Raw genomic sequence first — 271,975 nt, 5'->3', positions numbered from 1 at the left:
TAGTGAGGGTGATGGGGGGTAGGAGGGTGATGGGGGTAGTGAGGGTGATGGGGGTAGTGAGGGTGAGGGGGGTAGTGAGTGTGATGGGGGGTAGGAGGGTGATGGCGGTAGTGAGGGTGATGGGGTAGGAGGGTGAGGGGGGTAGGAGGGTGATGGGGGGTAGGAGGGTGATGGGGGTAGGATTGTGATGGGGGTAGTGAGGGTGATCGGGGTAGGAGGGTGAATGGGGGTTGGAGGGTGATGGGGGGTAGGAGGGTGATGGGGGGTAGTGAGGGTGATGGGGGTAGTGAGGGTGAGGGGCGTAGGAGGGTGATGGGGGTAGGAGGGTGATGGGGGTAGGAGGGTGATGGGGGTAGTGAGGGTGAGGGGGGTAGGAGGGTGATGGGGGTAGGAGAGCAATGGGGGTAGTGAGGGTGATGGGGGTAGTGAGGGTGATGGGGGTAGGAAGGTGATGGGGGTAGGAGGGTGATGGGGGTAGGAGGGTGATGGGGGTAGGAGGGTGATGGGGGTAGTGAGGGTGATGGGGATAGTGAGGGTGAGGGGCGTAGGAGGGTGATGGGGGTAGGAGGGTGATGGGGGTAGTGAGGGTGATGGGGGTAGTGAGGGTGATGGGGGTAGGATGGTGATGGGGGTAGTGAGGGTGATGGGGGGTAGTGAGGGTGATGGGGGGTAGAGGGTGAATGGGGGTAGGAGGGTGATGGGGGTAGTGAGGGTGATGGGGGTAGTGAGGGTGATGGGGGTAGGAGGGTGATGGAGGGTAGGAGGGTGATGGGGGGTAGTGAGGGGTGATGGGGGGGTAGGAGGGTGATGGTGGTAGGATGGTGATGGGGGTAGGAGGGTGAGGGGGTAGGAGGGTGAGGGGGTAGTGAGGGTGATGGGGGTAGTGAGGGTGATGGGGGGTAGTGAGGGTGAGGGGGGTAGTGAGGGTGATGGGGGGTAGGAGGGTGATGGGGTAGGAGGGTGATGGGGGTAGTGAGGGTGATGGGGGTAGTGAGGGTGATGGGTGTAGGAGGGTGATGGGGGTAGTGAGGGTGATGGGGGTAGTGAGGGTGATGGGTGTAGGAGGGTGATGGGGGTAGTGAGGGTGATGGGGGTAGGAGGGTGATGGGGTAGGAGGGTGATGGGGGGTTAGTGAGGGTGATGGGGGGTAGTGAGGGTGATGGGGGGTAGGAGGGTGATGGGGGTAGTGAGGGTGATGGGGGGTAGTGAGGGTGAGGGGGGTAGTGAGGGTGATGGGGATAGGAGGGTGATGGGGTAGGAGGGTGATGGGGGTAGTGAGGGTGATGGGGGGTAGTGAGTGTGATGGGGGGTAGGAGGGTGATGGGGAGTAGTGAGGGTGATGGGGTAGGAGGGTGAGGGGGGGTAGGAGGGTGATGGGGGTAGGAGGGTGATGGGGGTAGGATTGTGATGGGGGTAGTGAGGGTGATCGGGGTAGGAGGGTGATGGGGGTTGGAGGGTGATGGGGTAGGAGGGTGATGGGGGGTAGTGAGGGTGATGGGGGTAGTGAGGGTGAGGGGGCGTAGGAGGGTGATGGGGGTAAGAGGGTGATGGGGGTTGGAGGGTGATGGGGGTAGTGAGGTTGAGGGGGGTAGGAGGGTGATGGGGGTAGGAGGGCAATGGGGGGTAGTGAGGGTGATGGGGGTAGTGAGGGTGATGGGGGTAGGAAGGTGATGGGGGTTGGAGGGTGATGGGGGTAGGAGGGTGATGGGGTAGGAGGGGTGGGTAGTGGGGATGGGTAGTGAGGGTGATGGGGATAGTGAGGGTGAGGGGCGTAGGAGGGTGATGGGGGGTAGGAGGGTGATGGGGGTAGGAGGGTCACGGGGGTAGGAGGGTTATGGGGGTAGTGAGGGTGATGGGGGTAGGAGGGTGATGGGGTGATAGGGGTAGGAGGGTGATGGGGGTAGGAGGGTGATGGGGGTAGGCGGGTGATGGGGGTAGGAGGGTGATGGGGGTAGTGAGGGTGATGGGGATAGTGAGGGTGAGGGGCGTAGGAGGGTGATGGGGGTAGGAGGGTGATGGGGGTAGGAGGGTGATGAGGGTAGGAGGGTGATGGGGGTAGGAGGGTGATGGGGGTAGGAGGGTGATGGGGGTAGGAGGGTCATGGGGGTAGTGAGGGTGATGGGGGTAGTGAGGGTGATGGGGGTAGGAGGGTGATGGGGGTAGGAGGGTGATGGGAGTAGGAGGGTGAGGGGGTAGTGAGGGTGATGGGGGTAGGAGGGTGATGGGGGTAGGAGGGTGATGGGGGTAGGAGGGTGATGGGGGGTAGGAGGGTGATGGGGGTAGGAGGGTGATGGGGGGTAGGAGGGTGATGGGGGTAGGAGGGTGATGGGGGTAGTGAGGGTGAGGGGGCGTCGGAGGGTGATGCGGGTAGGAGGGTGAGGGGGTAGTGAGGGTGATGGGGGTAGGAGGGTGATGGGGGTAGGAGGGTGAGGGGGTAGTGAAGGTGATGGGGGTAGTGAGGGTGATGGGGGGTAGGAGGGTGATGGGGGTAGGAGGGTGATGGGGGTAGGAGGGTGATGGGGGTAGGAGAGTGAGGGGGTAGGAGGGTGATGGGGGTAGGAAGGTAATGGGGGTAGTGAGGGTGATGGGGGTAGGAGGGTGATGGGGGTAAGAGGGTGATGGGGGTAGGAGGGTGATGGGGGTAGGAGGGTGATGGGGGTAGGAGGGTGATGGGGGTAGTGAGGGTGATGGGGGTAGGAGGGTGATGGGGGTAGGAGGGTGATGGGGGTAGGAGGGTGATGGGGGTAGTGAGGGTGATGGGGTGTAGGAGGGTGATGGGGGGTAGGAGGGTGATGGGGGTACGAGGGTGATGGGAGTAGGAGGGTGATGGGGGTAGGAGGGTGATGGGGGTAGGAGGGTGATGGGGGTAGGAGGGTGATGGGGGTAGTGAGGGTGATGGGGGTAGTGAGGGTGATGGGGGTAGGAGGGTGATGGGGGTAGGAGGGTGATGGGAGTAGGAGGGTGAGGGGGTAGTGAGGGTGATGGGGGTAGGAGGGTGATGGGGGTAGGAGGGTGATGGGGGTAGGAGGGTGATGGGGGGTAGGAGGGTGATGGGGGTAGGAGGGTGATGGGGGGTAGGAGGGTGATGGGGGTAGGAGGGTGATGGGGGTAGGAGGGTGATGGGGGTAGGAGGGTGATGCGGGTAGGAGGGTGAGGGGGTAGTGAGGGTGATGGGGGTAGGAGGGTGATGGGGGTAGGAGGGTGAGGGGGTAGTGAAGGTGATGGGGGTAGTGAGGGTGATGGGGGGTAGGAGGGTGATGGGGGTAGGAGGGTGATGGGGGTAGGAGAGTGAGGGGGTAGGAGGGTGATGGGGGTAGGAAGGTAATGGGGGTAGTGAGGGTGATGGGGGTAGGAGGGTGATGGGGGTAGGAGGGTGATGGGGGGTAGGAGGGTGATGGGGGTAGGAGGGTGATGGGGGTAGGAGGGTGATGGGGGTAGGAGGGTGATGGGGGTAGTGAGGGTGATGTGGGTAGTGAGGGTGAGGGGCGTAGAAGGGTGATGGGGGTAGGAGGGTGATAGGGGTAGGAGGGTGATGGGGGTAGTGAGGGTGAGGGGGGTAGGAGAGTGATGGGGGTAGGAGGGTAATGGGGGTAGTGAGGGTGATGGGGGTAGTGAGGGTGATGGGGGTAGGAGGGTGATTGGGGTAGGAGGGTGATGGGGGTAGGAGGGTGATGGGGGTAGGAGGGTGATGGGGGTTGTGAGGGTGATGGGGGTAGTGAGGGTGAGGAGCGTTGGAGGGTGATGGGGGGTAGGAGGGTGATTGGGGTAGGAGGGTGAGGGGGGTAGGAGGGTGATGGGGGTAGTGAGGGTGATGGGGGTAGTGAGGGTGATGGGGGTAGTGAAGGTGATGACGATGGGAGGGTGAGAGGGGTAGGAGGGTGATGGATGTAGTGAGGGTGATGGGGGTAGGAGGGTGATGGGGGCAGCAGGGTGATGGGGGTAGTGAGGGTGATGGGGGGTAGGAGGGTGATGGGGGTAGGAGGGTGATGGGGGTAGGAGGGTGATGGGAGTAGGAGGGTGATGGGGGTAGGAGGGTGATGGGGGTAGGAGGGTGATGGGGGTACTGAGGGTGATGGGGGTAGTGAGGGTGATGGGGGTAGGAGGGTGATGGGGGTAGGAGGGTGATGGGGATAGGAGGGTGATGGGGGGTAGGAGGGTGATGGGGGTAGGAGGGTGATGGGGGGTAGGAGGGTGATTTGGGTAGGAGGGTGATGGGGGTAGGAGAGTGATGGGGGTAGGAGGGTGATGGGGGTAGGAGGGTGATGGGGGTAGGAGGGTGAGCGGGTAGTGAGGGTGATGGGGGTAGGAGGGTGAGGGGGGTAGGAGGGTGAGGGGGTAGTGAGGGTGATGGGGGTAGTGAGGGTGATGGGGGGTCGGAGGGTGATGGGGGTAGGAGGGTGATGGGGGTAGGAGGGTTAGGGGGTAGGAGGGTGATGGGGGTAGGAAGGTAATGGGGGTAGTGAGGGTGATGGGGGTAGGAGGGTAATGGGGGTAGGAGGGTGATGGGAGTAGGAGGGTGATGGGGATAGGAGGGTGATGGGGGGTAGGAGGGTGATGGGGGTAGGAGGGTGATGGGGGGTAGGAGGGTGATTTGGGTAGGAGGGTGATGGGGGTAGGAGAGTGATGGGGGTAGGAGGGTGATGGGGGTAGGAGGGTGATGGGGGTAGGAGGGTGAGCGGGTAGTGAGGGTGATGGGGGTAGGAGGGTGAGGGGGGTAGGAGGGTGAGGGGGTAGTGAGGGTGATGGGGGTAGTGAGGGTGATGGGGGGTCGGAGGGTGATGGGGGTAGGAGGGTGATGGGGGTAGGAGGGTTAGGGGGTAGGAGGGTGATGGGGGTAGGAAGGTAATGGGGGTAGTGAGGGTGATGGGGGTAGGAGGGTAATGGGGGTAGGAGGGTGATGGGGGTAGGAGGGTGATGGGGGTTGTAGGGTGATGGGGGTAAAAGGGTGAGGGGGGTAGGAGGGTGATGGGGGTAGGAGGGTGATGGGGGTAAAGGGTGATGGGGGTAGGAGGGTGATGGGGGTAGGAGGGTGATGGGGGTAGGAGGGTGATGGGGGTAGGAGGGTGTTGGGGGTAGTGAGGGTGATGGGGGTAGGAGGGTGAGGGGGGTAGGAGGGTGATGGGGGTAGGAGGGTGATGGGGGTAGGAGGGTGAGGGGGGTAGTGAGGGTGATTGGGTTAGTGAGGGTGATGGGGGTAGGAGGGTGAGGGGGTAGGAGGGTGAGTGGGTAGTGAGGGTGAGGGTGGGCTACGGGGACACACACCGCTCCGCCCTTGATGATGCCCCTGAATCTGCGATGTCGCCTCGATCGCGACTGAGAGATCCGGGCTCGGCTTATCGCCCCCCGCCCCCTCCTCTCTCGCCACCTCTTGTTCTCACAGAATGCGCGGCATCCGCCTCGTCGTGGTTACTTTTCAAAACAGCAACGCCGCGCCCGCACTAAACACCACGGCGTCTCAAAGGAGAAGGGATCGTCGCGAAGGGGTGTGGGTGGTGGTGGTTGTTGGGGGTGGGGGGCGCGGGAGGTGGTGGGGGGTGGGGGGGGCGCGTTAATGTCGCCGCGACTGCTGCCAGCGCCGCGTTCGCGTCGTCTCCTTTGTCCGCTTCTCGCGGAGCGAATCGGCGGCTTTCAAGTCCACGCAGCCCAAACACTGCGGCACCTGAGCGCAGGTGCGCACTCTACCCCCCACAGCCCCTCCCCCTTCTCCCCACTTCCCACTACCCCCCCTGCCCAACACAACATGACCACCCGCCCCCCTTCTCCTCCTTCACGCACGTCGCGTCCCAGCGCTCTCTCCGCTCCTCAAAACACAAAACAACACACGACTGGAACACTCGCTATCCTCGTGAACGTCAATCACAGGAGAAGTGGGGGGGGGGGGCACAGAGCGAGGCGTGAAGCCATCTCGGAGAGAGCAGGCGGAGACGCGCGGGGGGGGGGGTCACGTGGGCCACGTCAATCATCGCTCACACTCCATCAGTGCTCGACGTCGAACCAGGTGAGAAGCGCCTATTGAGGCGACAGCAGCGACACTCTCTCCCTCTCTCACTCCTCTCTCTCTCTACGACTCTCTCTCTACGTCTCTCTCGGTCGCGATCACAGGAACGCGGAGGTGGGAGGGCCCGCATGGAGGTTACGCGCCGAGGCCCGAGTCCTCCCCGGGCGCGCTCCCTGCCCTCGAGCGCGCGCACACGCTGCTCGTGACGCGCCCTGGACGTGCCCAGAAGCCCTCGCGGCCCGCGTGCAGCGCTCGCCGTTACTTTTGTGTTTGTGTGCGGGCCTAGTGGGGAGCGGTGGTGGAGCGGTTAGCGCGCTGCGCTACGAACCCGGCGCACCGAGTTCGATTCCCGCTCACGGCCAACACCGGTGACGATTGTTAGAACCGGTCCTGGGCATTCCCTAGGTCGACTCAGCCACAAATCAGTACCTGGTTTGGTGTGTAAACATCGCCACTAGGGATACAAATGCGGTCGAGCGTGGTGCCGGCCTTCATAGGTGCTCGCTAACAGCACTTTCCCTAACAGTCTGTTAAGGTTATACGAGGGATCTTTGTCTTTGTATGTTTCTATGCGTTCCTGTACGCTTGGGAATGTGTTTATTTGTCTTTAGATTACTTTGTCCTCATTGTACCCGATATTCATCTCGACGTGCTAATAGGATTATAACGATTTCGGGCACAATAGCATGAAATTATAGTGGATATGCGTATCTTGCATCTTAGTGGTAGTGCCTTACGTCAATAATGCCTACTCCAAGCCAGTCCTAGAAATGTACGCCCTTGGGTGCACTCGCAAACACAGGCGCACGCCCACCCACCCACTCACAGCCACGCGTACTCGAGTGGCTGCGCGTGTACTCGGTCGGTACAGGTCTCGGGGTCTCGGGGTGTCGTGAGTACCCGGGTGGCGGCGTCCGCGCGGTGGGCGAAGCGAGTGCCTGGGTGGCGCGCGCCCTCCCGCCCGCACCTGTGGCGAGCTCGCGACGGGGTGGGGGTGAGGGGGGGTGAGGGGGGTTGCTCCACGAGGGCGGGGGGAGGCAAGTGGCAGGGAAGTCCCCCCCCCCGCCCTAAACCACGTGGCAGGATGATGAACCGAGCCGATTAGCAGCTCATCTGGCTTTCCTCCTCCACTGCCCCCCCCCCCCACACATCCCCCCACCCCTCCAACTATCACTCGACGATGATGGGTGACCGTCCTCCCACATCTTTCCGCGGTCCTGCCACCCCAAATTGGGGAGTTCAGCCCCCACCCTCATCCCTTTCACCGTTCGTCACTGAAACCCCACGCGGTGAACCGGCTCCCATCCAGACCCCCCCCCCCCCACTAGATCCCCCTGCCCCCGCCTCATCATCAGCGAGCTCACGCCGACTCAAGGTATGGAAATGCAATGAAAGCAAGCTGATTGTTTTCTTTTGTCTTTGCAAAGTGTTTTACTCTCTGACATTCATTCTTGTTCCCATATTGTTCCCGTGATTATCTCCCCCCATGTGTAATTCCACTTGCGCTGCACGTGTCACGCCACGAGATGAAAGGTGAAATCGAAGGTATCGCCGAGCAGTCGTGGGTCAACCCGCATAAGAAAACGGCCCGCGGAAGTAGATTTCACAAAACCACTGCTGAGATTCCTTCAAGGGACTTTGCCCACACGTCCCCCCACCGATGAAGCGCATGTCGGTCAAAACCATTGCTCCTACATTCTCAACGCTTACTAAAACTAAACTTTTTATAACACTTTTTCAGAGGCAACCTGGCCACAATTTATAACTCAACGAAGTGGATTATCACGTGGAAATGTATAGCAGCCAAATAATCTAAATCCAACATTTCTAAATGTGGAGAGAAAAAACCGGAGGACCCGGAAAAAAATCCACGCGACCACGGGAAAAACATGCAAACTCGAAATATACAGGCGTCAGGGTCGAGATTGAACCCATGACCTCGTGTATACCAGGCGAGGGAGTTAACATCACTCCATTATGACTTGTAATTTTGCCAAATTAATATTTATTTTATCGTGCTGAGTTACTTTGAAAGTCATTTATGACCCGGCTAAGACCACCCACTCGCTGCGCCTGAGACATCGGTTTAAACACGGCGGGGCTGAAACCTGGGTTCGAACCCATGTATCAGCAGTAGCGGCTCGGTACACCCTGACCCATGAGCCACGTGATCACCACTATTTAATAGCGGCTCTTAACTACGCCGATTCATTATCCAAATGGCGCGCTGCTGTTTGCTGCCGTTCATTAAACCCTAAGAGGTGTCTGCTGGCAATGAGCCTTTACTTGCCGATAAATGAAAGTCTACTGCTGCTACTCAGAGGCCAGGACTCTGTTCTGTGTTTCGAAATCGTGGTGAAGTACTCAGGCTCACGATTCTAACTTATGCTGGCAGTGGCTTCAGTTTAAAATAAGAACGTATGTTTCCCTTTCACAATCAACTGCTGGATATACAGGCCTTCTCACACCGTGTCGGTCACGACTATACTTCACCACTCTTGCTAGCGTGCGTTGGAGAAGTGTGGAGGGGTGAGAGGGGCAGAAGCAGGTCTGAGCTGTGGCCAGGAATTCGACTCAGCTCGCCGGGTTTTTTGGGTGTAGTGCGCTAACCCCGCTCCACCCCCAACAACACTTAAAAACGTGCACGGCTCGTGAATTAACTTCGCCGATTAGCACGGTTGGCTACGTACGGTGCGATAGAAGTTCAACATACATATAACATACATACAACATACACACACCCTAGCCATGCAGCTGCCCACGACAGTGCTCGCCTGAGCTGCGAGTTGGAAGCCTCTCCATTGATGGGCGAAGACCTCACAGGTATGATCGTGACGTCACGCGGCTTCACAGGTGAATGCAGTGACGTCACTGTAGTGCATGCAGGAGCGCCTGATTGTAGTTATAATAATGCAACAACAACAAAACATGATTGCAATGTAAAATGCCGTTTCTTCGCCGACGAATTCTCCCTTAAACTCTTAAACTCGTGCTATCGTCCGGCTCGGAGCACCCAGCCTCGGAGCGCATCCACAGAGCCACAAGAGGCACGCGCGTCTCTGTGTGACGCGAAGTGGCGTGGTGCCTTCAAGCAGCCTTGCCGTGTTCTCGTGCTGGCTGGGCGCGTTTGTACTTCGATCTGTACGGGTTTCGGTGCGTGCGACTTCGTGCCGTATATGCGGATCACCTATTTCTACCCCTCAAAAAATCGCTACATGCGGTTTGAATTCACTCAGATGCGTCTATGCGGTCAGACGTGGGCCAACATTATGTATACTGTGTGTGTGTTCTATGTGTGTGTAATGTGTGTACTGTGTATGCATACTGTGTGTGTAATGGGTACTATGTGTACTGCGGGGAGCGGTAGTGTAGCGGTTAGTGCACTGCGCTACGAACCTGGTGACCCGAGTTCGATTCCTGCTCACGGCCGACACCAGTGACGAATATCAGAACCAGTCTTGGGCCTCCCCTAGGTCAACTCAGCCTCAAATGGCTACCTGATGCGGTGTGTAATCATCGCCACTGGGACGACAAGGGCGACCGAGTGTGGTGCTGGCCATCCACCCCCTCGTGTGCCGTTCCGGCCTTCATAAGGTGCCCGTCAACAGCACTTGCCCCAACAGTCTGTTGAGGCTATACGGGGGATCTTTGTAGTTGTGTGTACTGTGTACGCTACTCAGCAGGTAGCTGTCTCCTTGTGCGCCCTTGTTAACGCATCTACTACCACCGCACAAAGCGAGGGAAACATGCACCTCGTTGATGCACAAACTTTTCAATTCGGTACTTAACGTTGCGTTTACGGTATTTGACTTGTTACACGGATGTTAATCCCCGTTTCGCCTTTTGCCCAGCTATTTTACACGGGAGATCCGTGGTGCTCTGTGGGCAACAGCAGCAATAAGAAAAGAAAGACACGGAGAACAGCATTGGTGAGAACCAGTAGAGCCGGCGTGGTGAAGGAATATCGCACAAACTAACAACCGAGGAGTTTACCGGCTCTTCACGGTTGTTTTGAATCGTTTTATTTCGTGTGTGTTGGCTCGAAATAAATGAAGAAATGTGGAGTGGACACCTACAGATCGTGATGATGACGCTGATGTTTGCCTGTAACCCAGACTCGATAATGAACATTGATTGCCCAAGAGGTGTTTTCCTGAGCCACAGTGGCCATCAGCACACCCACGTGCTCAGGGCCCTACCTTTACTAATCCCATTTTAATTATAGACTATAAACACAAACTAACGGATATAAATAATATTTTAAAAAACATCTTAATATGTGCTTACTATAAGATGTATTGTTGCTACAGAGGGTGAATTAGATTAAATACACAGCCATGAATACAGCTGTCTACAAACATATTCGAATATATAAATACGTGTACGGGAATAGATAAATAGATGCAGAATAACAAACAGAAAGAAAAAAAAACCCGCAGCAAAGTAAAGTCTGGGCAAAGTTAAAACCCCAGTCCACGCGCCCGACTCTCGCCGCACACTGGGGGCGTTCATACGACGGAGTGCCCCACTCTGCACAAGGAGAGGGGGGAGAGGGGGGGCGGTTCCCTTCAACCCCTCTCTCTCTCGCTTGCCCACGACGTTGTCTGTCTTTTGCCACGAACGCGTTTTCACTCTCCCTCTCGATCCGACCCCTGCGAGTCCCGAGGACGAAATGAGATCCGTTCGCTGTTTGTGTTTGTGGTCACTCTGTCACTCGCAGTCTCTCCCCCCCCCCGCGTCTCCCCACGTGGAATCTTGCACAGTCAGCGACACCCCCCCCCAACTCTTCCCCCAACACTTCCTCCTCCCCTCTTCCTGGGGCTCGAGTGACTGTTACCTTCCGCGTGGTGGACGGAAGCGCCGTGGGGACCCCCAGCAGAGCCGGGGGCGAGGGGGGAGCGAGGGGCGGGGGGTGAGGGAGGGGTGGGTGAGATACACGTGGGCCGCGGAGAGAGGGAGGGAGAGAGAGAAAGAGTTGCGTTTCAGTTATGGGAGAGAGGCGCGCTGCTGTTCTCAGCTGTACAAATAGAGCGATATTTGTTGAAAGTGTGAGCGGAAGAGCCTCCTGGGACGGAGGACATCTCATCTGGGATGCTCATTAAACTCTCCGCTGCCGCGCGAAATCCCGAAAATGCACTGCGCCCAAGGGCCCAGGGCCCAGGGCGAGTCGCGGGCCCTTTGCTTAAACATCGCGACCAAGCGGGCAACGCTGCCCGTGCCCATTAACCAACTGTTCACCCGGAATTATTCTTCACACACAATTCCTGGTGCCCTCATGGCGTCTTACGTAATCAAGCGCTGTCTCCAGATATAATTCATCCTGTCTCCCTGGCCTTCTTTGTCTCCGCACGGCTGCTGATGTAGCTGCAGAGCATCGACTAGAATCTCACAGCCAGGTGGTCCGTGCCAGACGACCGCGTCAGGAGCAGCAGAGTGCATCGTCGCTGGGATGTCCCCTTCGGATGTGTGGATCGGGGCATTGCGTCGTTGTGCTTTGTACGGTCTGATCTGGATGACCACAATCGCACGCTGGACAGTTTTTTTTTTCCATTTGTGCATCGGGTATCCCGCATCTACTGCCATGATTTGTGTGGATGCCGTTCTGGGTGTCCCATGGGCTCCGTGGAAGATCGAATCCAGTCTCTCTATCGATGCGCGATGAAGAAGGCCCATTTCCCGAAACGTCGACGATCTATCATACACATGTAGACACACGTGTTTCTGTTCGGGAAGTGCCATTGACGACTATCTTTCATGTACATGTACACACACGTGCTTTTGTTCAGGAATTGTCATTAACGTGAGTGTTGAGTTTATTTTAAGTCAGAGGCCACCGGAATTACCGCCGCTAACATCATAGTCCACGGACGGGAATAGCAACCAGTGGTGACGTCTCTTTATCTGGCCAATCAACGTGAATTCAAGAAAGACCAGACGCCCCCCCCCAACCCACTCAGCTCTTCTCCAGCAGTTATCATTCGCACGTAGGCCGTGTGTCCCGCTCTCTGTCACGCGAGGTCGGATCTTCCTTTAGCAGGGGAGGGGGGGTGGGCACGCCATTACAGCAAATCTGCAGGCGACATCGTTGCGACGGCGCTGCCGTGCGTTTTAATTTGAACGAACGGCGTCCAAGAGGACGCGCAGAGAGAAAATGTAGCGATGAAATCAGTTCGGCTGCACGAGGGGCCAGGTGGATGATGACCAGGCAACATTGTGGGAGGCGCGTCTGTCGTGGTGGGTTCATGCGCAGAGTGTTGACCAGGGCGGCTGCGGCGTCGCGATTCACCGTGGCTCTCGACCGACGAGGGCTGCTGCATGATGCACCCTTGCTGCACACTTCCTGCACCCTTGCTGCACACTTCCTGCACCCTTGCTGCACACTTCCTGCACCCTTGCTCCACACTTCCTGCACCCTTGCTGCACACTTCCTGCACACTTGCTCCACACTTCCTGCACCCTTGCTCCACACTTCCTGCACCCTTGCTCCACACTTCCTGCACCCTTGCTGCACACTTCCTGCACCCTTGCTCCACACTTCCTGCACCCTTGCTCCACACTTCCTGCACCCTTGCTCCACACTTCCTGCACCCTTGCGGCACACTTCCTGCACCCTTGCTCCACACTTCCTGCACCCTTGCTCCACACTTCCTGCACCCTTGCTCCACACTTCCTGCACCCTTGCTCCACACTTCCTGCACCCTTGCTCCACACTTCCTGCACCCTTGCTCCACACTTCCTGCACCCTTGCGGCACACTTCCTGCACCCTTGCTCCACACTTCCTGCACCCTTGCTCCACACTTCCTGCACCCTTGCTCCACACTTCCTGCACCCTTGCTCCACACTTCCTGCACCCTTGCTCCACACTTCCTGCACCCTTGCTCCACACTTCCTGCACCCTTGCTCCACACTTCCTGCACCCTTGCTGAACTCCTGCTGCATATTTGCAGAACTGTTGCTGCCCGCTTGCTGCACTCTTGCTACACTCCTGCTGCATTCTTGCTGCAAATTGCTGCACACTTCGCTGCACGCTCGCTGCGCAGAGTGCACCGCCCTCGAGCCCAGGACACGCTGCCTCGGCACGCATCTCCAGCTGGGGAGAGATGTGCACAGTTGGGAGTTATTTGGTTCGAGTTTTTTGTTGTTCTAAATCCGTGTTCCTGCACCCGCGCGAGAGCCCGTGGACACGCGCTATCCGCTGCTGACTGGCCTGCTCTAATCAGCCTGCTCTAATCATAGACAGTGTGCCCAGGAACGGAGGGGACGGTTGCTGGCTGAGCGCCCGGTTCGCACGCCCCCCCCCGACAGAATCCGGGACGGCACGGGGCCACCAGGCGCGCCGCTCCCCGCTCCCTCGCATCGCCGCCCGCCCAGCCCGCCCCGTGCCATGTCAGGTGATGTCAAAGAATGCGTGTTTCTCTCTCATTCCTGGCCGAGAGAATGAGCTCTCGGGTTACCGCCGATAGAAACAAATCAGTGTAAATAACAGAGCGCGCTTCCGGAGCCCGCACGGCGCAGCGCGCGTCTCGCTCGGCTGCCGGCGACCGCGCGGTGGAGGCGAGAGGCGACCCCGGGGTCAGGAGGTGAGAGGACCCGGTTAGCGATGACCTCGTGGCGGGCTGGGTGTGTGGACGAGCGTGTGGGGAGCGGCAGCGTGGCGGGTAGCGCGCCGCGCTGCGAACCTGGCCGCCTGAGTTCGATTCCCACTCACGGCCAACACCAGTGACGATTGTCTGAACCGGTGCTGGGCCTCACCTAGGTCGACTCAGTCTCAAGTGAGTCCCTGGAGCAGTGTGTAAACATCGCCGCTAGGCAGACAAAGGCGGCCGGGCGTGGTGATGGCCACCCTCTTCCACCGCGTTGGCCTTCATAGATGCTCGGTAATAGCACTTGCCCTAACAGCCTGTTGAGGCTATGTGGGGAATATTTGTCTTTGTTTGTGTGTGGAGGCTCACGCCGAGCCGATGCAATAGAGGTCGGTGGTGGTGCGCGCACGTAAAGCGGCGACGTGTGGATGTACGGTGGATCGCGTGGAGAGTTTTGAACTCCCACAAAAAAAACCCGCTGGGGTGTGCGGTGGCTCTTTGATGGCAGTCAGAGCAAGCGGGTTCATCGACCCATCTGTGTGGACTGGCCGAGTGTGATCTCTCGTTGGGTGGGGGGGGGGGGGGTTCTCCAGGGGGCAGGGTGTTTTCCACACAAAATAAACGGGCAAAAAAATCGATCAAAGTAAAAATCGGCCCAACGTCCCGATGCAGGATCCTCCTGGCAGGGAGACTAGAAGCTCAACGAGACTTTGCTCGACACGTGAACTCAGGTTATGATAAAGAGTTGGCCTACATTGACTTCGTAACGTGCACGTTATTTTTATATGTGCGGGTTAAAGTCAAGTCAGCTATTCTGGCTGTACCTGTGTGCGTGTTTAAAAAAAGAGATCCCCCGTATAGCCTGTAACAGACTGTACGGGCAAGTGCTGTTAGCGAGCACCTATGAAGGCCGGCACGGTACACGGGGGGGGGTGGGTGGCCAATATCACGCCCGGCCGCCTTTGTCTCCCCAGTGGCGATGTTTACACATCGCACCAGGTGCTCATTTGAGGCTGAATCGACCTAGACGAGGCCCAGGACAGGTTCAGATAATCGTCGCTGGTGTTGACCGTGAGCAGGAATCGAACCCAGGTCGCCAGGTTCATAGCGCAGCGCGCGAACCGCTACACAACCGCTACACTACCGCTCCCCCCATATATATACACACACATGTTGTATCGCATGAGCAGAAAACACACAAACTTGATAAAGCAACACAATCCTCCAAACGTCGCCAAGACCACACGAGCGAACTAAGGCAAGAGATCTCACCCGACTCTCGCGTCTCGTACACCTCGTTGTGCTGCGCGTGTGCTCTCAACCCACGGATTTTACCGCGCGTAGAACAGTGACCACGTGGTCTGCACCGCGCTAGACACGAACGGCGACACAATGCGAATGATTTACCGAGGAAAAGCCTCAATGAGCCTCGAGACGCTCTGTCAGGAGGGTGCTGCTCCACCGGGTTGCTTGGCCACGAATGCCTCGAGCGGTGCGAGTTCGGCTCCGCGTGGGAGGAGGGGACCGGAGACAGCCCGGAGATAGGCCGCACCGCGCTGCTGGACACGAGGCGGGGGGGGGCACTCGGCACTGCCGCCTCTCGCGGCCGCAGCGCGCACCCTGGCAAGCCCCGGGGGGCGGTACTCGCCCATCCAGGCACGAGTCAGGCCTCAACCTGCTTAGCTGCCCAGATCCGACGAGATCGGGCGCATGCAGGGTGAGTGGGGCATTGCTGTGGTAGGTGTCACACAGGACAGGTGTCACACGTGGTAGGTGACACACGTGGTAGGTTACACACGTGGTAGGTGACACACACACGTGGTAGGTGACACACGTGGTAGGTGACACACACACGTGGTAGGTGACACACGTGGTAGGTGACACACGTGGTGGGTGACACACAGGGCAGGTGACACACACACGTGGTAGGTGACACACGTGGTAGGTGACACACGTGGTAGGTGACACATGTGGTACGTGTCACACAGGGTGGGTGACACACAGGGCAGGTGACACACGTGGCAGGTGACACACGTGGTAGGTGTCACACACACGTGGTAGATGTCACACGTGGTAGGTGACACACGTGGTAGGTGACACACACACGTGGTAGGTGTCACACGTGGTAGGTGACACACGTGGTAGGTGACACACACACGTGGTAGGTGACACACGTGGTAGGTGACACACGTGGTAGGTGTCACACGTGGTAAGTGTCACACAGGGTGGGGGGTGTTCATGAATGAATGGAGCGAGCTGAGATGGAGGAGTTCGCCACTCTCCGAGCGCCCCCTCGCAACGTGTTCCCGTCACGTCCCGGGCGGCGCCTTGGGCGGGCGGCACCCGCGGCTCCCTCCACCCCCCTCCCCTCCAGGCTGCCCCCTTGCCTCCGCACTCTCCACATGAAAGCGTGGTCTCGGTATCTTCCCTCTCCATCTCGGCAATAACAACCCCGCCATCACCTGGCCGCGCCGCCTCGTGAACGCCGCCCCTGTTCGCTCCACAGGCCCCCTTTCTGTGCGGAAAATCTCGACCGCACGACTCCACCACAGCCTTATTTTTGTAACCGTAGCTCGTTTAGACCGCCGAACAAACGCACGGTTATTGACACTTTTTAAAAGGGGCCGCTGTGACCCATTTCACGGTGCCGACGACAAAATGAGGTTGACAGCGAAAATATTGGTTTTGGTGCCTTTGATCCTCGATAAATCCTCAAGAGCGACCTCGCAGGGGCAACAGCGGCGCGCCTGTTGCGGAGCAGGGCCCGTGGGGGCCGAGGGCCACGGCGCGCGAGCGGTCCCCGCGGCGGTGGCAGCGGTGGCGGCGGCCCGCGGGGTTCCCCCTCACGGCGACGAGGTGCACGAGGGTGGAGGCCTCGAGGAGGAGCGTGGGGGACACAAGTCTCCGGCGCGTGGAACCGACCATTGATTCGTAATGTGCCGAACCGGCCCGAATCTCGACGTGACGCCAACCTCCGTCGTGAATCTCCAGTCGAGAGCGATCGCCCGGCCCAATCACGCGGACCCTAGCGCGTGGCCTACAACTCTCGCACTGATGCCACCCAGGTCTTCGTTGTAACCCTGGAGCGTCCGCCCTGCACAAATACCCGAACCTTGACTATCGCACCTAACCCCGAGCTGTAAGGTTATTATCCTACACCCGCCGATATTAACTTTGCACCTCTCACACCTCGCGCTAACAGCAACCTGGGCGACACGGACACTCCCTCCCGAACTCGAACCTCCAGCCTCAACCCGAACCCGCTAACCCTGACGCCGACCTTCACACTCAACTCAGGACCCTAACCGTAGCCTCAATCCAGAACCCCTACTACCATATCTCCCTATAAGTATAACCCTGACCATAGCCCCTTAGATACTAACCTAGCCATGACTAACCCATATCAATTTAAGTGAAGAGCTGCACGGATCCATTCGCCTTCAGTCCCGTGCGCGTGTGTAGCCGGGAGCCTGTTCTAACCCGCGACACCCACCGCCACGTACCGTTCCCATGAACACTGCACAACAACAACGTTGTAGGGCAGTGCTAATATTATATATACTGTAGTATATGTATAGTAGTGTATATATATTAGGCTAACGTTCCAAGCAACGGCCCTTCTTCAGAGCGCCGCTTGCCCCTCTGAGGCCCCTGCTGCTGCTGCTGCTGCTGCGTGAGGCGACTCGGGGCTCCACTCGGAGTGGCGGAGCGTCAGTGGGTCGCACTTCGTTAAACGCAAAGGCTAATTATGATCATCGTCGGCGGCAGCAGCCATGATTGTCCACTGCTGGATGAAGGCCTCCCCAAAGCCACGCGTCTCGAGGCCCTGCGACGCCACGAGATCCATCGGACTGCTGCTCGCGAGTCGATCTTCTCGTCGCGCAATGGCAGCGGGTCCATCCAGAGACGACAACGATGTCCTCGGTGGCTATCACACTCAACATGTATCGTTATACGTCATTAATAGATACATAACAAACACACAACGAGGGTTCGCCACCTGCTTTGCCAGTGAGACGTCGGATAGCGGGGTATGGCTGGGGATCACGGTCCGCTAGATACACCCCCCCGCACCCCCGTGGGCTCACCACGCGAGACTTCCTGCAGCCCGCGGCGCGGTGACGAATGTGGAAGGGCGATCACAGACACCCCGCTGTGACCGCTTACATTAACCGCTGCAATACTGATGGATGGAAGCCGTCGCCGACCATCGCGGGGAGGCACCGGCTCCCAATGAGAGCAGCAGCAGCAGCAGCAGCGGCGGTAACAAAAACACGCACATTCCCCTCTCTGACGCTCTCGGTGCGACCGGAGCGTGAGCGCGAGCGACCAATTCACTTGACGCATCGTCCGCCGCCGGCAAATGTTTCCCACGGGATTTCATCGCCCGGGGTCTAGGGTCGCGGTGCTTCCCAAAACCCCAGTCGATACCCGCGTGCCAAGGCGTCCGGGTCGCCCCCTACCCCCACCGCAACGGAGTCGAGGCAAGCTGGGAGCTCTTGGGCTTTGGCTAAGACCGCTCCGTCAGCGCTCGCTCGCTCGGCGCGCTGTTTCCGCGGCCGCGATGATGAGGAATCGGCACGGGGAGAGGGGCGAGGCGTGAGCGGCGAAATCTCGCGGCCTCGCGGCTGCGTGGCCCTGCCGAGTTGTGACTGCTCCCCACGCCGCGGGCAAGGCGAACACGATGTTGATGATGACGAAAAACAAGCATGGTGATGTGATGATGGTGGTCATAGTGGGAGTGTGATGATGATGATGATGGTGGTTGTGTTGTGATGATGGTCATGATGATGATGATGGAGGTGGTGGTGTGATGATGTTGATGATGATCAAGGCCATGTTGGTGGTGGTTACGTGGTGGTTGCTGGTGGGTCGGGATGACAATGATGGCGATTGCGGCGATGCTGCATCCACGCGCTGAGAGAAGACAGCACGCGGTGTTGGCAGCGGCTGACAGCGATGAAGGGGAGGAGTTTACAATGAGATGAGGGCGATACTGGGTGAGTGATGATGGATCCACCCGCACCCACTCACTCCCATGTCACCCACCCTCTCACCAACCCACCCACTCACCCCCATGTCACCCACCTTCTCACCAACCCACCTACGCATCCCCATGTCACCCACCCTCTCACCAACCCACCCACTCACCCCCATGTCACCCACCTTCTCACCAACCCACCTACGCATCCCCATGTCACCCACCCTCTTACCAACCCACCCACTCACCCCCATGTCACCCACCTTCTCACCAACCCACCTACGCATCCCCATGTCACCCACCCTCTCACCAACCCACCTACTCATCCCCATGTCACCCACCATCTCACCAACCCACCTACTCATCCCAAAAGAATCTCCTAACACACATCACCCATCCACTCACCCCCATGTCACCCACCCACCAATATACTCACCCCCCATAGCACCCACACACTTACCCACGGATCACCCACCCACTCACCCCCAGAGCACCCATTCACCCCCGTGTCACCCACCCTCCCACCAGTTCACCAATTTGGCCTCAATTTGCCGAAACATTCGTTATGCGGCGACGGAAAACAGACCGGGCCACGAAGTTTATCGCCGCCTTGACAATGATGCATGTCACCCTCTCACCCGACCCCCCGCCTCGCCCGGCCTCCTCCCCCCTCCGCCCTCCCACAGCCAGCGCGCGCTCATAACCTCGTACGTGCGTACAGAGTGAATACATACATTGATACACGTGTGTGCAGAGTGAATACATACATTGATACACGTGTGTGCAGAGTGAATACATACATTGATACACGTGTGTGCAGAGTGAATACATACATTGATACACGTGTGTGCAGAGTGAATACATACATTGATACATGCGTGTGTGCAGAGTGAATACATACATTGATACACGCGTGTGTGCAGAGTGAATACATACATTGATACATGCGTGTGTGCAGAGTGAATACATACATTGATACACGCGTGTGTGCAGAGTGAATACATACATTGATACATGCGTGTGTGCAGAGTGAATACATACATTGATACACGCGTGTGTGCAGAGTGAATACATACATTGATACACGCGTGTGTGCAGAGTGAATACATACATTGATACACGCGTGTGTGCAGAGTGAATACATACATTGATACACGCGTGTGTACAGAGTGAATACATACATTGATACATGCGTGTGTGCAGAGTGAATACATACATTGATACACGCGTGTGTACAGAGTGAATACATACATTGATACACACGTGTGTGCAGAGTGGATACATACATTGATACATGCGTGTGTACAGAGTGAATACATACATTGATACACACGTGTGTGCAGAGTGAATACATACATTGATACACGCGTGTGTACAGAGTGAATACATACATTGATACACACGTGTGTACAGAGTGGATACATACATTGATACATGCGTGTGTACAGAGTAAATACATACATTGATACACGCGTGTGTACAGAGTGAATACATACATTAATTCATGCGTGTGTGCAGAGTGAATACATACATTGATACACGCGTGTGTGCAGAGTGAATACATACATTGATACACGCGTGTGTACAGAGTGGATTCATACATTGATACACACGTGTGTACAGAGTGAATACATACATTGATACATGCGTGTGCAGAGTGAATACATACATTGATACACGCGTGTGTGCCGAGTGAATACATACATTGATACACGCGTGTGTGCAGAGTGAATACATACATTGATACATGCCTGTGTTCACCGTTCGAAACTTCAGCTGGGGCATTCCGGACAGCTGCTCCGGCAATTACTTGAACGCGCTACATCCATCTCGTCGTATTTTGTCTTCATGATTTTGCGTTGGTGTGAAGAAATATAGGGTACAGTGATATAGGATTATTATGAGCATCCATAGTTGTAGTGCCTTACGCCGATAATCTCGACTCCAAGGCAGCCTCGTAGCGCTCCAGTTGATGTGTGTGTGTGTACGTTGAACTTCTTTCGCACCGTATGTAGCCAACCGTGCTAATCGGAGGTGCGGGGGAAAGACAACAAGCTAAACACAAAACGATGTTATCACGAAATGGGTTTTCCATCGAGATCATGTAAAAGTGCATAGCTCCAGTGGCTTCCTAATATCGGAATTAAGAGCGTTCCAGACGGCCGCAGAAGCACGTATGGAGTGAGGGATGAAGCCACGTACACAGACAACAGGGTGATTCAACAACAAACATATACGCAGGTTAAAGCACGTTACTGAGAGAAAAATAATGCATAGACGTATTCTATGGTTATTTCGGTAAAGTCACGTAGATAGAAAAAATAATACCAATAGAATAATAAAAATGAAAATAAAGTGAATAAAAAAATATCACGACGTTTCGATCGCAACATTTGTATTTTTTGTATTTTATTGTTGTACATGTTTCTATCTACACGCCTTTACTTAAAAACCCATATAATTTGAATTCCTGCTGTCACGAAAGTTTTAAGTCAAAATTTAATGCATAGACGTTTTAGCCCATTGGCCTTCTTAATGAAATGTGCTAACACAAACTAAAAACTAAACTATAAACTAATTTATTTTACCAGGACAGGCCCACTGAGCTATGCATCTCTTTTTCCGAAGCGACAGGCCACAAATGACAGCTCAACGAAGTGGCTTGTCACGTGGAAATGTAGAGCAGCCAAAGACTCTGAACGCGTGATGTCGATTCTAAATGTGGAAGGAAAATCCCGACAACCCGGAAAAACATCCACGCCATCACGAGGAGGGAGGCGCACAAACTCTAAAGATTCAGCAGGCGTCAGAGTCGGAATGGAACGCACGACCTCTTCTATACCAGTCGAGGTAGTTAACATCTCGCCACCCCGGCGCTGTCATCAATTTTAAATTTCATTTTCAGATAGATGATTGCAATGCGTTAACGTGTCCTGACTTTTGAGCCACCCTGTATGTGTGTGTATAGACATACTGCGTGTGTGCGTGCGTGTGTGTGTGTGTGGTGTGTGAGTAAAGCTCGATGCCGAGGTGCGAGTCCGGATCGTTGACATTGAGGGGCGCGTGTAGCGGGGAGCACGTGACCGCGCGAGGCGTCGCTGCGTGTGGCTCGTGGCGCGGCGCGTCGCTGCCAAGGGGTGGCGCGCCTTGGTCGAGCCTCACGATTGAGTGGCAGCCGAAGGATGGAATTATGTGAATACACATATATTAGTTTTTTTTATATACAGGGTTTCCCTAAAGTCGTGTACTTTGATACTGCAATTAAAACGTTAACATTGTCTATTCTTCAAGTTAATATTTTATCTCTTATCGTTATTAACATCTATTTTTCTTCCTCTTCTTCCTCCTTGCTTTACAGATCGCGTTTAAAAATGGGAAGAACAAGAATGCCCGAATGAATTGAGACAACACACAATTGATGACCGTTCAAAGATTACACGTGTAATTCATTTTTTATTTTTTTATTCCACATTCTCCCTCACATCATACATCGCAACATCCTGACTTTCTTGACGGCATTACCAGGGGCATCGATGTTATCAGGCAAACTGGACTCATCAGAGCAGGTGGGGGGGGGGGGACGCACACGTGTAATCTTACCAAAACAATCCTTAATTAATTTCAAAATATTATGAATTTATCATGCATGAATGTTAATGGTCATCACTTTCAACATTTGTTCAAGTTAATGAAATCATCCTGTGTGATTTGTTAAAATAAATATAATGACCCGATGTGTCCTGACTTTTGAGCTACCTGTAAACATGACGTGTGTGTATAGGTGTATACGTGTATTGTGGGGAGCGGTAGTGTAGCGTTTAGCGCGCTGCGCTACGAACCGGCAAGCCGAGTTCGATTCCCGTTCACGGCCAACACCAGTTACGATTATCTGAACCGGTTCTGGCCCTCCCCTAGGTCGACTGAGCCTCAACCTGAATGCGCTGTGTAAAAATCGCCACTAGGGAGGCAAAGGCGGCCGGGCGCGGTGTTAACCACCCACCCCCTCGTGAGCCGTGCTCGCTAACAGCACTTGCCCTAACAGTCCGTCAAGGATGCACGAGGGATCGTTGTCTTGGTTCGTGTATTCCGGGGGGCAGGAGCGGAGTGCTTCGCACAACCCCGCGCTCCGAACCGAACAGCCCGAGCTCGAGTCCAGGTCACGGCCCTCATCAGTTATCTGCTGCTGGGCATGAAATTAATACACGGCGCAGTGTTTTAACGTCAGCACTGGATGGAGCGGCTAAACCATGCAAACCGGGCGCCGTGGCGGCCTCCATAGGTGCTCGCTAATAACCGCAGATGCCCCACCAAGTGTGCCAAGGCGACGCGGGGGGATCGTTGTCTCTATGTGTGTGAGTGTGTGAGAGTGTGTATGAGTGTGTGTGAGTGTGTGAGAGTGTGTGTGAGTGTGTGAGAGTGTGTGTGAGTGTGTGAGAGTGTGTGTGAGTGTGTGAGAGCGTGTGTGAGTGTGTGAGAGTGTGTGAGTGTGTGTACACAATGGGCGATAAGGCGCCCTGACAGCCCCGTGGGGGGGGGGGGGCGCTGAGGAAGCCCAGGCCGCCGCTGCTCGCGACTTGAGAGTCGCTCCGCAGGAAAGGCGCCGCGTAAACATCGATCGCTCATTCCGGGAGGCGCACACAGCAGCAGCAGCGACAACAGCAGCAGCAGCGACAACGACAACAGCAGCAGCAGCGACAACAGCAGCAAGTGCGGCATGGCCACGACACCAGGACGGACCAGCGCGGGCCGCACGCGCGAAGGGCTCTCCTCCTCGTCTGTGCCAAATCTGCGCTTGGCCCTCGACTCCTCCGCCTGGGGAGTTCATCTGGCCACCGGCTCCATCTGAAATAATAAAAAAATAACTTGGATTGACTTCGCAGTCAAGGTTCCTCCTGACATTGAGACTCGCCACATGAAGTTCGTGCGCAATGGTGTTTAGTCATGATTCCTACAGCGATGATGATGATGATGATATAAACTACATCCCTGGCATTGTCTTGGTCCTGGGATCCGCCAGCGCCGTAGCCCCCCCCCCGGGTGAGGAAGACTGAGTGAGTAGAGCGAGTGAGCCAGGGGCATGGTGAGCCAGGGGCATGGTGAGCCACGGGAATGGTGAGCCAGGGGCATGGTGAGCAGGACCGGGTGAGGCGGACGGGGTGATGAGGGAAGGATGAGGAGGGCCGCGAACGCTGTGACTCTCCAGACTGTTTGAAAGACGCTGTCGACTGATTAATCGAAAGAGGAAGTGATGAGCGCGCAGGTACACAGAGCTCTCTGTCAAGAGCACAGCTGTTTATTTTAATGGCCTTGTGTCGAGCGGAAGCTCTGAGCGCAAACATAACCATTTATCTGTGGGGTGCTGGGTGCGGGTTTCAGGGTGCAGGGTGCGGGTTACGGGGTGCACGGCACGGGTTGTGGGTTGCAGAGTGCGGGTTGCGGTTTGCAGGGTGCAGAGTGCGTGATGCGAGGTCGCGGGGTTCACTTGGCGGGGCGGTTTGTGCGCTCTCTGAGCCCCTCTCACTCCTCGTGTTTAGCGAACACGCGGAGAGAGAACGGTCATGAGAATGCAATCATAATCACAACATAATTATAAAAAAAAGCAACAACAGCCGGTCGGAGTGACGCGTACGTATCCAATGCACGTTTAGATATAATGATATTGGCGCGAATGTGCGTTGCGAATTACTACATTAAGTTATCAATTCAATGTTGATTTGAAGCTTTTGTGACTGCAGGAATCCATACTCTTTGGTTCTTTCGGTAAAGTCACGTAGGTAGAAAAATAATAGATCACGACATTTCGATCGCAGCACAAGCAATCGTCATCAGGTGGGACAACCACGGCAAGAAACAACTGCTGAAGTAAGCGAGAGATTTGCCGTGGCACGAAGTTATATAGTAGTGTATAGTGTAGTGTATAGTGTAGTGTATATGTGTAGTGTATAGTATTGTATAGTAGTGTATAGTGTGTAGTGTATAGTGTAGTGTATAGTATAGTATATAGTGTAGTGTATAGTGTAGTGTATAGTGTAGTGTATAGTGTAGTGTATAGTAGTGTATAGTGTAGTGTATAGTAGGCCTCGGCAGTAGGGGGGAGAGAGAAGGGGGGGGGGGGAAAGGAGGCGGGGCAGAAAGTGGACCCCGCGGCAGCGCCCGGGTCACTGGAGTAGAGATCGGAGAGAGATGCACAGAAAGAGAGAGAAAGACACAGAGAGAGTCGGATATAACAGCTGACATAGGCAGATAGGATGGACACATCACAGTCAGTTAAGACTTTACCTGGTTAATAACGTCCTTCCAATGATTACTCAGTTTGTACCCATCCTCTCGGTTGAAGGTGTGTCTGTGTTCATATATCTGGATGACTTCATGAACAAATCTCTGATAATAGCCGGTGGATTGCCTAGTACCTTCGTCTTGGAAAATCAATTTCGTGTGAGCCCACAGCGTTAAAACAATGATCAGCAACGGCAGGGGTATTAGTCCTACCGTGTTTCAGATCTGCCTTGTGTTCACGAACGCGGTCCGAGACATGTCACTTAGTTTCCCCAATGCAACTACTGCCGCAGCCACAACTCAGTTTGTAGACACCAGGGTATTGCATGTCAGGAATCACATCCTTTACAGATGAGATCAAATCACGGATTTTGTGTGCTGTGTTGAATCGAATCTGGAACTGTGTTTGTTTACGAATTTGGAAATCTTGTAGACAGAGTGTCCCAAACATCCAGGAATGGTAGCTTGCCATCCTTTTCCACTTTCATGATGAATTTGATGGCTGGGTGTATGGAATTGATGTGGTTGAGAAATTGGTTCAGTGCTGGCAGGCCATGTGGCCATATGACGAACGTGTCATCTACGTATCTCTTCCACAAGGAAAGACGTAGGATAGATGTCTGGATGGCATCTGTCTCAAGTTCGATCGACGGCAAGATTCATCAATCGGTGAGGGGTAACTGCTGCTGATGCTCAACTGCTTGGCGAGCCAGTCCATCAGGGGAGCCGCCCTCGTTAAGTTCGGGGGAGCGGGGGGGGGGATTGGAGACGTGGAGAGAATCATTCTGACGCTATTTAAAAGTATTCCTCATGCAATCTTGCACAGACACCACGCCGGTATGGTGGGTGTTGACACTGTTCGTGGTTTGGCGCGGCTTCGCTGATTATTGGTGAGCTGGGCGGCGAGTTTGGTAGCGAGTGGTAATTATTTTGGAGGTTTCGCGGTTTCGCGATAACCGCGTGTCCTCAGACGGACTCGTTAGGGTCATGGCAATAAGTGGTCTAGAGACCCCCTCAGTATAATCCAACGCGCGCTGCTTCTTGTTCCTGTAAGTAAAATCAACGACTCCTGGCTTTCCCCCGAAGCAAATGAATGCGGTCGCTGCTGTTGGGTGACGCTGCCTTCTGTTTCCAGCGAGAGGGACGGACGCCTTTGTCCGCTCGTTAAATTTAAATTCCGCGGTGGGGGGGGGGGGGCGTTGGTGGGAGTGGGGGGGCCCCGCAGGTGGAACCGAGGAACCGCGACTTGATCCCCGGCTGCTGGGAGCGCGCCCAGGGAGCGGTCAGGACGCGAACTCTCCCACGCCCCCGGTGGGTTGAGCAGGGCCGGACGCGCGGACACGGAGCCGCGTGCGCGGCACTCCGCCTCCAAGTGAGCCGCAGGAACACGGGGACAGAGCGAACACCCCGGCCAGCCACGTGAAGTACACGGAGACACGCAGACGGGTGGCGCTTCATCCTGAAGACATCGAGTTGCAACATCGATTTCAGGCACGGACACAGAACCACGTCTGGACGCACCAGAACAGATCTAGACGCACGGAGAGACGCACGCACCACACGCGTGCACGTGGAGACACACAGCCAAGCACACATGTGCTTCACGTCCACACATGCACCCCCCCCCACATACCCCCACACAACCCCCCACACACACTTGCACAGCCGCTCGCCACACGCGGCGCTAGCAGCCGGAACGCGGCATCGCTGCGACACCGGGGAGCGGGGCGGAAGGCCGCGCTGCTGTTGTAACAGCTTGCGATCCGTCCGGGCAGCTGCTGATGGATCGGGAGAAGGTGTGCGGCTAGGGGCGGCACCAAGGGAGGCCAACTCAGAGGGCCCTTTCTTAAAGCCGTGCCCGCTGCGCCATCCGAGTGATGGCAGCGACCTCTTGAGTGTTTGGTCACGGACTCTTGTGGGCTGCCAGATTCTAGAGTGTTTGGTCACGGACTCAGCGGGCGACTTGCACTGCTCCCCGTGCGAGCAGTGCAAGGATTACTCCACCCATGGCGAATGTCGTTACCGCCACTTGTGAAACGTGGGTGCTGTTTATCATTCGTCGGGAGAAGAATACATTTTATACAAATATCAGGATCTCCGCGCGGCGACGTTAAACAGTGGACGGATGAGGGATTGTAAGTCACAGCTCTCACAAGCAGGTCTCGCAGGCGGCTGACCGCGCCCGCTCGTCCGCTCGTTCCACGCGAGGCCGGGGAATTCCGGCCCACCCAGGAGCCGCTGGCGGCTCAATCCCGGGGTCGGGTAAACAGGGGCAACTCCGCAGGGACCGGCGGCGGCGGCGGCTACCGGGATGCGAGAGCGACACGACGAACGCCACCCAATCGAGGGGGACACAGATCCCCCGTGCAGCATCGAAAAGACTGCCCGGGGCGAGCGATGCTAGCGAGGACCATCTTTATATCGACGCGATCTAGCCCAAGCGAACTTCTGTTATGGATATTGGTCGCGAAAGCCTGCGTGTTCAACTGAGGGGCACCTATGAAGACCTGCCCATACTGGACATCTGTGATAAAAAGCTTTACAGCTAATCGGATTCCTCCAGTATAAATAAATAAATAAATAGATTCTGATTCAGAGGTGACCAGCACCACGCCCAGCCGCCTTTGTCTCCCTCGTGGCAATATTCACACATCGCACCAGGTGCTTATTCAAGGCTGAGTCGACCTTGAGCAGGCCCAGGACCGGTTCAACCACCAACCACCCAACTACAAACATGCATAATGCAGGTGTAACACACACAACCACAGAACCGCACGCTGCTTTACGCACTTGCACACGCACACACACGTTTACACAACGACACATTTACACACGATCGTGACAAAGATGCCCTATGCATTTGAAGACACTTTAACTGCAAGTGCAGTTAGCGAGCACCTATTAGGGTCGGCACTTCACACGATGGGGGTGGGTGGCCAGCACCACCCCCGACCGCTTTTGCTTCTCTCGTGGCGATGTCTATCCGCTGCAGAGCGGGCACTCACGCACAGCTGAGTCGACCACGGCGAGGTCCAGGACAGGTTCAGATAACATTGACCACTTGTCCTTGACCGGGAATGGAACTCGGAATAGAAGGTTAATAGCGCAATCGGCTCGCTCTTTTACTGCCACTATAACCTGAACAGAACTCGATGCCCGCAACCACGCGAACTCTGCACGCACGCGCACAACCCCAGCACCGGAGTCTCCCCGTGTGGGCTCTGCGCGTTGACTCCCAAACCCTTCCTCGCATCCTCACATCGCCCTCCACGACCCGGGGCTGAGTCGCCGAGAGCCGCATTCCACGCGGGCGCCTCTGTAACAGCTCCCAAGCCGAGACCCCCCCCTCCTCCCCCGAGATCGTCACAGGGGGTCACGTGATCGTCACAGGGGGTCACGTGATCGTCACAGGGGTCACGAGATCGTCACAGGGGTCACGAGATCGTCACAGGGGTCACGAGATCGTCACAGGAGGTCACCAAATCGTCACATGGCTCACGAGATCGTCACAGGGGTCACGAGATCGTCACAGGGGGTCACGTGATCGTCACAGGGGTCACGAGATCGTCACAGGGGTCACGTGATTGTCACAGGGGTCACGAGATCGTCACAGGGGTCACGAGATCGTTACAGGGGTCACGAGATAATCACAAGGGGTTACGAGAATGTCACAGGGGGTCACGAGATCGTCACATGGGGTCACGAGATCGTCACAGGGGTCACGTGATCGCCACAGGGGTCACGTGATCGCCACAGGGGGTCACGTTCACAGCGTTGGACGCCGCCACGGACTGCAATGACCGCGCGCCCACGGTGGGGACACGAGGCCCATCGCTTGGCCCCACACGCCGACAGCGGCGTTTGCAAGCGGTCCTGTAAAGTACCCAACGCAGAAGATCCCCTGGGGTTTTATCTTCCACGAAACTTATGGTCCACCCTAACTTTGCATGCGCACAAACCATGGCAGTAGATGCGGATACCTGATGCACAAATGGAAAATGGAAATCTCTTCAGTGTGTGACCGTGGTCATTTCAAACGGACCGTACAACGTACAACAGACGCAATGCGCAATCCACAAATACTCAGGGGACATCACAGCGATACACTCCGCTGCTCGTGACGCGGCTGTCTGGCTTGACAATTTGAATGCGAGATTGTCGTTGCTGCTACATCAGCAGCCGTGCGGAAGAAGAAGAAGCGGCCCTGGCGGCTGACGCTGACTCACCACGGGCACTCACGCGGCGCGGGGAGGAGAGGAGGAATTCTCACGCGGCGCGCAGTCGCACGTGGGCAGCGGCAGCAGCTGGGGGGGGGGTGTTGGGGGTGGTAGTGGGCGTGAGAGAGGCGATGCATCGCAGAGCCGGTATCGCGGCCAATCGAAAGCCTCTCCATCTCACCGGCCCGAATGATCTCTCTCGACGTGTGCAGCTCTTTGTGTCTCACTCCACTGCTGGATGGAGGGAGGGGACTCCTCGCCCCCGCGCCGCGGAGTAACGCCGCTCGGTGAAGGCGGAAGCGTCGAAGTGCATCGCGACAGGAGATGCATTGCCGCACCTCTCCCTGCTGCCCGCCACGAGGCCCCCGCACGCCCGACACCACCCTGTCCGCGCGTGACGGTCACCCAGAGCTACCCAGGCTCGACCCTGCTCAGATTCCGACATCCGACGAGGATCGGGCGCGTTCCGAGTCATTTGGTCCGAGGTAACCACAACCTGTAACCCCATCCCAGCGCTCTCCCCTCTGGCCATCGCCACCGCGCTCCGTCCCTCCGCTCCCGGCATGGACTTGTCGCTCGTGCGCGCTCGCCCCTCCGACTCCCGTGAGCCCACGACGACTCCCGTGGGCCCACGACGACTCCCGTGGGCCCACGACGACTCGAATCCGCGGGGACTTTCAGGGCAACAATGTTTCACCGAACCGTCCCGCCGAGTCAGCGTCAGACAGTCCACGTAGTCAGCGCCGGCCAACCTGCAAAGTGAGCTCCAGACAGTGTGTCTAGTCAGGAAGAGAAGTCAACATTGTCAGTCACATGGCAGCCAGTCTGCATAGTCATAAGCAGACAATATGTCTAGCCAGTGTCTGCGAGTCAGTCCCGTCAGTGTCAACCAGTTCCTCTAGTCAGTATCTGTCAATCTGTCTAGTCAGTGTCATCCAGTCCCTATAGCCACTATCTGCCAGTCCCTCAAAGCGTCAGCCAATCTGTCTAATCGGCCAGTGTGACGAGTCAGTGAGACACTGCTGGGCACTGACTTCCCCAGCTCGCCCAGATAAACTCTCCCGCGCGCGAGGAGAAAGAAGAGGAGCGCCCGGAGGAAGAGAAGGGGGAGATGGGGGAGTAGGGGGTGGGGGAGGAGGTGGTGGGGGAGGAGGTGGGGGAGGAGAAGATGGGGGAGGAGGTGGGGGAGGAGGTGGGGGATGTAGAGGTGGGGAGGAGGTGGGGGAGGCTGCTGCGTCCCTGCCGCCCGCGCTTTCATCTCGGGTGAATTCCTCTCCCCACTTTGTTCCGCGAGCTGGGAGCGGGACGACGATGATGATGACGATGATGAAAGCGCTCGCGAGGGGTGGAGGCGGGCGGGGGGTTGGTGGGCGCGCCCAATTAAACATGACCAACACACCAACACGAGTTGGACATCTCCACATTTCGGCCAATTAACCTCAGTGAGAGAAGAGCAAAAAATAGTATATAGCGCTTTGAAAGAGGGGCATTACCCGAAACGTTAGTCTATGTGTTCCAATGAGGTGTGAATCGCGAAGTTGGTAAACATGTGGCGGTGAGTCCGTGTCGCTTTTGCTTGTATTTATTTATTTATCGTGCTTGCTGCCCGCACTGCCAACGCAGCCCCTTCATTCGTTTCACATCGCGACATCAACGCGCCAGGCGACCGCGGGCACTCCTCCACCGGCAGTCACGGCTCTGGCGTGTTTGTGGATCCGCCCTCCGCAATCCGCCCTCCGCAATGAGCCGCGTCACTGGAATGCTGCGTTGGGGACGAGCGCCAGATTCGTTCTCAACGCCAGGAACCTTGCCCGGAGTCTCATCCACCACGTGCCATGTGACGCTCCACCCTACGCGATGCCCGCGTGTTTCAGTGAGAAGCCAAAGTGACGTCCTCACATTTACCCCTCTACTTACGAAACGAAACAGGAGGGTTTTTCCACAAATCTGGCTGTTTCTCCTGATGATGCCCGTTGTAATTACTGGCGAAACGTCGTACTCAGATTGTAAATGGTGTGGATTTGCTCTCCAACACACTGGTTAGTGCTGTACTAGTGACGAATTGGCACGTTCTGTTTACGTGACAAACCTTACTAGTTGGCTGTGTCGGGTGGTGGCGGGTTGAACAACACATTTATATATTTACGCGATAAAACCCAAAAAACCTGTGTTATGTATGTATACATATATTACACAATATTCAGATCTATAACGCCCAAATGTCTTGTTTTACACATACACTATACAACTATCATGTATTTTTATTTTACTAGATAAGGCCCACTGAGCAGTATAACTTTTATTTCAGAAGCGACCTGGTCACAAGTGATAGCTCAACGAAGTCGCTTATCACGTGGATATTTATAGCAGCCAACTACTGTTAAACGCGTGTTTCTAAACGTGGAGGGAAAACCCGGAAGACCCGGACCAAAATCCAAATTTTCAGGCGTTAGGGTCGGGATAGAATCTACGACCTCCTGTATACCAGGCGAGGTAGCTAACATCTCACCACGGGAAGAGAGAGAGAGACATGCAAACTGCAAATATAAAGCAGTCGGCAGGGTAGGGATCGAACCTACGACTTCCTGTATACCAGGCGAGGTAGTTAACATCTTGCCACCGTGGCACCCATAAACGTTAACACGTGACTTCTACACTATGGGAACCTCATTTGCCAGTAAAAATATGATAATTGGTTTTTTACCCTTCTATCTGGCAACAAAACTGACACCTTTTTACAAGGAGTCATGTTTGCATAGACCGCAATACCTGCAGTCATAATACAAACAAAAGACATAACTCTGATAATGTGCACTGTCCTTGAAGTTGATTGGTCCACACCCGAGACAGCTTTCCTTAGAGCCTAGTCTCACATGGGTTGGACCAGATGACGCCAAAAGGCGCACAACTCAAAGACAATGCACCATCAGAGTATGAGAGCTCGGGGCAAGCATCAAGGCTGCTCACCGTCGTGGGCCCCATCGTCAGCGTGATGCGCTGAGACCGGCGGAGCGCACCGCGGAGCGCACCGCGGAGCGCACCGCGGAGCGCACCTCGGAGCGCACCGCGGAGCGCACTGGGTGTCAACTGCTGCGCAATAGAGGGAGGACACCATGGCGAGGTGTGGTGGCGTCAGTGGCCGTGATCTCTCTCCCCAGCAACCCCGAGGAGCGTATCTGTGAATTGGAAGCGAGGTGGGGGGGCACGGGGTGGGGTGTTTGGTTTGGCGGGGTGGGGGGGCACGGGGGGGGGGGGGTGTTTGGTTTGGTGGGGTGGGGGTGGGAGTGGGGGGGCATTGCTCTTCATTAAGCCGTCGTGGCCGTCGTGGCCGCTAAGCGCTCTCAGAAGTGGGAGCGGGCGGGGCGGGGAGGGGGGGGGTCCTGGCCCGGGCAGTGCGGGGGGGGCTGGGACAGCCCTCGCTGCAGGGAGGTCATCAATCTCCCCTTGCCGCCTTTGTCTCCACGTCACCCGCACGTCATGCACAGCGCGGCGCGGCGGCATCGTTACCCAGCGCCCTGCAGCCACGGTCAGAGCCAAGCGCGCCGGTCGGGAAGATACACGGCGGGGGGGTGGGCACGGGACAGTCACACACGAGGCAGTGACACACGGGAATACACAGAGACACTGACACACGGGGACACACGGGACACACAGAGACACTGACACACGGGGACACTGACACACAGAGACACACGGGGACACTGACACACAGAGACACTGACACACAAGGACACACGGAGACACACGCGACACAAAGGAAGCCGTGACTTACATGACACAGAGACACGCGGGCCACGCTCTACACGTGACCTCAGTGACCCCGCTCGGCTGTGTGCAGGATCAACGCAATGCGCTCGCCGCTCGCCGTGGCACGGACCCATCACGCACCCCCCCCCCCCCCTCTCGCACTCATCATCCAGAGTGACGCGCGGTCCCCCAGTGATTAATCACGCCTCCAGGGCTCCATTTAAAACGCTTAACCTTATTCGCTTTCATGAAATGCATTTTACTCGTTGAATGCGATGATGATGATGAGTGTAAATGGATATCTCTGTGAACGCTATTCTCAAGATTCACATCACCACCGATACCGTTGATGCCCCCCGCCCCCCACCTCGCCATCGCTTCCTTCCTTCTGCTAGATACCGAGGCATTTGAAAGGACCATCACGTGCAAATCGAAATCTGTCGGTCACGAATTCGGTTTTGACCGCTGTGTTGAAAGCGGTAACGCGCGCCTGTGTGGACCTGAGTGTTGGGGGGAGAGGAGCGGTAGTGCATCGGCCAGCGCGCTGCGCTACGAAACCGGTGACCCGAGTTCGATTCCTGTTCACGGCCAACACCAGTGACGATTATCTGAACCGGTCCTGGGCCGCCCCTAGTTTGACTCAGCCTAAAATGAGTACCTGGTGCGATGTATAAACATCGCCACTGGAAAGACAAAGGCGGTCGGGCGTGGTGCTGGCCACCATCCCTCGTGTACCGTGCCAGCCTTTATAGGTGCTACGCGCTAACAGCACGTGCCTCAAGAGTCTGCTAGGGCTATAAGGGGGCGGGGGGTCTTTGTTATGAACAGATGAGAATTAGAATGCGTTCAGTTCATTGGTCGGTTAAGCGGTCAGGCATCACAGCGTGTGCTGTGCACGAGACACAGGCGTGCGCGCTCACGCAGCACTGCCACTGCTATAAACACTCCAACGTTTCAACAATAAGCAACTGCTCGTATCGCAGCCACCTGAGTTCTGCGTTGAATCCTAAGCGAGCTTCGCCGCCGCCAGCAGCGAGCGTTGTGTGCATCACATCGGGAGCGGTGGCGTAGCGGTTAGCGTGCTGCGCGACGAACCCAGCCTCCCAAGTTCGAATGCCCGCCTACGGTTAACATCGGTCGTGACTACCTGAATCGGTCCTGGGCATTAAAACGAATCCCTCGTAAAACTGTGTAAATGTTCAGCACTTTTGGAGACGCAGGCAGGCCGGGCGTGGGCGATTGCCACCGCCGCGTGCGCCGCTGCGGCCTCAATAGGTGCTCGCTAATACCGACTCGGCCGAGCGGAGTCTCTGTCTTTCTTACACGCAGACACACACGCTCACACACCGCACGCACACACGCACCGCGCGCACACGCACCGGAATGTGCACATCAAACTATCTGAGTGCTGTGCTCCCTTTTAACGCGCGTCAATCAACTAATTTTTTTGTGGCCGTTTGTGTGTTCTAATGGCTCCTCGCTCGTTTTCTCTCGGGCGCGGCGCCTCCGCAACAAAGGCCGTGACAATCAGAGCCGCGTCGCGTCCCACGCAGCGCCGCCTCGCCCACTAACGAGGGGCCCCCTGGGGCGGTGGAGGTTTGACACCATCACCCCCCGCCCGCACCCCTCCCGCCGTAGCCTTCCTCGACAACCGCCGCCTCCCTCGCCCCGTGAGTGACGGCTGAGCCCGTGTCTGAAAGCAGAGACGACCACTTAAACCAACTCGCCCGTGGGGGGAAACAATTCTGTCTGCGCCGCGTGCCCGCGGGGTGCCCGGCTGGGTGCACCTGACGCAGGTGGGCGCGGCGGGGGGGGAGGCAGACACCACGAGCGTCTCGCGCGCCTTGGGAGCCCCGGATGCTAGCGAGCGGCGGGCACGACCATCGCACCCCTTTTTTAGGGGCCCAGGGCGCGCGGAACGACGACGAAGACGACGATGACGACACAATACGTCCCCTCGCTGTGGCCCGTGGTCTCCGTGGAAGTGCGCCAGTCGGACAGTCACGTGATGGTGAATGTTTCGTCTTGGGGTTTTTTTGGGGGGCAACAAAGTGGGGACGGGACAAATAACAACAACAACATCAGCATCAGCAGCAGCGGCAGCAGCAACAGGGGAACAAATCGCCAGGGCGAAGCGCCCCGGCGATTTCGCCAAAATATATAAAACACGGTGCAGTATATTTAGCAGCGACGCGCACGAAGCGGTGGGGCGAGTGCGTGGGAGCCGAGAAGAAAGGGAGGGAGGGCGGGCGGGCGGGAGGGAGGGCGGGCGGGAGGGAGGGGGAATTGCATCAAGCGTGAAAGCTGGAGAGCGGCAGAATTTTGGCGAAAATGTGCGTCGAATTAAGGTAAATTTCCAATTACGCGGCCCGCTCCCCGGGTCACACCATCACACGGCGGCGGCACAGGCCTCCCCTTCTCGCACAAAGCGGCGCTGATTGTTCGCCGCTGCGTGCAGGTGGCCGCCGCTTCTTGGAAATCGTTAGAGGGCGGAGTGAGTGAGGAAACCCGCGCCTCCTCGCCGCCTCCCCGCGTCCCCTTCGCACCTTGGCACGCATCCCTGCGGCGGGGGGGGGGGGGCGAGGGGACCCCGTGAGTGGCTGCTGCCCGCGCCCGCTCGCTCTGCCTCCCGGAGAGACCCCGGCGGTTCTCGCGTTAGAGGCGCTCGGGGAGGTGGTGGGGGAGTGGGGGGCGCTGAGTCCGTCACTAGAACGCGGGGGAGGGGGGGGACGCGACAGCTCCCATCGTGGAGGTGCGGTCCTTGACTCGGTCACGCAGTCCGAGTCGCGGACCGCTAGAGGCCTCGTTCTGTCGATGGTACTCGGTGATCACCGTTCCCTCTGGGGGGGGGCGCGTCCCGTGGCGCTCGGTGGAGAATGTTGCCGACTGTATTGGCGCGACAAAGCGCCCCCGCCCCCAGGAACAACCATGGGAGCAACTCGGAGAGGCTCGTTGAGATGAAAATGCTGGACATCTCTGAGAAAAGAGCTTTATAGCTCATCGGATTCCTCCAGTATATATATAGATTGTGATAATGATTCCTAGATGCATTTAGCCGCGATATGAATACAGAGCGTTGTTGCGAATGCTGTCGTTGCTGTTGTTATTTGCTTACGATGTGAATGTGGCTCTCAGATCGATTTTATGTGCAATTGAAAATGAAGGGTGATACAGGACAATATGGGTTAAAGAGGTCATCAGGTAGAGCGCTGTTAGTACCGCCACTTCTGGGCATCACTTCCTTCCTTCTGCTCGATCCCGCCCGTATCTGTTCCACAGTCGACTCATAAACCTTCACGTGCAGTCTGTAGAAACGTTCCTTTATTTTTTCTACTACCCTTCAATTTAACTTCATTTTTTAAACGCATTACCCAGCGCTTATTATTCAATTAATTACAATAGCAACTCGCGTCAATTACACGGGGCGTCCCTACCGAGGCGCATCCAGGGAGCACCACCAACCTTTTAATGAGAGAGGGAAAAAAATACTTGGTGACATGTAGCCACCCCCCACCCCTCCCTCTGGTTTCTCCTCAAACGCAAATAATTTGAGGAGTGGAGGCCGCGCAGCTGCACTTGAGCGCGCACATCTGCCCATTAGTGCGGCCCGAGTCGGAATTTGGCAATAAATTGCCCATTTCCTGACACTTTCCTCGCATAAGCCTGGGGAACCCGATGCGCGGGGAGCCGGGCTCAGCGGGCGAGGGAGGCCGCGACCCCGACCGGCGTGGCCCATCGTCGTCATCATCATCACCATCATCATCATCATCATCGTCGTGGCTACACTCACCAATCTCATCATCAGTCTCAGAGCGTCATCATCGTCGTCATCATCATCATCATCGTCGTGGCTACACTCACCAATCTCATCATCAGTCTCAGAGCGTCATCATCATCATCGTCGTCATCATCATCACCATCATCATCGTCGTGGCTACGCTCACCAATCTCATCATCAGTCTCAGAGCGTCATCATCAGCATCATAGTCGGCGCCGTGATCCTTCCCCCTCCTCCACCCCTCCCCCGCTGATCAAACAAAACTTCGTGTCTGTTTCGTGAATGTTGGTTTGTTCGGGGGGTGGATGCGAGAGGCGAGCGGGGAGCCGTGAGCTGCGATTGGGCTTGAGACGCCGCGCTCCGAGCGATTTGCCGCCGCTCGCAGCAGTGGCACATTGATGCTCATCTCCCGTTGACAGCTCTGAGCCAGTGGTGGAACATTCCACGTTCGTATGGCAGGGGCGAGCCTATTCATAGGGGCAACCATTGGTGACTTCCCCACAGAGTGGTACTTGTTTTATCGGCCCAAAAGGGCTGATGGATTCAATCAACCCCAAGCTGCATTAGAACTCGTTACCTGGCTGGTAGTTGTAGCTATGTAAGGGTGGTGGTGAGGAGGAGGAGGGGCGGGTAGCTCTATGGCTGGTAGCTGTAGCTGTCGGAATATCTCACTGTTTACGCGTGCGGAGCGGCGCTTGCGTGCCGATGATTTACATTAGCGCGGCGCGCGCTGCCCACTTGGGCAAAACAGTGTCAAAGAAGTGGCGGCTCTGGCATTTAAACGGAGAGGAATTATTTCAGCTGCGCCGCGCTGCTGCTCGGATGAGGAGGAGGAACCTGGGAGAGGAATGGGAGCTCGGGGAAAGGTAAACACACGGGGCCCTGGGCCCGCGTTCCCGCCGCGCGACCCGCGGCATGTGGAAGCCATCAGCGCTAACGACGTTGCTTGGGGGGGGGGGGGGGGCGGGTGGGGGGGGGTTGGGGGATGAGAGGGGGAGGGGGGTAATGTCCACTAAGTGGCTTCTCAATTTATTTCCCAAACAGCCGCGACGGCGGCAGATGCGCCCGGCCGTCTGATGGGCCGCGATGGAGACGTTTACATTGGGAGCCGTGCCCCGCAGAGGCGCGCCCGCTTCTCATGGTGCTGCTGCTGTTCCTGTTCTCACTCATACTGCTGCTGTTCTCGATGATGATGATGAAGCTGTATTCTTGGTTCTTTTGGTAAAGTCACGGAGATAGATAGTCACGTAAAGGCACTTTGGAAACCCTTAGAAGCAGCTGCATTTGGAGGCTTGCCCCCTCTTTTCTCTCCGCCTGATGAAGACCGCTTGTGTTGCGATCGAAACGTCGTGGGTTTATTGCTTTTATTATTTTCAAGAACCAAAGAGTACGGATTTCTGCAGTCACGAAAGCTTAAAATCAAGATATTTTCTATTTTTTATTTGTATTTTTTATTTAATTTTATTATATTTTTTCATTATAAATTTTTTTCTATCTACGTGACTTTCCCGAAAGAACCAAGAATATGAATTCCTGCAGTCACGAAAGTTTTAAGTCAATATGTAGTTGCTGTTGCTGTTACGGTAATTGCCGCCGGGCTGCTGGTGCTACTTTTTCAACCTACTCAAGCTGTTGCTCATGCTGCTATTTCCGAAGCTGTTGCTGCGATTATTGCTGCTGTTTCTACAGTCGCACTCGCCCGATGTCCCGGGGGTGGGGGAGGGGGGGCAGTCCACGGGGTTCCTGGCCACTGCCCCCCGCATCTCACATCCACGCCTCCTGCACGATGCGTCACCCACTCGTTATCGATCTCGGGAGCTCATCGGAGTTGAGCCTCGTCACTTGGTGGATGGGAGACCACGAGTCGGACACGAGATGGCCAGGCGAGTGATGCAGAGATAGCGATACTGAGGATTTCGAGATGGCCAAGGGGTGGCAGTACAGCAATGGATTATTGAATCAATGTGTGCGGCGCTACGAGTGTTACTGCTCTCGTTGGCGTTGTGAGGTTTTGTGGGGTGCTCCGTGTTCCTCCCACGTGACACCGAATATCCGATTTGACCGAAACATCCCGCTCCGGTACCTCCTGAAGAGAGTCTTAAGACTCGAAACTAAACACATCTTTTTACCAAGTAAGGCCCACTGAGCCATCTATATTTATTTTTTTCAGAACCGACCTGGCTATCCTAAATAATAGCACAACGGAGTGGCTCATCACGTGGAAATGTAAAAGCAGCCGAATATTCTAAACGCATGTTTCTAATGTGGAGGGAAATCCCGGAGGACCCGGAGACAAATCCATGCAATGACGAGGAGAGAGACAGAAACAAATATGCAACAGTCAGGGTCGGGATCGAACCCACGACTCCTGCACACCAGGCGAGGGAGTTAACATCTCGCCTATGACTACCGCATTAACTCGTGCTACTACGACTCCTGTATTTCGGATCCCGCTATTCTCCCAGAGGACAGATGAAATCAATCAGCTTTGGCGGATTCACCTGAACAGGTAATTCACCTGCTGGCTACGTGGGCACCTCACCTGGGGAATAGCGAGGAGGGCACCAACCACCGCACCTGCCCAGTGCCAGTGGTGGGGGTGGGAGGGTCTCCGCTGGGTGAGCACCGCCCTCGCTCACCCCTCGCACCGCTCCTCCGATCCATCACGCGGCCTGACCCCGGCTCTCGCTCACGTGTGAGCCTCTGTAAACACGTGTCGGGCTGCACGCAGGAGCCGCTGTTATACAGGAACGCGTCAGGCAAATTAAGGAATTATCAACAAGACGTCCGCGGCTCGCGCACGCGCCATCCGACCGCGCGCGCTCTGCGCCGCTAGCTAGCGACCCCCCCCCCCCCGCGATCCCTCACCCCCACCCCCAAGCCCCACCCGCCCCCTACCCCCTTGACGCTTACTCACGGCTTAAGACTCCACGTCCCTACCTAATGCGCCATCTCTACACCCGTAATGCACTTATTCTTTAACCGTTACGCACCGTGCCAGTGTAGTGGCGTCGTGTATTCGGGCTGTCCGTGCTGTTCGGCACAATGTCCGACGTTTTGCTTCATGTTCTGTGGGCTTTTTCGGTTCCTTAATAATTGAAAATGTAGTTGCTTGAGAAGCTCCCGGCAGGCGGAGTGGAACGCTAAACGCGTGAGAGATCAATTAAGGACACTCCCTCCAATCCCCACGCACTGCCTACCCACAATGCACCATCTTCCCTCAAGACGCACGATCTATATACCCATAATGCATCAATTCCACACCAAAAACCACACAGCCACTGTACCCCTTCTCCCCATCCGTAATGCAATATATATATAAAAATATACACCCACGTGTATTATACCGCTTTACCCATCATTCACCATCTATTTATTCATAGCGGACTATCTTTCCCCATATAATACATCAAATCTACACCCATAATGCATCGCGGGTGGCCGATGCCTCGTCTTCATTGGTCCGTATAAATAAACCATGAGAACGGATTTGTTATTTTGGGCCGGAACTTGGAAAATGGAGAAATCAAAAATATCGAGAGAGTTTTCCATTCCAGCAGCGACACGAGGGAGGCGGGGAGGGTGGGGGGTGGGGTGAGGTGGGGGGGGGGAGAGGGGGGGCGGCGAAGGGGATGGGAGGGGGCTCTGTGTCTCCGGGGTCGTGCAATTTGTTCCTCGCTGTTGCGCAGACGTCACGAACGTTGCGCTTCCCGACGTAAGCCGGAGAAAGCCGAGGAAGAAGTCCCCCCGCTCGACTGCGGATTTCACGCGAACTCCGCGCCACTCGCGGCGCCTCGGGTAGAGCCCGGCAAGCCATCGTGGCCACTCCTCGTTTGGAACCATGTGGCACGACTCTGACCACAACCGTCCAAGTCTGGCCCTGACCCAGATCATAGCCGCGACCCTAGCCCTGACACTAACCTTGGTCCTAGCCTAGCCTTTAACTCCGATCCTCACCCTGACCATAAACCTTGACCCTAACCCGGACGCTGACACCGACTCTGACCCCCCTCTGCCGCGGTCACATTCCCATACGAGGGAATTGAGTTCATGGTCTCCAAATGTGCGCTGTGAGGCCCCAATGGGTCCCTGCAACTACCCCCCCCCCCCCACTGCGAACTGTAAAGACCCCCACTGGATCCTCACATACCCCCGTGGGGCCCTGTAAAGATCCCCGTTGGTCCCCGTCAAGACCCCGTTGGTCCCCGTCAAGACCCCATGGGGCCCCGTCAAGACCCCGTTGGTCCCCGTCAAGACCCCGTGGGGGCCCCGTCAAGACGCCACAGGGCCCGTCAAAACCCCGTGGGGCCCTGTCAAGACCCCACAGGGCCCCGTCAAGACCCCACAGGGCCCCGTCAAGACCCCGCGGGGCCCCATCAAGACCCCTCAGGGCCCCGTCAAGACCCCACAGGGCCCCATCAAGACCCCGCAGGGCCCCGTCAAGACCCCACAGGGCCCCGTCAAAACCCCGCGGGGCCCCGTCAAGACCCCACAGGGCCCCGTCAATGCCCCACAGGGCCCCATCAAGACCCCACAGGGCCCCATCAAAACCCCGCGGGGCCCCGTCAAGACCCAACAGGGCCCCGTCAAAACCCCGCGGGGCCCCGTCAAGACCCCACAGGGCCCCATCAAGACCCCACAGGGCCCCGTCAAGACCCCACAGGGCCCCGTCAAAACCCCGCGGGGCCCCATCAAGACCCCACAGGGCCCCGTCAAGACCCCACAGGGCCCCGTCAAGACCCCGTGGGGCCCCGTCAAGACCCCACAGGGCCCCGTCAAAACCCCGCGGGGCCCCGTCAAGACCCCACAGGGCCCCGTCAAGACCCCACAGGGCCCCGTCAAGACCCCGCGGGGCCCCGTCAAGACCCCACAGGGCCCCATCAAGACCCCGCGGGGCCCCATCAAGACCCCGCGGGGCCCCATCAAGACCCCACAGGGCCCCGTCAAGACCCCGCGGGGCCCCGTCAAGACCCCACAGGGCCCCGTCAAGACCCCGTGGGGCCCCATCAAGACCCCACAGGGCCCCGTCAAAACCCCGCGGGGCCCCGTCAAGACCCCACAGGGCCCCGTCAAGACCCCACAGGGCCCCGTCAAGACCCCACAGGGCCCCGTCAAGACCCCGCGGGCCCCGTCAAGACCCCGTGGGGCCCCGTCAAGACCCCGCGGGGCCCCGTCAAGACCCCGCGGGGCCCCGTCAAGACCCCGTGGGGCCCCGTCGAGACCCCACAGGGCCCTGTCAAGACCCCACAGGGCCCCATCAAGACCCCGTGGGGCCCCGTCGAGACCCCGCGGTGCCCCGTCAAGACCCCGCGGGGCCCCATCAAGACCCCGCGGGGCCCGTCGAGACCCCGCGGGGCCCCGTCAAGACCCTGTGGGGCCCGTCAAGACCCCGTGGGGCCCCGTCAAGACCCCGTGGGGCCCCGTCAAGACCCCGCGGGGCCCCATCAAGACCCCGCGGGGCCCGTCGAGACCCCGCGGGGCCCGTCGAGACCCCGCGGGGCCCGTCAAGACCCCGTGGGGCCCGTCAAGACCCCGTGGGGCCCCGTCAAGACCCCGTGGGGCCCCGTCAAGACCCCGTGGGGCCCCGTCAAGACCCCGCGGGGCCCCGTCAAGACCCCGTGGGGCCCCGTCAAGACCCCACAGGGCCCCGTCAAGACCCCACAGGGCCCCGTCAAGACCCCGCGGGGCCCCGTCAAGACCCCACAGGGCCCCGTCAAGACCCCACAGGGCCCCGTCAAGACCCCGTGGGGCCCCGTCAAGACCCCACAGGGCCCCGTCAAGACCCCACAGGGCCCCGTCAAGACCCCGTGGGGCCCCATCAAGACCCTACAGGGCCCCGTCAAGACCCCACAGGGCCCCGTCAAGACCCCGCGGGGCCCCATCAAGACCCCGTGGGGCCCCGTCAAGACCCCGTTGGGGCCCCGTCAAGACCCTACAGGGCCCCGTCGAGACCCCGTGGGGCCCCGTCAAGACCCCGTGGGGCCCCGTCAAGACCCCGTGGGGCACCGTCAAGACCCTATAGGGCCCCGTCAAGACCCCACAGGGCCCCCATCAAGACCCCGCGGGGCCCCGTCAAGACCCCGTGGGGCCCCGCGGCTTCACGGCTGCGGCTTCTGGCGGCGCGGCGCGGAGTCACGGGGGCCGCATTCCGCATTCGACTCGCGGCAGCTCAAGTGCTACTTTTAATGGCTGGATAAATAAATTAAGTGTGTTTATATACACACACACACGCGTGTGTGTTTATACACACACACAGGCAAATATATCTTCTTTAGCCGAGTGCGCCGTGCGGGTAAGTGCGCTTCGCGAACACCAACAGACAGGTCTACTGTACAGTGCACACACCAGATACAAGCTAAGGTGCCCCGCAATGACTCTGAACAATCGGTCGCGGCAGGCACGGCATGCCCACACTCACACACTCACACATGCAGAAAGATACCCCGTGTAGCCTTAACAGACTCTTGGGGCAAGTGCTAGTTAGCGAGCACCTGTGAAGGCTGACACGACACACGAGGGGGTGGGTGGGCCACTACCATGCCCCGGCCACCTTTGTCTCCCCGGTGGGGCACACATTCACACTCCCCTCCCTGGGGGCATCGAAACGACTGCACAAAGTGGAACGTCCAGGGGAGCAGACACACGCACCGTGAATGTGAGCGTGTGCACACACACACACTCGTGCACACACACACACCCGTGCACACACACACTCGTGCACACACACACACACACTCGTGCACACACACACACTCGTGCACACACACACACTCGTGCACACACACACACACTCGCACACACACACTCGTGCACACACACACACCCGTGCACACACACACTCGCGCACACACACTCGTGCACACACACACTCGTGCACACACACACACTCGCACACACACACTCGTGCACACACACACACTCGCACATACACACTCGTGCACACACACACACTCGCACACACACACACTCGTGCACACACACACACTCGTGCACACACACACACACTCGCACACACACACTCGTGCACACACACACACCCGTGCACACACACACTCGCGCACACACACTCGTGCACACACACACTCGTGCACACACACACACTCGCACACACACACTCGTGCACACACACACACTCGCACATACACACTCGTGCACACACACACACTCGCACACACACACACTCGTGCACACACACACACTCGTGCACACACACACACACTCGCACACACACACTCGTGCACACACACACACCCGTGCACACACACACTCGCGCACACACACTCGTGCACACACACACTCGTGCACACACACACACTCGCACACACACACTCGTGCACACACACACACTCGCACATACACACTCGTGCACACACACACACTCGCACACACACACACTCGTGCACACACACACACTCGTGCACACACACACACACTCGCACACACACACTCGTGCACACACACTCGCACACACACACACTCGTGCACACACGCACACACACACACTCGTGCACACACACACACACACTCGTGCACACACGCACACTCGTGCACACACACACACACTCGTGCACACGCGTCGTAGGGCGTGGCAGTGCGCGCCTGTGATCCAGCGATTTGGATGCGAGGGTTGGTGAATCACGCAGATTTGCGAGGCTCCAAAAACCCGTTGGGTTGCGAGGTGCTCGGGGAATATAGCGGGCAGTACAACAAGTGGGTTCGTGGGTTGTTCTTCTGGGTACTCCGCAAAGCATTCATTAACCGAGGAAATGTTAAAACATCCCGACGGAGGATCCTCTTTGAAATATGTCTTGGGACTCATCCCCGAGATGACCTCAGGCGAGGCGCCCATGCTCGTCCCGTCCCGAGCGAGGCTTGTCATGTGGCAATGTAGATCAGCCGAATACTCTAAACGCACGTTGATTCTAAATGTGGAGGGAAAGTCCAGAGGATACGCAAACACATTCCACGTGACCAGGGGGAGAGAGACACGCAAACTCCAAATATACAGCAGGCGTCAGGGTCAGGATCGAGCCCACGACCCCCTGTATACCAGGCGAGGTAATTAACAGCTCGCCACCGTGGTAGCAGAGGGGAGGAAGCGGGGGTGGGGGGGGGCAGGGATGTGTGCGGAGGAACCCAGAGGAGCAGGGATGTGCGGAGAGGAGCGAGGGGGAGCGTGGATGAGGAGCAGGGGGAGCAGCGTGCGCACAGCTGCACCCACGCGCCGCGCCTCCCGCGAGCCTCTCTCGCTTGAACTCCTCTCAACACAAACACGAGTCTGGGTCTGGAGCGCGGCCCGCACCGAGCGGCCCTGGGAACCGTAACCCGCCGCTGCCGCCGCCGCCGCCGCTGCTGCGTCTCTGCAGCCGGGAGAGCGGCGTGGGTGGCTTAGGGGGCGCGGGGCGGGGGAGGGGGGGAGGAGGCGGGTGGGGGGTGCAGGATATCAGCCCTCCCCCCCACCTTCCCATCCACCTCTCAAGGGCGCGGAGCGCGCGTGGATGGCCCCGTCACGTCCACCCCCCGAGAGCAGAGTCACCCACAGGTGAACTATATAAATAGACATCAGACATTGCTCCTGCTTCCCATCTTTGTCTCTCTTGCGTAAAACATAAATTCGTGCATATAAACATGCACATCCCGTCGTTCGCACGGCATTTCTGGGAGTGTATAATGTCTGCAGTGTTGGAGTTCTCTTGTTCAGCACAAGCAACACTCTTGACCGGCTTCGACAAGCATTGGCCTCATCAGCAGTGTCCGGCTTGCTGTAACAGATGAACCGCACCGCGCGGCCTTGGTCGATCCAGCCTCGACTTCAGAAGGCTGCGTTCAGAATCAGAATATTTTATTTATATTGGAGGAGTCCGATGAAATACACATCTTTTTTTTCAGAGATGTCCAGGAGACATTCGTGTGGTTGAGCACTATGGAATTACTCATCTCCGTTTGCGACCCGAAGCCAGTGGCAGACATTTCACATTTCCACGGCGGGGGCCATTGTCTCTGTAAAGGACGACCACTAATGACTTCCTACTAAGTGGTATCATTTTATCGACTCGCAGGGATAATTGACCGACCGTAAAATGAACTTGCAACCTTTCATGTACTGTGCTGTACTTTGATCAAAATTTGGCCTCTGCCTCACCTGGCCTGGCATCAGTAGGCAGGTGTGTTCATAGTTGTGTCCTGGATTTACATCATCGCTGGGTCGATGTGCCCATCAGTGCCGCGCGCCAGTTGAGCCTTTTCGACGCTGTGGCTGCTGTCACCTTCACCCAGCGCTGACCCGGTGGCCGCTGCTCGAACTCCTCGCCGTGCAGCGGTGGCTGCTGCACTGCTGCACGTGGCTGACTGTAGCCCAGCACCACCGGAGAGGCAGCGGCGGGGATTGGTGGATCACCGCACGCAAATGCTGTGGGCGTGGTGGTGCGATATCCTGGCTCGCCAGCAAGTGGATGAATCGTCATCTGTGTCCATCTGTACGGGGATAGAGTGTTGCCATGTCGCGCAAGGCGTGGATTTCTCCCGTACGTGTATAATAAACACAAATCATCATGAATTGGCTTAAAACATCCTAAAACAAAAACCGAATGCAGCGGCAGGACCCTCCTGAAACTAGTCATATGACTCGGTGTGGCTCTCCTGGGTAAATAATAATACTACTACTACCAACACCAGGTGGCGGGCGTTCCACCTGTCCTTCCCCCGCACCTCCGATTAGCGCGGTTGACTACGTACGGTGCGAAAAGAAGTTCCAACAGCACATGGACACAGACACCGCCAACGGAACCGCGGAGCGCGACCCGACCGCGTTCGGGAGCCACTGGAGGCGGCGTCCGGCCCGGGGCTGCTGCTGCTGTCGAGCTACGAGCGGCTCGAGGCGACCTCCCGCAGCGGCGGCGGCGGCGGCGCTCGCTGCACGTGACCCCCCTGGCGCGCGCGCGGAGTTGACTCGTTCGCCAGGAAACTCGCGCGCGCGCGCGTCTCCTGAATGCGCAATATTATTTTTTTTCACTTTAAGAGGAGAGAAATATTTTCTTCGTTTAACCTCCACCCCTTCGCACCCCGCAAACCCTCCCTACCCCCCCCTCTCCCCGCCGCCACACCTCCCCCTCCACAGCACCTCGCACGCACAAAGACTCATATTGTGCCGGGCACTGCACGGCTCACGCTCGGCCCTCCCGGATCCATTACCGCCCGTTTTGCGTCAAAGCGCGTCGGACGCGCGATTCACGCGGTGAGGGGGGGGGTAAGACGGAGAGAGGAGGAGGGGGGATGCCCCCCTCCTCACCCCCCCCCCCCCCCCCCCCCCCCACTGGGACCAATTTTCTGGACGTGGTGGCGACGGCGGCAGCGGCGGCGTGGGGATGGAGCGGCAGCCGTCGTGACCGGACCCCCGGACTCTCCTCCACTCACCTCCAGCACCCCCCCCGGCCCCCACCCCCGCCCCCGCCCCCACCCCCCGGAGGGGGGCGGGGCCGGGGGGGGGGCTCCGCGCCGGCTCGCAACGAAATCCGCGGCGCTTCATCCTAACGAGATTGGACAGAGCGCGAGCATGGCGAAACGCCCCGCAAAACACGGCCTCTCCGCGTGTAAGAAAGCCCCCAATTTCATGCTCAATCAGCTCCGTACAGTAGTCGGCAAGCGCCATCTGCTCGCGATTAAGGCCACTCCGGTGGCGCGCGGAGTTACGCGAGACTTCCTCCTCCGCGGAGCGAAATACATAAACACGAGAGCGATGAGACAGCAGCAGCAGCAGCGAAACTCACATGAGGAGTCGTGGTGGTGGCAGCAGCAGTGGCCGTGGTAATAAAGGTAGCGGCGGTATTTGTAGTAAAAGCAGTATTGGTAGTAGCATCAATATCAGTAGATGTAGCAGCAGCAGTAGTAATAGTAGCAGCACAAGCATCAGTATGAATAACATCAGTCATTCGATCAGTAGCAGCAGCAGCAGTAGTTGCAGCAGTAGCAAAAGAAGTATCAGTATTAATAGCATCAATCTTCTGGAAGAAATAATTACCATCAGTAATACTTGCATTAGTAGCAGCAGTGATAGTAGCAGTAGCAGCAGAAGCAGTAGAAGTGTCAGTATTAACAACACAAGTAATACGAGTAGCAACAGTAGTAGTTGTAGCAGCAGCAGTAGTTGTAGCAGTAGCAGCAGCATCAGTATTAACAACACAAGTAATACGAGTAGCAACAGTAGTAGTTGCAGTAGTAGCAGCATCATCATCTGGGCTGTCGCTGTTGTTATTCGACTGAGTGCCCGCGACCCCCCCAGCTCACCAGGCCCCCAAGAGAGATGAGAAATGACTCCACTCATTCCAATGCAGCTCCTTTCTTCTCAACAACCATTCCCTACATTTATTTATAGAAAAAATAATTAAGCACATTCAGCAGCGAACGTAAAGTGTTACTTGGTTAGCTCTGATGCAGCAGATGTGCTGCAGCTGAGTGGGATGTATTTTTATATTTTTAAATAAGTTTTATTCTTTTTATCCGTTCCATAGTTATCCTGAACTCGCTCTTTACTCCAATTGACAACACGAACGTAGAGAGTTGTTGAAGCAGAACTACGGAACAACGGGAACCCACGGGCGGGTGATTATTAACACTCGGGAGTTCATGTGGAGAAGCCAAGGGGTTCATGTGGAGTAGCCAAGGGGTTCATGTGGAGTAGTCAAGGGGTTCATGTGGAGTAGCCAAGGGGTTCACGTGGAGTAGTCAAGGGGTGTTCATGTGGAGTAGTCAATGGGTGTTCATGTGGAGTAGCCAAGGGGTTCACGTGGAGTAGCCAAGGGGTTCATGTGGAGTAGCCAAGGGGTTCATGTGGAGTAGTCAAGGGGGTTCATGTGGAGTAGTCAAGGGGTTCATGTGGAGTAGCCAAGGGGTTCATGTGGAGTAGTCAAGGGGGTTCATGTGGAGTAGTCAAGGGGCTCATGTGGAGTAGCCAAGGGGTTCGTGTGGAGTAGTCAAGGGGTTAATGTGGAGTAGTCAAGGGGTTTATGTGGAGTAGTCAAGGGGGTTCATGTGGAGTAGCCAAGGGGTTCATGTGGAGTAGTCAAGGAGTTCATGTGGAGTAGTCAATGGGTGTTCATGTGGAGTAGTCAAGGGGTTCATGTGGAGTAGCCAAGGGGTTCATGTGGAGTAGTCAAGGAGTTCATGTGGAGTAGCCAAGGGGTTTATGTGGAGTAGCCAAGGGGTTTATGTGGAGTAGCCAAGGGGTCATGTGGAGTAGCCAAGGGGTCATGTGGAGTAGCCAAGGGGTTCATGTGGAGTAGTCATGGAGTTCATGTGGAGTAGCCAAGGGGTCATGTGGAGTAGTCAAGGGGTTCATGTGGAGTAGTCAAGGGGTTCATGTGGAGTAACCAAGGGGTTTATGTGGAGTAGCCAAGGGGTCATGTGGAGTAGCCAAGGGGTTCATGTGGAGTAGTCAAGGGGTTCGTGTGGAGTAGTCAAGGGGTTCGTGTGGAGTAGTCAAGGGGTTTATGTGGAGTAGTCAAGGGGTCATGTGGAGTAGCCAAGGGGTTCATGTGGAGTAGTCAAGGGGTTCGTGTGGAGTAGCCAAGGGGTTCATGTGGAGTAGCCAAGGGGTTCATGTGGGGTAGCCAAGGGGTTTATGTGGAGTAGCCAAGGGGTTCATGTGGAGTAGCCAAGGGGTTCATGTGGAGTAGCCAAGGGGTCATGTGGAGTAGTCAAGGGGTTTATGTGGAGTAGCCAAGGGGTTCATGTGGAGTAGCCAAGGGGTTCATGTGGAGTAGCCAAGGGGTTTATGTGGAGTAGCCAAGGGGTTCATGTAGAGTAGCCAAGGGGTTCATGTGGAGTAGTCAAGGAGTTTATGTGGAGTAGCCAAGGGGTCATGTGGAGTAGTCAAGGGGTTCATGTGGAGTAGCCAAGGGGTTCATGTGGAGTAGTCAAGGGGTTCATGTGGAGTAGCCAAGGGGTTCATGTGGAGTAGCCAAGGGGTCATGTGGAGTAGTCAAGGAGTTTATGTGGAGTAGCCAAGGGGTTCATGTGGAGTAGTCAAGGGGTTCATGTGGAGTAGTCAAGGGGTTCATGTGGAGTAGCCAAGGGGTTCATGTGGAGTAGCCAAGGGGTCATGTGGAGTAGCCAAGGGGTTCATGTGGAGTAGTCAAGGGGTTCATGTGGAGTAGCCAAGGGGTCATGTGAAGTAGCCAAGGGGTTCGTGTGGAGTAGTCAAGCGGTTAATGTGGAGTAGCCAAGGGGTTCATGTGGAGTAGCCAAGGGGTTCATGTGGAGTAGCCAAGGGGTTCGTGTGGAGTAGTCAAGGGGTTAATGTGGAGTAGCTAGGGGTTCATGTGGAGTAGCCAAGGGGTTCATGTGGAGTAGTCAAGGGGTTCGTGTGGAGTAATCAAGGGGGTTCATGTAGAGTAGCCAAGGGGTTCATGTGGAGTAGCCAAGGGGTTCATATGGAGTAGTCAAGGGGTTCATGTGGAGTAGCCAATGGGTTCATGTGGAGTAGTCAAGGGGGTTCATGTGGAGTAGTCAAGGGGTCCATGTGGGTAGTCAAGGGGTTCATGTGGAGTAGCCAAGGGGGTTCATGTGGAGTAGCCAAGGGGTTCATGTGGAGTAGCCAAGGGGTCCATGTGGAGTAATCAAGGGGTTCATGTGGAGTAGCCAAGGGTTTCATGTGGAGTAGCCAAGGGGTTCATGTGGAGTAACCAAGGGGTTCATGTGTAGTAGCCAAGGGGTTCATGTGGAGTAACCAAGGGGTTCATGTGGAGTAGCCAAGGGGTTCATGTGGAGTAGCCAAGGGGTTCATGTGGAGTAGCCAAGGGGTTCATGTGGAGTAACCAAGGGGTTCATGTGGAGTAGCCAAGGGGTTCATGTGGAGTAACCAAGGGGTTCATGTGGAGTAGCCAAGGGGTTCATGTGGAGTAACCAAGGGGTTCATGTAGAGTAGCCAAGGGGTTCATGTGGAGTAACCAAGAGGTTCATGTGGAGTAGCCAAGGGGTTCATGTGGAGTAGCCAAGGGGTTCATGTGGAGTAGCCAAGGGGGTCCATGTGGATTAGTAAATCAGATTGGCAAGACATCCCAATGCAGGGCCCTCATAAAAATGAGTCTTTGAAACGTCGCGAGCCGATTCCGAACAAGCTTAAGCGGGCACTTATTATTTAAATCATCATGACGCGGCTCGCCCCCCCACCGTCAAGGTGCTCGCCACGTCCCCAGTCTCGAGCTCCGAGGATGTCAACTCTCAACCGGCTCGCGGTGACCGGCAGCCCGACTCGGGGCTGACCACCAAGTCGCGCCGCACCCACGGGTCACGCAGAATCAGCACGCAGCCCCCCCCCACTCCTCTAACCTCTACTACCCCCCCCCCCTCTCCTCCACCCTAGTCGCGCGCGCTAAGTGTAATCTCCAATTAACCATCGGCGATCGCTTTTAATCCGACACGCGGCCGCCCGCGAACTAACCCGATATAGTTTCACTGCTTAGAAAAACAACTCTGGCGGCATTAGCAAGAAACACACTCCGACGAGTCCTTCTGAAATGGAGAGCGTCAAAAAAAAAACGCTCAGTGCGCCGGGTTTAGCCATTATTTGTAAAAGGGTGGAAAAAATAGGGGGGGGTGGTGGTGGTGGGCGATGAAGAATGTAAATAGACGAGGGCGAGTTGTAAGAGTTGTAAACAGCTCACGGGCAGAGACCGCGGCCCTTGTCGGTGCCGGGTTGGAGCCGGGACGAGGGGCGACGTGAGAGACGCTGCGGACACGGCTTCTTGTTTTCTCGCAGTGAAGCGATATTTGGACAGCTTGGCGAGAAAAAATAATCACACGGGCGCGGGGCTGGAGGGAGGGAGGGGAGAGTGGGGGAGGGAGGGGAGAAGGGGGGAGGGGGGAAGGGGGGAGGGAGGAGGGAGGGGGTGAAGGGGAGAGGGAGGGGGAGAAGAGGGGAGGGAGGGGGCGAAGGGGGGAGGGAGGGGGGAAGGGGGGAGGGAGGGGGAATCTCAACAGAAGAGAAGGAAGCGCCTCCAATGCGCTTCTCCCGTCACGAGGATACGCGAGGGATAGGGCACGCGCGTGTGTCTGTGTGTACACGTGTGTGTGTGTACACGTGTGTGTGTCTGTGTGTGTGGTGTGTGTCTGTGTGGCGAGCGGTAGTGTATTGGTTAGCACGCTGCGCTACGAACCTGGCAACCCGGGTTCGATTCCCGCGCACGGCCACCAACAGTGACTAATATTTGAACCGGTCCTGGGCCTCCCCGACGTCGACTCAGCCTCAAATGAGTAGCTGATGCAGTGTGTAAACATCGCCACTGGGGAGACAAAGGCGGCCGGGCGTGGTGCTGGCCCACCCACCTCGTGTGCCGCGCCGGGCTTCATAGGTGCTGCTCGCTAACAGCACTTGCCCCTACAGTCTGTTCAGGCGACACGGGGCATCTTCGTGTGTATGTGTGCGTACACAAGTTACAAAAAAAAATCGTGATTCTAACCCCTTGGTCAATCCACTGCTGGATGAAGACCTCGGTCCAGACATCACTCGCCCACCGCTCTTGGCCTTGACCGCGAGTCGAACTCTGCCCCGCCGAGTTTCTCTGCGCAAGGCGCGCTCAGCGATGCGTCACGGCTCTCCCGTGACACTCCCTGCATTGAACATTTTAAATAACAATCCGACGTTTCGGGAAAGTACCCCTTTTATTTTATTTTTGCAGAAGGCCCGATTGCTGGGTGTCACACCGCCCTGTGACGGCCGTGACAGGCGCTCGCAAACAAATCGAGGGCCGCGACAGCCTCACCGTGAATAACAATGGGTCCCTGTGTCCGCGTGTGGAGCGCACGTGTGCTGCACGTTCTGGGCGCGCGTGTGTTGGAGTCGGGGTGTGTGTATCGCTACGCAATGTGTCTGTGCGGATCATCTGTCTGCGTGTGCATATGTCATTGTGCGTCTGCCTCTATGCGCGTGTCTGTATATGTGTTTGTCTATGCGACTGTGTGTGTGTGCACGCGTTTATGTGCAGGTTGAGCGGTAGGGTAGCGGTTAGCGCGCTGCGCTACGAACACAGCCACACGAGTTCGAACCGGTCCTGGGCCTCCCCTAGGTCGACTCAGCCTCAGTAGCTGGTGCGGTGTGTAAAATGTCGCCCCTAGAGAGACAAGGCCGGTGATGGCCAGTCACCAACTGGCTTCAAAGGTGCCACTCGCTAGCAGCACTCGCTCCGGCAGTCTGCTAAGGGCCACACGGGGGGTCGTTGTCGATGTGTAAAGTTGCCACAATGCACAGCTGGTGCATCTGCCAGTCATCTCGGTCAGTCAACCCATGGCACCTGCAGGGTCTGTCCTGTGACCTCCTGCCAATAGCGAGACGTCTACACTTCACATGACTTCTAGGTGCACCTAGCCTGGCACAGGCGCCGTGGTGACGTCACCGTCACTTCGTGGCGAATGTCGCGGGGGGGGAGGGGTATTGGTAATTGGCTCATAGCACTTGCCCCAAACAGTCCGTTAATACTATACGGGGACTCTTTGTCATTGTGTAAGTGAGTCTGTGAGAACGGCTTCATTCGGCAGAGGGGTCCGAACGTTGAGGAGGAGGAGGCAGAGGGAGGAGGGCAGGAGGGGAGGGGCTGGGGGGAGGGGAGGGGTGGGGGGGGCCACGCGTCGCCCCCCTGCGGGTGAATCCCGGGATGATGTGGAATTCAGGGTGGCACGTGGGTCAAGTGTGAGGGCGTGCGGGGTCTAATCCCCGGCAATTAACGTCTTCCCGGCGGAGATAAGATCAGCTGGAGAAGGGGGGGGGGGGTCTGGGGGTCGATTGAGGGGGGGGGGGGCACGAGGATGGGGTCCACGATTCACTCGTCAAAGCCGTCTCAGTGTGGTGCGCTGCTAAAACTTTCCGTGTATCTCTCTCCTCACTCTCCCCGCCTCGCTCCGTCTCTCTCCTCACTCTCCTCACTCTCCCCGTCTCCCCCTGTCTCTCCCTGTCTTTCGTCTCACTCTCCAGTCTCTCTCTCTCTGTGTCTCTCTCCTCACGCTATGCGTATCTATCCTCACTCTCTCGCCCTCCCTGTGTCTCTCCCTATTGCTCTCCTTTTCTGTCTGTCTGTCTGTATCTCTTTGTGTCTGTCTCTTGCTGTGTCTACATGCCCTTTGTGTCTCTGTAAGCTGCCTCTGATCTCTCTCTATCTCTCCGCATGTATCTCTGTGTTCTGTCTCCCTATCTTCTCTACCCTCAAGTTCACCAATTACCCTATGGCATCCCGTACCAATGTTCTCGATCAGCATTTGTTCTCTCCGTACAAATCCTTGGGCGGTTTTTGAATCAGCAGGGCGAAGTTTGGCCTTTTGCCAGCTCAACAAAAATGACCCGTGGGCTAATGGACCTAAATGCAATTTTATTCTTCATAACAATGATCTGGCCCAAATTGTGTCGTCAAGACCCTCCACCAGCCGACGTATCAAGACGAATTGACTGGCAGCCTGCAGGTGTCCACGCGTTTAACGCGCCCATTATTATTTGTTTCGGCTCACTCCTCGGTACTATTCCTAGTTTAATTAAACAGGTAAGGCCCACTGAGCTATGTGGCTCTTTTTCAGAGGCGACCTGGCCACAAATGACCTGGCCACAAATTATAGCTCAACGAAGTGGCTTATCACGTTTAATGTATAGCAGCCAAACACTCTAAAAGTGAGTTTCTAAATGTGGAGAGAAAACCCGAAGTACCCGGAGACAAATCCACCCGACCATGGAGAGAGAGAGACACACACGCAGACTCCAAATATACAGCAGGCGTCAGGGTCGGGGTCGAACCCACGACATCCTGTATACCAAGCGAGGCAGTTAACATCTCGCCACCCCAAAAGTTGAAGAGCAATCCTCACGACCAGATGTATCAGTAATCAGATGCAACGTTTTGCTTCGTAAATATTGGCAGCGAAGCCCCAACGTGCTGAGTTCGAGACATCCATGCCTTGTTCCAGTCGGCCTCACCACGATGCTGCAAGACAGCGAGTAATAACTTGATTCGGGGCCATCCATACATCACCAATCACGAACTCCCTGGCCCAGCGAGGTCCACTAGACTCTGACCTTACCCCCAAAGACGCCCCCGTCCCCCACCACGCCTCCACTACGCGGGGTCATTGACCGCCCTCGCTGGCCCAGATGGGCCCAGGATGAGCGAACCATGGCGGTCAGAGGTCACGAGGTGAGCATCCCTCAGGTGCTCGAGAACGCCGCCGCCGAAGAAGATATCACAGAACTACGATTGAATTCCATTCAAGTGCTCTCTTTCATCCATACACTAGGAGCTCTGCTCTCTCACACCCGCCCTGCTATGGAAATTTTTCCTCGCACGGCAGTCAAACCAACGCGTTTGTTGTTTCCTCAGAGCTGCAGTTTTTAGCCAAATCATGCGAAATCCAAACCTTTGATGTGAAGGGGTTTTCTTGTGCAGTCATCGGTGACCGCCCTTAGACCATAATATCGCTACACTCGAGAAGCCGCTTTAACCACGGGCAGTGGCTGAAACCTTGATTCGAACTCAGGCCCTGGGCGGTGCCGGCTCGCCGCTGCGACCTCGCTTGGCCCTGCGGGATCCGTCGCCTCCCAAGACGACGAATGAGTCGAGCGCTCGAGCCAAAGAACTCGACTCAGAATCGGGGGTTCACTCAGCCCCTAGTCAGTATCATCATCATCCCGCTCGGAAACCTACAATTACAATCTCATCTTTGTGGAAGGTCAACAGTGGCCTTTGCCATGGGAATGTGGAACGCCCACGTCTGGTGTTGCGTTCGAGGAGGAAACACTGCACGAGATTCACCTCGTGGCGACCTGTAGTTTTTGTTGTCAGATGTTTCGTAAAGTCGTGCCGAGGCCTCCACCTCCAACAGTGGGCGACTCGCCGAGGCGTTCCTGGCTTGTCGTCTCCTCTTCTCTGCTGCCTATCACTCTCTCCTATCACTAATGTACACACTTACACGTGTGTGTGTGTGTGTGTATAGCCATACACACACGTGTGTATGTATGTAGAACTTCTTTCGCACCGTGCACAGCAAACCGTGCTAATCGGAGGTGCGGGGGAAGGACAACAAACTCAACACAAAAAGCAGTTCTAGAGAAATGAGCTTTCATTTGAAAACTAGACACTTGCGTGTGTGTAAATATCACACACGTGTGTTCAATATATGTCGAGTACTCTTAGGTTTTTTCGGTAAAGTCACGTAGGTAAAAATAAATAACCTGATGACGGACGCTTGTGTTGCGCCCGAAACGTCGTGATTTATTATTTTATTTCTATTATTATTTGTATCATTTGTATTATTTATTTTTATTATTTATTTTTACCTACGTGACTTTACCGAAAAAACCTAAGAGTATGAATCCTTGCAGTCACGAAAGCTTCAAATCTAGAATATGTAGAGTATATGAGTCTAAGTGTATCACCCTCTACACAATGTGCATGTCACCCACGGCTCTCCCAAGAGAGAGAGAGACGCAGCTGTATTCAGAAGCTACATCAATCCTCGTCGTCGTCGTTGTTGTTGTTGTTTGATTTGTGTTCTTCTCCTGGCTGTCACCGTAATTACTTTCGCCGCTATTGTCGCGACACGCTCACACTCCCCGCATCTGTCCACTCCCCCGGAGTGTTTGCAGGGCACCCTGGGCCTCACTCCCCCGGGCGGGGTGGGCCTGGTGGGGGGGGGTGATCTTTGGCTCTTAATTAATTTGAAAAATCATTCACTCAGTCCCCGGTGACCCCGGCTGCCTGCGGGGTTAGAGCAGTGTCCCGTGATGGTTCGCGAAACACGAAACCGCGAGGCAACTAAACAACAAGACGAGCGGGCGGAGAGATAACGAGACGAGCAGATAACGGGGCGGACAGCCCATCGATCTCGGCGGGCGACAACTGGACGACGAGATGGCCAGAGGGACAAGCGATTAGCGAGACGGACAGACAGGCGCGCTCATGGCAGTCCACGCACCCACAGGATACAGTTGCTCCACCACCACCACCACCACCACCACCTTTTTCAACCCTGCCACAACTGTCACAACCCCACCACCGTCTCGACTCCACCACCGTCCCAAATGCACCAACTCCCCAACTCCACCAGAAACGTCTTCACTGCACCACCTGCGGGTACAGATGCATGCGGTACTCGTGGTAACATTTTAATCATCACATCGTGGCCATAAAAGGTCGCCTCCCCATTCACGAATATTTATATTTGCACAACATTTTAAAATAGTTTATGGGGGGGGGGTAGAGGGTGTATATGTGTTTATGGACTGGGAGGCAATGTGCGCTGGCCCCCACCCCTTTCATACACCCCACCCCCCACGCCCCCACACCCCTCATCGTTAACTTTACGAATTCCCATGGGCGATTACCGCCGTTGGGAGCGCTGGGCCTGGATAATTCTGTCGGGAGGGAGGAGAGCGGCGCTGAGGAGTGGAAACATCTCGAAGAGGAGAGGAGATCGTTCGGAGAGAGTGCGCGCGGAAGAGGGGGGGCGCACAGAGATGAGAGAACGAGCGGAGCGAGGGAGAGAAGAAGGAGAGAGAGTGAGAGAGCACGTGGTGTAGAGAGGAGGGGAGGAAGTTCGTAAAGAGAGGCGAGAGGAGAGCGAGGAGAGGGGAGCGAGCGTCTCGCCGCTGCCGCACACATCTGTGTTTGCACCACCCCTGGCGGATTCCCATGATTTTTCATGCATCTGCTGTTGGTGCTCTTTGCTATTTGTTGACTTAGTGTCCGAAAGGTCCTTATAAATTACGCGCGACCTGCTGCTTTGATGGGCACGGCACTTACAGCAAATTCCTGCAGCAGCGCGGATACCCGGGCACGGACTCACACACACACAGCACTCACTCCCATACACACAGCACTCACACACACATCACTCAAACACAGAACTCACACACAGAACACACACACACACAGCACACACACACAGCACACACACACAGCACACACAGCACACACACACAGCACATACATACACACATAGCACACACACAGCACACACACACAGCACTTACTCACACACAGCACGCACACACACACACACAGCACGTACTCACACACACAGCACTCACACACGCACACATCACTCACACACACACAGCACTCGCACACACACAGCACTCACTCACACACACACACAGCACATATCACTCACACACACAGCACTACACACACACAGCACTCACACACACAGCACTCACACACACACAGCCCTCACTCACACACACAGCTCTACACACACACAGCACGTACTCACACACACACAGCACGTACTCACACAGACACGCAGCACTCACACACACAGTACTCACACACACAGCACTACACACACACAGCACGTACACACATACAGCACTCACTCACACACACAGCACTCACACGCACAGCACGTACTCACATACACACAGCACACACACACACAGCACACACACATACACAGCACTCACACGCTCACTCACATACACACAGCACACACACAGCACACACACACAGCACGTACTCACACACACACACAGCACTCACACACACACACAGCACTTACTCACACAGCACGTACACACACAGCACTCACACACAGCACTCACACACACAAAGCACACACACATACAGCACACACAGCACACACAGCACACACACAGCACTCACACACAGCACACACACAGCACTCACACACAGCACACACACAGCACACACACACAGCACACACACACAGCACACACAACACACACAGTACACACACAGCACACACAGCCCACACACAGCACACACAGCACACACACACACAGCACACACAGCACATACACACACACACACAGCACTTTCACACACACACCACTCTCACACACACAGCACTCACACACACACACACAGTGCGTACTCACACACACAGCACGTACACACACACACAACGATCCCCTGTATTGCCTGTAACGGACTGTTGGGGCAAGTGCTGTTAGCGAGCACCTATGAAAGCCGGAACAGCACCACGCCCGTCCGCCTTTGTCTCCCTTGTGGCGATGTTTACGCACCGCACCAGGTATTCATTTGAGACTGAGTCGACCTAGGGGAGGCCCAGAACTGGTTCAGATAATCGTCACCGGTCTTTGCTTTGAGCCGGAATCGAACTACTCGTAGCAAAGTGCGCTAACCGCTACGCTACCGCTCACCACGCAGAGAGCGCTGTACACATACGGGGCGTGTGCACACACAGCGGTGTACACACACTCGCACACACACAGACACAAGCACCTGCACACACGTCGAGTGTACACGCACCGAGACACGACCACACGTGCACAAAGACAAAGATCCCCCATATAGCCTTGACAGACTGTAGGGGCAAGTGCTCTTAGCGAGCACCTATGAAGGCCGCACGTGCACACACACGCACCCTCACGCGAGGACGCGTGCAAGCAGTGTGCACGAGCAGCCGTAGCCATTCATCTCACTCGCTCCGAACCGGACCCGAACCGTGTCGCGAGCGTCTCTGCGCCGCGACACGCCGAGTTGACCGTGACCCCCCCCCACCCGAACCGTCCCCGTGCGCTGCTCCGGCCGCCCCACCTGGTGAGCGGCTCTCACAGCAGCTCACCTGGAAATCCGCGATCTGGGTGGGTGGCCCACACCCCCCCCCCCACCTTCACCCCCCTCACCCGCCCTCTCCTTCGTTCGGGCAGCGCACGCGGTGAGCACGAGCCAAAACTTTCCACATTACAGCGACGGGGAGTGAGCTAGCGTGGGTGGTGGCGTGGAGGGGGGCCAGGGGAGAGGTGGGGGAGTTGAATGAAGTGGGGGGGGGGTTGGAAGAGGAGTGGTGGGGGAGCCGCTCCTGGCGGTGCTGGTGGGAGCCGGGAGGGAGCGGCCCTGGCCCGCGCTGAAACGCGGCCGCGCCGCCGTACATGCGCACATGCGCGCGCGCGCGCACGCGGCCCCTGTTTGCTTACACTGCCCCCCCCGACTCCCTGGGGGCTCCCGTAAATCTCAGCCTCGTCCCCCCAGGTGCCTCTTAGAGCGGCCACAAGTATTCCTCTCTACCCCCCCGGCCGCCCCCACCTCATGCCCCTCCTTCCCCCGGTACCCCCAAAATCCATCCCCCATCCCCCCCCCATCTCCCCCTTCGCGACTCCCACTCGCATCTGCCTTGCGGCGAGCCCCGGCGCACTTGCACCGCCTCTTGCACAGCACCATGAGCAGCTCGCGGGCGGCAGCGGCGCAGCGCTCGAGTGCGCAGGCGGTGCAACTGCACGGGGGCTCGTGGGGCCGGAAAGGGCCATGCCCCAGCGCTACGGATATGGGGGGCAGGGGAGAGGGGGCCCTAATTTTTTATTCCTGCCCTAGGGTCCAACGCCAACCATGCTACGCCGCAGGCCGTAAAATGAGCGCCGGTCGACCGATGGAGAGACCCGCCCGCGCCATAGGAATGTGTAATTTCCACCCAACCGGTTCCGGGCCGCTAATGGGGATGAGCGCTGCGTCTGCGCGGCTCGACTGAGCGCGCGGAGACGCTCATCTTGACGGAGAGGTCACGTATCGTCACGGACGTTTTGCCGTGAAATCGCGGCGACGACTCGTCACCGCGTCAACGCGATTCGCTTCGGCCGAACTCGCGGAGGCGAGAGCCCCGGCGCGCTCGGGCTGCGCCGGGGCCGCTGCCCGAGTCCGTGGCCCGGGGCGTCGATTGCCGCTCGCTCGGCCCCCCCCCGCGCAGGCGCTCGCGGCCTCGGAGCACGCGCGCGTGAAATGTTTACATTCTTGTGCCGCCCGCGAGCGCTGGCGGGAGATCACGGAGAGATTTAGGGAGGTGTGGACACGGGGAGATCACGGAGAGATTTAGGGAGGTGTGGACACGCATTTGGGGAGGCTGCGGGGAGGGGGGGCCCCTATGGAGCGGGGGGGGGTGCAGGAAAGGGGGGGGGGCACACATCGACCGCGAGCGAGACAGGCAAGCTACGGCATGACGCGCTGGCACGCGCCAGGGAACTACCGCCTCGGAGGCGAGGGTTGGTGGTTCACACGGAGATTTGTGAATCTGATTCTACAAATCAGCTCGTGTGCTGGTGACGAGGTTGGAGTGTTACCTCTCTCTCGCTCGTGATCGAGAAAGGCGACGCCAGTTTGGTTGGCCTTCATTTAGCAGTGGAATGATCGATACTGATGATGGCATTCACATTATTATTATTGTAATGTGAGGATTTCGCGAAATAATCCAAGCTCGATTAAATCGACAACTCACGGCTTCCCCTCCGATTCCCACACCCTCGACTCTTTCCAGCAGTAATTCCCCCACCCCGCCCCTCCCCCCGATAACCTCCTCCTCCCCTCGCCCACCACCACCACCCACGGTCTTCACTGGGCTCAGTGGCGGCAGCACCGGCGCGTAGAGGACATCATCGACGGGGCAGTAAATCCGGGAACACAAACCTCGCGAGCACTCCACCATCTGTGAACACACGGGTGGGTCAGCGGCCACACACATTCACAAACACGCGGGCAGGAAGAGCGAGGGGAGCGGGAGGGAGGGGGCGAGAGGGAGGGAGGGAGAGCGATGGAGAGAGAGAGCGAGCACACTCGTGTTAGATGAGAGATGGAGCCACGTGGTTGTGCTCATTGCTTCTTCTCATTTTTTTTTAATGAAAACAAATAGATACTCATCGACCTCACTGTGATGGGACAGATGGAAGAGTGGGGAATTGCCACCGTGTCCTCAGACAGGACCCTCCTAAATAGGAGTCTCGAGACTCAGTTTCCACGTGTTTATTTCACACCTTGCTAACATGCATCGGTAAAATCGGAATTTGGCAGAGCAGACGCCCTGCAGGAAGGAGTAAATAGGACGCTCTGCAGAAAAGTTTAGAGATGATGCCCTGCAGGAAGGGGTAGAGAGAACGCCCTGCAGGAAGGGGTAGGGAGGACGCCCTGCAGGAGGGGATAGGGAGGGCGCTGATGAAACTGAAGCAGCAGCGTCTTAAGTGATGGTAACTGCGGTCGCGCAAATGTTCCGCCGAACCCGGCTCCTCACGGAGAGCAGTAGGCCGGGTCGACGGGTCCTCCACGCTCGAAGCCTGCGGAGACGGCATGCGCGGCCGTTTGGGAGACATCAGTTGCGCAGCACCTGGGGGCGGAACAGAATCGCTCCGCTGAGGACCAACCTCAGGGGGCACACGCCCCGGCTCGTCGGACACATTCGACACTCGGCCCCTGCGATATGGAGATGAAACGAATTCGCACGGCGCGATAAACGGTTTCAGGCGAGAGGGATGCACGAACCAACTCCGCCGACCCAAGTTGATCTGGGCACACTGTGGTCGAACAACCCAAACAACATCGACCGGCCCCAGCCAGGGCTGGAGTAACTTAGGCGATGTACCCACTGGCACCTGCGGACAGTGCAACCATGCCTTGTCCCCAGGTGTCCATTCATACAGAGAAGCACGCACTCCCTTTAGCCGTTCGTTGGCCGATTGTCGCGACTCGGAATTAACCCTGAAGAGTGAAACGAACAGAGTCAGAAATCTTGGATTTATACATTTTGAGCCTGGCCTGTAACTGCACATCGATGGGGAGGTCGTATTCCCTTCCATACATTAAAAAAACGGTGAGTAGCCGGTGGACGCGTGCGGGGCCATCCTGTAAGCGGCGAGGACCGCAGGGATATGTAAGTCCCAATCGAGTTGTGACTCACTGACCTGGTGGCTCAACATGGAGGTCAGAGTCCTATGTAGCCGTTCGACCATGCCATCTGTCTGCAGGTGGTACAGCGACGTGCGCACCTTCTTTGTTCCCAACAAAGCCCAGACCCCATGCAACAATTTAGAAGATAACTTATTTCCCTGATTTGTCAAAAGGCGTTCAGGAACGCCCTTGTCCATAACATAACCATTGAGGAATGCCTCAGTAATAGTCACAGCCGATTGATTAGGGAGCGGCCAGGCGACAGGCCATCGTGAAAAATACTCGACTCCCACAAGCAGCTATTTAATCCCTCGGGCGGTAGTGGGGAACGGACCAAGGGTGTCCAGAGCAACAAGTTCATTGACGCACGATACCTGAATCGATTGCAAAAGGGGGTGGCAGGGTTTCTCCGGCGGCTTCCGCCGAGCACACTGCACGCACCCTTTGAGCAAATTGTACACATCCACAGACATGGCCGGCCAATAGAAATCCAGTCCGAGCGTGACCAGTATCTTCTGCACGCCCAGGTGCAAGAGATGCTCATGCACAGCCCTGATAACCTTGCCTCGCAGGGCAGTGGGGACAACAATGGTATAACGGCGCAGCCCCCGTCCCAATGCATGAGTATGCCGCCCGCACAGATTGACCGAGGTGACGCCGCGTCGATCCGTGCCCCCATCAGCTTCCATCACACGACGCCGCAATTTGAGTAGCGAAGCATCTTCCGCCTGAAGGCATTCCCATTCCTCGTAATCCAGGCCAATGACCGCATCCCGTGCAACCGGACCGGCACCTGTCCTGCCTGTCGCTGCATCGGCAGATGCCGCAAGAGGAGGGAGCGAGGTCACATCGGTCGGTTTACTCAAAAAACATGCACAACCTCCAGTCGTTGGCAATCGCGACAGGGCATCGGCGTCCGTATGGCGAGAACCCTTGTGGTACGTAACGTGGAACGAGAAGTCTGCAGGATCTCCAGCCAGCGTGATAATTGGCCTGACGGCTGGTCCACACGCAGCGCATATTGGAGCGCTGCACGATCGGAGCGCACCTCAAATCATCTACCGTACAAGTAGGGGTGATATTGCTGCACGAAAACCACAATGGGCAGCAATTCACGGCGCGTAACACAGTAACGCTGTTCGGCTGAAACGGCGATAGTAGGATGCAAAGCCAATTAAACTGCGCACCTCACTCAAGTTTGAATGCACGCAGTTTTCTCCAGGTTGGTCGCAATACCCAATTCGTTAACAATGTGGCCAAGATACCGAACCGATTTATGGAGAAGGTGACATTTCTGAGGTTTAAATGATAGGTTAGCCACACGCATTTTGAGAAAGATGGCACGCAGGCGTACCAAATGGTCATCGAAAGTGCGGCTGAAGACGATTACATCGTCGAGATATACCAAACACGGGTCCCACTGGAGACCCACCAGGACCAGTTCCATCAATGTTGGAACGTGGCTGGCGTGGAATGGAGCCCCATAGGAAGCCGATTAAATTCGAACAATCCCTGAGGCGTACAAAAGGCCGTCTTAGGTCTTCAAACATTGTCAAGCGGCAACTGCCAGAACCCGGATAGGAGATCGAGGGTGGAAAAGAAAAGTGACCCCGCCAACGCGTCAAGCCAATCATCCATGCGAGGCAAGGGATACGCATCCGCAACAGAAACCTTATTAAGCTTCCAAAAATCTACGCAAAATCGTAAGCTACCATCGTGCTTCTTCACAAGCACAACGGGAGCTCCCCAGGGACTGGTGGATGGTGAGATGATGTCTGCGGCCAACATCTCATCAACCGCCAGCCGAACATGTTCCTTCTCTGCCGGGCCCAGCCGGTAAGGATTCTGCCGGATAGGGGCCGCGTTGCTCGTATCAATGTGGTGACTCAGGAGCGACGTGCATCCAATATCAAATTTTCCCTTGCTAAAAATATCAAAAAATTAATTCAAGAGCACCCGCAGCTTTCCTATCTGGTCCGCAGACAAGGTGCCACTCTCAACACACAGTTTGTCTATCCAACCTTCATCCATGCCCCGGGATTGTCACGTGTAAAACTCAGCGCCCACATTCCTAATGACGCCCCCTTCCAGACGCGCTGGCGACGCATGAGCCAACACAGTACCCTCCTGGATGACCGTGGTGTCCAACCTGAATAAAAGGTTCCTGGTCGTTGGACACTAACGTCTGAGCCGCCACCAAAGTCAGTCCGTGACTGACCTTGTTGGAAGGTCCCAAAACAATTCCGTTCTCCGTAGCCCCCAAATAGAGCGGCTTCCTCAAGCAGTGGGGAACTAACATCTGCGTGCCGGGAGGGATTCTCACCGTTCGGCGCGCGAGCGCCTGCACCGTAGCGTTGGCTGTACACAAACGGGTGGGGGAAGGCAAAAATGCCATAGACGGCCGGATGGAAATTCTAAACAGCCACGGTCAATGCGGATTTTCAGAGGCATCCTACCAAGGAAATCGGTTCCAAGTAAACATGGAACAGCCAGGGACGTGGAGACAAGAATATGTCCTGACAATTTTATATCAGCGATGCGCACCTCGGCCGTTATCTGACCAATAATACCCAATGAGCCGCTTTTAGCGGCGAAACATGGTGCATCAACAGGGTCTAGAACCCGACACTTAGGGGGCAAAATATTGTAAATCAATTCCGTTTCGACTAGCATCTTTATTTCCACACCCTCAATAAACCCAAGCATGGCAGATGAATCCGCGGCCGCAGCCATCACTCAATAGGCCAGCTCTGACCACTGATCCAGTCGGAGCTGACGAAACTCATGATCACGCATAGGACCCCCCCGTACCAACACGCGACCAGGACGCGAACCGAAATGCCTAGATGGGTGAGGTGAGGCCAGTGGTCGAGTTTGGAGTGCATCGCGATTCGCCTTCGGGTGTAGGGAAGCGTAGGATGGCGGTGATGCTGGGAGGCGCCGTCATGGTACGCGGCAGCTCGAAGACACGTGCCCCGGCAGGCCGCAATTGTAGTAGGTAATACGGCCACCTCTGGAACGAGACAACAACCTTGGCCGCTGCTGCTCGTCCGTCCGTCGCGTGCCACCGTCACACCGGTCGCCTCCATCCCGAGTCGACGCGAATGCCGAAAGGGGCTCCGCTCCATCAGGTGGCCCCGGCTCCATGCGGGACACGGCACACGTCACCTGCGCCCTGTCCCGTTGTAGAAGTTGCTGGGCTTGGATGCACTTAGCAACGTTGAGAGACGAGACGTCATCATCTTCTACTGGAAGAATGGGGTGGAGGGTTTTCACCAACGCATCGATCCCATCGTGGTCCATTTTCAGGAAGGCGGCTTTCGCTAACGCCAAAAGCGTGCTTCGGAAGGCGAGGGCCGACTCGGCTTCCCCCTTCCGTCGCGTGGCGAACTTGTGGCGCGTGTTCGTCCGAGGCTCGTAGATAGATGCCATCTGGTCGAAAGCCTGCGTGAGGGTGGACCTCTCCAGCGGCGAGATGGCGAGAAACGCCACGAGCGCGTCGTCGTCGAGGGCAGCAGGCGACGCCCGCAGCGCCTCCGCCTCCGTCCATCCCGCCAAGTCGGCGTTCATGAGGAACCGCCGCTTGAAGGCTACCCAGTCGCAACTTGTAACTGCAAACTCTTTAATAAAAGGTAGCCTACGGCAGAGAGCCGAGATGTCCATCGGCGCCGACGGCGCGTCTTCAAGTTTGGCGGCCTGCGCACTCCACGCCGGCGACAAAATGGCGGCCGAATACATGGGCTGCGCCGCCAAATTTCCCGCCTGCTGTGAAATGGCGGCGGAGTCGTCATCCACGAACGGCATCGCCGCTCCCTCCTTCACCAGCGCGACGGTGGGACTGGTCTCCACGAGGAGCGAAGCCACAACGTGGAGGAGCTCTACGAGGCGAGCGTGCGCCTCCCGGAGGATCGCCTCCAGCCGACGGCGAAGCGTCGCGCGCCCGGATGGCGCTCTGCTATGCAGGCAGCGTCTCCCCTGCATCCTCCGGAGCTGTAGGCCGCACGAGGTTCTCGTCTTTGCGGTCCAACGTCCTGGTACGTGGTCTGCGACGTGTAGTCTACCACTAGCTGTATAGACTAGCATGTTGGCCACTTCCGACACCAGTTGTAGTGAGTCCAACTGTGTCGCAGAACTTATTCTTCAGAGGCAACACATTTATCGTATACAAAGGGGCAACTGCCCCTTTACCAGATACAGCCTGGGGTGGTGACCACCGAGCTAACTACACTATACAAAGGAGTTACAGCTACGAGTCCCCAGCCACGTGTTGATGCCTCTTCAGACGTAGGACGTAGAGCTTCCAGCTTGTAGAACGAAGCGACCCCGGTCCCTCTCAGGGACCCACCTTTTATCCTCCCGGGTCAGGGCCGGCTCTGCCCTTGGCCCTGCCCACCTTCTCGAGCGTTCTAGCTCCCTCTCGATCCCTCTCGAGAGCTCTCCCCGGACATGTAATCACCCCCTAGCCCCCCCCCCACCTGGGGCCTTCTCTGTGGATACTTCAGATAACGTGTCTACGGGGTCAACCAGAGTGCCATGGCCCGAGGCAACCCTGTCCCTGGGCTGACACTCTCCCGCTCCCCCTTGTGGGAGCCCGCACTACACGCTAAGCGTGTTGCCCGCGATATCCCAGCGCTCACCAAGCCCCGCTAGGGCTGGTACTACACCCATCTACGGGGTGTACGTGATGACGATGCATCGCACGCCGTGCTATGCTAAAGCCGGCATCACACAGCAACCCACACGGTGCTGTCCGCGATGTAGGAACATCGCACGCCACGGCCCTCCCGGGCCGGCACCATACAGTGACATCCCCGATATCCCCGATGTCACTACAGAACCATCAACCGCATCATCAGAACATCATCAGCAGGCGGTGCGGACACCTCCTTCATAAATATAAAATTAAAGACACGAGTCACAGTCGTGCGATTGCGGCAATGCGACCCAAGCCGTCCGCCATCTAGGAGGCACACAGAGGCACACAGAGATGCACAGAGACTCATAGAGGTGCGTGGAGACCCACGGAGATGCATTAAAGACAGGCCACAGTCGTGCCATTGTGCAAACTTTGGACCATACAGTAGACCCACTGTAGTCTGCGCTCCTTCAATGGAATTGCAAATCTACACAAACCACCTCTCTCTCTCTCCTGAAGCCCTCTCGTCGTGGCGAGCAGACCTCGACATTGGCATGGAACTCCTCAACCGCATCGCACGCTCGCCGCGTCTGACCTGCCCCCGTGTCCGCGTTGTTCTCCTCCGTGACCCGCGCGCACGCCTCGTGCCGCGGTGCCCAGAGAGGCGATCGCAGTCAACGCGACGCACGGCGGAGCAAGTCGCAAGGAACGCGCCCGACCTCGCAAGATCTCGTTCGGCGAAGCGGCGACGAAAGCCTGGCGACTGCTGGGATGGGCGACAGGTGCAGGCGCAGGCGCTGTGGGCAAGCGCAGGGCCGCGCAGCTGAAGCTTGCGTGGCTTCGCACTCCTTACACTACACCCCCCCCCCCCCCCCACTGACCAGCGTGATGAAGTATGGCCACACAAAGCCGAAATGTGTACGTGTCGATTTCATGGTCATCAGTCATGGTTAATCCACTGCTGGATGATGGCCTCCCTAGAAGGGATGCCACCTCTCACTACTGTGCCTAGCACGAGCTGATTTCATCGCTCCACCTCCACAGCGGACGTGCTCTCGGGGTGGGGGGGGGGCTTGACGCAATGGGACCCGGGTTGCAATCTTCGGAGTATTTAGCAAAGACCACGCGAGTAAGGGATAGACCTAAACTCAATTATCGACTAAACTATTTTTATGTATACCAAGCAAGGCCTACTAACCTGTACAGCTGTCTTCAGAAGCGACCTGGTGACAAGCCATAGCTCGACGAAGCGGCTCGTCACGCGGGAATGATCAGCGGCAGCCAAATGCTCGAAGCGCGTGTTTCTGAATGTGGCGAGAAAACCGGAAGAAAAATAAACGCGACCACGAGGAGAGAGGCACGCAGACTCCAAATATACAGCAGCAGGCGTCAGGGTCGGGATCGAATCCACAACCTCCTGCATACCAGGCGAGGTAGTTAACATCTCCTGATGATGGCGGCGTTAACAACTTCTCCGGGACGAGCGGCGCCAATCAGCCCAAGCATTGCCAGGCCTTCATCCAGCAGGGGATAGAGACCGGCGACGGTGGCCAACATTGCGAGACGAGAGGACGGGGGTGGGGGGGGGGTGAGATGTGGGGGGTGGGGGGCGAGGGGAGGGGCCGGGCTGGGAGCCACTGCGCCGCAGGACGAGGAAGTGTGGAGCTCCGCGCACCGGAGGTCGCGTTATTAATATTTCTCGCGCTCCACAAAATGTTGTGTTTTAATATGGAAGGGAAATAAGCGGGTAATTGAGCGGGCAGTGGCGGGCGTCTTTGCCATAGCCCGTGCCAGGCGCTCGCCGCTTCGGAAGTGAGCGCGGCGCCTCCTGGCGTCCCGAGACGCCTCCGGGCGAGGGGAGTGGCGGCGCGTTCCGCCGCGCCGCGCTCGCGCCACGGAGACGAGGAGACATCAAGACACCCACGCGCACACACGCACGCACGCACACGCACCCACGCGCACACACGCAGACGCACGCACACGCACCCACGCGCACACACGCGCACGCACGCGCACACACGCACACGCGCCAACACGTGGTCAGAGAGACACCACGGAGACGAGGGAACATCAAGACACCCACGCGCACACACGCACGCACGCACACGCACACACGCGCACGCACGCGCACACACGCGCACACACGCACATGCACGCACGCACACGCACCCACGCGCACACACGCACGCACGCACACGCACCCACGCGCACACACGCGCACGCACGCGCACACACGCACACGCGCCAACACGTGGTCAGAGAGACACCACGCGCACGCACAGACAAGAGGCACGGAGAGACACAGAGGCAAATTCGGAGAGGAACGCGGACACGTAGACTTACAGACATAACTGGTCAGACAGACACAGAGAAGCACACAGACACAGAGAGACTCACAGACACAGATAGGCACACAGACACAGAGAGAGACAGAGAGAGACATACACAGAGACACAGAGCGACACACAGAGACACAGAAAGACACACAGACACAGAGAGACACAAAGAGACACACAGACACAGAGAGAGGCACAGAGAGGCACACTGACAGAGATATAGACACAGACACATAGAGGCAAACAGAGACACACAGAGACACACAGAGAGGCACACAGACCCAGACGCAGAGAAACGCAGACACAGAGAGACACACAGACACGCAGACATAGAGAGGCAAACCGACAGAGAGGCACACAGACAGAGAGACACACAGAGAGACAGAGAGACACACACAGAGAGACACAGACACATACAGAGACACAGAGAGACACACAGAGACACAGAGAGGCACAGAGAGGCACACAGAGACACACAGAGACACAGAAAGGCACACAGAGACACACAGAGGCAAAGAGAGGCACACAGAGACACACAGACACACAGAGAGACACACAGAGACACAGAGAGACACACAGAGACACACAGACACACAGAGACACACAGAGAGGCACACAGACACAGACCCAGAGAAACACACAGACACAGAGAGACACACAGACACGCAGACATAGAGAGGTACACAGACAGAGAGACACAGAGAGACACACAGAGGCACAGAGAGGCACACAGAGACACACAGACACACAGAGAGACACACAGAGACACACAGAGACACAGAGACACACAGACACACAAAGACACACAGAGATACACAAAGACACACAAAGACACAGAGAGACACACAGATAGACACACACAGACACACACACAGACACACAGAGAGACACAGAGAGACACAGAGACACACAGAGAGACACACTCAGAGACACACACACAGAGACACACAGAGACACACACACAGAGACACACAGAGACACACACACAGAGACACACAGAGACACACACACAGAGACACACAGAGACACACACAGAGAGACACACACAGACACACAGAGAGAGACACACAGAGACACACACACAGAGACACACAGAGACACACAGATACACACAGAGACACACACACAGAGACACACAGACACACACAGACACACACACAGACACACACAGACACACACACAGAGACGGCTCAGAGACACACACACAGAGACACACACAGACACACAGAGACACACACACACAGAGACACACAGAGACACACACAGACACACACAGAGACACACAGAGACACACACACAGAGACACACAGAGACGGCTCAGAGCGAGTGAATGACCGCGCGGGTGGAGTCCCACGCACGAGTGTTTGACTTCAGAGAACGCGCAGCGCGATGTTTTCCTTTTCCTTCATCTTCACAAATACTGCCTGAAAAATATTATCGGTGTGTAAATATAGCATCACCTCGTCGCGCAAGCAGTTACATAAGCAGCCTGGTGGTGAATGGGTTTGGCGGTGACACGCCGGAGTCGAGGGCGCATCTCCGCCAGCACGTGCGAACACGGCTACACACACGCGCGCAGTATGCGGCCATTAATGATTGATTATAACACGCTATTTGTGTAGAGTTTTAATTTTGGAACGTATTGAATATCATCAAGCCTCGCACCCCAAGAGAGCAGAGAAAAACGCACACGCGCACACACACACGTGCACACACACACAAAGATCCCCCGTATAGCCTTAACAAACTTAGGAGCAAGTGCTGTTCGCGAGCACCTATGAAGGCCGGAACGGTACACGAGGGGGTGGGGTGGCCAGCACCACGCCCGACCGCCTTTGTCTCTCCAGTGGCGATGTTTACACACCGCACCGGGTACTCATTTCATGCTGAGTCGACCTAGGGGAGGCCCAAAACCGGTTCAGATAATCGTCACTGGTGTTGGCCGTGAGCAGGAATCGCACCCAGGTCCCCAGGTTCATAGCGCAGCGCGCGAACCGCTACACTGCAGCTCCTCACTACCGTGTGCGCACGCACACACGTGCGCACACACACACACGTGCACACACACGTGCAGACACACACACACGTGCACACACACACGTGCACTATATAATGACGGCACGGCTCTGTGAGTGTATAGTCGTGGTGTGTGTGGTCAGTGTGTCGTGGTGTGTTGTGGGGCGGGTGGTGTGTGTTGTGAGTGTGTTTTGATGTGTGTGGTGAGTGTTGTTGTGTGTGTGTTGTGGGGTGTGTGTTGTCATGTATGTGGTGAGTGTGTTGTGGTGTGTGTGGTGAGTGTGTCGTGGTGTGTGTGGTGTGTTGTGGTGTGTGTGGTGATTGTCGTTGTGTGTGTGGTGAATGTGTTGTGTGGTGTGTTGTGGTGTGTGTGGTGTGTGTGGTGATTGTTGTTGTGTGTGTGGTGTGTGGTAAGTGTGTGAATGCGCCGTGCTAGTCATCGTAGGTTCTCGTTAACAGCTCTTGCCCCAACAGTCTGGTAAGGCTATACGGGGGATCTTTGTATTTGTGTTTTTTTTTTCGTGTGAGGTGTCTATGTGAGCTGTGTGAGTGTGTGTAAGGTGTATAAGTGTGTGGTGAGTGCGTGTGATGTGTGTTAAGTGTGTGTGTGATGTGTGTGTGATGTGTGTGATGTGTGTGTGTGTGTGATGTGTGTGATGTGTGTGTCAGGTGTGTGTGTGATGTGTGTGTGTCAGGTATGTGTGTGGTGTGTGTGTGTGATGTGTGTGTGATGTGTGTGTGATGCGTGTGCTGTGTGTGCTGTGTGTGTCAGGTGTGTGTGTGATGTGTGTGTGTGTGATGTGTGTGTGATGTGTGTACTGTGTGTGTGCGATGTGTGTCAGGTGTGTGTGTGTGTGATGTGTGGTGTGTGTGGGGTGTGTGGTGAGTGTGTGTGTGGTGTGTGTGTGGTGTGTGTGTGTGGTGTGTGTGTGATATGTGTGTGTGATGTGTGTGTGGTGTGTGTGTGTGATGTGTGTACTGTGTGTGCGATGTGTGTCAGGTGTGTGTGTGTGTGTGGGGTGTGTGTGTGTGTGTGTGTCAGGTGTGTGTGTGTGGTGTGTGTGTGGTGTATGTGGTTTGTGTGTGATATGTGTGTGATGTGTGTGTGTGGTGTGTCTGTGATGTGTGTACTGTGTGTCAGGTGTGTGCGTGTGGGGTGTGTGTGTGTGATGTGTGTGTGATGTTTGTGTGTGTGTGTCAGGTGTGTGTGTGTGGGGTGTGTGTGCTGTGTGTGTCAGGTGTGTGTGTGCTGTGTGTGTGATGTTTGTGTGTGTGTGTGATGTGTGTGATATGTGTGTGTGATGTGTGTGTGTGTGATGTGTGTGTGTGTGGGGTGTGCGGGGAGCCGTGGCACAGCGGTTAGCGCTACGCTGCGCTACGAACTTGGCGACCCGAGTTCGAATCCCGCTCACGGCCAACAACGGTGACGGTTATCTGAACCGGTCCTGGGTCTCCCCTAGGTCGACTCAGTCTAAAATTAGTACCTGATGCGGTGTGTAAGCATTACCACTGGTGAGACAAAGGCGGTCGGGCGTGGTACTGACCACCCACCCCCTCGTGTAACGTTCCGGCATGTATCGGTGCTACTACTCACTAACAGCAGTCTGTGTGTGTCTGGGGTGTAGTCTGTGTGTGAGTGGGGTGTAGTCTGTGTGTGAGTGGGGTGTAGTCTGTGTGTGAGTGGGGTGTAGTCTGTGTGTGAGTGGGGTGTAGTCTGTGTGTGTCTGGGGTGTAGTCTGTGTGTGAGTGGGGTGTAGTCTGTGTGTGAGTGGGGTGTAGTCTGTGTGTGTCTGGGGTGTAGTCTGTGTGTGAGTGGGGTGTAGTCTGTGAGTAAGTGAGTGGGGGTGAGTGACGCGGCAGGGCAGATCCACACCGACTCATCAGAATCTGAATCTATTCTGGAGAAATCCGATGAGCTCTGAAGCTCTTTTTAAATCCTTTATATTAAGTTCACTTGCTTGCGCGCTTACGACCGTGCACATCTTTTGGTCGTTTTTTAACCCACTTCCCGTGATCCAATCGAGCTGACATTTTGCACACAGACTCGTTGTGCGTGACAATTTATTTTCGTGAAAAAATTTTTCCAAAATGTTACACTTTTTAGGAAAAAATAAATTATATTTAATTACTAATTGCTTAAGGGTGGCAGGCAATCATCTGACCCATAGGTGGCAGCCATCTCAAGCCAGAGGACGAGAGGACTCTAGCCGCCACGCATATAAAGGATTTATAGTGAAAAACTTTGTTTTTACGGGTTAAATTTTTCACATGTCTAGTAGGGGCGGGTCAGAAAGTGACACCGACAAACACGTCAACAAGAACGACACGAATTCAAAGTTTAGGAAAGGTAAGAAAATCGCGACCAACATTTGTTGTATTTGACCAGGTAAGGCCCCACTGAACTATGTAGTTCGTTTTCAGAAGCGACCAGCCACAAATGAGAGCCCATCGGAGTGGCTCCCCATGTGGAGTTGTATCGCAGCCACGGACCCTGCAACGCCTGACTCGTGATCGCGACACCCAATGCAAATCGTGCCTGATTGTGTGACCAGGCACCTGCTGCTGCTGCTACTGCTGCTGCTGCTACTGCTGCTACTGCTGTTGCTACTGCTGCTGCTGCTACTGCTGCTGCTGCTACTGCTGCTGCAACTGCTGCTGCTACTGCTACTGCTGCTACTGCTGCTGCAACTGCTGCTGCAACTGCTGCTGCTACTGCTGCTGCTAATGCTGCTGCTGCTACTGCTGCTAATGGTGCTACTGCTACTACTGCTGCTGTTGCTACTGCTGCTGCTACTGCTACTACTGCTGCTGCTACTGCTACTACTGCTGCTGCTACTGCTGCTACTGCTACTACTACTGCTGCTGTTGCTACTTCTGCTACTGCTGCTGCTGCTACTGCTGCTGCTGCTACTGCTGCTAATGGTGCTGCTCCTGCTGCTGCTACTTCTGCTACTGCTGCTGCTAATACTGCTGCTACTGCTGCTTCTGCTGCTACTACTGCTGCTGCTGCTGCTACTGCTACTACTGCTGCTGCTGCTACTGCTACTACTGCTGCTACTGCTGCTGCTACTACTGCTACTACTACTGCTGCTACTGCTGCTACTGCTGCTGCTGCTACTGCTACTGCTGCTACTACTGCTGCTGCTACTACTGCTACTACTACTGCTGCTACTACTACTGCTGCTACTGCTGCTACTACTGCTGCTACTACTACTGCTGCTACTGCTACTACTGCTGCTGCTACTACTGCTGCCGCTGCTGCTGCTACTACTGCTACTACTGCTGCTGCTGCTACTGCTGCTACTACTACTGCTACTACTGCTACTACTGCTGCTACTGCTACTACTGCTGCTACTGCTGCTACTACTACTGCTGCTACTGCTGCTACTGGTGCTGCTACTACTGCTGCTACTGGTGCTGCTACTACTACTGCTGCTAATGCTGCTGCTACTGCTACTACTGCTACGCTGCTGCTACTGCTGCTGCTACTGCTGCTGCTGCTACTACTACTGCTGCTACTACTACTGCTGCTCCTGCTGCTGCTGGTGGTGCAACAGCTGGAGGGGACACCCGCGGCTCGCACGAGACGGTGACGTGCTGGTTGGATGGTGACATCTCGGGACGCGGCAAACTTCAAACCGCTGGAAGCTCTCAACTCGCAGCCGCGCGAGCAGACGGTGAGCACCTCGCTGTGTGTGGACAGCCGGTGGTGAGTGTGTGGTGAGTGTGGTGAGTGAGTGGTGAGTGTGGTGAGTGTGTGGTGAGTGAGTGGTGAGTGTATGGTGAGTGTGCTTGGTGAGTGTGTGGTGAGTGTGCTTGGTGAGTGGTGAGTGTGCGTGGTGAGTGTGGTGAGTGCGTGGTGAGTGTGTGGTGAGTGTGTGGTGAGTGAGTGGTGAGTGTGTGGTGAGTGCGTGGTGAGTGTGTAGTGAGTGTGTGGTGAGTGTGTGGTGCGTGAGTGGTGAGTGTGTGGTGAGTGTGTGGTGAGTGCGTGGTGAGTGTGGTGAGTGTGTGGTGAGTGAGTGGTGAATGTGTGGTGAGTGTGTGGTGAGTGAGTGGTGAGTGCGTGATGAGTGTGTGGTGAGTGAGTGGTGAGTGTGTGGTGAGTGCGTGGTGAGTGTGTGGTGAGTTTTTGGTGAGTGCGTGGTGAGTGCGTGGTGAGTGAGTAGTGAGAGTGTGGTGAGTGTGTGGTGTGTGTTGAGTGTGTGGTGAGTGAGTGGCGATTGCGTGGTGAGTGCGTGGTGAATAAATGAGTGGTGAGTGTGTGGTGAGTGAGTGGTGAGTGTGTGGTTAGTGGTGAGTGAGTGGTGAGTGAGTGGTGAGTGTGTGGTGAGTGCGTGGTGAGTGTGTGGTTAGTGAGTGGTGAGTGAGTGGTGAGTTAGTGGTGAGTGTGTGGTGAGTGAGTGGTGAGTGTGTGGTGAGTGAGTGGTGAGTGTGTGGTGAGTGAGTGGTGAGTGTGTGGTGAGTGAGTGGTGAGTGTGTGGTGAGTGAGTGGTGAGTGAGTGGTGAGTGTGTGGTGAATGAGTGGTGAGTGTGTGGTGAGTGAGTGGTGAGTGTGTGGTGAGTGAGTGGTGAGTGTGTGGTGAGTGGGAGGGTGTGTGGTGAGTGTGTGGTGAGTGAGTGGTGAGTGAGTGGTGAGTGTGTGGTGAGTGTGTGGTGAGTGAGTGGGAGTGTATGTGGTGAGTGTGTGGTGAGTGAGTGGTGAGTGTGTGGTGAGTGAGTGGTGAGTGTGTGGTGAGTGAGTGGTGAGTGTGTGGTGAGTGAGTGGTGAGTGTGTGGTGAGTGTGTGGTGAGTGAGTGGTGAGTGTGGGGTGAGTGAGTGGTGAGTGTGTGGTGAGTGAGTGGTGAGTGTGTGGTGAGTGAGTGGTGAGTGTGTGGTGAGTGGGGGGTGAGGGTGGGGTGAGTTAGTGGTGAGTGTGTGGTGAGTGTGGGGTGAGTGTGTGGTGAGTGTGTGGTGAGTGTGTGGTGAGTGTGGGGTGAGTGAGTGGTGAGTGTGTGGTGAGTGGGGGGTGAGTGTGGGGTGAGTGAGTGGTGAGTGAGTGGTGAGTGTGTGGTGAGTGGGGGGTGAGTGTGGGGTGAGTGAGTGGTGAGTGTGTGGTGAGTGTGGGGTGAGTGTGGGGTGAGTGTGTGGTGAGTGTGGGGTGAGTGTGGGGTGAGTGTGGGGTGAGTGTGGGGTGAGTGTGGGGTGAGTCTGGGGTGAGTGTGGGGTGAGTGTGTGGTGAGTGTGTGGTGAGTGTGTGGTGAGTGTGGGGTGAGTGAGTGGTGAATGTGTGGTGAGTGGGGGGTGAGTGTGGGGTGAGTGAGTGGTGAGTGTGTGGTGAGTGTGGGGTGAGTGTGGGGTGAGTGTGGGGTGAGTGAGTGGTGAGTGAGTGGTGAGTGTGTGGTGAGTGGGGGGTGAGTGTTGGGTGAGTGAGTGGTGAGTGTGTGGTGAGTGTGTGGTGAATGTGGGGTGAGTGTGGGGTGAGTGTGTGGTGAGTGTGGGGTGAGTGTGGGGTGAGTGTGTGGTGAGTGTGGGGTGAGTGTGGGGTGAGTGTGTGGTGAGTGTGGGGTGAGTGTGGGGTGAGTGTGTGGTGAGTGTGGGGTGAGTGTGGGGTGAGTGTGTGGTGAGTGTGGGTGAGTGTGGGGTGAGTGTGGGGTGAGTGTGGGGTGGGTGTGTGGTGAGTGGGGGGTGAGTGTGGGGTGAGTGTGGGTGGGTGAGGGTGTGTGGTGAGTGTAGGGTGAGTGTGGGGTGAGTGTGTGGTGAGTGTGTGGTGAGTGTAGGGTGAGTGTGGGGTGAGTGTGGGGTGAGTGTGGGGTGAGTGTGGGGTGAGTGTGGGGTGGGTGTGGGGTGAGTGTGTGGTGAGTGTGGGGTGAGTGTGGGGTGAGTGTGGTGAGTGTGGGGTGAGTGTGTGGTGAGTGTGGGGTGAGTGTGGGGTGAGTGTGGGGTGAGTGTGTGGTGAGTGTGGGGTGAGTGTGGGGTGAGTGTGGGGTGAGTGTGGGGTGAGTGTGTGGTGAGTGGGGGGTGAGTGTGGGGTGAGTGTGTGGTGAGTGTGTGGTGAGTGTAGGTGAGTGTGGGGTGAGTGTGGGGTGAGTGTGGGGTGAGTGTGGGGTGAGTGTGGGGTGTGAGTGGGGGTGAGTGTGGGGTGAGTGTGTGGTGAGTGTGTGGTGAGTGTAGAGTGAGTGTGGGGTGAGTGTGTGGTGAGTGTGGGGTGAGTGTGGGGTGAGTGTGGGGTGAGTGTGGGGTGAGTGTGTGGTGAGTGTGGGGTGAGTGTGGGCTGAGTGTGGGGTGAGTGTGGGGTGAGTGTGGGGTGAGTGTGTGGTGAGTGTGGGGTGAGTGTGTGGTGAGTGTGGGGTGAGTGTGGGGTGAGTGTGTGGTGAGTGTGGGGTGAGTGTGGGGTGAGTGTGTGGGTGAGTGTGGGGTGAGTGTGGGGTGAGTGTGGGGTGAGTGTGTGGGTGAGTGTGGGGTGAGTGTGGGGTGAGTGTGGGGTGAGTGTGGGGTGAGTGTGGGGTGAGTGTGGGGTGAGTGTGGGGTGAGTGTGGGTGAGTGTGGGGTGAGTGTGGGGTGAGTGTGGGGTGAGTGTGTGGTGAGTGTGGGGTGAGTGTGGGGTGAGTGTGTGGTGAGTGTGGGGTGAGTGTGGGGTGAGTGTGTGGTGAGTGTGGGGTGAGTGTGGGGTGAGTGTGTGGTGAGTGTGGGGTGAGTGTGGGGTGAGTGTGTGGTGAGTGTGGGGTGAGTGTGGGGTGAGTGTGTGGTGAGTATGGGGTGAGTGTGGGGTGAGTGTGGGGTGAGTGTGGGGTGAGTGTGGGGTGAGTGTGGGGTGAGTGTGTGGTGAGTGTGGGGTGAGTGCGGGGTGAGTGTAGGGTGAGTGTGGGGTGAGTGTGGGGTGAGTGTGGGGTGAGTGTGTGGTGAGTGTAGGGTGAGTGTGGGGTGAGTGTGGGGTGAGTGTGGGGTGAGTGTGGGGTGAGTGTGTGGTGAGTGTGGGGTGAGTGTGGGGTGAGTGTGGGGTGAGTGTGTGGTGAGTGTAGGGGTGTGTGGGGTGAGTGTGGGGTGAGTGTGGGGTGAGTGTGGGGTGAGTGTGTGGTGAGTGTGGGGTGAGTGTGGGGTGAGTGTGTGGTGAGTGTGGGGTGAGTGTGGGGTGAGTGTGGGGTGAGTTAGGGGTGAGTGTGGGGTGAGTGTGGGGTGAGTGTGGGGTGAGTGTGTGGTGAGTGTGGGGTGAGTGTAGGGTGAGTGTGGGGTGAGTGTGTGGTGAGTGTGGGGTGAGTGTGGGGTGAGTGTGGGGTGAGTGTGTGGTGAGTGTGGGGTGAGTGTGGGGTGAGTGTGGGGTGGTGTGTGGTTGAGTTGGAGGGTGTGGGGTGTGGTGGGTGTGTGGTGTGAGGGTGTGTGGGGTGAGTGTGGGTGAGTGTGGGTGAGTGTGGGGTGAGTGTGGGGTGAGTGTGGGGTGAGTGTGGGGTGAGTTAGGGGTGAGTGTGGGGTGAGTGTGGGGTGAGTGTGTGGTGAGTGTGGGGTGAGTGTGGGGTGAGTGTGTGGTGAGTGTGGGGTCAGTGTGGGGTGAGTGTGGGGTGAGTGTGGTGTGAGTGTGGGGTGAGTGTGTGGTGAGTGTGGGGTCAGTGTGGGGTGAGTGTGGTGTGAGTGTGGGGTGAGTGTGGGGTGAGTGTGGGGTCAGTGTGGGGTGAGTGTGGGGTGAGTGTGGGGTGAGTGTGGGGTGAGTGTGGGGTGAGTGTGTGGTGATTGTAGGGTGTGTGGGGTGAGTGTGGGGTGAGTGTGTGGTGAGTGTGGGGTGAGTGTGGGGTGAGTGTGGGGTGAGTGTGGGGTGAGTGTGGGGTGAGTTAGGGGTGAGTGTGGGGTGAGTGTGGGGTGAGTGTGTGGTGAGTGTGGGGTGAGTGTGGGGTGAGTGTGTGGTGAGTGTGGGGTCAGTGTGGGGTGAGTGTGGGGTGAGTGTGGTGTGAGTGTGGGGTGAGTGTGTGGTGAGTGTGGGGTCAGTGTGGGGTGAGTGTGGTGTGAGTGTGGGGTGAGTGTGGGGTGAGTGTGGGGTCAGTGTGGGGTGAGTGTGGGGTGAGTGTGGGGTGAGTGTGGGGTGAGTGTGGCCTCTTCCTGTTGCAGGCTCCAGGTGTCAGAAACTGCTCCGCGTGAGTTTTTTTTCCCCCTTCGTCCTCCTGACACTCGGGGGGGTGGATGGGGGAGGGTGGTGGATGGGGGGAGGGTGGTGGATGGAGGGGGGGTGGATGGGGGGTGGATGGGGGGGAGGGTGGTGGTGGGGATGGGGGGGGATGGTGGGGATGTGGGGGGGGTGGTTGTGGATGGGGGGGTGGTGGTGAATGGGGGGGTGGTTGTGGATGGGGGGGAGGGTGTGGATGGGGGGGGGGGTGTTATTTATTTATTTACCTACTCCTTTATTGACGGGCAGGGTCCCCGTCGGTGCGAAGTGGCTGCCAAGCCTCGCGCACAACCCGCGGGTTTGTGATGACCTCGCACCGCGAGCTCCCAACACGAGGGGGTGAGGGGGGGTGAGGGGGGGTGAGGGGGGGTGAGGGGGGATGAAGGGGGTGAGGGGGGATGAAGGGGGTGAGGGGGGGTGAGTGGGGGCGGGGCTGGGGGTAGGGGGCGGGCGGGGCTGGGGGAAGGGTTCGAGATGGGATCAAGCGCTTGAAGATCATGGAGCGCCTATTTACATTTAAAAAACAATTACGACTGTCCCTGTTAGCGAGGGCTCGCTGGAGAGCACCTCTCGAGTGGAGGCCCTTCTTACAGAGGTGACCTTTGGCGAACAATTCCAGGGCTGCGCCTTTAGCTTTACAAGAACAATTGTCTCGGGATTTGTGCGATTCCCCAGATTGTTAGAGGCGTCTCTGAGAGAGAACAAAACAATCAACGCGGGGACGTGATGCCTCTGAGTGGGTGGTGGTGTAGACAAGGCTGAGCGAGCGTTGCACGTGCGGTTTCGCTATGACCGCGTGAAGTGATGGCAGGCTTGTCACGCTTTACCATCGCCGCCGAAGCAGACGAAGGCCGGACGCAGAGAAATGCCAAGAGCGTTTGCGTCACGAATGTAGTGCATCAGGTAGCGGAAATGAACTTTCATTCTCAGCGACGGAGTCGTGGAAGAGCTCCACGAAGAAGGCTGCAGATGGCGCCTCGAGAGAGACTCGAGGAAGCTGAAGGTCGCACGTGCACCGCGAAGTAACAGGAAGACGACCCCGTGGGGCGATTGCCGAAGGCGGATCGGTATCAAAGTGACGACATGCGGAGGAGCAGTCGAGCAAGATGAGGCGTCTTTCGGAACACACACTTTGCTAATAAAGAGCATTACACGAAGCTGTATCAGAAGAACGTTTTCAATCGGTGCACACGATATCCGCTATGACGCAGGGATTAGCACGGTTGACTACGTAGGGTGCGAACGAAGTTCAATATGAGCTTGGAATTACACCGAGAGGCAGAATGAGGCACGCATGCATTGGGGAACGAACACAACGCAGGGGACTTGAGACGGACTCTTTGGGGGAGTCAGTGAGCCAGGCCGAGCTCCGGCTCCTCCCGGGTGAGGGTGGCCAGCAGAGCTGCTCTGGGGGGTGGTGGGCAAGGGACATTTGGAGGCGCGTGGAGCCATGCCAGCACCCGTCTAGCGCCGGCCCTGCAGTGCGCCTGGGCAGGACACCGCGTGGCGAGAAGGATTGACTGGATACGGAATGGCAGCCGTGGCCTGGAATTGAGCATCAGTCGCCAAGGATCTCAAGGCGATTCGCAAAGCGCCACTCCGCAAGTGCACAGCACAGACACACTCAAATACGACAAAGATCCCCTGTATAGCCTTAACCGACTGTTGGGGCAAGTGCTGTTAGCGAGCACCTATGAAGGCCGGCACGGCACACGAAGCGGTGGGTGACCAGCACCACGCCCGACCGCCTTCGTCTCGCCAGTGTTTACACACCGCACCAGGTACTCATTTGAGGCTGAGTCGACCGAGGCGAGGCCCAGGACCGTTTCAGATAATCGTCACCGGTGTTGGTCGCGAGCGGGAATCGAACTCGGGTCGCCAGGCTCGTAGCGCAGTGCGTTGACCGCTACCACTGCGGCTCCCCTTCACTCACACAAACACACACACATCAATCCACAGGCACATTAATACGCAGACACACGCGTACTCCGACAAACACACACACAGAGCGCACGTAATAAACACGCGCCTGGTCTCCGCCGGTTGGGATCCCTTCTGATGCCGGCCCCTTCCTCACTCGCGCCCTGTCACTCTCCCCCTGTCACTCTCACTCTCTCTCTCACTCTCTCCCTGCCTCTCCTGCCCTTTGCCTCCCTCTCTATTCCTGTGTCCCCTTCGTGCGTTTTATGTGTTTGTATCATTTGTTGCTGGTGACTTTGTATTTCGAAAAGTCTCCTTCTAGCTCTCCCTCACACGTTCTACCTCCCACGTCAATCTCCCTGTCTTACCCCACCCCGCTCCCTGTCCTCTCTCTCCCTGTCTTTCACTCCGTCACTCTCTCTCTCCCCGTCACTCTCCCTCCCTCTCTCCCCTCTCTCTCTCTCTCCCTGTCTTTCACTCCGTCACTCTCTCTCTCCCCGTCACTCTCCCTCCCTCTCTCTCCCCTCTCTCTCTCTCTCTGAGCCGCCCTCTCATGGAACAGGACGGCTGTCAGGCGCGGAGTCTCCTGGGAGCGTCTGCTAAATTTCACTAAAAATGTGCCCTTCACAGTGATTATTTTTCAGCGGATTTTTTTTTGGCCGAAGCTGAAGCATATCTATAAACAGTTTATATTTAATCAAGGTATAAGCTACTTACTTTCAGCCTGCTTTCTGTTAAATAAGCCTGCGAGCTCGGGCGCGGGTCCAGGCGCGCACGAGAGGGCCTCGGGTTAACAAGGATGGCTTCTCACGGAGCTGCCCTTGATGCGTCACCGCATAGCCTCACATTCACAAGCGCCGAGTCGCCGCGAGGAGGAGGGGGGGGGGGGCAGGCACCACCTTCAGTGGCCGAACTGTGCACCCCCCCCCCCCGAGTGTCGCCTGTTTACTCTCGAGGCCGATGACAGTGTCTCTCTCTCTCTCTCTGTCTCCATGCACACAATGACACCCCCCCCCCCCGCGTAATGTCGCCTGAGCAGACTGCTGGGGCAAGTGCTGTTAGCGAGCACCTGTGATGGCCGGCACGCGAGGGGGTGGGGTGGCTAGCACAATTCCCGAGTCGCGATGTTTACACACCGCACCAGGGACCCATTTGAGGTTGAGTTGACCTCGGGGAGACCCAGGACCGGTTCAGATAATCGTCACCGGTGTTGGCCGTGAGCGGGAATCGAACTCGGGTCGCCGGGCTCGCTCCGCTCCCTCTCGCTACGCACGCGAATCAAATCCCCCTCTCGCATGGCCAACAGCAGCGCCCAGACAGCGGCCTGCCCGGGCCGGGGACACGTGTTAATGGGATCTCCCCGATGAGCCAGGAGCGTGCCGAGCGTGGTGCGGCAGATTGGGGGGACCTTGACCCCCCCACCCCCCACTTTACCCTGGTGGCCAAAGCTACCAGTTGGTGCCCCCTTGACTGCGACCACGATCTTTTTCCTCTTCAAAAACAGTGTACAAGAACACAAACGCGTATTTATTCTTGAAAGCGCAAGATGAGCGGCGATATACAAAAGCCCAAAGTGCGCGACCAATCAACTATCGAGGCCCCACCTCGCCGATTGCCGAACCCCCTGAGCTGACGACGTCGCTACGAGGCCACTGAAGTGAGCCAGCCCTCGATGTAAACCCGCGATACGAACCCCTGCAAAGGGAACCCTCGCAGATCGTCGCTAAGGCCACGTTGATTCAAACACAGCCCTGTGCGTGTATATATGTAGAAAGCTCGTCAACGATGAGCCTGGACAGGTGCCGGGACGGGCGGGCCCCTGCAGTACCAGGTGGTACAGGCTGCGGGGCTACAGCTGCCCCCGCGTGCTCCCCGCCGCCTCCTGCACCGCCCCGCACTCACCCGCGACGTGCCGCTGTGCGGCCACACGGCCCCGCGACCCGCACGGCGTGGGGAGGCCCTCATCCAGCAGTGGGTCGACACAGAGGGCTCTATGTGAACATTCATTACACATTTACTCGTGGACGTGTCCACGGTGGGGGGAGGGGAGTGTAGGGGGGGGGGCGTTGTGGGGAGGGGGGAGCACCTCCCGGAGTCGGAAGGAACTCGGGGCCACGGTTAACGGCCGGGTGCCTCGTCGCTACTCCCGAGGGGCGTTTCGCCTCCCGACCGCGGCTCAGTGCGGGGCTGAGGAGCGGGTGGGGGCGGCTGCTCTCCCCTCGCCTCCGCCCGGGCCCGGCCACGTGCGGCGCGGCGCATTCCTGCGGGCCAGCACTTGTGATGGTCCGTCTCAGATCCAGCCGAGTGTGGCTGCGGCGAGACGCGGCGAGACGCGAGCACAGAGGGGCCTCTTTGTGCCGCGCGCGACCCGGCGCGCGCGCGCGACCCGGCGCGCAGCGGCGTCAACAACAACAACAACCGAAAACAACAACCTAACAACAATGATGATGACGACATCTACAACACCGGCCGCAATGACATCCTTCGTGCGCCACCGCGCGCGCGCACAGCGGTGGCCCGGCACGTGGCAGCGAGGGTTGAACGTACACGCGCAATCCACTGCTGGATGAGGGCCTCCCCTCACCCAGCAGCCCCGTGTGGGTCCCGGGGGTCATTGACCAGACTTCACAGCGCCGCTCACTGCGTGTTGCCTTTACGAAGGCCGGGGAACACCGACGTGGAAGCGTGGAAGTACGGCACAACAATGGGTGGACACTCTTTGCACCGCCCTCTGCTGACCGCAGCGTAAGCACACACACACACAGCGAGAATGCTCACGCAAAGGGCATCGCCGTTCCCCATCATCATCATCATGATCCGTGATCTATCCGCATTCTGGCGATCACGTGAATAGAGCGGACAGCGCTGTCTCCCACGGCTTGCGGGGGAGGGGCGGGGGAGGAGCGGGGGTTCGGGTGGTGGGAGGGGTGGTGGGAGGGGCGGGGGAGGGGTGGTGGGGGGGGTGCTTCCTGGGCCCCCATGAAGCGAGCGGGACCCGCGGCTTGTCTGTCTCCAGGTACTTCCACGCATCAGTGAGTCGGGACACAGCGGAGGGGGTGGCGGGGAGAGGGGGGCGGGGTGGAATCGCCCCCGCACACATCGTGAAAACCGGTTCAGTCCAGACGGGGCGAGGTTGGGTCACTTCTCACGTCCAAATACGAACGAATCATGGAGACCGCGCTGTGCGCGAGAGCAGCACACGCGCACACAATCACTGCCTTCGTCACCAGCACTGCTGCCTTGCGAAATACAGGTAGCAGACTAACGTTTCGAACAATGACCCTTCTTTAGAGGGACCCCTTCTTATTTTACTGCTGTGAAGGACCATTGCTCGAAACGTCAGTCTATTATACAAGTTATAGCACAAATTCGAGTTGAATGAACGTGTGGGGTGAGTCTTCGTTCAATTGGGGCGTCTCACGCAGTCGCCACGGCACAATGAAACCACTTTGCAACTGGTGGGGCCAAACGATCATCACGGCCCACACACGACATCATCCCTCCCTCTCTTCCTTCCTTCTGCCAGATCTCGAAACAGTTTCACATTCGACACCCGACCTTCCAGGACCTCTGCTGCAGTCCGCCCCTGCACCCCCCCCCCCGTCAACACGGCCACGGTCTATCTGGCTTCGTGTCTACGCGTTGGCCGCCTCCCGCAGCTGAACGATAAGGACGCGGGGGCAGATAACAGAGCTTTTGCAACTTCTAAAAAGCCAAGCAGATTCTGAGCGCAGATGCGAGGCGGCCTCGGGTGCCGCGGATAGCGATCGGCCCGAGGCCGTGGGACGCGACGGATCTCCGGAACGCGGCTGCGCGGTCGCGTCGCGTAAATGTCGCGAGGCCACGAGTCGCGTCGCGATAGCTGTCGCGCCCGGCAGCCGCGGGACGCGACGTGAACGCATTCCTTTCCCGGTGTGGTGGTGGCGGTGGTGTTGTTGTTGTAGCGCAGACAGCATCGCGAGGTAGCAGCGCAGATTGCTGAGCCAATCGCCTCTTCTGGGCGCTCGCCTCGTGAGAGGGAATCACGTGCGCGTGCGCCCACGTGCGCTGTGTGTGCGTGCGCCCACGTGCGCGTCTCGCGTCGGCAATTTCATGTCGGCGAGCGGCTCGCCTCTCAGTCGCGACGTTCAGAAAGATGATTGTGCCGTCTCAGCTGTCCCTTGACTCGGCCAAATTCCATCCATCACACGGTCTCGATCATCGCGCAGCGGTCCAGCGTGGATTCGCGCGGCGGCTCAATGCGCCCACGTCTCAAGACGCCGCGCGGAAACAGTCGCAGATCCATCTTGTAAACAGAGGTCGTCGGTCACAGACGGTGGAGAACGGAAGGGCAAGAGCCGTGACTTGCACACCGAGGCATGCAGTCGACAGCATGGGTGGCGGGGAGTGGGGGAGGGGACAACGTTCCGACCACGAGGAAGCGCCACGTGACTCAAGCTGAAACATCGTCACATCGAGGCCAATCGCCACTCGGCAGCAGCCTTCTGGAACGACGACGTTTCCCCGGCAGCGTCGTTCATTTAAAGCAGCAAAACGCCGAGGGCGGTTTCGACCTTTCCGAGTCTCATCAGCACCGCGTGGCCTGTTGAGACAATGCCCGCTGGGGTGCTCCGTGCCGTGTTGGGAGAGAGCCCCCCGCCGAGAACACGGCCGAGGCCGCGCCTCGGAGTGTCTCCCCCCCCCTCTCCATCGCCGTGTGAATTAGCCATTGTGTCAGATTAAACCGCGCCGCTGACCCCTGTAAGGGGTGGGGGTACGGGCGATGAATGCCTCGAGTTATGAACGCGCGCTCCGCACTTGCCAAGTTCAATTTGCGACTCGCGGAGGAGATGGAGTCGAGGGGACGGAGGGGGACAGGGTGGGGGGGGGCAGGGGGGGTCCTTCCCCCGTCTCACCCACGGCCACTGCTCCCGTGCGGGAAGTAGGGGCGGAGAGGGGAGAGGGGGGGGGGGAGCGGCGTGGGGTGGGGGTCACCCACTACTATTTTATGCTTCTGTGATTTTCCAACATTTCAATAGCGTCTCGGTAATTGAGTCAATCACGCACAACAGGGCGCGCTGTGTACCGCGCTCTCCGCCGAAGTGGGGGGGGCACTTAGTTCGGCTGTTTTTGCTGGGGGCCGAGTCAACAGTCGCCTTCATTCCGAGGCCGCCTCAATTATCCCGCAGACGCGTTGCTCTTTACTCGTTCTGCCCTGTCTCACCCCCTCCTCCTCCTCCTCCTCATCCCCGTCTTCTCCTTGTCCTGGAAAGCGCAACTTTGCGCCGCGTGTTTTATGGTCCCGCGCCGCGCACATGAAAAGCAACACGCGATGCAAATTGATCGCACGTGGCCAAGGGGGTTGTAGGGGAGGGGGGGCACGGTGGAGGTGGCTGATGTTGGGGGGGGGGGATGGGCGGTGGTGCTCAATGGGAAGTGTCAGAAACTGGGGTGGGGAGGCGTGGGGGGAGGGGGGGGGTATGGACACGCACGTGTCAGTGTTTAGGGGGGGGGCGATGTGGCGGATGTCGCCAATCAGAGTTGTTTTTTCTGGATTCGCTGCAATAGGAAACTGCGTGCGCTGGAAAAATTAACCCCCCCCGTACCACTTCACATCGTTTATATTTAGCGAAAATATAGGTAATGAATTACTTAAGGTGTGTCTGTGGTGGGGTGTATGATGGGGGGGGGGGGGGGGGCGCTGGGTGTGTGTGGGGCCTATTGTGTGACGTCTGGGGCGTCTGGTGTGCGTGCGTGGCGTGTGTGAAGTGTTGGTGTGTGTGGTGTGTGTGGTGTGTGTGATGTGTGTGGTGTGTGTGGTATGTGTGGTGTGTGTGGTGTGTGTGGAGTGTTGATGTGTGTGATGTGTGTGGTGTGTGTGGTATGTGTGGTGTGTGTGGAGTGTTAATGTGTGTGATGTGTGTGGTGTGTGTGGTATGTGTGGTGTGTGTGGTGTGTGTGGAGTGTTGGTGTGTGTGGAGTGTTGGTGTGTGTGATGTGTGTGATGTGTGTGGTGTGTGTGGAGTGTTGGTGTGTGTGATGTGTGTGGTGTGTGTGGTATGTGTGGTGTGTGTGGTGTGTGTGGTATGTGTGGTGTGTGTGGAGTGTTGATGTGTGTGATGTGTGTGGTGTGTGTGGTATGTGTGGTGTGTGTGGAGTGTTGGTGTGTGTGATGTGTGTGGTGTGTGTGGTATGTGTGGTGTGTGTGGTGTGTGTGGTGTGTGTGGTATGTGTGGTGTGTGTGGAGTGTTGATGTGTGTGATGTGTGTGGTGTGTGTGGTATGTGTGGTGTGTGTAGAGTGTTGGTGTGTGTGATGTGTGTGGTGTGTGTGGTATGTGTGGTGTGTGTGGGGTGTTTGGTGTGTGTGGGGTGTATGGTGTGTATGGTATATGTGGAGTGTTGGTGTGTGTGGTGTATGTGGTGTGTGTGGTGTGTATGGTGTGCGTGGTGTGTGTGGTGTGTGTGTGTGGTGTGTATGGTGTTCTTCGTGCTTTGGGAGTCCCTGACTCTCTGTCCACAATCAATAAGGACTTGCATGATGGTGAGCAGGCCCGGGTAAAACTACGTGGCTGGGAGTCGGAGGCATTCCCTGTTCACCTTGGAGTGCGACAGGGATGTCCTCTGCCTCCCACATTATTTAACATCTATTTCGACCACGTAATTCGTGAAACCTTCGATGGCTGTCCCGAAGGATTGTCCATCTGGTACTGATACGATGGGAGGGCTGATCGATGCCCGGGTGAGGTCAAGGGATGGCCCCCTATTGGTTAACCATGTTATGTTTGTCGATGATCTGGTAATTGCAGCTCACTCAGAGGAGGAGTTGGAGGCGCTGCTGCTGAACCTGGAGCGTGCCACTAAGAGGTGAAGACTTACCATCAGCCCCAGCAAAACTAAGCACCTGCCTGGGTATTTTGTACCATTAGACACTCCACCCCCACAAGTCCCAATTGGTGATGGGGCAGTGTGTGGAGAGAGTGGAGAGTTTCCCATACCTGGGCAGTGTGCTCATGACCGGCTCCGGTTTAACAGCAGAGGTCTCACTCCGAATCAGTCGAGCGGCATTATATTTTCATCGGTTGCGTAACGCTGTGTGGAAGCTACCTGGTCTGTCGCTCGCACGAAGCTTCGGGTCTTCTCGGCCACAGTCATTCCTTCCTTTCTCTACGCTTGCGAAACGTGGACCCCCCTAATGGAACATCTCCGCCGGTTAGAAACATTTAGGCTGGCCTGCCTACGATCAATCCTGGGGTTAACCAGGTTGGATTGTGTGAGGAGCTCACAAATCCTTGAAAGATCTGGACAAAGTTCTATCGGTGAGCTCCTCCGGCAGGCAAGGCTGCGTTGGCTGGGTCATGTAGCCCGCATGCCCAGCCACCGCATGTCAGATAGAGGGGGATAGAGAAGAGATGGAGTGATGTGGTACAGGAGGATGTGGAGCTGAGTGGACTTGCCGATGACTGGTACCAGTGGTGTCAAGATCGGCCTCTGTGGAGGAGGCTCGTGAAGGACGCTGCTGTGCAGTTGGAGGCAGTCGCACTCCAGCAACAACGGAGGGCGGAGGAGCGACGCTCCCAACAACGAGCGGAGCGCCGGGTGGCTAAAGCACAGCAAGTTGGTACAGTAGGGGGCACAGGTGGTGCATCAGCCAGTCGTCTCGGTCATCTCGGTCAGTCGACCCGTGGCACCTGGGTCTGCCCCCTGACCTCCTGCCAGCGGGCGTTCGACACTTCACGTGGCCTCAACGTGCACATAGGCTGGCACAAGCGCCGTGGTGACGTCATCGCCACTTAGTGGCGAGTGGCGGTTGTTGTGGTGTGTGGTATGTATGGTGCGTGCGTGATGTGCCTGTGGTGTGCGTGTGGTATGTACGGTGTGTGTGGTTTATGTGTGTGTGGTATGCATGGTGAGTGTAGTGTGTGTGGAATCAGTGGTGGTGTGGGGTGTGTGTGGTATACAGACCGTGTTGTGTGTGTGTGGTTTATATGGCACATTGTGTGTATGTGTGGTGGTGGTATTGAGACTTGCCCACTACATATGTGCATCTCTTTGTGGTGCTCTCTAAGTCTACTCAGCCTATAGAGGGGGATCTTTGTCTTTAGATGTGTAGTGAGTCACTTCGGAGACACTGGTAGTAGGAGGCACTCTATTACAGCCTCCACGGGTACAGGGAGCAACTACACCATGGTGAGGACAGCACCAGGCTGCCTGGCCAACAACGCCGACGAGGCGACGACGAAGACGGTGACGAAGACTCCTGCAGCCCGACGGGTTCCACTCCAAGCAACAGCCTCGAGTCTTGGTCGGGGTCTCCCTTTTATCCACCCAGCGTGGCCACGCCCCCCTTCTATCACGTGACCTGCTGGCAGACAGGGCTGCCACAACCGCAGATCCACTTCTCTGCCAGCAGCCAGCGCTACGCGCCCGAGTGACCCGTTCCACGTCACGACACGTGTACGCTGCATCTTGCGTTTTCTCCGTGTTCTCCGCTCTCTCTCCCGATCCCAAATCATCCCAAGGCAGCAGCTGGACTCGCCCTCGTGGGCGCCTCTCACTCCGGACAAACCGCACGGCTGCTCTGGTCGCCAGGAGCCCTGCGAGAAGAGGCGATGATGCCCCCGGCTCACGGGCAGTGGAGGAGCTCCTGGGCGGCACACGCGTGTGTGTGTTTAGAGGCCGTTCATAAATGACGTCACGCACCTAGGAGGGGGGGGGTCAGACATTTGTGACGACGTGTGACGAGAGGGGGGGGGGGTTTGGGAAATGTGACGTCACATCAAAAGGCGCAACTTTAAATAAATATAGACAACACGTTCTACTTAATTAGTCTTTTTAATACATGTTTTCTCCTACAACATCAGAGTGCAGCGCCACATTAAATACGCACTACAATGACAATAGTTTAAAGCGATTTGAAGCATGTTTATTTTGGGGGGGGTGAGAGTTTGTGACGTCATATTTTAGGGAGGGGTCTGACTTTTTGTGACGCCGTGTGACGAGGGGGGGGGGGGTCAAAATCGTCCAAAATCGCGTGACGTCATTTATGGACGACCCTTTATCCACGCACGGAGTCACCATCATCATCCTCACCACGGGGACCTGAGTGAGAATCTGGCTCCAGTTCCCGGGTGCTGTTATCTTTGACCGGCATCTCCCAGCCACGACACTCCTGCTGCTACCATTGATGTTGATGATGATGAAGCTGCTGCTGCTGATGTGACTGCCCTTGATATTTCTGCTGTTAAATAAAAACATTATAATAATGTAATGTATGAGTCTCATTACTCACGGTAATGTATGTCCGATGAAATATTGTGCGCGTGAGAAATGCGCAGGGACAACACCAGTGACGATTATCTGAACCGGTCCTGGACCTCCGCTAGGTCGACTCAGCCTCAAATGAGTACCTGGTGCGGTGTCTAATCATCGCCACTGGGGAGACAAATGCGGTCGGGCGTGGTGCTGACCACCCACCCCCTCGTGTGCTGTGCCGGCCTTCAACAGCACTTACTCAAAGGCTACCCGAGTAAGTGAAGGCTACATGGGGGATCTGTGTCTTTAATGCTGTTGCTGTTAGGAGAGCGCTTCTCCTCCTGTTTATCGCTCCTCACCACGGCCAGGGCGACTCGAAGTACGGACCAACTCCCGCGCACGCCGTCTCACCCCGTCTCACGCCGTCTCACGCCGTCTCACGCCGTCTCAACGAGCCCACCACCCCGCGCGCGCCACTGCTCTGCTCACGCATTCTGTCTCTTCATCTCCGCTTCATGGACCCACAACATCTTCTCGTTGGGCACCGCCGAGTCGGCTGCTGCTGTGAATGATCTCGCCCCTCCGACGACGACTCGAACCTCGACTCTACAACCTCCCGGGCGCCCTGGTGGTGGCGCACACCCCCCCCCCCGCCCTCCGGGAGAGAAAGCGATCCTTGGCCGTCCCACTCGAGAGGCAATTGAATAAATCCGGCCTGGAAATCGCCTGCCAGATCTAAAAATAATAATCACATTCAATACTGGCGCGGTCCAAATCGTACTAAGACTCGGCTCTGATCGCTAATGATCGTCGATCCAGCACCCATATCGCACAGAGAGGGGGTGGTGGGGGTACCGCTTTGCCTGTAGACATTTGGCAGTTCGCCAGTAGCGTCAAGCGAGCCCAACACTGCTGATGAGACGCTGAAGGTAAAAACCGGTCCAGAGTTGTGGTCTCCTTAATGAATGCTGTTGGGATTAACAAACAAAAACCCTCGCTCCCAGAAGGCCGCGTGGCCCATGGGACGTGTAAATGATGTGGCGGTATTTGTCTGCGTGTGTGTGTGTGGAGGGGCAGGTGATGGAGGGTGAGGACGATCATCCGCGTGGTTCTTTGCTCCTCGGAAAGCATGAGGTTTGTCCGGCCAATTCCTACACGAATCTAAGTACTCAATGTGCGAAAGAACTTCAATGTTGAACTTCTTTCGCACCCTACGTAGCCAACCGCGCTAATCCGAGGTGTGGTGGGGAAGGACAACAAACTAAACACAAAAAGCGGTTCTAAAGAAATGAGTGTTTAATCTAGATTATTTTAAAGTGCATAGCTCCAGTGGCTTCCTAAAATCGGAAGGAAGAGCGTTCTAAACGGCCGCAGAAGCGCATCTGAAAGCGCGCCATGCAATGACCGCCTTTGTTCGATGGCTATAAAACGGTCGTCCATACACGTCCCAATGGTGCAGGGCCCTTCTGAAAACCAGTCTGGGACTCAAGAAAGGATTGTCCGGATTAACAAAATTTGCATTTTTGTGATGGACTGCGCGTTACCCACGCAGACACACAAAGCACGCACTCACACGCACACTGACACGGACTAACACACACTCACGCACTTACAATCACCCATACACAACGCACTCGCACGCACACTGACACGGACTAACACACACTTTCACGCACTAATACACGCTCACGCACTTACAATCACCCATACACTCACACACTCACACACGCACTCATGCACCTCTCCCTTCACACCAACCCTAACCCTCGTATACAGTAGCGGCCCTTTATGCCCATCGGCAAAAACATTAATTTCCTCCCAGCCGCCTGCCACTATTTACCTTCGCCGCGGCTGGCGGCAGGCTCCAGATACCCGCGTTTAGATAAAGTTTCTGCTACAACAAGAAGCGGCATTCATTGCCACACGGCCCCGCTCTATCGCACATTCCCGTCTGCCACTATCAGCAGCCAGCGACACCGAGGGACTCGCCTTCCCACCTGGACCCCCCCCCGCCCCCGTCCGAGCTCCTCTGCACGGGGGTCCCGGTTCGACCCCTCCGAGATCACGGTCTCTTGGTGAAAGCAGCAGGGCGCGCTGGCCATGATGGAGCGCGTGAGGTTGGTGGACCGCGCGGAGACCGGCGCGTGGTGTGCGAGGAGGGCTTTCCAAAGACGCTGGGAGGCGCTGGTCGGTCTCTGCGAGGTAGCCAGGAGATGGCAGCGAAGCAACTCGGTTCGGGAACTCGTTAATGGTTCGAGGATAGCCGCGTCGTGTCGACTTTATGCGCGAGTGGGTTTCTCCGGGTACTTCTGGACCAAACAACAAAAATGACACGCAAATCGAAATCGCTATTCAATGAGATGTGCCACACATTTCACTCAATACGGGACCCTCCTGAAAAATGACATTGCGACTCATGTCGTGAATATCGAGAGACGGGATTCGGTAAAAACAAACCCACAGCCATCGGTATCGCTGCTGCGGCCGAGTCATCCGCCAGAGTCATCCGCGCGCACGTGCCGAGCAGCTGACGGGTCACGTGGTCAGAGCCAGCGCACATGCCGGCCCTATAATTTGGGAACCTAATTACCGAGACCACGCTCCACTTTAGAGCGATTAGGCGAGACGACACGGAGAGATTGTTCTATATATACAGAGAGAGAGAGCTGCGTGACGCACTGCCCGAGCGGCCCACGCACCCCCCAATAATATTCTCAAAGTGCTAGAGAGAGATGATCCATGAGAGAGATGTTTTGGGTGAGATCGAGTAAATATAAATGCGTCGTTAAACCCGCCACCAACCCGACACAGCCAATTAGTAAGGTTTGTCACGTAGACAAAACGTGCCAATTCGTTACTCGTTCAGTACATAGGCTGTGTGTTGGAGCGTAAACCCGCAACATTCACCATTCGAATGCGACGTTTCGCCAGTAATTACAACAGCCAGCCAAAAAAAACCTCGACTGTTACGGATATCGGTCTCGAAAGCCTCAAAACGGTGTTAAACTAGCGAGGTGATGTTTGCCAAACCTGCTTTTCTAATTACAGGCCCCCGAGTAAATTACGGCCGTGAGATTGATGGCTCTCACTTTAATTCCCTACGAGTGAAACCAGGCCTCGTGCTAAACGCGAGGAGCTATTACTATTAACACGTGCAGCTCAACCCTCGATGAGCCAAGTCAATTGCCTCTCGTGAGGTGTGACGCTAAAGCCGAGAGAAAGCGCTTGTAGTTATATCGTAGCTAAATAATAGCTATATACCCGGGCTGCCCCCGTACGCGTTTCAATGTTCGTTAAGTATTTTAATTAAATAATATTTAATTAATAAATACTATATTTCTGAAGCGCAGTCGCGACGTCTCTGCTCTTGTTCGTGTCTCCTGTCCAACCTTTCTCGTCTGTGCCCAACGATCTGCACAGGCCACCGCTTCTGGTGTTGGCATTGCCAAATCTAGAGGAGTGCATCGCGTCCCTGCGTCTCTACTCAAAGGCGCACAGCAGCGCCCCTGACGTGTCGTCACGCGCTTGACAAGTCGTGCTGTTCCTCTCTGGCTGTTGTTTCCACAGCCATGGATGAGGCTCCGTGTTGTGGAGCGCAGCTGCTGCCCGCAGGCCCATGAGGGGATGGCCGGCTTGGGGAGGCCTTCATCCAGCAGCGGACTGATGGTGGCCGATTGATGATGATGATAATTAATGTTACCACTCCTCGTATGTGGGGGACAGCACGGGAGGGACAAAGACCCCCCCCCCCCCCATACAACTTAAACAGACTTTTGGGGATGTTAGCGAGCACCTATGAAGTACGGTACGGGCCACGAGGGGGTCGGTGGCCAATGATGACACACCGCACCAAGTACTTATTTGAGGCCGAGTCCACCTAGGAGAAGCCCAGGACTGGTTTAGATAATCGCCACTTGTGTTGGCCGTGAGCGGGAATTGAACTCGGGTCGCCGGGTTCGTAGCACACTCACACACTCATAAAGACAAAGATAAAGATCCCCGTATAGCCTTCACAGATTGTAGGGGCAAGTGCTGTTAGCGAGCACCTATAAATGCCAGCACGGCACACAAGGGCGTGGATGGCCAACACCACGCCCAGCCGCCTTTGTCTCCCTAGTGGCGATGTTTACACACCGCACCATGTACTCATTTTAGGCTGAGTCGACCTAGGGGAGGCCCAGGACCGGTTCAGATAATCGTCACTGGTGTTGAATACACCAGTGACACACACTCGCTCACACACTCACACACACAAGCAGCACTGGGTGTGCAGCTGCAAGAAAACAGCTGAGTCGCGTGAAGTCTGGTGGGAGGATGGGGGGGGGGTGTGGAGGGGGGGCTGCGAGACGTGTGTAACTCCACGACATCATCTCGCCAACATCTCAGCAGACAAAACCATTTTCTCGCTCCCGCCCGCCGCCCGCGGCTTGAAGCGCGCTATTTACAGAGCTCGTACTTTAGATCCCGGCCCGGATTACGGGACGCGCCCCGTGCGACAGAAACGATACAAAGCAGCAGCAGCGCCTTGGATACTTTCTCTCTAAATCGTTCTTCCTCCGATAGAGAGATAAGGAGGTTCGGAAGCTCCCCGCTCGTCTCAGACAGTCACGGCCCGCCGCTCGCCGCGAAGCAACATCGCAGAGATAAGGAGCGGAGTGGAGGGGCAGCCAGACTCAGGACACCTTCGCGGGAGAGGATTGTGGAAGGGGGGGGGGTGGAGGGGACCCTCTCGTTACAAGTACCCACGGCAGCGGTCACGGCCGAGCGGCGCCCATCAGCGCCACAGAGAGAAGAAGAATCACAACAACGGCGGCGGCGGCGGAGGGGAGGGAGGGAGGAGGGCGAGATCCGGGGGCGTGAGACTGGATTCTAACCGGGCCGCTGTGGCTGCGGGGCAGGAAAAACGCAGAGCGATGCGGTCCCCATTCCCTTATCCTCTGCCCCTACCTCCGTGCCCTTCATCGGTCCATAGCCTTGCCCCTATAACCTTGCTCTTGCCCTAGCCATGCCCCTGAGCACAACTCAGTCCCTAATCGTAGCTGACCCCTCTGCGCACGACTGCCCGAGCCCGACTCCTATCATTGCCCCAAACTGCTGCACAACCCCTGTTCCTACTATTACCCGAGGAAACTGCCCCAACCCTTGCCCTGCACACGAGCCAGCCTTGCCCTGCCGGCCTCTACTCCCCGTGACACCTCGCCGCGTGTAAGAGAGAGAGCGAGAGAGCTGTGAATAGCCGCTGTGGCGAGGACACGGGGGCGTAGGAATCGATCAGGAGCAGGACCAATTCGGAGTCCCGGCAGCGAGAAAGTCCCAGCGCCCCGAGACGCGCCCCAGCTGCGTGTGGCGCCCCCTCGTGGCGCGGAGCGGGTCAAGCAGCGCGCGCCATATTGGGAAAGATGCCCCCGGCAGCAATTACAGTATTTATTACACGATTACAACTATTTTTTTTAAATGTTACCAGGTAAGGCCCATTGAGCTATGTAGCTATTTTTTAAAGCGACCTGGCCACAAATGACAGCTCGACGAAATGGCTTATCATGTCCAAATGTATTGCAGCCAAATGCTTTAAATGAAACAGATGAGAGGAAGCAATTGGGGGGAGGGATCTGGGATGCGTTATATCGGTGAAAGCGAAATTGATGACAATAAATGATGGATTGAATGAATGGGGAATGAGTGAGAGCCATGTGAGAATATGGAAAAAAAAAGTAACGGTGGTGGATACGCGGTGGAGATTCGGGGTTGTGGGGTGAGCTCTGGAATATCAGTGAGTTTTGAGTGCGGAGCGGGAACTAGCAAGCGAAGGTGATTGTTTAATGTGGCCCCAGCGAAGGGAGGTAAGAAGGGAAGAATAACGAAAGCGTGGCTTGAGCGAAGGGGAGAAGAGCAGAGAAAGACGACGAGGGCTGTGCACGTAGAGGGGCGAGAAGGCGCCACGTAGAAATAACTTAGCGTGGCAAGATATGGTGGGGCAGGACCATGCAGGTATTTGAAGAGGAGCGTGACAAATTTGAACATGCGACGGTAGGAGACAGGGGGCCAGTGCAGGTGCACGAGGGTCGGGATCTGGGAACTGTGGGGAAGGGTGAATATGAGCCGAGCAGAGTCGTGTTTGATTTGTTGAAGGGGTTGGGGGCAAAAGAGTGAATGGGCCAACCGAGCGTAAGAGAGTTGCAGTCGTCCGGACGAGTGTGGATGAGGGAATGGATTCGATGCTTTGCAGCAGAGGTGGATATAAGCGATCGGGTTTTGCTAATGTTGATCAAATGAAACCGGCAAGCATGGGGAGCGGCGGAAATGTGATCTGCGAGGGGAAGGGAAGAGTCAACACGGGCTGGGGAAATCAGGGAAATAGAAAAAGGAGGGAAAGAAATGTGGAGACAAATCCACGCGACCACGGGGAGAGAAAACACGCAAACTCAAAATAGACAGCAGGCGTCAGGGTTGGGATCGAACCCACGACTTCCATGCATACCGGTCGAGGGAGTGAACATCTCGCCACTGTGGCGCCCCTTTGCACGGTGATATGCAGCGCCTGGACACGGCTCACGCGTACAGACGTTCGCGACCCACTGCCGCATCAAGACCTGCCCACCCCGTGCGCCTCAGTTGCCCATACTCCACGAACGCCGATCGGCCAAGGTTGCCAGAGACTTGAGACATTTAAAGTACAACCCAGCAACGTACGACGCTGTACTGCCCTCTGCTGCCCGCATTGTCGCAATCCCCGCACCCCGCATGGGGTTAAGAGGCGTGTAACGAGTACAAAGTCGCACAGATGTTGAACTTCTTTCAAACCGTACGTAACCAACCATGCGAATCGGTGACGCTCACTATAGACGCATCGAATCGCGTGCGCATGTCTACTATAATCAGCCATGATCTATCCACTGCTTGATGAAGGCCTCTCCCACCCCCACACACACACAAGTCGTTGCCATCATCCCTAACGGCCCTGCGAGGCCTTAACCCCGTCTCGCCCTTCCTGCACACGGGCCGATCTCGAAGGTCCATCTCCACGGCGGCCGTCCTCTTGAGCGTCAAACCACGCAAGCAGGAGGGGGACAAGTGTCTGCATTGACAAGGCACGGCCAGACCGTGCATGTTGGGCGATGTTTGCTGTCCTGCATTGAACAGATCCCGCACAGCTAGCAGAGGCCTCTTGCCTGTGAACTAATGTCACGCCAGCAGCACTTAACCGGTTGCTGATGAGACTCGCAAGAGTAGACTCTTAAAGCAGCTTACGACTTAAATGAATACGGCTGGGAAACACTGGTCTAACAGGCGCGATGGCCCCAATGGGAACAATAAGAGTACTCTCCTTACCATCAGAACACCGACTCCTTACCATCAGAACACCGACACGTATGCTCACTATTTCCACGTGTATGTTATATTCACATGAACGACACAAATGACTTTGAACCTGTGTTGTGTGGTGCCCTTCTTGAGTGTTACTGTGCATTTGAACGATTCATAAAATATTGCTTTACGACATTTTTTTTACTGAAATTCTCGAATGGCAAGACAGTCGTTTGCTCATCTCGTGGACGGCGCTGGCGCCCGCCAACGGCGCGCGGAGGACCACACACGCGAGGCTCGAGTCACGACGGATTTCGGGATTTTATTCAAAGCTAACAAAACACAGCGACGACACAAAAGCTCCAGGCGCTTATTTCACACTCAGCAGCAGCAGCAGAGCACGGGAGCGTGCTGCGGCACTCCTCATACGCCGCTGCCGCCGTTCTCCAAAAGAACGCCGCACCGCATCCGCGGCCTTCGGCAGTGGCGGCAGCAGCGGCAGTCTGGCCAGCAGCGTCCACGGTGGCGCGAGCGACGAGAGTTGGTCCACCCGGCGCGCAGCTTGAGAATGGGCCGGGCCGACTGTGGAACAGGCGGATCGAGTGGATGACGATGGCGCTATGGAATAGATTGGTAGACTGTGCTACTTGTGAGTGAACAGGACAGTCACTTGTCGATGAAGACCAGTTGACGGTGGAATTTGTGCACCAACCCAAATGCAATGAGCGATAACTTATTGGCGTCCTATTGGCTGGAGAAAGTGGCGTCAATTCACAGCACCAAGAGGCGGTTTTACGAGCTTGCGAACGCTCATCGTATTGAGCTCAAACACGTCGAATTATTCAACGTTTGCTACCGTTGTTCCACACTGAAACTGTATAAAGTACTTTGCATCCCAGGCCTCCTTTGTAAAAAAAGAGACTCCCGTCTCAACATGCGAAGGAACCTGGTTACAAATAAAATTCACGCGAACGATCGCTTACGACAGAGGTCCCCCGGCATTGCACGCACCACGACCGACTGCGTGCTCCTCCGTCACACAAAGCGCACGCACAGCGGCGCGACGGCACCGGCGACACAACTGAAAACACGGTGCCACGGGTCGGACTTCTTTTTTTTTTCCCAAAAAACCCGACTGCATGATTAGCTTTACGAAAACTTCATTAAAACGCATTTAGGAAAACGTAAATCCACATAAACGAAATAAAACACGGGAGGAAGCCATGTGCGTGGTTGTATATCTGGCACAGGGACCTGTGTAGAGCACCGCGAGCGCTTGGAGGGGGGAGGGAGGGGGGAGGGAGGGGGGCGGGAGGGGGGCGGGAGGGGGGCGGGAGGGGGGCGGGAGGGGGGCGGGAGGGGGGAGGGAGGGGGGAGGGAGGGGGGAGGGAGGGGGGCGGGAGGGGGGCGGGAGGGGGGAGGGAGGGGGGAGGGAGGGGGGAGGGAGGGGGGCGGGAGGGGGGCGGGAGGGGGGCGGGAGGGGGGCGGGAGGGGGGAGGGAGGGGGGAGGGAGGGGGGAGGGAGGGGGGCGGGAGGGGGGCGGGAGGGGGGCGGGAGGGGGGCGGGAGGGGGGCGGGAGGGGGGAGGGAGGGGGGAGGGAGGGGGGAGGGAGGGGGGAGGGAGGGGGGAGGGAGGGGGGCGGGAGGGGGGCGGGAGGGGGGAGGGAGGGGGGAGGGAGGGGGGAGGGAGGGGGGCGGGAGGGGGGCGGGAGGGGGGAGGGAGGGGGGAGGGAGGGGGGAGGGAGGGGGGCGGGAGGGGGGCGGGAGGGGGGAGGGAGGGGGGCGGGAGGGGGGCGGGAGGGGGGCGGGAGGGGGGAGGGAGGGGGGAGGGAGGGGGGAGGGAGGGGGGCGGGAGGGGGGCGGGAGGGGGGAGGGAGGGGGGAGGGAGGGGGGAGGGAGGGGGGAGGGAGGGGGGAGGGAGGGGGGCGGGAGGGGGGCGGGAGGGGGGAGGGAGGGGGGAGGGAGGGGGGAGGGAGGGGGGCGGGAGGGGGGCGGGAGGGGGGCGGGCGGGAGGGGGGCGGGCGGGAGGGGGGCTAGCCCGCGCGGCGACAGGGAACAGCAGCGCCCGGCCTCGCATGTAGAGTTGGTGGGGGCCTCCAACGGAGCCGAAAACATAACCGGGAAATGAGAAAGTGACGGCACCTCGCTCGCCAACCTGCGGCCTCCAACCGACGAGGCCTACGCGCAAGCAATTCCGTCGTCGATGACAGAACCTTTCTGTAGAATTAGTTCATGCGGTCGGGTGGCTTACAGCCATTGACTCTCAATCCCCCCCACAACCAGGATTTGCAAGTTCAAATCCTGGTTAAGGTGGGGGGGGGGGGGTTAGATTCAAATCATCAGCCCTATTCAGCTTGTAAACAAAGTAGCACTTTATTAAAGGGGGGTACTTTAATAAGTACCACTCTGTAAACATGGGTATCAATGAAGGACCGTGGTCATCTTGAAAAGCTGGCTCTGATCAGGGCGATGTGGAATTTCAAGCCACGAGCGCCCCTAACGCTTGTGTGAGCAGGGAGACGACATCCCGACTTCACTCCGGCTATCACTACTGGCCCACGCGTTACTCCGACACGGCGAGGATTCACAGCGAAGTGGCTGGGGGCCGTGACGCGTGGGAGGGGGTGCATGAAGGGGTGCGTGGGGGGAAGTGCGGGGGGAGGGTGAGGCACCAGGCTGTGTGGGGCAACGTCACTCTCAATCGCTCTCAGTTGCTGCTCAGGTGCTCGATCTCCTCCTCGGCCAGCGTCTTGAGGAGCTTGATGAAGGCCTTGAACATGCCGGGCCCGAGCCCGTGAGTCACCTGGTTGAAGCGGGAGCCGCGCTGCTGGATGATGTAGCTGTACTCGTCCAGCATGGTGCTGCGTTTGCGGCGGCAGGCAGGGGAGGGGTGCACACGTGACAGGTTAAACGAGCGCGGCCAGACCGAGCCAGACCGAGCCACACGTCGCCGCATTTCAAGCGACGACAACTCGCAAAGGCAAACACGCACGGGGAGTGGGACACTAAGTCACTTTGCGATACAATAAAACATTTTCAACCGATATCTGTTGGAACGATTGCCACGGTGACCTCGAGTTTCGAAAGATGTGGTTGCTTTTCAACCACACAGAGGGGGGGGGGGGGGATTGCTTTGTATGTATATATGAACAGAATATTTATTTATCCTGGAAAAACCCGATGAGCTGTGAAACACTTTTTCAGAGATGTCCACCAGTAGGGGTGGGTCAGAAAGTTACAACAATAAATACAAAAAAACGATAGGAGTGCAAAGAATAGAAAAGGTAATGAAATCACTAAAATAAATTCCCTAAAACTCGACTATTTTTATGTTACCAGGTAAGGCCCACTGAGCTATTAGTTTAATTTCAGAAGCAACCTTGCCACAAATGATAACTCAACGAAGTATGTTCAAGTTCTTTCGCACCGTACGTAGACAACCGTGTTAATCGGTGGTGCGGTTTTCCTCGGACAGGGCGGTCCCGTCCATCAGAGCACATGACAGCTGAGCGTGCTGTCCAATCACCAGCGGCGAGGCTAATATTCCCATGGGCAAACAGGCAGGTGGTGCTCTTACACGGTGCTCTGCAGCTGCGATAACCGCACGACGGTGCCGTCTCCGTGCAGGTCCTGCGCATGTGTGGACACGATGAGCTTGCGCGGGACGTACTGCGCAATCAGGAACTGCATGTCCTCCACCAGGTCCTTCACCTCCCCTACGACCGGTAAAAGCGGCAGTAGTGGCAGCGGCTGCAGCAGCAGGGCACGGGGCTCCAGCAAAGCATCGCAAACGCGGCGAGGGAACCAGCGCTCTCCGAGACAGTCGCAGTGATCACCCGCAGGGTGGTCGGACGGCCGTGCCAAGTGCGGACCACACAGAGGGTATCCGAGCTCCCCACAGGCCAAGCCATGGGAGAGAACTCGATGAATGATTTTATTTATTCTAATGCTTCCTTACGCAGGAAATCACGATTCTCATGACTCTTTTTCAGGAGGCTCCTGCCAAGTTGTTGCAGGAGGGGGTGATTGATTTGCCAAGTATAATTCCAATTGAGTAACAACACTTTCCGTGTATTTTTTCTAACTTGGCGAACTTGGACCATGATGCCGGTACACATTGGCCTGCTCTTGCGAATGACGTCACGGGATCTTTAACGTTCACAGACGGTGCCTATTAGGGTTATTACACACCGCAGTATGTATGTTCAAATTCTTTCGCATCGTATGAGGCCACCCGTGCTAATCGGAAGTGCAGTGGAAGGACAACAAACTAAACACAACCACGACTTCTAAAGAAATTAGTTTTCAATTCATAATAAACAAAAGATATATATTATAATCAAGGCAGCCTCCAGGTTCGAAGCGGCTATCACGGCTGCCGCTGGGCCGTGGCGAAAGCGGCGTAACGGACGGCCGAGCTGCCACGCGAGCCTTGTGGCCACGCGGCCACGCGGCCACGTGTCCCCGTACCCTCGCAGAGCTTGGTGAGCGTGGTGACCACGCCGGAGCGCGAGTTTATGGGGAGGCCTTTGTCCTGCAGCTCGGCGCGCACCACGGCCAGCGCCGTTTTGCTGTTGCGCAGGTACGAGTTGACGCAGTACGGGGAGAGGCGCTCCGGCGACACTGACCGCCTGTTGATTTCCGCCCACGTCACGTCGTACCTGCAAAATCACGCCACACACGGACACTCGCCTCTCACCATTTGTAAACTAACAAACGGGCATTTCTACTCGCACGAGCAGTATAGCAGCGTAACCAATCAGCAATCTGGGCCCTCTACACCAGTGATTCTCCACTCCAGTGCATGCGACCGCCACCCCCTGCCCAGCCCCTCCCGCCAACCTACGGTTCACACTGCATGCCCCTGGTCGATAATCACGGTGAGCTGGCCTATTAACCAAAGATTTCCAGTGGAAGGTATCTGCACAGGCAGACTCTGGACTGTTTTGGGCTTTCTGAGTTTCATCAGTAAATGAGGCCTTCTGTATGTATGTAGAACGTCTTTTGCAGTGTACATAGACAACCATGCTAATCGCTACTGCGTTTTATGATGTCATTTGAAAGAAGAAGATGTAGAGCCCCAATTGTGACTCATCTGAGCCCTGTACCCCCCCCCCACCAACAACCCACCCTCAACACCTCCCCCCACAGCCACCGCTCACTTCTTCTGTGGCTTCCCCTGCGAGATGTGCAGGAGGCTGTGCACCGACGCGCACACCCCCGGCGGCGCGGCGGCCTCCTCGGCCTCGGGCTGCGCCGGGGACTGGCGGGGGTTCGACGCCTCGGCCAGCGGGACGAACGGGAGGTTGTCGGCCCAGCTCACCGCGGCCGACGAGGGTCCGGCCACCACTGCTGCGTTCACGACCGCACCGGCGGGAGACAGAAGAATAAAGACATGGAGAGGGGGAGGGAGAGGGCAGACAGGAGGAGGCAGACACAGACAGAGGCATGGGGGGACAGATAGAGACACAAAGGGAGACAGAAAGAGGGACAAGAGAAGAAATGGAGAGGAACAGACACACAAAGGGGGACGGATAGACACAGATAGACAGACCGAGCCAAACACAGAGAGACTTCATAGTTTGTTGAAAAATACATTTAACAAATATATGGCTTCAAATATAAATAGCTAATTAGGTATTGGATAATCGACCGAATTAGTAATCAGGGCAATTCAGTGCACCCCTAGCAAAAATACATTCACGAATCAACCTGTGGCTCAAACGTTCACGGACAAGCGGAGGAGACGGTGGTTATATCTTCCCCGTCGCTCACCTCCGGGCAGCGAAAGCGAGGCGTTAGCCAAGGCCATGTTGTGGTTCCCATGGTAGGCAAACTGTGCCGCCTCCTCCTTGATGGACATGAACCTCTTTGAGGGCGACTGGGCTGTGGACCACACGAGGCGCGTTAACAACTAGACGTGTTAACTAGACGTGTTAACTAGGCGTGCAAGGAAGCTTCGATTCATCGGTTAATGAAGACGCTTAAAGCTTGTGATGCATGCCTTTTACTGCATACGCAAACCATCAATGAATCACAAATTATTCAAACGATAAGCTCGCGTTACATTTAGGCTAATGGGGTTAACACATCGACACAAACAAGACAGAGTAAATGGGAAACAATACGGGATCAAGCAGCGATCACGAATTGTGACGTGAAACTTGCTGTGGGGCGATGACGCTTAACAAGTCTAGTATTCACAGAAATCAAACACGTAAACATGTGATCACCTTTTCTCTCCGATACTTCGCTACCGAGCGCTGTAACGGAATAATGCGTTTGCACCCCTGGTCTATGCTCTCTCTCAGTCTCTCGCTCTCTCTCCCAAGTCTCCCGCTCTCCAAATCTCGTGCACTCTCTGAGTCTCCGGCTCTCTCTCTACCCGAGTCGCTCACCTTTAGTCTCCCCGCACTTGAGACAGAAGCACTTCCCCTCGGCCCCGACCACCACATCGCCCGCACCCTCCCAGCACTTGTCACAGATCACCACGTTCACCGCGCCATCCTGTGGGGCACAGGGAGCCACCGCTTAGTCCAGAGCTCACTGTTGTCAGCGTGCGCCACATGCTTGTACATGCACAAACACAATCACACCCAAACCTCCGATTAGCATGGTTAGCTACGTACGGTACGAAATAAGTTCCACATACATACATCATCACACAAACATGTTTGCAGTGCAGCGCATAATCACCTCGTGTTAAAACGAAACTATTTATATTTTACCAGCTAAGGCCCACTGAGCTATGCAGCTCTTTTCATGAAGCGACCTCGCCACAAATGTTAGCTCAACGAAGTGGCTTATCACGTGGAAATGTATAGCAGCCAAATACTCTAAAATGCGTGTTTCTAAACGCAGAGGAAAAAACCAGAACCCGGAGAAAAAACCAAAACCCCGATGAAAAATCCACGCGACCACAGGGAGAGAATGTAAACTACATATATACGGGCTGTCAGGGTTGTGATCGAACCCACGACCTCCTGTATACCAGGCGAGGTAGTTAACATCTCGCAGAAAGAGCCGTTACGGAACGGCTTCTGACATCTCTTTCACGTGACCTCTCCTGCACTCGAACGGCGCCACTTTGCCAGCCAGCCCTGCTAGAGAGAGAAATGTTCGTCTCCCGAAGGTCACACCGACCGATATTCTTCACTCGCAGCTGATATGTGGTCAAACCAAGTGGTTCACTGCCGTTGCTTCCTGCTCCAACAACGAGTAGGGGAGTTATTTACACCCATAAGCCAACAGTGAACATTCTACATTCATATGACTGAGGAGAGTGAGTCCACGTGGACACGTGAGATATTTAGTACCAGTTTGTACCCAAGTGAGAAAAGTGAAATTACCGCTTGTCCCGAGCTCCCTTCTCTGCTGTCCCCTCCTGAGACACACACACACACAGACACACACACACAGATACAGACAGACACACACAGTCAAGACAACAATACAAAGATCACCCGTACAGCCTTTACAGATTGTTTGGTCGAGGGGGATTAGCGAGCACCTATTAAAGTGAACACCAGCACACGAGTAGGGGGGGGGGGTGGCGTGTGCCATGCCCGACCGCCTTCGTCTCCCCACAGCTCATGTTCACACACCGCAACAGGTACTCATTTTAGGTTCAGCCGACCTAGGGGAAACCTGGTGCGCATTTAGTTAGTCCACAACTACAAGCCATGGCTTGTACCAGGCTAGGTGCACTTCCGAGTCCCCATCCATCCCCACGTATCTCGTATGGTTACGGCTTGGTCATCAACACGCTCCAGCGGTGAACATGCAGTTTGCCGATGTCCACGGTGCGTATCCAGACCAAAAAAACACATCAATGAGTCTCAAGACTAGTTTTGGGGAGGGTTCTGCCCTGCAACGTTTGGCCACGAATGAATGAGACCGCCACTCACCCGGGAGCATGGCGCTCGCCTTCCTCTTCTGCCTCATCCTGACGACGACCTACGGCGCCAGGGGACACAGAAGAAGAAGAGACCGTGGGTCAGCCGGGTCACCCACCTTGCAGCTTGCCATGGAGCATCGCGGCGCCAATAGAGCCCCCCCCCCCCTGGATCAGAGACCCCGGGCAGGGAGACGTGGTGGACCGGGCAGGGAGACGTGGTGGACCGGCCTCTGAGAACTCAAGAGGAGGAGGACCCAGGCCGTGAGAGCGGCACCCCGAGACCCAAACCCTCGACTCACGACCCGGACCCACGAGGCACAGAGGAGGCCGGTCCCGAGACACCGAGACACCGAGACCAAAGGACGCTCTGAGCGATGGGCACCGAGACCCCTTTAGCGTGAGACGCAGCCTCATGGACCCTGCACTAGGGCCGCGGGAGAGCCCCAGACCGAGGCCGTGACGCCCACAGACCCCGCGCTCGCCACCCATCGCCCAGGCCTCGCCCTCCTCGCTGCGCGTGGTTCCCGTGGGCGCGAGGCCGCCGCGAGGACGCCGCGGGAGGCGGGGAGGGGGCGGCTCGGCTCCCCGAGCTCTCGCCGCTCCTTCTCCCCCCGCAGCCCGCGGGACTTGGCCCGCCGCTGGACCCACCGCGCCGTTTATGCCCTCGGAGCGGCTTCGCCAGGCAAAGCTTCGCGCGCGCCGCGGCGGCCTCCGTGCGTCGTGACGTCACCGCGCCTTTCTCGCCAACCCCCCCCCCTCTTTGTCCTCAACGAGCGCTGGGGAAGGGGGTGGGGGGGGGTGTTCTGACGTCATCGCGACGGTGTGCGCGGTGACGTCGACAGAGGGGAACGCTCTCGCGGGATTTTGCGTCATCTCGGGCAATTTTGGTGACGTCACGCGGTAAATTAATATTTTGACGTCATCACTCCACCGTGTCCTCGTCTGTTTAGTAGTACTGTAACTAAGCTATTTGTACTGTAGCGTGCACTATACCCTAATGTGAAAGAGTAGGCCAAAATACACTTCAGAGGGGAGGGGGGGGGCTCATTCGCGCAAGGTGGAGGCCCTTTCAGCAGTGGCGTGAGCAGGCAATGGTGGACAGGGCTGGGCCTTTATCTTTACTCTTCCTGGGCCAACCAAGGCTCAAGCATTCGCAAATGTTGCTTTATAAACTGCATCAACGTTTACGCAGTTTCCACGCTGCGTCTTCAGCCACCGTATACACAGGACATTTTTATTATTTTTAGCGCCGTGACGTCACCACGCGAGCGAATGGATGATGTCACCGTGCGAAGTTGATGATTCGACGTCATCACGCACCCTCGTGCGCCCCCAAAAGCGCTGGGCAGACCATGACGTCATCGCGTACGACGAGATTTGGAATCACGCGTACGGAAGTTCGTACAACGTCATCACGCACGATGAGGTCACGGGTTGATGACGTCATCACGCACAGCTCGGACACACGTGGTGGTGGTTGGGGGTGCGAGTGGAAAATCTCGCGTCGCTCGCGTTCGGCAGGAGCCGGACTCTGCCTCTCGACGCCCGGGCCCCAACCCCAGATCAGCGCGGCGGAGGAGGAGGAGGAGGCAGCAGCAGAGGAGTCATGGCGGAGACCGCGAGGCTGCAGTTCCACGAAATGGGGCTTGACGACCGCATCCTGAAGGTGCGCCGCGCCACGCCGAGTTCGACGAGCCTCGGGAAGGCCGCGGGGTCCCCCCCCCCCACGTGGAGCCGCCTCGGCTCGTGTCGAGCCGCGCGTCCTCGTGGCTGGGGGCGGGGGAGCTCCGCGCTGCGGTCCGCGTCTGCCGCGGTTCAGTGAAGGAGTCGGGGTCGCAGCCCGAGTGAAGGCGTGGATGGAGCGGCGGTGGCGTTGTTAGAAACGTGCGTTTAGAGTGTTTGGCTACTGCTATAACATTTACACGTGATAAGCCACTTCGTTGAGCTTATGTGTGGCCAGGACGCTTCTGAGAAAGAGTTATACAGTACAGCTCAGTGGGCCTTACCTGGTAATATAAAACATCGTTTTAAGTGAGCACGCTGTGCTGTAAACCGGATAACGACAGTAGCGAGTGTTACCCGAGCCGGCCAGCGTGGTGAAGTATGGTAACACAAACCCTCACGACCCACACAGCGTGAGGAGGTCTTCATCCAGCAGTGGGACGGTGTTTGATTTAATTGCCAGGGTCCGATTTCCAGCCGGAGGACCGGTAGTGCGATTATTAACTCCCTGGGGAATCGAGTAGCCATCCAAACAGCCACGTGACGGTGGTCTGTGGGCCGAGAGTGATGGTGGAGCTTGCGCGTGTGGCTATGATTTTTGATACTGGCTGACGTGGTTAGCGCCAGGGTCTGGGTGGCTGGTGTGGTTAGGGTTGGGGTCTGGGTGGCTGGTGTGGTTAGGGTTGGGGTCTGGGTGGCTGGTGTGGTTAGGGTTGGGGTCTGGGTGGCTGGTGTGGTTAGGGTTGGGGTCTGGGTGGCTGGTGTGGTTAGGGTTGGGGTCTGGGTGGCTGGTGTGGTTAGGGTTGGGGTCTGGGTGGCTGGTGTGGTTAGGGTTGGGGTCTGGGTGGCTGGTGTGGTTAGGGTCTGGGTGGCTGGTGTGGTTAGGGTTGGGGTCTGGGTGGCTGGTGTGGTTAGGGTTGGGGTCTGGGTGGCTGGTGTGGTTAGGGTTGGGGTCTGGGTGGCTGACGTGATTAGCGCCAGGGTCTGGGTGTTGGTGTGGTTAGCGCCAGGGTCTGGGTGGCTGCTGTGGTGAGGGTTGGGGTCTGGGTGGCTGGTGTGGTTAGGGGCTGGCTGGTGTGGTTAGGGTTGGAGTCTGGGTGGCTGGTGTGGTTAGGGCTAGGGTCTGGTGTGGTGAGGGCGACGGTCTGGTTGGCTGGTGTGGTTAATAATAATTTACTGATTTATCCAAGAGAGCCACACTTAATCATAATGACGAGTGTTTATACAAGTCGCAGAAAACGGTGCGAAAGAAGTTGAACATACATAAAGAAATTCGTTTTCAATCTACATTTACAAGTGCATAGCTCCAGTGGCTTCTTAATATTGGAAGGAAGTGCGTTCCAGACGGCCGCAGAAGCGCATCTGAAAGCGTGTGATACGGTAACTTTCTTTGTTCGATGGCTAGCCAAAAGCTGCTGCAAGGATAACCGATGTTCGCATGATGGTTTATGCTCCTTGACGAGATCAGCAATGTATTGTCATTCATTTGTGGCAAGCACCTTGCGTGTAATGAGTGTGACCTTATAATGTATTCGTTCGGCAACCGGAGGTCAATGCAGCTCGGTGAGCACTGGACGGTCGGATCTTGCAGTGCCCATCACGACACGTCCCAGACAATTTTGTACAAGCAGCTTGGTAACGTTTTTGCCAGACGTCCCGTAGAATCGTGAGTTGCAATAATCGAGCTTTGTCAATACTCTCCTACACCGTGTTGGCAATGTCACAGCTCAATAGTATTCTTGGTTCTTTCGGTAAAGTCACGTAAAAGGGAAATATTAAAATAATACAAATTAAACATAATATAATAATCTTAGGTTTTTTCGGTAAAGTCATGTAAGTAAAAAACATTAAAAAGTAAAATAAAATGAAATAAAAATCACGACGTTTCGGAGGCAACACAAGCTTCCGTCTTCAGGTGGTACCGTCACAGCCACGAAAGCTGTATCAAGTAAATGAGAGATTGCAGGAGCTACCACTCCGTTTATATAATGTAAACGGAGTGGTAGCTCCTGCAATCTCTCATTTACTTGATTTTTATTTAATTTTTAATGTTTTTTACCTACGTGACTTTACCGAAAAAACCTAAGAATATGAATCCTTGCAGTCACGAAAGCTTCAAATCTAGAAATAATATAATAAAATTATCACGACGTTTCGGCCACAACACAAACAGAGCTGTCTTTCCGACAGCTCTGTTTTTTCACCAGAGGACAGCTGCTTGTGTTGTGGCCGAAACGTTGTGAGAATTTTATCATATGTTTTATTTTTATTATTTCATTATTTCCCTTCTACGTGACTTTACCGAAAGAACCAAGAATATGAATCCCTGCAGTCACGAAAGCTTTAAATCGAAGCTCAATAGTAGTCAAATGTATCGTAGAGCCCTGATATGGCATAGTGAGGGTCTGGCATGCTTGAAGAGGGCGAATGCTCGTGTCTGTTTGGCAAGTTTGTGCCACTCCCTATCAGTTTTCTTCCCACATTACCAAGTGTGGCCTGTTCATGTTGATTATCATTGCCTGCTTTTGGTGCTGGGGTGATGCATAAGAGGATGACCCATAGTCCCCTCCTCTTCCCCCGCCCCCACCCCGACACCTCCAACCCCCTAGGCGGTGGCAAAGCTGGGCTGGGCGCAGCCGACCCTGATCCAGGAGCGAGCCATCCCGCTGGCGCTCGAGGGCAAGGACCTGCTGGCGCGGGCGCGCACAGGCTCCGGCAAGACGGCGGCATACGCCCTCCCACTCATCCAGCGCGTGCTCACCGCCAAGGAGGTGTGCGCCCGACACACACGATGCCCGGCACACGACGCCCTGCACCACGGGGTCGCCCCGCACCACGGTGGCAGCCGCTCGCTGCCCACCCTGCTAACGTTCACCCTTCACGACTGACCCCATCGCTTCCGATACCGAGCCCTGCTGTTTCTAAACGGTCCTTCTCAGAGCCAAACCAACCATGCCATTTGTAATTTGTCGTAGACCCCAACCTCTTCTCCCCTCACCGCCTGTTCAACATTGGCCTCCAAGGATTGGCTCCCCCAATTTCGTAATCGTTCAAATGTTGCTGCTGTTTGTAGTTTTAGAGATCTCACAATCGCATTTGAGTGAACGATTGTGCCCCTGTGTCCCCCCGCCCCGCCCCCCCGTCTCCGGCTGGCAGGCGGTGTGCGAGCCGGCGGTGCGCGCGCTGGTGCTCGTCCCCACCAAGGAGCTGGGCCGGCAGGCGGCACGCATGCTGGGTCAGCTGACGGCGTACTGCTCGCGCGACGTGCGCGTGTGCGACGTGTCCGGGCAAGTGGAGCTCAGCGCGCAGAGGTGAGGGGCTCGCTCGTGACGAACAGGGCCGGGGCAGAGCCCGAGCAGCAGACGTGACGACGTTTGGCCCGTGACCTTGCGGTGTCGCCAAGCGCGAGTGTGTGCACGTAGCCGTCTCACCCAGGTTTCCCCCCCTCCCTCCCACGTGACCCCGTGGACCCCCTGTGGCAGGCCCCTACTGATGGAGAAACCGGACGTGGTGGTGGGGACCCCGAGCCGCGTGCTCGGCCACCTGCAGCAGAAAAACCTGGCGCTGCGCGAATCGCTCGAGATGATCGTCATCGACGAGGCCGACCTCATCTTCTCCTTCGGCTTTGAGAACGACCTCAAGGTCCTCTTGGGGTCAGTTTCTCGAGCGCACGCACGCGTGAACACGCGCGCCACCCATGAACGCGCACACAGGCATGTGGATGCACACCCACGGACACATAAATGTGTGCACACACAGGTGCACACAGACAAAGATTCCCCATTTAGACATGCAGGCTGTTGGGGCAGAGGTGCGGTGGAAAGACAACAAACGACCACACAAACGTGCGGGCGCACACAGACAATGTTGTACATTGCTACGTATGGATGCGTACAAACAGACATGCACGCGGGTACATGGATGTGTGTGCAGTGGTGAATCGTCTCTGTAGCAGCTGACTTAGAGTAATTGACAGCAGTAGTAGGGAAATCGCAGCAGCGAATTCCTCCTGCAAAAAGTGAACGACTTTGAGCAGCAGTGACGAGCCCCTGCCCCCCCCCGCCCCGTGTGTGCTCCCAGGCACCTGCCCAACATCTACCAAGCCTTCCTGATGTCGGCCACGCTCAGCGAGGACGTCAGCGCCCTCAAGAAGCTCATCCTGCACAACCCCGTGAGTAGCGCCGCCGCCGCCCCTGTTGACCGCCGCTGACCCTAAGCTAAACTAATTTTTATTTTACCAGGCAAGGCCCGCTGAGCTATGTAGCTCATTTTCAGAAGGAGCCAAATGCCCTAAACGCACGCTTCTAAATGTGGAGGGAAAAACAGGAGGACCCAGAGATAAATCCTCACCACCACAGGGAGAACAAGCAAACTCCAAATATACATACTCTTGGGTCTTTTGGTCAAGTTGCGTAAATACAAAATAATAGATCACGACGTTTCGATCGCAACACAAGCAATCGTCTTCAGGTGAGAGAGGGCTGCTGAGACGAGGTCTTATATAGGCCTGAGAAGGGTGCATCAAGGTAGGTGGGTGGAGCTAGAGATGGTCCAACCACAGAGGCTGGAACAGTGGACACCCAGCCTGTCATCCTTTTCCACTTCCATGGTGAATTTGATGGCTGGATGTATGGAATTTATGTGGTTGAAGAATTGGTTCTAGTGCTAGAGGGCCATGTGGCCAGATCACGAACGTGTCATCTACGTATCTCTTCCACAAAGAAGGACGTTTCCATTTCATTTCCATTTTAACACGTGCGAGGAAACTGGGGAGGACCCGGAGAAAGCCTCCACATACAAAGGCGATAACACTCCCCTACTTGAGAACAGCATTGAGACTCAATATCTTTAGACGTCCACGGGGAACCGGGGCCCCAGTCACCAACGAGGCCTCACCGCATCGTCCCCCCCCCCCAACCCCCAGGTGACCCTCAAGCTGCAGGAGTCTCAGTTGCCCGACAGCGGCCAGCTGGCTCAGTACCACGTGAAGTGCGAGGAGGAGGACAAGTTCCTGCTGGTCTACACGCTCCTCAAGCTGGGGCTCGTGCGCGGCAAGACGCTCGTCTTCGTCAACGCCATCGAGCGCTGCTACCGCCTCAAGCTCTTCCTCGAGCAGTTCAGCCTCCCGGCCTGCGTGCTCAATTCCGAACTGCCCGTGCACTCCAGGTGGGCCATGCCGTGTGCCTCCGTGTCCCGCCGTGTCCCTCCGTGTCCCTCCGTGCACCTTCGTGCCCTGTCACCAGGCCCGGATTTAGTGTCGGGGAGGGTGGCGGGAACTTTTGTCCAGGGTCCGAGACTCATTTGCACCTCCGATTAGCACGGTTGGTTCCTTACGGTGCGAAAGAAGTTCAACATACATACATTCCCGAGGGGCCCACAAAAAAAATATATATAATGTATTCATTGGTGCTAACAAAACTGGAGCTGTTGATTAGTACTCTGGTTTTAACAAGGGCAATGTAAACAATGCTAACTTAATCAGTAGCTGTCCTAATTGCAGCAGTTTCCTGCATGGGGATATTAGAGAGTTTACTTTGTAAGGAAAATCTGTGGTATGGGAGGAAATTGGTGAACCGGCATCATAGGCACATGCCATCACTCGGATTGTTCTTGTCGGTTTAGAGTTACGGATGATCACATGATGCAAAGCATCAGAATACTGGTTAAGCAATCCTCGACCAGCGCCGAGACCGACATGGCGTGAGAAGGATTTTATTATTATTTCTATTATGATAGTTTACCCAGGAGAGTCTTACCGAGTCTCACCGAGTCTCAAAACCCCTTTCAGGAGGGACCTTGCCCAGTTTTTTGCAGTAGGGGGCGATTATTATAATGTTTGGTCATGAAAAGTTCGCTCTCACCCAGCAGTGAACCAAGGTCTGTTGCCTCCGCTCTTTGTCTACACGTTGTGTGCTGTCGTGTAACCGATCGCGGCGCGCGTTGTGGGCTGAACCTCCTCACGAGCCAAATTGGCCCGACCCGTTACGCGACTCAAACTAGATTCGGCAATCGATTCCTGAGGCCCTTTGGAATCGCTCGTCGATCCAGCGAGTCGATTCTATCGGAAGATCGATTGCAAACGCCTCCCCCCCTCTCCTGCTGACGACGTGCGGCTCAGACGCTCACCGCTACCGCGTTCCCCAGGTGCCACATCATCAGCCAGTTCAACCAGGGCTTCTACGACTACATCGTCGCGACGGACGAGCACTCGCTCACCGAGAACGCCAACCGCGAGCGGCCCTCGTCAGACGGGGAGGGCAAGAAGGAGGAGCCGTCCAAGAGCAGGAAGAGGAAAGCGGTGAAGAGGTGAGAAGGAGCAGCTGCCCCACCCACCCCCACACACACACCAGCGTTCTCCCCCCTGTGTGACTCCCCACCGGCCCCCGCCGTGTCACCACAAATACCCTCACAACCCCATCCTGGATCTACAGTAGCAAACATTGGTGATTGGTTTTTCGGTTCACCTTTTGCCTCCCATAGGACCCCATGGATTCGACTTAACTTTAACATTTTAATTAATGGTATGTTTACATTATGCACGCGGGTGCCAATTTCGACCAATCGGAGCGCTCGTAAGTGGGCTGAGCCATGCCTCAGCCAATCAGCGACGCCCATTTATGAGCGTTTAGACCTCAACTCGCTTTGTTTACTCTTTGGTTCTTTCAGTAAAGTCACGTAGAAAGAAAATTAATTAAATAATAGAGTATGACGTTTTGATTGCAACACAAGCAACCATCATCAGGGAGAACTAAATTTGAGAGAGAGACAAAACACAGACACGGAGACACACAGACAGACACACAAGCAGAGAGAGACAACACAGTTTAACACGTAGGCTTTCGCGACCAATATTGTTCATAATCAACGATTTTTGGGTTTAGATCGCGTTATTTATAAATGTGTCGTAACCCTCCACCACCCGACACGGCCAATCAGTAAAAAAAGTGTCACGTTGACAAAAGACAAATAGTTCACTGCTTTAGCCCACCGGTGTGTTGAAGCGTGAAACCACGACATTTACAATTTGAGTACGACGTTTCGCTGGTAATTGCATCCAGCATCATCGGGCAAATTCGCCAGAATGGTGAGGCTCTGCTGTGTCTCCCGTTCTTATATAGAGCAGCAGCAGGGTGACGTCATCATTAACTCATTAACTCATCAGGTGCAAAGATTTGAGGGGGGGGTTATTGTAATTATATACTTGATTAGTAATAAGGCTATTGTTACGATGCCGAGTTGTAGATTAGTAATCATTTGGAATGTGTTCTATTGTGATTATGCTACATTAATAATCAGTTAGTGCTTGTTTCCCTTATAAGGAATTGTAATGCATCTTATTTAATAATACGCTTCCAGGCCGCACTAAGCCTGTAGCTGTCTGAGCGATTAAAGTTATTTCTGTTTCTCTCAATCTCAATGGATTCTCTAATTAGTCTTTGCCAGTAGTAACTAGTTTTACACAACACTTCAACGTTGTCAAAATCAATTGAGTGTCCCTGTTGGCAAGCATGTTCTGCCACTGCCGACAGTTGTGTTTGCGATAGTTTAATATTTCTCTGGTGTTCTTTTAGTCTTACACTAACGTTACGCCCTGTCTGTCCAATATAGCATCTGCCACATACACAATTAATCCGATATACACCTTCTGTTGATAATTTAGGTAATTCGTCTTTAGTGCACGTTACTAGTTGTTGAATTTTGTGTACTGTACCAAATCTTACTGTAATGTTTTGCTTTTGCAAAACACGGGCTAATTTGTCAGTTACTCCTGAGATAAATGGTATTTTTATTGTTTTAATAATCTGATCGCTTTCAGCAGTGTTGCTTTGCGATCGTGATTTGGCATTTAGTGCTCTGTTAATTTGAGCATTATTGTAGCCATTCTGTCTTAGTGCTTCTTTAACATGTTTAATCTCTCTCACTAGACTTTCATCATCTGACACTGTTTTAGCCCGATGTATGAGCGTCTTGATTAGAGAGGATTTCTAACTGATTATTAATGTAGCATAATCACAATAGAACACATTCCAAATGATTACTAATCTACAACTCGCATCGTAACAATAGCCTTATTACTAATCAAGTATATAATTACAATAACCCCCCCCTCAAATCTTTGCACCTGATGAGTTAATGAGTTAATGATGACGTCACCCTGCTGCTGCTCTATATAAGAACGGGAGACACAGCAGAGCCTCACCATTCTGGCGAATTGCCCGATGATGCTGGATGCAATTACCAGCGAAACGTCGTACTCAAATTGTAAATGTTGTGGTTTCACGCTTCAACACACCGGTGGGCTAAAGCAGTGAACTATTTGTCTTTTGTCAACGTGACACTTTTTTACTGATTGGCCGTGTCGGGTGGTGGAGGGTTACGACACATTTATAAATAACGCGATCTAAACCCAAAAATCGTTGATTAGGAGAGACACACAGAGAGAGACGCACAACACAGACACACAGAGACCCAATGCCTCTGTGTCGAGGCCTTAAATATAGAGAGAGAGGTGGGTCTGCTGGAGCAGAGAAATTAGCTTGTCACTGAAAGACTCAACAAGACTGGTACATTTTAAAGATAGTTGTGTGGAAATCCACCCCGAAGTGACTGAGGGAGATAAAGTGTGAATGGACCTATGAGAGCCTGGTAAATTTTAGAGAAATAGGCAGTTTGAGAACTAAATTTAGCAAATTTTTTGGAAATGAAATGCAGTGCAACACAGAGAGTCGGCTAACACACAGCTAACGCATAGCCTGGTTGATTACGATCTCCAAAGAGTGAAATTTGACAAACAGAGAGATGTGTGGAAATCCAACCCGAAGCGGCCGGGGGAGAGAAAGAGTGAATGGACCTATGAGAGCCTGGTAACAAAAAAAAGTTCTACCTGATGACGGTTGCTTGTGTTGCAATCGAAACGTCGTATTCTATTATTTAATTTATTTCCTTTCTACGTGACTTTACCGAAAGAACCAAAGAGTAATTATTGCAGTCATGAAAGCTTCAAATCAAGTCTGGCTTTGTTTACATTGTGTTTTCTGTTTTGGCAGTGGGAACGGCTCTCTTACACACTCGGAGTGATTTTTACTTTTTTTCTACTTATAAGTGAATTCTATTTTTAGTTATTTCGGTTTACAGTACTTTTCGTGGAACGGGTACAAAATTTAAAACGTTTGAAATCCTCCCTGGCTTTTCCCCTGCCTATCTCGCCTCTCCACTCTCATCCCACTCTACTCTTCACGCATCCCTCCGCTCCGGCAAATGAGGCTTCCAGTCAAAAACCCCCGGTTAACCTGCGCTTGAGTGGGAGGTCGCTCAGTCTGCTCTGCTGCCCTCGAGGTCTGAAAATCCCTTCCCCCATCCGTCCATCCTGTGAACTCCCCTGTTCAAGTCCAAATTCAAGATATTTCTCATCTCCACTGCCTATGAGTGACAGCCTCTGTCTCTGACTGCTTCTCGATCTCTGTAAAGTCAATGTCTTCTGTTTCTCTACAGCCATTCGTGATGCAGTCAATTATTAGACTATACGTAAACCACATTGCATAATGTTGTATGAGCCCTCAGAGAATCATAGGCTCACATAGAGACCAATAGACTCGCATAGAGACAAATACACTTCCACAGAGACCCACGTAGAATCCAACCCCGATACCTTTTCAAGGCCAGGAGCAAGACCGTACTAACTTGACTGCCCCTCTCTATAAAATAAAAATGTTTCCGTACAGCATCTCCAGACGCCGTTGCAACTCGACTCCGCTGCGTAAGTCGACGTCGCGTGGTAACTGTGTGGTCTCCCATTGTCGCCATGTGCTCGTGCAGGGGTAAGGACAAGGAGTACAGCGTGGCCCGGGGCATCGACTTCCAGAACGTGTCCAACGTCATCAACTTTGACTTCCCGCCCACAGTGGAGGCGTACATCCACCGCGTGGGCCGGTGAGTCGGGCGATGGAGTTGTGTTGTGTGTGTATGTGTGCGGGGCGTGGTAGTGTAGTGGTTAGCGTGCTGCGCTGCGAACCCGGCGACCCGAGTTCGATTCCCGCTCACGGTCAACACCAGTGACGATTATCTGAAGCGGTCCTGGGCCTCCCCAAGGTCGACTCGGCCTCAAATGAGTACCTGGTGCAGTGTGTAAACATCACCACTGGGGAGACAAAGGTGGTCGGGCGTGGTGCTGGCCTTCATAGGTGCTCGTTAACAGCACTTTCCCCTACAGTCTGTTAAAGCTATACAGGGGATCTTTGTGTATGTGTGGGGTGCGGTAGTGTAGCAGTTAGCGCGCTGTGCGATGAACCCGGCAACCCGGGTTCGATTCCCATTCACGGCCAATACCTACAGTCTCTTGAGGCTATACGGGGGATCTTTGTGTATGTGTGCATGCCTCGTTGAGAACACGCTGCAGGAATCCACGTCGTGCTGCATACCAAGTACGCGGCGCCTCGCTAACCTCCCCTCGACCTCCCCCGACCTCCCCTCGACCTCCCCTCCATCTCGCACTGATCTCGATATTTTGATGGTGCTGTCAGGACGGCACGGGCCGACAACCAGGGCACGGCGCTCACGTTCGTCAACCACAAGGAGATGTCGCTGCTGCAGGAGGTGGAGACGATCCTAGCAGGTCAGTTTCCCGTGTCCACCACCCCCTACTGCCCTCCCTCACACATCCATCTCGTACAACAGAGTCACCCACCTGCTTCCGCCCTAACCCTCCCTCCCACCCACCCCACCTTGGGTCGAGAACATCACAGCGATCACACGCAGTGCAGGCTGTTACCCCACTTCCCATCCTCTGGTGGTCCCTCGACTCTGGACATGGAAAGTCACGTCATCGGAGCAGCGAGCGGCCACACATAATCACAATCGTTATTTTATATTCACCCAAGGCGGTTTCGGAGTGTCAATTTTTCACTTTGAGGATGTCTTTTGCTCGGGAACATTTTTGGTCCGATGGTGTCTCGTGTTTCTGTGAGAACCGCGAGCCGACAGCGCCCGTGTCTCCCGCTGCCGTTGCAGGAGACAAAGAGAGCGCGGCTCTGAAGCCCTACCAGTTCCGCATGGCGGAGATCGAGGGCTTCCGCTACCGCTGCACGGTGAGTAAGCCTCCGCTCGGGGCCCCTCGCTCTCCCGCGGCCACGCTCGGCCCTCGCGCGACCCCCCCAAGCCCTCTCGTCACAAAGGTGGCGGCTGCGGCGCCACGAGCTTCCCGTGTGAACCGCGCGAACACTGACGGCAGTCGTGTTGTGTGTGTGTGTGTGGAGTGGTAGTGTAGCAGTCGTGTTGTGTGTGTGTGTGTCGAGTGGTAGTGTAGCAGTCGTGTGTGTGTGTGTGTGGTAGTGTAGCAGTCGTGTTGTGTGTGTGTGTGTGGAGTGGTAGTGTAACAGTCGTGTTGTGTGTGTGTGTGTGTCGAGTGGTAGTGTAGCAGTCGTGTGTGTGTGTGTCGAGTGGTAGTGTAGCAGTCGTGTGTGTGTGTGTGGAGTGGTAGTGTAACAGTCGTGTGTGTGTGTGTGGAGTGGTAGTGTAACAGTCGTGTTGTGTGTGTGTGTGGAGTGGTAGTGTAACAGTCGTGTTGTGTGTGTGTGTGGAGTGGTAGTGTAACAGTCGTGTTGTGTGTGTGTGTGTGTCGAGTGGTAGTGTAGCAGTCGTGTTGTGTGTGTGTGTCGAGTGGTAGTGTAACAGTCGTGTTGTGTGTGTGTGTGTGGAGTGGTAGTGTAACAGTCGTGTGTGTGTGTGGAGTGGTAGTGTAACAGTCGTGTTGTGTGTGTGTGTGGAGTGGTAGTGTAACAGTCGTGTGTTTGTGTGTGTGGAGTGGTAGTGTAACAGTCGTGGTGTGTGTGTGTGTGTGGAGTGGTAGTGTAACAGTCGTGGTGTGTGTGTGTGGAGTGGTAGTGTAACAGTCGTGTGTGTGTGTGTGTGTGGAGTGGTAGTGTAGCAGTCGTGGTGTGTGTGTGTGTGGAGTGGTAGTGTAACAGTCGTGTTGTGTGTGTGGAGTGGTAGTGTAACAGTCGTGTGTGTGTGTGTGGAGTGGTAGTGTAGCAGTCGTGTTGTGTGTGTGGAGTGGTAGTGTAGCAGTCGTGTGTGTGTGTGTGGAGTGGTAGTGTAACAGTCGTGGTGTGTGTGTGTGGAGTGGTAGTGTAACAGTCGTGTGTGTGTGTGTGTGTGGAGTGGTAGTGTAGCAGTCGTGGTGTGTGTGTGTGTGGAGTGGTAGTGTAACAGTCGTGTTGTGTGTGTGGAGTGGTAGTGTAACAGTCGTGTGTGTGTGTGTGGAGTGGTAGTGTAGCAGTCGTGTTGTGTGTGTGGAGTGGTAGTGTAGCAGTCGTGTGTGTGTGTGGAGTGGTAGTGTAACAGTCGTGTGTGTGTGTGTGGAGTGGTAGTGTAACAGTCGTGGTGTGTGTGTGTGTGTGGAGTGGTAGTGTAGCAGTCGTGTGTGTGTGTGTGTGGAGTGGTAGTGTAACAGTCGTGGTGTGTGTGTGTGTGTGGAGTGGTAGTGTAGCAGTCGTGGTGTGTGTGTGTGTGGAGTGGTAGTGTAGCAGTCGTGGTGTGTGTGTGTGTGGAGTGGTAGTGTAGCAGTCGTGTTGTGTGTGTGTGTGGAGTGGTAGTGTAACAGTCGTGTTGTGTGTGTGGAGTGGTAGTGTAGCAGTCGTGTTGTGTGTGTGGAGTGGTAGTGTAACAGTCGTGTGTGTGTGTGTGTGGAGTGGTAGTGTAACAGTCGTGTTGTGTGTGTGTGTGGAGTGGTAGTGTAGCAGTCGTGTGTGTGTGTGTGTGGAGTGGTAGTGTAGCAGTCGTGTGTGTGTGTGTGTGGAGTGGTAGTGTAGCAGTCGTGTGTGTGTGGAGTGGTAGTGTAACAGTCGTGTGTGTGTGGAGTGGTAGTGTAGCAGTCGTGTGTGTGTGGAGTGGTAGTGTAGCAGTCGTGGTGTGTGTGTGTGTGGAGTGGTAGTGTAGCAGTCGTGTGTGTGTGGAGTGGTAGTGTAGCAGTCGTGGTGTGTGTGTGTGTGGAGTGGTAGTGTAACAGTCGTGTGTGTGTGGAGTGGTAGTGTAGCAGTCGTGTGTGTGTGGAGTGGTAGTGTAACAGTCGTGTGTGTGTGTGTGGAGTGGTAGTGTAGCAGTCGTGGTGTGTGTGTGTGTGGAGTGGTAGTGTAGCAGTCGTGTTGTGTGTGTGTGTAGTGGTAGTGTAGCAGTCGTGTTGTGTGTGTGTGTAGTGGTAGTGTAGCAGTCGTGGTGTGTGTGTGGAGTGGTAGTGTAACAGTCGTGGTGTGTGTGTGTGTGGAGTGGTAGTGTAGCAGTCGTGGTGTGTGTGTGTGTGGAGTGGTAGTGTAGCAGTCGTGTTGTGTGTGTGTGTGAGTGGTAGTGTAGCAGTCGTGTTGTGTGTGTGTGTAGTGGTAGTGTAGCAGTCGTGTTGTGTGTGTGTGTGGAGTGGTAGTGTAACAGTCGTGGTGTGTGTGTGGAGTGGTAGTGTAACAGTCGTGTGTGTGTGTGGAGTGGTAGTGTAGCAGTCGTGTTGTGTGTGTGTGTAGTGGTAGTGTAGCAGTCGTGTTGTGTGTGTGTGTAGTGGTAGTGTAACAGTCGTGTGTGTGTGTGTGTGGAGTGGTAGTGTAGCAGTCGTGTTGTGTGTGTGTGTGTGGAGTGGTAGTGTAGCAGTCGTGTTGTGTGTGTGTGGAGTGGTAGTGTAGCAGTCGTGTGTGTGTGTGTGTGGAGTGGTAGTGTAACAGTCGTGGTGTGTGTGTGTGTGGAGTGGTAGTGTAGCAGTCGTGTTGTGTGTGTGTGGAGTGGTAGTGTAGCAGTCGTGTTGTGTGTGTGTGTGGAGTGGTAGTGTAGCAGGCGTGTGTGTGTGTGGAGTGGTAGTGTAACAGTCGTGTTGTGTGTGTGTGTCGAGTGGTAGTGTAGCAGTCGTGTGTGTGTGGAGTGGTAGTGTAGCAGTCGTGTGTGTGTGTGTGTGGAGTGGTAGTGTAGCAGTCGTGTGTGTGTGTGTGGAGTGGTAGTGTAGCAGTCGTGGTGTGTGTGTGTGTGTGGAGTGGTAGTGTAGCAGTCGTGGTGTGTGTGTGTGGAGTGGTAGTGTAGCAGTCGTGTTGTGTGTGTGTGGAGTGGTAGTGTAGCAGTCGTGTTGTGTGTAGTGTGTGGAGTGGTAGTGTAACAGTCGTGTTGTGTGTGTGTGTGGAGTGGTAGTGTAGCAGTCGTGTTGTGTGTGTGTGGAGTGGTAGTGTAACAGTCGTGTTGTGTGTGTGTGGAGTGGTAGTGTAGCAGTCGTGTTGTGTGTGTGTGGAGTGGTAGTGTAGCAGTCGTGTGTGTGTGTGTGGAGTGGTAGTGTAACAGTCGTGTGTGTGTGTGTGTGGAGTGGTAGTGTAGCAGTCGTGTGTGTGTGTGTGTGGAGTGGTAGTGTAGCAGTCGTGGTGTGTGTGTGTGTGTGGAGTGGTAGTGTAACAGTCGTGGTGTGTGTGTGTGGAGTGGTAGTGTAGCAGTCGTGTTGTGTGTGTGTGTGTGGAGTGGTAGTGTAGCAGTCGTGTGTGTGTGTGTGTGTAGTGGTAGTGTAGCAGTCGTGGTGTGTGTGTGTGTGGAGTGGTAGTGTAGCAGTCGTGTGTGTGTGTGGAGTGGTAGTGTAGCAGTCGTGTTGTGTGTGTGTGGAGTGGTAGTGTAGCAGTCGTGTTGTGTGTGTGGAGTGGTAGTGTAGCAGTCGTGTTGTGTGTGTGTGTGGAGTGGTAGTGTAGCAGTCGTGTGTGTGTGTGGAGTGGTAGTGTAACAGTCGTGGTGTGTGTGTGTGGAGTGGTAGTGTAGCAGTCGTGTTGTGTGTGTGGAGTGGTAGTGTAGCAGTCGTGTTGTGTGTGTGTGTGGAGTGGTAGTGTAGCAGTCGTGTGTGTGTGTGGAGTGGTAGTGTAGCAGTCGTGTTGTGTGTGTGTGGAGTGGTAGTGTAGCAGTCGTGTTGTGTGTGTGGAGTGGTAGTGTAGCAGTCGTGGTGTGTGTGTGTGTGGAGTGGTAGTGTAGCAGTCGTGTGTGTGTGTGTGGAGTGGTAGTGTAGCAGTCGTGTTGTGTGTGTGTGGAGTGGTAGTGTAACAGTCGTGTGTGTGTGGGAGTGGTAGTGTAGCAGTCGTGTGTGTGTGTGTGGAGTGGTAGTGTAGCAGTCGTGTTGTGTGTGTGTGGAGTGGTAGTGTAACAGTCGTGGTGTGTGTGTGTGGAGTGGTAGTGTAACAGTCGTGGTGTGTGTGTGTGGAGTGGTAGTGTAGCAGTCGTGTTGTGTGTGTGTGGAGTGGTAGTGTAACAGTCGTGTTGTGTGTGTGTGTGTGGAGTGGTAGTGTAACAGTCGTGTTGTGTGTGTGTGGAGTGGTAGTGTAACAGTCGTGTGTGTGTGTGTGGAGTGGTAGTGTAGCAGTCGTGTGTGTGTGTGTGTGGAGTGGTAGTGTAACAGTCGTGTTGTGTGTGTGTGGAGTGGTAGTGTAGCAGTCGTGTGTGTGTGTGGAGTGGTAGTGTAGCAGTCGTGTGTGTGTGTGTGTGGAGTGGTAGTGTAACAGTCGTGTTGTGTGTGTGTGGAGTGGAAGTGTAACAGTCGTGTTGTGTGTGTGTGGAGTGGAAGTGTAGCAGTCGTGTGTGTGTGTGTGTGGAGTGGTAGTGTAACAGTCGTGTTGTGTGTGTGTGGAGTGGAAGTGTAACAGTCGTGTTGTGTGTGTGTGGAGTGGAAGTGTAGCAGTCGTGTTGTGTGTGTGTGTGGAGTGGAAGTGTAGCAGTCGTGTGTGTGTGGAGTGGTAGTGTAACAGTCGTGTTGTGTGTGTGTGTGGAGTGGTAGTGTAGCAGTCGTGGTGTGTGTGTGTGTAGTGGTAGTGTAACAGTCGTGTTGTGTGTGTGTGGAGTGGAAGTGTAGCAGTCGTGTTGTGTGTGTGTGTGGAGTGGTAGTGTAACAGTCGTGTTGTGTGTGTGTGTGGAGTGGAGTGTAGCAGTCGTGTTGTGTGTGGTGTGGAGTGGTAGTGTAGCAGTCGTGTTGTTTGTGTGTGTGGAGTGGAAGTGTAGCAGTCGTGTTGTGTGTGTGTGTGAGTGGTAGTGTAGCAGTCGTGTGTGTGTGTGAGTGGAGTGGTAGTGTAACAGTCGTGTGTGTGTGTGTAGTGGTAGTGTAGCAGTCGTGTTGTGTGTGTGTGGAGTGGTAGTGTAGCAGTCGTGTGTGTGTGTGTGTGGAGTGGTAGTGTAACAGTCGTGGTGTGTGTGTGTGAGTGGTAGTGTAGCAGTCGTGGTGTGTGTGTGTGTGGAGTGGTAGTGTAGCAGTCGTGGTGTGTGTGTGTGGAATGGTAGTGTAGCAGTCGTGGTGTGTGTGTGTGTGGAGTGGTAGTGTAACAGTCGTGGTGTGTGTGTGTGGAGTGGTAGTGTAGCAGTCGTGGTGTGTGTGTGTGTGGAGTGGTAGTGTAGCAGTCGTGGTGTGTGTGTGTGTGGAGTGGTAGTGTAACAGTCGTGGTGTGTGTGTGTGTGGAGTGGTAGTGTAGCAGTCGTGGTGTGTGTGTGTGGAATGGTAGTGTAGCAGTCGTGTTGTGTGTGTGTGTGGAGTGGTAGTGTAGCAGTCGTGTGTGTGTGTGTGGAGTGGTAGTGTAGCAGTCGTGGTGTGTGTGTGTGGAATGGTAGTGTAGCAGTCGTGTTGTGTGTGTGTGTGTGGAGTGGTAGTGTAACAGTCGTGTGTGTGTGTGTGGAGTGGTAGTGTAACAGTCGTGTGTGTGTGTGTGGAGTGGTAGTGTAGCAGTCGTGTTGTGTGTGTGTGTGTGGAGTGGTAGTGTAGCAGTCGTGTGTGTGTGTGGAGTGGTAGTGTAGCAGTCGTGTTGTGTGTGTGTGTGGAGTGGTAGTGTAGCAGTCGTGTTGTGTGTGTGTGTGAGTGGTAGTGTAGCAGTCGTGTTGTGTGTGTGTGTGGAGTGGTAGTGTAACAGTCGTGTTGTGTGTGTGTGTGGAGTGGTAGTGTAGCAGTCGTGTTGTGTGTGTGTGTGTGGAGTGGTAGTGTAGCAGTCGTGTTGTGTGTGTGTGTGGAGTGGTAGTGTAACAGTCGTGTGTGTGTGGAGTGGTAGTGTAGCAGTCGTGGTGTGTGTGTGTGGAGTGGTAGTGTAACAGTCGTGGTGTGTGTGTGTGGAGTGGTAGTGTAGCAGTCGTGTGTGTGTGTGTGTGGAGTGGTAGTGTAGCAGTCGTGGTGTGTGTGTGTGGAGTGGTAGTGTAACAGTCGTGTGTGTGTGTGTGTGGAGTGGTAGTGTAACAGTCGTGTGTGTGTGTGTGTGGAGTGGTAGTGTAACAGTCGTGTGTGTGTGTGTGGAGTGGTAGTGTAGCAGTCGTGTGTGTGTGTGTGTGGAGTGGTAGTGTAGCAGTCGTGGTGTGTGTGTGTGGAGTGGTAGTGTAACAGTCGTGTGTGTGTGTGTGTGGAGTGGTAGTGTAACAGTCGTGTTGTGTGTGTGTGTGGAGTGGTAGTGTAACAGTCGTGTGTGTGTGTGTGTGTCGAGTGGTAGTGTAGCAGTCGTGTTGTGTGTGTGTGTGTGTGGAGTGGTAGTGTAACAGTCGTGTTGTGTGTGTGTCGAGTGGTAGTGTAGCAGTCGTGTTGTGTGTGTGTGTGTGGAGTGGTAGTGTAACAGTCGTGTTGTGTGTGTGTGTGGAGTGGTAGTGTAGCAGTCGTGTGTGTGTGTGTGTGTGGAGTGGTAGTGTAGCAGTCGTGTTGTGTGTGTGTGTGGAGTGGTAGTGTAGCAGTCGTGTGTGTGTGTGTGTGTGGAGTGGTAGTGTAGCAGTCGTGTTGTGTGTGTGTGTGGAGTGGTAGTGTAACAGTCGTGTTGTGTGTGTGTGTGGAGTGGTAGTGTAGCAGTCGTGTTGTGTGTGTGTGTGTGTGGAGTGGTAGTGTAGCAGTCGTGTTGTGTGTGTGTGTGGAGTGGTAGTGTAACAGTCGTGTGTGTGTGGAGTGGTAGTGTAGCAGTCGTGGTGTGTGTGTGTGGAGTGGTAGTGTAGCAGTCGTGTGTGTGTGTGGAGTGGTAGTGTAGCAGTCGTGTGTGTTTGTGGAGTGGTAGTGTAGCAGTCGTGTGTGTGTGTGTGTGGAGTGGTAGTGTAACAGTCGTGTGTGTGTGTGTGTGGAGTGGTAGTGTAACAGTCGTGGTGTGTGTGTGTGGAGTGGTAGTGTAGCAGTCGTGTGTGTGTGTGTGTGGAGTGGTAGTGTAGCAGTCGTGGTGTGTGTGTGTGGAGTGGTAGTGTAACAGTCGTGTGTGTGTGTGTGGAGTGGTAGTGTAACAGTCGTGTTGTGTGTGTGTGGAGTGGTAGTGTAGCAGTCGTGTTGTGTGTGTGTGTGGAGTGGTAGTGTAACAGTCGTGTGTGTGTGTGTCGAGTGGTAGTGTAGCAGTCGTGTTGTGTGTGTGTCGAGTGGTAGTGTAGCAGTCGTGTTGTGTGTGTGTGTGTGGAGTGGTAGTGTAACAGTCGTGTTGTGTGTGTGTCGAGTGGTAGTGTAGCAGTCGTGTTGTGTGTGTGTGTGTGGAGTGGTAGTGTAACAGTCGTGTTGTGTGTGTGTGGAGTGGTAGTGTAGCAGTCGTGTTGTGTGTGTGTGTGGAGTGGTAGTGTAACAGTCGTGTTGTGTGTGTGTCGAGTGGTAGTGTAGCAGTCGTGTTGTGTGTGTGTGTGTGTGGAGTGGTAGTGTAGCAGTCGTGTTGTGTGTGTGTGTGGAGTGGTAGTGTAACAGTCGTGTTGTGTGTGTGTGTGTGGAGTGGTAGTGTAACAGTCGTGTTGTGTGTGTGTGGAGTGGTAGTGTAGCAGTCGTGTTGTGTGTGTGTGTGGAGTGGTAGTGTAACAGTCGTGGTGTGTGTGTGTGTGTGGAGTGGTAGTGTAACAGTCGTGTGTGTGTGTGTGGAGTGGTAGTGTAGCAGTCGTGGTGTGTGTGTGTGTGTGTGGAGTGGTAGTGTAGCAGTCGTGGTGTGTGTGTGGAGTGGTAGTGTAACAGTCGTGTTGTGTGTGTGGAGTGGTAGTGTAGCAGTCGTGTGTGTGTGTGTGGAGTGGTAGTGTAGCAGTCGTGTTGTGTGTGTGGAGTGGTAGTGTAGCAGTCGTGTGTGTGTGTGTGGAGGGTAGTGTAGCAGTCGTGGTGTGTGTGTGGAGTGGTAGTGTAACAGTCGTGTGTGTGTGTGGAGTGGTAGTGTAGCAGTCGTGTGTGTGTGTGTGGAGTGGTAGTGTAACAGTCGTGGTGTGTGTGTGTGTGGAGTGGTAGTGTAACAGTCGTGGTGTGTGTGTGTGTGGAGTGGTAGTGTAACAGTCGTGGTGTGTGTGTGTGTGTGGAGTGGTAGTGTAACAGTCGTGTGTGTGTGTGTGGAGTGGTAGTGTAGCAGTCGTGTGTGTGTGTGTGGAGTGGTAGTGTAACAGTCGTGGTGTGTGTGTGTGTGGAGTGGTAGTGTAACAGTCGTGTGTGTGTGTGTGGAGTGGTAGTGTAACAGTCGTGTATGTGTGTGTGGAGTGGTAGTGTAACAGTCGTGGTGTGTGTGTGTGTGGAGTGGTAGTGTAACAGTCGTGGTGTGTGTGTGTGTGGAGTGGTAGTGTAATAGTCGTGGTGTGTGTGTGTGTGGAGTGGTAGTGTAACAGTCGTGGTGTGTGTGTGTGTGTGGAGTGGTAGTGTAACAGTCGTGTGTGTGTGTGTGGAGTGGTAGTGTAACAGTCGTGTATGTGTGTGTGGAGTGGTAGTGTAACAGTCGTGGTGTGTGTGTGTGTGGAGTGGTAGTGTAACAGTCGTGGTGTGTGTGTGTGGAGTGGTAGTGTAACAGTCGTGTGTGTGTGTGTGGAGTGGTAGTGTAACAGTCGTGTATGTGTGTGGAGTGGTAGTGTAACAGTCGTGGTGTGTGTGTGTGTGGAGTGGTAGTGTAATAGTCGTGGTGTGTGTGTGTGTGGAGTGGTAGTGTAACAGTCGTGGTGTGTGTGTGTGGAGTGGTAGTGTAACAGTCGTGTGTGTGTGTGTGGAGTGGTAGTGTAACAGTCGTGTATGTGTGTGGAGTGGTAGTGTAACAGTCGTGGTGTGTGTGTGTGTGGAGTGGTAGTGTAATAGTCGTGGTGTGTGTGTGTGTGGAGTGGTAGTGTAACAGTCGTGGTGTGTGTGTGTGGAGTGGTAGTGTAACAGTCGTGTGTGTGTGTGTGGAGTGGTAGTGTAACAGTCGTGTATGTGTGTGTGGAGTGGTAGTGTAACAGTCGTGGTGTGTGTGTGTGTGGAGTGGTAGTGTAATAGTCGGCGCGCTGTGCTACGAACCCGGCGACCCGAGTTCGATTACCGCTCACGGCCAACACCAGTGACAATTATATTATCTGAACTGGTCATGGGCTTCCCAAGGTCGACTCAACGTCAAACAAGTACCTGGTGCGACGTGTAAACATCGCACCTAGGCAGCCAAAGGCGGCCGGGCGTGATGCTGGCTACTAACCCCCTCGTGTGCCACGCCGGCCTTCGTAGGTGCTCCCTATAACAGCACTTGCTCCAACAGGCTGTTAAGGCTATATGGGGGGGGGGGGGGCCTTTTGTCTTTGTGTGCGCATGTAAAGGGCCGTGCATGGTGCTGGCCACCCACCCCTTTCGTGTGCCGTGCTGGCCTTCATAGGGGCTCGCTGACACCTATGACAGCACAGTCTGTTGAAGGGGGATCTTTGTCTTTGCAGGACGCCATGCACTCCGTCACTAAGCAGGCCATCAAGGAGGCGCGTCTCAAGGAGATCAAGCAGGAGTTGCTCAACTCCGACAAGCTCAAGGTGCCGCCCGCGATTCCATCACTCGTGCCGACACAAGCTCCGGCGTGTCGCCCGCTCGGGGTGGAGGGGAAGCCCCTGGGGGCTTAGCGCCAGGCTCGGGGTGTCTGTACACCTGGCGGCCTCGTCCAAGACCTCGTGATAGAGCAGAGAAATTGGAGTTTAGTGATTTAGTGAAGGCTTGGAGGTTGTGTGGAGGCCTAAGGATTTAGTCGCGGAGGCCTTGGCCTATGAGCACGAATGCAACGTGTGTACATGTCACGCGTGTCAGCGCGTACATTGTGTGTACGCGTCGTGCGTGCGTGTACATGAGCGTCACGCATGTGCTTAAGTGAGCGTGATCTCACGCGTGTGTGCATGTGAGTGTTAATCGTGCGCTTACGGGCGCGCTAAGCGTTTGCGTACGTGAGCATCACACGTGTGTGTGTGTGTGCTCACGCACGCCTCCTGTGTCCAGACGTACTTTGAGGACAACCCGCGCGACCTGCAGCTGCTGCGGCATGACCGGGCGCTGCACCCGGCCGTCGTGAAGCCGCACATGAGGAACGTCCCCGACTACCTCAGTGAGTTCCCCCCGCCGGGCGCAGGCGGCGACCATCGAGGAGCGCGCAGGCGGTGCAACCACGCCTGCCCTCCCCGCCCCCCCCACCCCGGCGCTGTCCGCACGGCGCCCCCGGGGAGCGGGGAGCGCGCGGTGGCCCGGGCCCACGGGGGGCGCTGTCGCCCGAGCCTCTGTCGTCGATCGCGAGCGCTCGGCGGGTCGGCAGTTTGGCCAATGGCCGTACTGCAGGGATCGGATTCGCTGGACGCGTGCTCGTTTGCATCGTCTCGTTGGTATTGTTTCTTGCTCCTCCCCGCTCACCCCGTGCGGTTTTACTCGCTGATTTCGCAGCATTATGAACATGGAGGAGCGCGCAGGCGGTGCAACCGCGCCCGGCCTCCCCTTCGTGACTGCAGGAATTCATATTCTTTGGGTCTTTCGGTAAAGTCACGTAGCTAGGTTCAAAGGAAATAGCAAAATAACAACAAACTACAACGTTTCAACACAAGCGGTCCTGATGACGACCGCTTGTGTTACGATCGAAACGTCGTAGTTTTTTGTTATTTTCTTTGAACCAATCTACGTGACTTTACCGAAATACCCAAAGAATATCGTTCGCATTCCTCTATTTAGCACGGTTGGCTACGCACGGTGTGACATTATTTCAATGTTCATACATACATGTACTGCTCAGCAGGGATTGGTGCTAATCTTCCACTGGTGGAAATTCCACATTATTATGGTAGAGGCAAGTTTGTCTATAGTGCTGCTACCTCTTTGTGATCTCTGGTACTTAACCAACACGAGAAGGCTCATGGGCTGAAGTTGACCCTAGCCAGGATTTGACCTCGCGACCTTCCGATCGCGAGAGCCGCTTGCTTCGACCACCGGGTGGCAGCACGTGGCCTCGCGTCTCCGCGGTCGTGGAACCGCGTGGATTTGCACTCCCCCAAAACGCTTTCTCCCCTCGCCTCTGCCCCTCCCGCTCCCCAGTCCCTCCCACGCTGAAGCAGATTGCGCGACCCACGCGGGGAAGCAGGAAGCGGTACACGCCCGGCCCGAGCACGACCACCACCAGAAGACCCAAGGTGAGCGCGCACGCGTGCGGCGACAACGTGGCTACCGAGCATCGGGCGTCCACGCGCCGGAGGGAGTACTACGAAGAGGGGGGGCGGGGGAGGTGGGGGCGACGAAGGCAGAGGTGGCCCAGGGCGGTGGCCGACGGCCGGGACTCGGGAGGGGTAGCGGCCACGGCGGTTTGCGCGGTCGGGCGTCCGTGACCCCGTCACTCGAGCCGCATGAGCGGAACGCGCCATTGGCACCTGGAGCCGTGATGAGGGAGGGGAACGGCGATAACATGAGTGGGGGAGCGGGCATTGGGGGGGGGGGGGGGGGGGGTGGTGGAGTGCGGTGGGGCGGCACCCATTTGATTCCTCGCACCGGGGCCCATGCCGACTGCGCTCCGCCACGGGTCGAGGGATTTCGTGGGTGTTGAGCGAGCGGCACGGTGCGGTGTGCGTTGCAGAGGCAGCAGCAAGACCCGCTCAAGACCTTCAAGTTCGCGGACAAGGAGTAGGCGCGGGGGGCAAGATCTGGAATGGGCGGGCGCATGAAACGACTCCCTCCCCCGCGCTCCGTCTGTCCGGGGGAGGAGCAGAAACCATCGCCACCTCGCTCTCTTCCCCGCTTCACCATCGCTGTGCCCGGACGTTGCCTTGTTCATCAGGGAGGCATCAAACTTGTACATTCGTTGGTTTTCGGGGTGTTTAGTTTTTTTTAATAAACATCAGCGTACAGATAATTTACCAAACGACTGCGCGTGCACAAAACAAAACGGTCGCAAAAGCCCAAGCCGCGTCGGGGTTTTCTGAGCTCCACGGGGAAGTGCCATCGCTGCCCTGCTCACGACGCAGTCGCCCCGGCGCAAAAGCCCGAGCTCGGCCTGCGATGGATCTCCCCCCCCCCCCCCAAGTCCTCCACAGCGGTGGGGACGGCTCCGGCCGGTCTGCAGCATCGCAGCAAAATCCCCGAGCCCAGTGTGCTAGCCCGGGATTTCGCGTGCGACCCCCATGCCACCCTGAGATTTTCAAACGACCAGCGCCCGCCGTTATCCCACTACCCGCGGCACGAACTCGACCCCTGGGGGTAACGCTGTGCCCAGGAGGAGGACGCCCCGCCCAGCCACGCTTGGCACCTCCGATGAGCACGGTTGGCTACGTAGGGTGCGAAAGAAGTTCCACTTACACGCCTCCACCTGCAAAGCCGCGTCGCAGGTGCCAGCAACGGGACACGCAACACGGACGGGTGTCTGCGCATAGCCGGCGTTATTCAAGCGTTGGGTAAATGTAACAATTTCTGTAGAAACAACTCTTTAATTCTAGGCCTGGGCTGTTATTCATATTGGAGGTTAAGCTAACGAACGCGCTTCAGCGTGGCCTCGGAAGCGCGAGTAGGAACGACGCGGTGAGCGCGCACAGAGGTGGACGAGAAACAACTCGTGGAGCTTCACAAAAATAACACTGCTGCAAAAAGGAAAAAATAAACAATCCCGAGGCTACCGACTGATACAATTCTCGTTTTTAACACCTTTCATGCGACGAGTTTATGCATTATCCTCCGTCTACAAAAGGGGGAGAGGGAGGGGGGCGTTAACCCCTCTTAGAGATGATTCCACCGTGAACGAAACTTTTCGTGTAAAGTTGTGGACTTGCCTGAGAGAAAACCAAACATCGATAATTATTAATCACCACAGTTAGCCTTTGTAAACCGAGCTGGGTACCTGCCAAAGCGGCTTTCTCCGTGTAACAAACGTTGGATCGAATGTTTGACAGCCTATCCGCCGTCGGCTTGCGTGCTGATAATTAAATACTTCCCAAGACAAACGCGCGCTAGAAAGCGTCATCTAATTTATGCGTTTTGTTCTTAATTTTGTCTCAAAGCCTGCTTCCCTTACACTGCCCGGTCAAGTTGATGCCAGAAGCTGCAGGTCGTCGAGCCTTCGAATCGCCGCTCCTCAGGGCCGCCGAACGAACCCCACCGGTCCTCAACCCACGCACCACCGCACTGCCCCGTTGCGCAAACCCCCCCTCCCCCTTTGCCCCCCCCCCTACCGACGCCATGGGCTGCAGGGGGGGGCGGGCACCCCGACCACCTCACGACACGACGGTGGAGCTCATCGCCGCATCCGCGCCGCCCGCCTGCGCGCAGCGCTTGCCGCGGAGGACGAGGACGAAGCAGATGGCGAGGGAGGCGAGGAGGAGGAGGCAGAAGAGCAGCAGCAGCGTCGACGAGGCGCCCACGGGCAGGAAGGAGCCCCTGGGCGGCTGGACCGCCGGCACCATGTTGGTCTGGTTGAGCATGTAGCCCAGGGTCCAACCCAGGCTGCTGCCTTCGATCTGCACGCGCACAGGAGACGGGGAGGGCCACCCGAAACCCGGGGCTTGAACTCAACCTCGGCAGTGCCGGCGCGGCCCCTGGGAGTGCGGCGTGAGTTGGGTGGTGTTCAAATTGCGTGGCACTTGGACGTTCGCCAAGCAGTGTGCTCGTCGCCGAGCGCAGTGTGTACATGCGCGTGTACATGCGTGTGTACATGCGTGTGTTTCGCTTCCACTGCTCGGTCAAGTTACGCCACAGTGGCAACAAATAGAGAATGTACTACTACTTGGCTTCCCTCCTCGCCTGGTATGCAGGAAGTCGTGGGTTTGATCCCGACCCGTGGCACCTTTATATTTGTGAGTTTGCATGTTCTCTCTGTGGTCACGGGTTCTCCGTTTTTTCCCTCCACATTCAGAATCAACATCGCACGTTTAGAGTTTGGCTGCTATACATTTCCACATGGTAAGCCACTTCGTTGAGCTGGCATTTTTGTGGCCAGGTAGCTTCTTACCTGGTCGAATAAAAACAGTTTAGTTTTGTGTGAATCCGCCTCCCTTTCCCCCAAATCAGGCGGTCCCCCCCCCCCCCGCTTGCTGCGTCTCGGCAGCGACTCACGCTTTTGAGGAAGCGGATTTTGGCGAAGCTTTCCTCAGTGAAGCCGTAGCCCCCCAGCAGGAGGCTCTGCACGTAGTGTCCGTTGAAGCAGACGTCGCGCAGCCGGTCCTCGCGAGCGCCCGGGTTCGCCTGCTGCGCCTGCACTCGTGACGACGGCGGTCAGTGCGGTCAGTGCGGGCTGTGAGCCGCCAGGAGGAGCGCGTTGGGACGTCGCGCACCCGGAGCTGGCTGGCCCCGGCCGGCTCGGGGCGCGGCTCCGCTCCCCTCGTCGGCGTCGTAGCGAGCCCCCCGTGCCTGCCCACGGCGCTCGAGTGGCTGTCACCGCACAGAGGCGGCGAGTTCTCGCTGCCTCTGCCCGGAATAAACCGTCGATGATTCGCCGTGAGCAACGTTTGACCGAGGTTTAAAACACCGTGAAGAGTGGAAGGTCAGCATCACAGCTCATTAGTGGCGTGTCGAGTATCAGATATTTTTTAGTTTTCCTTGGTTCCCCCATCTCCCCCTCTTTTTCCCTACCCCCCCCCCCCTCTTTATTTCCCCTTCGTCCCCCCCTTACCATGTTGGTTATATCCCCCCCTCCCCGTTTTTCCCTCCCCATTTAAATCTTCATTTTCGCCAAAACACGAAGTGCAGCGGGGGGCCCCATCATTCCCCTTCTTCCCTGCCCGTTTCGTTGGGTCCCGTGTCGCCGGGACAGCTTTTGGCGAATTTTGGTTAACCCTGTCCACACGACCGCATGGGCATCGTGAGGTGCAGCCGTGTAACCGATGCTAAACAATCTCAAAATCTGAATTATGCATCGTGCCATGCACCCCTCCATGTCACCGTGTCCCTCCGCTCACCTGTGTCCAGGAGCGCGAGCACGCGGTGGCCAGTTTGGAGTTGAGGGTGGCGACACTTGCCGTGCCGTCTCCGTGCGTCAGGTTCAGGCTCTGCATGGTGAAGTAGAACCCAGCGAACGCCTGCATGCAGACACGGAGACCGTGGGACACGGGGGGCACGAGACACGCACGACGTCCACGTGCACTCAGACCCGAGGGCTCTCGAGAAGCGCTGCACGGTGGCGGACCGCTCCGACTCTCCTCACCATGAAGCCGCCGTCCACGGGCGGCTGGTAGACGCCGTTGAAGGAGCACTCGGTGTTGTTGGCGCACGCCGAGAAGTTGAAGATGCGTCGCACGGCCCGCAGGCACCGCGTCGCGTCGCTCGTGCCCACCAGGGTGACCGTGGTGGTGTTCCCCGCCGGGTCCCACGTACCTCCGCCCAGGTGCGGCGCTCGCGAGCAGCCGCCGCCGTAGAGGTCCGCGAGGCGCACGGAGCGGCGGTAGCCCTTGTTGTAGCACGGGTTCGGCGCCGTGTCGTTCCCGCGCGCGGCCTGCGGCGCGCACACAGCAGAACCCCCCCGCGTGACCTCCGGCAGACCGTCGGGGCCGAAGCGCCGTTCGCGCACGGCGCCCGATCGAGGCCCGCACGACCGCCGCGTTGGGCACGCACCGCCACGAGCGTGCGCAGCAGCGCCAGGCTGGCCTGGTCGCGGCCGTAGCACAGGTAGCTGTGGGTGTACACGGCGTAGTCGGAGCCGAAGAGGCGGAAGGACGAGGCGTCGCGCCGGGGCGGGTCCCGCGGCACAAACGAGATCTGCGTGGAGGCGCCCCCCAGGTCCAGCGCCCCGTGCGTCACCAGCGGTTCCGGGCGCCACCAGCGCATGGCGCTCGCCACCCACGACGCGTCGGGACTCTGCAGTGCCACGCGTGGAGGGGGGGGGGTCAAGGGAGAGGAGGGAAGGTGGTGGGGGAACTTGGAACTTTAATCTTCACTTGCGTGACCTTGCACTTAATGGGTTTTGACCCGGGCATGGCACAGCTGGTTTGTGTCTCAACGCCGATGAATAGTTCCGATTTTATGTTTGGTGGGCACAAGCGCTTCGGTAAATCTTACGCTCAATGTAAACAAATGAATGAGTGAACCAAAAAATGCTGGAACAAAGCAATCATTACATAATTAACGAACCGAATAAACCAACGGAATGTCTGCTTAATGATGGTATACGACGGCGATGGTTTTGATTTGTACTGGGGTTAGTTCTGTCACTGACACAAAAGGAAAACCTCAACGGTTTGGAGAACGTGTGTGAGCATAGGTTCACCCCCGGCTCGGTCATCGTCTGGTGACTCCTCACAAGCACAGCAGAGCTCAGTTCAACCCGCTTGGATGGCACACACGGGCGTAGGGAGGAAAGGAGACGCAGCTTCATACCCCCCCCCCACTCCCCCCACATTTCTTTACGGGTGGAAGGTCAGCCATACAATGCCCCCCCCCTCCACCACCCCCTCAACCCCGCCACCAGAGCTGCCTCTTTCACCGGGCGACGACTCAAGAGAGCAGGGCCGAGTACCCTTTGGGCGAGAGTGGCCAAACACGGCGAGAGCGATTAGAATGAAGCGACGAAGCGAACGGATAAATCGGAGCTCAAAGCAATCGCGCCCCCAGGAACACGCGCGGGAAGCCAGCGCGGGTCGCCTCGTGCCTGGAGGAAGTTGCCCTTGAGGTAGTTGACCGTGACCCAGCCGCACGCGCCCTCCTCCTCGCCCGTCAGGATCCGCGCCTCCCTGAAGCTGAACTCGGAGCGCCGCATGGCGTCCCTCACCGACGCCAGGATCTTCTCGGTCGCCGCTGAGTCCTGCAGTCTGAGACGGGCAGTGCTGGAGTTCGTGAGCGGCTCCCCGTGGCTCCCCATGGGGTCACGTGGCTCCCCGTGGGGTCACGTGGCTCCCCGTGGCTCTGTCGTTTTGTGGCCAGATTGCTTCTGAAAAAGTGCTAATAGCTTAGTCGGCTTTACGTGGTAGAATCAATATTTAGTTTGTTTTATGTTTGATGTCCCCACCGACTACCCTGCCCGGAGCACTCTCTCTGATGTCACCCACGCGGAATTCTGCCCGCTCAGGACGCTTCTCCCAGCTGCACTGTCCGAGGAGAGAGTCGCATTACGTAGCATGCGAGGGGGTGGGACAGACTCACTGTGGACAGAGTGGGGGGTGAGGAGCTGCGGTCCAGGGGGACATCTATGGGAGTGAGAGGAACGATTTCTTCGGCAGTGCCCTGCACTGGCATGTTCGTCCAAATGCCAGACTACCTCGGATTAGCATGGTTGGCTACGTACGGTGCGAAAGAAGTTCAAAATACATACGAAGTAAACCCAAGGCGCACTCCGGAGCTCACGCCCCACCACCGCGCGCCTCCCCTACGCCGCGTTCATTAAGACTCTACTCGTACGCACCCGGGGCGGTCTGTACGCGTTCGTACAGACCGCCCGTGCCAAAGTCACCGCCATATAACCCGTACGTTCCACACTCGCTGGTTCGTATTGTACCGTCTCCCTACAGATGGCCACACAATTAACTTCATAATTCACTTTTATGTCGTTGCAGCATCTACTCGGTGCCCTCCACACTCCTACGCGTCCCACACGTGGACCGGGTTTTTTGTTTTGTATGGCACTCAGAAGACTGAGACAGCCGCTCCACAAAGCCCTGGGCGTTGAACCGCGCCAGGCGGGGTCCTGGGGTGGGCACTGCGCCACCGAATAGTCCCCCCCCCCCGCCCAAGTCCACCGACTGTGGTGGTACCACCACCACCCTGTGACCACCACCAACTAAAAGTTCTACTGCCCCCCCCCCTCCGCCAAAACCGAGAGGAGCCTGAGCCGGGCCTGGTCACGGCGTGGAATTAAACAACAATGACAAAGATCCCCCATGTAGCCCTAACAGGCTGTTGAGGCAAGTGCTGTTAGCGAGTAGCAGCACCGATGGAAGCCCGGAACGGCGCACGGAGGAGGGAGAGTGAGAGAAGAAAACGTCGTGTAGAATGAAAATGTTTTAACGAGGAAGGGAACGAGAGTAGATGGAGACGGAGCGGAGAGCCCCAGCGGTTAGGACTTGGGAAGCGAAGGGCACGGCGAGGAGGAGGAGGAGGCAGGAGGAGGTCACGCGCCTCTCACGCTGCGCGAGCTGCGCGAAGACGGCGAGACGGAGCGTCGTCGTGACTTTGAAGATGAGGATTGAGGAGGAGGAGGATAATAATGCTTGAGGACGATGAGCAGGACGAGGAGGAGGATGATGATGTTAAGAGAGAGTCGGAGGTCTGGGCTCGCTCACTCGAGGAGCCGCATCCCGGCCGTGGCCCCCAGGAAGACGGGGCTCTCGGCGCGCCGCTCCGCGGGGACGCGCGCCGCCACGGCGCTAAGGCACGGGCCCAGGGAGCGGCCCGCGCCCGCGGGGTCGCGCGCGTAGCTCGAGATGCCGGGGCCTGCGCGCGCACGGAGACAACGCGATGCGACACATCACACGACGCGACACATCACACGACGCGACACACAACACACATTACAACACGACACATCACACGACACATCACACAACACGACACACACACGACGCGACACATCACACGACACACACAACAAACCACACGACACAACACACATTACAACACGACACACACATCACACAACCTACGACACACACAGCACATAAAGTTCAACTTCTAGCCTTAACAGACTGTAGGAGCAAACCACAAAGACGACACACACACCGACACACGCGAGTGTAAGTATCCTGCGTGTGTGTGTGCGTGTGTAGGGGGTCGTGTCACGGTTAGCGCGCTGCACTACGAACCCGGCGACCCGAGTTCGAGCCCCGCCTCACGATTCCGAACCGGTCGTGGGCCTCCCCTACGTCGATTCAGCCTCAAATGAGAAACCCAATGCGATGTGTAAACATCGCCAATGTAGGGAGACAAAAGTGGCCGGGCGTGGCACTGGCCACCTACCCCCCTCCGTGTGCTGCCATGCCGGCCTTCATAAGCGCTGCAGCACTCGCGAACAGCCCTGTGAAGGCTCCAGTGCGCGGGCGTGGGGGAGGATGGGTCTTCGTCTCTTTGTGTCTAATCCTGCATTTCCTCTACCGATGCATCTGCCATTTGGCAAAATCCCTTCCTTCCCTTCTCCGCGCTCACGCACTTCGAGAGGCGCTTTTCCCTTGGGGCACCGCGCGTTTATTTCTGTTTGTGACCGCGAGTCGCGTCGCGCCGACAAAGACGGCGGCGACGGCGGCGACGGCGGCTATGAAAGTGTCACGCCAAGGCGCAGCGAGACGAGGAACGAGATGGGAGAGGAGATGGAACACAATGGGATGGGGGAGGGGGCGGCATGGACGGGGCCGCACCGCTGCTCACGCAAAGAGATTCACGCAAAGAGAATTCCCCCCGGGAAGGGCTTGGGCTGCAGGTGGCCTGGAGGGCGGGCGGGGGGGGGGGGCACTCAAAAGCCACAATTGAAATGAAATCCGGGCGCAATCTCCTCTTCTTCTACAACACGATGTGGATGTGTGTTAGCGCCCAGTGCGCTGCATCTCCAGGTGCTGTGCAGGGCGGGTTGTTACGCATCGTTGTCACTGAGCTGCACGGACGGCCGCGGGAAGAGAGTGACAGACAGTGGGTGCCAGCAGACGCGAAACGAGCGACCTCTCGCTGAGCGAAGACTGGAGCAGAGAGCACGTGGAGGAGAGTAGAGTGAGATTAGTGGGGAGAGGTAGGAGAGTGCGTGGAGGGGAGTAGAGTGAGATTAGTGGGGAGAGGTAGGAGAGTGCGTGGAGGGGAGTAGAGTGAGATGAGATGGGAAAGAGGCAGGCAGGGGCGAGTCAATGAAGGACCATGAAGACGGGGGGGGGGGGGGGGGGAGTTCGACCTTGAAGTCGATCGGGGATTGGATTGGGAGCCGGTGGCATGAATCTTGAGTGTTGCGGGGCTGTTGTGTCATTGACGTGTGCGGGTGAGGAGGCTGACAGTGGCGTGGTGTGGACGGTGTGGAGTTTGGCCAAGGGGTTGGTTTGCGGAGGCCGTCGTATCTCGAGCGCCACGAGTGGAGGGGGGGGGATGAGTCACTCCCAGGGAGTTGCACTCCACGGGCCCCGGGGGCTTTTGCTGGGAATTCGATCGCCGTCTGCGGCGTCCGCGACGCGCGCCGTCGCTCCGCCGCGGAATGACGGCGCTCGTTCATTTGAATGTCAGGGGTCAGACCGCTCACAGGGGTCACGCGCGCATGAATGCGGCGCTCAGTGGTGAAGGCCAAGACCTCTGCTCACCCCCCTCCCCTTTCGCCTCGAAGCACAAGCACGGCTGTCTGCGTCCTCCACAACCACCGCTATTGTCCTGCAGACAATGCCTCCCCCCCACCCCACTGTGCCCCTCCAAGTGGGCCCCCACTTGCCCGCCCCCAAAATTGGGGCCCCTCGCGCGGGGCCACAAGCGATGATTTCGAGCCCGCGCCGCGTAGCGTGAGAGCGGAAACACAGCAACGTGGGCCCTAAGAGGGCGGAATGTCCCGGTGCCACCAGCAACACGAGATCGGAAATCGCGGCCGGCGGCACGCCGACACGGCGAGGGCCGCGTGCCCTGCACGTCGCCCGCAGTCGCGGGTGGTGCGTGACAGTCGTCAGCGTGCTTCCGGCTATGGGTAGGGCGGGTGTCTGGGATACAAGCAAAGTGTCGCTCGGGCACGGGCTGTTATCTGGCTGCCTCGTGTCGCTGGGGCACGGGTTTGTGTCTGGCTCGTGTCGCTGGGGCTCGTGTCTTGTGTTTGGCTCGTGTCGCTGGGGCTCGTGTCTTGTGTCTGCCTCGTGTCGATGGGGTCGTGTCTTGTGTCTGCCTCGTGTCGATGGGGCTCGTGGTTTGTCGTCGAGGGCGAGTGTCGCGTGAGCTCCTCTCCTTCCCCACTCTCGAGTTTGTCTCGTTCAGTTTTTGTTTTTTGAAGTTTCGCTCTTTGGCGTCACAGCCCCAACTCTGCACCCCCTCCCCCCAATCTCCCCCATCGCCGCCCCGCCTCCCCATTCCACCCCCAATCCCCCACTCCCCCTCCTTGCCCCCACCCCAGTGCTCACCTTCAACAGAGCAGTCGGTGGTCTGGCTCACGACCCCCGTGCCGTTCTCCTTATCCGCCGGCCACTGGTACAGGGTCACCTTGGTGTGCGAGGAGCCCGCGTCCAGCACCACGCCGTACTGCGTGGCCGCGTGCGGGCGGGGGGCGGGCGGGGGAGGGAGGGGGGGCAGGGGTCGTGGTGAGAGGCACGCCGATGGGGAGAGGCAACACGTGCCAGACAAGGACAGGTCAAACGTCCCCGACCTTTTTTTTCAAAAGTCGATCCAATTGTGACCCCAACATGTCCTGTCAGCGTCCTAACTCAATTCTGATCTCTAGCACGGAGCCAGTGCGACAGACACCCCGCGTGTTCGATGATAAAATTGCCCCGTGGAAGGAGATATCACGAAACTTATTCATGATATGAAACTAAACTGAACGATTAAACACATTTTTTTGTTTTACCAGGTAAGGCCCACTAAGCTTTACAGCTCATTTTCAGAAGCCACCTTGCCACAAATGATAGTTCAACAAAGTGGCTCATCACGTGGAAAATGACAGCAGGCAAATGCTCTGAACGCGTGATTCTAAATGTGGAGGGAAAAACCGGAAGACCCGAAGAAATATCCACGCGACTTCGGGGAGAACATGCAAACATGCGTCAGGCTCGGGATCGAATCCACGAACTCCTGTACACCAGGCGAGGTAGTTAACATCTCTCCACCGGGTGGGGGCAGCACTTCCCCACGTCATCTGCTGTAGAGCTGTTCGTCACGTGCCCGGCCAGGCAACCCAACTCGTTAATTTTTTTATTCTCAGAGTTGGAATTTCGCCAAATGAGGTTGAAAGCACAAAAGTAAGTTAATGTTATTCGCTTGTTTTCAATTTGTATTTACTGTACCCTGTCACGTGGCTCGGCGGTGGAGCACCGAGCGGCTCGCGAGTGGAATTTTGCGAGTTCACATCCTGGCTGGGGTTGACTCGGACCATCATCCATCCCCCTGGGGTCAATAAAACTAGTGCCAGTTGTGGGGAAGTTAGCAGTGGTTATCCTGTGGATAGACTCTTCCCCAGCGATATTAATGTGATGTTTCCACCGCTGACTCAGAACTATAAACGGGAGTCGAGACCCACCTACACGCTCATTTGAGCAGGAAATCACTCTGACTTTTGGCCGTTCATCATCCCCCTGGGGTCAATAAAACTAGTACAGTAGCAGTTGTGGGGAAGTCAACAGTGGTTGTCCTGTAGATAGACATCGACTCATCCCCGCGATATTAATGTGAAACTTCCAGCCGCGGCCTCAGGGCTGTAAAGCGGCAGTCTAGCGCCTGCCTCCACGCTCCTTCGTGCGGGGAATCACTCTGACTTTGTACTGCTGCCTTTCCTCTCCGATGGCCTCTCGAGGTGAACCCGTGAGCGAGCCCACGCGTGGAGCGCCCGGGCTGCGGCTGCTCGGACGCGAATTCACGTCTCGCGATGGGGAGGGGGAGGGGGCTGCTCTTCGCATCACCCCACGCCAACTCACCCACCTCCCTCAGAGCAGCCACAAACAGCACTCCATCGCGGGCAGTGGAATCGCGTGGGGCCAATGCGAGTGGTCGAGGAAATGACTTCTCCACGTCGGCACTCGGGAAAGACGCGTGGGAGTTCGCAGGGAACATTTCAATTTTCCTGCAACGCTCGGAGATCCAAGGGCGGCTCTTTTCAGATCGGGCAGTGCGCTCAGTTGCGGCTGCTGCTCCCGCTGCTGCTGCTGCTGCTCCCGCTGCTGCTGCTGCTGCTGCCGTAATCACGAGGAGCAGCAGCAGCAGCAGCTCCCGCGTATTCCTAATCTGAAATCTCAGCTCAACAAGGGAAACCACCTCGTAAGTCGCTTACATAAGAGACCTCCTTTCTTGGTCTTGGCATGGAAACGGGACAGGGAAGAAGATTCATGCATGCGCACCGTGGATTCTTAACAACAAAAAACGCTTTGCTTTGTTGCTATGAATAGATGCGTGTTACCGGCTCTGGCGACTTGGATCACAACACATTGGAGTTTAGCATTGACCGCGGCAAGTGGGGGGTGGGGGGGAATAGACAGACGCGTTTGGAGGAGGGGCGCACATTTGGAAATGACATTGAGACAGGGGCGGTTTCTTCATTAGGGCGATTGGGCGACGCACCACCAATGTCATTCAACCACAGAGTCACGCTAGCCGTCACTGTGCCGCTGGATATAGTCCAATCAGCGTCATGCTACGTTCTGTGGAGTACCGCCTCTTGTTGGGCGATTTCCCTCCGGCTGAGAATCGCCCCGAGTGGTCCCATAGACTTACATTCAAAGATGTTTTTTTTCGAACGGGGGGGCGCTGCAATGCATTCTCTATGGCTTCCGGGAGGGCTCGCACTAACGTGCTTACGTCATCATACGTAAGCACGTTTCATCCAACAAAATTATTTGTCGCCACCTAGTGGAATCTTTAATAAAAGAAACATGAGTGGATTGTATTAATAGTGAGTATAGAAACAAACAAGATGAATTGTAAGAGTCACTTTATTTTTCATTAATATTAAAGAAGTGAAGTTGCCTTTACATGCTTAAGCTGTTAATTTATCCTTTGCATGGGTGGACCTTATCCTTATCAATCATCCAGACATTTGCCCCCCCTGAGAGATTTTGCAGGAGCCGCCACTGCATTGAGAGACAGATGCACGCGTGGCTTAGAGGACATACACAGGTTTATTACGTAATTCCAACTGTTAAGAAGAGAAAACAGGAATTTGTGACGATGGCCGACAGTTAGGAGTAATGACCGGAGTGGCAGCCAAGGTATAGAACGGGTCCGAAGGAAAAGCCAAAAGGCGTTGGTTGTCATGGACCCTGCATGGTGCAAGCGGATGAAATGGGGCCCCCTGTCCCATGTCCTCCCTGTTCGTAGCCCGCAGTTTGTGCCCCTCTGGCCCCGCGCGCACCGGTGCAGTTGCACCGCCTGCACGCCCGACAGCTGCGCCACTGCCCCATAAATTCCAGTGGCGAAGCAGGAATCAGTTAACAAAGTTAAATCGCACTGCGTTTGGTAGCTGGTGGACCTCCGCGGCTCGCGGGCTCGAGCCGACGACGGGATTTCCTCCGCGTGCCCAAGGGGCCGCGAGCGAGCGCTGCACGCACCTTGAGCGGAACTTGGGGCACGGCTTTGCTCGCGTTCCACGACACGCAGAGCGCCACGAGGCCCGTGACCCCCAGCACGAAGAGAGCGAGGCCCACGGCGCGCCAGAGGCGCGGGCGCGCGCGCAGCGCAGACTCCACCCCCATGGCGAACTGCGCGCAGCGGGGGAGACACGGGAGAGACACGGATGGAGGCACCGGAGGGCGGGGGGGAGGGCACGAGGAAGACACGAGGAAGACATCGAGAGAAGCGGATACACGCGGGGACACATAACAGAGAGACACGCGCGGTGGAAATGTGGAGATACCGAGACCACCCAGGTGAATGTACGCACACGTGTCGCAGGGGGGCATCGTGGAGGGACAGAGACACTGAGACGCCGAGACTGGAACAGAGACACTGACATACCGAGACTGGGGCAGAGACATAAAGACAGCGAGACTGAGACACAGAGACACCGAGAGAGAGAGCCGCTGGGAGAGGCAGACAGAGAGACACAGAGACACCGAGAGGCAGACAGGCCCGGCGAGAGACACTTGCGTTCTCGATCTCTGCTCACGTTCACTCGTGGTTTCACTGTCACGGGTCTCCACATGTTTACCTATCCCTTTGCGCTCCCTTTGCGCTCCCTTTGACTCTCGTCGTCAACACCTGGACGCACTTGAGGGACCCCGGGGCCCCACGGGACACTTCCTGCGAGGCCTGGGAGCGATTAAGGGGGAGGGGAAGATGTGGGGGGGGGGGGGGTTAAGCGGCGCTGCCTTTGGGGTTGACAGGCGCGTGGTGGGGGCCCAATCAGAGCCACATGGTGACCTCGCCTCCAAACCTCGTAATCAAGACACCGCCTCCACCTCCCCACTGCGTTGCTGCTTCACGCCCTCGGCAGTCAAGAGGTTCCCGAGCCAGCCAGCCCTGCCTGCTCCTGTGGGAGCCGCCCTTGTGGCTCTCCCCACACACATGCAGTGGTGCATCTCGCTGCAACTGTCGGTGCCACGGTGGCGAGATGTTAACTACCTCGCCTGGTCTACAGGAGGTTGTGGGTTCGATTCCGACCCTGACTGCCTGCTGTATATGTGCATGTTCTCCCCGTGGTCGCGTGGGGTTTTTTTTATCTCCGCGTCCTCCGGTTTTTCCCTCCACGTTTAGAAACATGCGTCGATAATATTTAGGGTATGTGGCTGCCAGAAATGTCCACGTGACAAGCCATTCGTTCAGCTCTCATTTGTGATAGCCAGGTCGCTTCTAAAAAAAACGTAATAGGTCAATGGGCTTAAACTGTTAAGATTTAAAAAATATATATAGTTTAGTTGTATTGTACATATGTTTCAATTTGTTTACATTTTTGATACTTTGTACTCATATTGTGTCTTTGTATTGTTTGTTGTCGTTACGTTCTGACCTGCCCCGACTGGACATCTGTGAAAATGAGCTTTATAGCTCATCAGATTCCTCCTGCAGTATAAATACAGATTCTGATTTTGGTGGCGCATCGCGCCATGATCCAGCGTCCGAGGGACGCGAGGTCGATTGCAAGTCCTGTGTGCTGGCCGTCATCCCGCAATGCAGCAGCACGCTCCTGAGCGACAGGCTCTCCGCGGTTGATACATTGGCCTTGACATCCAAGACTTGGCCTGGTGATGCAGGGACATGGGGCGTTGTTAATCCTGGGCGCCTTTCGTGGAAAAACCAACAAAAGCCACACCCACACACCCACGCAAAGACAAAGATCCCCCGTATAGCCTGATCAGACTGTTGGGGCAAGTGCAGTTAGCGAGCATCTATGAAGGCCGGCACGGAACACGAAGGGGGGGGGGGGTGACCAGCACCACTCCCGGCCGCCTTTGTCTCCCCAGTGGCGATATTTACACACCGCAGCGGGTACTCATTCGAGGCTGAGTCGATCTATGGGAGGCCCATGAACGTGGTCGATTTCACGCCCTCGATTCGTTTTGTGGAATGCACTTGCCTCTACGCTATCGCTCCCCCACAGACAAACACACACAACAAAGCAAAGATCCCCCCCCCTATAGCCTCACAGACCGTTGGGGCAAGTGCTGTTAACGAGAACCTACGAAGGTGCTCGAAGGGGTAGGTGGCCAGCGCCACGCACGGCCGCCTTTGTCTCCCCCAGCGGCGATGTTTATACACCACGCACCAGGTAGTCATTTGAGGCTGAGTCCACCTACACGCGCAGACACGCGCAGGCGCGTCCCACGGAGGGGGGGGGGATGTCCCCCACTCCCTCCCTCGTCCCATCCGGATTCACGCGGCACGCGCACTCGCACGCGCCTCTCTCTCTGATCGCGCGCCTCTCTCTGATCGCGCCTCTCTCTGATCGCCTCTCTCTGATCGCGCCTCTCTCTCTGAGCGCCTCTCTCTGATCGCGCCTCTCTCTCTGAGCGCCTCTCTCTCTGAGCGCCTCTCTCTGATCGCGTGCCTCTCTCTCTGAGCGCGCTTCTCTCTCTGATCGCGCGCGTGCCCGTCTTGAGTTCGCCGTCATTCGCAGGCGAGGAGCAGCCGAGGGAAGCCTCCAGAGCGCGTCGGCAAAAGTTGGAGACGTAAAATATCACACACAGGCATCACAGAGACAAAGACGCGAGGCAAACAAGACAAAGGTCCCCCGTATAGCCTCAACATATTGTTGAGACAAGTGCTGTTAGACAGAACCTCTCAAAGCCGGCACGGCACACGAGGGGTTGGGTGGCCAGCACCACGCCCGGCACACACAAAGACAAACACACACAAAGACAAACACACACAAAGACAAACACACACAAAGACACACAAACACAAAGACAAACACACACAATCACAAACACAGCACAAAATACACACAAACACACACCACAAACACACACAAAGACAAACACACACAATCACAAACACACCACAAACACACACAAAGACAAACACACACAATCACAAACACACACCACAAAACACACACAAACACACACCACAAAACACACAATCACAAACACACACACACAATCACAAACACACATACAATCACAAACACACACCACACACACAACCACAAACACACACCACAAACACACACCACAAACACACAATCACAAACACACACAATCACAAACACACACACAAACACACACCACAAACACACACCACAATCACAAACACACAATCACACAATCACAAACACACCACAAACACACACAATCACAAACACACAATCATAAACACACCACAATCACAAACACACCACAAAATACACAAACACACCACAAACACACACAATCACAAACACACACCACAAACACACACCACAAACACACACACAACCACAGACACACAATCACTAACACACACAATCACAAACACACACCACAAACACACATCACGAACACACACACAATCACACACCACAAACACACACAATCACAGACACACTCAACCACAAACAGACACCACAAACACAAAGCCACAAACACACACAATCACAAACACACCACAAACAAACACAATCACAAACACACAATCACAAACACACACAATCACAAACACACACAATCACAAACACACACCACAAACACACAATCACAAACACACACAATCACAAACACACACCACAAACACACACCACAATCACAAACACACAATCACAAACACACAATCACAAACACACCACAAATACACACAATCACAAACACACCCCACAATCACAAACAATCACAAACAATCACAAACACACAATCACAAACACACCACAATCACAAACACACACCACAAAATACACAATCACAAACACACACCACAAACACACACAATCACAAACACACAATCACAAACACACACACAATCACACACAACACACGATCGCACACACAATCAAACACAGAAACAGCAAGAGACGCAGTTTCCCTGAGCACGGCCATGAACCCCAAACACAAACCAACCCGTGCCACCACCACCAGCAGATGCGGAGACGAGATTATGAGCTCCGCGGCCACTGTGGTTGGTCAACCAGCCATAACCAGCCAGAAGAGAACAACCGCGGAACTCAACGGCGACTCGACGACGACTGATCAACGACTCGGCTGTTTCACAAAAACGCAGCAGGAGGAGGAGGGGGAGGCGGCATCGTCACGGCGAAGCTGCACAACTCCGCCACTCCTCGCACAATCATCTGGCTCATCGACCACCTCGGTGTACAATTGTAGCCGTCGCTCTGCGTCCACAACAAGCAACACGAAGAAGCTGCCCGCGATAAAAGGGGAAATATACAAGAGGCGGCGTTGGAGCGACGGGTCTGCTTCATTGCCTGTGTATAGACATCACGGGATGTCACTGCGTGGTGCCGGCCCTAGAGGGGCACGGCGTGCGGTGTAGCGACACCGCGGGCACCACGTGGGTGTGGGTGCAGGACCGGCCCTGGAGGGGCTCGGTGAGCGCTGACTTTCAGCGCTGGATGGCAGCACGCTCTGCGTGCAGTGCCGGCCCCTACAGGATAGGGTGTGGGAGTGCCGGCCATGGGAATGGGGTTACCAAGGGCCGTGACACTCTGGTTGACCCCAGAGGACACGTGGCCGGTTAAGTCCACACAGGGGCACCAAGTGGGGGCTAGGGGTGGTCACGTGTCAGGGTCGAGATCCTGCTCGAGGATTCTGGAAGGTGGGCGTGGCCAAGGGCGGAGCCGGCCACGCCGCAGAGGACATAAGCCGGGTCCTTCAGAGGGACCGGCGCTGTCTGCGACTTCAGAGGGACCGGCGCTGTCTGCGACTCAGTTGAACTCGCTACACCTGTAATAGGCTACGCCTCTTCTCTATCACATAACACGTTGTAGGGGCATTGCCTAAAACGTCGCCTATGCACATTTGCTTTCCTTAGTCGGGCCGCAGTGTTACCGACGGGTGTGTTTGGGTCGTTTCCATCGCATCGAGAGGGTGACATCGTCAGGAGCGCTCGGCGGGTCGGCACGCATGGGAAGGCTGGGCGAGGCGGAGAGGGCGGGGGGGGTAGAGGGGGTAGAGAGGGGGAGGGGTAGAGAGGGGAAGTAGAGAGGGGGAGGGGTAAAGGGGGGGGTAGAGAGAGGGGGGGTAGAGAGGGTGAGGGGTAGAGGGGGGTAGAGAGGGGGAGGGGTAGAGAGGGGGGTAGAGAGAGGGAGGAATAGAGAGGGGGGTAGAGAGGGGGGAGGGGTAGAGAGGGGGGAGGGTAAAGAGGGGGGGGGTAGAGAGGGAGGGGGGGCTCTCGATGCTGACGGCTTCTCTCCGCAGCTCGGGGTAGAGGTGGGAGGGGGAGCGAGGCCGTTGGGGTTGCGGTCGAGGGGGGGGGGTTCCGTTGGGGGGTGGGGGGCGCTCGTTCGAATTGAGCTCCGCGAGTCTTTGTCATGGAAATCGCCGCGCTTGACCGAGAGCCGGGACGACCTGGCCTGGCTCCCGGCCTCATCCCCCGAGTTCCCGCTCGGAACTCCCCAATCGACGACTGTACGCCTGTGAAGAAGAGCTGTGTAACTCATCGGATTGCTCCAGCATGGATACAACAAATAAAATCTGATTCTGACTCGAGTGGGCTGCGCTCAGCTCATGGCGCAACGAATACTCCTCCTCCTCCTCATCATCGCACAACATTTTACTCCTAGACTCCTCACCACCAGCACCAGGACACCGAGACCGCAACAGCCCGCTCCGCCGATCCCTCTACCGGCTTCCAATCCAGTCAAGGTCCTCCAGAAACGTGCCTCTAACTACCTCTACACTCCACTCCTCTCCACGCACTCCCCTACCTCTCCTCTCTCATCTCACTCTACTCCGCTCCACACACTCTCCTACCTCTCCCTTCTCATCTCACTCTACTCCCCTCCACGCACTCTCCTGCCTCTCCTCTCTCATCCCACTCTACTCTGCTCCACACACTCTCCTGCCTCTCCCCTCTCATCTCACTCTACTCCCCTCCACGCACTCTCCTGCCTCTCCTCTCTCATCCCACTCTACTCCGCTCCACACACTCTCCTGCCTCTCCTCTCTCATCTCACTCTACTCCCCTCCACGCACTCTCCTGCCTCTCCCCTCTCATCTCACTCTACTCCCGTCCACACTCTCCTACCTCTCCCCTCTCATCTCATTCTACTCCCCTCCACACACTCTCCTACCTCTCCCCTCTCATCTCACTCTACTCCCCTCCATAGGCTCCTCCACCCCTCCCCTCTCATCTCACTCCGCACACTGTCGCTCAATGGGAGGTCGCTCATTCTCTTCCCCAGTGGATTCCCTGCCCCTGTTGAAGTCCAGGCTCAAGACGTTCCTATGTTCGTCTGACAATGAGCGACTGTCCCTCTCTCTCAGAGAGTCAACCGGCCCCCGGCTTCCGTGCGGCGTCTTGAGACGTGGTCCCACACGGACGCCACGGGCGTGCACCCTGCGTGGCCACTGCGTCGCGGCAGCGCTGATTGACACCCCTCGATCATCATGACCACGACCATCACCATCTTGATCAGCGCAACCCCGTGAAGCCGCGCTGCAGACATCATGCACTCCCAGAAGACCGCGTGGCTGATGGGATGTGTCAACAACGCGTGCTTGTGTATGGAGGGACAGCTGTGGGAAGGAGGCGGCGTTCTGCCTGCGTGTTTGTGTCGTGATCTAAAGCCCCCCCCACACACCTCACCCCCCGCAGTGAAAGTGGACCCCGGATAAAGCCTCACCTTGATGCGGGTGCCGACTCGGGGGAGACGGGGTCCTCTGGCGGCGCGCGGGAGCTCCTCTCCTCGACCCAACTCACGCGTCCCACTCCGCGCGTCTCCCAACGGAGTCTTCTCCCTTCTCTCTCTCCTCTCTCTCTCCCCTCTCTCTCTCTCCTCTCTCTCCTCTCTCTCTCCCTTCTCTCTCTCTCTCCCCTATCTCCCTTCTCCCCCTCCCTTCGCGCGCGTTTTTGTCTTTGAGGTTTTTTTTTATTTTTTAGCAACGGTAACCAATCGTGACGTCATGAGCCCCGGAGCCGCGCGGGGTTCTTCCTCCCTCCTCTCCCTCCTCCTCCTCGTCGTCGTCGTCGCCGTCTCCTTCTGCCGCGCTCCTCTTCCTCCCCGCGATCTCCTCCCCTCGTCCGCTACTCCTCCTTCTCGACTCCTCTCGTGCTTCCTCCGACTCTGCGCGCTCCTTGAGCAAACACCGGCTCCGTTCCTCCCTCCCCCCTCCTCCTCCTTATGCAGCCGCCGCCGCTTCTCCCTCCCTGCCCGTGGCGTGGATGGGTGGCGATGGGAGCGGTCCCTCATCCCGCTCCCTGCACCACCCAGCGCGTGACGCCCGCTCCAACCCGCAGCTCCAAGCCGCGCCGCTCTCCCTGCCCGAGACACCCTGCGTCGCCCTGCACCCCTGGGCCCGGCCCGGACCAGCCTGCACAACCATGGAGCATCTCCGGTGGCCGTGTGGACCCCGGTGTGACCCGCGGGGCGGGGAGAGGTCCGCATTGGCGACTAAAGGCGAGGGGGCCGCGATGAGAGTAGGGGGCACCATCGCTACCTCATTGTCCACCCGGCGCCCCCCCCCCCACCGCCCTCAGCAATCACGTGCGCGCAGAATATCCGCAGTTCGAGATGTCGCGTTATCTGCGCTCCGTCACCTAAGATCCCACGTGTATTCTTAACAGGCTGTTTTGGGCAAGTGTTGTTCGCGAGCGCCTGTGAAGGCCGGAACAGCACATGGGGGTGGGGGGCAGAACCACGCCCGGGCGCCTTTGTCTCCCTAGTGGCGACGTTTACACACCGCAGCAGGTACTGTACTGATTTGGGGCTGAGCCGACCTAGGGGATAGCGTTTTCCAGCGGGATGAAGTTGGCTAGCGCAGCGCGATGACCGCTCACTCCCCTCGGTGTGTGGAGCCGGGTTGCCATCAATTCCCACGTTAAGGGATTTCCCGTTGCTTCAAAGCCGCTGCGAACGTGAACCACATGAACCGCCCCCCACACCTCACACCCCACACAGCCTCCACGTGGAACGCACGGGGGCGCGCCCAATGTTTGCTATCGTTTAGCCACTGAACATCATCTGTAGTCGTCGTCTATACAGATAGAGAGAGTGATTCCCATTTATAATGCCAATTATTTACCAAGGAAAAGTCTCAATGAGCCTCGAGACGCTGTCAGGAGGGTGCTGCTCCTCCGGGTTGCTTGGCCACGAATGCCTCGAGCGGTGCGAGTTCGGCTCCGCGTGGGAGGAGGGGACCGGAGACAGCCCGGAGATAGGCCGCACCGCGCTGCTGGACACGAGGCGGGGGGGGGGCACTCGGCACTGCCGCCTCTCGCGGCCGCAGCGCGCACCCTGGCAAGCCCCGGGGGGCGGTACTCGCCCATCCAGGCACGAGTCAGGCCTCAACCTGCTTAGCTGCCCAGATCCGACGAGATCGGGCGCATGCAGGGTGAGTGGGGCATTGCTGTGGTAGGTGTCACACAGCGCAGGTGACACACACACGTGGAGGTGTCACACAGGGTGAGTGGGGCATTGCTGTGGTAGGTGTCACACAGGGCAGGTGTCACACAGGGCAGGTGTCACACACACGTGGAGGTGTCACACAGGGCAGGTGTTACACACACGTGGAGGTGTCACACACGTGGAGGTGTCACACACACGTGGAGGTGTCACACACGTGGAGGTGTCACACACGTGGAGGTGTCACACACACGTGGAGGTGTCACACACGTGGAGGTGTCACACACGTGGAGGTGTCACACACGTGGAGGTGTCACACACGTGGAGGTGTCACACACACGTGGAGGTGTCACACACACGTGTAGGTGTCACACACGTGGAGGTGTCACACACACGTGGAGGTGTCACACACGTGGAGGTGTCACACACACGTGGAGGTGTCACACACGTGGAGGTGTCACACACACGTGGAGGTGTCACACACACGTGGAGGTGTCACACACACGTGGAGGTGTCACACACACGTGGAGGTGTCACACAGGGTAGGTGTCACACACACGTGGAGGTGTCACACACACGTGGAGGTGTCACACACACGTGGAGGTGTCACACACACGTGGAGGTGTCACACACACGTGGAGGTGTCACACACACGTGGAGGTGTCACACACACGTGGAGGTGTCACACACACGTGGAGGTGTCACACACACGTGGAGGTGTCACACAGGGTGAGTGGGGCGCAACCTCTCGCGCTACCACGGTCCTCGCAATGTTGATGTTGAAATGTCTGCCGCTGGCTCGGGCCTCCAACGTAGCGGAGCGGAGTTTAGTGCCAACCGAATTGCCCCTCGCTGTCTGCGTCGCTTCCCCCTCCACGGGCACCGCGGTGTTTGTAAACCCGTTGCCTGGAGTCTCGCTGCCTGGCTCGCATCGCTCACCGCAGCCCGCAGCGGTTCCACATTTCGCATCTTCAAAATCAAAAATAAGAACAGTTCCCTTTTCATTTCCTCGCTGGACTTGGAACACAACAAAGACGTTGTTTTTTTGTTCCACTGCGCAACGCCAGGCCGTGTCACGCGGCGCGGCTAAGGCGGCTGCGACGGCTCGGAGAAAATCGCGTCGGAGTGAGCGCTGACCGCCGGTTCCCCCGATCGTCCTGGAAGGGGCACTCGCGCACCTCCGATTGGCATGGCTTAGCTACGTACGGTGCGAAAGAAGGTCAACATGCATTCGAACTAAACCCAAGGCGCACTCCGGAGCTCACGCCCCGCCACCGCGCGCCTCCCCTACGCCGCTTTCATTAAGATTCTCTACTCGTACGCATCCGGGGTGTCGTGCAGACAGCACGGGCGGTCTGTACGCGTTCGTACAGACCGCCCGTGCCGGCGTCACCGCCATATCACCCGTACGTTCCACACTCGCCGATTCGTATTTTATCACCTCCCTACAGATGGCCACACAATGAACTTCATAATGAACTTTGTTTTCAACATACACACATCGTCTTGGAAGGGGCAGCACTCACTGCGCGTCAGCCGTGGGGCGCAGCATCAGCCACTCGCAGCGCGTCGCCCTTGATGCGTTCTGGGGGCTACGGCGTCTGGCAGAGGAGAATTAGCGCGTGCACAGTGGACATGGGGCCACTGAACACGGTCAAAGGGATTCGTATTCTACTCCGACCACGAATAAGTACACGTATCGATGTTTCGGATGACTGGCCTTGTTCAGGAGACAAAAACAAACAAGTGGCTCGTGGTGACGTGCTCTCTTGGCCGGTGCGCGTCCTCGCGGCGGTGCGCGCCCCAGGGGAAGGCGGTGAGTGCAGCGGTTAGCGCGCTGCGCTACGAACAACCCGCCCACCCGAGTACCGCTCACGGCCACCGTAGGAGACGATTACGTGAACCAGTGATGAGCCTCCACTAGGTCGACTCAGCGTTAAATTCCTTCCTGGCGCGGTGTGTAAATGTCAGTGATGGGGAAATTAAGACGAGCGTGTCGGCCTTCGAAGGTGCTGGCTGACAGCACTTGTCCCCACAGCCCGTGCAGATGACAAGGGGATGTTTGTCGTTGTAGGCATGTAGCCCACATGCCCAAATCAGCTTCTATTCGGTGGGATAGATGGGGCATAGGCTAGAGAATAGATGGACTGATGGGGTACAGAAGGATGTGGAGCTGATTGGACTTGCTGATGACCGGTAGCAGCAGTGTCTCAAGATTGGCCTCTGTGGAGGAGGCTCGTGAAGGACGCTGCTGAGGTGTTGGAGGCAGTCGCCCTCCAGCAACAACGGAGGGCAGAGGAGCGACGCTCACAACAACGAGCAGAGCGCCGGGTGATTAAAACGCAGAGAGTTGGCACAGTGGGGAGCACAGTCGTCTCAGTCAGTCAACCCATGCCACCTGGGTCTGTTCCGTGACCTCCTGCCAGCGGGTCTTTGACACTTCACGTGGCCGTGGCGACGTCACCCCTGAGTGATGAACTACGGTTGTTGTTTTGTGCGCGTGACGAGACGTGTCCCCTCTTTCATTTCCTGGATGATGCCACGTTTCCAGGGCGCATTTAAAGCCAAAAAAACACACAACAACCGCACACACACACACATCTCTTGCAGATATCTAGCCACCACATCTCGGCTGCCCACGCCAGTTCGGCAATGATTCACCGTGCCAAGGTAGCACCATGCTGTTAATCCACCACCGGAACTTCAAAACTTCCCATCTCTTAAATTCAAAACTCCACATCCGAGTCTGGCTTTGCTTGAAGTTGGCGGCTTAAGGGCTGAGATCTCATGATATGCCAGTGCCTACAGCACACGACCACAAAGCCTACGGGTCGTCGCCCTCTCTTATTAACATAATAGACTTCGAACCCCTTCATTTTCAGAGCCGGGCAGCAGTTAAGTTGAAACTGCCACACGACGGGCCGAGAGCCAAGCGAACTCGGGAAGAAGAGACGGGGGTGGGTGGGGGGGGGTCTGTCCCCGCTCGTGATGGAACATTTGTGAAGTCCTGGAGGGGGAGGGGTGAAGTCGCTAGGGGGGGCCCGCGCTTTGGAACCTGTGAAGGATGTTGCATCGTCAGATCCAACTAGGGATCCCCACTCCGTGTGTATGCACGTGTTCTCGAGATGAGCCGGTGGTTAAACTCTAAGTAATCTTCTGCTGCTCAAATGGACATCGACGGGATTCGCATCTCCTGCTTACAGGCCCTGCAGAGGCGGTCGTGGAAATTCCACATTTCTATAGCGGAGGCAAGTCTCTCCATAGAACAACCACTGTTGACTTCCCCACAAACTGGTAAGCACTTTATCGACCCCAGAGCGATGACGGGCCAAGTCAACCCCCCGAAACAGGATTTTAACTCGCAACCTTCTGATGGCGAGCCACCCACTCTGCTGCTGGGTCAGCTGGTCAGTGGTAATAATGGTGTGGTAGTGATGGTGTGGTAGTGATGGTGTGGTAGTGATGGTGTAAATCAGTGGTCGTGACGGTGTAAATCATGGCTGTGGAGGTGCTCGTGGTGTTGGAGGAGGAGCGGCAGTGTAGCATTCAGCGCGCTGCGATACAAACCCAGCAACACGAATTCAATTCCTGGGCCTCCCCTAGGTCGACTCAGGCTCAAATAAGTACCTGGTGTGGTGTGTAAATATCGCCACTTGGGAGACAAAGGCGGTCGGGCGTGATGCTGGCCACCCACACTCTTCGTGTGCTGTTCCGGTTTTCATAGGTGCTCGCTAACAGCACTTGCCTTCTCATGGCGAGCCACCCAACAGTCTGTTAAGGCTATACGTGGGATCTTTGTTTTCGTGTTTGTAGGAGTTATTTTGATGTTGGGAGGGACACCCAAATCGCTCGAGAACTCAACTGCTGGTACCGCAGGAGTCACCGATCACCTCCGTGTGGGTTGTCAACTCCAATGCGAAGGAACCGGTCGACCGGGGCACTCAAGGCTCCGTGACGGCGCGCAGCCAACCCAGGGCGTGGCAGCGCGTGGCAGCGTTGTGCGGCGAAACTCAAGAGCTTCAGGGCTAGAGAGGTGACAAGTGACGGGAAATCGATGCTGACAACGTCAGCTTGTCACTGTTGTCTCTTTATTGCGTGGGTCGTCTCAGAGCGCTCTGGTTTCTTCCATTTGCAAAAACAACAATAAGAATACTTACTCTTTGATTCTTTCGGTACAGTCACGTAGGTAAAAATATAAAAAATAGATCACGACGTTTCGGTCGCAACAAGCGACCGTCTGTTGTTGCGATCGAAACGTCGTGATCTATTATTATTTCTACCTACGTGACTTTACCGAAAGAACCATCGAGTATGGATTCCTGTAGTCACGAAAGCTTAAAATCAACAATAAGAATTAATATCAACAGCCCGAATCGAGGAGCAAGGGGTGGAGTATGCGGAGCAGTATCGGTTAGCACACACTGTAACGAACTCAGCGACCTGAGTTTGATTCACAACCATCAATAACATCAGCTTGATTCCTAACCGTGGATAAAATCAGTGGCGAGTGATATCTGAGCCGGTGCTGTGCACCCCCTTCATCGCCATCACCAACCAGCAACTGAGCAGCACGCAGAAATCTAATCAAGCATCACTCATGCCCAATCTGTTGTGGGGAAGCCTTCATCCAGCAGTTGATTGACCAATGACTATAAAATGTTAATTAACTTACCCTGATCCAGGACCCTACTGAAAATAATTATTGAGAGTGAGTGGGGTTTTGTTGGACAGAGAAAAGGGCACTTGGTATAGGAGACAGAACCGTCAGTGGGTGCCATAACCTGTGGCTTGATTTATGGAGGAAGGACCACGTGCCTGAGATGGCCCTGACTGGAGAAGATGAACACAGTTGTAGAAACTTTTAACAGCGGAAGTCCCACAAACTGGAATGCGCAGCACACATGGCAAAAAAATATATGGAAAATAACAAAACAATACTTAGCTTGTCAAGTAGTGCAATTTTTAATCGAGGATTTTTCTAAATTTTAAATCAAATAAAAAAACATGGCACACAAAGGTGCATCGGTAAAAATTACGTAAAATATTAACAGGGTGGTGGTTCGGTGGAGAACTCAGTAATTGTTGTGCCATAAACGATGCAGGCTGCTGGATGAGTGGCACACATGGAATCGCCAGAAGCCCCAGTTGAGTTTCATTTCAGCTGCGTCTGTCCAGGTTAGAGACCCAGAAAAGAATTCCACCTCCGGCACACTACATACATTATAAATATCTCGGTATGGCTGTGGATACTACGAGTTTGGGTACCGCTTACTCCAGTCAAACAGCGGCCCGGGCAACATTCTGTGAGAAATTAAGCCGTGGCTACAAGCATCACTCACCACGCAGTGGCTGGTAGCTACCTCATAAAAAAGCAGAACTCTTCAATATTTCTTAACTCAACAGGCTATCCTCAGTACGGGCAACAGGAAACTTGCCAGTTATGACAAATCTGCTTCTACTCTACCAGCATGTGTCTCTCTTTCAAGAGGAACTGCAGATTCGTTTTGCAGAATTGAAAGGCGATGTTTTGAGATGACGGTTTTACTTTTTCCATGTTTTAAATTACATTTTCCAATCGTTTCTATCATTTATTAAATTGCAAGGATATAAAGTCGTGCCCCACAGGCAGTACATCTCCTCCCAAATGCCTTAATAATGTGGCTTATCCCACGACACTGTCCAGCACATCATTATAATCCTCATTTAGCCAACGCAAAACGGGAAATAATTATCACCGTCTCAGTGGGTGGGGGAGCACGTGCCCAGTAGATTGTGTGGCTTTGCATAATAGCGTGTGTCCATATCACGCGGTGTAGCAGCAGCAGCAGCTGTAGCTGACAGCCAAATGGCTGTGAAGTGCTGCTGCTGATGCTGCAATACCGCACCAGGGTGTCGCACAGCCTGCGGCGGTGGCGGCAGTGGTCATGGCACGGCACAGCGAGTGCTTGAGAACAAAACAGCCTCTGCTGATTTTGCCCACAGAGAAAAGCAAGCCTCTAAATCTAGAATAAAAATTGACATTAGGAACCTCTAGAGATTGTTATGGCAACTTGTTTTTTGTATTCATGAATAGAGACAGACCCTCTCCACATGAGTAGTGTGTGAACAGTGTGGCACTTGAGTGAGTATAAAGACTACAATTTTAAACCATTTCCACAGAAGTAGCAGGCTGGACAGGATGCTGTAGGAAATGTTTTCTGCCAATTTGTACAAAGCCTGAAGATGTGATCGCAGTTGGAGGTCCACTGCATATTTAAAAGAAAACGTAAAAATACGAGAAGAGACTTGAGCACGCTTCAGCACTGTGCTTCTGCGACCGAGGAAAACCTTGACCCTAATCCATGAACCAGCACTGTGAAGCACACACAAACGTCAGAAAACCTAGCGAGGCGCGGCAACAACAGCAATCTGTTCAGCCTATGCCCGAGCCACACACTTGTAGATCTGTAGGTTGCCATTTCACAAAGCCATCGACAAGGTAAAGTACAAACGGCATATATAATAAGATCAGCTGAGGAAAATTATTTTTCGTGCGGTGGCAATTCAACGCAAAAGGGCAAACAAGAATGACGACGCAACTTTAAAGGTGCCTTATAGCTACCAATAACCTTTGTTATCTATACGCCTAGCCCCTACGTGGCGTAGTTCCGGGTAGGCCCAGTGCGGCACGGCGTGGTCCCACTAAGGCTGCTCGGGGTAGCGCGTGAGGTCCACTTGCACAGCGCGCGTCGGCTGACCGGCGGGGCCGCCCCGAAGGCCGGCCAGGTAGACGCTGGGCCGCGGCACGTTGGTGGTGCCCTCACGCTTGGTCTGCGTGCCCACCTCACGCGGGAGGTACACCTGAGTGGCGCCGTCCCGCCGCAGGTGGCTCAGGTCCGTCTGCGCCGAGTGCGTGGCCTTGCGCCGCAGATTGGCCTGCCGGGGAGGTGGAGACACTCATCACGGTTACACGACGCGTGGTGGCGCATGCCCGTGACCCGGCGATTTGGAGGCGCCGGGTCATGGATCCAACTCCTGGACGCGCTGGGCTGTGAGGTGGCTAGATGACGGTAGCACGATGAGTGGATTTGGAAACCCTCCGTGTTATCGCCTCTTACGTTTCTTACCCGCGTAAACAAATAAAATCAACCAATCAAAAAAATGTATCAAACTAAACTATTAAAATATTTTTTTATTTTACCAGGTAAGTCCCACTGAGCTTCATAGCTCTTTTTCAGGAGTGACCTGGCCACAAATGATAGCTCAATGAAGTGGCTTATCATGTGGAAATTTAGAGCAGTCAAATACTCTAAACGCATGTTGATAATAAATGTGGAGGGAAAAACCGGAGGACCCGGAGAAAATCCACACGATCACTGGGAGATAGACATGCAAACTCTAAGTATACAGGCGTCAGGGTCGGGATTGAACCCACGACCTCCTGCATACCAAACGAGGGAATTAACATCATGCCACCTCTGAGTATGCTCGCTTCCCCTCACATACCAAGCACTTCCTAATAAAAATGGATAAACATTCCAATGTAGGACTCTTCTGAAAGAGTAATAATTCCACCTCCGGCACACTCTCTGAGGCTTTATAAGTAGAATAAATCAGTTATTGTATTGGAAATAATAAAATGTACACAAATAATACGAGCAGTAACAACACTGTTTGAAGGTTATACTCGTGTAGTTTATTACAGAAGTGTTATTGCAATAATTCTACAACATTTCGGAAAGAAAACAATCTTCGGAAGCTGCATTTCTCCTGTGATGAATCACAAAGGCCTTTATCGCCAGTGCCCAAGCAAACCACGCACGGCCATGAGGCGATATTGATTGGTGTCACGCTGTGTACCAGTTTAATGGCCTTGCGCCGGAGCTCCCATTCGTTCCACTCGTACGACCTCACGATGCTGGACTCCAGGATGTGCGTGTCCGTCTGCGTTCCACTGTCGCACTTGGTGATGGGCGTCTCGGCGGGGCCGCCCTGCTCCCGTGTCTGCGCGACCACGACGCCACCACGCCGGGCCGCATCACCAACGCAAGTCACACTTTCTCGAGAAAACGCGACGGGCACCATTGCGGTTTCAAAACACGACACCCTCTACCCACTTGTAGTCCCGAGGGCAAAACGGCTGACGCGCACACACACGTGCATCTGGTTTTTCCATTTGCATATCGGAAAATATATATTCTGCTCATTATGCTTTCGTACTGTTTTATTTTTGACAGAACGTCAAAAAAAATGTGAGCCAGACCTTACGCCAGACGGTGTTTACCCGGGAGTAGGGCGTAATGACTGCGAACTGCTGGTGTAGTTCCAGCAGCTGAATGAGCTCTGCGGAGCGCCTGGCTGCCTCGGCCACCATGCCGACGAAGTGGTCCGGGTTGCTGGCGAAGGCGCACGCGGCCTGCTTGGAGGAGAAGGTGTAGAGCTTCTCCCTGTGCCTCAGAACCCCAATGTTTGTGTTGCCTGCAAGGTCACAGTATAAAAGACAAAGTACAAACATTCCCGAATAGCCTTAACAGACTGTTGGGGCAAGAGCTATTAGTGAGTAGCACTTATGAAGGTCGGCATGGCACACGAGGGGAATGGGTGGCCACGACCACGCCCGGCCGCCTTCATCTCCCGAGTGGCGATGTTTACACTTTGCAGCAGGTACTCATGTGAGGCTGAGTCGAGCTAGAAGAGGCCCAGGACTGGTTCAGATAATCGTCACTGGTGTTGGCCATAGGTGGGAATCAGACTCAAGTCGCCAGGTTTGTAGAGCAGCTCGCCACCGCTCCCCACAGCACGACACACACGTGCACGAGCACAGAGAAGGGTCCGGGATATCAGTGTTACATGTGTGTCTGCTCAGGCATGCTTACTGACTAAATAAACACACCGCCCACTGGACCTGTCAGTGTTAATATCAAAGACAAAATGTACATAAATGTGCACGAAAGGCACAAGCAAACAGCAAGTCCCTTGAGCCAGCACCAACAAAGTAGAGAGAGAGGACCTGGCAGAAGCAGTGTGTCTCTGGCAGCCAGCGTGTACGCGCAGAAGCCCCGATACTGGATGGGGAGGCGGTCCAGGTTTCGTGTGGTCTTGGGGAACAACCACTCCTGGCTCTTGAAATCGGCTGGGTTTACCTGGTCACCTGTTAATCAAATAAGTTCATACAATGTGTAAGCATATACTCTATATAAGGCATATTGTTTTAGTTATTTACTTCCACCAAAAAAATACAGAATGTAACCTATCATCGTATGCAGGCCACTGCTATTGTTTTACAAATGGACATCAATACCCTCGAGTGCAGAAAGACAGAATCAAACATTAATTGGAATTTTATTTCCCAGCTCCTCTGGCCAGCAGAGTAAATGATTTCCACTTAGTTTGCACAAAAGAAGAAAGTCACCTCAGCCATTTTATGCCACCACACGCTGGACCTGATGCAGCATCATTTATCGTTTGGCGGTTGAGTAGGTGGGACCACAACAGCATACGTCCCCGCTGGGGAACAGCAGCCGGCACAGTTACACTTCCCAGAAGGGCAGTTCAAACAAACGCACGTGCGATTCCGCCAAATTCAAACAACAGACTCGTCCAAGTTGAATGGCTCACCCGCGGCCTCCTGCAGCCTCTGAGCATCGCTCTTCTCAGCGATGCTGCCCACGAGCGGCACCAGCAGCGTCTCCGGGCACAGGCGGCCGTGGGGCTCCAGGAAGGGCGTCAGGTTGGTCATGACGTTGCTGAGGACGCTGAGCAGCACCATCTGGTCCTGGAAGCTGCACCAGACCCGCGCCACCGCCATGAAATGAGGCTGCACATTCCACACGATGCAGGGTGTGGGGGGGGAGGAGAGGGGTGGCGGCGGAGAGGCGGGAATGAGGGGGGCAATCTGCAACACGCAGCGTGGACAGCAGGGTTGATGTAGTCAAAATGATAATTGGCTGTGTATAAAATATGTATCAAATTCAGATTGGCTCACGTGATCATATTTGGGAGGGTGGATATTTTGCATGCCCCCTCACACCAACATCTAATGACTGAGAGTGGACTATTTAGTTTTTGTTTTGTCTTCGTCATCGTCTAGTCGATGACAACCTGTGGATTTCTAGTGGAGGCTTAGTCTGTGGAGTCATTCTTTTAGTCTAGTCGAATAAAGCAGTGAAACATTTAGTCAAACACTCTTAGTTGTTACATGGGGCACCGCAGTGGCGACACGTTAACTACCTCGCCTAGTATACAGGTCGTGGGTTTGATCGCGACCCTGACGCCTGTACATGGGTTTGCGTGTTCTCCCCGTGGTCACGTGCATTTTTCTCTGGGTCCTCCGGTTTTTCCCTCGACATTTTGAAATATGCATTTAGAGTATTTGGCAACTGTAAATTTCCACATGATAAATCACTTTGTACAGCTATAATTTGTGGCCAGGTTGCATCTGAAAATAACTATATATATCAATGGGCCTTACCTGGTAAAACAAAAAAGTGTTAGTATGTTGGTGTGGGGGACGAGAAATGTCACCCCCATCCCCCTCCTAATATTATTATCTCAGCCAGTGAACTTGGTAATTATTTGTATACCGTAATCCCTTGCCAACCACAAAATTACACACTGTGAGATTTGAGTATACGCAGATGTACTTCTGTATACCTGATTACCAACTACTCTTTGGTTCTTTCGGTAAAGTCATGTAGAAATAAAATTAATTAAATAATAGAATATGACGTTTCGATTGCAACGCAAGCAGTTGCCATCAGGTAGAACTAAATTTGAGAGAGAGACAAAACACAGACCCTATTCTTCCCGTAAGTTTACCAACTGTGAATTTACCAACTGTGGGGGTTTTCAGGAACCTAAGCCTCGCGGTTAGCAAGGGATTACTGTATGCATATACCTCCTAAGTGAGTTGCCGTCTCCCGTAACATGAGTCATATTCTTTGGTCTTCGTTTAAACTCGTTAATTTCATCTCATTATAGTTGCACTTTGGCCTATGGTGAGTAGTCGCAGTCATCGTCACGCCGGGTGACTTTTTCCACTTGTAACCATGGTTCAGTAAAATAAAAGACTCCGTTGATGAAAACTTTCACGACCAATTTCTTTCGCAAACACGGCACCGAAGGCGTGCTGGACGTACGTAGACTTGCGTTGTGGGCACGGCCTGCTTGGCCTGGATGATGCCCTGAAGCGCGTCCATGTGAGATGCCAGCTGACTCTGCAGAGACTCCACCTCTCCGGCTGATGTGATCATGTCTCCCTGTCGGCAAAAACCCAGGGCAATGATGCAATTGACAGAAGGTGCAAAGGCAATGTTTCTCAGACCCCAGTCCTCGCGGCCGCACACGATGCAACTTTACGTGATCGCTAATATTTTCCATTCACTTGTTAAAGGGGGCCGCTACACGTTGCACACTTACGATGGCTGGTAATGACAGAATGGTGCACCGTGGGGTTTGTGAGGGCTGGAGATCGATAAAAGCAAACATTTAAGAAGCAATACCATTCATACAGCTGCGAAATTGATTATTTATCATATATTCGTAAGCAACATTTCACACCGAAATCAATCCAACATTTAAATAACATGATTAAAAGGTTATCATTATAAAATATGAAACACATGTTTGGCTGTCAATATTTTAACAAACAAAGGTTGATTAGAGAGCACCTATGAAGGCCAGAACGGCTCATGAGGGGGTGGTTCGCCAGCACCTCGCCCGGACGCCTTTGTCTCCCTCGTGGCAATGTTTTTACAAATCGCACTAGGTACTCAAATTGAGGCTGAGTCGACCTAGGGGAGGCCCAGAACCGGTTCAGATAATTGTCACTGGTGTTGGCCGTGATCGGGAATCGAACCTCGAGTGTCCGGGTTCATAGCGCAGCACGCTAACCGCTACACTGCCGCTCCCCACCACACCCCACAGCGTCACAAACACAGGCTCACGATACCCTCCCCCACTTCCTACCAACAATATCTTGAGGAAGCACTCGTGCTGCCGACAGTTGAACAACAGCTCTCTGAGGGTGTCGGGGAAGATGCCGGCCCGGACCAGCTGGTCGGCCGGATCGGAGCACTGCTCCAGGATCGCGGTGTAGCGGTGCGCCAGCTGCCGTGTGCTTCCCAGCTCCGCGTCGAGGTGCTTGGTGGCGGCCGGGATGGCCTCGTTGAGGATAGCCGGCACTAGTTGTGACGAGGCGTACATCGTACAAATGCGCTGTTCACTCTGTGTTCTATTTGACCCACTCAAAGGCACGTGTGCAACACAGTTAAGGAATCTCTGTTCCAAATTAACGCGAACCACGTGAGACTATCAACAACATGATTACGTTGTCGTCGGAAGTGAGGGAAACAGGGTTTGGTAATAGTTCACAGAACTCACAGTCATCGATGCCCTCCCCTCCCTTGCCACATTTCTTGTTGAATAGGCGGATGCCCGTGGTGATGAGGGAGAGCTCCGTCAGCTGCTGTTCCTTTTCTTTTTTTGTCATGGCCAGGAAGGTGCCCAGGTCCGTCTGTGGAAAAACGCTCTGCAGCGCCGCTGCACAGCACACAACGGCACCCGTCATTATTGAAATATGGCTGCTCTTTGCTTATTCAAGCTCTTGTCTGTTTTTGTGCTAAGGCTCCAAAATGTTGCTCACAGCAGGGTAAGATAAATAGCGGGTCGTTGACATCTGGCCTCATGCATTCCAGATGTCACACGTGAAAAAGTAAACTTTGGCCTTTGCAGTATGAAAATGGGCAACATCTCTGGCTGGACCATCATCAAAGAAGTGAGACCAATTGTTGGAACAAATGAAATACTTCAGTCACGAATGAATGATGTCACGAATGAATGATGCCACAATCATTCTTCTATCTTATTGGTTCTTTCGGTAAAGTCACGTAGAAGGGAAGTAATAAAATAATAAAAATATGTTTTATTTTTATTATTTTATAAAAATATGTTTTATTTTTATTATTCTGTTTATATAAAAATATGTTTTATTTTTATTATTTTATTACTTCCCTTCTACGTGACTTTACCAAAAGAACCAAGAAGATGAATCCCTGCAGTCACGAAAGCTTTAAATCGAAATCATTCTTCTATTCAAGGAGTAGCCCTTGCATAAGACGCATTGTCATGCGTCGCAATGGGTGTATGCCATCTGCTGGTCACATAAAGGATAACGAGTGACTAATTTGCCACGGATCACACAAATATAATATAAAAAAATATATAAACAGAAGCATGGAAAATATAGAGGCCAAGGCACCATCGACCACATACATACAATGTATCAGATTCTGGACACCACTAATGAATGTCAAACACGATTTTGCTTGGTCAAAGAAGGGAACGCGTCTGAGACAGCATCTATCGTGGAGATGGAGCAAGTAAATCAGCTAGTGTATGAGAACTATATGGATGTTATGCATCGTTAGACCATAACGAACGGAAATAGCTTGGGGAGGCCATCATCTTGCAGTGGATAGATCATGGCTGCTGATGATAATGATGACAATGACAACCTCCAGCAATTTCGGATGTAGGTGAATTTAACAGTCACGGTTTCAATGGTGCACTTTGAAAACAAAGTGGTGAGTGAGAATCCAGCCACAGCGCCCAGTTCCAACGCACAGAAACCAGAGCGCAGTGAAGTGCATCCCTTACCGGTGGCCTCACGGACGACGGCGATGTGCGTGGGAGATCCGAGGCCCGAGGAGAGCAGTACGTAGCTCACCACCTTGCGGTAGAGGGCCTCCAACTCCTCCCGCGAGCGTGCCCGGCTGTCCGTGATCTCACGCTGGATGGGCGCCAGCCTGGTCTCCAGGACGCGCCGGTGCTCCTCAAGGAACTCAGCTGCGCACAAGAGACCAACCGTGCCTCGATTTACCTACGCTTGTTATATTTAAAAATAACAATCCCCACAGCACCGATTCACCACTCTCTGGTCTCCTTTAATCCTCTGCCCAATGGCAGCAAGTCCCTGGCTAAAACTCCCTCCATCACTGCCGCCCCCCCACCCACCCCCTTCCTTAAGGACGGCAAGCAGCATCTTTCGTTTCCTGCCTCTTGTCCTCCTTCCCCATATCCTGACTTCCAAAGCCTCCTCCATCCAGCTATGCCATCCCACATATTTGGCATCAACGCTCATTATGGCAATCACTGGAACTAGCTTTTGCTAGAGAGTTTTCGTTAGTATACAAAAGCGCAAAAAATGTTTAGTGCGGAATCGCAGACACATAAATAATGTGACGTGGATGTTCTTTTCTGGATGGTCAGTATGTAATGGAATATTTTAAAAAGCAGAATTATGACAGCGAATTACTTTCCTGTGGTGTAACTCACCTCGGGTTGTGTAGTTCATGTCAAAATACACCTGCATTTTAATGGTTTCCAGCGAAGGGCGGCTATTGTCCAGCAATCGGTCCTCGCATAGCTATATATTTATGTTGGCAGAAGATAAACAGGGCACAGGAATAGCATAAACAATGATTTTACCGACGGGGGTCTCTGACTCATCTTTCATCATTCTAACCACGTTAGGCCATACAACGTACATGTCCGTCCCATCTATATTTAGCATTATTTACACAGCTAACAAGCTGACCATTTTCCTTGACTGCAGTAATTGGTCATTTCTTTTTCTTTTTAAAAAAATATTTGAAAATGTTTGTCCAAAGTACACAGGCAACAGTGAGACCTGCCCACGCATGCGCATAAATGCAATCACACTTAACAATGACTTAACAACTATACAATGTGTCCTCATCCAATGTCTGTCAACTCCCCGCAGGGCCCTTCAACATTGGCCTCGGTTAAAACCATGTCACCTTCACGCCACTAATTATGCTTGCTTGGCTGGTGCTTCTCAAAGCCCCTTGGCATTGTCACCGCTTATAATAATCGAATTACACCTCCGCCCGCGACACTGGGCGGCCGGCCGCGATCTTCTCTCCACACCTGCTCACATTCAAGCCACGCGTCTCACAGTGGAGCCAGACCCCACTCTACCTTGATGAGTTTCTGCACGTCCTCCTTGGTCAACGTACGGTCCACGTTGAAGCCATTGCGGGGGTCAAGAACCACGGCCTTCACCTACAGACAGCACAACCAATCAGCTCCGTTGCGCAATGTCTCCTCAACCTGCTTTCACGACTAAGGTGACAAAGCAGTGGCGTAGCGTAATTGGCGTGGGCTCTGCCGCATGGAATGAAATGGGCCCCTCTGTCCAAGTTTTTACGGCCTCTTTCTAGCCCGGAGCCTGCGTCTCTGTGATACTGTGGGCCACTGTACCGGTGTACCGCCTGCACACTCGACATCTACGCCACTGCAAGAGGTCCCCTTTATTAGCGACCAAGCAAGATGTTAGCGGTCAGTCTCTGCAGCATCTATCACAAGGGCACGATAGCGAAGTGTAATGGTGCCAGTGGCATGGGCCGTGATGACCTTTTGACCTTGGCCTAATGTAAATATCAACAATGCTATTGCCGTGTATACGGAATTATGCACTTGTCCCCTGTGCAAGATGAAAACAATTGATCAGATGACGAGTTCTGCACGGCATACAGCATCTCCATTAAACCACGGCATGGCGCTGTGGTAACGCCAAAGCAGTGTTACTGTACCACGTTTCCATTTGAGTCGAGGCTTTTACAATTATCGGTTGTTTATACTGTTCGTGGTGGAAAGTCCACGTACCCGTGGCTGGGACAAGACTTTCCACAGAACAAGTGACATTGAATGTCGACTTCTCTGCACCAATTGGCGCGGCCTCCACCGGGCCGTGATCGTTTGATCCACCTGACAGTCACGATTTGCGTGTACGCACTGTGCACTGTGAACCGTGCACGTGACAGTTGTACACACTAACACGTGCACACCCACAAGGACTCGTGTAACAGTGTTACACAGGGAGTCGTGCCCACACGTGCACACGATGACACGTGCACACGATGACACGTGCACACGATGACACGTACACACACGTGTACACGATGACACGTGTGTGTACACACACAGGGAGTCGTGTACACACACAGGGAGTCGTGTACACACACATACGTGTAAACAATGGCACGTGTACTAATAGGGGTTTTCCCCTTTTTCTGGCAATAAAACTGACACCTTTTGCAAGGAATCATGCTTACAAAGGTTTCAGTTTTGTTGCCAGAAAAAAGGGGAAAACCCCTATTAGTATATTTTGGTACTGGCAAAGGAGGTCCCATGAAATGACACGTGTGTACACACACAGGGAGTCGTGTACACACACACGTGTAAACAATGACACGTGTGTACACACACAGGGAGTCGTGTACACACACACACACGTGTAAACAATGACACGTGTGTACACACACAGGGAGTCGTGTACACACACACACACGTGTAAACAATGACACGTGTGTACACACACAGGGAGTCGTGTACACACACACACACACGTGTAAACAATGACACGTGTGTACACACACAGGGAGCCGTGTACACACACACACGTGTAAACAATGACACGTGTGTACACACACAGGGAGTCGTGTACACACACACACGTGTAAACAATGACACGTGTGTACACACACAGGGAGCCGTGTACACACACACACGTGTAAACAATGACACGTGTGTACACACACAGGGAGTCGTGTACACACAAACACACACACGTGTAAACAATGACACGTGTGTGTACACACACAGGGAGTCGTCTACACACAAACACACACACGTGTAGACAATGACACGTGTGTGTACACACACAGGGAGTCGTGTACACACAAACACACACACGTGTAAACAATGACACGTGTGTGTACACACACAGGGAGTCGTGTACACACAAACACACACACGTGTAAACAATGACACGTGTGTGTACACACACAGGGAGTCGTGTACGCGCCCCGCACCATAAACGCCACGAGGGTCTCCGACGCCAAGCATCCCCGCGCCGCGCTCGCTTGGCCGATTTCGCGGATGATGTTCTTAATGACGCCCTCCGCCTGCGCTCGCGACATCCTCGCTGCGTGACTGTGATCGGTAGTTGTCTTCTGAAGAGTTTGCGTTTCGTCGTCGTCGTCGTCGTTGTTGTTCTGCTCCTTCACTGCGGGGCGATTCAACTCTCCTGAGCGACTCTCGGGCTTCTCCTTCGCGCAGGCCTCAGAGACGCGTCTCCACGGCAACCCTCGGGCCACGCCACGCCGCCACACCATTGGTCCTTTCGGGGCACGTGACCCGCGCAACCGCCAATGAGGCGGCGATCCGCTCTTTTTAAAAATAAATATGAAGCTCTTCAAATGTGAATTTATAAATTGTTCAGGAAACATTATTTATTAATCTTCATTATCAGGCCGAACTCTTGTCCGCTACATCTTTCTGGAATCTGTATAGATCATGAGCCTTAATACAACAACGAACACACGTAAATGACGTAATGCACCTGGGGGGGGGTGAGATTTTTGTGACGATCTGTGACGAGGTGTGGGGGGGTGAGAAATGTGACGTCACATCAAAATGCGCAACTTTAAATGAATATAGAATTACATTTTGATTTAAAGCTTTCGTGACTGCAGGGATTCATATTCTTGGTTCTTTCGGTAAAGTCAACGCAAGCAATCATTTCTTACTGCGGATTTCCCACCTGATGATGATTGCTTGTGTTGCAGTCGAAACGTCGTGATATTTTTTATTGTTTTATCTTTTTATTATTTTATTATTTCCCTTCTATGTGACTTTACCGAAAGAACCAAGAATATAAATATAGAATTGTTAACAACACTCTCCCCATGGTCTTCCGGTTTTCCCCTCCACATTTAGAATCAGCATCACACGTTTAGAGTGTTTAGCTGCTGCTATACATTTCCACCTGATAAGCCACTCTGTCGAGCTATCATTTGTGGCCAGATCACTTCTGATAAAGAGCTATACAGCTCAACATCAGAGTGCAACGCCACATTAAATACGCACTACAATGACAACAATAGTTTTAAACGATTGGAAGCGTGTTTTATTTTCAAAATGGAAATATGGTTTTGGGGAGGGGACAGAGCTTTGTGACGCCGTGTGACGAGGGGGGGGGGGAATCGTCCAAAATCGTGTGACGTCATTTATGGCCAGCCCCTTAGAGTAGTGGTTGTTCTAACCTGGGGTTGGTCACGCGCCCCCAGGGGGTTGGTCACGCGCCACGCATCCCCTGGGGTGCTTGATGAAGGAATAATCATCGAATCACAAATTCAACACGGGCACGTAAGTACAACCACTTTGTTTCATCAAACCTACGCATTTATTAACATAATACATTTATATTTTTACGATTGAGAACCAAAGGGGTGCACATTTGCATTAACGGTTAAGAGCCACTGCCTTAGGGAGAGTGATTCGCGTGTGCCGCGTGAGTGAAGTTGTGCAAAACCCGGAGAGTGTCACGTCGTCGTCGTCGTTGTTGTTGTGCGCGTCCCAGCGAGACAGCAAACGTCGTCTCGCCACAGTTCAGTCGTCGCTGTGGACTTCGCTCAACACGCCCCCCACATCAGCTGGTCGGCGGCTGTCAGCAGAAGCCATCCTGTCGCAACATGCGTTCGGAGCAGTGGAGGTGCGGGATGCCCTTTCAGAGAAGCAACGGCGTGCAAGGCTGCAGTCGAGTTTATAAACCGCTAGGTTTAGATTATTTAGAATAGTTTGCTGATATAAATGTCAAAATGACCAGCCGCTATGTTGAGATATCATTTGTGACCAGGTCGCTTTTGAAAAAAAGGTTGATACCTCAGTGGGCTTTTTTCTGGTAAGATGGGGATGTTTAGTTGTATTTGTTTGTGTGATTTGTTTTCTTTCCCTGTACTTTGTACTCCGGTCATGTGTTTGTATTGTTTGTTGATGTGACATCTGTGCTATTTGTGAAAAAGAGCTTCATAGCTCATCGGATTCCTCCAGGATAAATACACATCCCGAAAAACATATTCTGAGGTCACCCTGTGCGACGTGGACCCTGTACTTCAGCCCGGCTGTGGCAAGTTGTCCATTTATGCTGTTAATGTTTTATTTACGTTACGTGGTCGTGTGATTTTGCGCGCAACGCGAGTGTGTTTTTATTTGATTTGTTACACGTGCGGTCCCGTTTAGTCAGTTGCCCGGCTATTTTACAAGGGGGATCCGTGGTACGTGAGCACAGCAGCGACAAACGCAGAAGTGAGAGTGCCTGTGTGTAATTTGTTCGAGTGTCACAGATGATAGGCACTTTCATGTGTCCTCAGATGAATGGCGATGAACAGAGCGGTAACATCGTCCAAGAAGTGCCTCCCATTGCCCCCCCCCTCGCTTGCGTTGAGGGAGCAGGGTCGTTTTTGACCGACACTCGACTTAGGATGATAGCAGTGATCATGCATGTCTAGATGGTGAAGATGATGATGACGATGATCATGCATGTCTAGATGGTGAAGATGATGATGACGGTGATCATGCATGTCTAGATGGTGAAGATGATGATGACGGTGATCATGCATGTCTAGATGGTGAAGATGATGATGACGATGATCATGCATGTCTAGATGATGAAGATGATGATGACGGTGATCATGCATGTCTAGATGGTGAAGATGATGATGACGGTGATCATGCATGTCTAGATGGTGAAGATGATGATGACGGTGATCATGCATGTCTAGATGGTGAAGATGATGATGACGGTGATCATGCATGTCTAGATGGTGAAGATGATGATGACGGTGATCATGCATGTCTAGATGGTGAAGATGATGATGACGGTGATCATGCATGTCTAGATGGTGAAGATGATGATGACGGTGATCATGCATGTCTAGATGGTGAAGATGATGATGACGGTGATCATGCATGTCTAGATGGTGAAGATGATGATGACGGTGATAATGATGCATCGTCTGGATAAGGGAGCATCTTGGAGCCGGGGTTGCCTGGAGGAATTGGGAGAGCTCAGAGATCGAGCTGTCTTTAAAGAGACACCCGTAATATGAACGGGCTGTCACCTGGTTAATAATAGATGATCGATGTTGTGGATGATTATAACCATGCAGCAATATTATAGTGCCCTCGCCAAATGCACTGTGAATGTCATTTGATATGGTCGGTGCCTTGTGTTTCTTGAGCGGAGGGGGGGGGTGTTTTAGAGGCATGGTGTTTCAACCTAGCGGGCCCATTATGTTTATGTGAGACGTGGTGGTCTACTACGTGCTTGGCAAGTGTCTCATCACTCTCCCTAGGCCCTCTCTTCCCCCAGCATTTGCATATGGCTCCATGCAGTGTTGAGACGGCTCAGTGGACTATGATGATGAATTATTCATCAAATATTAATGAGACCAGACGCAATCTCATCCCTGCCGCTCCATATGGGATGACCGCATCATCATGAAAGCACCGGGTAAATCTGGTTCGTACTCGTGTGGGAGACTGCCTGTAAATACTCGGTGTTGTCGGCTTGGGCTTATGAGGTGACCAGGAGAAGGCCGTAGAGCAATCTGTCTATGCAGAGCCTTGAGTATTTCCCTGTCTCTTGAGACTCGGTGAGGCTTGGCCGGGTAAATAGTTGACAGCGGTCCTCAACTGCCGAATAACCCGGTTATGCGCCTATCAACCGATGGCCCACATAAAATCCAATTGGCGGATAATCGGATCTTCTTTGTATTGTTACCACATTAGATGAAGAGAGTGACAGTTTTCTATCCCGCTTAATGCGATTTGTTTTGACTGACCACTGCTGACAATTGGCTAATCGACGGGACTCCCACTCTCTCAAAACCCCCCATCTAGCGTCTTCCAGAGTTGGCCAGTGTGTGAACAATTCAGTTTACAAAAAACAACGGCAACAACCATTGTTTAAAGCCATTTGTCAACCGCCTGCTGGATGAAGACCTCCCTGCAACGTGTCAGCATTCATGGCCGTTGATTACCATACTTCACCACGCTGATCAGTGCGGGTTGGTGAAGGGACACGTGGGGAAGATGTGTCGTGTAGGCAGGTCTTAATAACGACGTAAATATTACAATCAATGATTCTCGCAATCTCTTGATCTAGATCTCAATAGCAGGATACAGACGCAGAATCTAGTTACATTACATATGCTGTACAGCACCAATAAAAAAGCAACTCCAGAACCCAAGACTTTTAATCTAAATAATGTAATTACGTCACAATATAAACGAGTATTTCAGAATAACATTCAGCTTGTTACAAAGCGCACGATTTACAAAAGAGAAAAACAACAAAGGGCCCGCTCACCCGACGTGAGTGCACCGACATCTACCAAGCCCGGCAATGTCTTCTGCTCCTTCCCGCTCTGTACAATTTCACATTCATAGCGCAAGCACGTGATGTCTGAGTGGTTCACGGTTCACTTTCTCTCTCTCTCTCTGGGTCGCATGATGAGGATCACAACCACCCAATGAGGCTGCAGTTGTTCCGCGTGGGAACCCGCCTGTGCTGATGGACGGCGGCCGTCACGCGTCTTCTCCAGCTCGCAGTTTGCCTCTCAAGTGTTGCCCTCCGGTATCAAGCACGGAGACGCCTTGGTCACACTCGGCTAAACATCATTGCGCCCTTCACAGTGACCCGCCGGGGCCCCCTTACACTGGACTTGCAGGTCCCGAATGAAATGAACCTCCTATGAATCGTACAGAGGTGCGTGGACGTTAGTAAGGCATGCTCCTTAGTAGGCACGCAAACGGCGATGCTACAATTCAGCACTACTCAATGGACATATCTCATAAGCGACCTGACCGCACATTAAGCTCAACGAAATGTATTATCACGTGGAAATGTATCGCAGCCAAATACTCTAAACGCATTTTGATTCTAAATGTGGAGAGAAAACATGGAGGACCCGGAGATAAATTCACGCGACCACGGGGAGAGAGACACGCAAACTCCAAAAATACAGCAGGCGTCAGGGTCAGGATCAGGATCGAACCCACGAACTCCTACATACCAGGCGAGGCAGTTAACACCTCGCCGCCGCGGCGCCCCAGCTCTTAAGAGCTCGGAGCTGTGCACGATTCGCAGCTCAGTCAGGCCCAAGCGTGGTTCATGATCGCACACGCCTAATGAAGGGAGCGTCCAGCTCGCAGCGTGCGTAGCAGCACACCGTTAAACAGAGTTGTACAACCAGTTGTATAAACTTGTCTTGCATAGAGAAAAGTGTTGTTATGAGCAGTCCTGCTCGGGAGCTATGCATGATGCAGTAGCTCGGCAAAGCCGTATTTTATGACCAGCATTTCTGATGTAAAGTCGTGTTTTAGGGTGTACGTGCACGGACCTTGCCTGATGCAAACGCTATATTACGTGCTCTAAGTTGAAGCTTAAATAGGCTTTCGCGACCCCAACCGCCAAGACTCTTAAATAAGTCATGTGTCCTTAAATCTACCCCTGGTCCCAAAAAGTAGCCATCGTGGTTTTAAGCTAAACTATTAAACTAAAAGATGTTTGTATGTTACCAGGTAAGACCTACCGAGCTGTATAGCTCGTTATCAGAAGGGATTTGGCCACAAATGATAGCTCGACGAAGTGGCTCATTAGGTGGAAATGTAGAGCAGCAGCCAAACACTCTAAACGTGCGATGCTGATTCTAAATGTGGAGGGGAAAACTGGAAGACCACAGGGAGAGAGACACCGCACACTCCAAATATGCAGCAGGCATCAGGGTCGGGATCGAACCCAGGACCTCCTGCATACCAGGCGACGTAGTTAACATCTCGCCACCGTGGTGCTGCTCTGATCATTTAGAGTAGTGAATAGCAGATGCCACCAGACCCAAAGGTCAGTCCCTATTCCACCACTCTCATCGTGTGGAAGTGGTGTTGTTATCTCTCCCCTCTTCATCATCTTGCTACGGCTCTTTGACGATTCGCATGCATGACTGAAAAGTATCATCGCCACCAAGTGTCGTCTCTACATTCTCCAGAACGTGGGTTATTAATCCTCTTGTGACTTCATGGAGCTCTTCGAGACTGTAATACGTGGTGAAAAATAAGTCGCCACCAAGTCTATGGCGGCTTCCTTCTGTTGTGAATACACACGAGGTTATACAAAAGTGATGATTCTAAAAGTGAATCTTAACATATAGGCATATACAGTACTTGCAATGTTCTGATGAGCAACCATTGAATTCGTACATTTCTGGAAAAACCACAAAGCAAATGTGTCCAAGGCCGCTGCCGATATCACTCGCCACTGATGTTACCCACGCCCAGGAATGTAACTCAGTTCTTTTTCTTTTTTTGGGTACTAGCTTTACTACCCGGCTTCGCCCGGGACTTGGATTCACCACGCCCGGCCGCCTTTGTCTTCCCAGTGGCGATGTTCACAGTTCACACACCACACCAGTTACTCGTTTGAGGCTGAGTCGACCTAGGGGAGGCCCAGGACCGGTTCAAATAATCGTCACCGGTAGTGGCCGTGAGCGGGAATCGTACTCGGGTCGCCGGGTTCGTAGCGCAGCGCGCAAACCACTACACTACAATGCGTTACCGCTTGCACATGCACGGGTCACCTGACAGATTTGACGTCACAGCTCACTTGCTGTGCAAAAAATAACTGAATTATTGAGCTCCCCCCCCCAAAAAAATTATATTTTTATCATGTGTGCATGGTGTGCAGTCTGGAAAGTACCCACATGGCTCATTTCCAGTTTGTTGCATGTCGGGAAGTACGCTAAACATTTTGAACAGACACACATAATCACAACTTTGCCTTTTATATATATTGAGATGAGATAACCCTGTGAGCCATGCGACTCTTGACTCGGGTACAACCACAACAAAACAAAAACATGAACAAGAAACATCTTAAAGTGAAATCTTGATTTGAAGCTTTCGTGACTGCAGGAATCCATCCTCTTTGGTTCTTTAGGTAAATCCACGTAGTTAGAAAACAAAAACTCAAGTTGCCAGGTTGAAATTAGCTGGGTTATTAAAATAGTGTATCTATATATATAAAAGGGAAATTTGTGATTATAGATAGATCGTTTATTGTCATTGTCACCAGTACAACGAAATTTAAAATGCTCACCAGTCAGGGCATCATTCATAAATTTAAATTAAATGAAACAAGAAAATAAAAATAAAATTAAATGAAAGATAATCAATTTATACTATATCTAAAAACAGCCCAAGTAAACCCACATACCCAAATAAGGTTAGATTTTGTCATTGCACATCTCTATTTCACAGTCAATTGAAAATTCTTCTTCTTTAGTGCTGCCTAACGGCGTGTGCGACTTCACGATGATATTGGTCCCGGTCTAGCACGGCGTGTAGAGTTTGTGCTGTTGTTAATTGTAGCCATGTTTTGATGTTACTGAGCCATGTCGTTTTTGGCCGTCCTGGTCGTTTTTTCCCTTCGATTTTTCCTTCCAGGATTAGCTTTAATAGCTGGTATTTGTGGTCGTTTCGGGCAATGTGGCCTAGGTAGTAACACTTCCTGCTAATGATGGTCTTCAGCAGTTGCCTGTCAGTGCCCATATCTTGCAGAACTTGTGTATTGGTGGTTTTGGCTGTCCATGGGATTTTCAGCATTCTTCGATACAGCCACATCTCGAAAGCTTCGAGCCTTTTTGTTGCTGTTATTGTCAGTGTCCACGTCTCAACTCCGTACAGCAAAATTGACCAGATGTAGCATTTCAGTGTGCGCAGTTTCAGTGATGTACTCAAGTTGCGGTCTGCAAGGAGTGTTTTCCATTTAATAAATGCTTGCCTTGCTTGTTCAATTCTGCTCTTGATTTCGACTTCATGGTTCAACTGATCGTCAATGATTACACCAAGGTATTTAAATCGGTGTACTTGTTCCAATTTTTCGCTACCAAGTTTGATTGTTATTTCGCTTGTAGTTCGGCTGACCTTCATAACCTTTGTTTTCTTTTTATTAATTCGTAAGCCCCATATTTGACTCTCTGTGGCAACCTCATCCAAGATTTGTTGTAGGTCTTGTTCCGAATCGGCCAGCAGTGCAGTGTCGTCGGCATACCTGATGTTGTTGATGTATTGTCCATTGACTTTAATACCAATGTTTTTATCTGCTAGTGTTCGATCAAAAATCTGCTCCGAGTAGATGTTGAACAGACTGGGTGAAAGTGGGCAGCCTTGTCGTACACCTTTTTGTATTGGTGTTGGGTCTGTCAATTCGTTGTCATATCGGAGTTGGGCTGTTTGCTTCCAATAAAGAGCAATGATGAAGTTGATGTCGTTTTTATCTAGTCCCAGTTGTTTTAATAGAGCTGCTAGTCGGTCGTGGTCGACTGAGTCAAAGGCTTTCTCGTAATCTATGAAGCAGATGTACACTTCTTTCTGATGTTCGTAGCATCGCTGTAGTAGTATCTGTAGACAGAAGATTGCTTCTCTTGTGCCTAGTCCTTTGCAGAAGCCAAACTGTGTGTTCTTCAATGCATTTTCGCATGTGGAGCGTATGCGCTGTTGGATCACCTTCAGGAAGACTTTCAGCACGTGGCTCATCAAGCTTATCAGTCTGTAGTCCTCGCATTTCCGGCTTGTTGCTTTCTTTGGTATTGCCACAAAGATGGACTGTAGCCAGTCGGATGGAATTTTATTGCCATTGTATATTTGATTGTACCAATTAGTCAGTTGTCGTATGTTGTTACTGTCTAATAGTTTGAGCAATTCTACATGGATTGTGTCGGGCCCGCACGCTTTGCCTGACTTAGCTGTTTTGATTGCATGTTCTACTTCTGATGTTAAAATGTGTAGAGCGTCTTTCGACATCTGTTGGTCTTTTTCTGCAGGTGTTCTCGCGGCGCCATAGAGCTTGTGTATATAGTTTGTCCAGGTGTCCATTTTTTCTTGTTTATTTAGGATTGGTTGGTTGTTGTCCGCATACAAGGTAGCTGTTGGGTCTGGTCTGTAGATGTTACCAGCTTCTTTGAGCTTCTTGTGCAGAGTAAAATTGTCATGTTTTTTAATTAGTTCTTCAATCTCGGCGCATTGTTCTTCCATCCACTTTTCTTTTGCCTGTCGGATTGCTTCTCTGATCTTCTGTTGCATTTGTTTGTACTTCTCCAAGTTGTTGTTTTTGTACATTCTTCGTTGGCTCATTAGATCGAGAATACAATGTGTCATCCATCGTTGTTTCTTTTTCGGTGGCTGATGTCCCAGCATGACTTCTGTTGTTTCTGTGATGCATTGTTTGAACGAGCGCCAGTACTCCTGAACATCTGCTGTTTCTGTTGTTATTGAGCGGATGCTATCGTTGAGATGTTGCTGTACTTGTCTTTTATCGGCGCTGTTCTTCAGTTTCTCCAGGTCTGCTCGTCTCGTCTTTGTACATTGTATTGATCGCAATTTGAGTCTTATTGTAGCTGTTACTGGGTTATGATCTGACGATATATCGGCTCCAGGGTAGGTTTTTGCTGTAATCACACTGGACTTAAACCTGATGTTAATTAGGATATAATCGATTTGGTTCCTGACGATGTTGTTGTCGGAGTCTTGCGGCGAGGTCCACGTGTACAGTCGTCGAGGTGGTAATTGGAACCACGTGTTAGCAATACTGAAACGTTCTTCTTGGCAGAATTGAACCAGTCTGTCGCCTCGTTCATTCCTTGTTCCTAGTCCGTGTTCTCCGACAATGTTCTGCATTCGACCGTGGCCAACCTTGGCGTTGAAGTCGCCGAGGATTATAGTGATGTCTTGCTTCTTCAGCGGCTTCAGCGTGTTGGTTAGTTGCTCATAGAACGATTCGATTTCATGATCTTGTTTATCTGCTGTTGGAGCATAAACCTGTAGAATGTTCACGTTGACTTTGTTGCCTGCTAATTGTAGTAGTGCTATTCGTTCTGATACTGGGGTAAAGTTGTTGACTTTATTCGCTAATTTCTTGTGTACTATAAAGGCGACACCGTATGTTTGTTTGGTGTTTTCTTCTCCTCCGGAGCAGAAGATGTGGTGTTCGCTCGATATAAACTTTTTTGTTCCAGGCCATTTAGTTTCGCTTAGACCGATTATGTTGATTTTAAGTCGATCCATTTCTTGTATGACATTGGCTAGTTTTCCTGCTTGAAGTAAACTTCTAACGTTCCAAGTTGCTACTTTGAAAGGGTTCTTTGACACAAGCTCGGAGATTCTTAGCACCCCTGTCCTATTTAAAGGACGCCGATACTCAGGGCCTTTGTTGATTTTGCTTGTCATCATTGAAGTTTTCAAGGGAGCAATAATCCAAGTAGTTTCCCGTTGCTTTCTTGGATCACCATTTATTTGAAAAGGTCATGTGGGGACCTTTCGAAACGGGTTTTGTCTGACGTCTCCACTGAAGTCTTCCCGCCTTGGGTGACCCTTCTGAGAGCACTAGGCTCTCGACGGTATAGCGATCAGCTTCTCAGACGTACACAAACTCTCTCGCCGCGTTAAGGCACCGTTTCTCGAGAGAGCAATTGAAAATACTATTACTTAATAATTAATTAGCATTATTGAGTGTGGTGATCGCTGTAGGATAAAAGCTCTGTTTGAATCTGTTTGTCCTTGTTTTGACTGATCTGAATCGTCTGCCTGATGGCAACAGCTCAAACAGTGAGTGTCCAGGGTGAGAAGAGTCCTTTATAATGTTCTGTGCTTTTTTGATGCAACGTGAACTGTGTAGTTCTTCCAGTGTGGGGAGATGGCAGCCGGCGATCTTTTGGGCTGTGTTGATGACCCTCTGGAGCGCTTTCCTCTGAGCCACTGTGCAGCTGGTGTACCATACACAGATGCAGTATGTGAGAATGCTCTCGATGGAGGCTTGGTAGAAGGACACCAGCAGTTTCTGTGTGATGTTATTATTCCTGAGGATTCTCAGGAAGTAAAGTCTCTGCTGGGCCTTTTTCAGAAGCTCAGTGCTGTTGGCGCTCCAGGTCAGGCCCTCCCCAATGTGGACTCCCAGGAAGCAGAAGTCTGCCACCATCTCCACACAGTCCCCGCTGATGATTAGTGGTGGAGTGTCCGTTTTCTTTCTCCTGTAGTCTATTATGAGCTCGTTGGTCTTTGCGGTGTTAAGGAGCAGGTTGTTGCCCCTGCAGTATGCTGTCAGCCGCTCCACCTCGTCCCTGTAGGCAGACTCATCCCCCCCAGAGATGAGCCCCACCACTGTGGTGTCATCAGCAAACTTCACAATGATGTTGCTATGGTGGACGGCGGCACAGTCATGTGTGTAGAGGGAGTAGAGCAGGGGGCTCAGTACACAGCCCTGGGGGGAGCCGGTACTGAGGCTTAGGGCTGTGGATGTATGACGGCCCACTCTGACCCTCTGTCTGCGGCCCGAAAGGAAACTATGTATCCACATGCAGGTGGAATGTGGAATCCCCAGGTCGCCCAGTTTTTCCACCAGTTTGTGTGGGAGGATGGTGTTAAACGCAGAACTGTAATCCACGAAGAGCATCCGCACATAGCTCCCCTGCTGCTCCAGGTGTGACAGTGCAGCATGTAGTGCTGTGGCCACGGCGTCCTCCGTGGATCGGTTCGCTCTGTAGGCAAATTGGTGGGGGTCAAGGTTTCGGGGCAAGCTTCCTATGATGTGACTCCGGACCAGTTTTTCAAAGCACTTCATCACCACTGGTGTGAGTGCTACTGGCCGGTAGTCGTTGTAGCTGGAAATGTGGGTTTTTTTGGGCAGGGGGACTATGGTGGAGGACTCTAGGCAGGGTGGTACAGTGGACTGTTCCAGAGACAGGTTGAAAATCCTTGTGAAGACTCCAGCCAGCTCGTCAGCACAGTCCCTCAGCACACGTCCCGGGACGCCATCAGGTCCCGCAGCCTTCCTCGGGTTGACGGCCCGCAGCGTGCGCCTCACCTCATGCTCCTCTACTGTGAGGTTTAAGCTGCTGTGGACCGTGAGGTTTGGTGATGCTGTCCCTTGTGGTGTCACCTCAAAGCGGGCAAAGAAGAGGTTCAACTCCTCTGCCAGAGCGGTGTCACCATCAGCAGCTCCGCGGTTGGCCCTGTAGTTGGTGAGGTGCTGGACTCCCTGCCACACCTGCCTGCTGTCGTTACTGTCCAGGCGTTCCTCAATCCTCCTCCTGTAGTCTGCTTTGGCCTCGCGGATGCCTCTCTTCAGGTTAGCTCGGGCTGTGCTGTAGAGAGCTTTGTCTCCGGAGTTGAAGGCGATGTTCCTCTCCTTCAGCAGTTGCTGGACCTCCCGGGTCATCCAGGGCTTCTGGTTGGGGTAAACGCGTTTGTCCACAGTGACAGTGTCTATGCAGTTTTTAATGTAGCACAATACACTATATGTGAACACCTCCAGGTCCTGATGTTCGAAGACCCCCCAGTTGGTCCTATCAAAGCAGTCCTGCAGCTGCTGGGTGCACCCTCAGGCCAGATGGCGACAGTTTTTGTGATGGTAGGAGCCGTTTTCTTGATGGGGGCGTATGCAGGGATCAAAAGCAGGGACAAATGGTCAGACTGGCCCAGGTGTGGTAGTGGTCTAGCCCTGTAGCCTAGTTTGATGTTGGTGTAGACCTTGTCCAGAATCTTAGTTCCCCTAGTAGCACAGTTAACATGCTGGTGGAATTTAGGGAGTGCTGCCTTTAAGTCTGCATGGTTGAAATCCCCTGCTATAATCAGCACAGCGTCAGGATACTTGCTCTGCTGAGTGCTAATGCTGCCATGTAAAAGTCCAATAGCTGAGTTAGCATTAGCATCCGGTGGGATGTAAACAGCAGTTATCATGACCACAGTGAACTCTCTTGGGAGGTAAATCGGCCTGCATTTAACAGTCACATACTCCAGATCTGGGGAGCAGTGGCTGTCTACAGTCACAGTGTTAGTACACCAGCTCTTATTCACGTACACACAGAGCCCCCCTCCTCTGCTCTTACCGGAGTCTACTGTTCTGTGCTGGCGCTGTGCTGTGTAGCCTGCGAGCTCAATAGCAGAGTCCGGGATGGATGAATGAAGCCAGGTTTCTGTGAAGAGCAGAATGCAGCTGTCCTTCACTACGTTGTTCGCTGTAGTCTGTAGCCTCAATTCATCCATTTTGTTCGCGATGGATCTGGCGTTCGTGAGAAATAGGCTGGGTAGCGGTGGTTTGAGTGGCTGCCTCCGTAGCCTGGCTAGCGCACCGGCCCTGCAGCCTCGCCTCTGTCTTCTCTCTCTACGCCGCCTTCGCCTCCTCCCCGCCGGGATGGTAATCCACGGAGAGCCGGGCCTCCTTGCTAACTCCACTGGAATCTTGTGAAGACGGAGAAACTCGCTTGTAACACTCCGATCGTAACATAGTCCGATCTTAAGGAGATCGTGCCGGCTAAAGGTGTTACTCGCCCGACAAAATGAACACAAAACAAGACATAACGCGAACATAAACAACCATACAAGGCACCGACCGGGTAGACACTGAGCTGCTGCAACTGTGTGTGCCGCCATGATGATGATGATGCATGATGATTATGTGTCTATTCGAAATGTTTAGCATACTTCCCGACATGCAACAAACTTGAAACTTGCCATGTGGGTAGCTTCCAGACTGTACACCATGCAAAAATTCTAAAAATAGACTTTTATATGATTTTTGGGGAGTGGGGGGGAGAATAACCATGAAGTGTGTGAGGCGTCAACCCGCAAACAGGACTGGCGAGAATCGATATCTTGTGAGCGTTTGTGGTATCGATTAAACGGGAATATGCCGATTTTAAAGAAATCTACAACCTTCGATTCCTTTGCGCGATTTAAACAATCGAATCTTGGCGCGCGAGCGTAAGTTTTTTCCACCGCGCGTTGGGTTTTATTTTAATTTTAATTAATGAGGTGACGATCAAAGTTTTATCTTCATTTGTATACGTTATGTTTTTAAAATTTGAGAAATTTTTAAATAACATTTTCCCCCGGGCAACGCCGGGTACTTCCCGCTAGTTTTGCATAACCGGTACCTGGTAAAACAATATGTTTGCCAGGAGTACCACAGAGATATGTCAAGCACCACACGTCTACATTGTTTCTTTTTTTACTGACGAGCAAAGGGAATTGCGGTGGTGTATAAGGATTAGCCAGCAACTGAGACCTCTGGACTTGCGATCCAGAGGTCGCCGGTTTGCGTCGAGTAGCTGGACAGGTCGCGGGCGGCGTTGTGACGCACACCTCGAGAGAGACTTTTGCTCAGGGACCAAGAGTTTACCAAACACTGCACCCCCTGAAGCAGCGGCTGTCACCCCCCTGGGGGCACGTGGCAATGTCCCAGTGGGTACGTGAGGTGATTTATAAATGCGTGAAATATAATGCACGAGTCATTGGTGAATAATCATGCACTAATCTGCCACTGTAAAATAACTACTATAACAATTGTAGTCCGTATGGTAACCGAGAGTAATATAAAGGACCTTTTATAAACTCCGTTAATAAAAAAATGTTTTATCCGCTTGCAGTTAATGATCAGTTTGGATACCTCACCAAATATTGTCGTTCATTATTCATACACTTCTTTCTCAAAAACATGTTGGGTCCGGCCAATGGGGGTACTCGGTTGAAACAAAACTCAACAAAAAGGGTATAGAGTAGGCTCCGACACAAGGTAGAGAACCATTGCCCCAGAGCTCCCTCCGAGGGTGCCCAAGTGAACACTTGCGAGGGTTGCACCTTTACATGTTCACGTGGAACCGAGGGCAAATGCACCACGCGGGGGGGGGGGGGGGGGTTATGTCGCCGTGTCAATGTTGTGTTTGTTTTACGTTCCCGGTTGCGAATAATCACGGTGCAAGCCTCACTACAATTCCACTGAAAATGATTGCTGGTTCCTAACTTTCAGAACCGCTAACCGATTACGACAAAAGTTACCGGTTATCGTTGAACAACCCCGTTTCATAGGGCAGTGGGCGAAACTCCGCGCCACCCTGTGTCTCCACTGTGCCCAGAGCCAGAGTTCAGCTGTCGACGCAGCGAAAACTTGTTTTACCACCCCTTTACCACCCCTCCCCTTGCATCTACGAGATAAGCTCCCTTATCTCTCTCAGCCACAGTCCACGTGTGGGCTTGTTTTACCAGCACATCACACGCAACACATCACACGTAACACATCACACGTAACACATCACACGGTACCCGAATATGTGCCGTGGCGCTCTATCAAGAAGGGGCATTGCCCGAAATGCCGCCTGTTCTATATTTGTTCCTGTTTACAGTCGCACACACAAACACACAATGATGACACAAATGTCGCAGTTTTATGGTGCACGATGATAGATGATGCATTGATTCGTAAACGCACGATACGTGTTTCGAATTTCATTAAAAACATGTATTGACGTGTTTAGTGATATACGATTGGTGTTGGCTGTAATTTTCTCACGTGGCCTCTGCATCCACGAGAGGCTGTGGAGTCCGACGTTCGCCCCACCGCCCTCGCCGAGCAGGTGGGGCGCAACGTTTGCCCCCTCCACTCCCTCCTCCCTCCACTCCCTCCTCCCTCCACTCCCTCCTCCCTCCACTCCCTCCTCCCTCCACTCCCTCCTCCCTCCACTCCCTCCTCCCTCCACTCCCTCCTCCCTCCACTCCCTCCTCCCTCCACTCCCTCCTCCCTCCACTCCCTCCTCCCTCCACTCCCTCCTCCCTCCACTCCCTCCTCCCTCCACTCCCTCCTCCCTCCACTCCCTCCTCCCTCCACTCCCTCCTCCCTCCACTCCCTCCTCCCTCCACTCCCTCCTCCCTCCACTCCCTCCTCCCTCCACTCCCTCCTCCCTCCACTCCCTCCTCCCTCCACTCCCTCCTCCCTCCACTCCCCCCTCCACTCCCCCCTCCACTCCCTCCTCCACTCCCCCCTCCACTCCCTCCTCCACCGCGCCGTTCGGCACCCGCCGGGCCCCCGCCGACCGGGTGATCAGCCCCCCCCCCCCCCCGGTTAGCGCACCCTCTGAGGGACATCGCGGGACTAATAATAAGAAGAAGACTAATGAAAAGAGTGTGTCAACTATTAGCTGATCATGAAGCACATTGCTGCCCATTGAGTCACGTGGATACGATCGTTTAGAAGTATTTTAGTTGTTCTTTTTGTTAATTGCATAACTTGCCAATTAATTCATTGATGAAACTAAACGTTTAGAAACCTACGTTACGAATCCACACACTCACAGGAAGACTATTGTGTTGAAATCTTTCTTTTGATCACAGAATCTTTCCCGGGAATGTATTGAAGCCTTAGCCAATTGATAAGCATTTTCTGAAGCATGCACACTGCCGCACACCATTATTCCAAGACATTTCGTTAATTACATAATCTTACCAATGAATTCATTGAGGTCTACTTTGCCTTCGGGACATGTTTCTTAATGCCGTCCGTATGAATATCGTCACATTCATTTTTAAGGACTTTTTCTTATCGCCGTATATGCTCGCGTTACTCTGAAGAATGTTTCGATTGTTCTGTTACCCAGTTTAACAACGTAATCATTGAGGGTTAAATGTACGGATCAATGAGGAGAACATCTTCAGGAGTACTGTGTTGACAATTCAAAGCATAAGAGTTCGCATATTAGAATGCTATGTTTTTTTCTTATTAGAGATTAAAGTTGCTTAACACAGAAGTGTCTGAGTGGTGCCTTCCTAAGTTCATGCATAATACTCTTTATTATGAGAACTGTATCCTGCGGTGAGATTTGAATTTGGAGACCTGACATAAAAACACGAAGACATAATCAGTAAATGTTAAAGCGAGAATAATTGTATTATCCCGATTGATAATACAACCCTAGACAACGAAGACGAGCTTAATTCAGCATAATTACATCACACTTGCATAACTTCATACAATTCATTGTATTATCCTGATTGATAATACAACCCTATACAACGAGGCTGAGCCTAATTATCATAACAGCGTACATTATCATAATCGCATACATTCGCATAACTTAATACAATTACACCTTCCTAATCAACATACATTATGCACATAATTACATAATCAGCATAATATCGGATAATTATTAAAAAAAATTCCATTTTCATTTTTAAAAATAATTTTTATACATTTTTCAAGACCCGACATATACAACAGTGTTTTGTGTGTGTAGGGGGGTTGTCAAATACAAATCGCTAGGGATTAGCGCTCCTGGGTCATCGTGAGAGAAAGGACATCATTGCCCCACACCCCTCTCCCCTCCCAGGTTCAACAATAAACCGCGATAACCTCGGCCCCTGAGGGGCGAGCGAGCCCGCACGGAGCGAACCGCACTCGGCGCGGTCACGGTGTGTGCGCTCCGGTGGACGCGGAAGAGGGAGCTGCTCAGAGCGAGGCGGGGTCGGGCGGACTCGGCGTGCCGACTGCGACCTGCGCGAGGCGTCACCGCGACCGCCCTTCCCAGCACCTTCACGCCGAGCAGACGACAACTCTCCGGCACGCTTCCTCCGTCGTCAGCAACAGCCGCCAAACTCCCTCCTCCCCACCGAGGGAACCGCCGCTCGATCGCCACATCTGACAACGCAGAACCCCCCCCCCCCCCCAACGGACCCGGACCATGGCAACGCTCGGCGACGTGCCTGTCTTGCTCCTGCTCCTGCTGCGGGTGCTGCTCGAGTGCTGCTGGGCGCTCCTCCTGTGGCCCCTGCGCCTGCTGCAGCTGCTGCCCCGCCAGACGCGCTCGGTGCGCGGCGACCTGTGCGTGGTGACGGGCGCCGCGCAAGGCATGGGGCGCCTCACGGCCCTCGGGCTCGCCCGCCTGGGCGCGCACGTGGCCGTGTGGGACATCAACGGGGTGAGAGGCGCGCGGCGCGACATGGGTTGTTGGCCGGCTGCGCGGGTGAACGTGAATTCGTTTCGAGGCTTAAAGTGGTCGGAGTGATTTTACCGTTTACAGCCCCGAGCCAACGGTGGCAATTTCACACTCCTGGAGCGGTGGCTGAGTCTTTCCACAGGGTTAAACACCGTTGACATCGCCACAAAGTGGTTACATATTTTATCTACCCTGGAGGGGTGATGCACTTTTTGTGTTTCCCCGTAGGAAGGGGCGGAGGACACGGCGGCCCAGGCGCGAGAGCTCGGGGTGCAGGCGCGCGCCTACAGAGTGGACTGCAGCCGCAGGGAAGACATCCAGCGTGCAGCAGAGCAGGTGCACCTCCTGCAGGTCCCACCACCACCTCCTGTAGGCCCCACCACCACCTCCCCTTGCAGGTCCCACCACCACCTCCTGCAGGTCCCACCACCACCTCCTGCAGGCCCCACCACCACCTCCTGCAGGCCCCACCACCACCTCCTGCAGGCCCCACCACCACCTCCTGCAGGCCCCACCACCACCTCCTGCAGGTCCCACCACCACCTCCTGCAGGCCCCACCACCACCTCCTGCAGGCCCCACCACCACCTCCTGCAGGCCCCACCACCACCTCCTGCAGGCCCCACCACCACCTCCAGGCCCCACCACCATCTCCTGCAGGCCCCACCACCACCTCCTGCAGGCCCCACCACCACCTCCTGCAGGTCCCACCACCACCTCCTGCAGGCCCCACCACCACCTCCTGCAGGCCCCACCACCACCTCCTCCAGGCCCCACCACCATCTCCTGCAGGCCCCACCACCACCTCCTGCAGGTCCCACCACCACCTCCTGCAGGCCCCACCACCATCTCCTGCAGACCCCACCACCACCTCCCCTTGCAGGTCCCACCACCATCTCCTGCAAGTCCCACCACCACCTGCTCATACGGGTCTCGCTTTAGGTGCAGGGCATTGCAACTGAGACTCATCCTGATCCTCACCTGGGTAACAAATAAACTTCACTCGACTCTCATTCCCTCCCGAACTCCGTCCCGCCACCTTCCTCTCTCCCCCCTCCCGCCCCAATGCGCCCCCACGTAGGTGAAGAAGGACATGGGGGAGGTGTGCATCTTGGTGAACAATGCCGGGGTCGTGTTCGTGGACGACCTGCTCAGCCTCGAGGACCACGAGATCCAGAAGACGTTTGACGTCAACATTCTGGCTCACTTCTGGGTGAGTAGTACTCGTTTTATCTACCCTGGACGTATGATGGGCACGGTTGGCTACGTACGGTGCGAAATAAATTAATAATAATAATCGACCGATGCCCACCAAGGATTTGACCCTGCAGCCTTCTGTGTGGGTAGAGAAGTAAGTGAGTGGGTGGGTGAATGTGGGTGGGTGTGAGTGGGCGAGCGAGTGAGAGATTTAGTGAGGTGAGTGAGTGGGCGAGTGAGTGAATGCCTGACGCGAGGTGCATAACCCACACACTCAGAACCCCGTGTAGCCCTTCAACAGTCCGGTAGGGAAAGTGCTGTTTAGCAAGCACTTGCAGGGGTCGAACTTCATTGGACCGACCCAGCGAGGACGTTGATGTGATGATTGTGGCTCTCACTGCCCCCCCGCCCCCCCGCCCCCCCGCCCCCCCGCCCCCCCCGCCCTCCCATCAGACTGTGCGCGCATTCCTGCCCAGCATGCTGGAACGAAACAACGGCCACATCGTCACCGTGGCCTCCATGAGCGGCAAAATTGGCACGCCCTTCTTGGTCAACTACAGGTGAGCCTGATGACCGCCTGTGCCCTCGGTGAACAACAGGGGAGGTGGGTTATGAGGTGTTCACCTGGTTGACTGCGGAGTGAAGCGAGATGATCATCTGGTCGGATGAAGTCACGGGACGCCTCCTACGTGGGGCCATAAGATTGGTGTGCCCCCCCCCCCCCCATCGTCCCATCCCCCGCATCTCCGACAGCCCCCCCACCATCCCTGATCCCCCCTCACATTGAGAAGGGGGTGTGCTGACACAAAGCCGGCTCTGTGAGATCCGCACACAAAACCCCGTCCCTCTCTGCCTCACTGTGATGATGCGAGGGGGGAGGGGGGGGGAGTAATTGTGACAATAAGGAGATGAGCCCTCCATTCTCCCGTCCCTGTGATTAAAATTAAATGAACATGAGATCTCATCTCTCCGTGGGCTCGTGAGGCACGCCACGAGCTCCGCGTGGTGTGCGCGCAGACTCGTGCATGCGCGTGGCCCGGGACGTCTCTACGTCTATCGTGGGAAGTGGTGGTACATTGAATCAGTCAGAATATTTATCTTGGAGAAATCCGATGAGCTATGAAGATTTTTTTCACAAATGTCCAGTCGGGGCGGTTAAGAATGTTACAACAAACATTACAAAAACAAGATAGGAGCGAAAACTACAAGGAAATAAATCACGAAACTAAACTATCATGCAAAACCCATTGAGATATTAACTTGTTTTTCACAAGCGACCACAAATGATAGCTCAACAAAGTGGCTGATCATTTTGACATTTATAGCAGCAAATTAATCGAAATAATCTCCATGCACGTTTCAAAATGTGAGCGCACTGCACTTCGAACCTGCCAACCCGAGTTGAATTCCCACTCGGCCTTCAATGATTACCTGGTAACGGTGTATAATTATTAGCACTGGGTAGACAAATGAGGCTGGGCATGTTACTAGCTATAGGAGGGGATCTTTGTCTGTACAGTGAGGGAAAAAAGTATTTGATCCCCTGCTGATTTTGTACGTTTATAGATAAATCGTTTATTGTCATTGTCACCAGTACAACGAAATTTAAAATGCTCACCAGTCAGGGCATCATTCATAAATTTAAATTAAATAAAACAAGAAAATAAAAATAAAATTAAATGAAAGATAATCAATTTATACTATATATAAAAACAGCCCAAGTATACCCACATAAGGTTACATTTTGTCATTGCACATCTCTATTTCACATTCAATTGTAAACACTATTACTTAATAATTAATTAGCATTATTGAGTGTGGTGATCGCTGTAGGATAAAAGCTCTGTTTGAATCTGTTTGTCCTTATTTTGACTGATCTGAATCGTCTGCCTGATGGCAACAGCTCAAACAGTGAGTGTCCAGGGTGAGAAGAGTCCTTTATAATGTTCTGTGCTTTTTTGATGCAACGTGAACTGTGTAGTTCTTCCAGTGTGGGGAGATGGCAGCCGGCGATCTTTTGGGCTGTGTTGATGACTCTCTGGAGCGCTTTCCTCTGAGCCACTGTGCAGCTGGTGTACCATACACAGATGCAGTATGTGAGAATGCTCTCGATGGAGGCTCGGTAGAAGGACACCAGCAGTTTCTGTGTGATGTTATTATTCCTGAGGATTCTCAGGAAGGAAAGTCTCTGCTGGGCCTTTTTCAGAAGCTCAGTGCTGTTGGCGCTCCAGGTCAGGCCCTCCCCAATGTGGACTCCCAGGAAGCAGAAGTCTGCCACCCTCTCCACACAGTCCCCGCTGATGATTAGTGGTGGAGTGTCCGTTTTCTTTCTCCTGTAGTCTATTATGAGCTCCTTGGTCTTTGCGGTGTTAAGGAGCAGGTTGTTGCCCCTGCAGTATGCTGTCAGCCGCTCCACCTCGTCCCTGTAGGCAGACTCATCCCCCCCAGAGATGAGCCCCACCACTGTGGTGTCATCAGCAAACTTCACAATGGTGTTGCTATGGTGGACGGCGGCACAGTCATGTGTGTAGAGGGAGTAGAGCAGGGGGCTCAGTACACAGCCCTGGGGGGAGCCGGTACTGAGGCTCAGGGCTGTGGATGTATGACGGCCCACTCTGACCCTCTGTCTGCGGCCCGACAGGAAACTATGTATCCACATGCAGGTGGAATGTGGAATCCCCAGGTCGCCCAGTTTTTCCACCAGTTTGTGTGGGAGGATGGTGTTGAACGCAGAACTGTAATCCACGAAGAGCATTCGCACATAGCTCCCCTGCTGCTCCAGGTGTGACAGTGCAGCATGTAGTGCTGTGGCCACGGCGTCCTCCGTGGATCGGTTCGCTCTGTAGGCAAACTGGTGGGGGTCAAGGTTTCGGGGCAAGCTTCCTATGATGTGACTCCGGACCAGTTTTTCAAAGCACTTCATCACCACTGGCGTGAGTGCTACTGGCCGGTAGTCGTTGTAGCTGAAATGTGGTTTTTTTGGGCAGGGGGACTATGGTGGAAGACTTTAGGCAGGGTGGTACAGTGGACTGTTCCAGAGACAAGTTGAAAATCCTTGTGAAGACTCCAGCCAGCTCGTCAGCACAGTCCCTCAGCACACGTCCCGGGACGCCATCAGGTCCCGCAGCCTTCCTCGGGTTGACGGCCCGCAGCGTGCGCCTCACCTCATGCTCCTCTACTGTGAGGTTTAAGCTGCTGTGGACCGTGAGGTTTGGTGATGCTGTCCCTTGTGGTGTCACCTCAAAGCGGGCAAAGAAGAGGTTCAACTCCTCTGCCAGAGCGGTGTCACCATCAGCAGCTCCGCGGTTGGCCCTGTAGTTGGTGAGGTGCTGGACTCCCTGCCACACCTGCCTGCTGTCGTTACTGTCCAGGCGTTCCTCAATCCTCCTCCTGTAGTCTGCTTTGGCCTCGCGGACGCCTCTCTTCAGGTTAGCTCGGGCTGTGCTGTTGAGAGCTTTGTCTCCGGAGTTGAAGGCGATGTTCCTCTCCTTCAGCAGTTGCTGGACCTCCCGGGTCATCCAGGGCTTCTGGTTGGGGTAAACCCGAACGCGTTTGTCCACAGTGACAGTGTCTATGCAGTTTTTAATGTAGCACAATACACTATATGTGAACACCTCCAGGTCCTGATGTTCGAAGACCCCCCAGTTGGTCCTATCAAAGCAGTTTGCCCACTGACAAAGAAATTATAAGTCTATAATTTGAATGGTAGGTTTATTTGAACAGTGAGAGACAGAATAACAACAACAAAATCCAGAAAAAGGCATGTCAAAAATGTTATAAATTGATTTGCATTTTAATGAGGGAAATAAGTATTTGACCCCCTCTCAATTAGAAAGATGTCTGGCTCCCAGGTGTCTTGTATACAGGTAACGAGCTGAGATTAGGAGCACACTCTTAAAGGCAGTGCTTTGTTACCTATATACAAGACACCTGTTCACAGAAGAAATCAATCAATCAGATTCCAAATTCTCCACCATGGTCAAGACCAAAGAGCTCTCCAAGGATGTCAGGGACAAGAATGTAGACCTACACAAGGCTGGAATGGGCTACAAGACCATCGCCAAGCAGCTTGGTGAGAAGGTGACAACAGTTGGTGCGATTATTCGCAAATGGAAGAAACACAAAAGAACTGTCAATCTCCCTCGGTCTGGGGCTCCATGCAAGATCTCACCTCGTGGAGTTGCAATGATCATGAGAACGGTGAGGAATCAGCCCAGAACTACACGGGAGGATCTTGTCAATGATCTCAAGGCAGCTGGGACCATAGTCACCAAGAAAACAGTTGGTAACACACTACGCCGTGAAGGACTGAAATCCTGCAGTGCCCGCAAGGTCCCCCTGCTCAAGAAAGCACATATACATGCCCGTCTGAAGTTTGCCAATGAACATCTGAATGATTCAGAGGACAACTGGGTGAAAGTGTTGTGGTCAGATGAGACCAAAATGGTGCTCTTTGGCATCAACTCAACTCGCCGTGTTTGGAGGAGGAATGCTGCCTATGACCCCAAGAACACCATCCCCACCGTCAGACATGGAGGTGGAAACATTATGCCTTGGGGGTGTTTTTCTGCTAAGGGGACATGACAACTTCATCGCATCAAAAGGACGATGAACGGGGCCATGTACCGTCAAATCTTGGGTGAGAACCTCCTTCCCTCAGCCAGGGCATTGAAAATGGGTCGTGGATGGGTATTCCAGCATGACAATGACGCAAAACACACGGCCAAGGCAATAAAGGAGTGGCTCAAGAAGAAGCACATTAAGGTCCTGGAGTGGCCTAGCCAGTCTCCAGACCTTAATCCCATAGAAAATCTGTGGAGGGAGCTGAAGGTTCGAGTTGCCAAACGTCAGCCTCGAAACATTAATGACTTGGAGAAGATCAGCAAAGAGGAGTGGGACAAAATCCCTCCTGAGATGTGTGCAAACCTGGTGGCGAACTACAAGAAACGTCTGACCTCTGTGATTGCCAACAAGGTTTTTGCCACCAAGTACTAAGTCATGTTTTGCAGAGGGGTCAAATACTTATTTCCCTCATTAAAATGCAAATAAATGTATAACATTTTTGACATGCGTTTTTCTGGATTTTGTTGTTGTTATTCTGTCTCTCACTGTTCAAATACACCTACCATTAAAATTATAGACTGATCATTTATTTGTCAGTGGGAAAACGTACAAAATCAGCAAGGGATCAAATACTTTTTTCCCTCACTGTATCTGTATGGCTAAGTCGCCGCGTGTGCGCCATTCTCAGCTCCTCGAAGTTCGCCGCCGTGGGTTTCTCCGAGGCTCTGCAAGCGGAGCTGCGCTTGCTCGGCCGGGACGGCGTCCGCACCACCTGCCTGTGCCCCTACTTCGTGAACACCGGCTTCGTGCAGAACCCCCAATCACGGTGAACACCCGCCACGGCACTCCTGCTCCACCCACTCCTCCACCCACTCCTCCACCCCACTCCTCCACCCACTCCTCCACCCACTCCTCCACCCGACTCCTCCACCCCACTCCTCCACCCCACTCCTCCACCCCACTCCTCCACCCCACTCCTCCACCCACTCCTCCACCCCACTCCTCCACCCACTCCTCCACCCACTCCTCCACCCACTCCTCCACCCCACTCCACCACCCACTCCTCCACCCCACTCCTCCACCCCACTCCTCAACCCACTCCTCCACCCACTCCACCACCCACCCTCCACCCCACTCCACCACCCACTCCTCCACCCCACTCCTCCACCCCACTCCACCACCCACTCCTCCACCACACTCCTCCACCCCACTCCTCCACCCTACTCCACCACCCACTCCTCCACCCCACTCCACCACCCCACTCCACCACCTACTCCTCCACCCCACTCCTCCACCCCACTCCACCACCCACTCCTCCACCCCACTCGTCCACACCACTCCTCCACCCCACTCCTCCACCCCACTCCTCCACCCCACTCCTTCACCCCATTCCACCACTCCCACCCCACTCCTCCACCCCACTCCTCCACCCACTCCACCACCCACTCCTCCACCCCACTCGTCCACCCCACTCCTCCACCCCACTCTTCCACCCCACTCCTCCACCCCACTCTTCCACCCCACTCCACCACCCACTCCTCCACCACACTCCTCCACCCCACTCCACCACCCCACTCCACCACCCACTCCTCCACCCCACTCCTCCACCCCACTCCACCACCCACTCCTCCACCCCACTCCTCCACCCACTCCTCCACCCCACTCCTCCACCCCACTCCTCCACCCCACTCCACCACCCACTCCTCCACCCCACTCCTCCACCCCACTCCTCCACCCCACTCCTCCACCCCACTCCTCCACCCACTCCTCCACCCCACTCCTCCACCCCACTCCACCACCCCACTCCACCACCTACTCCTCCACCCCACTCCTCCACCCCACTCCTCCACCCCACTCCTCCACCCCACTCTTCCACCCCACTCTTCCACCCCACTCCTTCACCCCACTCCACCACCCACTCCTCCACCCCACTCCTCCACCCACTCATCCACCCCACTCCTCCACCCCACTCCTCCACCCCCACCTCCACCCCACTCCTCCACCCCACTCCTCCACCCACTCCTCCACCCCACTCCTCCACCCCACTCCACCACCCACTCCTCCACCCCACTCCTCCACCCACTCCACCACCCCACTCCTCCACCCACTCCTCCACCCCACTCCACCACCCACTCCTCCACCCCACTCCTCCACCCACTCCACCACCCACTCCTCCACCCACTCCTCCACCTCACTCCTCCACCCCACTCCTCCACCCCACTCGTCCACCCCACTCCACCACCTACTCCTCCACCCCACTCCACCACCTACTCCTCCACCCCACTCCTCCACCCCACTCCTCCACCCCACTCCTCCACCCCACTCGTCCACCCCACTCGTCCACCCCACTCCTCCACCCCACTCCTCCACCCCACTCCACCACCCACTCCACCACCCCACTCCTCCACCCCACTCCTTCACCCCACTCCACCACCCACTCCTCCACCCACTCCTCCACCCACTCCTCCACCCACTCCTCCACAACACTCCTCCACCCCACTCGTCCACCCCACTCCTCCACCCCACTCCTCCACCCCACTCCACCACCCACTCCTCCACCCCACTCCTCCACCCCCACCTCCACCCCACTCCTCCACCCCACTCCTCCACCCCCACCTCCACCCCACTCCTCCACCCCACTCCTCCACCCCCACCTCCACCCCACTCCTCCACCCCACTCCTCCACCCCACTCCTTCACCCCACTCCACCACCCACTCCACCACCCACTCCTCCACCCCACTCCTCCACCCACTCCTCCACCCACTCCTCCACCCCACTCCTCCACCCCACTCCTCCACCCCCACCTCCATAGTCGTCGTTGTTGCTGCTGCTTCTTTGCTCCGCAGGTTCGTTGACGTGCTGGAGCCCGAGGCGGTGGTGTCGCGCCTCCTCTCCGCGATCCTCGCCGGAGAAACCCTCGTGCTCATCCCTTCCTCCATGCACTTCAATATTCTCTTAAGGAGGTGAGGGTGTTGGGGAGGTGGTGCGGAGAAGGCGCTTGAGGGGGGCGGTGAGCGAGCGAGTGAGCGAGCGGAGTTTGTATGTTCTCCCGCGGTTCTGCATGGGTCTCCTCTGGGTTTGTGGTTTCCTCCCATAACTAAAACAAACACACACGCACGCACTGCAACTGGTATTGGCTAAAACATCGCAATGCTGAAACATTTCCAGCAAACAGTCCTCGACTTATGAACATCCGACTTAAGAACACCGTACTTATGAAACAGCTTCCATGACATCTAAAAAAAACATCAACTTCAAACGCGTTTAAATACAGTGCATTGTTGCGTTCCGACTTACGACCCGTTCGACTTGCGAACGGGTCTCACGAATGAATTCGGTTGGTAACCCGAGGACCCCCCGGACCTGATTCGGGTTTCAGACTCAGCAGCAGCAGCAGCATCGCCCCCTACTGCAGCAGCGTGGCATTGCCCTCCTGACAAAGTCCCGAGACTCGGCTGAAGCCTTTCGTGCGTAAACAAGTGTGTGGGTGATCATGAGTATTATATTACTAATCGTAATTAACCAGGTGGGAACACGAGAGATCTGGATCGGAGTCTCATTCACACGAGCGGCGCGCGTCACCACAATCACAACGACAGATTAACGCGCAGTAGAACTTGTACTTTATAACTTGTACAATATGACTTGTACAATATGACTTGTACAATATGACTTGTACAATATGACTTGTACAATATAACTTGTACAATATAACTTGTACAATATAACTTGTACAATATGACTTGTACAATATGACTTGTACAATATGACTTGTACAATATGACTTGTACAATATGACTTGTACAATATGACTTGTACAATATGACTTGTACAATATAACTTGTACAATATGACTTGTACAATATGACTTATACAATATGACTTGTACAATATGACTTGTACAACATAACTTGTACAATATGACTTGTACAATATGACTTGTACAATATGACTTGTACAATATAACTTGTACAATATGACTTGTACAATATGACTTGTACAATATGACTTGTACAATATGACTTGTACAATATGACTTGTACAACATAACTTGTACAATATGACTTGTACAATATGACTTGTACAATATGACTTGTACAATATAACTTGTACAATATGACTTGTACAATATGACTTGTACAATATGACTTGTACAATATAACTTGTACAATATAACTTGTACAATATGACTTGTACAATATGACTTGTACAATATGACTTGTACAATATAACTTGTACAATATGACTTGTACAATATGACTTGTACAATATGACTTGTACAATATGACTTGTACAATATAACTTGTACAATATGACTTGTACAATATGACTTGTACAATATGACTTGTACAATATGACTTGTACAATATAACTTGTACAATATAACTTGTACAATATGACTTGTACAATATAACTTGTACAATATGACTTGTACAATATGACTTGTACAATATGACTTGTACAATATGACTTGTACAATATGACTTGTACAATATAACTTGTACAATATGACTTGTACAATATAACTTGTACAATATGACTTGTACAATATAACTTGTACAATATAACTTGTACAATATGACTTGTACAATATGACTTGTACAATATGACTTGTACAATATGACTTGTACAATATGACTTGTACAATATGACTTGTACAATATAACTTGTACAATATAACTTGTACAATATGACTTGTACAATATGACTTGTACAATATGACTTGTACAATATGACTTGTACAATATAACTTGTACAATATGACTTGTACAATATGACTTGTACAATATGACTTGTACAATATGACTTGTACAATATAACTTGTACAATATGACTTGTACAATATAACTTGTACAATATGACTTGTACAATATGACTTGTACAATATGACTTGTACAATATGACTTGTACAATATGACTTGTACAATATGACTTGTACAATATAACTTGTACAATATGACTTGTACAATATGACTTGTACAATATGACTTGTACAATATAACTTGTACAATATGACTTGTACAATATGACTTGTACAATATGACTTGTACAATATGACTTGTACAATATGACTTGTACAATATGACTTGTACAATATGACTTGTACAATATGACTTGTACAATATGACTTGTACAATATGACTTGTACAATATAACTTATACAATATGACTTGTATAATATGACTTGTACAATATGACTTGTACAATATAACTTGTACAATATGACTTGTATAATATGACTTGTACAATATGACTTGTACAATATAACTTATACAATATAACTTGTACAATATGACTTGTATAATATGACTTGTACAATATGACTTGTACAATATGAATTGTACAATATGACTTGTACAATATAACTTATACAATATAACTTGTACAATATGACTTGTACAATATAACTTGTACAATATAACTTGTACAATATGACTTGTACAATATAACTTGTACAATATGACTTGTACAATATGACTTGTACAATATGACTTGTACAATATGACTTGTACAATATGACTTGTACAATATAACTTGTACAATATGACTTGTACAATATGACTTGTACAATATGACTTGTACAATATAACTTGTACAATATAACTTGTACAATATGACTTGTACAATATGACTTGTACAATATGACTTGTACAATATGACTTGTACAATATGACTTGTACAATATGACTTGTACAATATGACTTGTACAATATGACTTGTACAATATAACTTGTACAATATAACTTGTACAATATGACTTGTACAATATGACTTGTACAATATGACTTGTACAATATGACTTGTACAATATAACTTGTACAATATGACTTGTACAATATGACTTGTACAATATGACTTGTACAATATGACTTGTACAATATAACTTGTACAATATGACTTGTACAATATAACTTGTACAATATGACTTGTACAATATGACTTGTACAATATGACTTGTACAATATAACTTGTACAATATGACTTGTACAATATGACTTGTACAATATGACTTGTACAATATAACTTGTACAATATGACTTGTACAATATGACTTGTACAATATGACTTGTACAATATGACTTGTACAATATAACTTGTACAATATGACTTGTACAATATGACTTGTACAATATGACTTGTACAATATGACTTGTACAATATGACTTGTACAATATGACTTGTACAATATGACTTGTACAATATGACTTGTACAATATGACTTGTACAATATGACTTGTACAATATAACTTATACAATATGACTTGTATAATATGACTTGTACAATATGACTTGTACAATATAACTTGTACAATATGACTTGTATAATATGACTTGTACAATATGACTTGTACAATATAACTTATACAATATAACTTGTACAATATGACTTGTATAATATGACTTGTACAATATGACTTGTACAATATGAATTGTACAATATGACTTGTACAATATAACTTATACAATATAACTTGTACAATATGACTTGTACAATATAACTTATACAATATAACTTGTACAATATGACTTGTACAATATGACTTGTACAATATGACTTGTACAATATAACTTGTACAATATAACTTATACAATATAACTTGTACAATATGACTTGTACAATATGACTTGTACAATATAACTTGTACAATATAACTTGTACAATATGACTTGTACAATATGACTTGTACAATATGACTTGTACAATATAACTTATGCAATATGACTTGTACAATATGACTTATGCAATATGACTTGTACAATATGACTTGTACAATATAACTTGTACAATATGACTTGTACAATATAACTTGTACAATATGACTTGTACAATATAACTTGTACAATATGACTTGTACAATATAACTTATGCAATATGACTTGTACAATATGACTTGTACAATATAACTTATGCAATATGACTTGTACAATATGACTTGTACAAAATGACTTGTACAATATAACTTATGCAATATGACTTGTACAATATGACTTGTACAATATGACTTGTACAATATAACTTATGCAATATGACTTGTACAATATGACTTGTACAATGTAACTTGTACAATATAACTTATACAATATGACTTGTACAATATGACTTGTACAATATGACTTGTACAATATAACTTATGCAATATGACTTGTACAATATAACTTGTACAATATGACTTGTACAATATAACTTGTACAATATGACTTGTACAATATGACTTGTACAATATAACTTATACAATATGACTTATACAATATGACTTGTACAATATGACTTGTACAATATAACTTGTACAATATGACTTGTACAATATAACTTATACAATATGACTTGTACAATATGACTTGTACAATATGACTTGTACAATATAACTTATGCAATATGACTTGTACAATATGACTTGTACAATATAACTTGTACAATATGACTTGTACAATATGACTTGTACAATATAACTTATGCAATATGACTTGTACAATATAACTTATACAATATGACTTGTACAATATAACTTATGCAATATAACTTATACAATATGACTTGTACAATATAACTTATACAATATGACTTGTACAATATGACTTGTACAATATGACTTGTACAATATAACTTGTACAATATGACTTGTACAATATGACTTGTACAATATGACTTGTACAATATGACTTGTACAATATAACTTATACAATATGACTTGTACAATATGACTTGTACAATATGACTTGTACAATATAACTTATACAATATGACTTGTACAATATAACTTATGCAATATGACTTGTACAATATGACTTGTACAATATGACTTGTACAATATAACTTGTACAATATGACTTGTACAATATAACTTATACAATATGACTTGTACAATATAACTTGTACAATATAACTTGTACAATATGACTTATACAATATGACTTGTACAATATAACTTGTACAATATGACTTGTACAATATAACTTGTACAATATGACTTGTACAATATGACTTGTACAATATGACTTGTACAATATGACTTGTACAATATGACTTGTACAATATAACTTGTACAATATGACTTGTACAATATGACTTGTACAATATGACTTGTACAATATAACTTGTACAATATGACTTGTACAATATGACTTGTACAATATGACATGTACAATATGACTTGTACAATATGACTTGTACAATATGACTTGTACAATATGACATGTACAATATAACTTGTACAATATGACTTGTACAATATGACTTGTACAATATGACTTGTACAATATAACTTGTACAATATAACTTGTACAATATGACTTGTACAATATGACTTGTACAATATGACTTGTACAATATGACTTGTACAATATGACTTGTACAATATGACATGTACAATATGACTTGTACAATATGACTTGTACAATATAACTTGTACAATATGACTTGTACAATATGACTTGTACAATATAACTTGTACAATATAACTTGTACAATATGACTTGTACAATATGACTTGTACAATATGACTTGTACAATATGACTTGTACAATATGACTTGTACAATATAACTTGTACAATATGACTTGTACAATATGACTTGTACAATATGACTTGTACAATATAACTTGTACAATATGACTTGTACAATATGACTTGTACAATATGACTTGTACAATATAACCTGTACAATATGACTTGTACAATATGACTTGTACAATATGACTTGTACAATATGACTTGTACAATATGACTTGTACAATATAACTTGTACAATATGACTTGTACAATATGACTTGTACAATATGACTTGTACAATATAACTTGTACAATATGACTTGTACAATATGACTTGTACAATATGACTTGTACAATATGACTTGTACAATATAACTTGTACAATATGACTTGTACAATATGACTTGTACAATATGACTTGTACAATATGACTTGTACAATATGACTTGTACAATATAACTTGTACAATATGACTTGTACAATATGACTTGTACAATATGACTTGTACATTATAACTTGTACAATATGACTTGTACAATATGACTTGTACAATATGACTTGTACAATATGACTTGTACAATATAACTTGTACAATATGACTTGTACAATATGACTTGTACAATATGACTTGTACAATATGACTTGTACAATATAACTTGTACACTATAACTTGTACAATATGACTTGTACAATATGACTTGTACAATATGACTTGTACAATATGACTTGTACAATATGACTTGTACAATATGACTTGTACAATATAACTTGTACAATATGACTTGTACAATATGACTTGTACAATATGACTTGTACAATATGACTTGTACAATATGACTTGTACAATATGACTTGTACAATATGACTTGTACAATATGACTTGTACAATATGACTTGTACAATATGACTTGTACAATATGACTTGTACAATATAACTTGTAACAATGACTTGTACAATATGACTTGTACAATATGACTTGTACAATATGACTTGTACAATGACTTGTACAATATGACTTGTACAATATGACTTGTACAATATAACTTGTAAAATATGACTTGTACAATATGACTTGTACAATATGACTTGTACAATATGACTTGTACAATGACTTGTACAATATGACTTGTACAATATGACTTGTACAATATGACTTGTACAATATGACTTGTACAATATGACTTGTACAATATGACTTGTACAATATAACTTGTACAATATTGACTTGTACAATATGACTTGTACAATATAACTTGTACAATATGACTTGTACAATATGACTTGTACAATATGACTTGTACAATATGACTTGTACAATATGACTTGTACAATATGACTTGTACAATATGACTTTACTATATACTTGTATATACTTGTCTACCTATACTTTCTTTACTATATGACTTGTACAATATACTTTACAATATGACTTGTACAATATGACTTTGTACAATATACTTTACATAATATGTGACTTGTACAATATGACTTGTACAATATTGACTTACTATATACTCTTGTACAATATGACTTGTACAATATGACTTGTACAATATGACTTGTACAATATGACTTGTACAATATGACTTGTACAATATGACTTGTACAATATGACTTGTACAATATGACTTGTACAATATGACTTGTACACTATGACTTGTACAATATGACTTGTACAATATGACTTGTACACTATAACTTGTACAATATGACTTGTACAATATGACTTGTACAATATGACTTGTACAATATGACTTGTACAATATGACTTGTACACTATGACTTGTACACTATGACTTGTACAATATGACTTGTACAATATGACTTGTACAATATGACTTGTACAATATGACTTGTACAATATGACTTGTACAATATGACTTGTACAATATGACTTGTACATTATAACTTGTACAATATGACTTGTACAATATGACTTGTACAATATGACTTGTACAATATGACTTGTACAATATAACTTGTACAATATGACTTGTACAATATGACTTGTACAATATGACTTGTACAATATGACTTGTACAATATAACTTGTACACTATGACTTGTACAATATGACTTGTACAATATGACTTGTACAATTTGACTTGTACAATATGACTTGTACAATATGACTTGTACAATATAACTTGTACAATATACTTGTACAATATGACTTGTACAATATGACTTGTACAATATGACTTGTACAATTTGACTTGTACAATATGACTTGTACAATATGACTTGTACAATATGACTTGTACAATATGACTTGTACAATGACTTGTACAATATGACTTGTACAATATGACTTGTACAATATGACTTGTACAATTGACTTGTACAATATAACTTGTACAATGACTTGTACAATATGACTTGTACAATATGACTTGTACAATATGACTTGTACAATATGACTTGTACAATATGACTTGTACAATATGACTTGTACAATATGACTTGTACAATATGACTTGTACAATATGACTTGTACAATATAACTTGTACAATATGACTTGTACAATATGACTTGTACAATATGACTTGTACAATATGACTTGTACAATATGACTTGTACAATATGACTTGTACACTATGACTTGTACAATATGACTTGTACAATATGACTTGTACACTATAACTTGTACAATATGACTTGTACAATATGACTTGTACAATATGACTTGTACATATGACTTGTACACTATGACTTGTACAATATGACTTGTACAATATGACTTGTACACTATGACTTGTACAATATGACTTGTACAATATGACTTGTACAATATGACTTGTACAATATGACTTGTACAATATGACTTGTACAATATGACTTGTACAATATGACTTGTACAATATGACTTGTACAATATAACTTGTACAATATGACTTGTACAATATGACTTGTACACTATAACTTGTACAATATGACTTGTACAATATGACTTGTACAATATGACTTGTACAATATGACTTGTACAATATGACTTGTACAATATGACTTGTACAATATGACTTGTACAATATGACTTGTACAATATGACTTGTACAATATGACTAGTACAATATGACTTGTACAATATGACTTGTACAATATAACTTGTACAATATGACTTGTACAATATGACTTGTACAATATGACTTGTACAATATGACTTGTACAATATGACTTGTACAATATGACTTGTACAATATGACTTGTACAATATGACTTGTACAATATGACTTGTACAATATGACTTGTACAATATGACTTGTACAATATGACTTGTACAATATGACTTGTACAATGACTTGTACAATATGACTTGTACAATATGACTTGTACAATATGACTTGTACAATATAACTTGTACAATGACTTGTACAATATGACTTGTACAATATGACTTGTACAATGACTTGTACAATATGACTTGTACAATATGACTTGTACAATATGACTTGTACAATATGACTTGTACAATATGACTTGTACAATATGACTTGTACAATATGACTTGTACAATATGACTTGTACAATGACTTGTACAATATGACTTGTACAATATGACTTGTACAATATGACTTGTACAATATGACTTGTACAATATGACTTGTACAATATGACTTGTACAATATGACTTGTACAATATGACTTGTACAATATGACTTGTACAATATAACTTGTACAATATGACTTGTACAATATGACTTGTACAATATGACTTGTACAATATGACTTGTACAATATGACATGTACAATATAACTTGTACAATATAACTTGTACAATATGACTTGTACAATATGACTTGTACAATATGACTTGTACAATATGACTTGTACAATATGACTTGTACAATATGACTTGTACAATATAACTTGTACAATATGACTTGTACAATATGACTTGTACAATATGACTTGTACAATATAACTTGTACAATATGACTTGTACAATATGACTTGTACAATATGACTTGTACAATAAGACTTGTACAATATGACTTGTACAATGACTTGTACAATATGACTTGTACAATATGACTTGTACAATATGACTTGTACAATATAACTTGTACAATATAACTTGTACAATGACTTGTACAATATGACTTGTACAATGACTTGTACAATATGACTTGTACAATATGACTTGTACAATATGACTTGTACAATATGACTTGTACAATATGACTTGTACAATATAACTTGTACAATATGACTTGTACAATATGACTTGTACAATATGACTTGTACAATGACTTGTACAATATGACTTGTACAATATGACTTGTACAATATGACTTGTACAATGACTTGTACTATGACTTGTACAATATGACTTGTACAATATGACTTGTACAATGACTTGTACAATATGACTTGTACAATATGACTTGTACAATATAACTTGTACAATATGACTTGTACAATATGACTTGTACAATATGACTTGTACAATATGACTTGTACAATGACTTGTACAATATGACTTGTACAATATGACTTGTACAATATGACTTGTACAATATGACTTGTACAATGACTTGTACAATATGACTTGTACAATATGACTTGTACAATATGACTTGTACAATATGACTTGTACAATATAACTTGTACAATATAACTTGTACAATATAACTTGTACAATATGACTTGTACAATATGACTTGTACAATATGACTTGTACAATATGACTTGTACAATATGACTTGTACAATGACTTGTACAATATGACTTGTACAATATGACTTGTACAATATGACTTGTACAATGACTTGTACAATATGACTTGTACAATATGACTTGTACAATATGACTTGTACAATATAACTTGTACAATATGACTTGTACAATATGACTTGTACAATATAACTTGTACAATATGACTTGTACAATATGACTTGTACAATATGACTTGTACAATATGACTTGTACAATATAACTTGTACAATATGACTTGTACAATATGACTTGTACAATATGACTTGTACAATATGACTTGTACAATATGACTTGTACAATATGACTTGTACAATATGACTTGTACAATATGACTTGTACACTATAACTTGTACTCGCGTTATGGTGCAAACGAACACCACAACAACCGGCAACTCCACCTTAGACCACAATGACACCCATTACAACCAACAACAGCAGCTAGAGCCACGGGTACTACCACAAGACTGGCGATAACAATAATAACCACAACATTGGCAACAACAACAACCACAACACCGGAATCAACAACAAACATTACAATGGGAACAACTACAACAACTGGAACGATGTGAACAACAATAACCACAACACTGGCAATAACAACAACACAAATAGCACCGCCCACGGCACGACGACAAGCACATCAACCACTACGACATCGCAGCCACAACACAGACTCACACAGCACAACCACCACAACACAGACTCACACAGCACAACCACCACAACACAGACTCACACAGCACAACCACCACAACACAGACTCACACAGCACAACCACCACAACACAGACTCACGCAGCACAACCACCACAACACAGACTCCCACAGCACAACCACCACAACACAGACTCCCACAGCACAACCACCACAACACAGACTCACACAACACAACCACCACAACACAGACTCACGCAGCATAACCACCACAACACAGACTCACACAGCACAACCACCACAACACAGACTCACACAGCACAACCACCACAACACAGACTCCCACAGCACAACCACCACAACACAGACTCCCACAGCACAACCACCACAACACAGACTCCCACAGCACAACCACCACAACACAGACTCCCACAGCACAACCACCACAACACAGACTCGCACAGCACAACCACCACAACACAGACTCACACAGCACAACCACCACAACACAGACTCCCACAGCACAACCACCACAACACAGACTCACACAGCACAACCACCACAACACAGACTCACGCAGCATAACCACCACAACACAGACTCACACAGCACAACCACCACAACACAGACTCCCACAGCACAACCACCACAACACAGACTCACACAGCACAACCACCACAACACAGACTCACACAGCACAACCACCACAACACAGACTCACACAGCACAACCACCACAACAAAGACTCACGCAGCATAACCACCACAACACAGACTCACACAGCACAACCACCACAACACAGACTCCCACAGCACAACCACCACAACACAGACTCACACAGCACAACCACCACAACACAGACTCGCACAGCACAACCACCACAACACAGACTCACACAGCACAACCACCACAACACAGACTCCCACAGCACAACCACCACAACACAGACTCACACAGCACAACCACCACAACACAGACTCACGCAGCATAACCACCACAACACAGACTCACACAGCACAACCACCACAACACAGACTCCCACAGCACAACCACCACAACACAGACTCACACAGCACAACCACCACAACACAGACTCCCACAGCACAACCACCACAACACAGACTCCCACAGCACAACCACCACAACACAGACTCCCACAGCACAACCACCACAACACAGACTCACGCAGCATAACCACCACAACACAGACTCACACAGCACAACCACCACAACACAGACTCCCACAGCACAACCACCACAACACAGACTCACACAGCACAACCACCACAACACAGACTCACACAGCACAACCACCACAACACAGACTCCCACAGCACAACCACCACAACACAGACTCCCACAGCACAACCACCACAACACAGACTCCCACAGCACAACCACCACAACACAGACTCACACAGCACAACCACCACAACACAGACTCACGCAGCACAACCACCACAACACAGACTCACACAGCACAACCACCACAACACAGACTCCCACAGCACAACCACCACAACACAGACTCCCACAGCACAACCACCACAACACAGACTCCCACAGCACAACCACCACAACACAGACTCACGCAGCATAACCACCACAACACAGACTCACACAGCACAACCACCACAACACAGACTCCCACAGCACAACCACCACAACACAGACTCACACAGCACAACCACCACAACACAGACTCACACAGCACAACCACCACAACACAGACTCCCACAGCACAACCACCACAACACAGACTCCCACAGCACAACCACCACAACACAGACTCCCACAGCACAACCACCACAACACAGACTCCCACAGCACAACCACCACAACACAGACTCACACAGCACAACCACCATAACACAGACTCACACAGCACAACCACCACAACACAGACTCACACAGCACAACCACCACAACACAGACTCACACAGCACAACCACCACAACACAGACTCACGCAGCATAACCACCACAACACAGACTCACACAGCACAACCACCACAACACAGACTCCCACAGCACAACCACCACAACACAGACTCACACAGCACAACCACCACAACACAGACTCACACAGCACAACCACCACAACACAGACTCACACAGCACAACCACCACAACACAGACTCACGCAGCATAACCACCACAACACAGACTCACACAGCACAACCACCACAACACAGACTCCCACAGCACAACCACCACAACACAGACTCACACAGCACAACCACCACAACACAGACTCACACAGCACAACCACCACAACACAGACTCACACAGCACAACCACCACAACACAGACTCCCACAGCACAACCACCACAACACAGACTCACACAGCACAACCACCACAACACAGACTCACGCAGCATAACCACCACAACACAGACTCCCACAGCACAACCACCACAACACAGACTCCCACAGCACAACCACCACAACACAGACTCCCACAGCACAACCACCACAACACAGACTCACGCAGCATAACCACCACAACACAGACTCACACAGCACAACCACCACAACACAGACTCCCACAGCACAACCACCACAACACAGACTCACACAGCACAACCAACCACAGCGCACACGGCCACAACAGAGCGATGGGCGTGTGGGCCCCTAGGTTATGACGCTTGCGGGTGATTGAGTGATGGGGCATGTGGTGACGGGGGGGGGGTGTAATGATGGGGTGTGTAGGTGTGTGGGCGATGGAGCGACGGGACCTGCTGATGATGGGGCGTGTGTGTGATGGGGCGTGTGTGTGATGGGGCGTGTGAGTGATGGGGCGTATGGGTGATGGTGTGATGGGGCTTGGAGGTGATGGGGCGTGTGAGTGATGGGGCGTGTGAGTGATGGAGCGTATGGGTGATGGTGTGATGGGGCGTGTGAGTGATGGGGCGTGTAGCTGATGGGACGTGTGGCCCCGCTTCTCCCAGCCTGCTCCCCACCCGCGCCCTACAAGCGATCTACGCCACGATGGCGATCAGCTTCAAAACCCGCGCCGGCCTCGCGGGGACGAAGACGAGCGGCGAGGAGGCGCAGGAGCCCGGAGCGGAGCACGGAGCCAAGGTGCGCCTCTGAGAGCCTCCCAACCATCCAGCCCCGGACCGGAGGGCCGGGGCTGGATGTTGTGGCAACGTGTCTGCTCGGATCTCTCGCAGAGCAACTCCTTCTGAGATCGCCGAATGTGACTTTTGTTTTCATCGACACACGCGGGGACGCCCTGAAAAAGAGGGGAATGCTGATCCCGCAGTCGCCAAATAAAAAAAACCTGACGAACACGTCGCTTCTGTGCCGTCTGTGATGATTCGCTGCACGAGAGCACCCGGTTTCATCCCGAGTGGCTGAAACCCAGGTTCAAGGCCAGGGTCTCAGCAGTGCCACCTGATTGTCCTGACCCCCCCCCCCAATCCACCCGGCCACGGCGAGCTCTGGCTCAACGTTGAACGCAGATCGTTTTCGTCGGTTCGTCGGCTCGTCCGTTCTTCGGCCAAAACCGCGACGACGTCTCCATCATCAGCGGCACGGCGAATCGCCGCGCAGGGCGACGGTCTTCACGCGTCACGCGTTCCGTCGGGACGCACACCACCTGCCCGCTGGGACCTGCTGCAGCTGGCGGAACCGTCCGTTCGCGCGTGCGTCCGTGCGTGTGTCTATCCATGCACGTGTCCATCTGTGTGTCTATCCGTGCGTGTGTCTATCCATCTGTGTGTCTATCCATGCGTGAGTCCGTGCGTGTGTCCGTGCGTCCGTCTCCAGATCAGAATGCCAACCCCCACACGGGAGCTGCACGGCCCTCCACCAGAAGGGCCCTGAGACCCACTGAGGCTTTCCTGCATTAACGACTCCTGCTCCTATGAGAATGATTTGCGATGGTGACATTGACCAGGGGTTTGTGGTCCGATTCCAGTAGGCCGCACGGGTTGAACCTGCGGGGTGTACTCACCGTAAACGATGCGCAGTCCGCTTCGTAGTGCATGAGACGTCGGTCAAAGAATGGTAGAACGGCGGTGTGTGCGGGCATCGCGGTCAGTGGCGGATGAAGCTCGTGCGGGGCCTGTAGCATGATGCTATAAAGGGGCCCAAAGTAAAAAAAAACACGTAAATATTAAAACACAAATGTTTACTTGCATAGTAAAGTAATTAAATTTTTTTATTTGCTATACAGCCAGAAAATATGACAAATCGCTAACCTTAAACACCCAGTCGGTCATAAAAGTTGAAGGCAGTGTAGTACTATAGAAATACAGCAAGTGCAGAACCACTGAACCGGAATTGATAGCTTGAAAGCATTTAGCGCGGATCCCTTGAAAGTGCGGGGCCCGTAGCTACTACACCTGTAGCTACTACACATGCAGCTACTACACGTGCAGCTACTACACGTGCAGCTACTACACGTGCAGCTACTACACACATGTAGCTACTACACGTGCAGCTACTACACACGTAGCTACTACACATGCAGCTACTACACGTGCAGCTACTACACGTGCAGCTACTACACGTGCAGCTACTACACGTGCAGCTACTACACGTGCAGCTACTACACGTGCAGCTACTACATGTGCAGCTACTACACGTGCAGCTACCACACCTGTAGCTACTACACCTGTAGCTACTACACGTGCAGCTAGTACACGTGTAGCTACTACACGTGCAGCTACCACACCTGTAGCTACTACACCTGTAGCTACTACACGTGCAGCTACCACACCTGCAGCTACTACACGTGCAGATACTACACGTGCAGCTACCACACCTGTAGCTACTACACGTGCAGATACTACACGTGCAGCTACTACACGTGCAGCTACTACACGTGCAGCTACTACACGTGCAGCTAGTACACGTGCAGCTACTACACGTGCAGCTACTACACGTGCAGCTACTACACCTGTAGCTACTAGACGTGCAGCTACTACACCTGTAGCTACTACACGTGCAGCTACTACACGTGCAGCTACTACACGTGCAGCTACTACACGTGCAGCTACTACACGTGCAGCTAGTACACGTGCAGCTACTACACGTGCAGCTACTACACATGCAGCTACTACACGTGCAGCTACTACACGTGCAGCTACTACACGTGCAGCTACTACACGTGCAGCTAGTACACGTGCAGATACTACACACATGTAGCTACTACACCTGTAGCTACTACACATGCAGCTACTACACATGCAGCTACTACACGTGCAGATACTACACCTGTAGCTACTACACGTGCAGCTACTACACATGCAGCTACTACACATGCAGCTACTACACATGTAGCTACTACACATGTAGCTACTACACATGCAGCTACTACACATGCAGCTACTACACATGCAGCTAATACACGTGCAGATACTACACCTGTAGCTACTACACATGCAGCTACTACACATGCAGCTATTACACATGCAGCTACTACACATGTAGCTACTACACATGTAGCTACTACACATGCAGCTACTACACGTGCAGCTAGTACACGTGCAGCTACTACACGTGCAGCTACTACACGTGCAGATACTACACGTGCAGCTACTACACGTGCAGCTACTACACGTGCAGATACTACACGTGCAGCTACTACACATGTAGCTACTACAAATGCAGCTACCACACGTGCAGCTACTACACATGCAGCTACTACACGTGCAGCTACCACACGTGCAGCTACTACACATGCAGCTACCACACGTGCAGCTACTACACATGTAGCTACTACACGTGCAGCTACTACACGTGCAGCTACTACACGTGCAGCTACTACACGTGCAGCTAGTACACGTGCAGATACTACACCTGTAGCTACTACACGTGCAGCTACTACACGTGCAGCTACTACACGTGCAGCTAGTACACGTGCAGCTACTACACGTGCAGCTAGTACACGTGCAGATACTACACCTGTAGCTACTACACGTGCAGCTACTACACGTGCAGCTACTACACGTGCAGCTACTACACGTGCAGCTACCACACGTGCAGATACTACACATGTAGCTACTATACGTGCAGCTACTACACGTGCAGCTAGTACACGTGCAGATACTACACCTGTAGCTACTACACGTGCAGCTAGTACACGTGCAGCTACTACACGTGCAGATACTACACCTGTAGCTACTACACGTGCAGCTACTACATGTGCAGCTACTACACGTGCAGATACTACACCTGTAGCTACTACACGTGCAGCTACTACACGTGCAGCTACCACACGTGCAGCTACTACACGTGCAGCTAGTACACGTGCAGCTACTACACGTGCAGATACTACACCTGTAGCTAGTACACGTGCAGCTACTACACGTGCAGCTACTACACGTGCAGCTACCACATGTGCAGCTACTACACGTGCAGCTAGTACACGTGCAGCTACTACACGTGCAGATACTACACCTGTAGCTAGTACACGTGCAGCTACTACACGTGCAGCTACCACACGTGCAGCTACTACACGTGCAGCTACCAAACGTGCAGCTACTACACGTGCAGCTACTACACGTGCAGCTAGTACACGTGCAGCTACTACACGTGCAGATACTACACCTGTAGCTAGTACACGTGCAGCTACCACACGTGCAGCTACTACACGTGCAGCTACCACACGTGCAGCTACTACACGTGCAGTTACCACACGTGCAGCTACCACACGTGCAGCTACCAGACGTGCAGCTACTACACGTGCAGCTACCACACGTGCAGCTACTACACGTGCAGCTACCACACGTGCAGCTACCACACGTGCAGCTACCAGACGTGCAGCTACTACACGTGCAGCTACCACACGTGCAGCTACTACACGTGCAGCTACCAGACGTGCAGCTACCACACGTGCAGCTACTACACGTGCAGCTACCACACGTGCAGCTACCAGACGTGCAGCTACCACACGTGCAGCTACTACACGTGCAGCTACCACACGTGCAGCTACTACACGTGCAGCTACCACACGTGCAGCTACCACACGTGCAGCTACCACACGTGCAGCTACCAGACGTGCAGCTACTACACGTGCAGCTACCACACGTGCAGCTACTACACGTGCAGCTACCACACGTGCAGCTACTACACGTGCAGCTACCACACGTGCAGCTACCACACGTGCAGATACTACACGTGCAGCTACCACACGTGCAGCTACTACACGTGCAGCTACCACACGTGCAGCTACTACACGTGCAGCTACCACACGTGCAGCTACTACACGTGCAGATAATACACGTGCAGCTACCACACGTGCAGCTACTACACGTGCAGCTACTACACGTGCAGCTACCACATGTGCAGCTACTACACGTGCAGCTACTACACGTGCAGCTACCACACGTGCAGATACTACACGTGCAGCTACCACATGTGCAGCTAGTACACGTGCAGCTACTACACGTGCAGCTACTACACGTGCAGCTACCACACGTGCAGCCACCACACGTGCAGCTACCACACGTGCAGCTACCACACGTGCAGCTACTACACGTGCAGCTACTACACGTGCAGCTAGTACACGTGCAGCTACCACACGTGCAGCTACCACACGTGCAGCTAGTACACGTGCAGCTACTACACGTGCAGCTAGTACACGTGCAGCTAGTACACGTGCAGCTACTACACGTGCAGCTGCTACACGTGCAGCTGCTACACGTGCAGCTAGTACACGTGCAGCTACCACACGTGCAGCTAGTACATGTGCAGCTACCACACGTGCAGCTAGTACACGTGCAGCTACTACAAGTGCAGCTACCACACGTGCAGCTAGTACACGTGCAGCTACCACACGTGCAGCTACCACACGTGCAGCTACCACACGTGCAGCTAGTACACGTGCAGCTAGTACACGTGCAGCTACTACACGTGCAGCTACCACACGTGCAGCTACCACACGTGCAGCTACCACACGTGCAGCTACCACACGTGCAGCTACTACACGTGCAGCTACCACACGTGCAGCTACTACACGTGCAGCTACCACACGTGCAGCTAGTACACATGCAGCTACCACACGTGCAGCTACTACACGTGCAGCTACCACACGTGCAGCTACTACACGTGCAGCTACCACACGTGCAGCTAGTACACGTGCAGCTACTACACGTGCAGCTACCACACGTGCAGCTACTACACATGCAGCTACTACACGTGTAGCTACTACACGTGCAGCTACTACACGTGCAGCTACCACACGTGCAGCTACTACACATGCAGCTACCACACGTGCAGCTACCACACGTGCAGCTACTACACGTGCAGCTACCACACGTGCAGCTAGTACACATGCAGCTACCACACGTGCAGCTACTACACGTGCAGCTACCACACGTGCAGCTACTACACGTGCAGCTACCACACGTGCAGCTAGTACACGTGCAGCTACCACACGTGCAGCTAGTACACGTGCAGCTACCACACGTGCAGCTAGTACACATGCAGCTACCACACGTGCAGCTAGTACACGTGCAGCTACCACACGTGCAGCTAGTACACATGCAGCTACCACACGTGCAGCTACTACACGTGCAGCTACCACACGTGCAGCTACTACACGTGCAGCTACCACACGTGCAGCTACTACACGTGCAGCTAGTACACGTGCAGCTAGTACACGTGCAGCTAGTACACGTGCAGCTAGTACACGTGCAGCTACCACACGTGCAGCTACTACACATGCAGCTACCACACGTGCAGCTAGTACACGTGCAGCTACTACACGTGCAGCTACTACACATGCAGCTACCACACGTGCAGCTACTACACATGCAGCTACCACACGTGCAGCTAGTACACGTGCAGCTACTACACGTGCAGCTACCACACGTGCAGCTACTACACGTGCAGCTACCACACGTGCAGCTACTACACGTGCAGCTAGTACACGTGCAGCTAGTACACGTGCAGCTACTACACATGCAGCTACCACACGTGCAGCTAGTACACGTGCAGCTAGTACACGTGCAGCTACCACACGTGCAGCTACTACACATGCAGCTACCACACGTGCAGCTAGTACACGTGCAGCTACTACACGTGCAGCTACCACACGTGCAGCTACCACACGTGCAGCTAGTACACGTGCAGCTAGTACACGTGCAGCTACCACACGTGCAGCTACTACACATGCAGCTACCACACGTGCAGCTAGTACACGTGCAGCTACCACACGTGCAGCTACTACACGTGCAGCTACTACACGTGCAGCTACTACACGTGCAGCTACCACACGTGCAGCTACCACACGTGCAGCTACCACACGTGCAGCTACCACACGTGCAGCTATTACACGTGCAGCTACTACACGTGCAGCTACCACACGTGCAGCTACTACACGTGCAGCTAGTACACGTGCAGCTACTACACGTGCAGCTACCACACGTGCAGCTACTACACGTGCAGCTAGTACACGTGCAGCTACTACACGTGCAGCTACCACACGTGCAGCTACCACACGTGCAGCTACCACACGTGCAGCTACCACACGTGCAGCTAGTACACGTGCAGCTACCACACGTGCAGCTAGTACACGTGCAGCTACCACACGTGCAGCTACTACACACATGTAGCTACCACACGTGCAGCTACTACACGTGCAGCTACTACACATGTAGCTACTACACATGTAGCTACTGCATGTGTAGCGACTTTTGCTACTAGGATAATCCGTCACTGATCACGGTCCGAATCCACCAAAGTGTAGAGAGAGAGAGGCAGCCCGGCTGCATTGGGAAACAGGGCGATCGTCGCCCACGTGATGCGAGCACGTGGGCAGCGCCCTCTGAGTCAGGGGTCGGCAGCCTGCGGCTCCGAAGCCCCACGCCGGCTCTTTGGCTGCCCCCTTTGCGGGCAGCCGCTTTACAAATTACAAAAACAACGTAATTCTTCAACGCAATGTTACGTCAAGATAAGTGATTAAATATGGCAGGGAATGGGCAGCTATGGAATGTCTTGGTGATGACAAAATGTACAAACAGGCAAACTGTATTGTTCAAGGTTAGCGAAGGGGGACAAACACTAAACTAACGCAGCTAATGAGAATAGGGTTCCCCCTTTTATCTGGCAACAAAACAGCTGTGTTAAGTTGTTAAAACACCAGACTGAAACCTGTTACGAGGAATCATGTCTGCATTAACTACAATAAATGTGGTCAGAATGCAAACAAAAAAAACACACTGATAATATACAGTGAGGGGAAAAAGTATTTGATCCCCTGCTGATTTTGTACGTTTGCCCACTAACAAAGAAATGTTCAGTCTATAATTTTAATGGTAGGTTTATTTGAACAGTGAGAGACAGAATAACAACAACAAAATCCAGAAAAACGCATGTCAAAAATGTTATAAATTGATTTGCATTTTAATGAGGGAAATAAGTATTTGACCCCCTCTCAATCAGTTAGATTTCTGGCTCCCAGGTGTCTTTTATACAGGTAACGAGCTGAGATTAGGAGCACACTCTTAAAGAGAGTACTCCTAATCTCAGCTTGTTACCTGTATCAAAGACACCTGTTCACAGAAGCAATCAATCAATCAGATTCCAAACTCTCCACCATGACCAAGACCAAAGAGCTCTCCAAGGATGTCAGGGACAAGATTGTAGACCTACACAAGGCTGGAATGGGCTACAAGACCATCGCCAAGCAGCTTGGTGAGAAGGTGACAACAATCGGTGCGATTATTCGCAAATGGAAGAAAAACAAAAGAACTGTCAATCTCCCACTGTCTGGGGCTCCATGCAAGATCTCACCTCGTGGAGTTGCAATGATCATGAGAACGGTGAGGAATCAGCCCAGAACTACACGGGAGGATCTTGTCAATTATCTCAAGGCAGCTGGGACCATAGTCACCAAGAAAACAGTTGGTAACACACTACGCCGTGAAGGACTGAAATTTTGCAGCGCCCGCAAGGTCCCCCTGCTCTAGAAAGCACATATACATGCCCGTCTGAAGTTTTCCAATGAACATCTGAATGATTCAGAGGACAACTGGGTGAAAGTGTTGTGGTCAGATGAGACCAAAATGGAGCTCTTTGGCATCAACTCAACTCGCGGTGTTAGGAGGAGGAGGAATGCTGCCTATGACCCCAAGAACACCATCCCCACCGTCAAACATGGAGGTGGAAACATTATGCTTTGGGGGTGTTTTTCTGCTAAGGGGACATGACAACTTAATCGCATCAAAAGGACGATGAACGGGGCCATGTACCGTCAAATCTTGGGTGAGAACCTCCTTCCCTCAGCCAGGGCATTGAAAATGGGTCGTGGATGGGTATTTCAGCATGACAATGACGCAAAACACACGACCAAGGCAACAAAGGAGTGGCTCAAGAAGATGCACATTAAGGTCCTGGAGTGGCCTCGCCAGTCTCCAGACCTTAATCCCATAGAAAATCTGTGGAGGGAGCTGAAGGTTAGAGTTGCCAAACGTCAGCCTCGAAACCTTAATGACTTGGATGAGATCTGCAAAAAGGAGTGGGACAACATCCCTCCTGAGATGTGTGCAAACCTGGTGGCCAACTACAAGAAACGTCTGACCTCTGTGATTGCCAACAAGGATTTTGCCACCAAGTACTAAGTCATGTTTTGCAGAGGGGTCAAATACTTATTTCCCTCATTAAAATGCAAATAAATGTATAACATTTTTGACATGCGTTTTTCTGGATTTTGTTGTTGTTATTCTGTCTCTCACTGTTCAAATAAACTTACCTTTAAATCATAGACTGATCATTTCTTTGTCAGTGGGCAAACTCACTGTATGCATTGTCTTTGAAACTGATTGGTCCACATCAGAGACAGCTTTCCTTAGAGCCTCGTCTCCAAAAGGTGTTCGACCAGAGGACGCCAAAAGGCGAACAGCACAAAGACAGCGCCACTCTCAGAGCAACGAGAACTCGGGGCGAGCAGCTACATCACGGGACCTCCTTTGCCAGAACCACAATATGAGAATACGTTTTTCCCCTTTTATCTGGCAACAAAACAGTCGTGTTAAGTTGTCAAAACACCAAACTGAAACTTTTTTTACAAGGAATCATGTCTGCAGTTTACTCCATCGCCTATTTCGTTTTATTTACGTGAGAATGTGTGTTGTCATCTGCTGTATACTTGCTGCTGCTGTGTTTGTGTACACACAGCTTTGCGTGTGGTGCGGCTCTCGAACTATTGTGGTCAAAGGCAAACACTTTCAAAACACGTCTCTCCTTACTGTTTGAAACGTTGCCGACCCCTGGGCTCGAGAGAAAAAGAAGAGTTGGGAATCCGCAAAGGCTTTCCGGAGTAAACGAGCGTAATAATCGACAATGTTAACCTCTCATGAAACAATAGATGTTATCATAACGCACACGCATACACAGGGAGACATCAACAAAAACATCCCCCCCCCCCCCATAGCCTGCAAAGACAAAGCTCATGCAAAGACAAAGATCCCCGGTATAGCCCTTTAACAGAATGTTGGGGCAAGTGCTGTTAGCGAACACCGATTAAGACCGGCACCACGCCCCGTCGCCTTTGTCTCCCCAGCGCTGATGTTTACACACCGCAGCAGGTACTCATTTGAGGCTGAGTAAATCTTGGGGAGGCCCATGTCCGGTTCAAATATGCGAGACTGTCATTGGTCGTGAGCGGGAATCGAACCCGGGTGGCCGGATTCGTGGCACAGTGCGCTAACCACAACACTACCGCTCCCCATAGGCACGCTCACACAGGCAAAGACACAGGCAAAGACACAGGCACAGACACAGGCAAAGACACCCGCAGACAACAACAGAAGCCGCCATTCTCCACCACGTGGCCTTGATGTCACCACGACGCTCGTGTGTCAGGCCAGATGCACGTCGAGGCCACGTGAAGGCTCGCTGACGGGAGGTCACGAGGCAGACCCAGGTGCCGTGGTTTGACTGACTGAGATGACTGGCAGATGCATCAGCTGTGGCCCCCACCCCCCACTGTGCCAACCTGCGGGATTCTATCCGCGCGGCGCTCCGCTCGTTGTGAGCGTCGCTCCGCTGCCCTCCGTTGCTGTTGGAGGGCGACTCCTCAGGAGCGTCGACCTTGACACTGCTGGTATCAGTGTTCGACAAGTCCACCCATCTCCATGTCCGCCTGAACAACATCACTCCATCGTTTTTCCAGTATTTGTCGCGCCCGTTTAATCCCCTCTATCCAGCCAAACAGAAGCTGCTTGGGCATGCAGTGGCTGGGCATGCGGGCTACATGACTCAGCCATGTAGCATGCGGGCTACATGATCCTGCCAATGCAGCCTTGCCCGCCGGAGGCGCTCACCAATGGGAATGCGTCCAGATCTTTTAAGGATGCGTGAGCTCCTCGCACAATCCAGCCTGGTTAAACCCAGAATGGATAGTCGGCAGTCTAGTCTGAATGCTTAGAACTGGCGCAGATGTTCCATTCGAGGAGTCCAGGTTTCGCAAGCATAGATAAGGGAGGACATGACCGTGGCCGAAAAAACCCGAAGCGTCGTGTGGAGCGACAGACCAGGTAGCTTCCACACAGCGTTATGCAGCTGGTGAAATGGAAAACTCTCTCCAGAACTGCGCCATCACCAATGGGGAGTTTAGGGGGTGTGATAGCAAAACATTCCCAGTCAAAGTGCTTAGTTTTGGTGGGGCTGATGGTAAGTTACCACCTCTTAGTGGCACGCTCCAGGTTCAGCAGCAGCACCTCCATCTCCTTCTCTGAGTGAGAAGCAATCACCAGATCATCAGCATACATAACATGGTTGACCAATAGGAAGTCAATCGTCGACCGCACCAGAGCATCGATCAGCCTCCCATTGTATCTGTACCAGATGGACATTCCTCTGGCACAGCTATGAATAGTTTATCGAATTACATGGTCGAAGAAGATGTAAAAAAAATGTGGGATCCAGATTACATCCCTGTCGCACCCTAAGGTGAACAGGAGCTTTACCAGTGACTGCCCACTATCACCAAGGCGCTTAATGATTGTGAACAGAGTCAGGGACTCGGAAAGCACGATGAACAGTCCAGAACCCTGTCCTATTGATGGTATCATAGGCCTTGACCAGGCCAATAAAGCAGAGATGCAGGTCGTGTGGGAATTCCCTCACCTCATCTACAGCAGACGGAGAGAGAATATGGCATCCGTGCAGGACCGCACCGCTCTGAAACCACATTGGGGCTCCGCAAGCCTCTCCTCAGCGTGCCTGGCCAGGCGATGTCAAATAATCCCCGCCAGAACACACACACAGAACACACACACAAAACACACACACATAACACACACACAGGACACACACACAGGACACACACACACAGGACACACGCACAGGACACACACACATGACACATACACAGAACACACACACACAGTACCCACAAACAGAACACACACACACAGGACACACACACAGGACACACACACAGAACACACACACAGGACACACACATGACACACACAGAGCAGACACACACAGGACACACACTATACACATGACACACACACACAGGACACACACATGACACACACAGAACACACACACAGGACACACACACACAGGACACACACACAGGACACACACACACACAGGACAAACACATGACACACACAGAACACACACAGGACACACACACAGGACACACACACAGTACACACACACAGGACACACACACAGTACACACACACAGAACACACACACAGGACACACACATGACACACACAGAACAGACACACACAGGACACACACTACACACAGGACACACACACACAGGACACGGGCATGCGCGTAAACACAGAGACAGCGGATCAGTCGGGACTCGCCAGACCCCGCGTACCCCGCCCGCCCCTCCCCTCCACACCCCCTCCCTCCCCCCACGCCCAGAGCGTGCTCATCAGCTGCTCCCCTTCCCGCACCCCTACGCGGACACGACGTGACGTCACAGCCCCCCCTTCCTCCCATCCCCCCCAACCCCTTCCTCATCATCAGCGCTTGAGCTCGCAGCGCATTCCCCGCTCCGCGTCTCTCGTGCACCACGCAGCGAAACGAGCCGCGTCCACCTCCTCGCCTCCTCCTCATCCTCCTCCTCATCCTCCTCGTCTCGCGCCCCGGCTCGGCATGAAGCCGCTGCTGCTGGTGCTGCTGCTGGCGCTGGTGCTGGCGCTGGCTCGGGCCGAGGAGCCGGGCCCGAGCGCCGCCGGCTGCGGGCCGTGCGAGCCCGACTCGTGCCCCGCGGCAAAGTGTCGCGCTCCGGAGCTGCTGGCCAAGGACGCGTGCGGTTGCTGCCCGCTCTGCCTCGGGGTCGAGGGGGAGCCGTGCGGCGGCGTCGACCCCGCGGGCCGGGGCCGCTGCGCGCAGGGCTACGTGTGCCTCACCTCGCCGGGAGACGTCGGGGCGGCGGCGGGGGCCGCGAGCACGACGGGCCGCTGCGTGTGCAAGCACGACTTCGCGGTGTGCGGCTCGGACGCGCGCACCTACGAGACGGTGTGCGCGCTGCACCTGGCCAGCTGGCTCGCGGCGCACGCGGGGCGCAGCAAGGTGCACAAGGAGCACGACGGGGAGTGCAAGTACGGTGAGTGTGCGGTGGGGTGAGTGTGTGGTGGGGTGAGTGTGTGGTGGGGTGAGTGTGTGGTGGGGTGAGGGCGCGGTGGGGTGAGTGTATGGTGGGGTGGCGGGGTGAGTGTGTGGGGTGAGGGTGTGGTGGGGTGGCGGGGTGAGTGTGTGGCGGGGTGAGTGTGTGGGGTGGTGGCGGGGTGAGTGTGTGGGGTGGTGGGGTGGCGGGGTGAGTGTGTGGCGGGGTGAGTGTGTGGGGTGGTGGCGGGGTGAGTGTGTGGGGTGGTGGGGTGGCGGGGTGAGTGTGTGGCGGGGTGAGTGTGTGGGGTGGTGGCGGGGTGAGTGTGTGGGGTGGTGGGGTGGCGGGGTGAGTGTGTGGCGGGGTGAGTGTGTGGGGTGGTGGCGGGGTGAGTGCGCGGTGGGGCAGGTGCGCCACGTAGGGGGTGGCGCGCACGCGAAGACACCCACGGACGCGACATCTCACGGGCGCTCTCACGTGCAATAAGCTCAAGGGCACGCACGGACACACACGGATGCGCACGGACATTGATGGAATTCAAGCATGTATATGTGTGTGCGTGTGCAGGCGGGTGTGTGTGCAGGTGCGTGTGTGGGTGTGTAGGTGGGTGTGTGTGTGTAGGTGGGTGCGTGTGTGTAGGTGGGTGTGTGTGTGTGGATGGGTGTGTGTGTGTGTGCAGGTGTGTGTGTGTGCGTAGGCGTGTGTGTGTAGGTGGGTGTGTGTGTGTAGGTGGATGTGCGTGCGTGCGCACGCGAACCGCAATTTATTCGAACGGAACAAAAAAGCCACAAAACCACAAAACCCGGCTCCGAGGCCAGGGGTCGCACCCCGCCCCTCCCGCCAAGTCCCCGCGGAGCTCATCGCGATCCCCGCTATTGAGCGGGGACCGCGGGATGGGATTGCGATGTCGGGGGGGAGGAGGAGTTCAATCGAAGTGGCCGAGTGAGGAATCCAAATCGTTCAGCGCGGGCGACGGCGCTCCCGGGCGGGCGTCGCTGCTCGTGGAAGCGGCGACTCTGGCGACTGCTCGGCTATAACGGGGCTCTTGGGCTATTTATAGACTTCCATGTGCACCGTGCAACACAGACACACACAGACACACACAAACACACACAAACACACACACGCACACGCACGCAGATACACGCACAGACACGCACAGACACGCAAGGACACGCACAGCCACACGCACAGCCACACACACAGCCACACACACAGACACGCGCGCACACACACAGACACACGCACACAGACAGGCGAGCACGCGGTACAGTACACGCACGCTGATAGGCACCTTGTGCACACACACACGTACATACAAGAGACAAAGATCCCCCGTATAGCCTGCGACAGTCTGTTGGGGAAAATTATGCTAGCGAGCAGCACCTATGAAGGCCGGAACAGTACACGAGGGGGGTAGGTGACCAGCACCACGCCCGGCCGCCTTTGTCTCCCCAGTGGCGATCTTTACACACCGCACCAGGTACTCATTTGAGGCTGAGTCGACCTATGGAATGCCCAGGGCCGGTTCAAATAATTGTCACCGGTGTAGGCCGTGAGCGGGAATCGAACTCGGGTTGTCGGGTTGGCAGCGCGGCGCGCTAACCACTACACCACCGCTCCCCACAGTACAATGCGCACACAGAGAGAGACGCGCGCTTTGAGGATCAAGAGCGAAAGACATTAGCTTCTCTGTCTCGCCGCCGCTGCTGCTGATGTTGCTGAGCTCGTGATGGGCCTTGGCTGTGGGTTTTATTTATTTCATTGTTCCCCATGACATTTCGCATGAATGAGACCTCCCCCCCCATCTCTCTCGCACGCCCGCGCACTGCGTGATGCACACGTCCCATCGGCAGCGGCCGCTACTGCTGCCGCCCTTTCCCGGCGGGGGTTAGGGGTGTGTGGGGGGGGGGGTCACCCTCGCTTGGGGGCTCTGCTACATCAGGGGCTGTCGGCACAGCGGGACGTGGCCCGGGAAGAGATGCCCGTTGTGAGGCCGTCACCGTGTTCCGAGGAGTGGCACGCACCAAGAGGCTGTTTGTCGCCCGTCACCCCCCTCCACCCTCCAATCCCCTTTAATTTGGATTCGCGGGGTCCGCGATGGACGGGGGCGTGGAGCCCCTTCCGTGGTAGCGGCTGGTGGCGGCGACGCGGCTCCTGGGGAGCGAGAGAGTTGCTGGACCGCCGAGAGGTTCGGTGGCACTCACGGACCAGCTGCACTCTGCCGTGAGACCCCGAGACGTGAGCTCGATTCCCTGCGCCACGATCAATATCGGTGGTGATATCTGAACTGATCCTGCCCCCGCCTCTCTCCACATCCCATCACCAATTGGCACCGACCAGCGTGGTGAAGTATGGTCAAAAAGTCCCCCGGGGAGGCCATCGTTCAGCAGGGGATTTAAATGGGGTTGTACATTTATGTATTTTGCATGATGAGCGTGTACACTGATTCACACACACAGTGACGCGCATCTCAACGCATCTCACACAGTGGCACGCAACTCACACAGTGAAAGGCAACTCACAGAGACACGCTCGCGGTAACCGCGTTATCACGGGGACGACGCGGAGTCGTCCCTTCTTCCCCCGTCGGCCGCGTACTCCCCCCCCCCCCATCCATCTCCACCCCATTGCCCCGCCCCCCACCAGATGGGGGCACCTGCTCCTGGGGGTCTCGGGGGTCCGCGTCTCGCCTCGGCAGCTGAGCGCAGGTCCCGCGGGGTCCCGCGGAGTCCCGCGGGGTCACGCGGGGTCCCGCGGGGTCCCGCAGGGTCCACTCGCCCCGACACCAGACCTGGGACTAGCCTTAATCCTCGCCTCATGCCGAACCGAACCATTAACTCTGACCGTAATCCTGAAGCCAAGCCTCGGCCTGACCTTCAGCCTGACCCTAACGCTAGCGTCGACCCCGTAACCGGTGACCCTGGCAGAGTGACCGTGACCCCGGACACTGCCATTGCTGCTCGTGGCCGTGAGGGACCCCCGAGAGGAGTCCGAGGCAGGAAGGCCGCTCAGGAAGGCCGCTCATGAAGGCCGCTCATGAAGGCCGCTCATGAAGGCCAGGAAGCCCGCAGCTGCGAAGCTAACGCTGTTGTCCTTCCTAAGCAGCTCCAATCCCCCCCTCCCCCCAACTTCCACCCCCCCCCACTTCCCCCCCCCCCACTTCCCCCCCCCCACTTCCCCGCCTCCTCCTCACTGATCCCCCGCAGGAGCTGCGAGCTCACACACAGCAGCAGCAGCAGCTCCGCTCCCACGCGCACAGAGCCGCACCTTGTAGAACCCCCACCCCCTTTGACTGGGGTTTGCGGGATGAATGGGGGTTGCTGCAGGGTCCCAATCCGTGGCGGCAGCTGGTGGCGGTGGCGCACGCCAGTGAGCCGGCGCCCTGGACGGGGAGGGTTGGTGGATCATGTAGGGATTTGTGAATCTCCCAAACTCTTTTGTTGTTGAGCATTGGGACAGAAAGTGGTCTCGACGTGACCCAACTGCGCGCAACTTTGAACGTTAATCCTTAAGATGCGTGCTGGGCTTTCTCCGGGTATCCTGTTTCCTTTCACACGAAACAAACCCTTAATTATAATAACTAAAGATGTTTTTGTAACCGCACGAATTGGCCAGAGAGCTCGATGTCGCAGGGCCAGCTCCGAATGTCAGCCAGAACATTCCAGAAACATCGTCCCGGGGATTCCTCGGCACGCCGCACGCATCTCCACTCTTTTCTTCTTTGTCCTCATAGCGCTTCACGAATATCGGATGGAATAATACATGTGTAGGATTATTATGGCTCGACACAACTCGTGCTATAGTCGTAGTGCCTTACCATCATTATGGCTAATTAAAGTCAGTCCAGTAGCATTCCTGATAAATGAAGCTTTGGGCAGAACCATCTTACTGGACATCTGTAAAAAAAAAGAGTTTCACAGCTCATCGGATTTTTTCCAGGATAAATCTCGTTTTTAATTCTGATTCTCTTAAAAAGAAAATTATCCTTGAGACTCAATGAGACTTTCCTGGGAAAATAATTGAGAGGGCGACCCGGCACAGGGGTGGGGGTATGGTGGGGGGGGGGGGCACCTGGTCGACATGGGACGCGCACGTGGCTTGGATTCGCCACTGCACCGATGGGCCACGGACCTGGCGCGCCTTGCCAATGAAGCGTCGTCTACGCGAAGTCGTCGTTATTCTGCGCATCTTTACCTCGGCGGACGTGGCGTGTTTGCCTTTTTTGATACGCGTAGACCCGTCCACCCCCATGACATCTATGACCTAAGCCAACGTTCTTCACTGGCAGATTCATTATTGAGAGCGTTGCATCCACAAGCAGGGGTAGGAGAGGGGGGTGAGCCAGTTGGGACAGTTTTCCCCGAGCCTCAGATTCGAGGAGAATCTAAAAAAAAGACGACGTGAGGCCTCGTCCAGGATTTTCCTCCGGGAACTCAAAAAAAACCTGTGGGAGCCTTGGCTGCCGCAGCATTGCGAGGACCTTGGGGCGGGGGGGGCAGTTGCGCTCACGCGACTTGAAGACCACACGGGGTGCCACGGTGGCTCGGAGATGTTAACTACCTCGCCTGCTATACAGGAGGGCGTGGGTTCGATCCCGACCCTGACGCCTCCTGCTGTATATTTGGAATTTGCGTGTCTCTCCCCGTGGTCGCGTGGATTTTTCTCCGGGTCCTCCGGGTTTTCCCCTCGACGTTTTTAAACATGCGCTTCGAGTATTTGGCTAGTATAAATGTCCACATGATAAGCCACTTAGCTGAGCTATCATTCGAGGCCAGGTCGTGTCTGAAAAGGAGCTAGATAGTTCAATGGGCCTTACCAAATTATGTGCTGTACATATGGTCTGCCCTCCAACTTAGAACTCGTTCTCGTGCAACTGATTGAATTCATCCTGGGATGAGCTGCTGTGAGTAATGTACACGCAAAGACGAATCTCCCCCTCTGTAGCCTGCACAGATTGTTGGGGACCACCTATTGGTGGCCTCGGGGGAGGCCCAGGACCGGTGCAGATCATTATTCATCGTAACCGGTATTGGCCATGAGCGGGAATCGAACTCGAGTCGCCGGGTTCGCACCGCTAACCACACACATGCAGCGACACACACACAGCGACACACACACAGTCACACACCACGCTCCCACACACACACAGTGACACACACCACGCTCCCACACACACAGTGACACACACACAAACAGTGACATACACACAGTGACACACACACACAGTGACACACACACAGTGACACACAACCAGTGACACACACACAGTGACACACACCACACACACACAACTGTCAGTGCTACGTGACCCGAAGCGCGCAACGAAGCCGCGCCGGTGGCGGGGGGGGTTCTGACGAGCCCCCCCCAATCCCTCCCGGCGCCCCCGCGGCTGCGCTGCTCGCTCGACCCTAATTGTTCATCCCCCCCCCCGTTATACCCCCCCCCCCTCGCTCTCACCACCCCCCCTCGCTCTCACCCCCCCCCCGCGCGCTTCCAATGAACGCGGCGTCATTAGGAACGGGCGCACGTGCGGCGGCGGCGGCGATTCTGTGTCCAGGAGGCGGGCGCGGCGAGCGCTAATGAGCGCGGCTGTAACAATGTTAGCGGCAATTAGCCTCCATCTCGACTCGCTCTCCAGCGCCCACCCCCTCCCCCTTCCTCCTCCTCATCATCATCCTCACGCCGCGATTCCACGCGGAGGGAGAAGCGTGAAGCCGAGCCAGCCGCCAAGGTGGAGTCGACCCTTTGGCTTGAGCCGTGCCCCGAGATGGTCTCCGCACGCACGAGTCAGCACCTGGGGTCCTCGTGCGAGCCATCACCACAACTCGCAAAGTAACCCCAACTCAAACCCTACAACTCACCCCTAATCCTAACAATTACCCATCACCCTAACACTAAACCCCAATCCTGACTCTAACCCTTACCCGTTAAGATTTTATTTATTTAGCGAATGCTTTTACACGTGACTCTTACTCAATCCTAGCCCTGACCCAAGTCTTAATCCTTCATCATAACCCGAGTCATAACCCGAACTCAAGCCCTATCGCTTGCACTATCCCAGGCCGCATTCCCAGCCAGGCTCATGCCTCTCACTCCGGACTTCGCGTGACTGGATCACGCCGAGAGGTTCCGGACGGCGCGATGACGACTCGATCGTGGGTCGTGGAGATGATGCCCACGCTGGACCGTGGAAGAAGTTGAACATACATACAGTACATACATTCTACAGCTCATAGAGGTCACGGTATCCGTGATGGATCACACGGATACCGGAGCCAAATAACGGGTCTCTGTTCACGGATCGCTCGGCCACGCGCTGCCTTCAACGAAGTCGTCGCCCATCGGCACTGACGGACGCGTGGAGGCGCCTTCCCTCCCTTCCTGCTGCCAGGCCGTGTGCGGCGTGGGGCCGGCTTGCCGCGTCGAGCACTTGTGACTCTTGGGGCGGTCACGTGCCGGGTGTGTGGTGCGTGGTGCGGAGTGACGCGGGGGGATTCGGGCGATGGGGTTTGTGTAAGGGGTGCTGCGGCGTGTGTGTGTGAGTGTGCGAAAGGTCGCGTGCTTTATCACGGCCACATGGCTCAGGAACGCGAGGCCTCGACCAGGCAGCGAGGCGTTAACAACAGCCGCCGCCACAGCCACCATGACAGCCATCATCACAGGCACCATCACAGCCATCACCGCAGCCATCATCACAGGCACCATCACAGGCTCCATCACAGCCATCACCGCAGCCACGACCAGCACAAACCCTCACAGACATCGTGACAGCTGCAATAATGAATTGTCATCACCATTATCCACACGCTGCTGATGTCCACCGCGATCATCACTGCGGGCCGCGTGCGCGCCTGAGCGGAGCGAGGCAACACCGCGGGGGGGGGGGGGGCAGTGGGGAGATGGGGGGCGGGGGGGGGGCTCACAGTTCGCAGTCTCCATCGTTCATCACCTCCCGCTGATCCGGATCAATCATCGGAGGGGATTCTAATCTCACCGTCGGGATCAATGTGGACTTTCACGATTCGTGAAGTTCAGGCGCGTGGGAGGAGAGGCGATAATCCGCGGGGACCTTTGAAGGGCATTCATTGACGTGGGGGGGGGGGGGGGCAAGAGAACGTGGTGGTGGTTGTTGTGGTGTAGTGGTGCTGGGGTGTGTACGTTGAACTTCTTTCGTACCGTACGTAGCCAACCGTGCTAATCGGAGGTGCGGGAGGAGGGCCAACAAACTAAACACAAAAAGCTGTTCTGAAGAAATAGTTAATAATAATTTAGTATCGTGGTGCAATGTATGATAGTTGTATAGTGTTTCTTAGTGTAGTATATAGGAGTGCGTAGTGTATAGTGTAGTGTATAGTGTGGTACGTAACATGTAGTGTAGTAGGTATGTGTGGTGGCGACGGTGGGAGTGGTTGGTTGGCGTGGCGGGGTTGGTGGTGGAGGAGGTTTTGTGTTTGCCCGGCGCGAGGCCTCGTGGCCCCACTGCGAGGAGATTCGGGGAGGGCCCCCAACATGCCCCCTCTGCCCCCCCCTTCCCCCTCGCCCCCCTCTGCCCCCTCTGCCTCCCCCTCTGCCCCCCCCCCAATCCCTCTGTCTCCTCTGCTCTCTCGCCCCTCGGGTTCAAATCACCGAGACATTGATTTCGGTTTTTGTATCTCATCAGCGGCTGCTGTGGGTAGCATGCATGGGGGAAGGGGGTGTGGGGCTTGGTGGGGGCGATCGGTGTCGCAGGAGGGGGTGGGGGATGGACAGACACAGACAGGTAAGGATTGCACAAAGACGCCCCCGTCTAGTCTAAACAGACTGTTGGGCAAGTGCTGTTAGCGAGCACATATGAAGGCCGGCACGGCACACGGGAGGTGAGTGACCAGCACCACGCCCGGCCGCCTTTGTATCCCTAGTGGCGATGTTTACACACCGCACAACGTACTCACTTGAGGCTGAATCGACCTAGAGGAGGCCCAGAACCGGTTCAGGAAATCGTCACTGGTGTTAGCCGTGAGCGGAAATCGAATTCGTGTTGCCGGGTTCGTAGCGCTAACCGCTACACAGGGATGCACACACACAGAGACAGACGCATCGGGATACGGACATATTTACATACACACGGGCAGGCAGACGGGAAGGCAGACAGACAGAACAACAAACGGAGCGACATCGGACTCGAACCGGGATGAGAACCTGACCCCGCGTCCCCACGGCGCCAATCCCGGGCCGGCTCCGCGCGTCTGCAGGACTCGGGGTCGCGGGGAGCCGCGCGCACGAGTCTCCACTCAGAGCGGGAGACCGGCCGCGAGACAGACGTGAGGCAGAGGGGTCCCTGTGTTGTCTACGTGTCCTTGTAAGGTCAAGGGGTGCTATCCGTGATCTCCACTGGGAACCCCGTAATCTCAAGACACGGGGTTCTTCGCTATGGAATGTTCCCACTCGCAGCTGACGTCCAGCTCCCATCGGTGCGGCCCGACAGCGCGTGGATGCAGCTGCTGGCGGCCGCAGCTGGAGACACTCGCAGCTGCGTCTCCCCCCCCCCTCTGGGGCCTCTCGTGTGTGACCCTCCCCGCCCCCTCCCCCATCCACCCAACCCCAACTTCCCCCATCATCTCCTCCCCCCGTGCCCTCCCCCCCGATCTTGAGCAGCTGTTCAGCTGTAGCGAGGGATGGAGGAGGAGGGCAACATAAACACGGCCCTGCCCCCGCCCTCTCTCGCACGGGCGGCCCGGTGTGTGTGTTGATGTCTGAGCCCCTCTGTGTGTGCGTACGTTGGACTTCTTTCGCACCGTACATAGCCAACCGCGCTAATCGGAAGTGCGGGGGAAGGACAACAAACTAAACACGTACAAAAAGCAGTTCTAAAGAAATGTGTTTTCAATGTAGATGATTTAAAAGTACATTGCTTCCGTGGCTTCCTAATATATCGGAAGGAAGAGCGTTCCAGACGGCCGCAGAGACGCATTTGAAAGCGCACGATGCAGTGGCCGTCTCGCCGTCTTTGTTCGACGATCAGCCACAAGCCGCTGCGAGGATGACCGGAGTCCCCCACGTGAGGGTTGATGCTCGTTCACGAGTCTGTGTTTCTGTCTGTGTGTGGGGAGCGGTCGTGTAGCAATCCCGTGCACTCCCTTAGGTCGACTCAGCCTCAAATGAGTACCTGGTGCGACGTGTAAACATCGTCACTGGGGAGACAAAGGCGTCTGGGGCTCGCTAGCAGCCCTTGCCTCAACTGTCATGTCAAGGCTACACGTTCTCGTGGCTGGCGCACTGCCCTACGAACCAGTGCTGGGTCTCCCATAGGTCGACTCAGCCTCAAATTGGTGTGGACGTATCAGCACTGGGGAGACAAAGCCTGCAGCCGTGCGGGGTGGTGACCCCCCCACCCCACTACTCGCGAGCAGCAGTCTCCCACAGACTCTAAAAGGCTCTATGGATGGGATCGTCTCTGTGTTTATATCCGTGTACAATGCACGGGGTCTGTGTGTGTGGGTGAGTGAGTGTGGAAACACCGAAATAGGCGCCTGTGTGTGTATATATGTGTGCGTATATATATGTGTGTGTGTATATATGTGTGTGTGTATAATTGGGGGGAAGCGGTGGCGCAGTGGTTAGCACACCATTGAGCTCAAAACCTGGCGAGCTGAGTTCGATTTCCCGCTTAAGACTAATAACAGCGGTGAATATTTGTACCGGTTCTAGGTGTGGGCCTCCCATAGGTCTACTCAGCCTTAAAAAAATAGAACCTGGTTTCGGTATGTAAACATCGAGGCGGCCCGGCGTGGTGCTGGCGACCCACCCTTGTGAGCCGTGCGGGCATGCATAGCACTTGTCCCCAACAGTCTGATGAGGCTATACGGTGCTTCTTTGTCGACAGTGTGTGTGCGTGTGCGCGAGTTTGTGTTGACGTGAATTACTAAGCGCGAGTGTGCACACGCGGAGTCCCGGGGGGCTGATGGGAGGGGGGGGGTAGCGGGTTTTTCTGGGGTTTGAGGGGTGTGCAGGGGAGGGGGGTGAGGCGGGGGTGGGGGGTTATGGTTGTGAAGCGGGGGGGGCATGCATCTGGATGTGGCCCAACCCCGCACAGAGCCGCGATTGTTGCGAGGATTCCGCGTCCTCCTGCGTCGTCACTCGGCAGCCGCGGCCGTTAGCATCCGCGGAGGGGAGGGGGGGGGCGCGCCTGCACTGGTGAACAAATAATGGGGGGCACCTCCCAGGAAACAGCGGGGGGGCGGTGCTCATCTCCAGTGGTGGAAATTCCACATTCCTATGGCCAGGGCTTATTTGCTCACGGAATTGTTGTTTCTGTTGCGGTTCGCCGCGAGACTGTAAGAGGTGGCGCGTGGCTACGAGCCTCCGCAGTCACAGCCAGAGGCTGTCGGACATTAAACCTGTCGATGGTGAGCATGGGAGGGACATTTGCGAGGAAAGTCACTCAATAAAAATGACAATGACAATAACAATGACCACTGTTGGACGAAGGGCTCCCCATGTCAGTCATGTGGGGCTATGTGGCCATACTTCACCACACTGGTCAGTGAGGTTTGAATATCGCTCCCCACTCATGTTAGCCATGGCCAGGAATCGAACTTGGGGGCTAGGATCAGAGCGCGGTCTGCTCACCGCTGCATATGGCGGTGTGTGTGTGTGGGAGTGTCTTTGATCTCAGTCTATTCCGGCTTCATGGTGAGTCTTTGTCTGGAGAGCGGTGGGGTCGCCGTTAGCGCGCTCCGCTGTGAACCTGGCGACCGGAGTTCGATTCCCGCCCACGGCCAACACCAGTGACAATCATCCGAACCGGTTATGGGTCTCCCCTAGGTCGACTCAGCCTAAACACGAGTCATTGGAGCGATGAGTAAACATCTTCACTGAGGAGACAAAGGCGTTAGGGCGTATCCCGTGCCGGCCTTCACAGGTGCTCGCTAACAGCACTTGCCCCAACAGTCTGTTAAGGCTATACGGGGGATCTTTGGCGATGTGAATCTATGTGAGTGTATGCGAGTTGAAGGAGTCTGTGTGGGGCGAATTATTTCTTTGGAGGGACTTTAACCGTGAAATTGCATTAATAATACTGGAAGGCAGTCGACCTCAACGCCTAACTGGTTACTCAGTGATCGATAACCTTCGGTGACTATGAGACGTTATTATATTTCATCTCTCCGGCGCGTTACCTTAATTCAACTCTCACGCATCGAGGCAGCAACATTGAAAGCTCACGTAAGGAAATGCCCAACTAGAACCCCCCACGGTCACATGCCCCGAATGCTGCATCCGCTGGCTTTAAATATCGCAGGCCAGACCAAAAAGCCCCCCGGCGTTTATCTGACAGTGTTTTTAATGCGTCCCAAGACGATAATGACGACGATTATGACGATGTTGATGATGATATTGATGATGATGTTGATGATGATGTTGATGATGTTGTTGTTGATGATGATGATGATGTTGATGATGTTGTTGATGATGATGTTGATGATGATGTTGATGTCCGCCTTGCCGCACGGAGGATCCGAGCTCGCCGCACGCGGTGCGAGGAGTGGGGGGGGGCGGACGGCGCGTGGCACGAGCAGAGCCCCACGACCCACGGGGACATTGCGCCGTGCAGCTCCGCTACTCGGCCACGAGAATATTTATTTTATTTCCAAAGAATGAACACGTGGACACTCGCCCAGTGTGGCCTTATGGGAGGAAGTGTGACGTATGTACGTATGACACTCTTTCACACCGTACGTCGCCAACCGTGCTCATCGGAGGTGCGGGAAATGTACAGTGATAGGCGACGTTTCGGGCAATGGCCCTTGTTGATAGCACATCAGTCACTTGTGTAAAGGACTGCTCGTGTATAAATGCACGTAAGGGGACTTGCACACCAGGGCAGCCAAACACCCCTCCCCCGCCGCAACCCTCGTCAGTGGCTCTGGCACGGAGTCCCAACATTACAACTCCCCGAGCCCACCCGACACCAGCACTGCGATTGCGACCGTGATCTCCCGGGGTGCACCCCCACCCCCCATTCCCTTCTTACCCCTCCCCTCCGCGGCGCCTGGAGGAGCGATAAGGGGGGGGAGGAGGAGGCGGGAGAAGTCTCCCCTGGCGCGCTCCTCCCGGCAGGAGCCGCGTCGGAATCTCCGCGGAGATCGCCCCCCCCCACCTGCCCCACCCACCTCCCCCCCCGCCCTACCGACCCCCCCCCCCACCGAACCCCCCCCCCCACCGAACTCCCCCCCGCCCTACCCCCCCCACCGACTCCGCACCCCCACCGACCCCCCCGCCCCCACTCCCGGATCGTTCGCTATTAGCGGAAAACTCTGACGGAAGTTCAAAGTGGTGCTGACCGGGTTGACGATGACCCTTTTGCGTGGAGATAATCACCATCGCCACCCTCGGCCGTGGTCGATCCACTGCTGGATGAAAGTTTCCTCAAACCGCCGCAGCCGGCGGCACATGAAGTGATGTCCTCGCTCCATCTCCTCAGTGGATGCCCGACACGGTGTGTGGCGGCCTTCATCCCGCAACGGGTCGCCAATGGGCTGTGATTGGGGTCCTTGGTCGCAGCAGTCTCGGCTGGGCTTCTTACCTCGGTTCAGAGCCGACGTTCAGAACGCTTCAGCGACGCGCGGTTGGAGCGCTCGCCACGAGGTCGGCCAAACATCCCAATGCAGAGTAGGACCGTCTCGAAACCCAGCCTCGGGAAGCGGCAAGGCTTTCAGTTATGTAACGATCGGAACGTTGCTGCTAACAAATGTGTGACTCTACCGTGCTCTCTTACGGGGTAGAGTGCGTGAGTGCACGCGTAGCCTCGTGTGCTCACACGCGCCCCGGGCGTGCGCTCTGCCAGCTCCGTCCCGCACTCTCGGAAGCCGTCGCGCTCTTCACGCGGGTGCGGACAATCCGAGTTTCGCAGTGTGCCCACTCACCCGGCAAGAGTGTTTGTGTGGGTGGGTGTGGGTGGGTGGGTGTGTGTGGGTGTGTGTGGGTGTGTGTGTGTGGGTGTTTGTGTGGGTGTGGGTGTACGCGCCCTACCAATTGCGCTACGAATCCGGCGACCCGAGTTCGATTCGCGCTCACGGCCAACACCAGTGACGATTCTCTGAACGGGTACTAGGCCTCGCCTAGGTCGACTCAGCCACACTACGAGGGCGCCAAAGGTGGCCGGGCGTGGTGTTGGCCCTCGTGTTCCGTGCCGGCCTTCTTAGGTGATCGCTAATAGCACTTGCCCCAACACTCTGTTAAGGCTACGCAGGGGATCTTTGTGTTACATTGTGCACGCAAAACCCAGGTGTGCACGGGCCAAATAGCACTCCAACGGTGTGCGAACTCACCCGGCGAGCGCATCACCCCCTGCCACGGTGAGCGAGTGAGTGTGCGTGCATTACACCCTGCCACGGTGAGTGGGTGAGTGTGCGCGCATCACACCCTGCCACGGTGAGTGGGTGAGTGTGCGTGCATCACACCCTGCCACGGTGAGTGGGTGAATGTGCGTGCATCACACCCTGCCACGGTGAGTGGGTGAGTGTGCGCGCATCACACCCTGCCACGGTGAGTGGGTGAATGTGCGTGCATCACACCCTGCCACGGTGAGTGGGTGAATGTGCGTGCATCACACCCTGCCACGGTGAGTGGGTGAATGTGCGTGCATCACACCCTGCCACGGCGAGCTGCAAGTCGCTGCGTGATGCCGGGTGTCGTAGACTCCGGGGCGACGGGGGCGGTGCTGACGAGGTGATTAAGGACCCCAGTGCGAAGAAGACGAAGAAGTTTAATTATCAGAGCGGTCACGTGCGGCGGGGCGGATAGATGGGAGTCATTAAGGCCGCATGAGCCGCGATGAACGCCGCGGCCCGCCACGAGAGGCCGCCCTCTGCGCTCGGCGGCGAAGGGAGCCGCCCCCTGTGAGCCTGCAGCAGTCGTTCGCTCTCTCGTTCTCTCGCTCAGCTGCCCACACATCCGTTCACACACCCACGACTCCGCTCACAGACGCACCGACTTACTCACCCACTCACTCCCACCCCACCACCCACCCACTCACTCATCCACTCCCCCATCCACTCACCCACCCATCCAAAAAACAAAGGTTCACCCCGTATAGCCTGAACAGTCTGTTGGGGCAAGTGCTGTCAGCGAGCACCTACGAAGGTCGGCACGGCACACGACGGGATGTGGGTGGCCAACAAACACCACGCCCGACCGCCTTTGTCTCCCACCCACTCACCGACGCACACACTCAGTCCAGTGGGGCGAGACGCGCGTGCGAGAGGGAGAGGCGCAGGGCTGGCACTGAGCGGGGATCGTTGTGGGTATTGTTTACGTGTTTACACGATCGTTGTGGGTATTGTTTACGTGTTTACACGATCATTGTGGGTATCGTTTACACCAGGGCTCGGCAATCAAAACAAGAAGAGTCATTTATTTTTTCAAATTTGCCGCAATGCTTGTGAACACGAGACGGTGAGTCCCTTCGTAGACAACGTCCCGAGGTAGCGGTCCTTAACGAGCCTCATGTTGCCGACCCCTGGGCTACACGAACACAGTGCCGGATTCATTATCCTCGTAACACAAGTAGCTACTACATGTGTAGCAGCTACATAAGTAGTAGCTCCATAAGTAGTAGCTACGGGCCACGTACTTTCAAGGGCCCCGCGCTAAATGCTGTCAAACCATCAATTCCGGTTCGGTGATTCTGCACTTGGCTCTATTACTATAGTACTACACTGCCTTCAACTTTTACGAACGACTGGGTGTTTAAGGTGAGCGATTTGTCGTATTATCTGGCTGTATAGCAAATGAAAAAATACAATTACTTTACTATGCAAGTAAAAAATGTCTGTTTTAATATTTACTTTTAAAAAATGTAGGGCCCCTTTATAGCATATGCTGCAGGCCCCACACTAGCTTAATCCAGCACTACATGGACACCATCGTTGGTGTTGTCTACACGGGCACCATCACAGGTCACCCGAGGGGTTCACTAAAGCGCTGTGACTGCAAGGCACGGGGAGTTGATGATTTTCAGAGTTTATTATCTCAGCTGGCGAGGACCCATTGAGCTCAGCAGCTCTCTCACAAAGACGACCATAGAACATGGCCGTTGGCAGTGGCTGGTGTGTGTGTGTAAGTGTGCGTGTGTAAGTGTGTGTAAGTGTGTAAGTGTGTAAGTGTGCGTGTGTGTAAGTGTGTTTGTGTATTTGTGTGTGTAGTGGGGTTGTTGGTGTGTGTAGTGTGAGTGTGGTTGTTGGTGTGTGTAGTGTGTGTGTGAGTGGGGTTGTTGGTATGTGTAGTGTGTGTGTGTGAGTGGGGTTGTTAGTGTGTGTTGTGTGTGTGTGTGAGTGGGGTTGTCCCTGCGCTCGCCTCTTCCTCGGCACAGCGCAGACCTCCATCCAGCTCCCGGCTCCTTCCCTTTATATCTCCTCGAGTCCCAGCTCCTCTGCCGGGGAAGGGACACGGCACGTGCCCTCTCCGTGACCACGCGGCGCTTTCTCCTTCTCCGCGTGGTCAGGGCCCAAACCCCAGAGTACACGCGCATCGACAACCACTACAGCATCAACAACAGCCACCGCATCAACAACAACCACGTCATCATCATCATCAACAACCACTACTGCATCAACAGCCACTACAGCATCAACAACCACATCATCAACAACCACAACAGCATCAACAGCCACATCATCAACAACCACAACAGCATCAACAGCCACCACATCATCAACAACCAGCACAGCATCAACAACCACATTATCAACAACCACCACAGCATCAACACCCACCACATCATCAACAACCACCACAGCATCAACAACCACATCATCAACAACCAGCACAGCATCAACAGCCACCACATCATCAACAACCAGCACAGCATCAACAACCACATTATCAACAACCACCACAGCATCAACACCCACCACATCATCAACAACCACCACAGCATCAACAACCACCACATCATCAACAACCAGCACAGCATCAACAACCACATTATCAACAACCACCACAGCATCAACACCCACCACATCATCAACAACCAGCACAGCATCAACACCCACCACATCATCAACAACCAGCACAGCATCAACAACCACATCATCAACAACCAGCACAGCATCAACACCCACCACATCATCAACAACCAGCACAGCATCAACAACCACATTATCAACAACCACCACAGCATCAACACCCACCACATCATCAACAACCAGCACAGCATCAACACCCACCACATCATCAACAACCACCACATTATCAACAACCACAACAGCATCAACACCCACCACATCATCAACACCCACCACATTATCAACAACCACCACATTATCAACAACCACATCATCAACAACCACAACAGCATCAACACCCACCACATCATCAACAACCAGCACAGCATCAACAACCACCACAGCATCAACACCCACCACATCATCAACAACCACCACATTATCAACAACCACATCATCAACAACCACAACAGCATCAACACCCACCACATCATCAACACCCACCACATCATCAACAACCACATTATCAACAACCACAACAGCATCAACACCCACCACAGCATCAACACCCACCACATCATCAACAACCACAACAGCATCAACACCCACCACATCATCAACACCCACCACATTATCAACAACCACAACAGCATCAACACCCACCACAGCATCAACACCCACCACATCATCAACAACCACAACAGCATCAACACCCACCACATCATCAACACCCACCACATTATCAACAACCACAACAGCATCAACACCCACCACAGCATCAACACCCACCACATCATCAACAACCACAACAGCATCAACACCCACCACATCATCAACACCCACCACATTATCAACAACCACAACAGCATCAACACCCACCACAGCATCAACACCCACCACATCATCAACAACCACAACAGCATCAACACCCACCACAGCATCAACACCCACCACATCATCAACACCCACCACATTATCAACAACCACAACAGCATCAACACCCACCACAGCATCAACACCCACCACATCATCAACAACCACAACAGCATCAACACCCACCACAGCATCAACACCCACCACATCATCAACACCCACAACAGCATCAACACCCACCACATCATCAACACCCAGCACAGCAGCAGCAACACCCTGCAATCGTGATGAGCCCCAAAGGGGAACACGCATTTCGGAGCGCATCAGCAAAAATATGGCACGGACAGCGGACCCGGGATCATTGTGAACCCAATTGAGGAGTGGTTGGGTCATCTTCCGTGACGTCCACACGCGCACGCCCGTGGTGCCTCCATCACCAGCGATGGGGCACATGGCCCGGTGCGTCGCATCTCCTCCGACCTCCGTCAAGGCACGAATGCGGCCCCGTGGTCGCGTGCATTTTTCTCCGGGTCCTCCAGTTTCCCCTCCACATTTAGAATCAACGTGCGTTCATAGTATATGGCTGCGATACATTTCCACGTGACAAGCCACTTCGTTGAGCTATCATTTGTAGCCAGGTCGCTTCTGAAAAATTGCTTTTTGAGACTAGGCTCCAGCGAAAGCTGTCTCTGGTGTGGACCAATCCGTTACAAAGACAATGCATATATTATCAGAGTATTTTTTTTTGCATTCTGACCACAAGTATTGTGGTTAATGCAGACATGATTCCTTGTAAAAGGTTTCAGTTTGGTGTTTTAACATCTTAACACCTGTTTTGTTGCCAGAAAAAAGGGGAAAACCTATTCTCATATGTTGGTACTGGCAAAGAAGGTCCCATGATGTAACATGAATTTAGTTTGAGTGTGGTTGCTCTCTGTCCGAGTGGTGGTGGTCGTAGTGGTGGTAGTGGTGGTGGTGATGGTAGTAGTGGTGGTAGTGATGGTGGTAGTGGTGGTAGTGGTGGTGGTAGTGGTGGTAGTGGTGGTGGTGATAGTGATGGTGGTAGTGGTGGTGATGATGGTGGTAGTGGTGGTAGTGGTGGTGGTAGTGGTGGTGGTAGTGGTGGAAGTGATGGTGGTAGTGGTGGTGGTAGTGGTGGTGGTAGTGGTGGTAGTGGTGGTAGTAGTGGTGGTGATGGTGGTGGTAGTGGTAGTGGCGGTAGTGGCGGTAGTGGTGGTGGTAGTGGTGGTAGCGGTGGTGGTGATGGTGGTGGTAGTGGTAGTGGCGGTAGTGGTGGTGGTAGTGGTGGTGGTTGTAGTGGTGATGGTGGTGGTGGTAGTGGTGGTGGTAGTGGTGGTAGTGGTGGTGCCGTCACGGTGACACCTCCACCGGGCCTCACCGATCAGGGACTTCTTTCCGATGTCCTCCAGCGCTGCTCTCAGTGCTGTCCCACGTTTCTCCTTCTCTGCCCGGCAGTTCCAGTAGCGAAGGACCTGGGGGAGCCGGGGGGGAGTCGGGGGTGGGGGGGGGAGCCGGGGGGAGAACCGGGGGGGAGTCGGGGGTGGGGGGGGGGAGCCGGGGGGGGGAGCCGGGAGAACAAAGGGAGGAGAGAGAGCGAAGCGGGGGGAGGGGGTGAGCCCTGGATCTCACGGACGGACGGGCAGGGCCAGGGTCATGAAGGCGTGACAATTCTGTGGCCTGGGGTAGAAGGGACTGGGGTCCATTCGGGAGGGGATTGGATCCCATTATCTCCGTGTCTGGGGGCAGAGAGGCGTGCAAAGCGCGGCGTTGATGGGGAGGCTCAGGGGTTGGGGGGGGGAGATGCAAACACGACGGTGGCGATGGGAGATGGAGGTTGCTGATGGCAGATGGCAGCGACTTGGAGGTCATGGAACATGGAGGCGGTCAGGAGACCGCTGAGAGTGAGGAGGGAATCTCCAATGTGAGAAAGTCGTGCGGTGTTCGGCACTTGGAGGGAGCAAAGCCGAGGTGGCACGGAACACACGAGCCAACTAACAACACCTAACCCCCCCACCCCCCACCACTTTCACTACCGATCACCTCTCGCTGGTGCTAGTGGGAAGGGGGGTGGGGACAGACGCGTGCGGAGAGGAGCCCGTGTTGTCACGACGCTTTGTTTGGGCACGCGGGGAGGGCACGCGGGGAGGGCACGCGGGGGTGGTGTGGGGCGCCTGGACCCGCATCTCGCCCTGTGAGCCAGGGAGAGGCGACTCCGTGGCTCGACTCCACCACGTGTTGCCGTGTGGCCGGCACGGTCCCAGTGGATTCAGGACGGCTATCCCTGGCATCCTGAAACTTTGGTGAAAAATTGGGATTTTGTCCCGGGTTTAAAATCCCCTAACCTCATACTCGCGACTCGTGTGGGCCACCGTAGACACGGGCAGTCCCACAATTAGGTGCAATTTAAATGTGCAATGTCATCACCTGTGTAAATGGTGTCTAATTACACAGCTCAAGGTAATTGGTAATTTGTATCTAATCACATTTCCGCGAGTCATTTGTAATGGATTTTGCCATTCTCTGGGGGAGTGGGTGGGGCTGGTAGTGTAGCGGGCGGGGCCTGATATAAGCAGAGGGACATCGGAGACCCAGGGCACACCTCGTGACCACGCAGCTGGTTAACCCAGACCTGGTGACCCGCACACGGTGACGCGTGACCCCGGTGACCCCACACCCAATGACCCGTGGCCCCATACCCGGTAACCTGGTGACCCTTGACCCCATACCTGGTAGACGCACTCGGCGACCCCGTCGCGCAGTGCGTGGTTGTAGTGGATGTTGTCGATGATGTGGTCAGGGACGAGGAGGGCGCGGGCGAACGCGCGCCACTTGGGCCCCACCTCCTCGCTCAGGGCCCTCATCTTGGCTCGCAGGGGGTCCTTCTCCTTCTCCTCGTCATCGTCAGCGCTCTGGCGCAGGATCTTGGTGTCCATCTGCGGCAGGGCCACGCACACGCGTTAACCCCACCCGCCCGCCCGCTTTGTGACCGCCCGCTTTGTGAATCCACTGCTGGATGAATGCTCTGGCACGCCGCGTCGGGTGTGCGGGTGAAGTGCTGGGGATGTTACCCGCCACTAACGTTAGCCCTGGCTGGGAATCAATCGCAGGTGGCTGGGTTACTCGCGCAATGTGCTAACCACTGCGCCAGTGCTCACCCGCCACCAAGACAAAGATCCCCCGTATAGCCTTAACAGACTGGTGGGGCAAGTACTGTTAGGGAGCCCCTATCAAGGCCGGCACAGTATACGAGGGGTGGGTGGCCAGAACCACGTCCGACCGCCTGACCGCCTGACCGCCTGACCACCTGACCGCCCAGTGGCGATGTTTTTATACACACCGCACCAGGTACTCATTTGAGTAAACCTAGGGGAGGCCCAGGACCAGTTCAGATAATTGCCACTGTTGTTGGCCGTGAGCAGGAATCGAACTCGGGTCGCCGGGCTCATAGCACAGGGCACTAACCGCTACGCCACCGCCACCCCACACACAGACACACAGAGGGATCAGGCGATTTGTTTTAAGTGCCAGGTGAACTTCAGTTACGCACGATACGCTGCTGAGGGCCATGATATATGGGCCGATGTCTCCGGCGTGACGAGAAGAGCCATGCAGGACTCAAGTCAGCGCTCAGGCTGGGGGCTGCTTTTGTGAGACGGAAAATAGTCGGACACGGGGAAACAAGCGGAAATAATAAAGGCTCCAAACATCAGAGAGATTGCTTAGATGTATTAAAATTGCGTATGAATTTTTAAAGGAATATGAAAGACCTTTGCCTCGGCTCCATCTCGGCTCCATCTCTTGGATCTCCCCAGGGAGCGCCGTGTTTGTTCCTACCGGCTGATTGCCGGCTCGCAGACTCTCGCTTCCACATCCTCCTCCACTCCGAACCAACCCTTTCCCCCCTCCTTCCTGTCTCTGTACTCTCTCCTTCCTCACCCCCCCCCCTCCACCACCACACCAAGCGGCATCCAGCAGTGGAGGGCAGCCGCGGGCCTACAGACCCCAAGGTGGCCCCGTCCCTCAGTGCGTCATCACAGCTCTCACGCACGGCGGTAACATTCACACAAATGTGGACGTACAGCGGGAGGGGTACACACGATTTAACCCCCACCCCACCCCCCGCTTCCACCAGCCTGTCTCTCCCCGGACGTTTTGCGTCGATTGAAAGGAATATTGCATTTGGAAAATCTGACCTCGAGAAATATCACTCCCATCGCACTGGGCGAGTGTCGCTGCGTCTCACCCCTCTGCCTCTCTCTTTGTTTTCTCAGGTGTCTATCTCTCCCCATGCCTCTGTCTCTTTTTTTGTATTTCTCCGCGTGTTTCTCTCGTGTGCCTTGTGTCTCTCTGCACGTCTCTACGAGCCCGAATGGGGGGCGGGGGGGGGGCTCGATCTTCCCTCATGTTGCACAGGGCACGGGGCCTGCGGGGTGCGGCGTGGAGCCGGAGAGTTCGGGACCACGCAGCGGGAGACGGAGCCGGGGGAGCGAGAGACTCCCCACGCGCTACCAACCCCGGCCCGAGCGAGACTCCGCGCACGATCGCAGCCCCTGGCCTTGAATTAGCAACGAGGCAGAGCAAACTCGCCCCGCGGCGTCCCGGGGGCACCGCACAGCTCGCTCGCCGCAGGCGCCGCCTTGCTGCAGCAAGCGGCAGCAGGAGGAGGTGGTGATGAGATAGTGATGGGTGGTGATGGGGGTGGTGATGGGGGTGGTGATGGGTGGTGATGAGGTGGTGATGGGGGTGGTGATGGGGTGGTGATGGGGGTGGTGATGAGGTGGTGATGGGGTGGTGATGGGGGTGGTGATGGGGGTGGTGATGAGGTGGTGATGGGGTGGTGATGGGGGTGGTGATGGGGGTGGTGATGGGGGTGGTGATGAGGTGGTGATGGGGTGGTGATGGGGGTGGTGATGGGGTGGTGATGAGGTGGTGATGGGGGTGGTGATGGGGGTGGTGATGAGGTGGTGATGGGGGTGGTGATGGGGTGGTGATGGGGTGGTGATGGGGGTGGTGATGGGTGGTGATGGGGGTGGTGATGGGGTGGTGATGGGGTGGTGATGGGGTGGTGATGGGGTGGTGATGGGGGTGGTGATGGGGGTGGTGATGGGGTGGTGATGGGGTGGTGATGGGGTGGTGATGGGGGTGGTGATGGGTGGTGATGGGGGTGGTGATGGGGGTGGTGATGGGGTGGTGATGGGGTGGTGATGGGGGTGGTGATGGGGTGGTGATGGGGGTGGTGATGGGGGTGGTGATGGGGTGGTGATGGGGTGGTGATGGGGTGGTGATGGGGTGGTGATGGGGGTGGTGATGGGGGTGGTGATGGGTGGTGATGAGGTGGTGATGGGGGTGGTGATGGGGGTAATGATGGGGTGGTGATGGGGGTGGTGATGAGGTGGTGATGGGGTGGTGATGGGGGTGGTGATGGGGGTGGTGATGAGGTGGTGATGGGGTGGTGATGGGGGTGGTGATGGGGTGGTGATGGGGTGGTGATGGGGGTGGTGATGGGTGGTGATGGGGGTGGTGATGGGGGTGGTGATGGGGTGGTGATGGGGGTGGTGATGGGGTGGTGATGGGGTGGTGATGGGGGTGGTGATGGGGGTGGTGATGGGGTGGTGATGGGGTGGTGATGAGGTGGTGATGGGGTGGTGATGAGGTGGTGATGGGGGTGGTGATGGGGTGGTGATGGGGGTGGTGATGAGGTGGTGATGGGGTGGTGATGGGGGTGGTGATGGGGGTGGGGGTGGTGATGGGGTGGTGATGGGGGTGGTGATGGGGTGGTGATGGGGGTGGTGATGGGGTGGTGATGAGGTGGTGATGGGGTGGTGATGGGGGTGGTGATGGGGTGGTGATGGGGTGGTGATGGGGGTGGTGATGGGTGGTGATGGGGGTGGTGATGGGGGTGGTGATGGGGTGGTGATGGGGTGGTGATGGGGTGGTGATGGGGGTGGTGATGGGGGTGGTGATGAGGTGGTGATGGGGTGGTGATGGGGGTGGTGATGGGGGTGGGGGTGGTGATGGGGGTGGTGATGGGGTGGTGATGGGGGTGGTGATGGGGTGGTGATGAGGTGGTGATGGGGGTGGTGATGGGGGTGGTGATGGGGTGGTGATGGGGTGGTGGTGGGGGTGGTGATGGGGTGGTGATGAGGTGGTGATGAGGGTGGTGATGGGGGTGGTGATGAGGTGGTGATGGGGTGGTGATGGCGTGGTGATGGGGGTGGTGATGGGGGTGGTGATGGGTGGTGATGGGGTGGTGATGAGGTGGTGATGGGGGTGGTGATGGGGGTGGTGATGAGGTGGTGATGGGGTGGTGATGGGGGTGGGGGTGGTGATGGGTCGCGATGGGGTGGCGCGTTAATGGGTAACCCCGGCGTGGCCGCACCGTGACATTGGCCACGGTCGACCTCCAAGGGCAACGGGAAGTTGAAGCTGCCCGCCGGGGGACGGAAAGGGCAGCGCGGGGGTGGGGGCAGGCGACTGCCCTTCCCCCAGTCGCGTGCTGTGTAGAGCGTGCCGTCATGTCGTCATCATGCCGTCATGTCGTCATCATATCATCATCATCATCAGCAGCAGCAGCAGCCATGATCTCTCCGCTGCAGAATGAATGCCTCCCCCAGCTGCCGCTGCCTCACGCCTGCGAGATCGATAACGGCCTTCAATCCATCTCACCTCATTCCACGTCTTCTTCTTTTGCCGCCTCTCAAATTTGACGCCCAAGGGCAGGTAAAACAAGGCAAGTGTTAATAGTTTACATCATCTAGTTTAGATCCATGCTGCAGTTCCCCCCCCCTCTCCTCACTCCCCGCCTTCGCCTCGTGGCGCCGCGCGAGAGGCGCTGAGCCCCGTCCCCTCGCCTGCCCCAGTGGAGATGTGAGGCGACACCATCGCCAGATGCATTCGGCATCGCCCCCGGGACACGTCCCACGTTCCGAACATCCTCGTCGTCATCCCGCGAGCCGTGCGCCGTCAGTCTCGGCCGTGAAGGGGTGAATGTCTTACACGTCCGATCGTTCGTGTTGGTCAATGCTATCCCGGCATTTGGTGATGCTCCGTCGAACTGCTACGAAGGGCCATTGCCTCGTGTTTTTATAAATATTTACATTTATTTTCAAGGTCACACACACTGCTACTGACGTATGTGTTGAGTTTGTAATGCACACACATCCCTGCACTCACACACATACACTAGTTACTGTGTATACGGTAATAGCATTCCTTTATACACACGCGTTTGCGTGCGTGCGTGTGTATACACGATAATAGCTTTCGCTTGTACACACACAGGTGCGATTAGGTGTGTGTGTGTACCATAATAGCATTCCCTGACACACACACAACACACCGCCGTGCGGGTCTGCTGTTGTTACGTGAAATATAATTTGTGGCCAAGCAAGCAGCCCGAGCGGAGGCAGAGCCGCTGTGATGTGTCCATCAGCAGCGGAGAATTCCTCCCCGCGTCGCTCCAAGAAACCCACCGAGAATCTCGCTACAGAGCGCGGTGCCCCCCCCCCGCGCCGTTCACACCGCGCTCACAGCCCCGGTGCCACCCCACTGCTGGGCTAGAGCCTCGTAGCGGGCGTTATGTGTCCATACTTCACCGCGCTGGTCATCAGTGCGCAGTGGAACTCCTCAGGGGAGACGCTTCATCGGCCAGCACACAACCGGATGTGGCCGCCCTCCCGCAACACAACGCGCGCTCGCTGACTACAATGGGACTGCCGATTAAGCTTCCCATCACGGGGGGGGGGGGGGCCTGGATGGGGGGGGGGGTCTGGATGGGGGGGGTCTGGATGGGGGGGGGGTTCTGGATGGGGGGGTCTGGATGGGGGGGGGTCTGGATGGGGGGGGGGGCCTGGATGGGGGGCGGGTCTGGATGGGGGGGTCTGGATGGGGGGTCGAGGTCTTGATGGGAGGGGTCTTGATTGGGGGGGTCTGGATGGGGGGTCGAGGTCTTGATGGGGGGGGTCTTGATTGGGGGGGTCTGGATGGGGGGGGGGGTTCTGGATGGGGGGGGGGTATAATCGGTGCACGAGGGACCTCCGCCCGGGTGCAGGAAACCGGGAGAGGACGCGGCCCCCGCCCCCTCAACCCCCGCCCCCTCAACCCCCGCCCCTCAACCCCCGCCCCCTCAACCCCCGCCCCCTCAACCCCGGAGCGCGACGCCGCAGCCACCTCGTGGCCCCCAGCTCGGCTGCCGTGGCGGTGTCGCGAGGAGGGGCGCTGCTCTTTGTTTCGACTCGGCTCGCCGTGGTTGAGTCGGCGAGTTGGTCTGCGGTGTCGCGAGCACAGCGGTGACGCAGGACAAAGCGGCTGCTGCCCTTGAGGGGGTGGTGGTGGTGGCGGGGGGCGTGGGAGGCACGGGGGGGGGGGGGCACCGCGCGGACGAGGAAGGGACGAGGTGGGAACTGGGGATGGAGGAAGTTCGATGCCTGGAGCCCCGTGTCTCCTCCCCACTCTCCTCGCCATCTGTGGCCCACTCTCTGCTGAGGACACGTTGTCCCCGAGACGGACCAGCCCACTCCAGACCGCCGGCCAACTCGGTGATCTAGCCCACTCCATCCTCCGAGACGTCTGCCTCTCTCTGTCCTGCAAATCTAGCGCCACTCTCTGCTCCAGCCCACAAATCGTTCATAGTTTTTGCTGCAATCAATATATTACTGTACTTCTGATGAATATAAAACCACGCAATACCGTTCATCTGCCTAAGCACAATGAACCATCGGTGTATTTTTCCATGCGCTGTGTGTTCAGCGTCTCGCGTGCACACAGAAACGAGTCACGCGGCTTCCGTCACTCGTATTCGGTTTCCTGACAGTGCCCCCCTCTGTTCCGTGCTGAACCCCCCCGCCCCCCTGACCCCCCCCCGCCCCCCACCCCGGGGTCTGGGTGGACGTCTGATTTTATTCCGCCTCCGCTGAGAGCCGCCACGCGCGCGGCGCCGTGGGGACGCGGAGTGGGGGAGGGAGGCCGCGCCTGCCGTGAAATCTGGCCCCGACGCGAGCGGCCTCCCAGCGCTGGGCTGGTGGGTGAGACTAGAGAGATTAGAGGGCCCTGTAACGACACCGCGATGGGATGCGTGCACGAGAAGCTCTGGAGTAATGAGGGGCCGCTGCCTGGCAACGGAGAGGGTGGGGATCCGGGTTGGAGAGGGGACGGCGGTTTGAGAGTCGGAACAGGGAGGCTCCCTCTTACCCCCCCCTTCAGTGCGATCTTGTGGTCGACGCGAGCCCCCCATGATTGGAGGTGAGGGGCGGAGGGCGGGCGGGCACGAAGTCCGCTGGATCTGAAATCGGGGCTGGAATTTTTGCTCCCGAGACACCAGAGCCAGAGCGCGACACGGGGGCTGGGGAGGGGTTCGACTTTGTAGGATGCGGAGAACTGGAGGATTACGTTACATTAACCCGATAATTATAATAATTTCCTCGGAAAGCCATACTTTGAGGAGGGTCTTCCTACATTGGAATGTCTGGTCAATGTAATTTACACTGTTTAACACGTAGGAGGCTTTCGCGACCAATATCATCCATAATAGAGGGTTTTTGGGGTTAGATCGCATAAATATGTAAATGTCTCGTTATACCCGCCACCACCCGACACAGCCAACTAATAAGGTCTGTCACGTAAACAGAACGTGCCAATTCGTCGCTAGTACAGCACACCGGGTGTGTTGGAGAGCCAAGCCACAACATTTACAATCTGAGTACGACGTTTGGCCAGTAATTACAACTAGCTTCATCAGGCGACAGCCAGATTTGGCTGTAAATGTTGTGGCCTCTCTATTATGGGTCATGTACACTGTGTGTGTATGACGTTAGCTATGGGGGTAAACCAGGGAACCCGAAGGGAACCTTGGTTTGAACAGGGGGGCAGCATAAACACTGCACGCAGAAAGGTGCCCGAGTCACGAATCGATTCCGGGAAGTGCGTGGCCACTGCACCCTCCCCTTTGACACGGTTATATTGTTCAGATGGAATCGATACAACGTGTGCATGTTGTTGAACTTCATTCGCGCCGTACGTAGCCAATCGTGCTAATCAGAGGTCCGGGGGAAGGACAACAATGACTCAACAGCGATCACTTCCCGAACAACAACATGTATATCTCCCCGTGGGACTCTGGAACTTTGGGCTATGGGCACGTCTCGCTTACCCCCCCCCCACACCACACACACACTCTAGCCCCGAACTTGATTAAGCAACGTTGTTAATTACAGATACATTTAAACCATTACCAATTAACAGTCGTCTCATCAATGTTTGACTGTAGTGTCTGAGGCAAAAATGTACTCTCCCAACCGGAGGGGCGCTGTGCCCCATCAGCGGTGCGAGACTCAGGATAACCGGACCCTGCTCGTGACAACAGTCAACTAGCCCGGCATGGCAAGTCAACGAGTCCTGGATGCATACAATAAAAACGTATTATTCAACAATGCCCTTTATTTAACCAGGAAATGCTCGTGGAGTCCCAATATGTTTAGTTTTAAGTGAATCCTGCATTGGGATGTTTGGTCAATTCCAACTGTGAGGTCATCTCGCATGGAATGCGATGCCACGATTCCTCCCTGGGGCATCCTCCGTCTTAGAGGCGGAGTGGTCGGTGGTGAGTGGGGGGATGGGAGGGGGAGTTAGTGGGGGGGGGGGCGGCCTCACCTCGATGCTGGAGTGGGTGGTGTGGGGGTCGAGGACGGTGAGGGCGTAGAGTTTGAGCGCGAGGTCGCGCACCTCGGCGGCCGAGCCCTCGTACGTGACGTCCAGCTTGATGTGGCTCTGCACCACGGGCGCCCTCGCCTCCCGCTCCATCGCGCCGCGCCTCCTCCGTCCGCTCGCGTCGAGAAGAGACCACGCGCCGCGTCCAGTGATGTTTGTCTCACGTCTCTCTCTCTCTTCTCTCTGCAACTCGAGTTGGATGTTGGTTGCTGAGTGCTTTAGTTCGAGACCAAGAGAAACAAAAGTCGAGTTAGAGTTGACAATCGTCCAAGCCGGTGATAAGAGAGCACCATCAATCACGCTCTCTCCCCCTCGCTGTCCCCCGAAACGCGAGCTCGCGGCGCGCCGTCGGTTGACTTTAGCTTTGGGAACAAGAAAACTGGCGATGAGGAGAGGCGAGCGAAGAGGAAACTCACTTTGACGTTCGCGGGAAAGCTGCCGCGTTCTCACGCGCCTCTCCGCTCCGATGACTCCAGCCTCAGTGGCGCGCGCGCGCTCGGGGCACAGGAACTGTGGCCCCCCTCCCCAGCTGACGTGGGCGGCCCGGACTCTCTCGCTCGCATGCCAGAGAGAGCGAGCGAGCGAGAGGGCCCTCCCACCCGTGAGCTGCAGCCGGTTGGCAGAACTCACAAACACAGGGACCCTTTCACTCGACCGAGCTCACACGAGCGCGTTGGTGCGGGCTAACGCCCCGAAACACAAACACGCAGCGTCCAGAGCGGGGGGTCGGCACGTCGGCGTGAGAGGCAGAACTTGTTTCATTCTCCCTCCTCTGGGAGAATTGCCGCCCCGTGTCGACTGAGGCTGCGACTCGGAATGGGCTCTTGGTTGGGGGTGGGGGGGGGGTTGCGCTGGACTTAAATGCTCGCGCCATCGCACGCAGCACGGAAAGTTTCAGATGCGCTTCTGCGGTCGTCTGGAACGCTCTTCCTTCCGATGTTAGGAAGCCACTGCACTTCTAAACCCAGATTGAAAACTCATTTATTTAGAACTGATTTTTGTGTTCAGGTTGTTGTCCCTCCCCCGCACCTCCGATTAGCGCGTTTGGCTACGTACGGCGCGAAAGAAGTTCAACGTACATTCATACAAAGTTAAAGGCTTTATTTGGTATGTTCTTTATTTGGCATATGTTATAAAGGGGCCCTAAATACAAAAACACATACATATTAAAACACAAATGTTTTACTTGCATAGTAAAGTAATTGTATTTTCTCATTTGCTATACAGCCAGATAATACGACAAATCGCTAACATTAAACACCCAGTCGTTCATGAAAGTTGAAGGCAGTATAGTACTATAGTAATCGAGCAAGTGCAGAATCACTGAACCGGAATTGATAGCTTGAAAGCATTTAGCGCGGGGCCCTTGAAAGTGCGGGGCCCGAAGCTACTACTTATGTAGCTACTACACATGTAGCTACTACACATGTTGCTACTACACATGTAGCTACTACACATGTAGCTACTTTTGCTACTACGCTAAATATAATCCGGCACTGGGCACGCCGCGTCGCAAGGAGGAGGAGGAGGGGGTCGCGGAGCGAGGCGCTGGCGTCGTCGTGCCGCGAGGATGGGTGGGGGGGGAAGTGACGGGGGTCGCTCTCCCGGGATCCGGCGAGCCCCGAGCAGGAACTCCCGGGCCCCCAAAACTCCTCCTGCCAACAAGAAAGCCGAGGCAGCACAGCAAGCGGGACTGCATCCCCCCCCCACCCCGGGTCGCTCTACGCTGCTAGAGCAGAATTTGTTTTCCTTTTCCCTTCTCTGCACTCCTTTTTTGTATTGTTTGTTGTTATTGTTGTGACGTTCTTACCCGCCCCTACTGAGCTTTGTAGCTCATCAGCTTCCTCCATAATATTTAGTTAGAACGCGTAAGTATTAATGTGTCGTTAAACCCGCCACCACCCGACACAGCGAATTAGTAAGGGTTGTCACGTAAACAGAACGTGCCAATTCGTCTCTAGTACAGCAACACGGGCTGTGTGTTGGAGAGCCAAGCCACCACATTTACAATCTGAGCACGACGTTTCGCCAGTAATTACAACTAGCTTCATCAGGCGACATCCAGATTTGTGGAGAAGCCCACCCGTGTCGTTCCTTAAGTAGAGGCGTAGATGTGGTGACCACACTTGTGCAAAGTGGGGGGGGGGGGGGGGTTAATGAGTCAACGTACATGATACATGCTCAGTATGCAAACCCATTGATCTTCCTGCAGTAAACATTCATACTCTGATTCTGATTCGGAGCCGTCGCTAGAACGTCGCAAACAAAGAGCGGCGGCACCACCAGCTCCCGTGTGTGGCCAATGGGTGTGGATGGCAGCGAGAGCACCTCTTCAATGCGCTTGTTGCGTTAGTCACGGTTTGCTGGCGATGTAAACGCGTCCGTGTACAACTCGAATGTGGCTACCGCGGTCGGCACCAACAGCACACGGGGCAGGCGCGGCTCGGATCGAAATAGTGGTGGCAGTGGTGGTGGTGGTGGCGGCGGTGGCGGTGGTGACGGTGCAAGATCTGCGCCTCTGCTGGGAGCCGCGATTTCGAGCGTGCTGGACACCGCGCGTCGAGTCACCGTGGTCGATGTGGCCGCTGACGCCACGAGAGCCGCGTGTGTTGGGAAATTATTGATTTCGTCACAACAACAACAAAAATGTCACTTCCTGCAGCATTCCAACAGTGGTGTGCAGTAGACCCCCTTGCCGCCCAGCGCTCCCATAATCAGTTATTTATTTGTTCCAGTATAATACAGTATTATTAATTTGTTCCAGTATAATACAGTATTGTTTATTTGTTCCAGTATAATACAGTATTGTTTATTTGTTCCAGTATAATACAGTATTGTTTATTTGTTCCAGTGTAATACAGTATTGTTTATTTGTTCCAGTATAATACAGTATTGTTTATTTGTTCCAGTGTAATACAGTATTGTTTATTTGTTCCAGTATAATACAGTATTGTTTATTTGGCTGCCTGGATATAAGTGTCAGCGATAGCGCTAGTAAATGGTTGCGATTTGACGATAACAACGTACAAGCGTAATTTCACTCTTTGTGCAAACGTTGTTGGTAGGTTTGTGGCATACAGTGTGGTGTAGTGCGTGGTGCGGTGATGTGTGGTGTGGTACCTGGTGTGGTGATGTGTTGTGTGGTACGTGGTGCGGTGATGTGTGGTGTGGTACGTGGTGTGGTGATGTGTGGTGTGGTACGTGGCGCGGTGATGTGCTGTGTTTTTATGTGCGGTGCTGTGCAATGTGGTGGCCGGTTCGGTGATGTGCACTTTAACGATGTGCCGCGTGTGCGTTGCACTTGTGTGTGCGGGTTTGCGTGCAGCCCCCATAATCGTGACGACTCCCAAAAACATCGTGAACGTGACGGGCTCCCAGGTGTACCTGTCGTGCGAGGTCAAGGCCGTGCCACTGCCCATTGTCACCTGGAGGAAGGTTCGTGCCAGCACCACACTCACCTCCCGTTGCGGGGCGGCGTCCCCACAGCGGAACATTCCAGAAAAATGACAGTGGGCTGAGTAGGCGTGGTGTTGGCGCGATCATTCTTATCGCGCGCAGGAAGGTGCTGCTGTGTGTCGCGCAGTCTGCAGGGAGTTGTCGAAAAAGGGGGGCGACGTTGTTGCTGGGTGCAATTACAATTGAGTGAACTGCGGTGTCGCTTTTAGAATTTAGCAAATTTGGACGACGAAGCCAGCACACAGTGACCTACTCGTTTCGAATAACGTCGCTGTTAGTAAGCAGACGGCACGTGGTATTACCGTGGTCAATCCCACAACCACCGCAGTATTAACCAGGGCGGCCTGCTGGATTCGACCCGCGAACCTCTGCAACGAGTGGCGAGCGCGCTCCCCGCTGGGCCACGTCACCGCAACAAAGGCAAAGATTCCCCCGTATAGCCTTACCATGCTGTTAGGGCAAGTGCTGTTCGCGAATACCTACGAAGGCACACAAGGGTGGGCAGCACCACGCCCGACCGCCTTTGTCTCCCCAGTGGAAATGTTTACACAACACACCAGGTACTCATTTTAGGTTGAGTCGACCTAGGGGAGGCCCAGGACCGGCTCAGATAATCGTCAATGGTGTTGAGCGTGAGTGGAAATTTAACTCGGGTAAATTGGGTTTGTCGTGCAGCGTGCTAACCACTGTGCCACCGCTCTCGCAATTTAAACAGTCATCTTGACAAGAGACATGTTTGTCATATGAGCGTCACACCGATACGTGCCATTCTCGGAGCTGGAATTTGTCAACATTAAGCAAACACCCAAATGTAATGTTACCGTTTATCTCTTTTCCATCTCATGAAATCTGTATTTCTCTGTGTCTTGGCGAGCCAAATCTCTGGGCGCGGGTCACTCCAAGAGCCACATCGGGCCTGCGGGCCGCCAATTGCAGAGCCCCGTGGCTCACGCAACTGGGTTTTTCCTTCTTGTGTGAAGGGCGGCAAAGTCGTGCAGGTTTGGGCAAAGCGACCGACATTCGCTTCACACGCGACTCCATAAGACACGTGTCCGCGCGTCACTGCGTGTTTTCTGACGAGACGTTCCATCCCGAGTGGTTTTACACGTACCATCGCCGGGCGTCACGGTGGCGAGATGTTAACTGCCTCGCCCGATATGCAGGAGGTCGTGAGTTCGATCTCGACCCTGACGCCTGTATATTTGGAGTGCGCGTGTTCTCCCCGTGGTCGCGTGAATATTTCTCCTGCTCCTCCGGTTTTCCCTCCACATTTAGAATCATCGTGAGTTTAGAGTATTTGACTGCTATAAAATGTTACGTGACAAGCCACTTCGCTGAGCTCTCATTTGTGGCCAGGTCGCTTCTGAAAAAAAGCTATATAGCTCAGTTGGCCTTACCTGGTAACATAAAAAAAGTTTAGTCTAGATAGACAAACCATGGCAGATACACAGGCCATGGCAGCAGCAGATGCGGATACTTGACGATGGTGATGCACAGATGGAAATTTTGAATCTTCCCGGCAGTGTGAAGCAACTGTCGTCACCACCCAGAACAGAGAACCGTGGAGCAGAGAACATCGACTCAATGCCCGATTCACAAATTACTAAGGAGGAGGCATCGTCACCACAACAGCGATTCACCACCTCAATGTAAAATCACAGCTGTTGCTCTACATCAACCGTAGCCACACAGAGGAGGAGGAGGAGGAGAAGCAGAAGAAGAAGACACCGCAATGAGATGAGTTCACTCTCGTTCCCAGGTGACGGAGTCGCCCAAGGGCGTGAAGCTGCTGGAGGAGCTGCCCGGGGATCGCATCAACTTGGCCGTGCAGGTGCGCGGAGGGCCCTCCAAGTACGAGAGCACCGCCTGGGTGCTGGTGAGTGCACACCCCCCCCGATCACCACCTCGCCCGCAACACCTCTCGCGCAATGCAACGCACGCGGGTGAATCGAACGTCCGCGCGGTTTTACGTCGTGAGTCTTCTTCCGCTCATCGCCCGTTTGCAGCCCTGAGCCAGCGGTGGTAAGTCCTCGTTCACGTTGACCCTCCCCACAAAATAGTACCAATTTTAGCGACCTCGGATGGATGATGGGCTGAATCAGTCCCCCGAACAGGATTTGAATTTGCAATCTTACAATTACTCATTGGTTCTTTCGGTAAAGTCACATAGGTATAAAATAAAATAAATCACGACGTTTCGATTGCAACACAAGCAATCATCATCAGGTGGGAAAACCACAGCAAGAAAAAAGTGTTTTTGCTAAAGTGGGAGAGAGATGCTGTGGTAAGAGGTTATATAGGTAAGAAAGGGGGGAAGGGTAAGGGGGGAGAGGGAGGAGGGGGTGTGGGGTAGGGGGAGCGCTGCGTGGACGCTAGGAGAGGGAAGTGAGGCTGGGGGGGGGAAGTGGGTGGGGCTGGAAGTGGGAAGTCGACAGAGCTGAGGATGCGGGGGTTGGGAAGTTACCATTTCCACGTGATAAGCCACTTCCGCTTCTGTATCGCTCAGTGGGCCTTAGCTGGTAAAATTAGAATAGTTTTTAGTTTAGTACTTTATTAAATCTGGTTGATAGCTAACCAAACTGGCCACGTGGTTCAGCAGTAGAGCGATTTGAAAGCTTCAAATCGAGATTGAATCTTACAATTGTGAGCCGCTCGCTCTACTGCTGGGCCACGTGGCCAGTTTGGTCAGCTATCAACCAGATTTAATGAAGTACTCAAATAAAAATAATTTAAATTTTACCAGCTTAGGCCAACTGAGCTATACAGCTCGTTTTCAGAAGCAAAGTGGCTTATCACGTGAAAATGTATCGCAGCCAAATACTCCAACGCACGTTTCTAATTGTGGACGGAAAAACCGGAGGACCGAGAGAAAAGTCCACACGACCGCAGGAAGAGACATACAAACTCCAAATACACAGCACGCGTCAGGGTCGGGATCAAACCCACAACCTCTGGTATACCAGACGAGGTAGTTAACATCTCGTCACCGTGACACCCCCAGCACAGTGAGATACACATCTGTTTGTGTGGAGAGGGCTGGCAAACCTTGTCCTCGCCGAGGGCCAGAGAGGACGTTCAAATATCTTTGGCAGGCAACCACGCGTTATAACACACGTGATATCGTCGTCCAATAAGAACGCAAACATATCATCAGGGCTCACTGTGTTTACAAACAAACATTGTTTTCAAGTAAAAAAAAATCCCGTCTAAGTAACTGATTAGTGCGCCTAAGATGCCTGCAGTGACGGATGAATATTGTCTGTGGGCCGTCTTGAAGTGGTATACCTGGGAGAATATAATATTAATAGTCTGTGTGAGCTACCTGAAGCATGGCGACCGTCTGACTCTTAAATCCCCCTTTGTGGCCTCCTTGTTTCTCCTGCCGTGCAGATCAACCCTCTGATGCGTGAGGACGCGGGGACCTACCAGTGCCACGCTAGGAACAGCCTCGGGGAAACGCAGGCCGAGTCCTCCATCAAGGTGGTGGAGGGCAAGGCCAAGGCAGGAGGAGGCGTGATGACCAAAGGTGCCCGCACGGCACCGCCGCGGACACCAACAGAAAAACACAAAACGCGACGTGACACGCGCAAGTGATGGAGCTGTGGTCAGGGATGAGGGAGGGGGCCGAGCCCTCCTGTCTGGTTGGCTCGCTGGTGCACGTTGGTGGTTACGGCTGCTGCACCTCTGAACGGTAGTGGTGGAGTGGTGGCATAGCGGTTAGCGTGCTGCGCTACGAAGCCGGCAATCCTGGTTCAATTCCCGCTCATGGCCAACATTGGTGCCAATTATTTGAATCGTGGGGCGACTGAACTTCAAATGAGTACCTGGTGCGGTGTGTAAACATCACCACTAGGGAGACAAAGGCAGCCTGGCGTGGTGCTGGCCACCCACCCCTAATGTGCCGCGCCGGCTTTCATAGGTGCTCGCTGACAGCACTTGCCCATACAGTCTGTCAAGGCTATAGGGGAGATCTTTGTTTTTTATTTTGTCTTTGCACCCCTGAACGACTTGCAGCCCCCACTCCCCCCCTCGTCGTCCCCATAGTTACGCGCGCCCTCTTCAAAGTGTTCTCCCTTCTCGTGGTGTCAGCACCTCCTCACTGATGGGCAAACAGGCCACCGTGGAGCCCACACGGCCACTAAGGGAAGACCTCGTTGTTGGTGTCGTCGTCGTCGTTGTTGTTGTTGTGCCGCCTCTCCGTGTGATCTGTGACCTAACCCGCGCCGCCCCCTGTGCCACCGCCCCATGTTTTCTGTCTTCCCCCCCCCTCCTCCAGACGGCCGAGGGGACAGCGTCGAGGGGACCTCCAAGTGAGGGCCGACGTCCCGAGGCCATGGCCGCGCACCGACCGCGAGCTTCTCAGGCCTTAGCAGCTTCCCTCGCGTTTTCCCCACGCTAAATAGTTAGCAAAAATATTCTCGAATGTACAACCTACAACGAGACGCCGTGAGAACACAAGTGGTTAAGATGCGACAGTGAGGGCGAGCAGGCCTCCAACACTCATCAGGTTTAAAACAAGAAAGTGGAATCTTTATATTTTTTAAAATGAAAGATTCGTTGTTTTGAGAGAGAAAAGAATTCTGATATTTTTGCTAACTACACAGTTCGATAAATGCTTAATGCAGCATGGGTAATAAAATAATCAAAAAGGACACCAATGCTAGTACTTGGACAGGGTAAAATAAGTGGCTTTCTGTGTGCTGAGAGGTATTTTTAGACGTTTATCAAGTGCTTTACTTTAAAGCCTTTATTTACTTTTGCTATGCGCCCGTGCGTGCGTGTACGTGTGTGTACGGCCTTCATCGGTGCTCGCTGGCAGCACTTGCTCCATCAGTCTGTTAAGGCTATATGGGGGATCTTTGTATAACACTTGGCAACGTGGCTACGTTCCGCGCGGGAGAGACACCCACCCCTCCTTTGGCACGCACGGAGCGCCGCTTGTTCGCGCACGCTGCGCCCATTACCGCGAGCCGCTTGTTCGCGCTCCGCCAGCCCCGCCAGCGGCCAGCCGAGTGCCAGGTGATCATAACACACTCCGCCAGCGGTTGTCATAAACACGCTGCGTGTGTGGGCATGGGCCCGCGTGCCATTATATCTGCGGTGGGCAAAGCCTCTCTCCCACGTGGAGGGGAGCGGTGGGCAAAGCCTCTCTCCCACGTGGAGGGGAGCGGTATGCAAAGCCTCCCTCGCACGTGGAGGGGAGCGGTGGGTAAAGCCTGCCTCGCACGTGGAGGGGAGTGGTGGGCAAAGCCTCCCTCGCACGTGGAGGGGAGCGGTGTGCAAAGCTTGCCTCGCACGTGGAGGGGAGCGGTGTGCAAAGCCTCCCTCGCACGTGGAGGGGAGCAGTGTGCAAAGCCTGCCTCGCACGTGGAGGGGAGCGGTGTGCAAAGCCTGCCTCGCACGTGGAGGGGAGCGGTGGGTAAAGCCTGCCTCGCACGTGGAGGGGAGCGGTGTGCAAAACCTGCCTCGCACGTGGAGGGGAGCGGTGTGCAAAGCCTGCCTCGCACGTGGAGTGCAGCCAGCTTTTACGAGTGTGAGAATGTAGCGGACGCCCGAGGGAATCCGGACAGAGTCCGACACCAGCAGAAGTGTGGCAGGGCTTGTTGAGTCGACTGAAAGGGTGGTGGTGGTGGCGGCCAGGGTCTGGCGGTTGGTGTCACTGGCCCGGCCGTACGCGCAGGGCCAGAGGTGTTGACAGAACGCTCTCATCGTAGTAATGTTTGTGGGTGCAGTGGTTTGTTCATCGTAACATTTGCATTGGAAACTCCATGTCTTTATGCTAATCAGTATTATGCAGCACAAAAATTGAGCACAGACCATTTTACTGTTGTTTTGTACCCAAACGTGGCATCGAACGCACATTTACTCCGCGCTTGAGAACGACTCGTAATCAATATCAAGGTAACCAGAATGGAATTGCATTTTCACGAGCTTCTGTATTACTAATTACTAACCGCGTCAATAAAGGGTCAGCATCTATGGATTAAACACGTGCATTTCTGTAAACGAATGTGAGGTGTGGATGAGTTGCCTCTGTGTAAACAGGATGGCACTCGACAGACATGTAACGGGTTGTGCACAACGTGTGTCTGCTTAAATGTTCAGTTTGTGGTCGTCAGTAAGTTCGCAGCGGGGTGTGGTTTCTGTTTGAAGGAGCAGGGCAGTGGCCTCTCCGTGTGTGACCAAGCCTCTGTGTGTGACTACACTCTCTGTGTGTGACCAAGCCTCTGTATTTTACTACACTCTCTGTGTGTGACTACACTCTATGTGGACTACACTCTCTGTGTGTGACTACACTCTCTGTGTGTGACCACGCACTTCTGCACCGAGGGAGGGCACTGGGGAAAGCGCACGTGTAAAATGCGATCACCCCATGCTACTTTGCGCATTTAAAAACACGCTGAGATAGAAGAGGAACATATGGATCGGAGAACATACACAAGGTGATGGCATTGGTAAGGAAAGTTAGTGGGATTGTGCTAGACACGCCACGAAAAGGGATGATAGCCGGTGGTCGAGACTAACTACGGAGCGGCAATCAAAGGAGTGAGCAACAACCACACTGAGTGGCGGTGGCATCACCACGGCGCTTGCGCCACGCTATGTACACCGTGAGGCCACGTGGAGTGTCGAACGCCCACTGGTGGGAGGTCACGGGACAGAACCCAGGTGCCATGGGTCGACTGACTGAGATGACTGTCCGATACACCACCTGTGCCTCCTACTGTGCCAGATTGCTGTGTTTTAGCCGCCCGGCGCTCCGCTCGTTCTTGTGACCCCGCTCCTCCGCCCTCCGTTGTTGTTGGAGGGCGACTGCGTCCAACTGCTCAGCAGCGTCCTTTACAAACCTCCTCCATATAGGCCGATCTTGACACCGCTGGTACCAGTCTTCGGCAAGTCCACTCAGCTCCGCATCCTCTTGTACCACATCACTCCATCTCTTCTCTAGCCCTACAGGACGTGCACCACGGAGATGGAGCGTTCACATCAGTTCGCGTGCATGTACAAGTTGAATTGTTACAGCGTAGGACAGCCCAACGCTGGATTGGACATGGCTGATGATGGTCATATGAGCACGCCTGGCTAATTCAGTCGATTAGTTTTGGTGTAGGCGAACCCTGAACTGGTTCCACGGCGAGTCTTATGTGGTTATAAATGTCATGCCAAGAATCGCTGATGGCCACGTGTCACTTACAGCAGAAACCCGTGGGCGAGTTATTAGGTTTGTTAAAATATGGCTCTTTTTTCTGAACTGGTAACCAAATATATAAATGCGTACAATAATCAACACCACGTGTTTATGTTTTTAAAGTAAAACAATATGGGAGCTGCCACAGTGGTGTAATGGTTCGTAGCACACTGCACTTGCAATCGAGAGGTCGCCGGTTCGAGATAATGGTGCCAGTTTGTTCCCCCACTCCCCCACGCCTCTGTCTACCAAGCAGCAGATGAACAAATTCGTTCACCACCGCTGGTCGATTGGCAGGGGGCGCGTCGTGGGGTAAAGTGTGGGTACGGCCACTTCTTCCAAGACGTCGGGTCAGCGTGGAAGAGTAGGCCAAATAACCTCCAGCGCTCCATCTATTGTCGGCTCTTCCACCGGCAGTGCCGTGAATAATTGATTATGATCAATTGCAAGGCTGCGTCTTGCTGGATGGAGGTCTGCCCAGGCCGTGTTCCATCTCTCGCGGTGCTGCGATGCGACACCCCAACTCGTTCTTGCAGACGAGGGGAACTCATCGCTGCAATTAGACTTTAACAAAAGTCTAAGACGATTATAACACCCCCCCGCTCCCCATACAACTTGTGAAGTATTGGAAAATGACGGCAGGAAACTCCTTGACGGGAACACACTTCTTTTATTAAATCTTGACTCGTAACAATACAACGCGTGGCCTCTCTTCTTCACAATGCGCTTCTCTTGACTCTGGATTCTGTGCTGCCGGCTCTCTGTGCCTCGTGTAGACTCCGCGCCTCGGCTACACTCCTCTCTCGCCTCGTGTAGACTCTGCGCCTCTGCTACACTCTCCACTCGCCTCGTGTAGACTTTGCATCTCTCTCTCTGGCTACACCATATGCATACTCGGCTCGTGTAGACCTTCCTCTCTCGCTGGCTACACCGTATGCATACTCGGCTCGTGTAGACCGTTCTCTCTCGCTGGCTACACACTATACATTACTCAGCTCGTGTAGACCGTTCTCTCTCGCTGGCTACACACTATACATTACTCAGCTCGTGTAGACCGTTCTCTCTCGCTGGCTACACACTATACATTACTCAGCTCGTGTAGACCGTTCTCTCTCGCTGGCTACACACTATACATTACTCAGCTCGTGTAGACCGTTCTCTCTCGCTGGCTACACACTATACATTACTCAGCTCGTGTAGACCGTTCTCTCTCGCTGGCTACACACTTATACCTTACTCTCCTCTACTCTCCATTACTCTCCTCTCCGGGCTCTATCTCTGCACCTTCGTCTTCATTCTTAGATGGTTCCACTTCCGCCCCTGCTCCTCTGTGCATCACCTTATATACCCCTTCTTCCCGGGAGACGGAGCGGATGCGGACCTCAACGTCGGCACCGCTCCTCAGTTACCCAATCCCCACGCGCTATCCCTACGATCCGGTTCCGCTCAGCGCGTGTTTCCACTCCCCGACCAATCACACCGCGCTGCTACCCGATCACTCCCTCTGGGCGCGTCACCGGCACACAGCCAATCAGCAGCACTACCCCCACCCGCGCACTGACGCCTGCTCCTCCCCGTCAGCGCGCGTCACCACACACACACCCGTACATACGCGCTGGCACACGACATATACACCCAGCACGTATCACCACTACATCACCCCCTCCCACATAGCTCGCAGCCGGCCCGGCTGCTAACAACAACCAACCGCGACGATAAAACGACAACCAACATAAAAAAAAAACCCCGAAACCCCCCGAGTGTGCCCCGTAACATAACACAACACCAACAACAACAAGAATAACTATGTACAGATTGACAATGAACCCGAAAAGTCAACAATAACACGATACGAGCAAATTCGAAACGAACGCGCCCCACGTCCCTGCGACTACACGCAGTGACGAGGCGCTCCAACTGCCCCGACTCCTCACGAGGCAGGTCATGCAAAGTAGCACGACCTGGCGCGAGTCCGTCTGGCTGGTCCATCGTATGGGGCGGGACACTGACGACCGTCCGGCGGTTCCGGCTGCTCCAGACGGCGCGGAACGGGCCTGAAAGGGCCGGCCCCGCCGCGGAGATCCGGCCGCCGGTGATCGGCAGCTGTCAGTTCCGAGACACCTGGGAGCAGATCAGGCGAAAATACGTGTGGATCAGGCAGAGACATTTCCCCCTCTGGGTCGCCGGTCACGTCACACGCCCGGCCATCACGACACAAGGGGAGGCCATATGGAGGCGAGAACGGTTTCAGTCGGGAGGGGTGAACGTACCACCGGCGCTTTCCCCACTTTATCTGAACGCACTGGGGCCGTGCAACGCGCACGACCTCCACGGGTCCCCTCCACGGTCTCAACAATTTAGGCGACGTAGCCAAGGGTGCCTGAGGGCAATGCAGCCAGGCCCTGTCACCTGGTTTCCATTCGTGCATGGACACCTTCCGTGCCCGCAACCGTTCATTAGCAATTTGGCGAGCCCGCGAATTAAGCCGCGCGGCCTCCCTCGCCTCTGTCAGCTTGTGAATATTAAACTTAATATGTTCTGCCAAATTAGAATTAGTTCGTGGAGCGGACAGGCCAAGTTGCGTTTCTATTGGCGGGTCAGCTTCCCGACCGTACATCAAATAGAATGGGGAAAACCCCGTAGCTGCATGGGGGGCCATTCTATACGCGGCAAGGACTCCCGGGACCTGCAGGTCCCAATCTACATGTGCCTCGCACACCTGCTGGCACAGCATGGAAGTCAAGGTTTTGTGGAGTCTCTCCACCATCCCGTCAGTCTGCGGGTGGTACGGGGAGGTACGCACCTTCTTGGTACCCAACAGATCGCACACCTCTTGCAACAATTTACTCGAAAAATTTTTACCTTGGTCGGTCAGCAGGCGTTCGGGAGCCCCCTTGTCCAGGACATAGCCCTGGACGAAGGCATCCGTCACAGCCGCTGCCGACTGGTTAGCGAGAGGCCACGCCATAGGCCATCGGGTAAAGTATTCGACCCCCACTAACAAATATTTATTCCCTCTCGGCGTGACTGGGAAGGGCCCCAAAATATCGAGTGCAACGAGCTCGTTGGTACGCGAGACCTGAATAGATTGCAGCGGTGGATTAGCTGCCACGGCCGGTGGTTTACGCCTGGCGCACTCAACGCACCCCTTCAGAATATGCACCACATCACTTCCCATTCCCGGCCAGTAATAGTCACGCTGAAGCAGGGCAAGCGTCTTGTTAACTCCCAAGTGCAAGAGGCGTTCGTGTGCCGCCAAGACAACCCTCCCCCTCACAGCGGAAGGCACCACGAGTGCGTTCCGCCGGGACAAACTGTCCCATTTCAATAACACGCCCCGCTCAAGTACATAGGAGCCGGTACGCTCCTGGTCCCCCTCGGGACCCCCAACCTTGCGGCGCAATGCTAGCAGCGAGCTGTCCGCCATCTGGAGGCGGCCCCATTCGCTGAGCGACAGCGAGAGCAGCGAGTCCCGACCCTGAGAGGCAGTGGAATCATCCCCGATCGGTGCGCCCGCTGTCGCAGCCAGTGCCCCCATCTCCCCCGCAAGCGTCGGTTTACAGCGCGCCGATCCCGACAAACACGCGCATTCATCACAACGCAACAACCGCGACAAGCAATCGGCATTCGTGTGTCGCAACCCCTTACAGTACGTAGTCGTAAACTGATAGTCCTGGAGGACTTCCAACCAACGCGACAACTGGCCCGAGGGCTGGGCGACCCTCAATGAATACTGTAGCGCCGCGTGGTCCGTTCGGACTGTAAAGTGACGACCATAAAGATATGGCCTAAACTGCTGCACAAAAAAAACAATGGCAAGCAGCTCGCGACGGGTGACACAGTAGCGCTGCTCTACTACCGTAGGCGACAACTCTTTCGACACCCCCAACGACTTGGGATAGCACCCCCCCAATGCCCGTGTTGCTAGCATCCGTGTCCAGCAAAAAGGGACTGGCAAAATCGGGATAACACAAGGGTGGGGCACCCACCAAGGCGTCCCGGAGGGAGCGAAACGCGGCCTCCTCCTCCGGTCCCCATTTGAACTTCACTCCCTTCGCCGTTAGAGCGTGCAAGGGTTTTGCAATAGTGGCGAAGTGCTCAACGAACCGCCGATAATAAGAAGCAAACCCGATGAAACTACGCACGTCGGAAACGGACGTAGGTGTCGGCCACGAACCGACACAATCCGTCTTCGCGGGATCGGTGGAGATCCCCGAAGAATCGACAATGTGACCCAAGTATCTAACGGACCTACGAAGGAGGTGACATTTGGCCGGTTTAAATTTCAACTTAGCCGATCGCATTCGCAAGAACACCCCTCTCAATCGCCGGAGGTGTTCCTCAAACGTTTTACTGAAAACAATGACATCGTCCATATAAATCAAGCATGTATCCCACTGCAAGCCCGACAAAACCAGCTCCATAAGTCGCTGAAACGTCGCTGGAGAGGAGTGAAGCCCCATGGGTAACCGGTTAAACTGGAACAGCCCCCCTGGAGTCCGAAATGCTGTCTTAGGTTTCGACTCTTCGTCGAGCGGCAACTGCCAAAACCCCGATAACAAATCAAGAGTCGAAAAATATCGCGCACCAGACAATGCATCGAGGGACTCATCCATCCTGGGGAGCGGATACGCGTCAGCCACAGAGATCTTATTCAGGCGACGGAAATCAACGCAGAATCGCAGGGACCCGTCCTGCTTCTTAACCAGCACAATAGGCGCTCCCCACGGGCTAGAGGAGGGCGAAATAATATCGGCTTCTAGCATATCGTTAACAGCCGACTGAACATGTTCCTTCTCCACGGGACTCAGTCGGAAGGGATTTAGCCTGACCGGCGCCGCATCGCCCGTTTCAATGTGATGGTGCAACAAATCCGTGCACCCAATGTCATACTTATGTTTACTGAATACATCAGAGAATTCAATGAGCAACTCGCGCAGCGCACCCAACTGCGCCGCCGACAAATCGTCCGAGGCGGCACATAACGAATGGACCCACTCAAGGTCTTCCCTTGGCTCAACGTTCCGCGCGGGGCTCGAGCCCACCTGCGCAACCAACCCATCATCCCCAGGGACCTGCGCCGCGTGAGCCAGCACGGTGCCCTGCGGAATGACAGCTGGTCGCGACCCCGCGTTCAAAACCATCACAAACGGATCCCTGTCAGCCCGCACCAAAGTGTGAGCCACCGATAAATCAAGACCCCCGACAGCCTTGTTAGAAGGACCCAAAAGCATACTCTGTCCCGAAGCCTCCCTCACCCATGGTTTCCGCAACCGGAGGGGAATCAACATCTGTGAACCCGGGGGCACTTGCACTGTCTGCGTCGCCACCGCTTGTATCGTAGCGCACGCCGTCCGAATGTCAGTAGGGCCCGTCAAAAATGAAATCCGGCGACCCGATGGCAGTTCAATGCATCGTTGATCGATAAGAATTTTAATGGGCATTTTAGCCAAAAAGTCAGTGCCCAAAAGACACGGAACTGCCAAAGAAGACGAAACGAAAACGGGTCCCGACAATTTGATATCTCCAATGCAAATGGACGCCCTAACCTGACCGATAATGCCCAACGATCCCCCATTAGCGGCGTAAAATGGCACATCCACTGGAAGCAGCGGACGACATTGGACCGGAAGAATATTATAAATGAGGTCCGATATAATAGTTGCCGATGCCCCCGTGTCCACTAACACCCTAATCTCAACCCCATCAATAGATCCCGTAACAACGGACGAACCCGCCGAAGCAGCCACAATTCTATGCCCCAATTCCGCCCATTCAATGTCTCCCTGGTCCCGGCCGAACCCCCCTCGCCGAACCGAATCCCCGAACCTTAACCGGCCCTCCTCCGCCGCAACGCGGCGTCCCATGTGTGCCGAATAAACAGGCCGAGCGTGTGAGGTGCCGCGACTTGCCGGGGATTGTAGAGATGACTTGGGCTCTCGGTCGTCGTCCAGCCGAGCTCCCATGGCGCGCTGCCGCGGAGCGCGGCACCCGGACGCCACGTGGCCCCGGAGGCCGCAGTTATAGCACGTGACGAGGGTCGGAGTAGATCTTGGTTGCTCCGACTTTCGGCCCGATCGCAGAGGCGACCGGGCCCCCGGCCTCCAGTCCCCTGGTCGTCCCGTGGCGAACGCCTCCTCTCGTGGGCTGACGACTTGGGGTTCGGCGACCACCAAACCCGGGGCTGCAACGACAGCAGCGTTGCAACCAACGCCTTGCTTCCGTTGTAGGGCCTCGTGCGCTTGAATACTCGTGGCGACTCTCAAAGAAGAAATATCAATCTCGTCAGCTGTGTTGATAGGGACCCCCAGGTCCTGCGCCAACTTGAGCAGCTGCTCCAAAACCATCGCGTCTTGGCCCTCCTCGTCCATCCGAGGGAACGCAGCATCAGCAAGAGCCAGCAACGCCGTGCGATAGGCCAGCGCGGTCTCCGTGGCCGCTTTCCGTCTTGCGTAGAACTGATGGCGGCACGTAGAGGGAGGCCCGTAGACCCTGGCCAACAACCCCAGCGCATCCTTCAGCGTGGAGCGGTCCGACTTCCGTGCAGCCCTGAAGGCCGCGAGCGCATCGTCGTCCAGCATGGCGGGCAATGCCCGCAGCGCCGTAGCATCGGACCACGCTGACATCTCTTGATGGGCCAAAAACCTTCGCTGAAATTGGCCCCAGTCTCCGCCTTCCGCCTTGAAGGCTGACAACGTGGGCAGGCGCTGCTGAAAAATGAAGTCATCCGCCTCGTGGTTCCTCTCCGCCTGTCCGTCGGTGTCTAAGATGGCGGCTCCAGCAGCAGACGTAAGATGGCGGACCCCCTCGCGCGCTGATGACGTCGATGCGCGCGCTTGGGAACCCACCACCACGTGGCGCTCGCCGTTCCCGCCAAAAGTAGGCCCAGGCGCAATGGCGGGAATCCCCCATTCGTTTTGGCGGGAATCTGCGGGGCGACCTTGTAAAATGTCCCCCACCGTCCCCGCTCCTCCCGACGAGCTGATCTCCGCCAAGATGGACGCGGCGGCGAGCAGCAGCTCCGCCAGTCGGGAGTGCGCCTCACGAAGCCCGGCGTCTGTCCCCGGTCGCTCGGCCGGCGCCGTCGACGGACCCTGCAGCGTGGGCAAGTCCTCTTCCTCACCCCCCGCCACCAGCGGCCCCGAGTCGTCCAGGTCTTCCTCGCGGTCAATCCCGTGGGTCCTACGGGTCTTCCTCGTCTCCATACTTGGAAGCCCGTTTCACTTCTGACGCCAGATGAAGTATTGGAAAATGACGGCAGGAAACTCCTTGACGGGAACACACTTCTTTTATTAAATCTTGACTCGTAACAATACAACGCGTGGCCTCTCTTCTTCACAATGCGCTTCTCTTGACTCTGGATTCTGTGCTGCCGGCTCTCTGTGCCTCGTGTAGACTCCGCGCCTCGGCTACACTCCTCTCTCGCCTCGTGTAGACTCTGCGCCTCTGCTACACTCTCCACTCGCCTCGTGTAGACTTTGCATCTCTCTCTCTGGCTACACCATATGCATACTCGGCTCGTGTAGACCTTCCTCTCTCGCTGGCTACACCGTATGCATACTCGGCTCGTGTAGACCGTTCTCTCTCGCTGGCTACACACTATACATTACTCAGCTCGTGTAGACCGTTCTCTCTCGCTGGCTACACACTATACATTACTCAGCTCGTGTAGACCGTTCTCTCTCGCTGGCTACACACTATACATTACTCAGCTCGTGTAGACCGTTCTCTCTCGCTGGCTACACACTATACATTACTCAGCTCGTGTAGACCGTTCTCTCTCGCTGGCTACACACTATACATTACTCAGCTCGTGTAGACCGTTCTCTCTCGCTGGCTACACACTTATACCTTACTCTCCTCTACTCTCCATTACTCTCCTCTCCGGGCTCTATCTCTGCACCTTCGTCTTCATTCTTAGATGGTTCCACTTCCGCCCCTGCTCCTCTGTGCATCACCTTATATACCCCTTCTTCCCGGGAGACGGAGCGGATGCGGACCTCAACGTCGGCACCGCTCCTCAGTTACCCAATCCCCACGCGCTATCCCTACGATCCGGTTCCGCTCAGCGCGTGTTTCCACTCCCCGACCAATCACACCGCGCTGCTACCCGATCACTCCCTCTGGGCGCGTCACCGGCACACAGCCAATCAGCAGCACTACCCCCACCCGCGCACTGACGCCTGCTCCTCCCCGTCAGCGCGCGTCACCACACACACACCCGTACATACGCGCTGGCACACGACATATACACCCAGCGCGTATCACCACTACACTTGTGTAAAGAGTTGCCTCACGTGGACTTGCAACGAGGAACACATATTGATCAGAGACATTGGTTAGAGCAGCATGTGTCAGGCGAGAAAGGGGTGGTGGTGGTGGTGGCCGGGGGTCGAGACGAATGACGGAATGGCAGCCAAAGGTGGAAAAACACGCCCCAGAACACGTCCACTACTGATGCAGCTCGTAGATGCCCGACTCAAAACCGATGCGTGGTGGTGATGGTGGTGATAATGATGCACTTGTAATAAAGGACTCTCAGCCGTTGTTGTTCTCCGTGTCCTTTATTGGGTTCTTGCTCGCACCCCGCGATGTCTCCGCTCCGACCCGCACCGTCTGCTCGCACCCCGCGATGTCTCCGCTCCGACCCGCACCTTCTCCGCCTCGTGCCTCCGCACGTCGTCTGAGTCCTCCGCTCCCGCTCACTCTCTCTGCAGCCACCCCGCTGCTCGTATGTTCCGCACACTCTGCAGCCCCCTTGCTGCTCCGTGTGCTCCCGCACACTCTGCAGATACCCCCGTTGCTCCACGAACACCGCTAGCCAACGGTGCCGTGACTCCTGCCTCGTGGCACTCGCGCCACTCCTCGCCAGCTCTCCGCGTGGCCTCTCCCTTCTCTATTCTGTCTCCACTCCCGATCCCTTTCTGGTTCTCCCCTTATATCCTCCCCCTCACGTGACCCTGACTCCTCCTCCGCACGTGACCCTGACTCCGCCCACACTCACGTGACCCTGTCCTTGCTCGCATTACACACTGATGCAGCTGGTAAACATGCATGTCTCTACATATCTTTACAATGTACATCATTCAGCTAAAACTGAACTATATATTTATTTATTATACCAGGTGTGCCCCACTGAGCTGTATAGCTCTTTTTCAGAAGCGACCTGGCCACACATGATAGCTCAACGAAGTTTCTTATCACGTGCAAATGTTATAGCAGCCAAATACTCGAAATCCCATGTTTCTAAATGTGGAGGGAGGAAAACTGCAGGGCCCAGAAGAAAATCCACGCGACCACGGGGAGAGAGACACGCAAACCCCAACGCGACAGGCGCCAGGGTTGGCGTTGAACCCACTAGGCCGCTGTACGTGAGCTGTATCGTTCAGTTTCGTTCCGACAAACGGGGCACTACTTTTTCTTTTGCTCAATATGTTCAACGTTAATAAAAGGTATCCAAGCAAAAAGTTCTCCACGCATAATCCTGCAGTTAATGAGAAAAGTGTAATTTATTGGCGCACTATATTGACTGCGTATTGAGACATATAAAACTGTTGAGCTAGATTTTGAACCAATCAGCATCGAAAATGTAAGTAGGTCTGAGCCAAAATCAAGCCAATATCACTACGCACATGTAAACATGGAGGACGTAAGCAGTGCAGCTTCATCTGATAGCGGCGATCAAGCTCGATTAAGGTGAGTTCCACACAGCCATGTCCTTTATGGCAGTGATAGGCAAACGTTTCAAAGAAGCAGGACTACAGAATATGCTGATTGAATCAAATGTGGTAGCTGTTGGTTCAATAAATGGAGTCATTAGTGGACATCACTGCAACCGTAGCATTCGTGCACACAAACTCCTATTTGAGGCAATGCATATCTTGCGGTTGAGGTCATTTCTTCAGTTCCTTCCTGAGCAACAGCACACTCGTTACATATCAGCCATGGAAGATCTAGTACGAGAGTACAAGTCTGAGGCAGGATTTTCATCTAACTCAGTGTCTGACATATTATCAGATATGCTGCCCTGCTATGATAGATATGTACATGAGATGAACTCTGTTAATCCCACCTTTGGACTTTGGAGCTCATACATTGAAATGGTTCAACTGTTACTGAGTTTCATTAGAGCAACCAGAGACTCTGACTGGAGCCTTCACTTAGCAACAGTGAGACGTATGCTGGCATGGTATTTTGCATATAACCGCCAAAATTATGCAAGGTACCTATCAGCATATTGGTCGAGATGATCAATCTTCCAAAGACTCATCCACACTGCTATGAAGAAGTTACTGCAAAAGGAAACTGGACAGTACAGCGTAAGGATGCTAACAGGTTCTCATCCATAGCTTGTGACCAAGCAATAGAACAAACCTGCAACCGTGATTCAAAGACCAAAGGCGGCATAACTGGGATAACATTGAACAGAGGTGCCCTCCAGCGATGGATACTGTCTCATCCTGAACGTTCTGCAATCACAAGGCAGTGTGAAATGATGGCTGGAATGCAACAAGAAGAGAGGGGTCATAAAGAGTTCTATGCAACAAGAATTGCAAAAGACAATGCTGCTGTTATATCTTTGGTTTCAGCGGTTGAGTCTATGATCAATCCCTTCCTGCCTCGTGAAGATCTTGTATGTATTAGCTCTGGTGTTGTTGCTACAAAGACTGTCAGAGATGACATACAAAGTGCTTGTGATAAAGGTGAAACAGCTCTGTAAAATTTCATCCAAGATCGAGTCCAGTCATCAAAAACAGACTTCTTCTCTCCAATAAAGTCCTTGAAGCTCACTACGTTTGGGGATCAAATGAAGAAATCATCCAAGACAAAAGATGGAAATCAAGTCATTCTAAAAAAGGACAGGAGACTCTTTGCACGACTGTTAGTGATAAGTCAATCCCGGTCTGTAAACTTGAAAGAGATTCTGACATTCTCTTGGCAAAATCTCATCCCCGCTAGCAAGCACTGATGGTTCATTAGCCAAAACAAATAAGGCTGCTCTTCTAGCTTGTTTAGCATCAAAGAACAAGGACTGTCATGTGAACAAGACTGTTGGTGATAATGGTGCCCTACTGATAGATGGCATGGCATTGATCAGGAGTCTCAAGAATATACCAGACACATTCGGTGAGCTTGCTGATGATCTTCTTCAACTTATGATTAAGATGGGTAGAAAGTTCAGTTGTCCAAGGGTCGATTTTGTCATTGATCGCTACCCGGCAGTGAGCATAAAAAATGCTGAACGATCAAGACGTGCTGTTGCTGGACAACAATTACTGCAAATATACAGCATCAAGCAGAAGACTCCAAGTCAGTGGACCAAGTTTCTAGCCAGTGGTCAAAATAAAGCAGCCTTGACAGACTTTCTCTTTGAGACATGGAGAACTGTGCCTTTACAAGCAGCTGGAAAAGACATAGCTATCTTTGTGGCACACAGAAATGTATGTCATCAACTCACTCTTAAAAATGGCATTATGTCTGTCAAAGAGGTAGAATCTTTGACTTGTGACCATGAAGAAGCTGACACGAGGCTCCTACTTCATGCAAAACATGACTGGAGTGAACTTTATAATAAGATAATCATCCAGAGTCCTGACACTGATGTTGCTATCATTTCACTTTCAATAATGGCTAAGCTTCCCTCAACAAAGATGTACTTTCTGACAGGAACAAAAGACAGGCAAAGAATGTTCGATCTCCAGGCTATTAGTTCTGATTTGGGTCCTTCACTAACAGCGGCGCTGACAGGACTACACACATTCACTGGCTGTGACTCAACTAGTTCCTTTTATGGGAAAGGAAAAGAGAAACCACTAAATATAGTGTCTGGAAATGCAGAGTACATCAGTGCATTTGTTGTTCTTTGGAGGCAATTTGAAATGGACAGCACCACATTTGTGACCATAGAACGTTTTGTGTGTGAGCTGTATGGAGAAAATGTATCAGATATTAATTTGGCCAGATACAATAGGTTCTGTGTCCAGGCCTCTTCCGAGCAGGCATTACCTCCAATAAAAGATGCACTTACAGAGCACTTCAAGCGTGCTAACTACCTAGCTGCAATCCACAGGAGAGCATTGGATCCTTTTATAAATGCTCCCAGTCCAGACGGCTTTGGATGGATTTGTCAAGGATGGTGATCTCATCATATCATGGATGACTTAAGATCCAGCTCAACAGATTTTGGGGTCACTCCACTGTGGGTGTAAGTCTGGTACTTGTCCAGGTGGAAGGTGCTCATGCCACAAGGCTGGCCTGGCCTGCACTGACCTATGTAAATGTGTTCATTGTGACAATGTGAGATTAACTGAGGATATTGTTTCATGTGAATCTGATAGTGAGGACAGTGATCTTGATATTTAGTGATGTGTATATGATAATAAAATTAATATAGGACATATATATTTAATATAAATCAATCAAAATTAAATCTTGTTTACAATAATCATTCCTGTGAATATGTACATGTAGTGCAGTTACTGCTCGTGTATGCGAATTGACAATTCACCATTAAATTTGTTAATTTGAAAAGTTTTTTTTATATATTATATTTTGGCTTAATTCTATTTGTTATTCAGATTTTACCTCAAATATTACCTTTGAATTGGAACAACATAATGAGAAGTAATTGGGATGTTAATGCTACAGTAGAAGTTTTCTTGATAATCTTATGATGTTTACTGTGCATAGATAGCAACTTCAGGTATATCACACATTTCAAACTGGTTTATTTTGTACTTCAAGTGGTAATTCTGCATTTTTGGGTTTATATGATAAACAGGTTTGATAGTGCAAAATTCCCTATGGTTTCCCTTTTTTTCAAA

At 53.9% G+C, this 271,975-nt stretch overlaps 7 protein-coding genes and 1 long non-coding RNA gene across 9 annotated transcripts; 4 read left to right on the top strand and 4 right to left on the bottom strand.

The window, feature by feature from the left end:
- Positions 1–13,314: 13,314 nt before the first annotated feature.
- On the top strand, positions 13,315–22,217 carry LOC144935013 (uncharacterized). The gene is made up of 4 exons (XR_013637243.1): positions 13,315–13,390; positions 18,417–18,582; positions 21,582–21,755; positions 21,922–22,217. It is a non-coding gene; the product is annotated as an uncharacterized LOC144935013 (long non-coding RNA).
- A 77,604-nt stretch (positions 22,218–99,821) lies between these two features.
- LOC144935009 (transcription factor AP-2 gamma-like) lies at positions 99,822–106,401 on the bottom strand. Its single transcript, XM_078861297.1, has 9 exons — positions 106,181–106,401; positions 105,720–105,768; positions 105,162–105,196; positions 104,211–104,319; positions 103,588–103,698; positions 102,975–103,164; positions 102,283–102,473; positions 101,390–101,528; positions 99,822–100,673 (listed from the first exon to the last, which is right to left on the bottom strand). The coding sequence occupies exons 1-9, from the start codon at positions 106,196–106,198 to the stop codon at positions 100,520–100,522; spliced, it is 996 nt and encodes a 331-aa protein (XP_078717423.1). The 5' UTR covers positions 106,199–106,401; the 3' UTR covers positions 99,822–100,519.
- Positions 106,402–107,023: 622 nt separating this feature from the next.
- On the top strand, positions 107,024–130,420 carry DDX56 (DEAD-box helicase 56). The gene is made up of 14 exons (XM_078861298.1): positions 107,024–107,375; positions 110,041–110,202; positions 110,588–110,742; positions 110,914–111,084; positions 111,512–111,602; positions 112,356–112,597; positions 113,576–113,737; positions 117,248–117,361; positions 117,952–118,043; positions 118,439–118,515; positions 128,027–128,116; positions 128,571–128,676; positions 129,648–129,742; positions 130,180–130,420. The coding sequence occupies exons 1-14, from the start codon at positions 107,316–107,318 to the stop codon at positions 130,228–130,230; spliced, it is 1,668 nt and encodes a 555-aa protein (XP_078717424.1). The 5' UTR covers positions 107,024–107,315; the 3' UTR covers positions 130,231–130,420.
- LOC144935011 (ectonucleoside triphosphate diphosphohydrolase 8-like) lies at positions 130,405–150,157 on the bottom strand. Of its 2 annotated transcripts, none has more exons than XM_078861300.1 (10): positions 149,374–150,157; positions 142,712–142,861; positions 139,580–139,697; positions 136,799–136,949; positions 135,172–135,331; positions 134,139–134,381; positions 133,732–134,019; positions 133,487–133,606; positions 132,645–132,782; positions 130,405–132,049 (listed from the first exon to the last, which is right to left on the bottom strand). In XM_078861300.1, the coding sequence occupies exons 2-10, from the start codon at positions 142,853–142,855 to the stop codon at positions 131,807–131,809; spliced, it is 1,605 nt and encodes a 534-aa protein (XP_078717426.1). In that variant the 5' UTR covers positions 142,856–142,861; positions 149,374–150,157; the 3' UTR covers positions 130,405–131,806. The 2 variants fall into 2 exon arrangements, with proteins under 2 accessions (XP_078717426.1, XP_078717427.1); XM_078861301.1 differs by lacking the exon at positions 149,374–150,157 and adding an exon at positions 146,630–146,727.
- Positions 150,158–157,184: 7,027 nt separating this feature from the next.
- On the bottom strand, positions 157,185–168,481 carry CFAP206 (cilia and flagella associated protein 206). Its single transcript, XM_078861296.1, has 12 exons — positions 167,967–168,481; positions 166,072–166,155; positions 165,406–165,496; positions 164,728–164,916; positions 163,453–163,611; positions 163,039–163,253; positions 162,210–162,329; positions 160,690–160,888; positions 160,082–160,222; positions 159,356–159,549; positions 158,932–159,075; positions 157,185–158,007 (listed from the first exon to the last, which is right to left on the bottom strand). Exons 1-12 carry the CDS (start codon positions 168,381–168,383, stop codon positions 157,774–157,776), a joined length of 2,187 nt encoding a protein of 728 aa, XP_078717422.1. The 5' UTR covers positions 168,384–168,481; the 3' UTR covers positions 157,185–157,773.
- A 16,678-nt stretch (positions 168,482–185,159) lies between these two features.
- On the top strand, positions 185,160–208,674 carry LOC144935012 (estradiol 17-beta-dehydrogenase 11-like). Its single transcript, XM_078861302.1, has 7 exons — positions 185,160–185,735; positions 185,982–186,089; positions 186,834–186,965; positions 187,403–187,509; positions 192,201–192,338; positions 194,360–194,476; positions 208,330–208,674. The coding sequence occupies exons 1-7, from the start codon at positions 185,499–185,501 to the stop codon at positions 208,472–208,474; spliced, it is 984 nt and encodes a 327-aa protein (XP_078717428.1). The 5' UTR covers positions 185,160–185,498; the 3' UTR covers positions 208,475–208,674.
- Positions 208,675–220,324: 11,650 nt separating this feature from the next.
- On the top strand, positions 220,325–257,941 carry LOC144935006 (insulin-like growth factor-binding protein-like 1). The gene is made up of 5 exons (XM_078861295.1): positions 220,325–220,922; positions 251,832–251,941; positions 253,722–253,838; positions 255,353–255,488; positions 256,239–257,941. Exons 1-5 carry the CDS (start codon positions 220,469–220,471, stop codon positions 256,274–256,276), a joined length of 855 nt encoding a protein of 284 aa, XP_078717421.1. The 5' UTR covers positions 220,325–220,468; the 3' UTR covers positions 256,277–257,941.
- Positions 235,914–249,210, bottom strand: LOC144935004 (uncharacterized). Its single transcript, XM_078861288.1, has 5 exons — positions 248,923–249,210; positions 248,450–248,722; positions 240,529–240,735; positions 239,181–239,274; positions 235,914–236,334 (listed from the first exon to the last, which is right to left on the bottom strand). Exons 2-5 carry the CDS (start codon positions 248,597–248,599, stop codon positions 236,309–236,311), a joined length of 477 nt encoding a protein of 158 aa, XP_078717414.1. The 5' UTR covers positions 248,600–248,722; positions 248,923–249,210; the 3' UTR covers positions 235,914–236,308.
- Positions 257,942–271,975: the final 14,034 nt, after the last annotated feature.

The sequence above is a fragment of the Lampetra fluviatilis genome, chromosome 12 (assembly GCF_964198595.1).
Source record: "Lampetra fluviatilis chromosome 12, kcLamFluv1.1, whole genome shotgun sequence".
Lineage (NCBI taxonomy): Eukaryota > Metazoa > Chordata > Hyperoartia > Petromyzontiformes > Petromyzontidae > Lampetra > Lampetra fluviatilis.
Note: the sequence above shows the minus strand (reverse complement) of the source record. Positions and strands in the feature narration are given on the sequence as shown.

Excerpts from the sequence above, each read along its gene's own strand:
- LOC144935006 (XM_078861295.1), top strand. The coding sequence starts at position 220,469 with ATGAAGCCGCTGCTGCTGGTGCTGCTGCTGGCGCTGGTGCTGGCGCTG. Across the intron at positions 220,923-251,831 it reads CGACGGGGAGTGCAAGTACG|CCCCCATAATCGTGACGACT; the intron begins GTGAGTGTGCGG and ends GTTTGCGTGCAG. Across the intron at positions 253,839-255,352 it reads AGAGCACCGCCTGGGTGCTG|ATCAACCCTCTGATGCGTGA; the intron begins GTGAGTGCACAC and ends CCTGCCGTGCAG.
- DDX56 (XM_078861298.1), top strand. The coding sequence starts at position 107,316 with ATGGCGGAGACCGCGAGGCTGCAGTTCCACGAAATGGGGCTTGACGAC. Across the intron at positions 110,203-110,587 it reads GCGTGCTCACCGCCAAGGAG|GCGGTGTGCGAGCCGGCGGT; the intron begins GTGTGCGCCCGA and ends TCCGGCTGGCAG. Across the intron at positions 111,603-112,355 it reads AGCTCATCCTGCACAACCCC|GTGACCCTCAAGCTGCAGGA; the intron begins GTGAGTAGCGCC and ends CCCAACCCCCAG.
- LOC144935004 (XM_078861288.1), bottom strand. The coding sequence starts at position 248,599 with ATGGAGCGGGAGGCGAGGGCGCCCGTGGTGCAGAGCCACATCAAGCTG. Across the intron at positions 240,736-248,449 it reads CCACCCACTCCAGCATCGAG|ATGGACACCAAGATCCTGCG; the intron begins GTGAGGCCGCCC and ends GCCCTGCCGCAG. Across the intron at positions 239,275-240,528 it reads TCGCCGAGTGCGTCTACCAG|GTCCTTCGCTACTGGAACTG; the intron begins GTATGGGGTCAA and ends CGGCTCCCCCAG.
- LOC144935011 (XM_078861300.1), bottom strand. The coding sequence starts at position 142,855 with ATGGGGGTGGAGTCTGCGCTGCGCGCGCGCCCGCGCCTCTGGCGCGCC. Across the intron at positions 135,332-136,798 it reads GCCGGGATGCGGCTCCTCGA|ACTGCAGGACTCAGCGGCGA; the intron begins GTGAGCGAGCCC and ends TGCCCGTCTCAG. Across the intron at positions 132,050-132,644 it reads AAATCCGCTTCCTCAAAAGC|ATCGAAGGCAGCAGCCTGGG; the intron begins GTGAGTCGCTGC and ends GTGCGCGTGCAG.
- LOC144935012 (XM_078861302.1), top strand. The coding sequence starts at position 185,499 with ATGGCAACGCTCGGCGACGTGCCTGTCTTGCTCCTGCTCCTGCTGCGG. Across the intron at positions 186,090-186,833 it reads TCCAGCGTGCAGCAGAGCAG|GTGAAGAAGGACATGGGGGA; the intron begins GTGCACCTCCTG and ends GCCCCCACGTAG. Across the intron at positions 192,339-194,359 it reads GTGCAGAACCCCCAATCACG|GTTCGTTGACGTGCTGGAGC; the intron begins GTGAACACCCGC and ends TTTGCTCCGCAG.
- CFAP206 (XM_078861296.1), bottom strand. The coding sequence starts at position 168,383 with ATGTTTCCTGAACAATTTATAAATTCACATTTGAAGAGCTTCATATTT. Across the intron at positions 164,917-165,405 it reads CATGAACTACACAACCCGAG|CTGAGTTCCTTGAGGAGCAC; the intron begins GTGAGTTACACC and ends TCTTGTGCGCAG. Across the intron at positions 163,254-163,452 it reads AGGGGAGGGCATCGATGACT|TGCCGGCTATCCTCAACGAG; the intron begins GTGAGTTCTGTG and ends CGTCACAACTAG.
- LOC144935009 (XM_078861297.1), bottom strand. Across the intron at positions 104,320-105,161 it reads AAGGGAGCTCGGGACAAGCG|GATGGCGCGGTGAACGTGGT; the intron begins GTAATTTCACTT and ends TGTGCCCCACAG. Across the intron at positions 102,474-102,974 it reads CAGGGGAAGCCACAGAAGAA|GTACGACGTGACGTGGGCGG; the intron begins GTGAGCGGTGGC and ends GTGATTTTGCAG.